The sequence below is a fragment of the Lepidochelys olivacea genome (genome assembly GCF_965140295.1).
Source record: "Lepidochelys olivacea isolate rLepOli2 genome assembly, chromosome: 1".
In the NCBI taxonomy this organism is placed as follows: Eukaryota; Metazoa; Chordata; order Testudines; family Cheloniidae; genus Lepidochelys; species Lepidochelys olivacea.
In genome coordinates this window covers 105,328,100-105,616,457 of record NC_140411.1, presented here as the reverse complement: position 1 = coordinate 105,616,457, position 288,358 = coordinate 105,328,100, and the positions used below count along the sequence as shown (strand labels likewise).

At 41.2% G+C, this 288,358-nt stretch overlaps 1 long non-coding RNA gene across 1 annotated transcript; it reads left to right on the top strand.

Moving 5' to 3' along the window:
• The first annotated feature begins 91,144 nt into the window (after nt 1–91,144).
• Nucleotides 91,145–109,042, top strand: LOC311515162. Its single transcript, XR_014710067.1, has 4 exons — nt 91,145–91,231; nt 106,080–106,252; nt 107,643–107,840; nt 108,494–109,042. It is a non-coding gene; the product is annotated as an uncharacterized lncRNA (long non-coding RNA).
• Nucleotides 109,043–288,358: the final 179,316 nt, after the last annotated feature.

The following is a 288,358-nucleotide window of genomic DNA, read 5'->3' as shown; positions in this document are numbered from 1 at the left end:
CACTAGGAGTTTCCCTGCCTCACTTGCCTTTTGGGACCTGATTCAGTAGGTATCCTCAAAGTGTATCTAAACCTATACCAAAAGGATGGCTGAAGAGGTGCTGCCCCCCTATAAACTTTAGCCCAGTGGTTAGAGCATTCACTCAGGAGGTGGGGGACTGGGTTGAAGTGCCCCCTCTGTCTGATGTAGAGTGCCCTATCCTCTGGGATATGAGGTATTCTGGAACAGTTCTATCTCCTGTTGAAGTTGTTCTGCTTTTTGTATAGCTAATTAATGTTGCATTGGAGCAGGGGAACCTTAGTCTCCCACTCCCAGATGAGGGCTCTAACCATCGGGCTGTATTCGTTCTCTGGCCCGATGAATATTTAATTAGTTATGCACAGTTGCTCAGCTCCAGCAGGAGAGATTAAGAAAATCCCAAAATGCAGTGGTTAGGACACTCACCTAGAAAGTGGGAGACACAGGTTCAAATACCTGGTGCAGAGGGGAACTGAACCTTTGTCTCCTACATCTGAAGTGAGTGCCCTAACCACTGGGCTAAAGTTTATAACAGGGCACTAAGTCCTTTTTTTCCTTAAAAAAAGACTGACCTGGCTTAAGTGCCTAACTCCAGGAGAAGGTCATAGCTCTCCAGTCCAGATATCGGCGTCTAACTACCTTTGAGGAGAGGGACTTAGGTCACACCTCTTTTCTCAACATTTCCTATGGCTAGTTTATGTGGATCCCCTACTCAGCTTGCTGGCATATGTGGATCCCATTGCATGATGTGATTTACTTCTTTGGTGGGGTGTCTTTTTTTGGTGAAGGCTATTTTGAGTGTGTTAATGTGTATATCCCTGATTTTCTCCTCAGAGAATATTCTTTGTTATCTGAGTGCCTGGCTGTAGATAATAGATATCTTGGAGCGTTGGGGATAGTTTCTAGATTTCTAGATTTCTAGATTTCGTATCTGTGAATGTAGATGTGGTGAGCTGTGGGTTTCTGAAGATTCCATTGCTAAAGCCAAATGTGTATTCCAGTACATTGATGCTAGTGTGGGAGTGTTCCAGAGAATGTTTAATGGATCAGGGGTATTGTTGAAGTTTTGGTTTAAATCTATGAGGGATTTTAAGTTGTCTGTCCATAGGATGAAAATATAATTGATGTATCTCGGGTATATCATTGGTTTCACGGTGCATATGTCCAGAAATTCTTCTTCAAGATGGCCCATGAAGAAGTTGACATATTGGGGAGCCATCTTAGTACTCGGCTGTTCCCATAGTTTGGACAAAGTTTGTTTGTTTGTTGTTCAGTATAAAATTGTTATGGGTGAGGATGAAATGGATGAGTTTGCTGATGTGTTTGGCTGGATATCTGAGGGTTGTCCATTGTCCATTGCCTTGTAAATATTAATATCCTGTTGGTGTACAGAGAAGTGACATCTATGGTGGCAAGGATGGTGTTCTGAGGGAGGTTGTTAATGTTGCAGAGGTTTGTGGAGGAAGTCAATTGTATACTGAAGGAGGCTGGGCCTTTGTGTGGTGAGTGGTTTGAGGATGGCTTTTATTAGTTCCGATATTTCTTCAGTAAGAGTACTAGATATGATGGGTCTGCTTGGGTTCTGTTGTTTGGGTATGCTGGGAAGCATGTAGAAGGTCCCTGGTGTGGGTTCATGGGGGATGAGTTAGTAGAGTTTCTCTTGGAGTTATTTGTAGAAGGATTTGGTGATATCCTTAAATTCCTGGGTAAATTGTTGTGTGGGATCTTCTTTGAGTTCTTTATGGTAGGTAGTGTTGATGAGTTGTCAGTTGGCGTCATTCACATCGTCATCACAGTTTAGGACTACGATGGTGCCCCCTTTGTCTGCTGGTTTGGTCCCTATGTGGTGATTAGATTTCAAAGACTGTACAGCTGTCCTCTGGTGGTGGAGAGATTGTGTTGGATGTGATGTTTGTTAAAGATTTCACACTCAATTTTTTTCCTGAAGCAAACAATGTAATGATCAAAAGTGTAGTTTCATCTGCTTTGTGTCGTCTGGTCGGATAAGTCTTTTTTCTTACGATTGTCAGTGGGAACATGGTAATTGTGAGTGATGTCACCATTGTTGTGAAAGAATTCTCTCAGGCGGAGTTGGTGAAAGAATCCTTCTGGTTCTCCACATGTTAGTATGGTAACAAGAAGAAAGGTGAGTTTGGCTACTAAGCCACAGTGTGTGTGCGGGTTCTGTGCAAGGGGAGGTAAGGACTAAGCTTGTTCATGGCACCCATCTGCAGTCCGTATAATTAGTTTTTGTATATAATTAATTACACAGATCAAGATGGGCACACTGATCAATCTAAATCCCTACCTGTTCTTGCACAGAACATACATGCTGGGTTTGTGCTCAAACTCTTGGAAACTAGGAAATATCAAAAAAGTCTGCCTTTAGACACCCAGAAAGTAAGGCATACACAATTAGAGGTTTCCTGCAAAGTTTTGATTTAAGTGAATTGCCCAAAACCATATAGAAGTCTGTGGCAGAGGCAGGGATACAAATGAGTTATCTTTGGATATTTCTACATAGCATTGCAGAGCTTATGGGAGTGAGCCTCCCATCCCAGATCAACAGACTTGGGTTAGTGAGACTCGTGCTAGTGCTCTAAAAATAGCTGTGTAGACAGCACTCTGAAGTTGCAATTCAGGTTGGCTTGAGAGCCTGAGCGACAGCTTGAGCTGCAACATCAAAGCACTATCTAAACAGCTATTCTTAGAGGGCTAGCATGAGCCCTGCTAGTCCAAGTCTGTCAACCCAGGCAGAGATACTCTCTCCTGCAGGCTCCAAAATGCTGTGTAGACATACCCCTAGGTAGGGGAAAACATCTTAACCTGAAGGCTATCCTTACTCTCCCTGCCTCATTCTCTGCATAACACACCTGCCAACTGCTATAAAGGTAGAGGAAAGGATCCTCCAGACAACAGCCTCTTTCATTATGCAATCCTGGTCCATTTGCTGAATAACAAGAGAAGCAAGGGTTTATTTAGTCAATTCAGTTTCTCTACTCATGGAACCCTTGCCCTTTCTACTGCAGAGACTTCCAGTAGGGTTGTCATATAATGCAATAGTTTTTCTGAGGTGGATCTTTTATCAGGTGCTACCAAACAAGCACCAGCTGCTAGTGACTTCTGCTCATAAATAATTGAAAGTCTTCATGTCCCCTTGATCTTTTCAGTCCAACTGATCTTACAGGGGTTATATGAAATAACCTAAATGTCTTAAATATATTGTATTTTATTTTGATGAAACCAAATTAAGTCCTAGCAAAATAACTTAAACATCAAGGACCAGATCCTCATTTTCTTTATCTGGATTTATGTCAATGGAGCTACATTAGTGCAGACCAGCTAAGGATCAATACTTTAAAAATAAACAGGGGCTGGTTATTTACAACAAAAGTTTATCTATTCAGGACTTTTTCTGCATGGCCCTGGATGTGGGGTAATGGAAGGACCTCAGAAGGGTATGTTATGTGGGTGACATGGAACTCATCTAAACAACTTTGCTTTAAAGGGGCCTGAATTTTTCAGACATGCTGAGTACGTAACCACTGAAAATCTAGCCCCTTTAAAATGGCGTAAATTGGGCAGCCAAAAATGGAGGCATCCAAAATCAATAGTCACTTTTAAAAATGTAGGCCCAGGATTAGAGCAGCACAATTTTGATTTATACTTTGTGCCTTTTATATAAACATCATATGTCAAATAAATGGAAGCTTGTTTTCTCTCCTTTCCCCTGGTGCCACCCAGAACACTGATACAGAAAGAAAGAAAGAAAGAAAGAAAGAAAGAAAGAAAGAAAGAAAGAAAGAAAGAAAGAAAGAAAGAAAGAAAGAAAGAAAGAAAGAAAGAAAGAAAGAAAGAATCCAGGCAGATAGTGTGGTTGTTATGAGGATTATCCACATTCCTTACCAAGAGCTTGTCATTCTTTTCCTAAGTACCTTTAAAATATAGATACAGTGAGTCATTTGCCCCTGTGGGCTTGTGACCTTTAGGTGTCATGCTTACTGCTGTTCTCCCATTAGAATTTCAGAAAAGAGAGAATCTAAAATAATCTGCTAAAAGGCATCACTGAGCCACAGGGAAATTCAAACTGCTCCCTGTGCTAGAGCCCACAGAAATGCTAAAATCAACAGGTAAAGTTCAAGATGGGATCATTTCATTGCAATCTCCCTCGAGTGTGGTTTTTTTAATATGAATTGCTGTGAATTGGAGCCAAAGTCTGAGCATCAGAAGGGCTTTGATGTAAAGAGAAAAGGGTTGTAGTAAAACAAAATAATAAATAATACCTTGAAAGTGTATAGTACTTTCCATCTATGGATCTCAAAGTCCTTTATAAACAGTAATGAATTTAATCTCACAGCACTGTTGCAAGATAAGAAAACATTATTATCCCATTTTATAAATGAGGAAACTAAGGCACAGAGATATTAAGTGATTTACCCAGTGTCAAATAAGAAATCTGAGGCAGAGCTGAGAATAGATCTCATGTCTTCTGACACCCAATCACATGCATGGTCATGGATTGGGCCTTCAAAGTGCATTTGTTGTGCTTTTATTCCTCAAACTTGAGAGGGACTGATGGGGCAGATTCTACATTCATTTTGCATTTAGAACTCCTATTGACAGCAGTAGGAGTTCCACATGTAGAAAGAATATATCAGAGTATTTAGACCCCTAGTATACATCCAGAAGGGCCTCACTGTGACCCTCACCCCTGGTTGGGGTAATGGTTGTGGCAGGTCCTCCCACAGAAGAGCCATCTGTTAAGGCCAAATATTCATACTTAGTTGATTAAAGTCAGGCACATATACAAAGTGCCTAAATATGGATTAGAGAACCAATTTGAAAATTTTTGACCTTAACTACTAAATTACCCCAAAGAGTAAAATTGGGTGACATTTGAGACTTCATAGGTGCTGTCAGGACTGTCCTCCAAAGGGCTTGCAACCCCTCCAGTGTGGTGTCATCTGCAAATTTTATAAACATTTTCTCCATTCTATGCTTCAAGACATTAATGAAAATAATGAATAGTATCAGACCTAGTATTAACCACTGTGGGATCCCACTAGATACATCTTCCCAGTTTGACAGTAAACCATTGCTAACTACAATCTTTCAACCAGTTGTGCACCTACCTTATAGTAATTTCATCTCAACCACATTTCCCTAGTTTGCTGATGAGAATGGCACTTTGGACTGTGTCAAAAGCCTTAGTAAAATCAAGATATATCAATCTGCTGCATCCCCTCTATCTATTAGTCCAGTAACCCTGTCACAGAAGAAAATTAGGTTGGTTTGACATGATTTGTTTTTGACAAATCCATTCTGGCTGTTCCTTATAACCCTGTTATCCTCTACAGTTTAGGTGCTTACAAAACGATTGTTTAATAATTTATTCCGGCATCTTTCCAGGTATCAAAGTTAGGCTGACTGGTCCATAATTTCCCAGGTCCTCTTTGTTCCCTTTTTAAAGACAGCTATGATGTTCCCCTCCTTCAGTCCCCTGGGAACTCACCTGTCCTCCTTGAGATCTTGCAGATAATTGTGAACAGTTCTGAATTTGGATCAACTAGTTCCTTAAGTACCCTATGATGAATTTCATCAGGCCTTACCAACTGGAGTATATCTGACTTATCTAAATATTATTTAAGCTGTTCTTTCCCTATTTTGACTTGCATTCCTTCCTCCTTGTTGCTAATATTGTCTTGAGTATCAGGTCACCATTAACCTTTTGAAGTAAAATAACCATTAACCACCTCAGCCTTCTTGATGTCATCAGTTATTAGTTCTCCTTTCCTACTAAGTACAATTAAAAACAAACTGGATGGCTTAGGGGATTGGTAGTGGAATATGAGTCTCTTCAAGGATACTGTTTCAAATTAATTGCAAGTTTGTAGTGAACAAGATTCTTTACCATTTGATGGCTTGTTGGAGGGTTGTTATTTTTTTCCCCTCTGATCTATGTGGTAATCTAAGTCCAGTTCTCAGTTGAAGGGGCCACCTTTATAAAAATAACCCAGACAAACACCACGCTTAGGACAGTTGTTGTCAACCACAGTAGAAAAGCATTGGATTAAATGAGCAAGCAGAGTGAACTACTGTCTCATTTTTTGAGGTGGAGGTAGTGTTTCTAGAGGTGGGAGAAATAAAGATCATTGTTGGAAGGGTATATCCCTCAGGGTACAATATTATATATGACACAAAAAGAACTCTGCAAGATTATGTCTGCAAGATGGCAGCAAATTAACCCTACCGGTTCACATGAAGGTTTGTGTTTATTAAAAGACCCACTGCCATTTAAGTTCCCTCTTACCTTTAAAATGAATGCTGTCTTGCCTTCCATACATGTGTAACTCCTGTTGTCTTCAGTTCTATATAGCAATACTGTGCATGTTCTGCTCTAGACTGGCTTGGATCAGTTTGTGTGTGTTTGAGGTTCAATAAAAATCTTTTCACATACAGTACCATACCATCTTGTGTAAATCCAGTATCCAACTTAATAGAAGAAGCCTTAATACAAAGCAGAAGGGTTGTTCTATGAATACATTTACAGATATGTGGACATCCACTTGAGTACACAATCTACAAGCTTAGTGGGTATCATTCTGAAAATCATAGAATCATAGGACTGGAAGGGACCTCAAGAGGTCATTTAGTCCAGTCCCCTGCACTCATGGCCAGACTAAGTATTATCTAGATCATTCCTGACAGGTGTTTGTTTAACCTGCTCTTAAAAATCTCCAATGGTGGAGATTCTACAACTTCCCTAGGCAATTTATACCAGTGCTTAACCACCCTGACAGTTGTCTAACCTAAACCTCTTTTGCTGCAATTTAAGCCCATTGCTTCCTGTGCTATCCTCAGAAGTTAAGAAAATTCATCTCCCATCTCCTTGTAACAACCTTTTATGTGCTTGAAAACTGTTATCATGTCCCCTCTCAGTCTTCTCTTCTCCAGACTAAGCAAACCCAATTTTTTCAATCTTCCCTCATAGGTCATGTTTTCTAGACCTTTAATCATTTTTGTCGCTCTTCTCTGGACTTTCGCCAATTTGTCTACATTTTTCCTGAAATGTGGCACCCAGAACTGGACACAGTACTCCAGTTGAGGCCTAATCAGCGCGGAGTAGAGCAGAAGAATTACTTCTTGCGTCTTGCTTACAACACTCCCGCTAATACATCCCATAACAATGTTCGCTTTTTTTGCAGCAGTGTTATACTGTTAACTCACATTAAGCTTGTGGTCCACTAAGATCCTTAGATCCCTTTCCGCAGTACTCCTTCCTAAGCAGTCATTTCCCATTTTGTTTGTGTGCAACTGATTGTTCCTTCCTAATGTACTTTGCATTTGTCCGTACTGAATTTCATCCTATTTACTTCAGACCATTTCTCCAGTCTGTCCAGATCATTTTGAATTTTAATTCTATCTGCCAATGCATCTGTCTCATCCACCATCAGTGATTTTCAAAGGCTGTTGCATTTTGCATCTGTTTAACAAAGATCACATAGCAGCCAACATACTATCACAACATAAAGACTGAATCAATGTGCAGTTGACCTCCCAAAGTCATTCTCCTAGTTTATTATTACTGACAATGAAAGAATTGAAGTGAGAGCAGTGTGAGATGGTCTATTCACACTATGCCATGTTTTATGCAGTGTGCTAGCTTGCTCTTGAATGATTTTCCTAAGAGAGGTGATAGTGTTAGACATTTTCTGTCAGAAGCTTAAAAATATCTAAACTATTTAGTCACTTGGTGAAAGCCTGTAAAATTCGCAGAAGAACACTATCTACCTATACTGCTAAGGCTTGTGAAATGCAGTATACTATCATGGAAAGAATAAAGGAAATCACTTAATCCAGCTCATCAGTCTGTTGAGAAACACATTCAAAAGCTAATAGACAAAATTTGGAAAGGTTACTGAGATGTTTGCTGTAACAGCTGTAGATTTTTTTTTCTTCATGAAATGTGAAAATATAACAATTTCTAATCTGAAACCTTGCCAAACAAGAGGTAAAGCTTAAGAATTACACTTATGCCTCAGCCACTAAACAGGCAGAATCAGAAAGAAATGCTGAAAAAAATACCCCTGAAAAAAGAAAGGGACCAGTAGAGAATAAATATTTGTCCTTTAATTAGAACTCTTTAGATAGAGTGTACAGTGTACATCAGGAGTAACTTCACTGAAGGCAGTGGAAGGGCACAATGTGAAAGGAGGAAATTTACTAACTACATGTCAAGGTTTCTTTCAACTTCCTGTGAAGCATTTGGTACTGGACATTGCTGGAGACATAATACTGGGCTAAATTGGTATGGCAAGTCATATGTTATAAATGAGAGGAGAATCGGGCCAAGAATATCTAATATATTTACTTCTATCTTCCATATTTTCTTAACAGTACGCCCCATATCCTTACAATTCCCTCCAATGCTTCTGGGTCTTTCTCCCTTTTCCCAAGACTCTAAATAACTGTTGCCTTGTCACATTTTGCTTGCCCTTTTCTAAAAGTATTCCAGAATTAGTGGTGGTTGGAAATTTTCTGATGAACTGATTTTCTGTTTTTTTTTTTTTCTGGAAGCACCACCCCCAAATTCCCCAGCTACTTGGCAGTTTCTCAGGTGGGCTGCTTCATATCCGGGGCTCCCAGGGCTGGGATCTTGGGAGCATATTTTGTTTTGGAAACACTGAAGCATTCAAGCTGTGGGAATGTTTTGCTGTTTCCAAAACAAAATATTGCAAATTTCCAGTTCCGTGGAAAAAAATGAGTGTTTGGATTTTGGGCCTGATTCGGGATTTTTTATTTTATTTTTTTTTCCAAAAAGCCATTGTGTGTGTGTGTGTGTAACTGGAAGTCCATTTGCTGGCCAGCTGTATTCAGAACATTTACCTCTTCCTGGTGTTCCTCAACCCCCAACTCCCTGGTATACATCAGAGTCATGCCCGCCTCTCGCCCACCTCACAGTAATTTCTATAGCTCTCAGAGCACTCTTAAGTTTTCTTCTGATCCATTTTTGGTGTCTTCCTGTCCCTCATAATACTAAAGATCTCTAAAGAGAGATCAGATAGCTTCATGGAAGAAATGCATCAAGTCTTTGAATGTACTATTCAGACACTTTGCTATGAGAGGATGATAGTGGTGTTGACAATCTACTTACCTTGTTCCCTCATTACAATTCCCATGTTACATCCAAGGTTAGATATTAGGAAAAACTTTCTAACTTATAAGGGTAGTTAAGCTCTTGAATAGGCTTCTTAGGGAGGATGTGGAGTCCTCGGCAAGAGAGATTTTAAAGAAGAGGTTCCACAAACACCTGTCAGGGAGGGTCTACGTTTACTTGGTTCTGCCAGAGCACAGGGGTCTGGGCAAGATAACTTCTCAAAGTTCCTTCCAGCCCTACATTACTATGATTGTAAGTCAGTATCATACCTTTTCAAATTAAAGTTTGCAGCTAAATTTCTATGCCAGGCTTTAAAAATGAATTTCAGCTGCCCTTTGCATCAGTCCTGCCACGAGTCAGGAATTTTTGGATTAGAGCAGGCTTGTAATTTATTTTCAAAATTTCTTCCTACCCAGACTTTTTTCACTTTTATGCCCCCCTCCCCACCTCAACCTTACCCCCTGCTTGAGCTTTACTGAATAGGCTTGCAATCTTGAAGAGTGTTTTTCTTATTTTAATAAAACAAGCTAGATTGTCCACTTGGTTTCTGAAGTTAATTCAGAATTATTTGGGCCCAATGTTTCAGATCAGAACTTGTCTTTTTATGTGGCTTTGTGATAACTTAACATTTAGCATGCTAAAACATGCTCTGTGTTTCTGGCACGTAGGGCCTGTATGTCATTTTTCTACCCACAAATCAAACTTGCTTTCTTTTTTTTTTACATTCCTATTCCCCAAACTCTATATATTCAATCTACTGTGAAAAATATGTTGGCCCTACCTTAATCTCCATTTAGCACCTTGCACAACATAACAGGATGAGAGGATGATGTTGGAATGACAGGATCCAAAGGGAATATCCGCTTCTAGAGAATTACACAGCTCACTTCCTATTGTCATTTTAAATTACACTTTCAAAGACTTGATCGAGTAAGAGACCACATTTGTGACAAAAGGAATAAAAAATGAAACATCCTAGTGTAAGACAGGTTTTTTTTCTATATGTCAGATATAAGATTTCAAAGAACAAACCCCGCCTCCATTTCCACATTTTTCTAACAACTCATACCTTGCTGGGAGAGGATAAACTTTTCAAGATTCACAGTGGTCATGCTGTATTGTACTAGAAGTCAGTTCTCGGTTCTGATTTTTATTTCTTTTTTTTTTAGTTTTCATATTTTTTGTCCAAATGGTAACTCTATTACAACTTTTCTAAACCTAAAAATGGGTGGAAAGAGTGTCTGATACATGCAAAAATACATATACAGGAAAAGCTGTGTTATCCGGCACTTTACAAACCGGAAAGCTCTGTAAACCAGCATTTTGGCAGAGGGTGTGGGGCATGGGCTCTGGGAGGGAGTGTGGGTACAGGAGGGGGTTCGGGGCAGGGGGTTGAGGCATGGGAGGGATTTCAGGGTGCCAGATCAAGGCAGCGCTCACCTCAGGTGGCTCCCCGTAAGTGGCGACATGTCCGGAGAGGTGCGGCCAGGTGGCTCTGTCCGCAGGCGCCACCCCCACAGCTCCCATTCACTGCAGTCAATGCTCCTAGGTAGAGGAACAGCCACGGGGGCTCTCTGAGCTGCTCCTGACCTGCTCTGAGCACAGGCTCCACAGGTTCCATAGGCTGGTGACTGTGGCCAATGGGAGCTGTGGGGGCGGTGCCTGTAGGCAGAGGCAGTGTGTAGAGCCACCTGGCCGCACCTCTCTGGACATGTCGCCGCTTGCAGGGAGCGTTCTGCAGTGAATGCCGCCCAGATCTGGCACCCTGAAACCCCTCCTTCACCCCAACCCTCTGCCCCGAGCCTCCTCCTGCACCCAAACTTCCTCCCACAGCCCATGCCCTCCAGCGCCCCAACCCCCAGCCCTGAGCCCCCTCCTGCACACAAACTCCCTCCCTCTTAGTTAACTGGAATTTTTTACTTACCGCCACCCCCCATTCCCCCAACATGCCAGATAAAAAAGCTTTTACTGTAATTTTAATGGATCATTCCCAGTGGGGGAAGAGCAAGTTCAAAGCTTTTGTAATCCTAACAAGGCACTCAATTTATTTTATTTCTGGTGAGCATGCTTCCTCTTTTTCATACCTCTTATTTTTTTCCTGTTTGATGGACTATCATGAAGAAAGATGTTCACCTGCTTAAATATCTGTGAAACTCGAGCTAGAAAACCCTAATTACCATATAAACAAATGTAATTGGGATGAATGTATTATGATCACAGAACCATCAGCACATTCCTCACATTAACGTGATTTGCACTATCTTTTGTGATGTACTTGTCTTCTCATAGCCCACTTTCAGCAATGTTGGATAATTCCAGGTGGCCTCAGAAAAAACCTACTTTATTCTTTCTTAAAATGGTGTTTAATAAATGCAAACTCCGAGAAATGTGCATAGATAAACAAAGAAGCGCACTGTGGGTCAGAACAAAAAGCATCAGTGGTTTACAAGCTAATTAGCAAAAAGAAAAGGAGTACTTGTGGCACCTTAGAGACTAACCAATTTATTTGAGCATAAGCTTTCGTGAGTTACAGCTCACTTCAGCGGATGCATACATGCATACTTGCAGGTTTTATATCACGGCTTAGAGTGCCAACACTAAAACCACCTGAGCTAGGCAGATATGAAAGGTTAAGGGCCAATGTACACATTAAACATGCTCAATTAAGACAAGTAGTGTAATCAAAAAGATGACAGTGCATTGTTGGGAGTTGATAGCACACTCTAAGTAGGGTTATAGGGTATGAAGGTGAAGGCCAAGTGATTTGAAGTGCTAAATAATAATAATGATGCCTCTAATACACTGTTTGGTGAAAAGACTCAAAAGAACCATTATTCTGCAGTTCAGATCAATCTGTGCCTTTTCAAACCTGTCATTTACCATTTTAACAGTTGTTTGCTATATTTCTGTTATTTCCATACTTAGAATGATCACAGAAATCAAAAGTAGTTAAAGGGGTACTATTGGTAAATGACAAGCTTTCAGGTTGCTTACTGTATTTAGACCCTGCCAATATGACTATGTTCTGAATTATACTAAGATATGCCTACCCATGCCAGCTGCACTGTCTTAGTCCAAAAATGAAAAATGTAGACATGTATTAACAAGCACTAACATTCAGATTCAGACTTTTCCTGTGTCAATTTTGGGGATAAATCGGGGTGACCCTTCAGGTCCTTTTAGAGAGATGAGGCCTTTTACAGACCAGTCCGAGTCCCCCTAGTGTATGGTCACCATATGATAATTGGACCAGTCTTTGGATCCCACATACGTCCAAGCCAGGTGGGTCTGGGCAGGGTCAAAAGACTGTTTCTAGTTCTGGCTTCTAGTTGCAGACTTGCTGTCTGACACCCTTTCCTTGAGATTTGAAATTGTGCTATTCAGCTGCCCTAGGCCCTGAAACCAGTGCTGAACCTCCCAAACCTCACCAGGCATGCTCCCCTAGAGCTCCCCTAGAGCTCCCATACTCAGTGGGCTTTATAGTTTAATTCTTTGGGGCCACATGGCTGGTAAACTAAGGAACATAGGCCTTACACAAGAGTTCTAAAACCACAGAAATCATACAAAAGATCTTTAAGAAAAATAATAATAACTAGGGCTGTCGATTAATTGCAGTTAACTCATGTGATTAACTTAGATGTGGAAACTACAGAACCCGAACCACCAAAAAGAAAATCAGCCTTCTGCTGATGGCATCTGACTCAGATAATGAAAATGAACATGCATTGATCCCACTGCTTTGGATTGTTACTGAGCAGAACCTGCCATCAGCATGGACACATGTCCTCTGGAATACTGGTTGAAGCATGAAGAGACATATGAAATTTTAGCGCATATGGTATGTAAATATCTTGCGATGCCAGCTACAAAAGTGCCATGCCAATGCTTGTATTCACTTTCACGTGACATTGTGAACACGAAGCAGGCAGCATTATCTCCTGCAAATGTAAACAAACTTGTTTGTCTGAGTGATTGGCTGAACAAGAAGTAGGACTGAGTGGACTTGTAGGCTCTAAAGTTTTACATTGTTTTATTTTTGAATGCAGTTAATTTTTGTACATAATTCTACATTTGAAAGTTCAACTTTCATGATAAAGAAATTGCACTACAGTACTTGTATGAGGTGAACTGAAAAATACTATTTCTTTTGTTTTTACAGTGCAAATATTTGTAATCATAAATAAATATAAAATGAGCATTATACAGTTTCTATTCTGTGTTGTAATTGAAATCCATTTATTTGAAAATGTAGAAGACATCCGAAAAATATTTAAATAAATGGTATTCTATTATTGTTTAACAGTGTTATTAATCGTGCAATTAATCACAATTAATTTTTTAATTGCGCGATTAATCATGAATAATTTTTTTAATTACTTGACAGCCCTAATAATAATCTACACATTTTCTTTGCATCGTGTATGCTCACCCCATATTCTGAGTCCTTAAGACCAGTCCTTGTGTGAAGTGAGGAGGGTCCTTCTGCTTTTTGCAATCCTTCTGGTTCCTGAGGTGAGAACAGGGGAGAGAATCACAGCTTGACTTTTAAACAAGGTTGCTGTGTTCTCTGTCATATTTATAGTGAAGTGTTGTGGCTGTGTTGGTCCCAGGATATTGGAGATACAGGAGGGGTAAGATAATATCTTCTTCTCCAGACCTGGAGAAAAGCTCTGTGCAATCTGGAAAGCTTGTCTCTTTCAGCCACTGAAATTTGTCCAGTAAAAGATATTATTACGTCACCTACCTTGTCCCTCTGTTATGTGGCTCACTGACTGGCTTCAGAGTCCAGTAAGGTAGTTAAAGTTCCAGCCCCAGGGGAATCAAACTGGGGAATCAGGTTCTGGTAGCTTGGCCACTCCCTTTAGTAAGCCCACTATTCCCATAGGAGAGAGTTGCTCAAAGCTGATGGTCCCTTGATGGCTCTCTTATTCAGGATCAGACACCAAGGCACCAGGCCCCCTAACAGAAGAGTGATTAGCAATCCTACATGGCAGTTACAGTATAAAGAAAAGGTAATAAGAAAGGTTACACTCAAACTGGACACTGAAAATACAGTTTGGCTTTCACAGAATCAGAACGGGGAGGTACTTAGACATAACCCCAAACTATTACAAGTCCAAGTTGACACATTCAGATTTGGACACTGTCAAGGTTCCTCCCCCACTCTGAACTCTAGGGTACAGATGTGGGGACCTGCATGAAAAACCTCCTAAGCTTATCTTTACCAGCTTAGGTCAAAACTTCCCCAAGGTAACAAATATTACCCCCGTTATCCTTGGAATGGCCGCTACCACCACCAAACTAATACTGGTTACTGGGGAAGAGCTGTTTGGACGCGTCCTTCCCCCCCAAAATACTTCCCAAAACCTTGCACCCCACTTCCTGGACAAGGTTTGGTAAAAAGCCTCACCAATTTGCCTAGGTGACTACAGACCCAGACCCTTGGATCTTAAGAACAATGAACAATCCTCCCAACACTTGCACTCCCCCTTTCCTGGGAAATATTGGATAAAAAGCCTCACCAATTTGCATAGGTGACCACAGACCCAAACCCTTGGATCTGAGAACAATGAAAAAGCATTCAGTGTTTTACAAGAAAACTTTTAATAAAAAATAGAAGTAAATAGAAATAAAGAAATCCCCCCTGTAAAATCAGGATGGTATATATCTTACAGGGTAATTAGATTCAAAAACATAGAGAACCCCTCTAGGCAAAACCTTAAGTTACAAAAAAGATACACAGACAGAAATAGTTATTCTATTCAGCACAATTCTTTTCTCAGCCATTTAAAGAAATCATAATCTAACACATACCTAGCTAGATTACTTACTAAAAGTTCTAAGACTCCATTCCTGTTCTGTCCCCGGCCAAGACGACTACAGACAGACACACAAACCCTTTGTTTCTCTCCCTCCTCCCAGCTTTTGAAAGTATCTTGTCTCCTCATTGGTCATTTTGGTCAGGTGCCAGCGAGGTTACCTTTAGCTTCTTAACCCTTTACAGGTGAGAGGAGCTTTCCCCTGGCCAGGAGGGATTTCAAAGGGGTTTACCCTTCCCTTTATATTTATGACACGCCCCCCAAATCTCAGCTAGGGTGAAACACTGGCTGGGATTTCTTCCTGGAGCTCTAGGAAAACAGAGTTAATAAGACACATGCATCTCTAAATATACTACCAAGTACATAAAGACTAACAATATTTTCCACATCTCAAGGACGATTTTAACCAGTTGATTCTGGGAAACTTTCACGGGAGAGTGCATCAGCTACTTTATTAGAAGCTCCTGAGATGTGTTGGATGTCGAAATCAAAATCTTGGAGAGCTAAACTCCACCGAAGAAGTTTTCTGTTAGTTTCTTTGACGGTGTGAAGCCACTTTAGTGCAGCATGGTCGGTTTGCAGGTGGAAACGCCGTCCCCAAACATATGGGCGTAGCTTTTCCAGAGCGTAGACAATGGCATAACATTCTTTTTCAGTGACTGACCAGTTGCTTTCCCTCTCAGACAGTTTTTTGCTGAGAAACACTACAGGGTGGAATTCTTGATCAGGTCCTTTCTGCATTAAAACTGCTCCCACACCACGCTCGGATGCATCTGTGGTTACTAGGAACGGTTTGTCAAAGTCTGGGGCCCTTAGTACAGGGTCAGACATGAGTGTCGCTTTAAGCTTGTTAAAGGCCTTCTGACACTTTCCGGTCCACTGAACAGCATTTGGCTGTTTCTTTTTGGTTAGGTCTGTCAGTGGGGCAGCGATTTGGCTGTAGTGCGGTACAAATCGTCTGTAATAACCGGCCAAGCCTAAGAAGGATTGAACCTGTTTCTTTGACTTTGGGACAGGCCACTTTTGGATAGCATCCACTTTGGCCTGTAGGGGGCTGATAGTTCCTTGACCCACCTGGTGTCCAAGGTAAGTCACTCTGTTTAGGCCTATTTGACACTTCTTAGCCTTAACAGTTAGTCCTGCCTCCCTTATGCGCTCAAGGACTTTTTGTAGATGTTCCAGGTGGTCTGCCCAGGAATCCGAAAATATGGCCACATCGTCAAGGTAGGCGACTGCATATTCTCCTAATCCCGCTAGGAGACCATCTACAAGTCTTTGGAAAGTGGCGGGTGCATTTCGCAGCCCGAAAGGGAGTACATTAAATTCATACAGCCCGAGATGTGTGATGAAGGCTGACCTTTCCTTGGCAGATCCATCTAGCGGTACCTGCCAGTACCCCTTGGTTAAGTCCAAGGTAGAGATGAACTGGGCCCTTCCCAGTTTCTCTAATAGTTCATCTGTGCGTGGCATGGGATAGTTGTCTGGGCGAGTTACAGCATTTAGCTTACGGTAGTCCACGCAAAAACGTATTTCCCCATCTGGTTTGGGAACTAGAACCACTGGAGATGCCCATGCACTTTCAGAGGGGCGGATTACCCCCATCTGTAACATATCCTGGATCTCCCGTTCTATAGCAGTTTTAGCTTGAGGAGACACCCGGTAAGGTTGGACCCTAATTGGGTGAGCATTACCTGTGTCAATGGAGTGGTATGCCCGTTCAGTCAGTCCTGGGGTGGCTGAGAACGTTGGCGCGTAGCTAGTGCACAGCTCCTGGATCTGCTGTCGCTGCATACGCCCAAGGGTCATGGAGAGGTTCACCTCTTCCACACCACCAGCACATTTCCCTTCGTAGTAAACACCTTCAGGCCACTCAGCGTCGTCTCCTCCCTGGGCTGTAAACTGACAAACCTTTAATTCTCTGGAATAAAAGGGCTTTAGAGAATTAATATGGTACACCTTAGGCTTTCGGTTGGAGGTGGGGAATGCTATGAGATAATTAACAGCTCCCAGGCGCTCCTGGACCGTGAATGGCCCTTCCCATGATGCTTCCATTTTATGGGCCTGGAGCGCCTTTAAGACCATGACCTGGTCTCCTACTTTGAAGGAACGCTCTCTGGCATGTTTATCATACCAGGCTTTTTGCTCTTTTTGAGCATCCTGTAAGTTTTCTCTAGCAAGGGCTAAAGAGGTTCGGAGGGTGTTTTGTAGGTTGGTTACAAAGTCCAGAATGTTAGTTCCTGGAGAAGGTGTAAATCCCTCCCATTGCTGCTTCACCAACTGCAATGGCCCCTTAACCTCACGGCCATATACAAGTTCAAATGGAGAAAACCCTAAACTGGGATGTGGTACAGCTCTGTAGGCAAAGAGCAACTGCTGCAATACTAGGTCCCAATCATTGGAGTGCTCATTTACGAATTTACGTATCATGGCCCCCAAAGTTCCATTAAACTTCTCCACCATGCCATTTGTTTGATGATGGTAAGGAGTGGCAACCAAGTGATTTACCCCATGAGCTTCCCAAAGGTTTTTCATAGTTCCTGCCAGGAAATTAGTCCCTGCATCTGTGAGGATGTCGGAGGGCCAACCTACCCTGGCAAAAATGTCTGCTAGTGCCTGGCACACACTTTTAGCCCTGGTGTTGCTTAGAGCTACTGCTTCCGGCCATCGGGTGGCAAAATCCATGAAAGTCAGTATGTACTGCTTTCCTCTGGGTGTCTTTTTCGGAAAAGGACCCAGAATATCCACAGCTACTCGCTGAAATGGAACTTCAATGATGGGGAGTGGCTGGAGAGGAGCTTTGACCTGGTCTTGGGGTTTTCCCACTCTTTGGCACACCTCACAAGACTGGACATAGGTAGAAACATCCTTGCCCATTCCCTCCCAGTGGAATGACCCCCCCAAACGGTCTTTGGTCCTGTTCACCCCAGCATGGCCACTAGGGTGATCATGGGCTAAGCTCAAGAGCTTGGCCCGGTATTTAGTTGGAACTACCAACTGTCTCTGAGGATGCCAGTCTTCCTGGTGTCCCCCAGAAAGAGTTTCCTTGTATAAAAGTCCTCTTTCTACAACAAACCTGGATCGATTAGAAGAGCTGAGAGGCGGTGGGTTGCTCCGTGCCGCCGTCCAAGCTCTCTGGAGGCTTTCATCTGCTTCCTGTTCGGTCTGGAACTGTTCCCTTGATGCTGGAGACATCAGTTCCTCATTGGATTGGGGACATAGGCTTGGTCCCTCTGGAAGCGATATAGGGGATGGAGCTGTTTCTGTTGACTGTGAACCGCTCTCCGCTGGTGCACTATGTTGGGATTCAGGCTCCGGCTGAGCCTCTTGTGTAGGGTTATCGGCTGCTGCCAGTTCAGGTTCGGTGGGGCCCTCTGGTGTTGAGGTTGCAAGTACTGGATTCAGTGCTGGCACGGGGTCTGGTGTTGGTTGTTTGGCTGGTTCCGGTTCTGGGACTGGTTCCGTCTGGGTCTCTGGGACTGGATCCACTACTGCTGTTGCAGACATTGGCCTGGGGTCCAGGTCCATCACCTCTGACTGGGTCCTGATAGAAGTTTCCGGAACAGAGCTAGGCCTCACGGCTTGTTTAGCCTGGTTGCGGGTGACCATTCCCACCCTCTTGGCCTGCTTCACATGATTGGCCAAGTCTTCCCCCAACAGCATGGAGATGGGATAATCATCATAGACTGCAAAAGTCCACATTCCTGACCAGCCCTTGTACTGGACAGGCAACTTGGCTGTAGGCAAATTGAAAGAGTTGGACTTGAAGGGTTGAATCGTCACTTGGATCTCTGGGTTGATTAAATTGGGGTCCACTAAGGAAGCATGGATAGCTGACACTTGTGCTCCGGTGTCCCTCCACGCGGTGACCTTCTTCCCACCCACACTCACAGTTTCCCTCCGCTCCAAGGGTATCTGGGAGGTATCTGGGCCTGTGGACCTCTGGTGTGATTCCGGTGCAATGAACTGTAACCTGTTGGGGTTCTTGGGGCAGTTGGCCTTTACATGCCCCAGCTCGTTACATTTAAAACATCGTCCAGCTGACGGGTCACCGGGGCGAGGTGGGTTGCTGGAGAACGGGGTGGTGGGACGATAAGGGGTCTGGAGGGTTCTTTGGGAGGTAGGTGGGGCTTTGGGCGGCCCCCGGTAATAGGGTGTGGTCTGGGGTGGTCCCTTCTGGTCTCCGCTCCAACTGCGACCAGTTTTCTTCTTCTCTGCCACCTCCACCCATCTGGCTCCAATCTCTCCTGCCTCAATTACAGTTTTGGGTTTCCCATCTAGGATGTATCTTTCTATTTCCTCAGGAACACCCTCTAAGAATTGTTCCATTTGCATTAGGAAGGGCAAATTTACTGGAGATTCAACACTTGCTCCTGATATCCAGGCATCCCAATGTTTTACAATGTGGTAGGCATGTCGGGTAAATGACATGTCTGGTTTCCACCTTAGGGCTCTGAACCTCCGACGAGACTGCTCGGGTGTTATCCCCATTCTGACTCTCGCCTTGGATTTAAACAGTTCATACTTGTTCATGTGTTCTTTAGGCATTTCAGCTGCCACCTCAGCTAAGGGTCCACTGAGCTGCGGCCTCAGCTCTACCATGTATTGGTCAGTAGAGATGTTGTACCCAAGGCAGGCCCTTTCGAAGTTTTCTAAGAAGGCCTCAGTATCATCACCTGCCTTGTAGGTGGGGAACTTTCTGGGATGGGAAGTGGTACCTGGAGAAGGATTGCTAGGGTTTGTTGGTATATTCTGCTGGGCCTTTATCCTCTCCATCTCCTCCACATGCTTCCTTGCCTCCATTTCCCTCTTGTGGGCAGCCTCCTGTACCTCCTTCTCCAGCCGCATGAGTTCTATCTGTCTTTCATGTTCCCTTTGTTTTTCCTCAGCCTGAAATTTGGCTAATTCCAGCTGTAGTCGAGCTGAGGATTTGGCCATTCTAACCTCTCTGTTTTTAACTAACTTTACACCCGAGGTTTAGAAATAAACAAACAAAACTTGGCTGTAAACTTTTGCTGTGCTGGAATAGAGTACCTATTCTCTGATAGTGATTGTCAGCCTACAGAAAAAGACAATTCCCTTGTCTCTGCTCTGGGCCCAAATTAAAGCAAAAAACCTCCAACTACTTGGAAAACTGCTTACCCAGCCCAAAGAAAAAAAAAAATTTCTTTTCAAACCTGTGCTCCTTGTAAAACAAAAAAAAAAAATCAAAATCCTAAAAAAAAAACCCTGCCACTTTTGTCTCCAGGCAAATGGGTAGAGCACACACCCCCTATTTACTTTTAGGAAGAAAAGAAAAAAAAAAAAACCTCTGGGTTGGAAGACTGTGAATTTCCCTGCAGGAGTTAAGTACCCTGCCTCCAGGCAAGAAAACCTGCAATTCACAAGATAATCCCCTTTTGTCTCTGCTTGGCCACAAAGCAGAGAGAAACCAAGCTGCTTTCAGTTTCAAAGCTGCCTTCTGGACTTCCTAAAAATTCCTTTTTAAAATCTGTATTTCTAGTTCAAAAAATCTCAACTGGATCTCAAAATGATTTCAGGTTAATCCCACCACTGTGCCACCATGTCAAGGTTCCTCCCCCACTCTGAACTCTAGGGTACAGATGTGGGGACCTGCATGAAAAACCTCCTAAGCTTATCTTTACCAGCTTAGGTCAAAACTTCCCCAAGGTAACAAATATTACCCCCGTTATCCTTGGAATGGCCGCTACCACCACCAAACTAATACTGGTTACTGGGGAAGAGCTGTTTGGACGCGTCCTTCCCCCACAAAATACTTCCCAAAACCTTGCACCCCACTTCCTGGACAAGGTTTGGTAAAAAGCCTCACCAATTTGCCTAGGTGACTACAGACCCAGACCCTTGGATCTTAAGAACAATGAACAATCCTCCCAACACTTGCACTCCCCCTTTCCTGGGAAATATTGGATAAAAAGCCTCACCAATTTGCATAGGTGACCACAGACCCAAACCCTTGGATCTGAGAACAATGAAAAAGCATTCAGTGTTTTACAAGAAAACTTTTAATAAAAAATAGAAGTAAATAGAAATAAAGAAATCCCCCCTGTAAAATCAGGATGGTATATATCTTACAGGGTAATTAGATTCAAAAACATAGAGAACCCCTCTAGGCAAAACCTTAAGTTACAAAAAAGATACACAGACAGAAATAGTTATTCTATTCAGCACAATTCTTTTCTCAGCCATTTAAAGAAATCATAATCTAACACATACCTAGCTAGATTACTTACTAAAAGTTCTAAGACTCCATTCCTGTTCTGTCCCCGGCCAAGACGACTACAGACAGACACACAAACCCTTTGTTTCTCTCCCTCCTCCCAGCTTTTGAAAGTATCTTGTCTCCTCATTGGTCATTTTGGTCAGGTGCCAGCGAGGTTACCTTTAGCTTCTTAACCCTTTACAGGTGAGAGGAGCTTTCCCCTGGCCAGGAGGGATTTCAAAGGGGTTTACCCTTCCCTTTATATTTATGACAGACACAGACCCAGATCAGAGAAAGCAGGCAGGAAATTATGTATTTACTGTGTATTTCATATACTTGTTTTACATCATTGTCTGCTATTCAGGAACCATTTTATGAACCTACTAATCTGTCCTCTGTAAACGTCAGCTTGGTGCAGATTCCCACTGCCAGACTGCTCTCTCAGAAGTTGGTCCAATAAAAGATATTACCCCACCCACCTTGTCTTTTACTCTACGCAGAACAATCATATCATCTCTATCATTTAATAGAATCGTATTATATATCTCTTACCTGTCTATCTGTCTCTCAATGAATTCAATTTAAAAGTGCCAGTTAGACACTCTCCATTGTCACATCCACTCTCATCTCATGTATTTCTGTTCCCTTCTCTGCTGAATCTCGAAATCCAGAGACTAACCACATCTCTGTATCTTCTTTGTGACACTCTATGGTTGGGAAGGACCTCTGGGGCAATCTACTTGTCTTTACAAGAGGTAATAAACAATGGATTTTCTTAGGTATAATAAATCAACTCTTCATAGTTAGTAACATACTGTAAATTATTTACTTTGCTATTAACCCAGCTAGTTTGCTATTACCTCAACCACCTTGCATTACTGGAATGATTGCTGCTGACTCTTTTGTACAGACCTACCAGATCATTATTGCTTTCCTCTTATTCTTTGGAATGCCCTACAGGATCAGAACTGGGCCACAGGCAATCAAAGAGTTATAGGAACACAGATAGTGAACACCATTTGGGGAAAGGCTGGGTGGGAACCAGATTTCTGATTTGTGGGAAATTCTGCAATTTCAAAAAAAACCAATCTGTTCCAAAACAGAATGAAAACAAGAACATTTGACATTTCCTGCAAAACAGAATTTGGAAAAAAAATGGTTTTTCCGGTCAATCAAAATATTTGTTTTGATAACATTTAAACAATTTTTCCAATTTTAACTTTTTAACTTTACATAAAACAATGTATTTTGTTTCAGAAAGTCATTTTTAAGTGAAAATTTGAGGGTTCAAATGGGCTATTTCAATATTATCAAAATATTTTGTTTTGTGTATGTGTGTGGGGGGAGTTCAAAACAAAATTTTGTTGAAATCAACACATTTTCCAGACATGTTGATTTTTACATAAATGGCATTTTTAATTGAAAATCCATTTTGATGAAAAAATTCTGACAAGCTCTAAGAAAAAGTTAGTCCCACTGTAGATCATCCTTGGTGAATGCATGAACATTTCGAGTTGTTTTCTCCCTCTCTTTCACTCTGAAGAGGAGAAAGTTTAATCCCAGTTTGCCCATCTTAAGATAAGTCAGGAAGAGTCTAGGTGATGAGAAGGAAATAGCTTGATCCAGGAAGAAAACAGCTGGTGAGTACTAGATGGTCTATGAAAGTTCAGGCGGCCAAAACAAACAAGGAAAGAAGGGACTAAGGGTATGTCTACCCTACCGCTTACACCAGCAAAACTTATGTTGCTCAAGGGTGTGAAAAAAACACCCCCTGAGCAACATCAGCTACACCGACATATGCGCTTATGTGCATAGCGCTATGTCGGTGGGAGAGCTTCTCCCACTGACATAGCTACCACCCCTCATTGAAGGCAGTTTAATTAAGTCAATGGGAGACTGTTGGCATGGAGCGGCTACACTACAGATCTTACAGCAGCGCAGCTGCATTGGTACAACTGTGCCACTGTAAGCTCTCTAGTGTAGACATAGCCTATATCATGGTCTCTACTGCTGAAAAGAGGGACTAAGAACAGCCCGTGTGGAGTCAGCAACTGAAAGCATGTGGAGAAAGACAGGATTTTGGAGATGTGATTAAATCCAAAGCCTGAAAGGATCTAAAAAAAAAAAAAAGAAAAAAAATAGTTTATAAAAATCAATTCAGGTGCTAGAGCTGAGAAGTCTGATAGGTAACGAATTCACCAGATGCTGGAGTTTATTTGCCTACAATACTCTCCTCGGACTCTGTGGAACACTAGGATGCTAGCCAATGATTCTGGTTTTCTGAGACATTTAAATGTCACAAGAAAAGGAAGGTCATTTCAGTGGAATTTTTGGTGGCCTTACATTCAGAGATGAGTCCATATTATTCCACCTATTGATAAAGGGGTAAACAGGCAAGAAGATTATGATTTGTGTTGATTATTTTTATTATCTGGAGCCTCATTGTGCTAGGGGCTGTACAAACAAATAGTGAGAAAAAGGCCTTGCTTTTAAGACCTTAAAATGTAACTGGAAAAGATTGATGAACACTAGGATTGGGGGATGCAGCATACATGCAAGTGATCGGGGTAATGTCTGGCAAATTAGGGTATGGACTTTTCTGAACAAATTTACCTAGTGTATTATTTTATCTTAGTGGTAATCAGGAAATTATTTTTCCCCCTCCACAAAATATTCAATGAAATGGAAAAAGGTTTGTTTTCGTCTAAAATTTCTTCAACATTTTTCTGGTTTTCAATAAACAACTGAAATCATGTTTGCAACTCAATAGCTCCTACCCCACCCCTCCAAAAATTGACAAAACTATTTTGTTTTAATTTTCCATTTTGCCCCAAAATAATTTCCCATTAAAAAAAACATTTTGATGGAAAAGATTCAACCAATTTCAATTTTAATTAATCAGCCCAATCTGTATGTAAACCATATTAACACCAGGTGTTATATAAACCATATATAGAGGTTTATGAACTGCTAATGGCTCAAAACTAGTAGACTTGACCTTAGCTCTCCCAGGTGAGGTTCATAGTTACAAATCCAGAAATCCTGGATTCAGTCCTAGCAGATGACTCACTTAGGAACATTGTCACATGTATGAAACTAAACCATCTATACATATAATACTCTTATAAAGCACAATTCCAGAGTTTTTCAGTGAGAAAATGTAAACAGCAGTTTGTACTTGTTTCACTCTGCGCGTACTACATATGGATCTAAATCAAAAAGGCTTTAAGTGCTCCCAGTTCCAAAGTAGTCTGTTTTTATTTGTTACCAAAAGGAGGATAATTTTGCTAAAGAAAAGAAATGCTGAAAGCACAAACAATTATTTTCACCATAACACTGTTATGGTAAAATTGGACATACCTTCTTTTTCATATTGAGGGTAAGGAAGAGAGCTTCGGGAGCTGATTCTGTTTTAGACTCTGTAGAAAAAAAATCTCAAATTATTTTTGTTCCATTTACAAAACACTGCTTATAGCCTGAAGACCTTGTAATGCATTTCCCACTACCACCCTCCCCCCCACTGCCTCCCCCCAAAAATGGGAATTGAAGAGCCTCACCTTGATAAGATCTCATCAAGCAGACAGGGCAGAAGTGTGGCCATATCTAATATGTAATCTTATCCATATTGACAGTTATATGCAGGTCAGAAATAAGGGTACACAGAGAACTTGAACCAGACGGATTAAAGATTTTCAGAATGTTCTTGGCATTGCTCTAGGAGCAGAATCTGACTTTGCTTCTGATTCATTTGGCTATAAAAGAGATAATGTGGCATAGTACAATAGAAGGATCAGGAGCCAAATGTATCCCTGGTATTACACCAGGGGGAACCTGACCCGATAGTGAAATTCTCCCCTTTGACAGAGCTGTGAAAATCCCACAGAAATCAGTGGGTTTACACAGACATAACTGAAGGTAGAATTTGGCCCTACTGGGATATTTTTAGCCAATATTGGCAGTGAGGGGAATTGAAAGCTTATTAAAACCATGATACATGAGTCATTTGCCCATTCCCCAAATTATTGGCAGTACTGGTAAACATTGCATATTAATTTTTAATTTAGGCATTTGTTTCCACATATTAATAACTTACAACAAACAAATCTTCAATTGCATACTGTTGTTCAGGGACATCAGCACTATTCAGAAAACATTAATTATTGAACAATTTATATTTAATTTCCCCATTCTAGAACTGAAGAAATTGATTTCCACTGTAACCATTTCTTTCAAGCATATGGCCAAGATTTTGAAAAATGGGTGCTTAAAATTCATCTCCTAAATCAATACTTAGGCACCTTTGTAAGTGGGCTTATTTTCAAATGTGCTGAGCAGCTGGAAGCATCTATTCAAGTCAAAGTGAATTTTTGGATGTTTACCACTCTTGATTGTCAGGCCACCTACTTAGGAATCAATTCTGCAAGGCACTTAAGCACATGGACAGACAATGGGTGCTTAAAGTTAGCCATATGCTTAAGTACCTTGCTGAATAATGATTTAGGGCCCAGATCCTCAAAGGTATTCAGATGCCTACCTTTCAGTTGGAAGATCTGGGCTCAGGTGCCTAATTATGGATTTTGGAACCTAACTGTGCATATCTGTTTTTTTAAAAAAATACCTATATATATATATGTGTGTGTTTTGCAGTGTTGTAGCCATGTTGGTCTCAGGATATTAGAGGCACAAGATGGACAAGGTGATATCTTTTATTGGACCAGTTTCTGTTGGTGAAAGAGATTTCCCGACCCAAAGACCTCTGTGTAAGCTCAAAAACTAGTCTCTTTCACCAGCAGAAGTTCGTCCAATAAAAGATATTACCTCCCTTACTTGTCGTTCTAAATCTATATGCACACAGGTAAACTTCTCTCTCTCATATATTACATGGACCACACATCTAACTTGACCAACCTCAGAGTGATGAATAAAAGCTGTGTAGAGAAACTAAAGCAGGAAATCTATAAAAATATGTCACTCTGAACAGCTATGGGGAGTAATCATAGTTGCATCCACAGGAAGGAAGAAAAAAAAAGCTACCCTAAAATGGAATCAAATTACAGAACTCCACAGCTGCTTCTCTCAAGATTGACAATTACAATCCATTTTCTGGATATATTTCCATTAATGTCACATATCACTGCTTCTATGGAATTTTCCCTGCTTGTTTTAATAGGATGGTTATCAAGAGATAAGCATTTATCACTTAAAACTTGATATACTGTGGCTTTAGCCAAAGCCTCCTGCAGATTTAAACATGTGTCTCCAGCATTATCTCACATTAGAGGGTTAATTATTTTCTTTCTTAATATAGACATTGCATTCAGTTGCTATGGAAACTAATTATTTTTTCATAATCTACAAGTATATGAGTTGCATTATGTTGGGGGGAGCGGTGCTAGAAATATTAAATTAGAAAAGAAAAATAACCCTGTGGCTCAAAAAAGTGAAATGGAGGCAGACTCCCTGAGAGGTCCAGCTTAGTGATATAGAGGCAGAACAATGCACTGCCTTATGGGAATCCAGTTGCAGGTTCTGAGTTTGTTCTTCACTTACTAGGTCAGCAGAAGGTTTGAACACCATGTCTATTAAGAGCTCAGTGCTGAGATAGGAGGTGTCTCCTATCTTGTTCAAGCAAGTCCCTCTGTTCAATGTCTGAAGCAGCACATATTTCTTCCCAGATCTTACTTTAGGTATTAAAATAACAAGCAACCACATGTAGCTCTCCAATAAAACATGACTAGGTAACTTGCTCCCATTCTACTGCCTATCTGACAACCAATCCAGCCGGTCAATTGAAGTTAGTGGCATAAGCACCACAAATAATCTCATAACTGTGTAGTGTGGCTGATTTATTATAACATATAGCATTGTCTGTGGCTACTATTGTGCTTCCAGTGATACTAGATGCTTCAGTTTGTGGAGGCAGCAACACATCCATCTGCCACTCGGGAACTTCTTACTCTGCGGGCCACAGAATGCAGGTAGCACGTGGAGGAAGAAGAGAGGAGGGAATACAAATGTCTATGGGGAATTTCAAATCACATGCACATGCTCCCTGCTGCCTCTGTTCTTGTTGTTCCAGACCCAGCAAAATGCATGTGTGGGGGCTGGGAAGCTAACGCTGGAAGGCATCTGCCCTTGTGGCAGTGGGTGTCAAGTAGAAGGATGAAGAATTCTAAACTGGGTGAGGATGGGTTTTGTGAGACGGAGTGGTGCGTGGACGTGTGCATTTCTGGGAGAAGGAGTGTTCTGAGCCTGGAGGTGGTTGGTTGCAGAAGGTTCATTGCTGTCCGGAGTCATTCTGAGCTGTCAAGAGGCTAAGTAGAAAGGAGAGAGTTTCTCAGCCCAGGGAGGGCAGGATGTGGGGCTGTTTTGGACCTGGTGGAGATTGGCTGGTAGATGCTGATGGGTTTTGAGAAGCTCTGAATTGGGAGGGATTGGGTTGGATTGGCAGTGTGAGTGCAGGGAGAAATGCAGCTAATTACAGGGCTTTTAAGTGTCACACATTTGATAGTCGTGTCACACATTCCCAGAACTTAGCTGGAATGTCACACTCTAAGGCTACATCTACACTGCATGCTTCTTTCATCAGTGTGTAGAGTATGTACTCGGGTAGCCCTCTGAATGAGATTAAGTAGCAGTGTAGACTGAGAGGCATGGCCTAAGTGAATGGAGTACACACATACTTGAAGGATGTACTTATGTTCCCTAGTACATACCCTATGTGGCTCTCTACTCTCCCATGCTACACCTTCCCATCTATATGGCTATTTTTAGATATGTCTCGTTGCCTCCCAACTGCTGGAGCCTTTCACCACTGCAGGGAAAGACTCCAGCAGTGAGGAAAGGCTCCAGTAGGGGAGGGGCAGCAGGGAAAGGTTCTGGCAGCTCCTCACTGCTGGAGCCTTCTCCCTCCTGCAGGAAAAGACTCCAGTGGCTCTGGCACAGCCTTCTCCCCACTGCCTCCCCTTCTCTCAAAGTCTTTCATGGGCACATGTAGGTATACACTACAACGTGGATGCCGCCTGCTCTTCACCGTGGCACATAGCTATGCATATCCTTCAAGCTGCTGAAAGTGGTGGGTAGTGTGGACGTAGCCTATGTGTCCTGTGGTCCTCCTTTGGTAGCCAGAGGCTACATAAAGCCTGAATTCAGAGCAGTGGCACCAATTACTAGTATGTGGGAACAATGGCCCCCTCCCTTCAAGGTTTTTGCACTCGCTCAAAACTCCTTAGGCTGCAGAGCCAGCAGGGGGCCCGGGAACATGTCCTGACCAATTTTAAGCAGTGGTCCCACAGTAAATCAGCATGGCTCCTGCTGGAGGTGTCTGGAGAGTTGCTCTGGCTGGGTGGTAGCAAAGCCACTGAAATGTTACTCAGCAGAGGCAAATTTCAGTGAGTGGCATTGTACCCTGGTGCACAGGGTCACAACCCCACTCAAATTTGGCTCAGCAATCTTTTTGTCCAGATGGAGGGCAGCTGGGCCAAGTGACATTGGAACCAGTCACATGGATGTGACAGGATGGTGAAGTGCAGGGGAATCCACTGCGAACTTAGCTCCTGGCAGCACTGGCTCATGCACTGTGTGGGTAAGACAGAGGGGAGACTCCTTGGCTGAGGGAGACCTAGGGTCCCTGCGGCAGATGGAGGGGAAAAGTGTGGACCAGAAAAGGGTTCCTGTTGTGGGAAAGTGCAGGGACCAGAATTTCCACTCCCCTCCTGTCATAAATATAAAGGGAAGGGTAAACCCCTTTGAAATCCCTCCTGGCCAGGGGAAAGCTCCTCTCACCTGTAAAGGGTTAAGAAGCTAAAGGTAACCTCGCTGGCACCTGACCAAAATGACCAATGAGGAGACAAGATACTTTCAAAAGCTGGGAGGAGGGAGAGAAACAAAGGGTCTGTGTCTGTCTGTAGTCGTCTTGGCCGGGGACAGAACAGGAATGGAGTCTTAGAACTTTTAGTAAGTAATATAGCTAGGTATGTGTTAGATTATGATTTCTTTAAATGGCTGAGAAAAGAATTGTGCTGAATAGAATAACTATTTCTGTCTGTGTATCTTTTTTGTAACTTAAGGTTTTGCCTAGAGGGGTTCTCTATGTTTTTGAATCTAATTACCCTGTAAGATATCTACCATCCTGATTTTACAGGGGGGATTTCTTTATTTCTATTTACTTCTATTTTTTATTAAAAGTCTTCTTGTAAAACACTGAATGCTTTTTCATCGTTCTCAGATCCAAGGGTTTGGGTCTGTGGTCACCTATGCAAATTGGTGAGGCTTTTTATCCAACATTTCCCAGGAAAGGGGGGGTGCAAGTGTTGGGAGGATTGTTCATTGTTCTTAAGATCCAAGGGTCTGGGTCTGTAGTCACCTAGGCAAATTGGTGAGGCTTTTTACCAAACCTTGTCCAGGAAGTGGGGTGCAAGGTTTTGGGAAGTATTTTGGGGGGAAGGACGCGTCCAAACAGCTCTTCCCCAGTAACCAGTATTAGTTTGGTGGTGGTAGCGGCCAGTCCAAGGATAACGGATGTAATATTTTGTACCTTGGGGAAGTTTTGACCTAAACTGGTAAAGATAAGCTTAGGAGGTTTTTCATGCAGGTCCCCACATCTGTACCCTAGAGTTCAGAGTGGGGGAGGAACCATGACACCTCCCAAAAAAAATCTGAATTGGTGCCACTGGTCCTGGGGTAAAGACAACAGTTTTAGTCATGATAGCTGCAGCAGCTAAGAGGAGCAAGTCAGGATAGATTGGGGAGCTGAGAACAAGGGGCATGATACATAGGGTCTAAACCAGAGGGACTAGAGAGGGCAAGTTGAAAAAGAAGAAGGTAGAATGGGGAGGCTGATGGCAGGAGGGGAAGAATGGGGGAGGCAGCATTAGGTCTCCTATAAGGTCAGCAAACCTCACCCTGCTTACTACAAGCCCATTTAGTACAGCCATCTTAGCTTGTTCAGGTACTGTCTCCCCATATCAGCTACGTCTTCAAGTCAAGTAGAAGAATTTGAGCTGAAGTGTGGGATCAAATCCTGCTGATTAACTTTGTTGAGAAAACATAGAGTGTGGTCATATATTTAAAACTGCATCATAATGAATATGCACAAAGGGACCAAATCAAGGCAACTTTGATTCTGATATTTTCAAACTTTTGAGGGCTTGACTCTTCAACCTTAACATTCTTTTAAAGTTGTTTTTGTGTTTGTTTAACACACACACACACATATTATATATTATGTATAACAAATATAACCTCGGCTTACTTTAGCACTAATTGGGGGATTACATGCTTCAGGGCACTGTTAATGGGCTAAACATCCTTTTGAATGTAGGTCACTAGTTTGACTTGAGCCCAAATGCGTGGGAAGTAAAAATTGTTCCCATCTAATGGATGTTTGGTAGCTCCTAAATGAGTCTCACTTTCAGGTTCCACATCACAAATTCACCACCACACTTTGCACAAATTGACAGAGTTGGCAGAGAAGGCAAGAATTTCATGGGCCATGGGGAAACAGACCAATTGTGTTACCACTAAAGGAAGTTTTTCCCCAGATCAGGGTTGAGGTATGCTAGCAGGCCAGCGTGTGTGTGTGTGTGTGTGGAAACTTGCCATACTTCTGTCCTGTATTTACATATCTGTCTTCATTCACCAAGGAGTGAATCCATTTTTTTTATTTGAAATTTATTTTCAAATCTGAAAAATACCTAAATAACTTGCATGGCACATCACCGGGGAGATACATAAACCTGTGCAGCTCTTCCGTTGGTAAATGGGGTTCTGGGCAAATTGATAGTGTGTGCTTGGAGGGAAAAGGTAACAGAGAGAGCTACTAAAGCAAAAGATAGATTGGAGGGGGAGAAATTTGAGTCATGAGAGAAGAGTATAGGAGAGACATGGAAATATATGTTATTTTCTCCCACTGCCCTTTTCTCTAGAGTGCGTTAGTGTTTGATTCTGAAAGAGAGAGATGCTCCATTTTCTTCCTACTTACCAATCAACTTTCCTTCACTTCTCTCTATCACTTTGACCATACTGTTGTAGTTTTCCTCTTTGAAACTATGACCAATCAAAGGAAGGTGGGGAGAAGCTGCAGATTGCTACCTGTAGATTGCTACCTGCAGATTGCTACCCACCACTTAATCTGGAAACCAGCCGTCACTACTGACAACAAAGGTAGCAGCACTTTATCCTGTTTCTCTTGCACACAGAAAACACCTTCTAGTAAAAGGCACCGTGCTGACTTAGGGACTGAAAAATATTGTAAGACTAGCACTCGAAAGGCCAGCAAGAACTTTGACCAGCTTTAGAAGAACAATCAGGTAATGCTGACCCCATGACATTTTAGGGAGTGAAGTAAAAGGAAGATAAATGGGGAATCCCAGAGAATCTCTTTTAAAGAAATGTTCCCTAAAACCTCTCCTGAGATCTGGAACTTTAGAGTGCATCTAATATCCTGTATTGTTTGGTGCCAAGTTAAACTCTTTCATGTCTCTACATTCCAGTGGTTAAAGTATTGCGTGGCTCAGTTTTCTACCATGCAAAGAAATCATTCATCACTGTAAGGTATAATAAAATCTGAGCATTTTAATTTAATTTTAATTCTGTCTGGCAAGCTCTCAGAACAATCCAGTGATAATGATTGAACCTGGCAAAAGGAGGAATATACAGCATGAGGTTCTAAGGTGCGTGTGCATGGTGTGTCTCCGCTCAAAATAAAATATTACTGAATGTTTTTACATCTACTGTTGATTTAAATCTGCCCCAGCTAGGGGTACAAACATGACAAAACCATAGCCTCTGAACTCTTCAGCTTCATACATGAAAGCACTAGATACATAGCTACAATTTGTGGCTCTCATGAGAGTAATTTCATCTGTACTCATTCATGACCTTTTCTATTCAAGCTATTGTATATATTATATAGTGTATACTTGCTCTTTACTTCAGTGTTCTTAATATTCATCTAGCCCTGCTTTATTTTCAGCTGTTTATTACATCTGTTTAGAGTTGTTCATTCAACGTCATATATAACACACATTCCATTATTAGTACCTTCTTCTTCATTAAAATGTCATTTAAAATGATATATCAGCAAATATAGCCAACATATTTTCCTAATACATTGTGAGCAAGATTTATAAAATTGTGTGGGAACAAAGCAGTAAATGGGTGGCAATACAAAAAAAAATACAGAGCACAGACATAACAATGAGTCTTAAACCATTTGTATAATGCTTACAATAATAGCCTGTATCAGTAGGGACTTTGCTACTTCTATTGATTTTACATGAAAGGCACTCAGGTAGTATTGTAATGGGCAGTAATATAAACCTCTAAGATAGATAGTGAAAAAAAGGGCTAGTTCTCATGTTGTATCAACCAGGCAAGGTATTAACAAGCTTCAGCAGGACTTTATTTTCAAAGTGGAAAACTCTTTACCAAGCTGCTGCTGCACCCTCTGTAGCTTTCTCCCAGCCTCTCAACTCCTTTCCCCTCCTTCCTGTTTCCTGTCCTTTCAGACTCCCAGCAGCCAGTGCTCCCAATTCTAATAATTACAAGCAACATTGAAACACCACATTCCCTCCTCTCTTAAGAAACTCTCCCACGGGAACAAATATGAAACAAGACACTATACTGTTGGCAGAAATATTACACTGAAAACACTGTAGATACTACATAACATAGTCTGTAGTCCAGATAGGTGGTTGTCTGGGTTGTCTCTCAAGCCCTGGTTCCAGTGCAATGTCTTGTGTTGGTACTACGGTGAAGTCATCCAATGCAAACTGGGTGTTGGCATAATCTCTTGGTGCGTAGGCAGGTGCAAGATAAGAAGCATTCCATACCGACCCATCAGAAAGTTGATAGGTGTAAGGTCCCTTCTTCTCTATGATTTTAAGAGGAGCTGTGAATTTATGGTCCCCTTTGCGTAAAATTCCAGGTTTTCATATTTTAACAAAGGAACCACACTCAAACTTTGGTTCCTTAGCACCCTGCCACTTGTCTGTGAAAGCCTTAGACTTTGCTTGGTTCTGTTCAACTGTTTTTCTCACATCATCCTCGGTTGGGGCATCAGGTTGGGCCTTTAACAATCCAGCAATGTTCAGTTTAGTATTCATCTGTTTCCCATGCAGTAACTCTGCGGGCGATCTTTGCGTTGTGGCATGTCGTGCAGCCCAGTATGCTTGCAAGAAATCAGTAGTGAAGGATATCCACAATCACCCTTCCAGTTTAGCCATTTGCAAACTCTCCTTCAAATTTCTGTTAAACTGTTAGATTTCCCCATTGGCTTCAGGGTAATATAGGGATGACCTTCTGTGTAAAATGTTCCCCTGTGCTAGAAAAGTTTCAAACTCCAGGGAAGTAAATTGACTAACATTATCTGAAACCAGTTCTTTGGAGTTAACTTCCCTGCTAAAAACTGAAGAGAGGAAGTTAATTACTGGAGCAGAAGAGATTTGCAATGTAAATGCTACCTCAGGCCATTTACTGAAAGTCTATTAAAGTGATGTCATAACAGCAGTCAATTGGAGCAGTATCAAAGGGTCCTACAAGGTCAATCTCCACTTTTTCCCATGCAGATTCTGGAAGAGGAACAGGCTGTAATGGAGGGGTAAATGTCACTGCTGTCTTTTCATGCATTTGGCAAGTGACACAGGATTTTATGAGTGCTTCAGTTTGAGAGTCCATCCCTGGCCACCAATACAGATCCTCTAGTCGTTGTTTGATTCGGACAATTCCTTGATGAATATTGTGTGCCAGGTGTATGAGTTTTGACTGTAATTCTTCTGGCACAAGTAGCTGGTGTGTACCTCGTAGCACACAGCCACCAAACAAAAAAAGTTAATCCCAAACTCTAAAATAAGACAGCAAAACTGGGTCAAGGTTTTTAGGGTGACTGGGCCATCTCTGTCAGAAATTCCCATAGTTTTTGTTGAATTGGACACACTGAAGAAGCAGCTTGAAATTGGTCTCTTGTAACTGCAGTGAGAGTGCTTATAATAAGCATAACCATTACATCCTCATCCTCCGGTGGACCATCTGGTGAAGGCAAAGGCAGGCGAGAAAGGCAATCAGTGACCACATTTTGGTTTCCAGGCTTATATTCCACTTCATAATTGAAAGAGAGTAGTCTTGCAGACCATCGAGCAATATGATAACCTGCTCTTCCCAATCCTTTTGTGGTGAGCAACGTCGTCAAAGGGTTGTGGTCTGTGCGGCCCCACAGGTAAGTTCTCCATTTTTCAGTAGCCCAGACACAGGCAAATGCTTCTTTTTTGACTGTAGAATATTTTCTCTCAGCATTACTTAGTGTCCTTGAAGCAAATACAACAGTCCTCTCTGTGTTGTCCTCATGAAGTTGTGTGAGGACATCCCCAAGTCCATAATCAGAAGCATCAGTAGTTACATTTGTGGGCAATGCAGGACCGAATAATGCAAGTACTGGGCTATGTACAATCAAGTCTTTCACCGTTTTGAAACTAGCTTGGGCATCCATTGTCCACACTAAGGTTTAACTTCTCCATAGTAATTCCCACAATGGTTCAATGACAGAAGCATAATTGGGTATGAATTTTGCATACCAGGAGGTAAGACCCAAGAAGGAACATAAGGTTTGCAAATCTGTTGGAGGAGGAGCATTTGAAATTGCCAGGATATGATCTGGATCAGGTTTTAGTCCAGCCTTTGAAATTGTATGCCCCAGAAAGGAGAGTTCAGTTTGTCTACATTTGCATTTGGACCTATTGAGCTGGAGGTCTGCTGTGCTGATGCAGTTTAGTACTGACTGCAGGTTATTGTCATGCTCCTCAGAAGTATTTCCAAACACGATAATATCATCCAGATAGCACTGAACTCCATGTTGATTCTTCAGAATCAATGACATCATTTTTTGGAAGGCACTTGGGGCTGATGTGAGACCATATGGGACATGTTTAAAATGAAATAGTCCCTCATGTGTAATAAATGCTGTGAGGTCTCTGCTATCTTCATGCAACATAAACTGGTGGTATGCGCTCTGCAAATCAAGAGTAGAAAACATCTTTGCTCCTCAGAGTTCTGCAAATACTTCTTCTATGTGAGGAAGAGTTTGGCTGTCAATCACAATAGCTTTATTTGGCTCCCTTAAGTCCACACAAAGGCAAATGCCTTCATCCTTCTTTTGCGTCATGACTATAGGTGAAACCCATTCCGAGGTGTCGATCTCTTCAATAATGTCCTTTTGAACAAGTTTTCTAAGTTCCTCTGAAACAGCTTCCCTGACTGAAAATGGTAAGTGCCATAACTTCTGTCATACAGGCATCACATTATTCCTCATTTTAACTTTATGCAGAAACCCATAAGCACAGCCGAGTTTCTCCTCAACCTGGTGTTGGGACCCAGCTGAAACTGGTGTGTGCACCACAAGAGTGCTTTGCTGAGGAAGATCAATTCGTCCATTAACTACCCTGAGATTTAAAGCAGCCAATAAATCTGTGCCAAGGATAAGAGTGCCTTTGTGGACAATGTAGAACTCTGCAGTTACACAGCTATCACCAAAAGTAACTATTACTGGCAGGCAGCCATGTACTGGAATATGGTTTTTCAAATAGCACACCAAGTGAAGTTTGGGTTCAGTAAGAGGCACATCTTTAAAGTAATGCAGATAGATGGAATCAGGTAGTATAGATACTGCTGAGCCAGTGTCCAAAATTAGCTGAATAGAATGTGGTTTGGCTGCGGGTATGGTGGAAACTTTTACAGTGCACTTTATCTGTTCTGGAATATGTGCAGTAGTGATTTTGTCCACTCTCAGCACAGTAACATCTGATATTGTAACTGAATGCACCTGTTGATTGAACTGGCTACTGTGACATACTTTAGCAAAATGTCCAATCTTTTTGCAATGATTGCACTGAGCTACTTTTGCCGGACATCCTGTGTAGCTTGCAAGATGTTGTGGGGATCCACAGCGAAAACATGCTTTTACTGTATTTTGAATTTGTTGATCTGGTGGTTTTTCATTAGTTTTCCTTTTGTAATCGTTTGTCTGCAGCGATAGTGAAATTTTCTGCAAAGGAGTCATAGCCTGGACTGTGCCTCCTGTATTCATGCTCATTATTTTGGCTTCAGCATTATTTTGACTCAATTTGAGTAGCAGTGGTTATTGCTTTTTCTAGTGTAGGTTGTGGTTCTAGAAGTAAGTGTTCTCTTACATGAAGCATGGTCGTTTTCTCAATAAGCTGGTCTCTAATCATCTCATCTGCCATATTCCCAAAGTCACAAATTACAATCAGACTCCTCAGGAAAGCAATATACTTCATTATCGTTTCCCCTGGTTTTTGCTCACGGTGGCAAAATCTTTAGTGATTAGATACTACATTCACTTTTGTCACAAAAAAAGTTCTTTAATGCAGCGAGTGCAGTCTCATATTTATCATCTGCAAGGGGGAAAGTGTAAAATATACTCTGCCCTTCTGCTCCAAGGCAGTGGATTAACAGAGCATGCTTTCTTACCTCAGAAATCTCTGTAGCACTGACTGAAAGCAGATAAGTCTCAAACATATGGACCCAAGTAGTAAAAGCAATTGGAGGCTCACCTGGGCTTTGGAGAAAGGATGCAGGTGGGTTCAGAGGCAGAAGATCCATCTACATCACCAAAATGTTGTATCAACCAGGCAAGGTACTAACAAGCTTCAACAGGACTTTATTTTCAAAGTGGAAACCTCTTTACCAAGCTGCGGCTGCACCCTCTATAGCTTTCTCCCAGCCTCTGAACTCCTCCCCTCTCCTTCCTGTTTCCTGTCCTTTCAGACTCCCAAGCCAGTGCTCCCAATTCTAATAATTACAAGCAACATCTAAACACCACAATCAACCACTAAACTCTAGCTGCTTTGTGAAGCTCCACTGACACAAAGCACACTTAAATCTGGCTTTATTGGCTGTTTAATCCAAGTTTATAGCTGGTTTGCAGAACTGGAGCAGGTTCAGTTTTATTTGCAGAAATTCCTGAGTAAATTCCGACAAAGTGATCACCACTAAGAAGTCAACATTTATCATCAGTTATCGTACAATGTATCTAAGATGCCATAGTATTTCCCTATACCTAAGATATTCCATGTATTTCCTACACTAAAATACCATGGTAGTAAGAGTGGTGAATGTTATCTTTTTTGATGGTGACCATAAGTAGAGCTAGTGTTGGGTTTCAGATAATTAATACTGGAGAATTTTTATATGGCCAGTGTTAGAAATTGAAAAATTGAATGCTTACTTGGCAGACTATGTCTCTCAGGTAAACTGCAAGTTTGATTATGTTTAAAATTATGTACTCAAAAAAGAAGCCATGATAGCTCTAAATCTTTTTTAAACACTTTGTTTTATTGAAGAGTCTTTCTTTTGTAAAATATCAACAAATAAACGAACTAACCCAAATTAATGTGAGTTTACCCACGTGTTGAGAATGGCTCTAAAAGAAGAGTTTAGGAAAACTGAGTTAAATAACACACATTTTTCCCTTTCCTGTTTCTTCCAGGAAACTGGAAATAATTATTCACTGCCAAATAATAATATTTTTTTTAAAACCACTAGTCTTAATTGACAAAACACATGAGAGTTAAAGTTAAAACTAAACACTACTTCAACTTTCTTTGTTAAGTAATTTTTCTATGTGTATGGCCTGAACTAAATGGATCATCTATTCTATCCATGAATTTCACTGGGCTTTTGGCCAGGTATGGTAACAAACCCAATTTTATTTTAACTTATTTTTATTGAATTGACCAGACACATATTAAAAAAATGACATTCACTTTATCACACAAGAATTGAGAGATGAAAGTTCTCTAACTAACATCCAAATTTACTAACCCAATCAATAATTCAGTCAGCAAATCAGAGTTCCAATAGGCTACACAGTTGCCTACAGATATTGTGTTCTCAACTGAACTGAATAAGAGAAGTCCTTACTTTGAACAATTGATCTCACTATCTCTGCAGGCTTCTTACATATGGAACGCATTTTTGAAAATTCAATAAATCCCCATCCTTCTTATGGAACTTGACACATGTGAGTGATGGAGGCTTGAAAAGAGGAGGAGGAACCTGCAGGCAAAACAGTGTCAATACAGACAATGCACATATTCATAAAAGTATGCAGAAAGTCTTCCAAGCAGATTGCATAGGGTACTGCAGCCTGGGGCAAACACCACTTCTGTGCCAACAGCTTATATGTGTTCTCACGTATCTATTTGTTCTGATGGTTAAAAATAGAAAAGACAGTATTACAGCTACAACAGAAATCCAGAGCGTGAAAGCTTCACTGGTATATGAAGCACCTCCCTAAAGAAACACATTTAGTAATATGTAATTGAAAAGATGATGTTATACTTAGGGCATAGAACTGAAATAGTTATTATCTACTGAGTACTGAGGAGGCAACATTTTGTCTCCTTTCGTGCTCATTTCTAAACATGATTATTTTCTTTTCATGTTAAAAGTTGTTTGTTTATAAGAAATGGAAAGCTTTCATGTATGTGTGCCAGGCATAGCTAAAGTAGATCTGCTTGGTATACTTTTGTGCCACTGGCCCCACTGAAGCCAGTGGGCCCACTGAAGTCAATGACAAAACTTTCTGACTTCAACAAGGACTTGATTTCAGCCACTATGACTTGCTACTATAATTAGGTATTCACATACAGCATATTTGTAGGTCCAATCCTGCAAGCATATATTTCTTGTCAACGGTAGCAATTCATGACACCCATTAGTAGGTGTTGTCAGTACTGGGTCCTTACTTGAAAACACATGGCATGACAAGTTAAATGTTTCTTTCTGTTTATTGATCATTTCTCTATAGCAATACCTGTTCATGGGGTGAAACCCTGGCTGAATTGAAGGCAATGGCAAACTCCCACTAACTTCAACAGGACCAGAGTTTCAGCCTTTCTGTCTCATACTGAACAATATTCTACTATAGAATAGTTCAAAGAACAACGCTGATCTCTCTTTATGATTCATGAATGTAATGATGCTAAACAACTTTTTCCATGGACATTTTTAATAACGTTAGAATATTGACTAAACTGCCTTAAATACATTGTTAAAACTCATGTTGGGTGCTCTGAAACATCTCTATGACCGGCCCATAAAAATTCCTGCTGGTTAGATCTAGCCTTCTGGCAGGACTCAGGAACAGAGTAACAACATGCCAGAGGTTTAGTTAAAGGACTAAGAACTAGTTCTGGGAGCTATTCTGATATTTTAGTAAACCTGAAAAAAGCTTTGAAATTTCTTACTTCCCATTGTGTCTTTTTTACATTTTCATAAAAAATCTGTGAAACTGGACTCTCAAAAGTAAACTGAACCAAATATTTATCAAATAGAGGAGCTCCTGATATTCTGAAAGGCTTATACTCTAAGTAAAAAAGTCATTATTCTGTTTCCAGGGTAATAGCTCTAGGTTTTGACTTCAATAGGAAACATGAAATGTCTGATTTTCTACATGATTTAGATTCAAAACATCTTATTGACTTGCTGAAATACTGGTGGATATCATTAAAATGTTCATAAAAATCATGTGATCTGAGTTTACTAGTTTAAAAAGAGAAAAGAGTAAGGTTATTAGATGTACAACCACTACCACCAATTAAATTAACTACCTTAAATTCATATACATCTATAGAACCTGAAGAAAGAAATGACATATTAGCTGTAGCTCATCCTATTAATCCTTAAAAGGATCGCCTGGAGGTGATTATTATATTGCCTCATCAATATTGTGCTCTAATGAAGGAGGAAAAACTGAAAATTGAATATAATGCCATTTTTTAAAAAAGGCTCCAGGGGCTATCCTGGCAATTACAGGTCAGTAAGCTTAATTCAGGCAAATTGGTTAAACTATAGTAAAGACCAGAATTATTAGAGGCATACATTTACACAATATGTTGGGGAAATGACAACAAGTCTTTTGTAAAAGGAAATCATGCCTCGACAATCAGAATTCTTTGAGGGAGTCAATAAGCATGTGGACAAGGGTGATTCAGTGGAAATAGTGTATATAGACTTTCAGAATGCTTTCAACAAGGTTCATCACCAAAGACTGTTCAGGAAACTAAGCAGTCATGGGATAAGTGGGAAGGTCTTCTCATGCATCAGTAAATGGTTAAAAGATAGGAATCAAAGAGTTGAAATATATATGGTCAGTTTTCACAATGAAGAAAGGTAAGCAGCAGGGTCCCCCAAGCGTCTGTACTTGGCCTTGTGCTGTTCAGCATATACATAAATGATCTGGAAAAGGGAGTAAACACTGAAGTGGCAAAATTTGCAGACAGTACAAAATTACTCAAGATAGTTGAGTTCAAAGCTAACTGAAAAGAGTTGCAAAGGGATCTCAGTAAACTGGGTGACTGGGTGATAAAATGGAAAGTGAAATTCAATTTTGACGAGTGCAAAGTAATGCACATTGGAAAAAAATAATCCCAACTAAACATACAAAAGGATGGGGTATAAATTAGCTGTGACCACTCAAGAAAGAGATCTTGGAGTCATTGTGGATAGGTCTTTGAAAACATCTGCTCAGTGTGTAATGACAGTCAAAAAAAGCTAATGGAATGTTGGAAACCATTAGGAAAGGGATAGATAATAAGACAGAAACTATTATAATGCCGCTATATAAATGCATGGTACGTCCACACCTTGAATACTGAATGCAGTTCTGCTCATTCCATCTCAAAAAAGATATATTAGAATGGGAAAAGATACAGAGAAGGGCAAAAAAAATTATTAGAGATATGGAGCTGTTCCAATATGAGGAGAGATTAGAAAGACTGGGACTGTTCATCTTAGAAAAGAGACAACTAAGGGGGGATATGATAGAAGTCTGTACGATTCATAAAATCATGAATGGTATGGAGAAAGTGAATAGGGAAGTGTTATTTACCCCTTCTTATAACCAACACAAGAACTAGAACTCACCCAATTAAATTAATAGAAGCAGGTTTAAAACGAACAAACAAAAGGAAATACTTCATTACACAACACACAGTCAACCTGTGGAACTCATTGCCATGGGATGTTGTGAAGGCCAAAAATGTAACTCAGTTGAAAAAACAATTAGCTAAATTCACGAAGGATAAGTCATGGCTATTAGCCAATATGGTCAGGAATGTAACCCCATGCTCTGTGTGTCCCTAAACCTCCAACTGCCAGAAGCTGGGTCTGGAGGAGAGGGGATGGATTATTCAAAATTGCCCTGATCTGTTCATCCCCTCTGAAACATCTGGCACCAGCCACTGTGAGAACAGGGGATATTGGATTAGATGTACTATTGGTCTGACCTAGAATGGCCATTCTCCTGTTCTTCTGAATGCTAACATTACTTAACAATCCAGGCTTTAATTTATGGGACATTGATAGTTAGTTTAGGTGTCGGTTACAATGGAAAAGGAGTGTTTTACTTTCTCCGTTTGTTAGTGGGCATGTAGATATAATGAAGCAATTTCCTCACCTTAGCCTAAAGACCAAGGAGTAAGGACAGTGACCCTATCTGGCAGCTCTCCTAAAGACCATAATTAGGAACTTCACTATTAATTCTCAGCACCTTGGTTTAAAGGAGCTCCACAGTAACCAAACACTTAATAGTACAATATCTGAACTTGGGATGGGAGAATCTAGTTGAATCTAGATGCTTTTGTTTTCATGAATAGTTTTGTGATTTATATCTTCCTTTAACTTCAGCCACTGATGTGAAAGGGAAATGTAATCAAACAAATATACTCTGAGCTAATTGGAAGCCTGTGCTGTGCAAAGAATAAACATTTGTCCTTTAAAGTACTTTTTGCCATGCTTTCAGGATAAGCAGAGGAATAAATTGTGCAGCAGCAGGAAAGCCACAATTTGGCAGAGAAAAACAGAGAAAAATCTCACAAGATGAGATTTGCTCTAAGGCTGGAACTCCTGGTTTCCAAGTGAATTCTAAAGTTTGGCCCAATAAGTTCACCTATCCTCGCTTTTTCAAATTGGGTTGCATCCAACCCATCTATTTTTATTTTTTTTTGTTTTAGTCTGATAATCATTCGCTCCTGCTTCTGTTGTTTGGAATTATAAGAAATGGAAAAATGAGTCCTGGAAAAAAGTAACAGCTGAATCCGTCTGGGTTATTAGTAAGATTTGTGCAGCTTTCTCTGAATATAAGATGAGCTCAAGCTGTCATGCTCTGCAGCTAGTTTAGCACCTACAAGACTCTCTATGTTGTTTGATTTTATTACAGTTAATGATGAGGAAAGTTTATTTTAGCATTGCTGTTGAGTTCTTTTTCAATATGTTCTTTAGTCTTTGGTGCAAAAATATAATGCTACAACAACTGAAAATGCATTATCAGACAATAGTTTGAAATAACAAAGATCATGAAAAGATCTCAGTTGCAATTCAGGTATATGACTCACTTTCCCTTGATAACAAATATTAACTTCATCAAAAGACTAAGGACATACTGAAAAACAGAAGGAAAGGGAATATAGTAAAGACAGCAGATAAAACATTTACAGAAGTGTAGTTATCCCTCAGCTACTCAGAAAGATCGTTTAAGAAAACTCACATATGACTTTACTGCTTATAGACTAAGGGGTGGATTTTAAAAGATATTTAGGCATTTTAAGATGCAGGTAGGCATCTAATGGGATTTTTAGGCACCTAAGTCCCTTGGTAAATCTGGCCCTAAGGCCCTGGCTCTGCAAATGCTTATGTCCTTTGTTGTCCCATTTAATTCTCTAATATTAATCACATGTGTAAAGTTAAACATATGCATAAATATTTAAAGGATTGGGGCCAAGAGGATTATATAGGTACATCATGGTGGGCATACTTGCACTGATAAGCAGATATCAACAGTGGCAGTGTCTAGAGCTGAATGAAAAGTTGGCAGTCAATCACCGTCTAGGACATGCAGGAAGAAAGACAAGACGCAAGGCATGTGGTTTAATTAGGCCACAAATGTATTGACTTAACTCATTTGAGAGCTATCTGGCAATAACTTATACAGTGCACGTCATCCTTCTTTCTATAATCTGTTTAACCTGGTGGTGTGCTGCCATCAGACCTGCTAATCACTGACCTTATCTTGAATGATATATGGTTTTGGATAAATCATAATCTATTTGCTAAGCATGCCTATAGAAATAATAATGGAAGTTACTGAAGTTGTAACAGCAAGCTGAAGAACCAAAATATATGTATTAAAAAAAGGCTTCACTATAGATTTCAAGTATTACGTGTTAAGGGCTTACAGTGAGGCGTAGAAGTTGACAGCTGGCATAAGCTAATGTGATTATTGTGTACCTGGCCTATTGGTTATAAAATTTAGCAATATATATAATGTGAAATTTTAGCAATGCATTTTGTGATAAACAGGTAAACCACAAACAAACATATGGTAACATCTTAGGGTAATTTTGCAATAAGGTAACAATGAAGCTAACTGCACTGATGTATCAAAACTATTGGGACATTAATGAAAGCAAGTGAAGTGTTAAAGGTCAGAAGTTTAGCTATGGTTAGCCAGAATACCACACATAGGAAGGGGCCAAAACCTTATCAAATATCGTTCCAGATTTGTGTGGGTGAAATAGGAAAAGTTGCAGGGATGCTGGAACCAGAAGTGCTGGGGATACGGCAGCATCCCCTGGCTTGAAGTTGTTTCCGTCATATATAGGGCTTTCAGCACCCCCGCTGTAGACATTGTTCCAACACCATTGAGAAGTTGTATAAAAGATGTAGTTATCCAGCCTGTTGTTGGGATATGGGATGACATGGGACAACCAGATAGGAAGACTGACCCAGCACCATCCTCTTGGGGTGATTGGCACTTACTTTTCCTTCCATCTTATAGATTTCATAAGGTTGTAAGTATGCACAATGTAAATCTGTAAAGTATGATCAATGCAGGAAACCTCTTTACTGTACTTATCTTATTCATATGTATATTGATTTTTCCTATGATTTCAATTATATGTGTCTGTATTTACTAAAGCTCATAAAATCTCTCTAATTTCATCTTCTTAATTAACTCTAAGTAGCTGCGTGAAAAAAACCTCTTGTGTCAGGTTTATGTTGCACCCCAATAAATAATTTTATAATTGCAATAATTAATCAGACTATAGCTCTCATCCCTTCCACAATGCTGGACCCCTATTAAAAAAATATCTTCACTGGACACATGACAAGCTGTGACAACTTATCTCCTCTCCTACTCATTGGCTTCCTGGGCTGCTATAGGGAAGGTGAAGAAAAACAAAACCTATTCCATCCTCTCCAAGCTGGAAAAAAATATTTTGCAGTCCCCAAAACCTAACAATAGCAGGCCCCCAAACCTGGTCTTACACTAATACCATGCCTGGGAGGCGGGAGCTGCTGGTCCAGCTCAGAATGGCATCCAGACAGTAGGGAAAAAGCTTATATGCCCTCCGATCCAATATGTGAAAGCCAATGGGCTGCTAGAGAGCTCCTACCGCTTCTATTGTCTCCCAAGTCTCTCCCCAACCACCAGCACCCTCACCAAACTGCAAGAAGCTGGCTCTCATGAGGTGGTGGGAAGAGAGGGGACACCTCCCACCCCCCATTATAAGAGCAGCAACCATTTTCCTCCTGCAGTTTCACACAATGAGCCCTGCTTTTGAGGCTGTGGGGGGTGCAATTTTTTTCAATGTACATGAAATATCTACAAGCATCTTGCATTGCCTTAAATTATTAGATTATTTCTTTTTTGGAATATTTTTACTCTGTGAATTGATCATGAACAATTTTCCTGTGCACATTTGATTTTTGATACTTGCTATTTGAGATGTATTTGTTAATTGTGATTGGTCAAATAAATTAACTAGAATTGTTTCTACTCAATGATTGGACGAGCCCACAAGCATCTCTCATATTAATGCTCATGTATGAAAATTTAAAATTTGGCTTCTGTGAATATTAGTCCCATTAAAACCCAAATGGAAAGTGAACATAAAAGAGGGACGTGAACATGACAAAGCAAATCAATTTAAAATTCTGAATGAGTATTTGAGGAAACTTTTTCTTTACTACTATTCTGGCTCCAATGCTATTTCATTAATTTAGCACCTTCTTTGAAAAAGATCCCGAAGTGTTTTAGGGACGGCCAAAGGCTTCTTCATATATAACACACCGAGGTTAGCTCCACAGACAGGCAGATATTGTCATCCCCAGAGAGACTTCTATATCTTCACTACTTTTTTGGACTGTACCACTGAAGAGTCCTTTCAGTCATGGTCAGGCTAAGCATCTCTGACCCAGACACGCTTCCTGCCAAACACTCTTGTAACCAACACTTCCAGCAGTGAACTCCAGGTATGTTTTCTTGGCATCATGTCAACTCATGATGGCTGTCAAGAGGGTCAAACCTCACTTCTTACCATCAATTTGCAAAACATATAAACAAATACAGTAGTGCACAGCCTATATTACCTCCTTCTACATCAAACAAAATCAGCCCAACCAAAAAAATGCATGCACACAGCACAGCCTCCCTGATGAAACTATCTTTGGAATTGCAGACATGTCACTAGGATCTAGGCATTCATAGAGGTACAGTCCTGTATTTAAGCCCTCCTGCAGGTGTCCTGAATTTTTCTTAAAAATGGGCAAATTGTCCTGTATTTTATGTCTCCACCCTATCAGTACTGGTGGGTCCTGATGCTGGCTGGATCCCTGCTTGCCAGCCACCTGCCCACCAGCGGTGAGTGGTGGGCACCAGTGGCCGACAATGGAGGTGGGAGTGTAAGGCTGGTGGAAGGGTGAAGAGGCAATGCATGGGACCGGCTGCTTTCCCTGTTGGTCCATCAGGGCAGCCCCCACAGCCCGCTGGCTGTTGGCGAGCAGGGCCCCAGCCCCTATTCTGTTTCTGGCTGGCATTGGCTGAGAGTTGCAGTGGTTGGTGAGTGCGGGCAGGCACCAGGAGGCAGCCGGCTACATGCTGCCCACCCATCAGCCCTCTACCTGCTTCCCCTCTCACTGACCTCTCCCTGCTTTGTCCCTTGCCCCCGCCCCTAGCCCTGCTGCTTCTCCATATTCCCCCTCCCCGGTGGGGCGCATCCTGCTCCCAGCACTGTGCAAAGAATCAGCCCCTGGTCAGAGCGCTGAGCTCACCAGCAACCTGGCTGGCAGGCTCCTTCTTTCCCATATTACCTCTGCCTGGGCTGGCGCCCTGGGAAATCTCAAGACCCTCCAGCCCAGGGTGCTGGACAGGAAGAGCTGAGCCCTGCATGTGTCAAAGCCCCAGACAGCGCTGGACTGAGAAGCCTCTATGACCCTCAGCTAAGCTCTGGAGTGGTGGTGGGGGGAGAAATTTCCAGCCTGTTTGCGCCTTGACCCTGCAGGCTCCACAGCAGCCCCGGGGGCAGGGGCTTATCATCCTCTTCACCCCCACCCTCCAGCTGTGGGTTCTGCCCCCAGGGAGCATGGGGCTGCTCCATTCCCTAGGCACCTCTCTGACCGGGTTCGCTGAAGCCCCTGCAGTCAGGTTTCCTGGGTCCTGGGGCAGAATACAGCCTTAGGGCTTAATTCCTTCCTGCCCGTGCTGTAGCCAGGGGACAGGAGGTGGCTGGGTTATATCGGTGACCAGTAGCAACCTGGAGATGTTAGCTGCCTTTCAACACTGTGCAGGCCAGAAGGGACAAGCTGGTTCCAGCCACACGGAAGCAGTGCAGGGGGGGAAGACCTGAACTCTGCAAAGACACAGGCCAGGTCATCCCTTCCCCACGACCCCTGTGGTTGGAAGCAGAGCAGCTCCCATCCCTTCCGTCCCGCACAGTGCCAAAAGGCTGCTGGTGGCCACATTCTGGTGTGAACCCTGGAAGAAATCTGGTGATGGGGGACATGTGACTCTGTATGCTCCCCCCCACAGCGTTGCCTCGGGAAGAAGCTGTGCCAGGTACCTCCTGGGGGCTCAGTCAGGCCCAGAGGGCAGAGAGTGCCAGGCAGGGAGGGTTGGATCGGTCACCCCCCGCCCTGCGTGACAGATGTGTATGGGAGTGTGTGTGTGACACCCTTCCCCATGTGTGTGTGTGGGGGTAGGGTGTGTGTGTCACCCCTCCCCGTGTGAACCCTAAAGTCTTAAAGATAAGAATGTAAATAAAAAGAATCCAATGATGCAGTATTTCTTTTTAACAGGGGCTCAGTCAACCTGATGTTAATTTGAACATTTGTACAATTGATTGCTGTTGAACTCGCTTGAATATGAGTAATTTTACCATATTCAGCATAGGGAAATATGGTCACCCTAGGCATCCATATATCACTTTGTAAATGCCGCACTGACCTTGAATTCAAGCCCACACCCACTTCTGTGGACTCTTACGGTATGTCTATACTACTGGCCAGATCGGAGGGCAGAGATCGATCCAGCGGGGGTTGATTTATCGCATCTAGTCTAGACGTGATAAATCGATGCCCGAGTGCTGTCCTGTCGACTCCTGTACTTCACCAGCACGAGAGGTGCAGGTGGAGTTGATGGGGGAGCAGCAGCAGTCAACTCACTGCAGTGAAGACACATCGACTTCAGCTACATTATTCTTGTAGCTAAAGTTACATAACTTAGATCGATCCCCACCACCCCCCCAGTGTAGACCAGGCCTTAGTATGAGCTCTCTCAAAAGAGTTTCCTGTACAGAATAGTGGCTCCCTTTTAGTAAGAAGATGATTGCTGACATATATTTACTTTTGCAGCACCTACCCTGGGAATGTGGATATTGGAGTTCCAGGCCTATCGGCAACGGCTTCATTTTATGTATCCTATACATAATATATTCAACATTTCTTTGAAGAAGATTCACAGATCCTCAGACTTCATTGGATTCATTCATCTCTAGTTTAAACTAACAAAGTTTGAGTAAGTTTTACCTGGATACAGAGATTAACACACCTACTCTTACAAAAAGTGTTGTGAGCAACAACCTAAGTTCTACATCAAACCATGTTGAGATAGTTCAAATATGAAGAGATTGGCATGCACAACATTCTGCTGAACATATGCAAGAGTCCCATTCAGATACTAAAAGGACCCAACTTTTATATCCAGTCACCTCATGGAATAAGGTGGGATTGCTGCAGGATAAATAGACTCCAGTGTAACATCAACAATCTAATATCCATCTTTTACCTGTATTTAAAAGACTTGCTGGAATTAGCACAATAACTCAGTGGTCTTTAGAGAATATAATTTAGTTAAATGTGTGTTGAAACAATTCTGTTCTCAAAGGAATCTTGTTGTAATAACTCTTCTGCCTTCAGTTTATCTGACTCTTCCCTTTTACCACCTTTTTACACTTCACACTTGAAGTTAATATTTTTTTTGCTGTATCTCATTTTAGGTATTGAACTTGATCTAGTGGTACCAAAGATGTTAAAAGGACAGTTATAATATGTCACTCCTTCTGCTGACTCTCATTTTGAAAGTTTGAGTTTTCTGAAGATATATATTTTTTAGTTATAGAATCATAGAAATGTAAGACTGGAAGGGATCTTGAGAGATCATTAATTTCAGCCCCCTGTGCTGAGGCAGGACCAAGGAAACTTAGACCATTCCTGACAGGTTTTTGTTTAACTTGTATTTAAAAACCTCCGACTCCACAACTTCCCTGAGAAGTCTATTCCATAGTTTAACTTTCTTACAGTTAGACAGTTTTCCCTAATATCTAACCTAAATCTTTCTTGCTGCAGATTAAACCCATTACTTCTGATCCTACCTTCAGTGGACAGGAAGAACAATTTATCACTGTCCTCTTTAGAACAGCCCTTAACATATTTGAAGACATATCAGATTCTCTCATAAGTCTTCTTTTCTCAAGCCTAAACATGCCCATTTTAAGTTTTCCTCATATGTCAAGTTTTCTAACTTTTTATCATTTTTGTTGTTCTGCTTCAGATTCTCTCCAATTTGTCCACATGTATATACTATACTATGTTTTTTATATATTTTATAAATTCCTCTGAGATTTTGGGCTCAATGGAGTATTCACAGAGGTATCAAGAGTGCAGCACAGAGTTAATTGTCCTACTATGTATAACTCTGGTGACACAGCACTTGGAAGACTGAATTTGGTTCTGGGCTCCTCAGTACCTGAAAGGTTGTCAAATTTTAGGAAGCTCAGGGGCGAGAAAAAGAAGTGGCTGGGTGGATTGATTTATGAAGAAACATTATGAGAGCACTAAATACATATAGCTTGACTAAATAATGATAACTATCTGGGGGACATGATATGAATATCTGAAGGATATTAGCATCAAGGAGGGCCTTTAAGGAATACACAGTGGTATAATTAGAAATAATGAGATTAATATCTTTGAAGCTAGTATCAATAGTACTAAAACAGCCAACCTAATGTCTTTTAAACCATTATTATGCTTTGCAAATGGCCTTTATTGTGACTGTCAAAGAATTTATATTAGTTAATAAGTATATCACCTTTGCATTAAAATTAATTATATTATACTATCCCTGTTGGACTGAGCAGCTGGTATTCATATTTCACTTGAGATTTGTATACTAAATATTTTCTGTCATGATTACCAAAATTTTCAAAAAAGAAAAAAAACAACAAGAAATAAAGGTAAATTTAGACTAAATATGAAGAACAAAGAACTTTGACTAAAATTTCCAAACATAGATGCCTAAATTTAGGGCCCTAACTACATATTTTTAAGGAAACTAAATGAAGTAATCTAATTTTCAGAGTTGCTGAGGATTTATAAAATCCACATCTTTGAAAATTAGTCTACGCTTACTTAGGTGCCTAAATGAAGATTAAGAAACCTAACGCTTCACAGCATTTAGCTGTGAAACTTTTTGCTTTCTCTTGGTTATGCCTAATTCCAGAACAGAACTTGTGGAAATACAACAATTAAATAAAGCTAAAGTACAGGAAAAAAATCACTTTGAGTTCCAGCTGGGTATTCCACTTTGCTAGCAATTATCACATGTGCCTCCTGATAACAGGGAATGAGATAGAAGCTTCTGTTTCTGCTGCTTCCCAGCTTTCCATGCCCTGGTCTACACTAGGAGTTGAGGTCGATTTTAGCAGCATTAAATCGATTTAACCCTGCACCCGTCCACATGACAAAGCCCTTTTTTTTTTACTTAAAGAGCTCTTAAAATCAATTTCCTTACTCCACCCCAGACAAGGGGATTAGTGCTGAAATCGGCCTTGCCGGGTCGAATTTGGGGTACTGTGGATGCAATTAGACAGTATTGACCTCCCGGGAGCTATCCCAGAGTGCTCCATTGTGACCGCTCTTGACAGCACTCTCAGCTCAGATGCACTGGCCAGGTAGACAGGAAAAGGCCCACAAACTTTTGAATTTCATTTCCTGTTTGGCCAGCGTGGCAAGCTGCAGGTGAGTGCAGAGCTCATCAGCAGAGGTGACCATGATGGAGTCCCAGAATCGCAAAAGAGCTCCATCATGGACCAAACGGGAAGTACGGGATCTGATCGCTGTATGGGGAGAGGAATCCATGCTATCAGAACTCCGTTCCAGTTTTCAAAATGCCAAAACATTTGTCAAAATCTCCCAGGGCATGAAGGACAGAGGCCATAACAGGGACCCAAAGCAGTGCTGCATGAAACTTAAGGACTTGAGGCAAGCCTACCAGAAAACCAGAGAGGGAAATGGCTGCTCCGGGTCAGAGCCCCAAACATGCCGCTTCTTTGATGAGCTGCATGCCATTTTAGGGGCTTCAGCCACCACTACTCCAACCATGTTGTTTGACTCCTTCAGTGGAGATGGAGGCAACATGGAAGCAGGTTTTGGGGATGAGGAAGATGATGATGGTGAGGTTGTAGATAGCTCACAGCAAGCAAGCAGAGAAACCGGTTTTCCCGACAGCCAGGAACTGTTTCTCATCCTGGACCTGGAACCAGTACCCCCCGAACCCACCCAAACCTGCCTCCTGAACCCGCCAGGTGGAGAAGGGACCTCTGGTGAGTGTACCTTTTTAAATAGTATACATGGTTTAAAAGCAAGTATGTTTAATGATTAATTTGTCCTGGCATTCACAGCTCTCCTGGATGTACCCCAAAAGCCTTTGCAAAAGGTTTCTGGGGAGGGCAGCCTTATTCTGTCCACCATGGTAGGACACTTTACCACTCCAGGCCAGTAGCATGTAGTCGGAAATCATTGGAGAACAAAGCATTGCAGTGTATGTTTGCTGGCATTCAAACAACATCCGTTCTTTATCTCTCTGTGTTATCCTCAGGAGAGTTTCAGAGTGGCAGCCGTGTTAGTCTGTATTCGCAAAAAGAAAAGGAGTACTTGTGGCACCTTAGAGACTAACCAATTTATTTGAGCATAAGCTTTCATGAGCTACAGCTCACTTCATCGGATGCATAAAGTGGAAAGTACAATGAGGAGATTTTATATACATACAGACCATGAAAAAATATATATTGTAAGGAGAGTGATCACTTAAGATGAGCTATTACCAGCAGAAGAGTGGGGTGTGGGGAGAGAAAACCTTCTGAAGTGATAATCAAGGTGGGCCATTTCCAGCACATTTCCAGGAGTTAACAAGAATGTCTGAGGAACAGTGGGGGGGGGGAGGGGATGAGGGGGGAGAAATAAACAAGGGGAAATAGTTTCACTTATTATACTGACTCAACCACTCCCAGTCTCTATTCAAGGCTAAGTTAATTGTATTAAATTTGCAAATTAATTCCAATTCAGCAGTCTCTCATTGGAGTCTGTTTTTGAAGTTTTTTGGTTGAAGGATTGTCACTTTGAGGTCAGAAATCAAGTGACCAGAGAGATTGAAGTATTCTCCGACTGGTTTATGAATGTTATAATTCTTGACATCTGATTTGTGTCCATTTATTCTTTTATGTAGAGACTGTCCAGTTTGACCAATGTACATGGCAGAAGGGGATTGCTGGCACATGATGGCTTATATCACATCGGTAGATGTGCAGGTGAACGAGCCTCTGATAGTGTGGTTGATGTGATTAGGCCCCGGATGGTGTTCCCTGAATAGATATGTGGGCACAGTTGGCAATGGGCTTTGTTGCAAGGATAGGTTCCTGGGGTAGTGGTTCTGTTGGGTGGTGTGTGGTTGCTGGTGTGTATTTGCTTCAGGTTTAGGGGCTGTCTGTAGGCAAGGGCTGGCCTGTCTCCCAAGATATCAGAAGAGTGATATCATTCATGGTCACCTGGTTGAAATAGGGTGCTTTTCTTAAGGGGACATTCAGAGGTGCCCATTCCTGCTGGGCTGTTTCCCTGTGGCTGAACAGAAATGTTCCCTGCTGTCAGCCACGGGGAGGAGGGAGGGGTGAGGTGCTAGCCACGTGGTGGGGGGAGGCAAAATGTGACCTTGTAACAAAAGCACATGTGCTATGTATGTAATGTTAACAGCAAGGTTTACCATGAAAGAGTGTACCCATTGTTCTATAAAATGTGTCTTTTTAAATACCACTGTCCCTTTTTTTTTTCTCCACCAGCTGCATGGGTTTCAAGGATCACAGGATCTTCTCCTTCCCAGAGACTAGTGAAGATTAGAAGTCAAAAAAAAAAAAACGCACTCGCGATGAAATGTTCTCTGAGCTCATGATGTCCTCCCACGCTGACACACACAGATGAATGTGCCACAGAAATGAATGTGTGGAGGCAGACAATGTCAGAGTGCAGTAAAGCACAAAATGACCAGGAGGAGAGGTGACGGGCTGAAGAGAGTAAGGTGGCAGCAGTGTGATGAGAGGAGGCAGGATTCAATGCTGAGGCTGCTGGAGGATCAAACTAATATGCTCCACTGTATGCTGCAGTGAGCTGCAGAAAAGGCAGCAGGAGCACAGACCGCTGCTACAGCCCCTCTGTAACCAACCACCCTTCTCCCCAAGTTCCATAGCCTCCTCACCCAGATGCCCAAAAATGCGGTGGGGGACCTCCGGCAACCCAACCACTCCACGCCAGAGGATTGCCCAAGCAACAGAAGGCTGGCATTCAATAAGTTTTAAAGTTTTAAACTTTTAAAGTGCTGTGTGGCCTTGTCCTTCCATCCTCCACCCCCTCCCGCCCCGGTGCTTCCCTCCTCCACCACCCCTCCTGGGCTACCTTGGCAATTATCCCCCTATTTGTGTGATGAATTAATAAAGAATGCATGAATGTGAAGCAACAATGACTTTATTGCCTCTGCAAGTGGCGATCAAAGGGAGGAGGGGAGGGTGGTTAACTTACAGGGAAATAGAGTGAACCAAGGGGCGGGGGGGTTCATCAAGGAGAAACAAACAGAACTTTCACACCGAGCCTGGACAGTCATGAAACTGGTTTTCAAAGCTTCTCTGATGTGCACCACACCCTCCTGTGCTCTTCTAACCACCCTGGTGTCTGGCTGCATGTAACAAACAGTGAGGCAATTTGCTTCAACCTCCCCCCCCCCATAAATGTCTCCCCCTTACTCTCACAGATATTGTGGAGTGCACAGCAAGCAGTAATAACAGTGGGAATATTGGTTTCACTGAGGTCTAACCGAGTCAGTAAACTGCGCCAGCGCACTTTTAAATGTCCAAATGAACATTCTACCACCATTCTGCACTTGCTCAGTCTGTAGTTGAACAGCTCCTGACTACTGTCCAGTCTGCCTGTGCATGGCTTCATGAGCCAGGGCATTAAGGGGTAGGCTGGGTCCCCAAGGATAACTATAGGCATTTCAACATCCCCAACAGTTATTTTCTGGTCTGGGAATAAAGTCCCTTCCTGCAGCTTTTGAAACAGACCAGCTTTCCTGAAGATGCGAGCGTCATTTACCTTTCCTAACCATCCCACGTTGATGTTGGTGAAACGTCCCTTGTGATCCACCAGTGCTTGCAGCACTATTGAAAAGTACCCCTTGCCGTTTATGTACTCGCCAGCTTGGTGCTCCAGTGCCAAGATAGGGATATGGGTTCCATCTATTGCCCCACCACAGTTAGGGAATCCCATTGCAGCAAAGCCATCCACTATGACCTGCACATTTCCCAGACTCACTACCCATGACATCAGCAGATCTTTGATCACATTTGCTACTTGCATCACAGAAGCCCCCACAGTAGATTTGCCCACTCCAAATTGATCCCTGACTGACTGGTAGCTGTCTGGTGTTGCAAGCTTCCACAGGGCTATTGCCACTCGCTTCTCAACTGTGAGGGCTGCTCTCATCTTGGTATTCTTGCGTGTCAGGGCAGGAGAAAGCAAGTCACAAAGTTCCATGAAAGTGCCCTTATGCATGCGAAAGTTTCGCAGCCACTGGGAATCATCACAGACCTGCAACAATAGGTGGTCCCACCAGTCTGTGCTTGTTTCCCGAGCCCAGAATCAGCATTCCAGGGCATGAACCTGCCCCATTAGCACCATGATGCCCACATTGCCAGGGCCCGTGCTTTGAGAGAAGTCTGTGTCCATGTCCTCATCACTCTCATCACCGCGCTGATGTCGCCTACTCACCCGGTTTCGCTTTGCTAGGTTCTGGTGCTGCATATACTGCTGGATAATGCGCTTGGTGTTTAATGTGCTCCTAATTGCCAAAGTGATCTGAGCGGGCTCCATGCTTGCTGTGGTATGGTGTCTGCACAGAAAAAAGGCGCGGAACTATTGTCTGCCATTGCTCTGACGGAGGAAGGGGCGACTGACGACATGGCTTACAGGGTTGGCTTACAGGGAATTAAAATCAACAAAGGGGGTGGCTTTACATCAAGGAGAAACAAAAACAACTGTCACGCAGAATGGCCCCCTCAAGGATTGAACTCAAAGCCCTGAGTTTAGCAGGCTAATGCTCAACCCACTAACCTACCCCTCCCTCTGGTATTTCAGGCAGGACTGAATCTCCATTAAAGTTTTCAAAGTGCCCCTGACAGAGCTCACCAAAACGATTGTTGGCCGTTGATTTCACAGAGGGAGGAAGAGAGGGAGGGGGAGCAAATGAATACAAAACAAATCTGGTCTATTTCTTGTTTTGATCCACTCCATCTATCTTTTACACCTTTGCCTGGCAGCAAATGGTGCAGTAGGACTGATAGCCATCCTCATCTCCTGGCTGCTTGGCAGAAGATGGTGCAATAGGACTGCTAGCCATCCTCATCTCCTGCCTGCTCACCATAAGGTGGTACAATACGACTGCCGGCAGGACTAAAGAGAATGACCTGGTTGAGTCACTCATAATTTAGTCACTGCGCCCATGTCTGCCCAGGCGCTCCTGAACAACCTTACTGAGGTGGCCAGGAGCACCTCAGACATGATGACGATGGTTATCAGACCTATTGCACCATCTGCTGCCATAAGGCAATGGGTTCCTGCTGCTGTGTAGCAATGCAGTAGCGCGTCTGCCAGCACCCAGGAGACATATGGTAACAGTGAGCTGAACAGGCTCCATGCTTGCCATGGTATGGCGTCTGCACAGGTAACTCAGGAAAAAAGGCACGAAACGATTGTCTGCCGTCACTTTCGTGGAGGGAGGGAGGGAAGGAGGGAAGGCCTGACGACGTACCCAGAACCACCCGCGACAATGTTTTTTGCCTCATCAGGCATTGGGATGTCAACCCAGAATTCCAATGGGCGGCGGAGACTGCAGGAACTGTGGGATAGCTACCCACAGTGCAATGCTCCGGAAGTCGATGCTAGCCTCGGTACTGTGGAAGCACTCCGCTGAGTTAATGTACTTAATGCACTTAGAGCATTTTCTGTGGGGACACACACAATCGACTATATAAAAACGATTTCTAAAAAACTGACGTCTATAAATTCGACCTAATTTCGTAGTGTAGACATACCCTATGTTGCTATTTTATCAATGGTAGCCCCCTAAACAAGTTTTCCAAAACCAACAAAGTGCACCTACTACATACTCATTTCAAAAGCATTTATGCAAGCAAACTGCACACACTGTTCCTAATTTCTCAGCCATCATCTTTTTCTACTGAGAAAACTGACAAACTAAGCAAACAAACCGAAAACCTCATATAAAATGAGAGCATGATCTGCTGTAGAAAAATTAACTATAAAAACAAAGTGAAGTGTTACTCTGGAAAGGTGCTCAGGTCCTTGGACAGCTGGATACCACTCACTAACCTTGTTTTCATCAAATTCTAGTCTCAGGGTGAGCCCCTTGGTGCCTCTTGTTCTAGTAGTACAAAGGACAATTATGCCATCAGCTGAGGATTCCATTAGTGCAGGGAAATCCTCAGATGGTGTAGGACTGTCTTAACAGCATTTTACAATAGCCTAAGGCTGGCCTTTTGGCTGATGGGATGTTCCAGAGTGGGAGGGTAGCATGGGTAGGGGCAGAATCAAAGTATGATATGATCTTGAGATCAAGGCCAGGGAAGTGAGCCACTGAGGCTTGATATCTTCTTGTACAATTCAGGGCTGTCCTAAATACCTAACTGCCCCTCACCAGAATCAGGGGGATAGATATTCATTGCAAGCCACCCACAACTCCTGTCCTACATATACTGAGCATTGCAGTGGTGCACTAACCTTTGTATTTAAATCATTTGCTTTGTGATATTTCAGGATGAAAGGAACTACATACATGAAAATAATTATTATGATTAAAGTTTCTAGTAGATGTAACAGTTTAATAATGACCCCTTCATCCTCTTTGTTGTTACTTTGCATGATATGCATTATTACTCCCCAACTGATCTGTGGACTTCACACAGCAATTAAATATGTTGGGTTTTTAAGAAATATACTGTCTTGTTTTTTTTGTAAAATTAATATAAGCCATTTTACACACTGAGTGCAATGAATGAACTTGAAATCTGTTCTGGTTAACACAAAAGGCTGTAGTCAGGGTTGTATTACAAATAAAAACTAGTGAACTTTCAAAAATATAAGTCAAATAGGACATTCCATATTTTAGCAAAAGTAATAAACATAAAGGAAATTTTAAAAATAATTATGAGGAGCAATAATGAACTAAATTAAGGGCGTCATGAGCATCCATTTAATTGTAGATGTCATTAAATATATCAGTAAAGAAATATGTCTGTGTTTTAAAGTTTTTTCCAGAGTTTCTGGCCAACTCATTTTCACAATAAGTACAAGAAGGAACTTCCAATTCAGGGACATTTGGTCACAAATTAGTCAGAAATCTAAACCAAAAGTTTCATTTATTTTAGGCTCATCTATCTATTTAATTGAACTACAGAAAAATGATACTGTATATGAAGTAAGTAGAGCTGAGTGAAATTTTTCAGCTGAAACTTCTTACAAAAATACAGATTAGAGTCAAGCAAAACATTTAACAAATCCATATTTAATAAACCTCAAAAAATGAAACAAAAAATTGTGTTTCAGGTTGAAGGAAACACTTTGTTCGACCCAAAGTAAAAGTTTACACAGTTCAATTATTAACCATATTATAAAGGAGTAACACAAGTAAATCATCTCTGTTTTTTATTGTTCTTTAGGGCCTGATCTGTCCCCCCTCTCAGAGTCAATGAGGCTAATAGAACCATGAAAAATAAGCAGTGTTAGTTTATAAAGATTGATTATATTTTTTAGAGGCAGAACACGATTGTGCTTTTTATTTGGTAGTGTCTCACAAAATCTTACTCTGAAAAATCAAATTACCTTGGATATGAACACTTTTATATGGCATGAAAAGTGGCTGAATAACCATAAACAATATTTAATGATGAACGACAACTTATCAAATAAGGAGAGAGGTCTAGGGGCATATCACTGAAACAAGTTTCAACTTTCTTCTTATCTGATATCTTCATTAACTATTTAGAAGGGGGGTTAAATAACACATTAAATTCACAGATGATGCTAAATTGATATGTGTTGCAAACATACATGAGGACAGAGAATAAAATAATGAGACATTGAGTTTGATCCTGATAGATACTGAGTGTCTACAATTCTCACTATTTATGCCAGTCTAAACATCTCTATGTGTACATCTCAGCGTTCCCCTATACATAGGCATGGCAGAATTCAATTTCTTGCATATTATTTTGACAGATAATATTGATGTTCATTTTAAGCCTTTTTTTCCAATTTTTATCAATTAAAATTTTCACAATTGTAGGAAATTGAGGAGAGGGGGGTAATTATTTAATGACGGTAGCTGTTGAGATTCAAAAGGTTAAAGCTTTATAACTGTTAAAACAGAAATTGTCAATGTCACATCAACACATACAAAGTAAACTTCCTTAAAGTGAACTCTACGTTCTCAAACAGTATTTTTCATACTTTGTCTATCTGTAAAGTTTCAGTTATTATTGTTGGTTTATGTGTGTACAGTGAAATCGACACTTACCAATAAAAATCTAATCCTTCCAAGCCTATCTGTACATGGAATAGCCTGACACCTGCTTGTAAAGTCATTGTCCTCCTGGCTTTCAAATTCTTCCTAAAACACTTCTGCAGTGTCAACTATGGAAAGTGGACAATAATAATAAAAAATAAATGATGAGACTATAATAGTTTAGCAGAAACAGAAAGCTATATTGTAAATGTTTGATCCCACAAGCTACTCTGTACTGGAGGTCCTATGCAAGGAGTAACTGACCGTAGTGGGGTTAAAATATGTGACTGATTTTACCATGTGATATTACTGACAATCTTGTCCTACCCATTGCCCTTTTTTTTAATTAGTTCATTACATTCTTTTTGTGTGTCATATTTGAACTGAGCCCTGATCCTACAATCTGATCTATCTAGCAGACTTTGTGCAGCCACACAGAGCCCCACTGATTACAGTAATGATTCTGATGGAAAGAGGAAGCTACCCACATGGATTATATTGCTACATCATTGCATTGTATGTTCAAGTTCAATACTGCTGCAGAAGTTTAATGTTGTTACTAAGTAACAGGACATTTGTACTGAGGCATGCACCAAAAAATAAAAATAAAAAAAAATAAAAGATGACATTCACATAAAAGTAAATATTTTCATCTGCTAATATTCACAATCGTCATGTTCTGTAAAAGAAGTTTATATTTTTATTAGATCCTCAGACCCCTTTATTCTCCTACCTTGCCAAGGGAAAACTTGATACAGTCTCAGCTTCCCCTATCCATGTTTGAAAACGTTTAGCTCCTCTAGAATAAGAGCTGTGTTAGTGCATTGAATCGGCAGTCGTTCAAGTGTAAATTGGATTTTTTTAGTTTGTAATGAACAAAGTGACATTCATCTAACAAGCCCTACTGTATACTTCCATTAAGCTTGCTTTATTTAAATTTAATGAGCCTTAAGGATTTCAGTGAAAAAAAATCCCCAAAATGGAAGAAGAATGCCAGAAACTCAGCACTCAAGAAAGGAAGTAAAAAAGTCCGTTTTAGAACTTTTCTTTTTGGTTCATCGTATCAGGGAAATCTGCATTATTCAGATCCTTTGCAATAACAGGGAATTATTTTCGTATTTCGTGCACCTTATGAATTACATCATATACAATATTTTTTCTGGTTAATACCAGTGCATCTTGATTTACCTTAGGAAATACTATGTGTCAGATTCTCAGTCTCAGTTGAGAAGCGTACAGAGCATATGAGAAGGTGTGTGTGCACGTGCAAAACTAAAGTGAAGAACACTTCTATGCTCCCCTGATCTGAGGGCTCCCTGTGTGCTGGTTCAAACCTCTGGCATGTTAGAACATCCTGAAGTCTTCTCTAAGTTATTCTAGCTGTCAACAGCTTCCAAGAGTCTGGACAGATGTCAGAGACTGGTGGGGAACAGAGAAACTACAGCTATGGCCCTTATGTTTTCATCGTCAGAGGTGGTTGCGGTCGAGCCTCTCTATGCCAGCTTTACATGACCAGTGAATACCCTTAGGCTGGGTTTATTCTCTCAATGCCGGTTATGCCGGAACCACTATCAGTTTCCATTGGTAATGTGGTGCAAAGAGGATATACTTGATTCAAAAATTTCCCCCAGTGTCTCCAAGATCAATGCTCTACAATGCATTGAGAGGCCATGAAATGACTGAACTTATAGCTTCTTCCAGCTCAAGCTATTGCTTTTCTAACTCCATCCCATACACGTTGTTTTCTTTTTGGTTTCTTAATTATGCCTTTGCTGTAGACAATGTAAAATCAAATAATTTTTCCAGGACCCATCTGATTCCCATTCCCTAAAATGTCTCACTCTCAGGCAATGGAGGGGAGTGGGTGCAAATGAAATAATTTTCCACTTGGTTCATACTGTATGTTTTGAATGTGAATTTTGGAGCTGGTAGAATATTTTGGGGAAATCACAGTGAACATATGCTGAAGGCACATTAAATAGTAGCATAATTTGGGGAGAACATTGGCATTTTTCAGTAGTGGAACCTTTCCAACAGCACATAAGAATTAAAGAAAACCCCATTACACTAAGAATATATATTTTTTTAATATTAGTGGAAGACGGCAAATGAAATTGACAGGCGCATCAGCAAATAACATAAATTCAGCAGATCTATACAAGCGAAAGTTATACAGTTAGCAGAATGAAAAGGAGTACTTGTGGCACCTTACAGACTAACAAATTTATTTGAGCATAAGCTTATGTTCAAATAAATTTGTTAGTCTCTAAGGTGCCACAAGTCCTCCTTTTCTTTTTGCAGATACAGACTAACACGGCTGCTACTCTGAAACCAGTTAGCAGAATATAATTTTCATTTCTCTAAAGCTTAAACCTCATAATAAAGCCTCCACTAGGAGGGTTATATGAACTCAGTCACCAGAATCAGTTACACTGAGCCATCCAGCAACACAGCTCCTTTTTTTTATTTTTCCGTTAATTCTGACAGGTTGATTCCAAAGAAAAAAAACTGTCATTAGCATCTGACTCCTGCAGAAGACAAAGCATAACAGATAAGTCTAGAAATTGATCCTTCAAAGATTGATGATCCGGTTAATCTATGTATCTTTGTGCACTGTCTTGCAGAATCGAACCTTCAGTTGGAAATTACATTTATGGTTTCTTTTTATTTCCTTCCCCCTTTGGTGGGAAACTACCTTTGTAATTAGCCATTATTCTTCATTCCTCAAGTTGTATAATTTTTCTCTGGAAAAAAAATGATATGTTGGCTCTTCAAACCTCTCAAGGAATGAACCTTATTTGCATGAAGTTATTCTAGCATAAAATTATTTTATCTGAAGGAGACTAGCAGCAGGTCCTGAAATAAATGAGCACTCATCATTCTGGAGGGATATTAGAACAGCACACTCTCTCTATAAAACTGGCTACTGATGTAAACAAATTTGTGTGGGAATAGCTAATGTGAGGGTAACCGCTTAACATGAACCGTTAGAAGTCCTAAGATATATATTGTGACATGGTGCACTGCATCTGAAGAGGGCTAACACCAGCTTTAATATCCTGCTAACTTTCTCCGAGACATGTACTGTCTGTATAGAAAATAATGGCTAGAATTCTCAAAGCATGGTATGTACCCAAATAATGAGGTTTCATCAAGCAGGTTAGTAGAATTAAGCGCATAAAAAAAAAGACAGAAGGATGACTTAAGCTCACACAAAGCTGCTGCAGGCACCAGGATTGGTGTGTCTAAATATTTGTATGTTGTAGGTATGGCCAAAAGGGATTTTGAAAATAGATGTCAGAGCACCCAGCCAGAATTAGTCACTGAAAAGTTACACCAATCTAGGGCACACCTACCTTGTTAGGTGCTAAGGCAGATTTTTCCTTGGTGCTAGGTCAGTGCTGAAGAGGTTGTTTGTGGGGAACATCAAAAAATACCAGCTGACGGAGGAAAAGAACTAAGGTAAGAAATCAAAGAGAAAAGGCAGATGATACCAAAGTAAATTAGGTGATTCGTCTTCATTTTTTCCTCTTCAAATGCTTGAGCTGTTTCATGGTGACCTGCTGGAAAGGTGTATGAATGACTCAGTGAGAGAACTTCACTGGTCCATTGTTGCTGAGGACATATGTGAACCTTGTGGCATGGGTAGGGAAGAGGAGGTATTAATTGATCAGAGGGGACAGAAAAATTAAAGATTGTGATGTCACCTTGAGTGGGTGCCTTGCCAAGAAAGCTGTGCACATCTAGTGCTGGGTGACTCTACTGAAAAATCTGTGCTCTTGCACAGGGAATCAGCCATGCTACTCAGGGCCTCAGATAACTCTGATGTTCTGCATTCACAAAGGCCTAGTTTGTCATTTCCCTGTAATGAAGGTCACTGCTTCTTGGCCTTTACATCAGGCTCCTGTCTGGGTCTGATCCAAAGCTCACTGAAGTGAACAAAAAGACTCCCATTGACCTCAAAGGATTTTGCATCACAAGCCTGTGGTGTCTTAAGTTCCTGAAAAAGCTTTCATTTTGCCAGACATCAGCATCTTTTCCGTGAGGCTCAAAACCTCCTGAAGAGAAAGTTCTGTGCTCTGCCAGAAGTACCAGGTGCCCCACTGGGTCTTCATGGAGAGACATTGCTGTCATCTTGGATGAAGATGCCATTGCTCCTATCATGCCATTGTTGACTGAGCAGGCTGTGGGGGTGGAGGAGCACACATTCCTGTTCCATAGAAGGAAGGAAAAGATAGGCACAAAACACTTCTGGATATAAATCTTGGAGAACTGGCAACAGTCATCAAGTCCTTTAGAAAATCCAAATTCTGCGCTGGCTGACAGGGCCCCTGTTAATTAAACTCAGTCAGATTTTCAAACCAAAGCTTTTGAAAATACATGTGTAAAAGAGGACACATAAATCAAACCCCCTGACTGTAAACTTAGATGATCACAAGCACATCTTGAACATTCGGACCATCAGATTAGTATGGATGCTGAGACTGTCAGAATGCATTTTTAATTTATAATTTGCAAATTTAATGTTGCAGAAACAGACTGCAGATTTACACTCGTAAGAGATGCTGCTAATTTAGCTTCTACTTCTTCACATGTTTTGGATACAAATAAAATGTCACACCTCAGGAGATAACACAATGTTATAGATGCTATTAGCAATAAAAGGAACAGAATAAATGGACTTTTTTTAGTTTCTGGTTCAACTATATCAACATTGTTTTAAAAAAGGAAATTTTGCTTGCTGCTTTAATGGAAGCAGCATTGCTGCACAGTGCCAGGATATATCAGCTAAAATGAAGGCCTGAGAATTCTTTACTCATTAGAACATTACTGTGTAAGAAAACTAATATACAACTTATTCACACCACATACTAGAGAAGGTTCAGGTAAACAGCAATAATAACACTTCATAGACTTAGGGTATGTTAGATTTGTCACAGAACTGACTGGCATATGTAATGGTGAATCAAAACACAGGTTAGCAGTGAGAAAGCACATTTTACATCTGACAGGTTCTCTCGGCAAAGAGCTTTGAATGCATGGTGCGACATCACAGACAAAGAGACAGCGGCAATGTTTGCAATGTACTTCTATATGAATGAAATAGTGTTGATAAATAAGCAACTATCCAAGTCTGACCTTCAGTTCAATGTCAGTTTGGCTTTCAAAAAACACTAGTATGCTTGAGAATGTTCATGGTAAGAGAAACTGTAATTGCCACTGTCAGATCATATTTAAGTATTTTCTTGACCTTGGCATAGGCTAATTTTAGGAATACATTATTTTACAAGTATTTGCACTGGGAAACAAGGCAAGATTGCTACAGTTTGTTCTATTTCTTGTTTATTTTTCTTTTCTTGTTCCTCTTGCATAGTATGTTCCATTACATTAAAAAAAACTACTTTAAAAGAATGTTAAGGTTGCCAAGTCAAGCACTCAGAGCTAGGAAATGTCAGAATTAAGGGTGCCCCGCCCTTGCATTAGGATGGTCTAATTAAATGATTGCATATTATTTTTCCCTGTCTGATTCAGTGAATAAGCAGTTATTAAATATTTCTTTGTATCCACCATATTCAGAGTGTGGCTTCAAGCCTTATTTAACATACACTATCCAAACCTGCACTGCACTTCATTTCCCCCTAGCTATTTCTACGGTACGCTCAAGCATCTGAGTGCTTTACTAACATTAATGAGTTTATCTTCACAACAGCAGTGAGATTAGGTGATATTATCCTCTTTTACAGATGGAGAACTGAGCCACAGAAAAATTAAGACCAAAACTGTCAAAAGTATCCATTACATTTGGATGTCTCTTTGAAACATCTATGGTCTATTTTTCAGTGCATTTAGCATTTTTATATGCTGCTTTTTTCAAAGCAGAGCTATCACTGGCTTCAGTTGTGGTTATGAGTACTCAGGACTTCTGCCAATTCGGGCCCCAAGTGTCTCAGGTTGGGCACCCAATCAGTGGTCAAGTGTGAATATTTATTTTAACTGATTTGCTCAATATCACATAGGAGCTCAGTGGCAGAGGCCAGCATAGTATTCAGTTCTTCAGCGTGATGTTTAATTGTACTAACCCTGAGAACATACTTTCTCTTTCACATACTTTCATACTTTCACATGCCTTGTTCACCTTCCAGCTTCTATAAGAAATAAATCAAGGGTCTTACAGACAACAGTCTCCTTCACTACACACTTCTGATTCATACCCAGAGCAGATCCATCCTGTGCACTGAATCAGGAAGGGTACTATGGTTCAAAAATAATGAATATGTGATCATGCAATTAAAGACTGTATCATAATGCATACACAAAAAGCTGTCAAATTGTGAAACATTAACCTTGGCATTTCCTAACTTTTGAGTGATTGATTTTGCAATCTTAATGTTCTTTTCAGGTAGTTGGTTTTTTATGAAGTTTCATAATTAAAAAAAAATCAGCCAAACCAAAAAAACTCACAACAACAACAAACACCACTATATAGAACCATATTGACCCTAATTTGATTCATCAGCAGGGTTGAGTCCTTTAGATCCATGGCAAAGACTTCTACCACATGGAGTAACTGGTATCAGTAGTAAGCTGTTATCCTCTATGTGGACCAGTCACTAGATGTGTGACGATGCACACAATTTGTAGGTTTCACAGCTATTTTCTGATAATGAAAGATTGTAGACACTCTGGACTTCCAGGTTCAACTCCAAGTGTTGTATAGGAGTGTGCTCTAGTGATCATAGACCTTTCTATCCCATATTTGTAGCCTATTTCTGTCCCCTTGTGCTCTTATCTGCCTCAACCCAACTCCTATCCACACCTCTGCTGCTATGTGGCCCTCCATTCTGGATCCTGCCTTTCCCCACATACTCTGTTCCTATCCAATCCCCATGGTGCATGGCCTCTCCTTACTCTCAGGACCTGCTACCCCCTCTCCCCACCATACTTCTCAGCCCTCTGAATTCCAGTGTAGGTGCTTCCTCTTTCTCTTCCCTACTGCCTGGATGTGCAGAGGTAGTATTGAGAGCAAAGGAGAGATCATTTAGTTCTGGTTCCCAGTAGTACAGCAGCCCATAGCAGCCAAGAGGAGAAATTGCACGGAAAGTCTTGCTCAGCCCCTGCATCCATGGGCTACTGGAGCATGCTTAGTGCAGGTGAAATCTCTGGAGAATTTAGTTGCCAAGCTCTAACAAGTCTCTGCTGTTCTAAGTATGTTTTTATCATGTTTTCCCCTAGTTTCATTATCAGAAACAGCTAACTAGTTGTAGCTGAAACGTTTCCCAATCAATAAATAATATCAGCCTGAGGCCAAAACCTGGTAAAGGAATATTTAAGCCTGAGTCGTTAAAGTTTGGAAAAGTTGTAAGCAAAATGGCCTATGATGGCAAATGTTAGGCAATCTTAAGTATCGGCTCCACTACCAATTTTGCCTATAATAAGCTCAAAATGCACATAGATCAAAGTCATATGATTAGGTCTGATAAAATGTGGATTAAATTTATCACTGATCTACCAACAGGTAAGTCAGTAGAGTTCTGCCAAAGATGGAATTAGCCCTATATATTTCTTTATGAATAAGGCAAGATAATTGTTAGTCCCAATTTTGCATCAATCAAAATGTTCATATATATGAATAATGAAGAATATGATAAATATTCTTTGATCACAATTAATGCATCTGATAAAGTGAGCTGTAGCTCACGAAAGCTTATGCTCAAATAAATTGGTTAGTCTCTAAGGTGCCACAAGTACTCCTTTTCTTTTTGTGAATACAGACTAACACGGATACTACTCTGAAACCAATTAATACATTGTAATTGTAATCAACAATTCAGTTTGCAGGAGTTTAAAGCAGTTGCTTGGAATTTTGAGTTCAATCCCTTAGCCTATCCCCCTGCAAGAAACCCTAAGATTGCTATCCCCACCTTCTTACCTTGGATGTCTCCAAGGTGGTCCTTGTACTTGTTGGGAATGGAGACATGCTGGGGGAGCTCAGAATGGCAGCTGTAGGGGAAGAAGGGTCATCTATATTTCAACTGAGATAGTCCATGTTTGTCTATCTTTTGTGATCACAGACTGTATTTGTGAAGTGTATTGAACCTTGAACACAAGGCTCAGTGGGATTGAGTTTGAGGTTAAATATAGAGATTATGCAACAATTTGATACATATTTGCAAATGGGCACACACATGCATGTGCTCGCACACATCATCTTTTTTATTATTCAAATTCATAACTCTAGCCTGAAACTGAGAAGATGGATTATCATTTTTATTTGGTGCCAATGTGCATTTGTTTACTGAAGGTCAATGCGTATTTATGGTGCCAAATAAAACAATAACAACAAAAGTCATGGAATAGCTACAATCCATTTAAAACTTGTGACAATTCTAGGTAAATCCATCTAGTCTAGGATTTACCTGACACTATTACATGCAAAAAATGCTCACTAATCAATTAACCCAAAGGAACGGACAGGCTGACAGATTCCTCTGCTTCCTGACTGAGGATAGTTCAGTTTTCATTAGTGTACAAGCTTCACTTGTGACAGCAAAATGTATATTCGAAGCTCAATTTTTTGGTTTGTTTAAATATATTGTGATTTTCCCCATAGCTGGGGGAAATTGCATTTCTTTGTCTCCTCATCTCAAGGATTCAAAGTATGGTTTTAACTTCAGGGAGCCTCCCATTCTCCACCAGTCTGTGGGCTACAAGTACACTCTCAAATCCATTTGCAGCTGCTCTGCCTGACAGTACTTTATGGGACAACCCTACTGAATATCCAGGGAGGGGTTTAAACAGCTACTTAAAATGTCTGTACAAAAGGACATATTTTAAAAAATATACCTTCCTGTAACAAAATGTTCCTACTTAAAAACTTTGCTTTTTTTGATGGCAAAAATCATACTGCAAATGCTGCATCTAACACAAATGTCACTTTATTTTTATTGATTTCTTTTGAACAAATGGCAAGGCAATGGCTTTTGATAAAAAATTCAGTATTGGTAAATGGATCAGGAAATATGACCTGGCCAATGGATTTAAGATAGAGTTACTAAGGTCACTCAGGGTTGTGTGTGAAATGATTAAATTCATGTACAGTAGTATAGATTTTTATTTATTGTACACTTACATTAAGTGTTAGAGCGCAGACCAAGGGATGTACTGGCTGCCGCTTCCTGTAGCCCCCATTGGCCTGGGACGGAGAACCATGGACAGTGGGAGCTGCGATCAGCCAAACCTGTGGATGCGGCAGGTAAACAAACCGGCCTGGCCCTCCAGGGAGCTTACCCTGGCGGGCCACGTGCCAAAGGTTGCTGATCCCTGCTCTACACACCAACAGAGTCTGTCTCCCAGTGTTCCATTCCCAGCTCTGATGCCACGGAGTGTTTACCTATCATCCCCCTTCCATGCTCTGACACCTCAGAGCCTTGCCTGTGTGCCCATTTCCTATTCCCCATTTCCATTTCCCACCTCCTCCTTCTTAGCAGGCCCAAATATACGTGCAATGCACGTCCTTCGTCCCACCCCTTACAACTTATGGTCATGTTCCGTTTGGAGGGTCATGAGTCTAGGGTCTTCGTCCCACCTCTTTTGTATCCTATGGGAGGGGTGAGGAATGAGGTTGTGCTATGGTCAGGGACAGGCATTTCTTTGGCCTTTTAGTGTTTTATGCCTTCTCCCCAATCCCGCTTTGCCCCTCTCAACTGGTTGCTTGACCTTGCCTTGAGAGAAGAGCCAGGCACATATTAGTATAAGTAAATATAAGTATATTAGTATAATATTAGTATATTAGTAAAAGATGTCAAAAGTGTCAAAAAGTCAAACCCAAAATTCTATCTCAGGCTGGAAAACAAGCCTACATACTAATATTAAGCAACACAAGAAAGCATTCTTTCTAACTTACTATGACCATCGGTTGCCATTGGTTGCATACACAATTTAATAAGGTACCCAACTGTCTGTGGGCAGAATTTGTTCCTGTGCAAACCTTATCTGGCCAACAATTTTCTTAAATGAATATTTCAATTTTTATTTTTTTTTACTCTCCTTGTTTATGAAAATGCAACAGGGACAGATTCTAATCTCATTTACACTAGAATAATTCCATGCATATATCAATGACTTCAATGGAGAATTCAAATTCACACCAGGGGAGATAGTGATACAAGCGGGTTTTTTTTTTAAGCTGCTCTCATCCTGTGTAAAAATTTGCAGCACCCAGGACAGAGACATGCCCTGAGGCAGCTGGAGAGGGAGAGACACATCATTAAAAGCTTATCTCCCCCAATTGGCATAACAAAGGTGGTGACAGTATCATAATGCTTTAGCTTGCATAAAACAGTAGTTTGTTTTAGAATTAAGGCTTTAGGTAAGGAATAAATAATGACAGTTTAGAGCTCAAAATCCAGAATGGAGGATTCAGGTCAAATCAACCAATAACAGATAAGAAACAGGGGTGAAATAAAGTTCAGCAGGTATGACTCCACTCACTGCAAAATACCTGAAGGGAGGGATAAGGAGGAGGTTCAGCTCCAGTGACAGGCAAGGGTGATTGGCTGAGCTGTTGCCACGCATGCAGGGAGGATCCATGCTAATTAGTGAACCAATCAGAGAAGGCCAGAAACTGAATATAAGGCTGACAGCAGGATTGGGTTGGGTGTTGGAGCAAAGAAGAGTGGGTGGTGGAGAAGAGCAGAACAGCAGCAGGAGAGTGAAAGACAGTAGAGCGGAGAAAAAAAACAGCAGCGAGCACAGCAGCAGTGGCATCTTAGACAGAGCAGAAGGACCAGAGACGTGTGAGAAGGATTGATAGAAGACAGAGTGTAAGTCTGATTTTATGTTAAATTCTAGAGAATGACTGGGTGTGCATGTAAATAAAACTGGATACCTGAGTTTGAGTGCGATCCACCCCACGTGTTCTGTGATTGTTTGTCCAGCGCTCACAGAATGTCAGTGTTAAATAGTAAATGCTTCATTGGTACGTAATGTTGAAATGTTCTCTAATACATAGGTATAGAAGTTCTGCATGTTACATCATAGTAGATTTAGTATTATACTGTAATACTTTATACATATGTCTGAAGGGTCTCAATCTACCTCAGGTATTACATTGTAACCGCATATAGTCTGTGTCTCCTATGTATTCCATTATACTATGCCACTTTAGTGTATAATTCTCAATGAATGAATGAATTCTATAATGTCTTATAAATTATAGTGTGTTTTTTCTTGCTATATTGAATGTATTGTAACTGAGTTCTTTTAAATAAATGATGCCTTGTTTTTGAAGAATTACTGCTTGAATGTCAATCCTTGGAGCAGAGAGCTATATCCATGTCCTCCCACAGGTTAGCAGGATTAGCCTACCCTGGGGAGTCCACTGTGGGTCAAAGACAAACCTCCTGGTAAAACCCTGGCAATTCGTATAGTAGGGTGAGCCATCCCTTGTTACACATTTGGGTGGGGAAAAATTAACATTGGGTTTATGGTCCTGGGCAAGCCATTATTAGGGTGCCTTGGGACCAAATTTAGGGGTAACAATAGGGTGACATTGTGTTATCAAGGTAAAAAGGTTATAGGAAGAAGCCTTTACAATGCAGTGGAATCACCGTAGCTTTGCTGCATGGAAGGGAGAACAGCTGCAGAACTGGTGCACATGGGGAATTGTAACCTTTGTTCATGATGACCCAGGGTTCTGCATTAGCTGTAGAGCTGGTTGCAAATTTTTCATCAAAATGACATTTCTGTCAAAATTGAAACCTTTAGAAAAACAAGTTGTTAGGATATAGATATTCAGGCTTGTCTGTAAAGGCCTATACTCTTAAGAATTTAGGTGTATTCTTATCACTTGGCTAGTATAGAGGTATAAAAGAGAGAATCAAAATCACTGTCTGCTGGTGTAAGGGCCTTCTCTTACTGTGACAATCTGAGGCCCTGTTCTTAGGCTAAGGCCTTTGGCTAAGCAGCAGAGGCAGCCATAAGCTGGGAAGCGAATTGTCAGATCCTCACATTTCAAACTAGTCACATTGAAAGAAGGTGCTATTGGGCTGTTAGGAATACAATCCTGTCCTGATAGTGCCTATCGCCTCCAGAGAAAGGGAAGTGCCTAGAAAATGTAAAAGGAAACTTAGTTTGATAGCATCCTGTCTGGCAAGAACTCACTTATCAATAGCTGGGATGTGAAATCCTCACTTCTGTATTTTTTTTGTCATTATAGTTCCCACCTTGCTATTGTTTGTCTGTATAATCTCTGTCTGGTTCTGTGACTGTTCCTGTCTGTTGTATAATTTATTTTGCTGGGTGTAAACTAATTAAGGTGGTGGGATATAATTGGTTACATAATCATGTTACAATATGTTTGGATTGGTTAGTTAAATTTCAGGAAAATGATTGGTTAAGGTATAGCTAAGCAGATAGCTAAGCAGAACTCAAGTTTTACTATATAGTCTGCAGTCAGTCAGGAAGTGTGGGGGGGATGGGAACAGGGAGTGGGGGTGGTGAAATTGGAATCATGTTTTGCTAAAGGGGGAAATGGGAACAGAGAATGGGGGTGGGGAAATTGGAATCATGTTTGGCTAAGGGCAGGGACACAGGTGTAAGGCTCTGTGGTGTCAGAGCTGGGAAGGGGGACACTAAGGAAGGAAACTGGAATCATGCTTGCTGGAAGTTCACCCCAATAAACATCAAATTGTTTGCACCTTTGGACTTCGGGTATTGTTGCTCTCTGTTCATGCGAGAAGGACCAGGGAAGTAAGTGGGTGAAGGAATAACCCCCCTAACACAAGTCAGCCTCAACAAAATTTCTTTAGAATCACCATTCCCCCTACCCACACACGAAACATTTTGATAATGTTGCAACATTTTTATCATTTTTAGAACAACTTTTCAGTTTTTCATTTCAAAATTAAATCTTTTATATAAAAATACACTTCACAATGTTTGAAGGCAAACTTAGAACAAGCATTTTCAGTTTATCAAAATGAAACATTTTGATCAACCCAAAATGACTTTTTATATTTTCCCCCTAAATTTCAACATTTTGTTTTTATTCAATTTCTGAAGGAAAAATATCAGTCATAGAATTTCCCACAAAACAGAATATCCATTTCCTGCCCAGCTTTAATTCGCTCTGCTTAACCCATCTAACAGTGGTTTATTGTAGGAGAACAATCAACATTATGAGTATGTAGTGGGCACACAAATACATGGGGGGCCATCTTGGATTTCCAACTTGCATTCCAGCTCAAGAGTTGAAGTGATGCCTGTGGAGTTTGTCAAAGAGACAAATTAGTGAAGCTCCCACCTACCTCATGTTAGGGAGCTATGGCCCAAGAGCAGTGAGTCCAATAAAGTCAGTGAATTTAAATACCCCCATTGTATCTTCAAAGAAGTAGAATTAGAGGCAAGTATTTGCACTAAGTTGCATATGCACAGTTAGAAAGCAGTCTGAAGAGACACTGAAATGCCTGAGAAAGGAGACCTTGCTACAGCTCTCCCTCATAAATCTTTGCTGAGCTTTTTTCCTCACAAATGTTATGCTATCTACCAAGTCTACTGTAAGTTTAAAGTCACCATCTTTTGCCTCTGGGTTGACAGTCCCAACATGTGATCACCTTGTCCCTAAGGTAGTTATTCAAGGACAAAGGCCTGCAGTACACAATACAGCTGCTATTTAATTTATCAAATCTGAATCTTTTTTCTCAAACAGCACTACTTGGGATATGTGGGATGGAAATCAAGGCTGAGAATTTGCAAGGAAAAGGTCACATGCCCCCTGGCTTCACTTATGTATCAGAGAAATGACTAACAGAAAAATTGAAAGAATAAAAGTTAAAATGTTAGTTTAGTTTCCTGCTGTACCTTCTGTCCCTTATATAATTTAAGAAGCAATCTATATTACTGGAATGCACCTGTGAATAAATGTAGCATGCACTGTAATACTTCAGGTTTCAGAGTAACAGCCGTGTTAGTCTGTATTCGCAAAAAGAAAAGGAGTACTTGTGGCGCCTTAGAGACTAACCAATTTATTTGAGCATAAGCTTTTGTGAGCTACATCCGATGAAGTGAGCTGTAGCTCACGAAAGCTTATGCTCAAATAAATTGGTTAGTCTCTAAGGTGCCACAAGTACTCCTTTTCTTTTTGTAATACTTCAGTCATGGTTAGTCAATAGTACGTTGTTGTTGTCAAAGCTGTGTGGCCAAGAATGGCCCTTCACGTGCCTTTGAATTTAGTAGCTGAATCTTGTCCACCCACACAGAGAAAAGTATAACTGTTAAGATTTTGCAACTTGAAATTATATAGCATTATAATAGTTACCAAAATGTAGCCTATTTATTGTTAAGAGAATCCATACTTATGCTAAAGTGAACTATTTTCCCTAGCATCCTCTATAATGAAATATATTAAACTGTGTGAGAGCATTTGTTCTTCACATACACAGAGATAAAGCAGTATTTTGCTACAGTCTGTGAAAATAATAAGCAACTGATATAATTGTTGCTAGAAACTAGGTACAAATGTCTAACAATCTTGAATAGCAAGTGCAGACTGCATGGGAATGAAAATATCAGAGTAAGAATGACAAACTAATTTAGGAGAGCTTTGTGCTCATAACAGCCTAAGATAGATAGATATATTCCTCAGCAGTGACTTATATTTCCAGAACAGTTGATGCTGCTCATTTTATCCCTAAGTCAATGGAAAGGTAAAGTATTTAACCTTTATCTTTCTATATTTTTGCTGGCTGATCTTTGACTAACACTCAGGGGTTAATAAATTTGGTTAACTGAGATTATTTGATATCTTATTGATAAAGAAACAATCGAGTAACAGATATTATTCTAATTTATAACACAGGACAATTCATACCGAGAATCATTTGATATCAGTTATTAATTAACTATTATGTATTTATTATTATTTTGGGTAGTAGAACTTAATATGAACAAAGAAGAGAGCCACCAAGGGGCTGACCAATCTCCTATTTAAGTTAGTGGAAAGATTCTCAGGGAGTTCAATGGAGTTGGATTGGGCTCCTAATGAACAAATGTTCAGTTGTCGTCTTCTGCTCCCTATATACAATAGCTAACTTGTCTGCTTGTCAGACACTATCCAGCTTTGAGTTTCAACAATGAGAAACACTCAGATAAGTTTCATTTAAGAGAGCCCATGGGATGTATTAAAAGCTTGCCAATCATACCTTTGAATGATAACATTATCTCAGTATCTGTAGTATTTTCAGCAAGCTGGTAGTCCCTACACTACATACAGGGGAAATAGGAATATGCTGAAGTAACCATACCAATTTATTAACTTAGCCAAAATTGGCAATTTTTAAGGGTAGCAATTGTACTATAGTTTGCAGTAATATTCATTAGAGCAGACTCTACAGGTGTGTAAACTAAGCACAAGCACAAAATCATATTATCATCATTGTCCTGCACCTGTCCACCTTCTTTTTTTTTGTAACCTTCACTTGTCAAATCATGACTGGAATTTAGACTGTATGTGAGGTGTAGCAGGAACCTCATTTTTACATGGTTGTAAAATACCTAGAACAATAGCAATTTCAATGTTTTTTTTTAAATGCCTTTTTAAAAGTAAGAAAGAATAAGGACTTTATCATGCCTCTAATATCAGAAGAAACTGTAAATTTATTTTATTGCCATAGTTTAAAAGGCAAAGTATTGTTCTGAAATACATATTTTTCTAATTGACTCGTCCTCAAGTTTGTGTAGTGCTTTTACACAGTTTAGTGAGTGTTAGGATATAGATATTCAGGCCTGTCTGCAAAGGCCTGTACTTTAAGAATTTAGGTGTATTCTTATCACTTGGCTAGTTCTAGAGGTATAAAAGAGAATCAAAATCACTGTCTGCTGGTGTAAGGGCCTTCTCTTACTGTGACAGTTTGAGGCCCTGTTCTTAGGCTAAGGCCTTTGGCTAAGCAGCAAAGGCAGCCATAAGCTAGGAAGCGAACAGTCACATCCTCACATTCCAAACTAGTCACATTGAAAGAAGGTGCTATTGGGCTGTTAGGAATACAATCCTGTCCTGATAATGCCTGTCACCTCCAGAGAAAGGGAAGTGCCTAGAAAATGTAAAAGGAAACAGCATCCTGTCTGGCAAGAACTCACTTATCAATACTGGGATGTAAAATCCTCACTTCTGTATTTTTTTGTCATTATAGTTCCCACTTTGCTATTGTCTGTCTGTATAATCTCTGTCTGGTTCTGTGATTGTTCCTGTCTGTTGTATAATTAATTTTGCTGGGTGTAAACTAATTAAGGTGGTGGGATATAATTGGTTACATAATCATGTTACAATATTTTAGGATCGGTTAGTTAAATTTCAGGAAAATGATTGGTTAAGGTATAGCTAAGCCGAACTCAAGTTTTACTATATAATCTGTAGTCAATGAGGAAGTGGGTGGGGGTGGGCATGCGGGTGAGGGAAATGGGAACAGGGAATGGGGGTAAGGAAATTGGAATCATGTTTGGCTAAGGGCAGGAATGGGAACAGGGACACAGGTGTAAGGCTCTGTGGTGTCAGAGCTGGGAAGGAGTATACTAAGGAAGGAAACTGGAATCATGCTTGCTGGAAGTTCACCCCAATAAACATCGAATTGTTTGCACCTTTGGATTTTGGGTATTGTTGCTCTGTTCATGCAAGAAGGACCAGGGAAGTAAGTGGGTGAAGGAATAAGCCCCCTAACAAGTGTCATCCCACCTACTCCTCCGTATAGCCTTGTTAGACAGGCTGGACAGCAAGGGCTATGCATGCATTGTTCCCTAAACTGGGAAGAAGGGCAAAGTTACAGCTCCATCTCCCATAATATGCTGGACAGCAGAGCTGATTGGATATGAGAGGTTAAGGATGTTGTGCTCTGTAAAAGTGTCTGTAGCAGATTACTCACCCCTCCAAACCAGAAGTGGCTCAGGGAAGTGTCACTGAGCCTCTCTGGGTAACTGCTGCAGGATGCAGTGTATCCACCACAACCTTCTTAAGGGCTATGCCTAAAGACACAATTCAACCTTTCTTTTTTTATTTCCCTCTCTGAACACCTTTCTGAAAGGCTATGGCCATGTTCCATTACTATGTATTAGATTCGTTGCACTCTTGCTCTGAATGTAATACTTGGAAAGAAAAAGAAATATCTCAAATATTAGAAGTGGCATTAGCAAGGCATTGTCTTCACTACTGTTCAGGTAAGGATTCTAGAAACATTCTAAAGGTACAAGGTGAGGCACAAAAGAAACATTTTGGAAACTTTAAATCATCTCTCCCCCAGAAATTGTTTTTTTAAGATCCCTCAGTGCTTCACACCCTTTTAGTTTGTGCAACATATTTAATATGCCACAAGGCAGAACATGTCAACAAAATTATGTCTCTTCTTAAGAGAACCATATGCTTAGTATAAAAGCAGCTTGTAGCACTTTAGCATTTTGGACCCCAGGAAACCAGGAGTACATTCTCTCATAGCATGTTGTAGACATGAATCCATCATTGTCTCTAGGGGGGAAGCAAATGGCAAAAATAAACACCTTGTATTGGTCTTCAGGGCTAGCCAGTCAAGCCTAGGGGTGGTACAGCAGGCAGAAACTCCTCTTCCTATGCACAAGGACTCTTAGGCAGATATTCTGCCTCCCTGCAGCAAAGTTCCTTCTATGCCCTCCCCCTGGGATGGCGTAGATCAGGGATCAGCAAACTTTGGCACACAGCCCATCAGGGAAACCCGCTAGCGGGCCAGAACAGTTTGTTTACCTGCAGCATCCTCAGGTTCGGCTGATTGCAGCTCCCACTGGCCATGGTTTGCCGTTCCAGGCCAATGGGGGCTGCGGGAAGCTGTGGCCAGCACATCCCTTGGTCCACACCACTTCTCACAGCCCCCATTGGCTTGGAACGGCAAACCATGGCCAGTGGGAGCTGCAGTCAGCTGAACCTGTGGACGCTGCAGGTAAATAAAGAGGTCTGGCCAGCCAGCAGATTTCCCTGACAGGCTGCGTGCCAAAGGTTGCTGATCCCTGGTGTAGATCATAGATAGTGGCTAAGTTATACAATTTTACCTACATGGATCAGCAGTGTAAACATTCAGTGGGGAAATCAGGGATCCATGCAGCTCTATTCTTCTCCAAGCTCATCATAAAACCCACCTCTGTAAGGGGCTCCTATGAAGCTGTGATCCACTGTACCTGTTTTCTGTCCCTGAAATGCAGAAACTCACCGTTCAACAGCTTTCAAGTCCTTCTGCTCCAAGGGCTCAGTGAAAACACAACATCCTCCAATGACCATGGACAAGAACATCACGGGGCTGAGTGCTCCCAAAATGAATGTAAGCTTTGCCATTTCCTTTAGTAGGAGCAGGCCCCATGTGAACACACAGAATACAATCTGAATGTTTTTAAACATTTCAAACTAAGAGTATCTTTTCAGTGCTAATTAACATAACTTGACACAATTTTAGGTATAAACACTCTATAAGCACTCAGTAGCAGGAGTGTAAAAAAATGTGCTACACTCCATCTGCTCAGACTGCATACTTGCTCAGACCTCATGTAGCACTTGAAAAGCAGAGGAATGTGCTCAGATTAGCTAGCTAGCAATACAAAAGAAGCAACTGTGCAATTCAGGCTGTCAGAAAAATAAGCCTGGAAAGGGACAGCTTGCATTCTAAACCAAGAATGCGAAACCAGCATGGAGAAATTCAGAATATTGTAGCCCCGTTTTCCAACACTCGTTTACCATTGCTGGCACTGGTAATTCTAGTCTTAGGTAGCAGAATTCTGAGGCCTTGCCGTTTAGCTGCTCAGAGGAGAAGAAATCGGTAATGCAGATTGTGATATATTCTATATGTTTACACATATACACCAGTCCTGAAACAAAGGCAGTGTAACAGTTTGGCCCACCCCTTTAATGGCCAGAGGCACCCAGCCCTGGTCAGTTATCAGAACCATCTGGGAAGGGAGTTAAGTTATTATAAAAGTCAGCAAGTGGCTCATTTGAGAGGGGATGACAGGGAGAAGCTGCAGGAAAGGACTGGCTCCTGCAGTAGTCCTGGAGGAAGTAGAATCCGGGGGTAAGCCCTGGGATTCATGATTGGGTACAAAACATCAGCTGTTTATTTTCCTTTCGTAAGTCTATGGCTAGCCCAGAACTAAGGGCTGCAGACTAATTCAGTCTGGCTGATAATTTCACAGGCTGGTAAGGAACCCACTGTCTTAGAGGCATCAAAAAAAAAAAAAAAAAAACACAGCCAAACAATGCCTCCTTTCTGAAATCTCAGCCCACTCACCAATACCCAGTTTCTAGGAAGCTGTCCTGTTCCAATGATTGCCTCCCTTGCCTCCCAATGTAAAGAATAAAGCAAAGTGAAAACTGCTACCTGCCACAGCTTCTTTCCAAGGAGTACTGTGTAACAAGATCAAGTGCTGCAATTATTAAAATACTAAAAATCATGCTTATATGTTAAGAAAAATAAAGTCTAAAGTTATATGTAACTGTATCAACTAGGGACGCCTGTCATCACAGTATTATAATTACAGCCAGGTGAATGCCTCCAAAAAAGAATTTACATGAATCGTCTCTCCCAATCTAATTATTTTGTTTGTCATATTCATACCCCTTTTCTATTCTGTCCATGAATATTCATGTGATAACATTCACAGAAAGCAGATTTTTTTCAGTCACATGTGGGACTGAATATTTACACATGCAAGTATAACAGCGTCAGACCCTGGTTGTCAGCGGGCAGGATCGAACCTGGGGTCTCTGGAGCTTCATGCATGAGCCTCTACTGGATGAGCTAAAAGCCAGATGGCACTTAGCTGAGGCTGCGGAGCTGACACATTTTATCTCTCTTTAAGTGGTCTTGGTGCCACTAGATGAGACAGAACCTCACATGCAGGAGGTGTGTTGGTTACATACTTGCCCTAGCTGAGGAAGCATGTCCCGAGCTTCAGAGACTTCCCACTTGAAATCCCAGATGAGCCCCCACTTGTGATACTGACAGACCCCGGTCATTGGTGGGCAGGATCGATCTGGGGACCTCTGGAGCTTAGTGCATGAACCTCTACTGCATGAGCTAAAAGCCAACTGGCTGTTAGCTAAGGCTGTAGAGCAGACTCGTTAATCTCTCTCTCTAAGTGGTCTCGGTGCCACTAGACGGGATAGAACATCACAACCAAAAGGTGTGTGGGTTACACAAGCAGTTGCTTGTGTGCTAATTCAGTCATGGAATAGAAACAATATCATAAAAAGAAAAGGAGTACTTGTGGCAACTTAGACTAAGCAATTTATTTGAGCATAAGCTTTCATGAGCTACAGATCACTTCATCGGATGCATAAAGTGGGAACTACAGTGAGGAGATTTTATATACACCCAGACCATGAAAAAATACACATAAGATGAGCTATTACCAGCAGGAGAGTGGGGTGGGGGGGAGAGAACCTTTTGAAGTGATAACTCCTGGAAATGGCCCACCTTGATTAACAAGAACATCTGAGGAACGGGGGGGGGGGGGGGGAGAAAGGAATAAACAAGGGGAAATAGTTTTACTTAGTATTATGACTCAACCACTCCCAGTCTGTTTTCAAAGTTTTTTGTTGAAGGATAGACTCCAAGGAGAGACTGCTGAATTGGAATTAATTTGCAGATTGGATACAATTAACTTAAACTTGAATAGAGACTGGGAGTGGTTGAGTCATTATACTAAGTAAAACTATTTTCCCTTGTTTAGTCCTCCACCCCCCCACACGCCACTGTTCCTCAGACATTCTTGTTAACTTCTGGAAATGTGCTGGAAATGGCCCACCTTGATTATCACTTCAAAAGGTTTTCTCTCCCCCACCCCACTCTCCTGCTTGTAATAGCTCATCTTAAGTGATCACTCTCCTTACAATGTGTATTTTTTTCATGGTCCGTGTGTATATAAAAACTCCTCACTGTACTTCCCACTTTATGCATCCAATGAAGTGAGCTGTAGCCCATGAAAGCTTATGCTCAAATAAATTGCTTAGTCTCTAAGGTGCCATAGGTACTCCTTTTCTTTTTGCGAATACAGACTAGCACGGCTGCTACTCTGAAACAATGTCATGTGATTTATCTGAGCAACCGCAACACAATTTAAATATATAATAATGCAGAGCTATATTCAGAGTATACCTATGGTATTTTTGGGTTTCACGCAGGCCAGTAAGGAGTTTGATCACCATCTGCCTTGTAACTTGGGGTATCTTCTGACTGTACAGCTTTTGTCCAGAGCTCTGACCCCGACAGCCTGCCAGCAGCTCACAAGCCTCAGTCTGGCTTTGCTCAACCTGGCTATTCCTTACAGTCTTACCTTAGTACCTTTCCAGTCCCAAATTTCCCCCTAAATCATCCTACTGCAATGACCAGTTCTCACAGAGAAAGTGTTAAGTTTTCTGCCTCTTCAGAGACAGTAAAACACTCCAAGTAGCTAGCTTTCCAGAAGCACACACTTTACTGAACTTGGCGCTGATTTATAATGAAAGCAAGACAAATAATTAACAAAAGAACATGGATTAAGTGATACCAAGTGACAAGGATAAACGACAGAAATGGTTACAAGCAAAGAAAAATGAAAATACACATCTAAAAGACTCAAACTTAATCTAGCAAGATACAGTCTTTGTTCAAGATAGTTTCTCTCATGCAGTTTCATTTCCAGCCTTTACTTGCCTGCTTGGCCAGGATCCATCACAGAGATCAAATTGCTTGGTGCCTTTTTCTTCTAAGGTGAAAGATAAAGATGAAGTCTCTCTCTGTGTTCCTCAAGTGCCTCAAGGAATGATTTTGTTTTACAAGTCAGGTAGGCCTCCTGTGGGATTCAGTCTCCTGTGTCTCTCTGGGGTTCAGGAATCATGTTACTTCTCTGTTTTTCAAGTTCAGGATCAGGATAACCCCGGCTAGTTGAGCTCCATAGCTTTGTTTACTGCTAATATGTAAATTGAGGTAAACTCTCATTCCTTTGTCACGGACAGATCTGTTTATCCCCTTTACATGGTCTTAAAATATATTCTAGTAACAGCATTCAGAGATCTGGGGGTCTTGGTGGCTAATCAGGAGAACATGAGCTCCCAGTCTGACACTGTGGTCAAAAGAGCTAATGTGATTCTGGGATGCATAATCAGGGTAATCTTGAGTAGTTGTAGAGAGGTTATTTCACCTCTGTATTTGGCATTAGTGTGACCTGTGCTGGAATATTGTGTCCTGTTCTGGTGCCCACAAATCAACACACATGTTGATAAAGTGGAGATGGTTCAGAGAAGAGTCATACACATGATTAAAGGACTAGAAAACATACCTTATAGTGATAGAGTCAAAATGCTCAATCAATTTAGCTTAGCAAAGAGAAGGTTAAGGTATGATGTGATTGCAATCAATAAGTATCTGCATGGGGAACAAATATTTAATAATGGGTTCTTCCATCTAGCAAACAAAGGTATAATAGGATCCAATAGTTGGAAGTTGAAGCTAGAAAAATTCAGACTGGAAGGTGTAAATGTTTAATGGTGAGATTAATTAAACATTGGAATAATTTACCCAGTGTTCTAGTGGAGTTCATATCACTAACAATTATTAAATGAAGAGTGGATTTTTTTTCTAAAGAAAATGCTTTAGGAATTATTTTGGGGAAGTTTGATGGCCTGTGTTATACTGGGTGTGAGACTAGATGATCACGACAATCCCTTCTGGCATTGGAATCTATGAATAATGCTCCTGACAAGCTACAATACAAGTTTCTAATGCATTCTGTCTCCACACAAGATTGCTTGGAAATGGTGACCGACACCTCTGGTAGTCTTTATTGTTGTAGTCCATTGGATAGGACCCTCTAGAAAGTCAGTAGTTCCAGGAGCTGACAGACTCGAAATAGGGGCTATACTAAAATGTGCAATGTCCTGAGAAAAATTATAGCATTTCACGTTTTGTTTTTCTCCTGTCATTCTGAAGTTGATTTTACTGTTCAAGGAGAAGTTCTAGATCTGAAGGGAAATTCACAACATTGCCAATATCTTAGTGAAGAATGCTATCAATGTCATTTCACATCCTGGGAGTTCCTCCTGTGAGCAGTGCCTGGCTTAGAAACGAACTACTGTAGAGTTCTTTCATACATATCACTTGGCATTATCAGAATGGCTTTCATCTAGCCAACCTTTATCAAAAGGACTCTTATCAACCACACAGAAGAAAATGCATTTTGTGGGCTCATAAGTGCCTCTTTCTAGATCATTTTTTTTATCATTTCCTCCAGCAAAGATTTAAGTACAAGAAAAAATCTAATCCAGTATCAGAGCAAGGTGAAAGAAACCTGTAACTCACTTAGCCAATTATGCAGTGCTATAAAATAGGAAATTCCTTTCTGACTCTTTTAGGTAATTATTATCCTTAAGCTACGGTAATTCTCTGCATAACACCCTGCCATTTTATTTTTGATCCATGACATCTTCTAAGATATTGTTTTCCTTAGCACTAAGGGAAAGGAAACAAAGAAGCAAACATTTAAAAAGAAGAATGAAGAGGGGAATGTAAGAATAGAGAAGTTGTACAGACTGATAGAAAACAGACAAAGGAGAAGGTACCTCAGCACACTAGTGTCAGCAACAGACCCTAGGAAAGGTATCTATCGCGTATTAGCATATTGTTTCTGAAGGGTACCTAAGGGCAGAGATGAAATGGTCTTATTAGGAATAACTTTAATAGGACATCATTATTTTTATTCCAATACTTCCCTAAGAGGCAAGGTTAAGCCCCCTAGAGTGGGCTTTGCAGAAAAGCTGATGAAAAATGATTGTTAAATCAAATATTGGTGAAAGATGGAGGCAGCTTAAGAGGAAGCTGAATGGCTTCAGAAAAGACCTTCTAGGAGGGTGCAGAGGATCAAGGAAATAGTAATTGACATAAGTATTACTCAGCCAGGATTAATTTAATGAGTTCAAAAGTACAGAGAAGTTGATTAAAGCTCAATTTCTCCATTTTGTGTTTTCACTCACAACACTTATGGTGTTATGATTCTGAGTCAGAATCAAGATATTAGAATGTCACTATTAATACTACTAAATATCTATATTATAATGGTGCCCAAAGGACCCTGCTGTATTAGATGGGATACAAATAAATATAGACTCTCTTCATTACCCCAGCACTTTTTAATTTAAAATGACAAACATACACAGCTATGTGGAACTAGTATGTATGTTTAAGGCAAATAATCAATTATTACACACACCAGTATCTTTCCATTAATGGGCTTTGGATAAAGTGCTTAAATGCTGTTCTTAAATACTTTCAAGCCACTATGAATCATTTTAGTAACCATTCTGCTGTGGAGAGTTGAAATTTAGATTTGCTATTCACTGAAAGTAGTTACTACTGATCAGAGGAAGGACACTACAACCCTCCACTATCTAGTTTAAAATACAAAGGCAGCATTAATTTGCCATTACAAAGGTTTAAGAGGAAATACAAAGTAAATGAGTATTTTGGTCAGTTATTAAATATTACAGACTAAACATGCTGTGCCAATATAAAGACTTTTTATCAATTATAAAATCACATGTCTTGCTGATTCATGGAACAGATGAAGCAGGGCATAATTAATCACTCCCTTATGCCACTAGAGCTTTTAGAAGTAGACACAACAAAAATGTATGAACATCTAATATTTGGGGGAGCTTCAAAAGAGCCATGAAACTCTACTTCTTATTAAGGTGTGAAAACGGCAAAAATGCCATCATCCCACACAAGGCTCATTTACAGATTCCAGCACTGGCACCTAAAATTCACAAAGCAACCACCACCATACACCCAGATTTCCTTATTCCAAAGAACAAATTATCCTGATTTTTGTTGGTGCATTCATCCAAACACAATGAATGAGGAATATACAAGATACGTTCATCCATTTCTGTACAAATGCAATAATGTTACTACTACTGTTCTTAACAATAAAATCTTCTACTGAGGTCCCATAGGAGTACTGTACAAATACATATTAAAGGACAGCACCTGCCCAAGATACATTATCTACATACACAAGGAAAACAAAAAACCAAGAAAGGAAAGATGGTATAGTGGTTAGGGTACCTGCCTAGGATTGGGGGAACTAGGGTTCATGTCCCTGCTCCACCACAGGCTTCTTATGTGATCTAGGACTCTGAGCAAGTCTCTTAACCTCTCTGTGGCTCATTTCCCTACTTGCAAAAGGGGATAAGAGCACTGGGATCACAGAGGGGTGTTTTCAGGACAAGTACACGAAAGACTCTTGTGAGGTATTCAGATGCTAAGGGAATGGGGGTTTTCAAGATAGTGAACTCACTGCTGGAGTGCCTTCTAGTGGCCAGTAATGGGTCTCTCCTTACCTGACAACCCCTACCAACTGGCACTGCAGTCATTTCTCTTCCTGTGACTTGGTCCTCCAGCCAGGTCACAATTTAGCCCATCCCTTTGGGTTAATAATGGCCTAACTCAAATGAACAAAAACTTTTCTGTCTTTACCAGAAACAATCCTCTGCACACTTTTCACACGACTTCAGGCTCTGCAGAGTCCCTCTTCACTCTATCACAGGGCTGCCTCCCAGGGCCTTCTCCTTGGGGGCCCAGCTCCTCCTGAGACACTGACCCTCAGGACATCTTCTCTGAAGCTTCTCTTCTCCCAGGCCTGCTTTAAGAGTCTTCTTCTTCCCAGCTGCCTTCTCCTTTCAGGGACAGTCTCAGGGCACAAGCTCCATCATCCAAAACCCTCTAGTGTTCCTTTCCCCTTTCATACTGGCCTTCTTCCTTAGCCCAACTTTCCTAGCCTTGCTCCTTGTTCAGGGCTTAACTCCCTTTTCAAAGACCTCACCCAATCCTACCCTTGTCTCAGAGTCCAGTTCCCTTCCCCTGTCACCCAACTTTTCTTCCCAGCCTTCTTCTGGCCTGGCTAGGATCCCAGAGCTTCCTTTTTTCCCCAGAGCTTCTGCCTCTCTACCCCTCTCTTCCCAGAGAATGACAACAGACTCTCTCCTTACAGCCCTTTTCTTATGTTTTATGGTGAAGCAGACTCACCTACTGAGCCTATAACCACCACCAATTATATTCTAGTACATTCATGTCACTACAGTCTTATCCTGCTCTATATTCTTATAAATCATCATAGTAAAGCTTTTCTAATGTTACGCCACTTTTCCTATACTCTCACTAAACCCCTGTTAGTGTATTTTGTCACCATAAATTCTTCATAAAAGACCTGTCTTCCCCGGGAACTCACCCTGCATTCCCATATCAGGTGATCAATTGTTTCTTTAACATTACACGTTATGTAATCCATTTTTATGTCTATTCAGTAAAAATAAATTATTCAAGCCACAGTGACCAGTTAATAGTTTAAATCTAAGGACTTCACTGATTCTTGCATAACTTCAGAGTATCCTCTATTTTGGGACATACTTAGAATCATAGAATCATAGAATATCAGGGTTGGAAGGGACCCCAGAAGGTCATCTAGTCCAACCCCCTGCTCAAAGCAGGACCAATTCCCAGTTAAATCATCCCAGCCAGGGCTTTGTCAAGCCTGACCTTAAAAACCTCTAAGGAAGGAGATTCTACCACCTCCCTAGGTAACACATTCCAGTGTTTCACCACCCTCTTAGTGAAAAAGTTTTTCCTAATATCCAATCTAAACCTCCCCCACTGCAACTTGAGACCATTACTCCTTGTTCTGCCATCTGCTACCATTGAGAACAGTCTAGAGCCATCCTCTTTGGAACCCCCTTTCAGGTAGTTGAAAGCAGCTATCAAATCCCCCCTCATTCTTCTTTTCTGCAGACTAAACAATCCCAGTTCCCTCAGCCTCTCCTCATAACTCATGTGTTCCAGACCCCTAATCATTTTTGTTGCCCTTCGCTGGACTCTCTCCAATTTATCCACATCCTTCTTGAAGTGTGGGGCCCAAAACTGGACACAGTACTCCAGATGAGGCCTCACCAATGTCGAATAGAGGGGAACGATCACGTCCCTCGATCTGCTCGCTATGCCCCTACTTATACATCCCAAAATGCCATTGGCCTTCTTGGCAACAAGGGCACACTGCTGACTCATATCCAGCTTCTCGTCCACTGTCACCCCTAGGTCCTTTTCCGCAGAACTGCTGCCTAGCCATTCGGTCCCTAGTCTGTAGCTGTGCATTGGGTTCTTCCGTCCTAAGTGCAGGACCCTGCACTTATTGAACCTCATCAGATTTCTTTTGGCCCAATCCTCCAATTTGTCTAGGTCCTTCTGTATCCTATCCCTCCCCTCCAGCGTATCTACCACTCCTCCCAGTTTAGTATCATCCGCAAATTTGCTGAGAGTGCAATCCACACCATCCTCCAGATCATTTATGAAGATATTGAACAAAACCGGCCCCAGGACCGACCCTTGGGGCACTCCACTTGATACCGGCTGCCAACTAGACATGGAGCCATTGATCACTACCCGTTGAGCCCGACAATCTAGCCAGCTTTCTACCCACCTTATAGTGCATTCATCCAGCCCATACTTCCTTAACTTGCTGACAAGAATACTATGGGAGACCATGTCAAAAGCTTTGCTAAAGTCAAGAAACAATACATCCACTGCTTTCCCTTCATCCACAGAACCAGTAATCTCATCATAAAAGGCGATTAGATTAGTCAGGCATGACCTTCCCTTGGTGAATCCATGCTGGCTGTTCCTGATCACTTTCCTCTCATGCAAGTGCTTCAGGATTGATTCTTTGAGGACCTGCTCCATGATTTTTCCAGGGACTGAGGTGAGGCTGACTGGCCTGTAGTTCCCAGGATCCTCCTTCTTCCCTTTTTTAAAGATTGGCACTACATTAGCCTTTTTCCAGTCATCCGGGACTTTCCCGGTTCGCCACGAGTTTTCAAAGATAATGGCCAATGGCTCTGCAATCACAGCCGCCAATTCCTTCAGCACTCTTGGATGCAACTCGTCCGGCCCCATGGACTTGTGCACGCCCAGCTTTTCTAAATAGTCCCTAACCACCTCTATCTCCACAGAGGGCTGGCCATCTCTTCCCCATGTTGTGATGCCCAGCGCAGCAGTCTGGGAGCTGACCTTGTTAGTGAAAACAGAGGCAAAAAAAGCATTGAGTACATTAGCTTTTTCCACATCCTCTGTCACTAGGTTGCCTCCCTCATTCAGTAAGGGGCCCACACATTCCTTGGCTTTCTTCTTGTTGCCAACATACCTGAAGAAACCCTTCTTGTTACTCTTGACATCTCTGGCTAGCTGCAGCTCAAGGCCCTCCTGATAACATTCCTACATGCCCGAGCAATATTTTTATACTCTTCCCTGGTCATATGTCCAACCTTCCACTTCTTGTAAGCTTCTTTTTTATGTTTAAGATCCGCTAGGATTTCACCATTAAGCCAAGCTGGTCGCCTGCCATATTTACTATTCTTTCGACTCATCGGGATGGTTTGTCCCTGTAACCTCAACAGGGATTCCTTGAAATACAGCCAGCTCTCCTGGACTCCTTTCCCCTTCAAGTTAGTCCCCCAGGGGATCCTGGCCATCCGTTCCCTGAGGGAGTCGAAGTCTGCTTTCCTGAAGTCCAGGGTCCGTATCCTGCTGCTTACCTTTCTTCCCTGCGTCAGGATCCTGAACTCAACCAACTCATGGTCACTGCCTCCCAGATTCCCATCCACTTTTGCTTCCCCCACTAATTCTACCCAGTTTGTGAGCAGCAGGTCAAGAAAAGCGCCCCCCCTAGTTGGCTCCTCTAGCACTTGCGCCAGGAAATTGTCCCCTACGCTTTCCAAAACTTCATAGAAACGTTCCGTTCTTTCTCTTTGGTCCACATTTGTTGCCCTGCCTTTGTAATGATACCTTACAAGAGACCTTTTGCATGAAGCACATTCCAGCTACATTATATGTACACTCATTAGCATATTTCCATAAAACATATGGAGTGCAACGTCAAATATCCCTTATGCATTTTAATACTAACATTATTTCCACCAATTCAGCTGTCATAATAACCACAAAATTTTAGATATGCTTTTAGAGTTCTAAACTCCAGTCTCAGGGATACAAAAGTCTGCTCTCACTCTACTTATTTTCTCATCTTTATATCTGTCAGTATATATTTGGTGATGGTGACTCCATTTACCACATAAAAACTCAAACTTTATCTGTTATGTAGGATAACTTTTTCTTTTCCTTTTATTTTATTTTATTATATAATTCTAAATTCACATCTGGAGGGATGATTTTCTAGGTATAATTTACTGCCCCATAATTATAAATCTTAATCTCTTCTAGTCTTTTCACTTACATATTTTACCTACATTTTAACCCTAACAGATTGAGAAATTTATGTTGTTGGGCGACATTCTATCTGCTTATTTTCCAAAATTCTTTGTATATTTGTCAAGTATTCTTATCTGCACTATTTTATCTGATTTTAGCCCAAAATGTCAGATCTAACATTAGAGAGAAGTTGGGTGAGGTAATATCTTTTATTGGATCAAAATCTCAAAAGCTTGTCTTTCACCAACAGAACTTGTTTCAATAAAAGATATTACCTGATCCACCTTGTCTCTTTAATATCCTGGGACTAACTGTCCCAATCTCACTGCACACAGATCAAACATTTTCATTTTTAAATTGGCTGGATTTATTCAAATGGCTGCATTACACACAGCCATAAGCCTTTTTGTGCTACAAACTTCCTCTCTTTATATTACGCAGCCTGCTCTGACCCAGCTGAGCTTCATGATCAGTTAAGTCTGGCTAGCCCTCCAAGTGCAGCCTGCTATGTTAGTTGGCCTCCCAGGACCACATTAGTCCATTGAGAGCCTATATGAGGTGTATACCAAACCACAGTGACATCAAAGTTCCATATCTAGTTAGGAAGTATTTAGATGGAGTGTTGTAATTAAGACTATGAAGCACTGATAAGACCTCAACTGAGTATTGCATCCAGTTCTGGACACCACTTCAGGAAAGATGTGGAAAAAATGGAGAAAGTCCAGAGGAGAGCAACACACAATGATCAAAGGTCTAGAAAGTGTGACCTATGAGGAAAGATTGGAAAAACTGGGTTTGTTTAGTGTGGAGAAGAGAAGACTGATGACATAACAGTCTTCAAGTATGTAAAAGGGCTGTTATAAAGAGGAGGAAAATAAATAGTTCTCCTTAACCAATGAGGGCAGGAGAAGAAGACTTAAATTATAGTGAGGGAGATTTAGGTTAGACATTAGGAAAATTTTTCTAACTGAGGGTAGTTAAGCACAAGAACAAATTATCTAGGGAGGTTGTGGAATCCGTCATTGGAGGTTTTTAAAAACAGGTTAGACACCTGTCATGGATGGACTAGATAATACTTAGTCCTCCCCCAGTGAAGCGGATTGGACTAGATGATCTATTGAGGTCCCTTCCTGTCCTACATTTCTGTTCTATTTTCCTCATTTTAGGGACTCAGCACTGAAACTCAGAGGGATAGATTCACAAAGAGGATTTAGGTGTTATAACTTCTAGGTGACCTGCAACCCAGTGGAATTCACAGCCTTGGGGGAGGTGCCCAGGCTCCCTGTGCATTGTATAAGGAGAGTCAGGTGCCTACGAAAGCATTTACAAAAACCAGCAATCTGTGAGGGCAGCTGCCTAAACTAGCCAGCAATGAAATTAAGAGGAAAGGGGAGGAGGGGTTACAGATGTAGAGGCCTAAATGAAATGAGAGCCTGGGGAGAAATGCTGCTTTTCAATTGTGGCTCCACAAGGAACTTCTCATGGAGTTATGCCTGGTCAGCTCTTTGTTGCAAAAAAAAAAAAAAAAAAAAGAGAGAGAGAGAGAGACCCCCATCCTGTTACAGCCAATAGCCCAGCAGTTAGGACACTCACCTGGGATATAGAAGACCTGTTTTCAAACTCCTGCTCTGCCTGATTGGGAGCAGAGATTTGAGTCTAAGGGTATGTCTTCACTACCCACTGGATCAGCGGGCAGTGATCGATCCAGCGGGGATCGATTTATCACGTCTAGTCTAGACACAGTAAATTATTCACGTAGCTGAAGTTGCGTAACTTAGATCGATTCCCCCCACACACACACACTAGTGTAGACCAGGGCTAAGAGTTCCACACTCCAGATGACCTAGTCACCAGGTTATTCAGTACTCTGGAGTGGGCTGCTCCCAGCCTCTCCTGTGGCAACTGTTCCATTTTGTTTAGATAATTAAATAGTCATTGGTTCAGAGAAAGTGAGAGATTAACTCTGTAGCCCAGTGGGATGTGGAGAATCAGGTTCAAGTCCCTGCCCAATGAATATTTAATTGTTTATACAAAGTGGAACAGCTTCAGCAGGAGAGACTGAGAGAGACTCATCCCAGTGTACTTAATACACTAGTGGTTAGATCACTTCCCTGGGAGGTAAGAAACCCAGGATTAAGTTGCTGCTTCAAATCAAGCAAAGTAGGGATTCAAAATTGGCTCTCCTACATCTCAAGGGAGTGTGCTAACCACTGGGCCATTGGGTATTACTCAGAGCATGCCCCCTGGGCCCCAGAAATGAGACCGGTGGAGGAACACCTAGTCTGAGAATCCCACTGGGGTTTAGGCATGACCTAGGGCACCAAGCAGCTTGGGGGCATCAGGACTTAGCTTTGCACATGCCCACAGGCAGAGAATTAGTCACCTAGGGGACTTTAGGTGCTTACAAGGGTAAGCTGAGCAGTGGTTTTGTGAATGTCAGTGGAGTTGGTGTTAGATCCTTTTGTGAACGTAGCCCAGAGAGACTTTAAGCAGATGCTTAATTTTAAGCACATGAATAATCCTATCCCTGTTCAGCAAAGCACTTAAGCATGTGAGTGGCTCCATTAACTTAATTCTTGCAGCATCAAGCCCATAGAATGTATAAAAGGGGAAAAAAATCAGCCCTGCTATACAGAGACAGCACTCTTGTTGGCTCAAAGAGGTGTTGCACCATGTTAGGGGTCCAAGTGTGGTCCAATGAACCAAATATTTGGGAATTGATGAAAGTCATGTCACTGTAGAAGATGATGATGACTCATATCAGTGTTCTGATGTTCCTGACCCCTCTCTCTTTCTGTTTACCCATCTGTATAAATAGAATTCAGTGTAATTTTAAATCTTTTTGAAATGAAAGCTGCTAATGGAATTGAACAAATGGAATAAAAAAGTGGAAATATGGTAAATTTTAGCTCCTTTTTGTATCAGAATAATAGCATTTAGTTTAAGCACAAAGTAAATTTGTGACTTTAATAAATGTCATGTGGCACTTTGTTATTATTCATAAAATTGACTTCACAAAGCTGACTCATAGTAGGCTCTGATAAATTATTAACATACATTATTGCCATCTTTGTTCATCTGTGTGTATGGAAAACACAGCAGGTAATCTACCAAAAGTCTTATTTGTGACAGTAAACCATTTCTGAGAATCTACACGATAATACTCTATCCTCATGTTCACTAACTCAACAATCTTTTCACCAAACATTTCTCCAAGCCTGATTTTATTTTAGCAAAAGCCCTTGTAGCCCATATAGATTCCCACATACAATGTATTTCAATAGAATGAAATAACCCCCATGCAGCCTCTTAAAGTGACATGTCACAGGTTAGCAAGTGATTTCCACATTGCCTGATGTGTAGTGACTGCTGCCGCTGCTGGATCAGATTTATTTCTACTCCAAACAGTATGTGGCAGCTGGGACGTGATTCCAGTTTGGACCTTTGGTGAAATTAAGGAGCCATTCTTCTAAGGTAAAAAATATATATATAACATTTTAATCTGAGAACTCCCAAAACAAAGAACTTGCAGCAGTAGCAGATGAGTGATTATGTAATGATTTATAGTGTAATCACTTATGAGGGACTTAAGGGTTTATGTTGCTGGCTTGGTATCAGCCAGCTGTTTTACACAGTATCCAACTTTTGTGAAACAAACCTTTTTTAGCTTTTTTCCTAAGAGTACTAATGTGCTTACTTCATCAAATAAATAGGATGAAATTTAGTACACAAAACAGAAAGCAGCAGGAGTCACCGTATGTTTGACTGCAGAGAAGAGTCTGGGAAAGAATATTTAATAGGATGTCCACTTAGGATACTCTAAACATCATTACTGGCACTTGTCCAGCTCAAAAAAAAAGAAAAAAAAAGGAGGAGAAAGGAAGCTACCTACTGCTTATTTTAATTAGGTGAAATTATGTGGTTCAATAAAGCATGACAGCCTGCATAATGAGAGGAGAGACCCATGTTTATGAGAGAATTATTGATGACAAAAATGTTGGCAGAGTGCATGTTTTACTGTGACAGCTGGAAGCCATTTTATTATCTTTTCATTCATAATTTCCCACAAAGTGCTTCAGAGTGTAAACTGATAACACCATAGAAGTGTAGGGGGGAGGGGAGTAAAAGCTTATATACATATATATATTTATATATTGCACAGGAATGAGCACGAAGCATTTTTGTTCTTCACTTCAGAAGAACTGAGTCTGGTTGACCCTATCACAGTCCTCAGGGGGACAGTGTAAAGGCAGGTAAAGAGGGGCACTAGACTGTTATTTTATCCTGCCATCTGCGTCTCATATTTCTTTTTTTTTTTAAAGGTCAGCAACTAAACTTCAAATTGTATTGATCAGCACAATAAGCTCTAGTTTTTGGCACTAAATGGAAAAGTATTGGCTGCCTACAATCTAGCAGAGGGTTTAAATGTAGATCTTTATTAAAATAAGCTTTCTGTCTGCAATATTTTCTCCCTCCTCCTCTCCATACAATGTCATCACTTACTGTTCAGATCCTAAACAGAGACTATCTCAGCATGTTTAATGCTCAGCAACTTAGAGATGTGTATTTTCATGAGTGCTGTAAAAAAGAAATAAAAGGAAGCATCAATACACTGAGAAAACAAGATGACAGATCACTTCCAATTGGAATTGGTTTTAAAAAAGCCATTTTTTCCCACAGGAAATCTTTTTAGAAAAATTGCTTTCCAACTCACTTTCAGTAAAAGAATTAGATTTCAGATTTTTGGAAAAAATACAGGAAAAATTCATCCAAACTGAAATTTCTCCACAAAAAAGTTTCATTTTGTTTGAGAAGCCATTTCTCAGAGAAATGTTTGGATGAAAAAATGTTGATTCCACTTTGGACATCCAGCTGCAACCACTCTTCTGAACAACTAAAGAGTTAAATAGTTTGGCCCTGCTCTACTCCTGTCAAAGTGAATGGCAGTTATCATTTCGGTGGGAGCAGGAATGGATTCTAACATCTGTTTTGAACTATCTGAAATTTTATTGACTGTATTATAGTCAAATGCCGCTATTTACATAGGGAAGATGGGCAGTGTAATTGCTTGCATTTCATGAGTAACAGAAAAGAAAAAAAAAGGTGAAAAAAGAGAAAAGGAGAGACAGAGGAGGAGAATCAAACCTCTCCTTTTACTTCACCCTTTCATGAAGCTCAATATAACTACCTATCTTTGGTGCAAAGAGAGAGAGAGAAGAAAATGTAACTGAAACAATCCTAATATAGATTACTAAAGTGGTAGATTCTCAAATATGCTTGAATAATACTTCATGAAACTGGCCCAGGGGACACTATGCTACCTTCCCTCCTGCCTCAACCCTAGAGCAGCCAAGGGACAGCTCAGCTCTCGCCATAATTTAGAGCAGACTTTGAGTAAATCAGCAGTTTCAAGGCTGCTCTAAGTTAGGACAGCTTGTAACAGGTCCCAAAAGATTTCTGGGGATTCCTGGAGCATAGGAAATTTTGACCTCACCCCTTCCCTGTGAACATGGTGTTACAACAAACAAACAAAAAACAGAGAATGGGTCTTACATGGTCATCCACAATCAGTCCATCATTAGGCAAAACCCCCATTGATTTTGCTTGACTAAGGCTGATTAATGGCTATAAAATTTGGCCTCATATATTTAATACATTGGTTAAAATGTTCAAACCTAGGTGCCCCAAGTTGGGTTCCTAAATTCAGTTAAGAGATACTCAGTGTCAGCATCTTTCATTGACTTCATTGGAGTTACACCCAATTTACACCAGTGGGACTGAAAGGCGTATCAGGCCCAATAACCACTAGCAGATTATGAAAGAAAAGATGTACACACATTATAGCTTCTGCTCAATTTGTACTTAATATTTAAAGCAAAATAACATTTTAACTCTGCTGAAGCTGGAAATAAGTTAAATTGTGTTAAATTTTCTTTACTCTTACCTTTATAGAGAGACACTGTAAACAGGGAGCTTTTGCCAAGATGAGTGCTAGCATTACTAAATGATTTAAGATATTTTAAGGCTCTACTTTAATTCCTATTGACTGTAATGCTAATCACTAGCAAGGCCAGAGATGTTCAACTGCTGGCTCCATGAAGCTTCAACTGCTGACTTCGGATGGTTGTGTGCTTTACACCATATAAGACCTTTTCAAGCCATTACTCCCACACCTTTCTAGAATAAAGAAAGAAATCTGATGAGGTTCAATAAGGATAAGTGCAGGGTCCTGCACTTAGGACGGAAGAACCCAATGCACAGCTACAGACTAGGGACCGAATGGCTAGGCAGCAGTTCTGCAGAAAAGGACCTGGGGTGACAGTGGACGAGAAGCTGGATATGAGCCAGCAGAGTGCCCTTGTTGCCAAGAAGGCCAATGGCATTTTGGGATGTATAAGTAGGGGCATAGCGAGCAGATCGAGGGACGTGATCGTCCCCCTCTATTCGACATTGGTGAGGCCTCATCTGGAGTACTGTGTCCAGTTTGGGGCCCCACACTACAAGAAGGATGTGGATAAATTGGAGAGAGTCCAGCGAAGGGCAACAAAAATGATTAGGGGTCTGGAACACATGAGTTATGAGGAGAGGCTGAGGGAACTGGGATTGTTTAGTCTGCAGAAAAGAAGAATGAGGGGGGATTTGATAGCTGCTTTCAACTACCTGAGAGGTAGTTCCAGAGAGGATGGTTCTAGACTATTCTCAGTGGTGGAAGAGGACAGGACAAGGAGTAATGGTCTCAAGTTGCAGTAGGGGAGGTTCAGGTTGGATATTAGGAAAAACTTTTTCACTAGGAGGGTGGTGAAACACTGGAATGCGTTGCCTAGGGAGGTGGTGGAATCTCCTTCCTTAGACGTTTTTAAGGTCAGGCTTGACAAAGCCCTGGCTGGGATGATTTAATTGGGTACGGGTCCTGCTTTTGAGCAGGGGGTTGGACTAGATGACCTCCTGAGGTCCCTTCCAACCCTGATATTCTATGATTCTATGATAAAATGCCAACATGTTCAAAACTATGAAAACCCTCTTGTGATTCCAGAGAGGAAAGTGCTAAACAATGAGTTTCCAAACACTTAGCATGTCTTCTGGGGAGGTGGTAGGGAGTGGCATGATGAAGGTAAAATAATTGCAGAGTCTAAATAATTCAGTTTTAATTTGGCTGATCTACTACTTCCTCATATCCCATTGTAGACATTACTTTCTCACTATGACCCCAGTACAGGCCAGAGATGAGGAAAGGTTCTTACTGGTTCAACAGACCTGCCACTGTTGAGTATCCTGCTGTCTCCTGCAGGGAGAGGTGTTCATTTGAGATTTTAGAGAACAAGAGCCTTTTCATAACCTCAATTACCACAAGGTCAATCTGTGACTGAGTGTTCGAGTGGTACTTAGATTGCCTGGTAAGCAGCTGTGGCCCAAGAGCTGTGCTGAAATCAAGTTAAACTGTCATCAATGTCTATCTGCTAATGACAGCAGGAGCAGAGATTCTTTTCTCATAATTGGCTTTTTGAGGAGCCAGAGATGGGATTTGACACTTGAACAAATAAAGCCTTGTCAGGATTAAACTTTCATTTGTAATTCATAAAAAAACTTCTCTGTCTTTTCTATGTCCCTTTTCTTCCCATAGAACTTAAAAAATAATAATAATAATTTGCTGGGCAATAGACTTAATAGGCTTTCAAAATGGCAAAAATATATTCATATATTTTACTATAAATATATATTACATTTTTGCAATAAATATATTTATGCTCTGCCATGAGATTCATGCATAAGAATTGAAAATTACTGAGAAGCTGATGGCAGTATGTCAATTGATTGAGAATCCTTCACTCCCTTCAACTTTTATTCTTTCAGTAAGGTCTTACTGTAGGTTAAAATACAGTATGAAAAACAGCATTACAGTGGAATGAATAAACTGATCCAGTTAGATTAAAAACCAATGATATCTTGTCAATACCTAAATCAGAATGTTCCAAATCAAAGCCCAAACTAAACCAAATGTTTTAACTTAAGATCTACTGCATATCCATAGTAAAGAACTAAATGTGTTGTAGTCACAACTGTTTGAATGTTTGTGATGTATTATAAACGTGTTTTATGCATTATGCAGACTCTTATCTTCCCTTGGAACTGTTAGTCCTTGCTGACAATTACTTAAGCCTGGCAAGTTTCTGGGGAACAGCCATTAATGCACAGAGTAGTATGCCATCATTATTTAATAAGTATTCTAGAAAGGAACTTTCTACCCAATTTACTTCTCTTTCTGAAATTTAGCTGCAAATGCTTTCTATTATTGACAAATCTGTGTTTATTGGGAAGATGAGTTTTGAATAGTAGGCTCTATGTACTATTTTATATCTATTTGGTTTAAGCATACAGTTGTTACTCAAGCAAAACAACAAATGACCTCAAAGGGAGTTTCACTGTATCAGAACTACATAATCATCACTTGTAATTCTAGTCCTTTATTTCTCAGTTTCAGTGAGTGGGATTTTTATATGCAGTGGAATTCTGATAATAGGGCCAATCCTGCAAACGGTCCTTACATATTTACCTCTATCTTGAGCAGTGCCACTGAAGTCAATGAAACTAGCCCCGTGACAAGCAGCTGCAAAAATGTTTGCAAGGCTATAATGGACAGTTTTTTGCAACTCCCTTTTGGAGTGTTACAACCAAATGATCACTGTATACAAATTCATAAAACAATGAATTTCCAGAAATCGGGCATACAGCCGGAAGGAAAATCTTTACTTTAGGGTATGTCTACACAGCAAAAGCTTTGCATAGGCTAGCCTACCCAAACTAGCTTGCATCCAGCTTGCACAGGTAACCGTGGCAGTGAAGGCAGAGCAACATGGGCTTCAGCATAGGTAGTATAATCCTGGCAAAGACCCTGGCTATGTATTTGGCTCAATACCCCACGGTGGGTTAACTTCACTGCTCTGGTAGCTAGCTCAGGTAGGCTAGCCCATACAAAGCTTTTGCTGTATAGACCCCTTGGAAGGACGGGCATTAGGTTAAGTCAGTCAAGTTATAATTGCTTACAAATGGTGTTTCCTTCAGCTGATTATTATTAAAATGCTGAAGAAAAGCCTTTCCAATCTGATGCTTACACCAGCAGTTCTCATTGGTCAGTGTGAGTGCCAGTGTGAAAGTGGATTTTAGAATGTGCTGTAGGGTTTGAATTGTACACCCATCTGATCGCTCACAGCAGTGATCAGTGAAACAAAATCCCCTGGTATTCAGTTAGGTGCTACAAGTTATTAAAAGACACTAGGCTGGTTTGTGACTTTTGCTACAGCCCTGAGTGGTGTGGGGGCTACAGGGCCTCCCTGTTCACAAGAAGCCTTCACGAGCTTGTGCCTCGGGCAGATACAACTTCTGCCAGGGCTGCTTCTTGCATATCGTGAAAGAGGCGTGGGGAGATAAACCACCTGTGTCAGCCCATTCAAGGGGGGAGTTTTCTCTCCCAAAGCTTTGAGTGCCCTGTGCTCAGGAGCGGCAGAGTGCCGGAACGAGAAGCCATCTTCCTCACTCCTGTGCACTTGAGAAGTGGCTGCTGCTCCATGGCTGACTGGGGGGGCTCTCTTCCCCCAGCTCACACAATGATCTTAATGCACAGAGCACAGAGCGACTGCTCAGGCCATCTTCCCTACTCCGGGCATTTCACTTACCTCTTATTTTGATAAGAGATAAGTGAAATACCCAGAGTAGAGAGTTTAGAGTCATGTTTACTTTGATCATAAACTCTTTGGGGGCAGGGACTTTTTTGTGCCATGTTTTTACAGGGCCCAGCACAATGGTGTCCTGGCCTATGACTGGGGCTCCTAGGTGCTACTATAATACACAAAATAAATAAATAACTATCTAAAAGTGGGTAAAATTTTTCTAAAAGGGTAGGGGGTATTCTCAAAGACAGACAAGAGAGTTTGACACCTGAGTACCATGGAGAGTTTTTAACAAGCTACAAACCACCTTATTAAATCAAACATTTATGCTATATGAGTTATCTTATCAACAAATGAATTAAGTTTTCCCAGCATTGACAGTCAAAGGACTTAAGAATGTGAGCAAAAATTACAAATATCCCTTGTTCTTAAAGTGATACTATTGAGATCAATTTTCAAATATAGAAGTCTAATCTTAGACAACTAACTGCCTATTCAGGTGTTTAAATCCATATGTTAGATTCCTCAATGATAATTTAGGACCTTGATAGGATAATGATATCAATATTGACATAGGGTACAGGATGCAGAAAATTAACTCAATTTCAGGCTATATAACTTTCCCTTTAAAATCTCTGTAGGTGTGGTAGGGGGAAGATGTGTAGCATCCTGGCTCTGCTCCAACCCACCCGGTGTTCCCTTGGCCCTTCTTCTGCCTGCCACCACACCTACACAGAAATATGGGCTTATGGAGACTGCCTTCTGGGGAGGGGGAGACATTGCTGCAAAGGCAATGACCCCCTCTTTGTGGGCAGAATGGGCAGGTCTGCACCTTGATCACTAATATACTATCAGTTAGTACTATGTCTCTTTTCCTAACCTAAACACCTACCCAACCTACCTCAGTGTTTGTGTTGCTACATAAATACCCTTTAGCCAGTAGATTGGGTTTATGTACCCTAATCTTTACATGGCCTGCTTGCTGTCACTTACTCATACAATTCTGATCCAAGGGACCAAATTCTGTGCTGAATTGTATGCCTATAACACTACTGAATTCAACAGAATTACTTCAGATTAGGCCAGATGTAACTCAATTGAATGTTGGTCCTTTTAGGTTTATTGGATGATAAATGGCCACCATGAGGAAAAAGGAACACTCCATTCCCATTGTCATTACATGACTATATGTAGTTTTACATGTAGATTACAAGCAATTTTTTTTGAGATATCACCAAAATTAGACAGGGGAAAAGATTTAAATATTATTTTACACAAGGTTTTTTGTTATTGATGTGTTTTGTTAGTCTTTCAGAAACAAAAGCTAGATTTCTCTCTTCTTTTTGACACATTTTGACAGAATGGAGAGATGCAGAAAAGACAACTGACACTGTAGAGTCAAATATACAGTAGTAATTTAATTTTAAAAGTGTGCTGATGACTATAAACAACTCACACTTTTCTTTCAGAGTTTATGAGATCAATAGAACCCCTTGAGTGAATTACTGCCTGATATTTAGATCTCAGTCATTCATCATTCTAGCTACTGCATTTAGCTTATTCTTTATTATTTTTAATATTTTACAATTTGTATTTTTTCAGACAGAAATATTGGAAAATCAGTAAGGTGCTTTTTTCTTGTATGCTCTTTTAAGTTATTTGAATCCAGGGAGTACCAAAATAGCTCTAAATAAAGACATAAGAAATTCAGGAATATTTTAGCACATGCTTGCAGTTTCTCCCAAAGCTGTTTGGCTTTACTAATAGAAAAAGGAGAAAAAAAGGGATTTTTGTCTAACATTTTTTTTTCCCAGAAGGCAGATTACACAGATGATTATTGCACTGGCACCTTGACTACACATTCGATAAAGTGCTTAGCACAGCCCATCTCTGTGCTGAGTATACTGAAAAACAAATGGAACCCCTGGGCATTGCTGAGAATACTGAAGGACACCTGATACCATTCGTCATTTATCTTCTTCAGTGTCAAAACTTCGTGAAACTTGGTGATACTTGGTGAAACACACAAAAAAAGAAAGCCAGATAGGAAACTGATAATTGTCAAGGTCAAATGGAGACATTCGCCTTTAAAGCTGTCAGCAAAAATTGTATTTGCAAGTTCACTTTAAGAAACTATATTTTAACTTTTTTAAAGCCTAACTACGTCACTGGAATTACAGCTTTAGCTATCCGTGCTGAAGGCGAACTACACGTAAGAGATGGCCAGCAGGATCCATTTATTCGAGTTGTGAGTGTGGTACCTGCTATTTTCCTGAATTGTCCTTGAAAGCAGGACATCAGCACCATTTTTTATTTTGATGAAGGCTGCTCTGTAAACAAAGTCAGAGCTGCTGTTGACCAGACAGTAGTGTACTGTGAGAAACCCCAAAAATGTAAGACTTGATTCTGTAGTCAATGTTGCATTCCCTAACCTGCCGATGCTCCAATGGTCACCAATTCTTGTAAAATATGAGAATAGGATTAAAAGAAAAATCTCCTTCCATCTGTTGACATTTCTCCCAGTTACCAAACAGTAGATTTTGAGACAGAAGTGTGTAAATCTCCCTCTTCAGTTCGAATAGGACATAACTGCAGTTTCTCAAATAGTGCTGTCTGGTAAGCATGAGTAAACATTAATTTTTAAATAGCAACTACTATGGTTGCAGTATTACAATGTTTGACAAGGTGGCATATTGCTCTAGACATTTTCGTAGCCCTAAAGAAAAGTATTACCTTTGATAATATACAGTGTCTCCGCACCACTCTTCCTGGCATTTTGAATAGTTTACATTCACAACTAGTCTTTGGCTACTTTGTAGTCAAAGGACTCAAATCCAGTCCCCAATTCTTTTTAAAGTCATTCCCATGGTACATTAACGAATCAGGTAATTTTGAATTCCATAATGGCAGAGGAATGGATAGCCTTGGAATTGGAAGACTGGTGTTCAATTCCCTACTATTCCACAGACTTCCTGGGTGATCTCGGGCAAGTCACTTAGGCCCAGGTTGTCAAAGGTATTTAGACCTTGCTCGGTTCAGTATTGCAACACTTAACTGGCTCCTAACTCTTATTTTCAGAAGTTACTTAGGCATTTAGAAGCCTATGTCTCATTGAAACTGAATCTGCCTTTGAAAATCCCATGCTTAGTTCAGTGCCGTTCTGAAGTTTGCCAGCTGTTTAGTGATCAATATGAAGAGAGTTGGTTGTTTCAGCTGAGTTCCCAGTAGCTGGGTAGCTGTCCAGAGCACAAGAAATCACAACTGACATTAATGAGTGGTCACAATAGAGAGACCAAGAGCTGAATAGTAATGGTTACAAATCTAGACTCTTCCTCTCGCTGGAAGACTGGTGAGTTAAGCTTTCTCTATCAGTCCAAGATGTTGCTGGGTTATTAAATTAACATACAGGTAAAATACTCAGTGAGGAGACCCACAAACTAACATACAGTGCATAATCTATTTCTATAACTGTATTTTCCCCATTATTTTAATAGCCAAATAGGACATATGGTCACATTCTGAACTCATTTGTAGTGGGGCAAAGCTAAAGCTACACTGTTGTAATTCTAGAGTACAATGTCATTATTTTCTGTTTACACCAGCGTAACAGCAATTGGAAAATATATTGTAATAAGGCCTAAGTTTTAAACTGAAATTTACTTCAGGGGACAAATAAGAGTAGAGTTGTCTACCTCATTCCAGAATGGATTGAATAAATTTATACTACTTTACTTTCACAGAGCTGTTCATTGTTAAAAGCAAATTCACTTGTGGGTGCTTCTATAAGGCTGCCCAGTTCATAGCCCATTTAAAACAGAACCACTGCTGATAGCTATAATTAGTTTCATAACAACTCTTCCTGCTGCTGCTCTGTAAATGAGACTGCCAATCCAACTTTTATAGCAGGCATGTCACTAATTAGCACAGCCCAGACCACGTCCAAGGATGTCATAATGAAAGTATAACAATTGAGGAACTGAGGTCATTTTTCCAGCAGAATCTTGGAGACATTCCATTTGTAATCTGCATTTAAAGGTCGATTTGAGAAGAAATAATTGTACTTTGTTTTAGTCCATCTGGATTGGGCTGTAAATATGCCTTTCAGTTTTACAACATTAAGGGTTGGGGACAGCACTCAATGTCAGTATAATGTTCAAGAAGTCCTATCTGGGTGATTAACCTGGGAACATTCATCAGTTCCAATGTTCTGGTTTTGTCTTTCTAATCTTCCAAAGATTTATTCTTAAATGTAAGAAAAATGTCTATATCTCAGATCTTGGCAGCTAGACCAGGATCTGAATTCTTAATAGGGTATAAAATTTAGTTCCAGGGCAGCATATTTTTCCTTTGTGGCCAGTCATAACATATGTAATAAGTTTGTTAGCAGGGGAGAGGGAAAGTGAAGAGAACAAATCTATATATTCCTTTGGTATGAAGTCTTTTTATTGGTTCTTCAGCAATAGGAAGCATTGTATTTTGCTAATCTTCTGTCTTGCTTTATATTTGCTGGGTTTTACATAGTGTTTGAAAAGTATCTGACATTTCTAGCTGTTTCTATTTCTGGTTTAAATGTTCACATACCCATTAACTTCCTTCTTTCTCTTCCAGTCTAAATTAATTTAGAATGAGAGCTAGCAATTTTAGCCCATGCAAGCACAGTATCAAGGCTGAGCAAGGCTATTGGACTAAAGTGTCTAGCTCATTCCCAAAATCTTCACTTTCCAGTTTCAAGTGTTCTTCAGCCAGCCACATACTAGCCATTAGTACCAAGAGGGCAACTGGTCACTCTTTAAGAAATTATTTAACAGAAAATGCCTGAAGTAGAAATAAAGTCATGTTGATGTCCCCTTTTACAGCCCCACCCTCCCCCGCATACCCTACTCTGCATGCTATTTCAGCTAAGGACAACCAGAAATTTGTATTTAAAACCAAGAAGAAATATAGGTCACCAGGTGCTGGGAAACATCTGGTACTTAAAGGCCTGATGCAGAGCCCCCTGAAATCACAGGCAGGCTTTCTATGGATGACAGTGGGTTTTGGATCCTTAAACAGGTCCTTAAACTGCAGGACTGTTGACTGCCATGCCTTTTTCTACCAGCCAAACTTTCTGAAAGTATAGGAGCTGTTTTTCTTGCCACTCTTGTCTCTGAAAACAATGTTAGTTCCAGAATGACATAGTAGTTTTGCAAAATGCTAGTAGAATGGCACTGTGACTGGCGCTGACATTCTCAGAACTGCTACCAAATGGAGTAGGTCACATATTCCCATTCTGCTGTCTCGATGCAAGTAGCTTTTTGGTGTGTTTCTTTTTAAACACTAAGTAATGCCAAATCCTTCTATCCGAGAATCATGTGCAGCTCCCATACAACTCCATTTGGAAGAAAACTTCTTTTCATCTTTCTAGGTGGCTAGAAATGGTAGAATAGAGATGGTATGCTTTTAATTTCCTTGGGCAAGTTCTACCAGGATGCATCTACAGTCAACTTCCACTGTAACTCAGTGTAACCCTTCTGCCCGTCAGAGTTGGCAGCAACAAGGGCCGGGTTCAATATCTAGGGGATCCATTCCAATAACACAATGCAAACCAGCTGGAGCCCCCACCCAGTGACCTGGGACAAATATATACCACCCCCGCTGGGCGCCTCCAAGAGGCAATACTTCCCCTCTCGCAAGCACATAGTCTGAGTGTAGCAAAAAGCCTTTTAATAACAGAGAAAAACAATGTGGCATTATGTTGGGGAAACACCACCAACAGGATTCATAACACAACCCATGAGCAAAAACCCACCCCAAGCAAATTGGGGCATGTCCTTTCCCTTTGGTTCTTGAGTCCAGCAACCCCAAATCACCCAAAGTCCCAAAAGTCAAATGACCCAAAAGTCTCTGTCCCTGGTCAGGGCAGCCCCAGAGTTCGAAAGTTTATCTGCAGAGCTTTACCTCCCAACCTGGGTGGAGATGGGGCGAGGGGGGTAGAGAGAGGTAAGGGGCACCTTACATGATCTGAAGCTGACTGCCCCGCAGCTCCATAGGCCTCCGCTCCGCTCCACCAGCTGCCCCACGAACTGCTTCGCTCAGCTCTGCTCTGCAGCCCACAAGCTGCTCCCACCATCCCACAAACTGCTCCACTCTGCGTCCCACAAGCAGCTCCTGCCGTCCTATGAACTGCTCCACCAGCCTGTCCACAAGGCACTCCAGCCATCCTGCCAACTGCTCCACCATATATCTTCAGGCTCCCCCACTACTTAACACAACGCTCAGTGATTTCAGCTCTTAGTCAGTTCAGCTCTTTGGTGAATTCAGCTTGTAGTAGGGGAGCCTCAGTGCTGGTGCACCATTAACCCAAAGTGAGCTCAGCAGCCTGTAACTAGACTCCTAATGGAATCAAAATTAGCTCTAGATATTCCACAGTGAAGAGGGAAGGAAGTGCAATTAGCATGTAAGGCCCTCACCAAGGGGCCCACACCACCAAGTATTAATACTTGTCCCCAGCCTCTCTCTATTCAGAGTTTTGGAACCCATGACCCTTGCCTAGCAAGTGCTACTTAGTTGATGATGAGTCCCTCCATCATAACGAAAGGCCAAGTACAGTTCCAAGCACAGTTCCCATAATCAGGGTAATAACAATTTATTCTTCCTGCCCAATAACAGAGACACTGGGAATCCCACAGCAGCCAAAGTGACCATTTGGGCAGCTATGGCCTCATTCTAGGCGGGGTGGGTGTGCCTATGCAAATGAGAGTGGCCCCTGAAGTTCTTTTCCACAAGTTGCCACACCTCACCACCAGATGTCAGGGTGGACCTCATCCTGACACTGCTTACATCAATAAGATCTCTACAAGCATATCTGAATTTGACCCCTGGGTATGAACAGCATATAGTCTTCATCAACACTTTCCCAGAAATCTAGCAAAATCAGATGGAGAAGTTTTCTTTATTCATTTGTAATATCTGTCTGTACACAATCATCTAGACCTCACACATATATTTTTGGTCAGTTTAAAAAAAAATTACTACCATGCAACTAATGCACCTGTTGTGACAAAGGAAACAAAAAAGGAATAGGAAAACTATCCTTGTATAGAAATATTGCTCAGAACGGCCCTTATATACTAGGTGACATGCTTAGAAATACTTGTGGATGAAAGGCACTATAAAAATGCAAGGTTATCATTAATGCAATTAATAACTGAACTAGAACATCAATACATACTTGTACTCCATGTACACCTTTACATGCATAATTTATAGGTTTAAAGACGTAGGACTGACAAAGTGAACATTTTGGTTGCACACACCAAACAAACACCATCTACTTTCATTCACTGCAACCCTAACTAATTTTCCTGGGACTGCCATTACGATGAGGTGCTATTATATTTCCTAATTCTAGGGCCACTGACATAGGGGTCATTCTCTTTAATCATGGAAAGTGTGGGGAGTGGTTCCCACCTGGAGAGAGAAAGGAAATAGAATTCCTGTCATCCCAGATTGTTTAAACATGTTGCTGTTACAGCAACACTATTGACAAGCAGCAGCTGTGGAGAGAGCTTGTATTATTTCTGTCTCTTCAGTAGCAAAATATTCCTGCAAGGCCAATTATGATTTGCTAGAACTAAAAATATGGTAAACCAGATTGATCATGCTTACCATAAAAGAACTGTCTTATATGTGTAGTAGGCATTTTACTTTAAAAAAACTCACAATTTTAGGTTATATTTTTTTCCCCCAGACATGAGGAATTCTTGCCAGAATAAGAATCTCACTCACAATTACAAATATATATTTGAATAACTCAGCTTCTTTAATGAGACTTAGAGAAAAAAATATATACTGCTTGTGTAAAAGCAGATGTGTACTATACCAACCCTTGGGCTAGCACATATTTGCATACAGAAATTGCATTCATCATAGAGAAAGAGAAACTAGGGGAATTCTTGTAAGTTAGTGGTAGATGCAATGCAGGTTGAAGCAATGAGTGGCAAAGTACAGCTGATACTGTGAACTCAATCTGAGATAAACTAGGCATATTCTATTCATCTGCTGAAGTCAGCTACTCAGAAAAGTGATGAGTATGTTATAAAAGAGAATGTTAAAACATTCATTGATTTCAGTGAGAGCAGGATTAGGTTCCATACTTGGTTGTATGGTAAAGCAGATGCTGTTACTGTAGGCTCTCAAATGAATTGTTCTGGTTTGGTACCTTAAGCTTTCTGCTTCATTGTTTCAGTGATTCTTAAAAGAAACATTTTTTTTAAATCAGGGTATGTTCTGGAACTCCACTTCTAAAGACAAAAGAAATTTTTTTCTGAAAAATTTCAGGAAAAGAGAGAAATGACTAACTGGAATGTACCTGAAGTCTTGCTTTATAGGGGCTCAGTTAGAGTTATGTGACACTATGTATGTAATATTGGTTGACATAGGGTTTTACTGGGTCTGGGCTAAACTTCATGCTCCTAATACAACCAGGTGAATTTAAATATTTTCATGTTATGAGAGTCCCCTAAAAGTATATTCTCAATGGTGACACCCTCACTATGCTGTTCTGTTCACATTTCCTTGCTCAAAACCCACCCCTGGTCAGGTAATCTACCAGTCTGATGCTCACCAGCTCCATTATATTAGACAATGATTTAGAGAAGCATTGTTTTCCTTCCCAGGGTCAGAAAGTGACAGATCTGCGTTATTCTCAACACCTCCTGGCTGAGAAAGCTTAAGAAGCGACTCAAGAAGCATCTAGCTCAGAACACAAAAATGAACCTGAATCTCTGACAGAGCAAGTAGCCCACAGCACTAACCACAGAGTCACAATGCCATTCCATAGCTGATAATGGTAAGGAAACATGCCAAACAGTTTCTTTCTTTGTTTTGCTTAGGAATGTTTCAATACCTTGAGAAATATACAGTAGCATGAGTAGGAGGAATAAGGAGATTTTTCCATTGAACATTTATACCAACTAGGCATGACATAGCAAGTGCTGGATGCTTGATTTACCCAAAAACTATACACAGATAGCCCTTTCAAAATATACTACACACTATTTTCCTCTTTTTAGGATTATTGTGTGGATTTAAAAAAGCAAGCAAACTGGTGAGCAGGGAACATTATTGTAAGAGTAACACCTCTGGTGGGCAAGAGAAGGGATGTAACCTCTTTCAGGCATAGTCAGCATCCCTCCACAACCACAAATGTTTTTATTTGCTTTCAGCCTCATATAGCTGGGTTATTTTACCACAGTTTATTTTGTTGTTGTTGCTGAAAAGTGCAGGAAATGCCAGCATGAGAATGGCCTTTTCCGGTGAGGTTTTTGGACACAAGCTGTACTGTAAATCATGGCAACTGGCTTCAGAAAGTGACAAGAGAAGTTCAAAGCAAGAGGATGGTTCAGGGGATCAGACTGATGACAGCAAAGCACATGAGATTTGTTTTTTCAACAAATCCAATTATTGAATTTCAAAATATGGTGAATTATTGCTTCAGCAGTACTGAGGGTGCCTACAGTTAGGCCTGGTCTACACTAGGAGTTGAAGTCTAATTTAGCAGTGTTAAATCGATTTAACCCTGCACCCACATGATGAAGCCCTTTTTTTCGACTTAAAGGGCTCTTAAAAGCAATTTCTTTACTCTACCCCCGACAAGGGGATTAACGCTGAAATCGGCCTTGCTGGGTCAAATTTGGGGTAGTGTGGACGCAATTTGACGGTATTGGCCTCTGGGAGCTATCCCAGAGTGCTCCATCATGACCTCTCTGGACTGCACTCTCAACTCAGATGCACTGGCCAGGTAGACAGGTAAAGGCTCGCAAACTTTGAATCTCATTTCCTGTTTGGCCAGCGTGGCAAGCTGCAGGTGAGTGCAGAGATCATCAGCAGAGGTGACCATGATAGAGTCCCAGAATCTCAAAAGAGCTCCATCATGGACAGAATGGGAGGTATGGGATCTGATCGCTGTATGGGGAGAGGAATCCGTACTATCAGAACTCCGTTCCAGTTTTCAAAATGCCAAAACATTTGTCAAAATCTCCCAGGGCATGAAGGACAGAGGCCATAACAGGGACCCGAAGCAGTGCCGCGTGAAACTTAAGGACCTGAGGCAAGCCTACCAGAGAGGCAAATGGCTGCTCCGGGTCAGAGCCCCAAACATGCCGCTTCTATTATGAGCTGCATGCCATTTTAGGGGCTTCAGCCACCACTACCCTAACCATATGCTTTGACTCCATCAGTGGAGAGGGAGGCAACATGGAAGCAGGTTTTGGGGACAGGGAAGATGATGATGATTGATGATAGCTCACAGCAAGCAAGCAGAGAAACTGGTTTTCCCAACAACCAGGAACTGTTTCTCACCCTGGACCTGGAGCCAATATCCTCTGAACCCACCCAAGGCTGCCTCCTGGACCCGCCAGGTGGAGAAGGGACCTCTGGTGAGTGTACCTCTTTAAATAGTATACATGGTTTAAAATCAAGAGTGTTTAATGATTAATTTTCCCTGGCATTCACAGCCAGTACAGCTACTGGAAAAGACTGTTAATGCGTCTGGGTTATGGAGCAGAAATCCTCCAGGGACATCTCCATAAAGCTCTTCTGAATGTACTCCCAAAGCCTTTGCAAAAGGTTTCTGGGGAGAGCAGCCTAATTCCGTCCACCATGGTAGGACACTTGAGCATGCCAGGCCAGTAGCACATAGTGGGGAAACATTGCAGAACAAAGCATTGCAGAGTATGTTTGCTGGCGTTCAAACAACATCCGTTCTTTATCTCTCTGTTATTCTCAGGAGAGTGATATCATTCATGGTCACCTGGTTGAAATAGGGTGTTTTTCTTAAGGGGACATTCAGAAGTGTCTGTTCCTGATGGGCTGTTTGCCTGTGGCTGAACAGAAATGTTCCCTGCTGTTAGCCATGCAGTGGGGGGAGGGGCTAGCCACATGGTGGGGAGAGGCAAAATGCGACCTTGTAACGAAAACACATGTGCTATGTATGTAATGTTAACAGCAAGGTTTACTGTGAAAGAGTGTACCCATTGTTCTATAAAATGTGTCTTTTTAAATACCACTGTCCCTTTTTTTTCTCTACCAGCTGCATGTGTTTCAAGGATCACAGGATCTTCTCCTTCCCAGAGACTAGCAAAGATTAGAAGGCAAAAAGAACGCACTTGTGATGAAATGTTCTCTGAGCTCATGCTGTCCTCCCACACTGACAGAGCACAGATGAATGTGTGGAGGCAGACAATGTCAGAGAGCAGGGAAGCACAACATGAATGCAAGGAGAGGTGGCGGGCTGAAGAGAGGGCTGAAGATGATAGGTGGCAGGATTCAATGCTGAGGCTGCTGGAGGATCAAACTAATATGCTCCAGCGTACAGTTGAGCTCAGGAAAGGCAGCTGCAGCACAGACCGCCGCTACAGAGCCTGTGAAACGAACCGCCCTCCTCCCCAAGTTCCATAGCCTCCTCACCGAGATGCCCAAGAACGTGGTGGGGAGGCCTCCGGCCACCCAGCCACTCCACCCCAGAGAATTGTCCAAGCAACAGAAGGCTGGCATTCAATAAGTTTTAAATTTTTTAAGTTAAGTTTTAAAGTACAGTGTGGCCTTGTCCTTCCCTCCTTCCCCACCCCTCCCGGGCTACCTTGGCAGTTATCCCCCTGTTTGTGTGATGAATTAATAAAGAATGCATGAATGTGAAGCAACAATGACTTTATTGCCTCTGCAAGCGGTGATTGAACAGGGGAGGGGAGGGTGTTAGCTTACAGAGAAGTAGAGTGAACCAAGGGCGGGGGGTGGTTCATCAAGGAGAAACAAACAGAACTTTCACACTGTAGCCTGGCCAGTCATGAAACTGGTTTTCAAAGCTTCTTTGATGCACACCGCGCCCTCCTGTGCTCTTCTAACTGCCCTGATGTCTGGCTGCGTGTAACCAGCAGCCAGGCGATTTGCCTCAACCTCCCACCCTGCCATAAACGTCTCCCCCTTACTCTCACAGATATTGTGGAGCGCACAGCGAGCAGTAATAACAGTGGGAATATTGGTTTCGCTGAGGTCTAACCGAGTCAGTAAACTGTGCCAGCACGCCTTTAAACGTCCAAATGCACATTCTACCACCATTCTGCACTTGCTCAGCCTGTAGTTGAACAGCTCCTGACTACTGTCCAGTCTGCCTGTGTATGGCTTCATGAGCCAGGGCATTAAGGGGTAGGCTGGGTCCCCAAGGATAACTATAGGCATTTCAACATCCCCAACAGTTATTTTCTGGTCTGGGAATAAAGTCCCTTCCTGCAGCTTTTGAAACAGACCAGCTTTCCTGAAGATGCGAGCGTCATGTACCTTTCCCGGCCGTCCCACGTTGATGTTGGTGAAATGTCCCTTGTGATTCACCAGTGCTTGCAGCACTATTGAAAAGTACCCTTTGCCGTTTATGCACTCGCCAGCTTGGTGCTCCAGTGCCAAGATAGGGATATGGGTTCCATCTATTGCCCCACCACAGTTAGGGAATCCCATTGCAGCAAAGCCATCCACTATGACCTGCATATTTCCCAGGGTCACTACCCTTGATATCAGCAGATTTTTGATTGTGTTGGCTACTTGCATCACAGCAGCCCCCACAGTAGATTTGCCCACTCCAAATTGATTCCCGACTGACCGGTAGCTGTCTGGTGTTGTAAGCTTCCACAGGGCTATCGCCACTCGCTTCTCAACTGTGAGGGCTGCTCTCATCTTGGTATTCTTGCACCTAAGGACAGGGAAAGCAAGTCACAATGTTCTATGAAAGTGCCCTTATGCATGCGAAAGTTTCGCAGCCACTGGGAATCGTCCCAGAGCTGCAACACTATGTGATCCCACCAGTCTGTGCTTGTTTCCCGGGCCCAGAATTGGCATTTCATGGCATGAACCTGCCCCATTAGCACCATGATGCCCAGATTGCCAGGGCCCTTGCTTTGAGCGAAGTCTGTGTCCATGTCCTCATCACTTTTGTCACCACGCTGACGTCGCCTACTCGCCCGGTTTCGCTTTGGCAGGTTCTGGTGCTGCATATACTGCTGGATAATGCACGTGGTGTTTAATGTGCTTCTAATTGCCAAAGTGATCTGAGCGGGCTCTATGCTTGCCGTGGTATGGCGTCTGCAAGGAAAAAAGGTGTGAAACGATTTTCTGCCGTTGCTCTGATGGAGGGGGGCAACTGATGACATGGCTTACAGGGTTGGCTTACAGGGAATTAAAATCAACAAAGAGGGGGCTTTACATCAAGGAGAAACAAAAACAACTGTCATACAGAATGGCCCCCTCAAGGATTGAATTCAAAACCCTGAGTTTAGCAGGCCAATGCTCAACCCACTGAGCTATCCCTCTCCCCGCTGTGCCAGGCAGGACTGAATTTCCATTAAAGTTTTCAAGGTGCCCTTGACAGATCTCACCAAAATGATTGTCGGCCATTGATTTCACGGAGGGAGGGATAAAAGGAGGGGGGAGCAAATGAATACAAAATAAATCCAGTCTATTTCTTGTTTTGATCCACTCCATCTATCTTTTACATCTTAGGCTGGCAGCAGACTGTGCAATAGGACTATTAGCCATCCTCATTTCCTGCTTGCTTGCCAGAAGACAGTGCAATACGACTGCCGGCAGGACTAAAGAGAATGACCTGGTTGAGTCACTCCTATTTATGTCCCTGTGCTCATGTCTGCCCAGGCGCTCCTGACCGACATCACCCAGACAGCCAAGAGCACCTAGGACATGATGACGATGGTTATCAGGCCTATTGCACCGTCTGCTGCCTCAAGGCAATGAGCTACTGCTGTGTAGCAATGCAATACTGTGTCTGCCAGCACCCAGGAGACGTACGGTGACAGTGAGCTGAGCGGGCTCCATGCTTGCCATGGTCTGGCATCTGCATGGGTAACCCAGGAAAAAAGGCGCAAAACGATTGTCTGCCATTGCTTTCATAGAGGGAGGGTGGGCCTGATGACTTGTACCCAAAACCACCCGCAACAATGTTTTTTGCCCCATCAGGCATTGGGATCTCAACCTAGAATTCCAATGGGTGGCGGAGACTGCGGGAACTGTGGGATAGCTACCCACAGTGCAACATTTCGGAAGTCGACGCTAGCCTCTGTATTGTGGAAGCACTCCGCCAAGTGAATGCACTTAATGCACTTAGAGCATTTTGTGTGGGGACACACACAATCCACTATATAAAAAAGATGTCTAAAAAACCGACTTCTATAAATTCGACCTAATTTCGTAGTGTAGACATACCATTAGAATGGACAAATGAAGGAGGAAAACACAGTCAGAATGATGAGACTCCTCACAAGAGGCACAATGGGCAAGATCTAGAACTAATGTACATCAGCAGAATGCCATTGATGCATTCCAGCTGAAGTTATAGCCAAAAAATCCTGGGCTACATTGTCAATAGCCCTGCGTGGCTGTATAAAGGACCCAATAACTCCCCCCCTCCCCCACACACCTTGCACAGGTGCAACCACAATCTTGGCTTCCATTTCTTGTGCATAAAGACCAGCAGTGGGTAGCACCACCAGACCCCTAAAGAGGAGGCCTGGCCTTGCCATTTTACATAGCAGACAGAAAAGCAGCGCAAGGGAGAAATGCTGCACCTGTACAAAGGGTTCAGAGTAGCAGCCGTGTTAGTCTGTATCCACAAATAGAAAAGGAGGACTTGTGGCACCTTAGAGACTAACCAATTTATTTGAGCATGAGCTTTCGTGAGCTGCAAAAGCTCATGCTCAAATAAATTGGTTAGTGTCTAAGGTGCCACAAGTCCTCCTTTTCTTTGTACGAAGGGTGTCAGCTCCCATAGTGGCAGTACCACGTTCTGCAGGGCTAACAAGGAAAGTCTGCCAAAATGCCTTGGGAGGCTGTCATTGATGTAGAGAACTTCCAACCCCACCCTCACTACTAACAAACACTCTGGCCATAAGAACACTTCCATTACCTCAATGTGAAAAAAATCCCTTCCTTCCATGAGAGATCATACACAATGTAGGAGAAATAGTAACCGAAGCAGGAAATGGATAATGGAAGACAACTGCTTTTAAGAAGAAGCATATCATGCTTGCCAGAAAACAGCCACAGCCTAAACATTAGAGATCTATCAAAAGCCTCAGAGAAAAACAGGTACAACTCAATGAAAAGGAAGGAAAGGGTTTCTTCCTTTACTATGTTTCTGAAAACTCCTTACATTATTGGGGGCTGAAATTTTGTTTTTGTGTGTTATCAGAAACATTGCCTTCATTAATTATATAAACCAGAAATGACAGTAAAGTCTAATGTCTATCCATCAACTTCCTCCTTTTTCCAGGTTGTCTTCATAATCACTGCAGAATTAGACCTTCAGTTTCTGTTCCTGTCTCAAGGCTTCAAGTAAATCATAATATCCAAACTAACTTCTTGAGGATTTCAGATGATCTTCAGGATTCAGATAGTACATCAGCTATCCTAGAGATATAAAATAAAAGTAAAAGTGAAAGAAAGAGGTTATTAAATTATAAACTTATCTATGCCCAATGTCCAGAAGATCTTAAAACGATCAATTGAAAGCACTGGGGCAAATTCACCAGTAGTATGCTATGATGGTTTTGGCAACACAAAAATAGCTGTAAACCTGTGAAGATTAGTTTAAAGCTACTTTGTGTTGCTGAGGAAGTACAAAGCTGCTGAAGTTTACAGGTGTATCTTTATTTGCAAACAGCTCACTAGTTGCAAATACAAAAGCAACATTTTCCAAATAAAGCAAAAAGAGGAGCAATGGGGAAAACCTCCAAACATTCCTTCTAGACAAAGTATAAATATACTCACATACTCAGCAAATACAAAAATAACAAAGAAATTCAAATAAAGGGGCCTTGAGCTTTGCATGAGAAAATATCACAGATTAAATTTTGTGTATATAAAGATGTACTCCAGAGAAACAAGCCTTCAAAGAAACAGGCCCTCAACAGAAATAGCTCCTTCTCCTTGGGATGCTCAGCAGCTATAATCTTGCTAACCTCATTTGCTGAAATAAGAGAATGGGCAACAGACCTCCTGGTTTGGTAGGAAATATTTCTGGAGATTCGAGCAGTTTGACTAAACTTCCTGGCAGCTCCTCCTGAATTTATGGCTTTGCTTTTCTGGGTGGATCCAACAGTTTTATTTGGTTAATTCCTTTGATACTCTGCAAAGCCGTTTGTATCTGTTCTGTGGTGTTTTTCTCTTTTTTCTTGTAACTGAAAAGTGGCACAGACAGGAAGACAAGGATCAGTCCAACTCCTGCTCTCCTTTTACAGCTTTTTGTGATTTGCTTGCAATTTCACCTACAAACTTTTCCATTTTAACATTTAAAAGATTAAAGACTGAGAAACTGACAAAGAATAACTGATATTATGTCATCTTCCCCTTCAGAGGGTATCTATTTACTGTTTCCTCTCTGGCCCTAAAAATACCTCAAGCCCCTATTTTTCTAATTCTCCCACAATTCCCCTGGAAAATGGGGATGATTCACTCTTGAAGTTTTGCCATCCTCTTCTCTGCTTCTCGTGTTCCTATGCCATGGTGCCCCTCTGCTGACTGTAGGCCTGTTCATTCTCCCACCCCAGTCTAAGATCCTGATTCGTTCCACTGCTGAACTATTTCTTCCATCTGAGAAGAAGTGAGGCAAGACAATGTTTTTAATGGTGCAGTTATAAAAAGTCAGCATTTTCCACACAGCAATATGTGTCTTTACTGAAAGATTTGCAATTGTCTTTAAACTAGGAAAAGGCAATATCAAAAATACCACAGAAAGTTTACTACACCAGATAATACATGCTGATTAATGGAATTCATGTACTCCATGCAAGGATTCTGATTTAACCTGCCTTCCAATGACCAGAAACCCTCCCCTTCTTAGCAACCACACTCAGTGACTAAGTGATTTTACCAGGAAAACAGCTCGCAGCTATCCTACTGCTAAGAATTAGTCTGCTTTCCAAATTCAGATTTATACTCCTTTCCTAAACTCAGAAACCAACCGAATCTCCTTCAACATTCTGTTCAGCTGCAACCAGGCTCGCTAGCCCTTCAGTCTGCCCTCACTCTTGGAAGTGTGTGCACCTGGTCATCCTCATTATCTTGTCTTGCCTAAGTTTTTCATATCTGGTGCGGGGGTGGGCAGAGGGGGGAGGAAGGGGAGTTCCCACAAGCTGGCCATCTGGGACTCTAAAATAGGGGCACAAAATAGGCAGAATCCTAAATCCCTACATCAGAATTGCATCGCCCCCACCCACCAGGAATTTCTCTTCCTTCCTCCCTCAGAACTCATACATACAAGACAGCAGGCTGATCTCTTCCTTGCACTCCAGGGATGTGGAGGTACTCACCCTATCATGTACTATGCTTTTGTAGGATAATATTGCTCCAATAAACTTTTTATAATTTTGCACTTGGACTGTTATTATTCATACTTCAAACGCTATCAGTAAAACACTCTTGAATATCTGAGAGCGCACCATTGATATAATGTTCCCCCAGAAGCAACACTGGCACTGACTTGCTGAGTGACCTTCAACAAATCATAGTAATGTATCTTAATCTCTCCTTGTATGCAATGGAGATAGGAACACTTGTGACGTTATTTGATTAAAATATGACCATCTAGATCACTGTTTCAACCACTGTTATATATTTGAAACAAATCTTGTACAAAATGTGGCATGTAAGATGTCTATGAAAAGGTTATGATTTGCTGGTTATGACTGTGCTATCTGTATGCTTGTATCATTTTTGTATTTTGAGTTATGAATATTGGCTCTATACCTGGATTTCAAATGTCTGCTCCTGGGGTAGCGCCCACAAGGGAGTTAGCCAGCACATCTTGGAGGGAATATTCAAACTGAGTGGCCCATCAAAAGGACACTTAACCTACAATGGACCATGGGAGATGCCCTTCATCACTGAATGGACTGTCCTGCAATTGTTCTGTTTGAGGTATAGCTAACGGCTTCCACTGTTTACAGACCTTACTGAATGGACATGTGACTTGCTCATGTGACTCCAAACTCCCATCTTGTCATCTGTAATTTTCCACTAGCTATGCTGAGGGCTTTGTTTGAAACAATGGGTTTCCCTCCACATGGCAGAAGATATAAAAGGGCCTGGAAATCCTCCATTTTGCTTCTTTTGTGCTCCAGCCTCTGGACTATGAACTTATATTAATGGAAGCATTCTAACCAAGACATTGAGGACATTCCAATGATTTGGAAGCAGCCAAAGACTTGACTTAAGGTGGCAGTTTATTCCATCACTGCTACAAGCCTGAACCTAGAACTTTGCAATTACTCTATGTATTTAATTCCTTTACCCAATTTTAACTGTCACCTTTCTTTCTTTCTTTTTATGAATAAACCTTTAGATTTTAGGTACTAAAGGATTGGCAACAACACAATTTTGGGGTAAGATCTAAGTTATATATTGACCTGGGTGTTTGTCTGTTCCTTTGGAATCAGAAGAACCTTTTATTTGAAGAGACTGGTTTTAAAGAACCACTCATCTCTAAGTCTAGTGTTTTCAGTGGTAATACAAGGACTGGAATGCCTAAGGAAACTGCTTTTATGACTTCTTGTTAGCCAGTGTGGTGAAACAGAAGTTTACTTTTGTTGTTGGTTTGGTATATCCTATGGGGGATTAGCCACCAGTCTTGGGGTGTATCTGCCCTATTTTTCTGCAGTTTGTCCTGAATTTGGCATTCTTAGGTGTGGCCTTGTGCAGTGGAGATAGGGACACTTTAAAGCTGCTTTACAATCTAAGGATGTAAAGCCCTATGTAAGTCCTACATATTGTCATCATCATTACTTTTAACTCTGGGGCTAAGGTGTACCTTGTCCCATCTCCCCAGCTCAGGGGTTTTGAAAATGAAACAATCTACTCTGAGAAAATCCCTGGGAAAAGCCAATAATTTGTTCTTAGCCTCCAAAGGGTACATAACTCTGAGGTTCTACTGTATCTGTGCATTCAGACTTTTCATTTTCAAGAGTTGTCAACTAATTTCTATCACCTTGAATAGCATCAGATGATACCAGCGACCACATCACTAGGGTAGCTCCCCAACTTGTTGATATAGTAAATGTTTTGCTACTAGATACCTATAATAATAATAAAATGTCTAATGAAAGGATCAAATCTATAGCCTTGAATGTGTGTAATTGGCACATGATGATACTAAAATTAATTCTATTTTATATTTAGAATGGTACCTGGAAAGCATACTTTTCAAAGATTGGAAAAACATGTCTTAGCTCAGCTCATTATTTTAGTATAGGAGAAGAATCTATTCAGTTTCAGATTTCAACAGGTCATCACAATAGAGCAAGCATCTTGCTTAAGTGTTTGATTTTTCTTCCTCTAAACCATGATAATTTATTTAAAATTTTGGGGAAAATTAAAAATCAACATCTCACTTCCGTGAAAAAAAATGATTAATTTATTCTAAGTCTTTTAAGGTAGTTTCCATTTGGGTCGCCCAGGTGGAGTATGATTTTTCTCTATGTACATTTCTTATGAAGAGGTGCAAAAGGAAGTGAAGTTTGACTGAAGAGAAGCAGATACTGCAAAAATATTGGTTGGGTGTTACTTTACTTCCAACTAAAATGTATGAGAAATACATGAATCAAAATAAGCAGTTCTGTTGAGGCTTTATTGTAAAACTATGATTATTTACTATATCCTGGAGAATACCTGGAGGCTGGATTGATCTATCTTGTACAGTCTGAAAACTGTAGTGCTGCTTGTTTGCTGTTCCATGATAAAAGAATAAGGGTTGGCTCCTCATGAATGACAGAAAGTGAAAAAAAAGAAAAAAAAAAAACCAGAAGGAAAAACTCTTCACATCACATGTAGCTAGTATGTGGAAGACACAGGTACTAAAGGAGAAGCACAGTCCTATGCTCAGACTAGCAGATGTATTTGCACACATGCAGAGGTCTAAGAGAAAGTGAACAAAACAACATTCATATGTATGGACTGGATCCTTGGCTAGTTTAAATTAAATTAAATTAGTGCAACTCCATTGAAGTCAATAGAGGTTCACTAATTTACACCACCTGGGGATCGGACTTACAATGTCTAATTTTTTTTTCTGTACTTTGAGATGCACAGTTCTATGAGTCAATCTTAAAAATCAAGGAAATGATTGTACTCTCATCATGATAGAAAATATCATTCCTATTTTCTGCACAATGGCCATAGATATTAGTCACTGCTGATAACTTCTAAAGGCTTGTTGGTGCTTTATTGCTTTGTGTAACGGCAGGTATGCTAAATACATTAAACTTATTGCAGCACTGCTCCAAGGTGCATCACCATCAAAATCATCACTGAGTGAATTAGCATGGTGAATCAATGCTTCTAGCAACCCAGGATAACTCTTCTTGGAATGATGTTCACAAATCAGGCAGCACTCAAGAGATAAGCAAAGGTCTGAGTACCATGTACCTTATTGCAGGTCAGCTGGGGACCCACTGGCAAAGACATGGATATCTGAGTACAATGTTAGTATGATAATATGTAAAAAATAGAAATAGAATAAAAATGAAAGACATCGATATAACATGTAAAATTTACTAAGTCAATGGATATGACTCATTAGAGAAAGAAATATATCAGTTGCCTTTCAGTATTTATGCTTTTATACTGACAATATCCAGCCTGATCCTGAAAGCACTTAGGCACATGAGTAAATGTAATGCTGTCATTTAGGGACCTAGGAACCTAGTCACACACATGACCCTTTTAAGATAACTTGCTCTTGGGTCTGGGTCCTGTGTGAAGCATAGGGAAAGCTTCAGGTGGTGAAGTTAGGAGTGAACTGAGTAAGAGAAGCTTTTTGCTGGACACTGAACTGAACTGAGCCCTGAATTGAGCCAGGCTCTTTTGTTTTACTTCCCATCGAGGCTTGGTATTAGCTGCTGGCAGATCAAGGAGAGGGTTGCTTGTCTATAGGCTCTCCTTACACCCTTCTCTGCTGGTGTGGGGCCTCTCTAAGGCTTCACAATTATTCATTACAAGATAATAAACACCATTTTAAGACATTAGTTATAGAGTTGCTCACTAACATAGCAATGGTTATCATGCAGTCTATGATTCCACAATATTAAGCCCATTTTTTGGTAAAATTTCCTTTGGGTTTAAGCTTTGACACAACTGAACAGCCACTTTCACTTTTGTCATCTATTTCCCCAACCCCTTCAGAGAGGAGTAATAATCCTGTCTAATCTTTTATATCATTTTCCTCTCTATATTAGATGTCTAACTCTTACAAAGACCAGCTTTTTGTTGGCTTTGTGTCCTGAATTTGGACTGGTTCTTTATGTCCATTTTTTAATTAAAATGATTTATTAACATTTGTATGCATGTGCAGTTATTCTACAGCTTTTTTCCTGAAACAGATTTTAGATTGTATCTGTTTAACTTTGTGGAGCTCAATGTTGTGAATTGAATCATGTTAATGTTTTATTTTATTGAATGAAGCCACAGCCAAATCCACACTGTGGATAAAATCCTTAGTCGTGCCCACCCCAGTCCGAATAAAAAAAATCAGTATTTATTTATAATATGATTGCACCCAGCTGGTGTTGAAATACCTCCAAAGAGCTTCTAATCTAAGTATCAGACTCTGAAAAACCTCATGTAGAATGGGTATTTTTTCTCTTCTCTTTATCTAAACATTACACTTAGTTTATTTTCTTCAATTTTCACATATTTTTTATTTTAAATCTAGTTTAATTATTGCTAAACTATTGATTATAAACTCCCTTCCACAATGGCTTTAATTTTCCCCTAACATATTACTACTTTTTGCTTTATTGTAATGTTTGGCTATTTTCTTTTTATACCCTACTTCTCCCTCTCGTGGTAGATTCGACACTTAGCACATCACTCCCCTTCTCTGTCTCTCATGGTTTCATAATTCAGTTCACAGTTCTTCTGGTACCAGAAGACTGAACACATCCAGAGTCGCTGAAGAAGGAAGCTGCTTCTATCCCACCATTTCTGTGTGTCAATGACCCAACACATGCCTAATAGGAGGAGCAAGAGCCGTATGGTTCATTCCTCAGGGAGCTACTTGGAGGATGTCTGACCACTTGTTCCAAAAGGGTAGGTGTCACGTTCTGGGGTGCAATTCAGCCAGCGAAAGGTTGTATCACTCTTTGTATTATAACCCTGAGTGCCCCAACATTCTTCTGCTACTTGCAGTTCCCTGCCTGGGGCATACACACAGCCAGCATGCACTTCATGTTCTGTGTGCTGTACAGCTCTGATTCAACCACTTGGAAAGCCTGCCCGCAGTTATCACAGACACACTTTTGTCTTTACCAGACTTGGCTAATGTTGGCAGGTGACACGAACATACCCCAGTCCTGAACTTCCTCAGACCTTTGTACTCTGATATGTCCAGCTCTCTCCTGCAACATTCAGAGGAATATAAAGATCCTTTTGCTCCTTTAAGGAGACAAAACCCACCAGCTTGCCACATTAACGAGAGCTGACATTCACTTTAGTACAGACTCAGCACTGTTGGTTTAGATAATGATAAAACAAGTTTATTAAAGGTAGGATTTTAAGTGAGTTGAAGTATAAGAGATAGAGTTAGAAATGGTAGCAAGCAAATAAAATTGAAAATGAATCTAAAAGTCTAAAACTTAATCTAGCAAGGTTTGATTCACGGCTTTGTTCAAGATGGCCTTTCTCAGGCTTCCAGCAAAATGTTGCCAACCCCCTTCCTCAGTCAGGATCTCTTCCTAAGGCCCAAAGGTGCTGGTTCTTTTTTATTCTCAGGTGAAAGATAGCAGCAGAAAACTCAAAGCTTTCTGTTATAACCTTTGAAATGGATTATTCTGAAGTTTATTCCTCAAAGTAAAATTTATTCAAGCAGTGAGGAAAGAGTCTGGTGGTAAAGGATACTCCATGCACTTTTTATTTCCCCCTGCTCATGTTTGCTAAAATGCAAACTATTTGGCTTCCTACAATCTGCTTCCCCTGATTCTGTTTACTACCTATATGTAAGTTGAGGTAAACACACAGTCCTTTGTTTAGGATAGACCTGCTTAACAACTTCTGCCTAAGCAGGACTATCTAGTTTGAACAAGTAACAAGTAACTGGGGAATTCAGAACTTCACATATAATGTGATGAATACATTTAACCATGATATTATTGGCCAGCAAGTTACTAGTTTTCAAATGATACCACACAAGGCATTTTTGTACAAAGATCGTTACAATAGTGCATATGGTGTGGATACAGGTTGCTTAGCATCACAGTGGGGAAGGTCCAGCTAGCCTGCTCCCTAGTCTGCCACTCCTTTGGCTGCCACAATCCCCATCTGCCTCCTCCCAAGGAAGCAGAGACATCATGCCCCATCCCTCAGGGAGACAGTGATTGGGTTCCTGCCCAGGCGTTCTGGAAGTGGAAGAGGACAGGTGTCTGTGTCCTCTAGTGCAGTAGGGCAGAGTTACAGCATGATAGAATCCACTCCCTAGATCACCAGGAAAAATTAGTGTTCAATGTTAAAAGGATGTAGCAGCTACTCCTGCCTATAGAAGGAAGTAGAGTGCCCACACAGGATTTTAGGTCACGGTGTTTGTGCTGTGCAAAAAAACATTAGTTATCCCTCCACTGCATACTCGGGAGACTAAGGCCATGTCTACACTACAAAGTTAAGTTGACACCGAGCCTCTGATTTAAGCAAGTCGATTTTGTATTTCCGCACTACACTCATTGCGTCGGTGGAGTGAATCCTCACTGGCAGGGCTTGCACGGACACATGGAGCACTGCACTGTGGGTAGCTATCCCACAGTGCACGTAGCCAAGTGAAATTTTGGATTACGCTTGCAATGCCTTATGGGACCAAAATATTGGCATGGGTGGTTATGGGAACATGGCATTAACTTCCCAAGATCCATTTACCTCCATCCCTACCTGAAATCAACAGAAAAGAAATCGAGCCTTGTTCATGCCTTTTTTTGTAAGCCTAGGTTACCTGCACGGACACCATAGCACCATAAGCATGGACTCCACTCTGCTGTAAACTGTTGTCTTGAGCATTTCAAACATCTCGTGCCTTATCGTGCAGTATATGTAAAGCTGATAAAGGAGCCACACAAGGAGCCCTGCTGGAAGGCAGAGTGGAGCAATTCAGTTTCTGGTGACAGTCACGTACCACTTTTACACAGCTGAGTGCCATTTCTGGGCCTGGGAAATGAGCATCGTTATGCAGCTATGGGATGACAAGCAGTATCTGCAGAACTTTCGATGGGTAAGGCCACTTTCCAGGAACTGTGTGTAGAGCTTTCCCCAGCCCTGAAGTGCAGCAATACTAAAATGAGAGCTGCTGTGACAGCGGAGAAGTGAGTGGTGATAGCTCTTTGGAAGAAACAAAATAATGCAGAACTAATCCAGTTCCATAAATTATGCCAGGTGCAAAATAATAATGGTTTTAATGGGCGTTCCACACACTAAATCACAGGATCGGGACTTTCACTGTCTTATCTGACCCCATTGCATTTGGGGTACTTTAGGAATCTCACTGTAGCCCGTGGTGCTACATAGAATATGTATTGTATGGTTTAGAGCAGAATGAAATGAGGGGAAGATGGAATAGGGTTTACTCTATTTCCTTGTTTTTACTTGTTTTTAATCTGAATCTTAACATTAACATTTTACTACTTAGAACAGTTGTACACCCAGGCATTTCCAGATCCCTGCTGGTGCAACTATATCCTGCAGAGATATTTATTTAATGCTACACTGAGCAGATGAAGCACTCTACACAATAATAGCTTCTGTTTTCTGAATGTAAACAGAAAAAAAAAACCTTATAAGTGCTCAATACTCTTGAGAAACCTTTTTCCGCATTCAGAAAGTTTGTGGCTGTTTTTCCTTATAAATGATTAAGGTTTCATAAATGGATTAGCTTATTATTTTTTTTGAAGAAAAAACCCTACTCTCATGTGATCTAAACATACACTGAACAGAGAAGAGACAGAATAAGGAATGTGGAAATCAAATTAAAGGAACTGCACACAACTCCTCCTCGTCCTCCCTCAGACATTCAAATAAAGTTTGGGCTTTTCTTTTTCTTTCTTTCTTTTGTGTGTGGGGGAGGGAGGGGAGGGGCAGACAACATGGAACAATCCCAAGCATTCCAGACACAAGAATAAGGGAATAACTTGAAAAACTAAACTCTTGTAAGTCACAGCATTGAGAAAAATCCAACAGTGTGGATTCTAGTATCCAGAAAACTAGGTAAAATCCTCTAAAACTCAATATTATAACGGAACTAAGACAAAACTTAGTCTATATTTCAGTGAATGATACAGTAGGGAAGAGTAATTAAAATCCAATGTTATGTGTAGCAGCTGCCAGGCAAGTCAGAATGTTAACACTAGGAGTGATATCCTGACCCTATTGAAGTCAATGATCAAACTCCCATTGTTGTCAATAGTGGGGAGGGCCAGGATTTCACCTTAATGGCAGAAGTGAATGGTTTCTTTAGGTAAAGCTGTTGGAAAGGGAGAGAGAAGTATAGGAAATGAGAATGAAGCTATATATCCGAAGATGGAGTCTAGGTTTCCATTGTTCAGTATCATTATATGACAGGGAGAAAATCAAAACAAATATATAAGAACTTTGTGCCCAAACCTATATAGTCCCGGGAGACTTCTGAGACGTGTTAATGGTTATCATTTGCCACTGAAGTCAGTGAGAACTAAGGATGGCTGGCACCTATCTAGATCTGGCCTTTACCATGGCAGCTACATGTTGTTATTTTCCTAGAGGCTTCTTACAGCAGATTTTCCATGTGTGTTTCCTCAACTAACATTCATCTTGCCCAGAAGGAGCAGATGTCATTGCTGCTCTCCTTCTGAGCTAAGGAGATGAATCTGTAAGTGCTGGATAATTTGCACTAAATATAATACTGTTTTTTCTCCCAGTGCCCAAATTATGTCTTTCCTTCACCAGCATCTCCTTGTGGTGACGTCAATTGATTATGTGCATTGTAGCAGTGTAAAACTCTTCCATATAAAGTAAAAACCTTCCAAAATTATGTCACCAGTCTCATGACTGAGTGAATAAAATAATTTTGCTCTTTTCCCCCCAGGATATTTTATATGAAAATTAGTTATATACTTGCAAAAAACCCAACACCACCTTATAAATCTGAGTGACTGTTAAGGCATTACCCCTCGCCTACTGGAGAAGGCATGGTCCACACGACTCACTCAGTGTGCTCCTGCAGCCCTGTGCTGTCTATTAATGGCTATGTATGGAAACCTAAATAACTGCTCAGTCCACAATTTCTATGCTGTTTAGGTTTGTTCATTTGTTGCAAATGCTCATTAGGCCTCGATTGCTTTATCTGCTTCTGCAAGTGGAGACCAACATGCTCGGCTGAGCCATCCTGCATGCGTGGAAAGTGCTGGCTGTCTTTACAGCATCATTGCCCTTTCCCACTATGATATACCCAGGGTACAATCCACACTAAAAAGTAGCTGTGTCACTCCTGCCCTCTAACCTGGAGTGCCCTTCACACTGCTTTGCTGCTGTAGTCTCCAGTATGGACTGCCCACAAACAGCCTCCAGCATGCAAGTCACTCCTAGCTATGTCTGTGTGTGCTGCAGAAAGGGTGGGGCCAGGGGGCTAGCCTCCCCAGACGCATGGTTCATTTGCCACCCTTGCCTATAAGCCCTTTCATAACCTCAATCTATGCATGTCACTGACAGCACTGAGAGTTGCAGAGCCACATTAAGGACTTGGCATAGTCCTAAATACATTATATAGTCCAGTCACCAGTTTTCTGAGGACAGCAGAGGCAGATAAGTAGCACAGTACACACTGGTTTTCATAAAGTGTCCCATTGGTCAAAATCTCCATAGAACATGTGGTATATTGTATATCTATTTCCAAAAATACCACTACTGCTGGTAAGAGCTAGGTTTGCAGAGGGATGTCAGAGCACCATATGACAATCCAAAAGCATGCCACTGTATTAAATTTGGATGCAAACTGGTAGTTCTGCCCAATTCTTGTGATAACATGGGGAATATTCAGATCAAGACCTATTGGTCAAGCAAGTTATATTTTATCTCTGACCTTCAGTTCAATTTCCACTGTGGTGCATGCACACATTATACAGTTTTTTTCTAAGTGAAAGTGTTTTCCACAATAGTTGAACATGCATAAGAGCCCCAAGAAACTGATTTTTGCTCCAGTAATTAAATAAGTGTGTATGTATTAGAGTGTGAGTGTGTGTGTGAGAGAGAGAGAACACAGAGATTTAAGTTTTACAGTCGTGTTTTAGGTAGTATATATTTTCACAAGCCTCCACGTGACCATGTCTTACATGTCAAGCACCTTACCAGTTGGAGTTATTCAGCTTCTTTCACAAATAGCATTAATATATAGGTCATTAAGGAACACATCTGATAAAGCCTCCAGATGCAAAACACAATATTACTCTTTGCCTAACTGGGATTTAACATACAATTATTTCATTTGCTTTAGGAACAGGACAAATTTGAACTGCAAATCTGAACCCTGATTGTTTACATTTGCGGCATCTAGACCCAAACTGGTTCTACAGTTTTGGTTCCCTATCAGAACAAAAAGCAGTAGGACCCTGATTTCCATTTTTCATAGTATTGCTTCTCATCCTACCTTTTAGGTCACTTTCACACAACAGATATTTCCTCCCCAGCCCATCACCTCTACTCCCACTCCCAGACAGCTCCTTCCCACGTATTTTAGATGTCACTAAAAACACTACTTGCTTTAATTTGGATATGCAGATAATCTTGTCATGACAATCCAAGCATCAAACCCCCATGACACTGAGAAAGCATTAACTTGAGGACCTCCAAAATATGGAACAATACTTCCGGAAATGGAGGCTCAAACCAAACCCTGGAAAAACAATAGTAAGCACATTTCATCTTGATAATAGGAGCGCAAAAACACACTGAAAGAAGCTTTCTGTGGTAAAAATGTGCAACACGATTACACTCCAACAGTATCTTGGAGTGAAACTTGACCGCACCCTCTCCGTCCATGATCACCTTGAGAAGGTAGCTGCAAAGATACATATGAGAGCCAACATAATCCAGAAACTAGCAGGTACAACCTGGGGTGCACCAGCTTCAGAGCTGCGAACATCTGCAATAGCACTTGTCTATTCATTGTGCACTGGTATGGAGCGGACGCAGCCATACACAATTTGTGGATACCCAGCTGAATACAGTGCTGAGATCCAACACCACGTCTAACATTGCTCCCCCACCAATACGCCAAACTGATGCAACATTCTGCGAAGCTCAGCAAATCTAGGAACACAGATGACTTCCTATTCACCAAGACTTTGACAACACCCTCCCTGCAATGTCTTAAGTCCCACAAGCCTTGCTGGGAACATTAGTTTAGCCTCATGAAATCAGGCTATGATCAGAAGGAGGCTTGGAGAGCAGATTGGGCTAAAGTAGACTTAAAAAATAAGCACCCTGTGCCAGGTACCAAACAGAAGGTAACTGGGTTTGACCTTCCATGGTCATCTTGGTAAACTCTCAACCGAATTTGAATCAACCATGGTAGATGTGGATATATAATGCACAAATGGAAAAATCAAGGACTCCCTGATGTGCAAGTGTGGTTCCCTATGGCAGACCATTGAACATATCCCTACTGACTACCCAATTTATAAATATGAAGGAGACATTATTGCAGTAAATTCTGCTACTCCGGATGTAGCCATTTGGCTAAATCAACTTCCGGTGAAATTGTAGTTGTTGCTCTACACCAATCGAAAGAAAGAAAGAAAGAAAGAAAGAAAGAAAGAAAGAAAGAAAGAAAGAAAGAAAGAAAGAAAGAAAGAAAGAAAGAAAGAAAGAAAGAAAAGACTACTTGCTTAAAAAATATATATATATCTACTCTGAACAGCTAACAATCTAAGGCTCCAATCTTGCAATCAGAATCATGGGATGGACCCTTTTATCTCACAAGATCTAGTTACAAGATCAGAGCCTAAGTCAACAACCATGAGAGGTGCAGGAGAGAAAATCAATTGATACATTTATATACATACTATGTATGTAGTACTTATGTTATTTTTATATGTGACACACACACACAAAGTAAATAACCTCTCTTCAACCTATCTCTAATTAGCAGGTTAATTTCTTGTAGGCAATGCAGAAGATTTGGATCTTGAGGAGGTCTTTAAGGAGGAACTGACTCACATTTAGCTTGCCAAGTAACTGTTTTGTTTTTTTTTTAATCTGTGAGAGTCGTCATTATATTTATATATAATAACCTTGCTAATTAGGAAAAAAGTCTCTCACTGCTCCTCTCTAATTTATTGACACTGGAATCAGAGTATGTTTTTTAAATATTTGCTGGAAAACTAAATATGCCAAAGGTGAAGCACAATTTGAAGTAACTAAAAATCACACACACTATGATTGTTTTAACCCTTTGGAGAGAAAGGTGTTAATAAAATATACTTGACACATGATGACAGGGATGTACAGTACGTTTGATAACGGTGAGCCATGTAAAGAGATTAAGTGAAGCTGTCCAGAACTTGTTTTGCACACTATAAGAAACATATATGGGTTGACTTGTTATGTAGGTGGTGGGAACAAATAGAACTGTTGCTTCAAAATTTCCTTTCTGTATATCTCAAATTTAATTGTTTGCAATCATAATTTGCTTACCATACAACTACTACTTCAATACAATGCATACACAAGGATACATTTTCAAAGCATGGGAAGAATTACCATGTAACTCCCATTGACATTCATTGAATTCACACAGCTAAATCCCCATGGCTCTACTTTAAAAACACATCCTATACCATAAATATAGATTTGTGCTTTGGATCAACATCATTTTGATTTATAATAAATGCAGTGTGCAGTTTAAGATTTTCAGGTAAATAATTTGAGTGTCATAAATCTATCCATCAATAAATACATGAACTTTAGTGAATTCCATAAACCATAGAGAGAGACAAGGTGGGTGAGGTAATATATTTTATTGGACCAACTTCTGTTTGTGAGGAAAACAAGCTTCCCACAGACCTGAAGAAGAGCTCTGTGTAGCTACAAAAGTTGGTCCAGTAAAATATATTACCTCACACATCTTGCCTCTTTAATACTCTGGGGTCAATACAGCTACCCCACCACTGCATACATATAAACTGTAGAAATTTGTAACATGGGTCCTATAAAGCACTTTTTTACCCCAACTACATCTGATATACTGACCTCACTAAAGTTCCCATTCAGCTAGTATTGACCCCTTAAATTGCCACCACTTAAACCCTTCTGATGTTGGTGCTCTGGATAATAAGCTCCCAGATGGTAAGTGTTATTCCAGCCAGCACTGGCCCTTTGCAGTGATGACATGTGACTTGCTATTTTGTGTTGTATCTCCCGCTGTCTTTTTTGCATCAGTTATATTAATGTACCTGTATCAAATCTAATATACAATGTGTCTGTTCTACTACAGTCAGGTTAGTTTCATATTGCAACATTGATGTATTGGAACATGCATATTTATGATTGGTTACCATAAATATTCTGGTTTAAACGGACTCAATGTTGGGGCATGGTACCCATGACCCATCTCCAAATGAGTCAGATGTCTTCTAGATATAGTTGAAGTATTGCTGGCATATTTTGAATTACTAGAATTATACACTATATTCCCAACCATAAGTAGAAAAATGAAAATAATAATTATTGTTCTCTGAATGTATTGAGATATGTTTGCATTGGAGCCACATGTCAAGCCATGTAAACATGGAATCATTGGAAGCACTAAATATTTATTTGTCAAGTGTTTGTGATTCTTGTTTCCAGTGTCATTGTACCAAGGTTTAAAAATCCCAGCCATTCACCATACTTCAGTTCCTGTTCACCTTAGTAAAGGTAATTATGAAGCAGTGATAAAAAGACAGAATATCTGCAGAAGCAGTATGTTCAGATAATATTTACTGGTAAATAACTTTCCTCCTCTATACATCCCCACAATAAAGATCTGAAAACCAGCAACATTTCTCAGGAGGTCAACTGAGGAGCACTTACTAAAAGAGAAATTGAAACACTGTTCTCCCAGAGATTCATAATCTAGAGAATGCCACCATGGTGAAATTATTTATTTGTATATACAGCTTCATAAGACCTTTGTGAAAGTGGGTCTGGATAGGTGATGTCTGATGCAACTTCACCAGGAACAAGACATCCATCCATGCAGATATGTATACCATGCAAACAACTGTGGTATTTAAGTGCCTGAGGTATTTAAGTGCCTGAGTTATGAAAAATTTTCTCTCAAAACAGACATCACAAACAGAGATAATTCTGAATTTATCAAAGATGAATGATCACCTAAAGAAAAAGGAATAATGCAAGAATAAAACATTCCTTTAGATCTTGCAAAAACTTTGTAACTTCAAACCTAAAGCATAAGAATGCTTACTGGAAATAGGTCTATATAGCATATTCCAACAGAAACATTCCCCAGTTAACAGCTCAAAACCAAGTTTTCATATGAAGCAAATTCAGATAGGAGTGTAACCCCTGATTTTCCTTCCAGGAAAAATATAATCTGGATTTGGGTAGGCATAGGAGATGGAACTTTTGGAACACAGTTTAATCTTCAAGCTCCAAGAACTCAGTGGTGAAACTGATCTTTGTGAAGGACCACATACTGCTCTTCTGCTCAGCTTAGCTACTGAAGTGTTCATCAGTCTTTCAAATATCTAAGGACACAGGCATTGTTGTTCCCAAGGGCACATCATTTAATTCCATTCCTGGCACATCTAGACAGACCTCCTCCTTGTCGGATCAGATTAAAAAATTGCCACTCTGCTGTCTGAGAAAAAGTGTACTGTCTGTCCTCTGATCAATGGAATGATCACCCTGACAGTGATTTGTATTGCACTGAGGTTCAAAAGATTTGTGAAACCTGATCCCCCTTGGTGACCAAGCACTGCAAATTATTTGTTTACATGCAGTAACTGTGCACCACCTTCTAAATTGGACGCATCTGACACTATCACTAGAAATGAAACTGGGGTGAAAAAAAGCATCTCCCTCAAAATATTTCTGGATATATATATATAAAAACTAACCCATGTGAGAACTCTTGTAGGACACTCAGACAGTTGTGAGGGGATCCAAATGCTGAACCCCCTGATGGGCCAGGGCAGAGTTTAGACAATGTCTGGGCATCGGGTATCTGGGCATATACTCCAGGTGCAGCCTCATATCTGAACCTGTCTCTGCTGTGGGGATCCTGTGGACCAATTACCTATGTCCTGCAATTAATGCCATCTTGAGCTGGGCAAACATTTTTGGGCTGAAACTTTTTCACCAAAACCCACAGATTCGGGCTGATCAAAATATTTTGAAAATTCACGCCAGTTTCTGCAAATGGTTTTAGCTGGAAAAAATGTCAAAACAAAACACTGATTTTTTGAGCTAGAGTCACAAGGGGCTTTAAGTGCCATTCACAAAGAGGAGGTTTTTCCCAGTGGCTCCAGCTCTCACCTGGACTATGGGAGACCTAGGTTTGAATCTCTGGTCTGGAGAAGGGACTTGAACCCAGTTCCCCCTATGAGTTCCCTAACCACCAGGGTATTCTAAGATTGCGCTCTGTTGATGCTGTATAAATAATTAAATATTCATTGAGTCAGAGAGAGAGAGACTCTGAAGCTCAGTGGTTATGGAATGTGGGAAGCCAAGGTTCCAATCCCCTGTTCTAATATGTATTTAATTATTTATATAAAGTGGGACTGCTTCAACAGGAAAGCCTGAGCAAAATTCATCCCAAAATACCCTACAGACTAGTGGTTAGGGAACTTACCTGGGATAAGGAAAGTCCAGGTTTTGAGTTCCTGGTCCAAATAAAGGGTCAAATCTGAGTCTTTCACATCCCGACTAAGTGCCCTATCCATGGGCTGTAGGGCACAAGGCAGAGACTGCCATTACTTTATCAACAGCACCTAAAATGTTGATGTTAGGCATCTAAGGTCCCTTGTGACTTTCCAATTTTCCTTTGCTTTTATTTAAAAAGAAATTATAAATTCCCAGAATAGAAATGAAATATTTTGTTCAACCCAAAACAATTTTCCCAACTTTTAAATTCATCAGCATTTAACCAAATTTGTTTTGAGTTGACCTAAAATTAATTTCTTTGCTTTTTCAGAACTGCTGGCAAACCAAAGAGTCATTCCCACAGATCTAGTGCCATCTCCCTCAAGCCTTCTTAGCAGTTCTTGGACATTTCACAGAATCCCACCAAAGGTGTGAGCCTTACTGTTTATAGTCTACATCTTCAAGGATGTGTAGCCCATAAGGCCAGCTTGCTAGCCTGCTATATTGCATAATGTGTTTTCTTTTGGTTTGATTCATATTATTGTATCATATCTTATTATTAGTGAATCATAGTATTTTGGGGTTTTTTGTTAATGTTGAATTCCAGTTTATGGTATTCATAAGAGTTATTCATAGTTATTCATAATAGTTGGTTGTAATTCAAGTAACCTACAGGCCTATATCCTGTATGATTAACTACAGCAAGTTAGCATGAGGGTTTTTAACCTTTGGCATAGATAAATGGCCTACTGGTTGCCACCCCCCCTCTTAATTTTAGGGAACTGAATGGAGAACCGAACAAAGAACTGAATCTTTTTTAACTTAGGTCTGGAGCAGACCAGTAACCAAAGGGCACACTGCAGAACATGGAAGTCATGAGTTACACCAAGAGTAACAGTTTCGGGAATGAGATAATCAATACTAGTACGTATGAATATGTCATAATACATTAACCTATAGAGTAAGTGTCCCCGAAGATTTATGTGGGTGAGGAAATAAGATTTGGACATGGTAGGTTGGGCCTAGATTCCGGCAGTGGGCAGTACCGGGACCCTATAAGAGGGCAAACCACCATGCAGAAGAGTCGCTTTTGTCTATCATCTCTCAAGGTACCAGCTCAGCTTTGCAACACGGCTTAGCTACTCAACATTCAAACCTAATCCCTACCAACTTGGGAAGCCTGGACCATCAAATTCATTGGGCATGCCAGAGATGAGGCTGGTCCTCTGTCTCTTACTACCTGGATTTCAAGGAAGGGTGTGAGTATGTTAGCTTAAGTAGTCTTTTAGAATAGAGATGTTAACACCAGGGGTCACAGAATTGTATTACTTCTTTGTGACTCTGTGTTTTGTAACAATTATTCTTCTTTCATTCATTTTAATAAAGATCTGAGCAAGTTGGTATTGTCCTCAGTGTAAGTATCTTTGCCATACAGCCAGAGAGTCCTTTCATGATATTGAACTCTCTGTGTTCTCTATCCCTGTAGCCTGAATTGGGACAAAAACCTAAAATATCTTCTGATCTAATCAGTGGTGAGACATAATAAACTAGCTCATAAATTCAATAGATGTATGACTGCAGAAACAAATATACACAGGCTTAGCAAAAGTAATGTAACTCAATTACTCTTTGCTTAAAAGATAAAGCATAGAGGATGTAGTTCATTTAGCAACCATCCTAAACTCAGCACTCCTCACTGTATCTCACCCTTCCACTGTCGGTCACGGGGGTCCCCCTACTTCATCAAGCTCCTGCAAAAGCTCCATTGAGCTAGAACTGGTAAAAATGGCCAAAAAGCAAAAGTAAAGCAGCTCCTGCTCTTCTATAATCCTTCCAGTTTCCTCTGATATGTGACCACCTCATCAGCCTTAACAGGTGAGCACATATTCCCTACCAGGTGACTTCATTGCCAGGCAACCTCCCTCCTAACAAACCAGTTCTCCTGAGTGGGAGTTAGCCTATTGTCTATGGTGTGTCTATTTGAACAGAGGATCATCAAGTTTTAACAACCCTCTTTGATTAGCCATGTGCCGCTACCCCTTGGAAGTCCAGTCTGTGGAGGTAAAAGGACAATAATAGAGAAGGCAAATAAACCATTCATACAACATGGAGTCTTCAGTCTGACACAGAAAGACATCCCCAATATCAAACAGAATTCATTAGCTTTAAATAGACAGACTTCTCAAATTGTCACATCTTGCCTCCCTGAATGAGGGAACAAAAATCCTAATAAGACTAGACTGCTAGGTTTTAAAGAGGATTCACCCTGCTTTGAATGTGAAGGGGTCACATTCAAAGCCTCACAAAAAGTACTCTAATGGTGCAAGGTGCCATCAATCTCAGCACTTGAGGTTAAGACTTTCTACATCATTGAGGGAGAGGGATAGCTCAGTGGTTTAAGCATTGGCCTGCTAAACCAAGGGTTGTGAGTTCAATCCTTGAGGGGGCCATTTAGGGATCTGGGGCAAAAATTGGGGATTGGTCCTGCCTTGAGCAAGGGGTTGGACTAGATGTGGTCCCTTCAATCCCTGATATTCTATGATTCAAGATGTTGTCAAGCAGAACCTCTGAAAGTTCAGGAGGTTTTTTGACAGAGAGAAACCAAGGATCTTCTGGAATCCAAAGAGATCTGAGTGTCACCATCTATTGGGTCTTACAATAAACTTTTCATCCCCCACAATGTAAGGAATAGATTAGTAGGGAACAATCCTGCTATGTCATTGGGAAGGATTGGTTGATCTAATAAGTCATTTTTGTCTCTAACTGTTATGATTTAACCACATTTGTTTCTTGTGTTACTGTAATTCTCAAATTGTTCAGTTGGAAAAATATATTATATCCTCCCACTTACAAATCAATTCAGCATTCCAACAAAGCATAGTATGACTTCTAACTGCTATGGGCACACTGTCACACTGTCTGGGGTGGCTCATGACCATGAGTGCCAACCTGAGGGCAGACTGTCAAAAAGCAGCGCAGATACCTCCACAGGTGGTATGTTCTATAGACTTCACCAACCCAGTAATAAATGTGAACTCCCAAAGTACAGACAGTCGCCTTACACACTCCAGTCTATCTTGCCACCTAGGCCTATGTGATAGGTGGACACCAAAAAAAATCACAAAACATTCAGGTTACACCCAGTCCCAAGAGAACAATCACCCACTCAGGTCCCTTTGCATCCCAGATCTCACACCAAAGACAACACTAATGGTCAATTCTATAATAAACTCACTAAAGGTTCATTAGCTAAGAAAAGGAATGAGAGTTATTGAGAGGTTAAAGCAGGTAAAAACGTATGCACAGGTGAATCACAGTCTGTAATTCAAAACATAGCAGAGATGTAGTAAACCACCGGTTTCCCAAAAGTCTTTTAGGGCTACCCAGAGTAACTCTGGGGATCTCTGTCTTCTCATTCAGGTATTCTGCCCTGTTAGAATCCAAACAGTGCAGAGATTAAGAATTTTTTCTTGTGTCTATATTTATAGCGTCTGACAGAAACCAAGTTGACAGCAACAGTTCCCACACAGGTCTCTTCTTCGTGGTGGTGGTGTGCGGGGTGTGTGTGTGTGCAATGCACTTAACAAAGTCTTTGATCCTCGATCTTGCACAATGGCTCATTTGCATTGAATGAACAGGATTTTATATCATCTTGTAAGAGACTGTCATTTGCATTACACAAGGCTTCTTTCTCACTTGTTGAATTTCTTAGTTACAGGGATATATGCAATAAAAATATTTCCTGCCACATTATAAGATGGGGTATAGTTGAGTGAGAACAATACATGCAGCATCATACAAATGATTTATAAGACATTGAACACATTCTTATCAACTTAACTTCTAATATTTATTTTGATAATGCTAATACACATGTAATCAGGACTGGTTTCCAGCTATGCATTTGTAAGTGTTAAGTGAAGCCTGGGGCCTTGGGATGAGCTGGCACATGGTCTGCCAGCATCACAGAGACTCCCATGACTTTTCAGTGGTAGTTTTGCCCACTTCAGTGATAGCTGTCTGTGTTTAAAAACCACAAGACTTATCCCTTTGGGGCTACTTCAGTGACTACTCCATTGTTCCACCATTTGTTTTGCTCCAAAACAGTCATTCACTGAAACTCTCACTACTCATGTATTGTCAATGGTCTCCTCTTGTAGTACACGTTAGCTATTGTATGCAAACATCTCAGACAATAGTACCAGAGCATTTATTTTCTTTGGTCATCATTTCATTGTTGAATATACCGAAAGGTAATGCTTAAATAGGTTTCATATACTAACTCATAGAACAAGTAGCAGGACATCTGTGAAGCTGTTGCAAGATACAGTAGCCAATACATCAAAAAAACCTATTTTAGATTAAAATATTAATAAAATTAAAAAGCAATGGACACAGAACATTTCACTGCACAGCACTACAAATTTTCTTTCTGACACCATCTCCATTTGTTCATTTAGTTGAAGACCTGTCTTCTATACATTGACTATGAGATAATTCCATTTGAAAAAGTATTTTTTCCACTTGGAAGAAAAAAAGATGCATTTCACTCTTTGCAAACTATACCTTGCTGGTAAATTTATGTAATGTTTTCTAAATATTAGCCAATTAATCCTTCCATCTTCTTTGTGGGGTTAATATTATCCCCCTCCTTCTACAGATGGGGAAAGAGGCAGAGAACTTCATTGATGTTCCCAAAAACATATTATGTCAGTGATGGTCTTAGAATTTGGGAGTTTCTCATTCCTATTCCTCTGTTTATAGAATTTTACCATTCCTCCCTCACTCTCTCTCAGTACATCTTAGATGCCTTTTCTCGGAATTACTTGCTGTTATTTACCCAACATAAAGGCATGCCAAAAGGAACAGCAGACAGAATGACTTTATATGGAACGTGCAAATGCCCTACTTGGTTCCAGAAACAAAGATTCAAATGGCACTAACGTAGCATGTTGACTGGAGAGATGTAAGTATTTCACCCTTCTGTTTGTGTTTATTGTAAATAATTTTAAAAATTAGATTGGACATGTGCAATTTTTTAGGCACTAATTTCAGAGATCATGAAGCCCTTTGGGTAACTTTTATTCTTTTCCTTAATAGATAGTTTAGTTTTAAACTACATACGTTTCCTTCACAAGATGAAAAGCTTTCCATAAAATTGATTTGGCATATACATAAAGAAAATCTTTGTACGGAGCGGTACTAACCAAGAAACCTTCTCCATCAAACATCTGTCAAAAAATTAAAGTTTTACTCAATTCTGGATAATTTCCCCAGAAGAAAATTGCACAAGTCTGTTCTACAAAAAACCTAACCTTGTATGTACTGACTTATGTTTTTAAAATGAGTCATTAACTTTTGGCTGCAGAATTCATTGTGCCCTACTCTAAGACTGAAAATATAAGAGATCTTAAGAGGTACATTAAATATTCTGAACTAGTTCTATCCAAGATTATTCTCCATATCTCCTTTCAGTCTAAGTGTCCCTATTATTATTTTTTTGTTTAAACTTAAATATACAATAGTTTTGATAGTAGATTTTATGTTATCAGCATATTGTTCTGTTCTACGGAAAAGCCACACGGAAGAACACATTTGAAACTCTCCATCACTCAGTGAACTAGGGAAGAAAAACTCCTTTGAGGACATGACACAGAAGGTGGCAAGAAACTCGAAGCTGCTATTTTATTCCAATACACATTGCCATCCAGTTTATGAATAAAATTGACATGAATCTTACAAGAAGCTGCTTGCATTGCACAATTTAGGATTAGGAAGAAAAATGCCTTACTTTCAAAAGATATGCCTATCTTTAAAAAGCAAGGATATTTTCATACCTTATTGAACTAATTGATCATATGTTAAATGAATTCTGTGTTGGATGAGCTGTACAGAACAGTCTTTTAATAAGTATTATTCTGTCAGTCTGATGGTAAGCCCTTCTCCATTATCGCACCCCACCAAGTAGTTATTTACCTTATCTGACCGCAGTGATGTCACATGTATTCTAGAAAAGTCAAAGAAACAATTATCAGACTAATTACTTTTTATCACCTGACATGACAGCAATGCTGAAATGATTCATTTTCCATTTCAAAGAGTAGCCTCAAGCTCCATTCCTTAATTTTATTTATTCATCTGGCTCAGAGACTAGCTGTTTCATTTCTGATGCCCAATGTTTCTGTAAAATAATTTTTGATAAACTACAGTACCCAAAAGCAGGAGCTTGAAAGCAGTGCCCAGGCACATTTGTGCTCAACTAACTTTCAATCATATCATGCCCAATTCATGAACAAGTTCAGGAGCTGTACGTATGCATTTAAAATATACATGAAAATGCTATAATCTGCCTGTGCATAAAGTCTGTACAACAAGATTTAATAGAGACAAATATACAAAAGAGAAAATATATTGTAATCTATTAAATGTGAGAATATATATTTTGTATATCAAAAATAAAATCTCTTCAACAAGTGTGAGATATATAATATATAAATATAAAGACAGATTATCTCTCTCTGTTGGCGTGATATTTATATATCTGATCACTGGTGCATTATGTATGGTTTGCCTATTTAGACCCCATTTAAGAGAATGGGACTACTCAGATTCATAAAAACTAGGTTTATCAGTAAGTGTTTAGAGTACCAGGTTGTAAGAGCATAAGCTCCTTGAGGCAGAGACCAAGGTATGTACAACATATAGGGTGAAATAAATAAGTATCTATTTTCAAATGCATGATGTGTGAGAGTTTACATACAAATAATGCAAAAGAATAAAATCTGGCCAAACGACTTCTGGGTAACAGGTCAGTATGATATAGTCAACATCACAAATGCACTGCATCCTCTACATCATGTAAAATACCACCATATCATCCAGGAACCTCACAAGAAATATCCATAAATGTCAAGTCATTTATATAAATCCCTGATTTACCTATTGCCCTTTTATGTGCCTGAGATAGGAACCCATCATATCCCATAATGAATTAAAGGCTTGAATGAATCAGGTGAACTTGATATCATTCTCTTAACCCACTGATTGCACCACACAAGTGGTTTGTTGGAGGAACATGTGTGCCACTTTAAGGGGTTAGAGCAGCAAGGAGTGATTTTAACAGCGCTGCAGAGCCGGTCAGCCTGGGAACGCTGACCCATCCCTTTCCCCAGGCCACAGCAATATGGGGGGTACTATTTAGGTCCATGCCAGGCAGAAAAAGGCACCCACCCACACACATGGAAGTGGTGAAATACCAGGTTGTCAGGATCTGTCGTGGACATTGCACTGGTTGCTCCTTTCTTAGAGGCCTGGGAAGGAAATTTTCCTTCACTGCCAGATTGGGCAATGCAAGGTGGGGTGGGTTTTTTAGTTTTTTTTTTTGTTTGCCTTCCCCATAGCAGGCTGTGGGGGCGGGGAGGCTCAGTTGGGGTGAACTTGGAACTGGAGTTAAGCTATGATGTCTCCATTTGTTACATAAACGTGGGGTGGATGTCCAGCGCAGGTACTCCATAGGGAAGGGATACAGTGATCAGATAAAATGGATTAGTAAAGGATTTAAAGGAGGTATTTGTTAAAGGAGCAGGGGGTTCCAGGCTTCTATGAGTGGCATGGCAGGGAGCCAGCACGCCATTTATAACCCCTTCCACCTCACTCAAGGGGGGGGGGATGGGGAGGTCCCAGCAGCGGGTTGGCTGGGGTCTAGAGTGGGTAAGTGGGAGGGCTGACAGAAGCCCCCCAGATATATATAAAAATGCTCATGGAATAACTTTCACCATACATTTTTATCTGCTGGGCACTCCCAGGCAGTCAAGAATAAAGTTGTGTACTAATTAAACCATATCTAATGCCTCCTATCCTTCCAGCATAGCTGGACAACAAGTGTAGGCACTAGATGATCAAAGGGAACATGTTCCACATGCGAAGGCCTTCAACTTAGAATACTCTGCCACAGTTCCTAGAAAGTTTTACTCCAGGAGAGGAAACGTAATTATTCTTAACACCCTATGGGTCTGGTTCAGTATCTGAGTTACAAATGGCTCCGGATTTTAAGGATAGTTACTGCTAAAAGTTTGAGCTGTATTTAAACTACTAGATTGCAAGAATGGACAAGAATCATGGTGTTCCTCACAGTCCACCCCATTATTATTTAATAGGTGAGAGCTTCCCGTAGCTTCTCAAAGTCTTTCTAGGATAGCTCCATGTAGAGAGCATTGCAATTTAAACCTGGAGGCAACCAAGGTGCATATAACAATGGAAAAATCCTCACCACAAAAAGAGAGCTTCTTGCAGGCTTTTGGCTAGCCATAAATTGAATAAGGTATTTTTAGCTACTAGTGACATCTGAAAAACAAAGATGGATATAGTCTTACCCTGAAAACCCATCTAGGCAATAGATAGGCATAGTCTTTCTAACAGAAGAGGCTGACAGAAACCTTGCTGACTCCCACAGTTGCTTTCTCCTGCCAACTAACATTATTTTCTGGACGAAGCCTCATTCAGTTTATTTTTATCTGTCTCAGCCTGGAACACTGTGCAAGGAAAGACAAGTAGAATGTGGGTTTGCTGGAAAGAACATAGAGCCAAATATCACCAACATATTAATGACAGTGTAAGCCAACATTCTTAGTCATCCCCCTCAGCCTTAGATATACACTGAACAGGAGGCAGGGAGAGATTGATCCCCTATATGGAGCTCACATGTGAGCCCTCAGGGAAGACGAATAAATTATTCAATACCATCCTTTGGGATGTCAGTGCTTATGTTGTAACAGACTACACATGTTGTGAGAGTGCCTCAAGGTTCAAACATTTGGGAACTTATTCAGTAAATACTGCAAAGGAAGCCTTGTTTAGACATGTCAAACTTAACATAGTCGTAAGCCCAGACTAGGTAATAGAATGAAACACCAACCTCTCTTGGGTCCTGGCAGCAGTATGTATTACACTCACAGCATGCTGGCAAAACTCTTTTATTCCAACAGCCAACAAATGGTGTGTTAAAATATAGGATGCGCTCCCCACTGACTGATGTGTCTGCATCAGAAGAGACAATCTGGAATTCTGAATCTTTCAGTTTAGTCTCAAAGAACAGAAATAGCTCCTTTCCCACCTATTGATATACTGTAATATGGAATGGATGCTGTAAGGGATTAATTTTTAGTAGAACTACAACTACTGCCAAGATGGAGAGCTGGGGAAAGAATCAGAACTGAAAATGTGGCCTCTTTGCTTTTATGCAAAATTGTTAAAGTGACTGGAACTGCGTTCCTGTTTGTAGAGAAGTCCCTATTTTAATTTCTGTGACTAGAAAAATATACATCCCTTGCTAAACCAGGGTAGCAGATAATAGTGGTGTATACTGCTCTACTTCAGGGTGTGGTCATCCCCATCCACACAAACCTCAGATCTCACTGGCCCCAGTCAGTATTACCTTTATCTTTGAAAACTCATGGCGATCCGGGGAAGTCCCGGACGATTGCAAAAAGGCTAATGTAGTGCCCATCTTTAAAAAAGGGAAGAAGGAGGATCCTGAGAACTACAGGACAGGCAGCCTCACCTCAGTCCCTGGAAAAATTATGGAGCAGGTCCTCAAGGAATCAATTCTGAAGCACTTAGAGGAGAGGAAAGTGATCAGGAACAGTCAGCATGGATTCACCAAGGCCAAGTCATGCCTGACTAATCTAATTGCTTTCTATGACGAGATAACTGGCAATGTGGATGAGGGAAAAGTGGTGGACGTGTTATTTCTTGACTTTAGCAAAGCTTTTGACACGGTCTCCCACAGTATTCTTGCCAGCAAGTTAAAGATGTATGGGCTAGATGAATGGACTATAAGGTGGATAGAAAGTTGGCTAGATTGTCGGGCTCATCGGGTAGTGATCAATGGCTCCATGTCTAGCTGGCAGCCAGTATCAAGTGGAGTGCCCCAAGGGTCGGTCCTCAGGCCGGTTTTGTTCAATATCTTCATAAATGATCTGGAGGATGGTGTGGATTGCACCCTCAGCAAGTTTGCGGATGACACTAAACTGGGAGGAGAGGTAGATACCCTGGAGACTAGGGATAGGATACAGAGGGCCCTAGACAAATTAGAGGATTGGGTCTGATGAGGGTCAACAAGGACAAGTGCAGAGTCCTGCACTTAGGATGGAAGAACCCCATGCACCGCTACAGACTAGGGACCGAATGGCTCGGCAGCAGTTCTGCAGAAAAGGACCTCAGCGTTACAGACGAGAAGCTGGATATGAGTCAACAGTGTGCCCTTGTTGCAAGAAGGCCAATGGCATTTTGGGATGTATACGTAGGGGCATTGCCAGCAGATCGAGGGACGTGATCGTTCCCCTCTATTCAACATTGATGAGGCCTCATCTGGAGTACTGTGTCCAGTTTTGGGCCCCACACTACAAGAAGGATATGGAAAAATTGGAAAGAGTCCAGTGGAGGGCAACAAAAATAATTAGGGGCTGGAACACATGATTTATGAGGAGAGGCTGAGGGAACTGGGATTGTTTAGTCTGCAGAAAAGAAGAATGAGGGGGGATTTGATAGCTGCTTTCAACTCCCTGAAAGGGGGTTCCAGAGAGGATGGATCTAGACTGTTCTCAGTGGTAGCTGATGACAGAACAAGGAGTAATGGTCTCAAGTTGCAGTGGGGGAGGTTTAGGTTGGATATTAGGAAAAACTTTTTCACTAGGAGGGTGGTGAAGCACTGGAATGCGTTACCTAGGGAGGTGGTGGAATCTCCTTCCTTAGATATTTTTAAGGTCAGGCTTGAGAAAGCCCTGGCTGGGATGATTTAGTTGGGGATTGGTCCTGCTTTGAGCAGGGGGTTGGACTAGATGACCTCCTGAGGTCTCTTCCAACCCTGATATTCTATGATTCTATGATTCTATACCTGATAAGGGCTCCTACTCAGGGTAACAAAAAAAGACCAATGATGGACGAAGAGCACGAGAACCAAGTTTGCCAATGTTAGTGAAAGTGGATAAGCTATGACTGTAGAAACCTGGACCGCAATAGGGCAGAAGAAGAGCTAGATCATTATAATGGTAACCCATGGCCTCAGGAACTAATGGAATCTGGCAGAAGAATTCCTGGTAAGGGGGATGGTGTCCTCAAAATAAAACCCTTCTATATCTCCCAAGTCCCAAGGAAGCAGGGTGAAATGCAGCCCTCGCGGACCACAACAACAGCACAAGGATTACATCTCCTTTTATTACCATCTTCAGGAGGAAGGGAATGTTCTGCATGCATAGGATGGGTACAACCCAACCCCTACTTAGCGATGGTACAGCCCTAATGACCCCAAATTTATCGAAGTCCAAATCAGAGATTAGAGGAATGTTCCATGTCACCACAAAACATGTTAACACAGAATGGAACCGGGTTACAAGACAGCTTTTGTCAAAAGAACTCATGCTACAAGTTTATAATTGCTAGCATCAGAGAGGCCCATCTGCCACAAAGCGATCAAGTTACTGTGAAACGAGAAATCTTCTTCAATTATGGTGGTCCACACGGAACTCAAGGTGTGACACTTGTTATAAGACAATCTCTTGTACAAAATTTAAAGACATGGAACCCCATCTTCTCCATGCTGTCTCTATGTTCTGCTCCATATACTGTCATGGACACTCAGAACATGTCAGAATGTGTTGTTGTGGCCTTTGTGCAAACAGAAGATGCATTACCTGTGGAAAAGGACACATTGTACCATCAGCTAGCAGCAAAAATCCAGTCAACTCCATTACAGGGCACACTGTTAGTGCTTAGAGACTTCAATGCCATGATGGACTATGATCAAATGGGATATGAAAGCTTGATAGGTCTTTTGGTATGGGTTCCACAAATGACACTACTACATGGCTTTTAATATTAAGTGCTCCTGAAAGTTTGTCTGTTATGGGCTCCTGTAGGTGCCATAACCACCATTGCTGGGCCTGGATTTCAAACAATGAATACACCATGAAAGAAGCTGACCACATCCTCTATAAGAAACCACTCCATAGTGAAAGCTCATTGGGTCTTTGGCAGTGCAGAAACACAAGCAAACTCAGATCACAGATAAGTTGTCACTCAGTTCTTACTGCATCTTCCATCTCCTCGCAAGTTGGACATCCACCAACAGTTTGATGTCCAGCATCTCAGTATCCTATTGAAGCCAACACAGGACACTGAGTATCACATATGTAACCTCTCAGATAACATGGAGATCACGTGGAGTGGTATACATAATGCTATATCACTTGATATATTGGCCAAAAAGGCAGAAGCACATTAGCAGGGAGATATCCAAGAATGTAAGAGGCAGAAAGGCATTTTCTGGGTCATGGCAAAATGTGATCATGAGACCTATGTCAACTCCCAGCTGATGAAGTAGAGGACAGTCTAAAGCACAACATTCTCCATTCTGCTTACAAAGCCATAATGTGCCTCGCTGATAGCCATGAAGAGCCTTTGAATATCCTCATTGCAAAATCAGATGGCTCTCCCTACTCATCAACAGATAAGGTCAGGGGCAAATGGAAACACATTTCTAGAGCATAATGAACCACGCACCTTCTGATGACTGTCTGAAGCTACATAATCTGTCAAACTGCAGGACTGCAGACCCAGGGATGAACACTGATCATCCATCAGTGTTCCTCCATCCCTGATCCTCCATCCTTGAGGACGTACAAAGGACTATCCAAAAGTTATGGAATGGATGTGTTGCTGATCCTGGTGGCATTCCACTTGAGCTGCTCAAAGCAGTCTTGGAACCAGTGAGCATCAGCCTGCATTAACAATTCTTAGAAGCGTGGGCCTCAGGCAAAGTACCAGCAGAATGGAAATATAGTATCATAAGACACTAAGAACGGCCATACTAATTCAGACCAATATTCCATCTAGCTCAGCACCCTGTCTCTGACAGTGGCTAGTGCCAGATGGTATGGAGGGAATGAATAGAACAGGGAAATTTCAAGTGATCCATCCCCTTTTGTCCAGCCCCAGTTTATTGCAGTTGGAGGGCTAGGAACACTCAGAGCATGGGGTTGCATCCCTGACTATCTTGTCCAATAACCTTGATGGACCTATCTTCCATGAACCTACCTAGTTCTTTTTTTAACCAGTTACTTTTTGACTTCACAACATCCCGTGACAATGAGTTCCACAGGTTGACTGTGTACTGTGTGAAGAAGTACTTCCTTTTGTCTCTTAAAACTATGCATTATGCCTTCAAGATCTTTCTTGAGTGGTTTCATTGTCTGGCAGCCAACAATGGACACTATCCTTACATTATGGCTTCTGGCTGAGCTTCTGTGAGAATTTAACTGCCCACTCCATATGCCCTATATCAACATCAAAATAGCTTTTTGTATGATGGACAGGTCAGTGCTTTGGCTCACCTGAAAGGAGTTAGAATTTCAGATAGTCTGCTAAGTCTAGTGCAAGATCATCACACTGGTACCTGTGCAAGAGCACTCATTGATTCATGGTTTTTACTGCACTTTTACAGAACCTCAGGTGTGCAGTAGGAATGCATTCTTACCCCAGCATGATTCTGTCGAGATGCTGAGTGAGTATTAGGACTTTCTGCTCCATATGTCAGAATCTCGGTTGGTCAAGAAGTATTCACCAGCCAAGATTATGCCAACAATGCTGCCTTGCTTGTAGAGAATTTCAGAGCCACCTTCCAATGTCTCCAAAAAGTTGCCCACAGCAGTTGAACCTCTCGTGGCAGAAGACCAAAGTCCACAACCTCAGAGCTGGGCCACCAGAATGCCTGGTGCAGGTGGGGTGGAGTACCATGGAACTCTTGACAAGTTCATCTACTTCAACTGCTGTAAGCCAAATTCAAATAGTTGCAGCCAACCAGATGTTCTTTGATGCAAAGGTCTCACTGCACTACTGCACTGTCCATGTTTTGTTTATGAATGCAAAGATCTTTGTGCTGAGACAAAGCTCAGGCTCTAGTAAAAGCTGTGTAATACATGTATTGCTATTCAGGTCAGAAACCTGGACCCTCTTACAAGCAGCTTTAGATTGGCTAGAAACATTCCACACGCACTCTCAGTGCCAAATCCTAAGCATAAAGTGATTTGATTTTTGTGAAATGTTATAATTTTGGAGAGCTCTGGCCTTCTTTAACTCACTCATTATATTCAAAAGCAGTGTTGCATGCTCTTCCGACACATTGACAGAATGGGCAAAAACACTCCAGCGCACCATGCTCTCAAATTCTCCATCGACGCACGAAGGGGTTGCACATCTTGATCCCACCTGGTGACACCTGTGGGGCCACCCCAGAGATTTTGTATTCACAGGATTGAGCCAGATCTGGAAGCATCACTACATGATGCCCAGTGGGATGCCATCCACCATGGTCACTCTGGCTGGCACAGTTGTCCTCCATAGACTATGCATGTCTGATTTGATGTTTGACACTAAACTAAATTGTATGTGATATATGAACAGCTGTGATTATGAAGAGGCAGTTTTAAGAGAACAAACATAAGAAAGAAAGTTCTTTATGTGAAATCTGATTTCATCACTTTTGATGACTTCCCCACACATAATCATGTCTAATAAGAGCTTTAAAATAGTTTTAATAACGAGAAGAACACCAATTTCTAGATTACTAGTCCTAACTGAGAACCAATTCTGTGAGGCACTGTACAAACATAGCAAGAAAAGATCCTTTTTCCATTTAGACTGTAAAATGTTAGGGATAAGATAGACAAAGGGAAGGAGAATTATCTCCATTTTACAGATAGGGAACTGGGGCCCTAAGGGCGAAAGATTCACAAGTGTGGTAGTGCTCAGTCTCCCCTCTCCAAGGTGAGTGTCCTAATCACTGCCCTGCAGAGTCACTCATTTGCTGTCAGGTCCAATGAACATTTAAGTTATACACAGTGTACTTCTGGGGGAAATCTGCCCCACTGGGCATGCACAGAATTTATGTCGTCTACAGATTTCTTTGCTTCCCCACAGAAAAATGACTTTCTGACAGGGAAGCAAAGGGAAGCCACAAGAGCGGTAATGATATCCTCCCCAGCTGTACGTTTCAGGGGCCCAGGGCAGCTGGCAGAGAGGTAAATCACTGTCAGGTCAGGGTGAGACTGGGGAAGACCTGGTTGGAGGCTCCTACCCTGCAACAGTCTCAGCTGCTCGTCCCAGCTGGGCTGGGAAAGACAGGACTTCCTCTTCCCCTGCACAGCATCCTGGGATGGGTCAGACCCACCCCCAGATTTCTCCTTTGGCTGTAGGAAGTTCTGCAAACTCTTTCCCCGACCTGCGCTTCCTGCACCCACTGCTCCTTAGCTGCAGGGGGAGGGATCAATGTACAGCAAGCTGCTCTCCCCATCCGCCCAACCCATGTACATCCAGACCCCCTCATACTCAGACCCTCCCACCGAGCCTCACTCCCCGCACCCAGAACCCCTGTGAAAATACCCATTCCCCCTGCACCTGGACCACCCTGATGAGCCACCTGCACCTGCATCCACACCCTACAGAGCACCAGCCAGCTGCACATGGATCCCCACTCCACTGAGTTCACTCCGCCAGCATCTGGACCCCCCACACCAAGACCCGCATGCTGAGCTCTATCCCCTCCACACCTTCCCCTCCACTGAGCCCCAACCACCTTCACCTGTACCCCCTGTTACCAGAGTCTCGTTACCATTTTTGCACCCAGAACCACCACCCACAACAAACCCCTGTGCACCCAGAACCCCCCTACACCCGTATCCCTCACTGAACTACCCGCACCCAGATTTCCCCACATAGAACCCTTGCTGAGCCTGCCTGCCCACACCTGGTGTACCTGGCACAGATGGGCAGGGTGCTGGTGTGGTTCTGGGGCAGGCTCTCTCCTTGTCCTTGTGCTGTGTCAGGGTTGGGTTCAGCCTCATCGCTGAGTCCATGTCATGGGAGGAAGCTGTACAGTGATCTCCCATCTCTGTGCAGCCAGCGGTGTCTGCTCCACAATGCCATGCTGGACTCCCCACATTTATTTAACAAATAAAATGTGCAGAATTTTGCAAATTTTAAAATATTGTGTGCATAATTTTTAATTTTTTGGTGCCTAATTTTTAAACTTTGGCACACAATGCCCTCAGGAGTAAAAGTGGAAAAGCTTCAACAGAATAGACTGAGATTCACCTTCCCCAGAATATCCCCTAGCCCAGCTCACCCTCAGAGGTGAGTGCTCTAACCATTGGTCAACAGGTTATAAGGTGACCACCAACACCTCTGTGCACCTTTTGGTCAGATTTAGTCTTGCTCAGAGCATGTCGACTGAATCAGGCCCCAAATACAAAACAGGTGGGAGAAATGTCTAATTTGTGGATCACATTAGGTCTTTGGTACAAGTTAGATGTTGAGCTGCTAGGTGGTGTCATGACTTACATTTGAACAGTTTGGCATGCTCACGGTTGCCTAAGACTTGTGTATCTTGGACTTTAATAGTGGAAACTTAATGTCTAGGGACTTTCAGGGCCTACAGGTTTAGGCAGCAGCTGTGGAGTCATTTTAGGCACCACTGGCATTCACAGAAATTGGAGTTATACACTACACTGACAAATAAAGAGGTTAAGGGCTAGATTTTTAAAGGTAATGTGGTGCCTACCACCCGTTGTTTAAAAATCAGGTCCTCAAAGGTCCCACAGGAAAGTCTTGTGGCAGATCCAGGAAATGAACCTAGATTGGCTAAGTGGCAGTTCTGCAGAAAAGGACCTGTGGATTACAGTGGACAAGAAGCTGGATATGAGTCAACAGTGTGCCCTTGTTGCCAAGAAAGCTAATGGCATATTGGGCTGCATTAGTAGGAGCATTGCCAGCAGGTCGAGGGAAGTGATTATTCCCCTTATTCAGCACTGGTGAGGCCACGTCTGGAGTACTGCATCCAGTTTTGAGCCCCATGCTATAAAAAGGATGTGGACAAATTTGGAGAGAGTCCAGCGGAGGGCAATGAAAATGATTAGGGGGTTGGGTAACATGAATTATGAGGAGAGGCTGAGGGAACTGGGTTTAGTTAGTCTGCAGAAGAGAAGAGTGAGGGGGGATTTGATAGCAGCCTTCAACTACCTGAAGGGGGGTTCCAAAGAGGATGGAGCTCGGCTATTCTCAGTGGTGACAGATGACAGAACAAGGAGCAATGGTCTCAAGTTGCAGTGGGAGAGGTCTAGGTTGGATATTAGGAACACTATTTCACTGGGAGGGTGGTGAAGCACTGGATTGTGTTACCTCAGGAGGTGGTGGAATCTCCATCCTCAGAGGTTTTTAAGGCCCGGCTTGACAAAGCCCTGTCTGGGATTAGTTGGGGTTGGTCGTGCTTTGAGCAGGGGGTTGGACTAGATGACCTCCTGAGGTCTCTTCCAACCCTTGAATCAAATGGCTAGTTCTCCTCTCATTCATATCCAAGGCTATGGCTACACTACAGCTTAAGTGGACATAGTTATGTTGGTCAGGGATGGGAATTAGCCACCCCCCTGCACAACATAACATATGCCGACATAAGTGCTGGTGTGGACAGCGCTATGTCGTTGGGAGAGCTTCTCCCTCCAGCATAGCTACTGCTGCTTGTGTGGGCTGGATTAATGAAGCCAATGGGAGATCTCTCTCCTGTCAGTTTAGAGTGGCTACACTAGAGAGAGTACAGTGGTGCAGCTATGCTGCTGTAAACTCTCTAGCATAGCCATAGCCCACATGATGTAGTGAGTGGAAAGTACATGGCTATGATGATTAAGCAGGTTAATTAGGCAGAAGTATTCATGAAATACGGATTGATTCATGAATCTATACAGCAGCTTCTGCATGCTTCACTAGTAGAGGCAGCAGGATGAAGGTGGAAAGATAAGTAAATCAGATGACTGTCAATAAGACATAGGCACCTAAGGGCTTGTCTACATTACCCGCTGGATCAACAGGCAGTGATCAATCCAGCGGGGGTCGATTTATCGCGTCTAGTCTAGACGCGATAAATCGACCACCGAGCACTCTCCTGTCAACTCCGCTACTCCACCAGGGTGGGAGGTGCAGGCGGAGTTGATGGGAGAGCATTGACTTACCACAGTGAAAACAGCATAGTAAGTAGATCTAAGTTAGTCGATTTCAGATACTTTATTTACGTAGCTGAAGTTGAGTAACTAAGATCGATTTTACCCCTCCCCCAAGTGTAGACCAGGCCTAAGTCACTTTGGGTGTTTTTCAAGCAAACTTTACTCTTAGCATCTCCTGGAACGAAAAAGTTAAGTCTACTTTAGGATGAACATTTCCATTTTTGAGAAACTATTGAATTTGCCTGTACTTATGTTGAACACTTTTAGATATCCAGATCGACACATTCTTGTGGAGGAAATATAAAATTTATATGTACACACGTACACCCAGCAACAAATTATTGAGTCAGATGCCAATAATAATGCCACAAGATACTATTTTGCTCTTAAATCAAAGTCTTACTATAGACAGAGATAAAACTGGTAGATGAAGTTTTATGATGTTTCCTCACTTCACAGACTATGGACCAATCCTCTAGTCTTTACTTAAAGACCCCCACTGACTTCAAATTACAGAACTGCAGGATTGAGCCCTACATCTGATTCAAGTGGCCAAAGCCCTTACACTATTCTGCAAAATACGTTTCCATTTTGAAAATTAATCCCAAATATTTTTATTTGAAAGTTAATCCCAAAAAAGTTAATCCCCAAACCAAATATTTTATATAGCAAAGTTTATTGGATTTGACTTGCAGTTTTGATGGTGGTCAGAATAATGAATGCGTAGTAAAATAAGGCCTGTTACTTTGCTTACTTTTCACTGTGTTTCTCTTGAGAGATACGTGAAGCGGCATCATGGGTTTATGAGTAAGATTGATCTGCACATAAGTTCGAAGTATTGTAGGTAAGTGAAAGCAGTTTAGTCATTATTGTATAATTAAATGGTGTACATTTTAATCCAAATTTTATGATCCTCTTAAGGGTATACTAAGATAGAATTCAACCACAACCAGAGTTGTAGTTGTCAGTGTATCTGCAATATATTTTTGCCAAATATTATAAATTAACTTCTATACATTAAGATGAATGAGCTTGGGCAAAACCAATCCTATGTACTGAACAAAGTCACTTTATTTCCCTAGAAAAAGCTCTCAAAACTCTAGTGTAGGGCTAGCAAGTTTTTTCCCCCCTGTACTACACCAAGTATGTACATTTCATGTGCCTATTCCTGTTACAGATTTGTTTGTCAGGCTATGATGGCTGAAGACCTGAATTTCCTTTTGACTTTCACTGAGATCTGTCATAATTGGGTTTTGAGCTCCTTCTGCACCTATCATCGTCAAGTTTTGGTTCAACTAAACTGTTTCTGTTGCAGTAAGATTTTACTTGAGTGAGTCACAAATCCTTCTCTTTATCTGGCCTTCGGATCAGCATTGTTATTAATTCTGCCATAACAGTGTATGGCTTTTGAATCTTTGTGGCACAAATACCCTATGGATAGGAGGCAGTCTCTTCCAGCACAAGAGGATTCACAGTCTCATATGGAGATCACCAGACAATGCAACTGTACACCTTATGGCTCATTCCATTCTATATCAGACTTAGTAAAGCTAGTATATCTAAGAGATGGGTATCTTCTCTGAGGGATGTCAGTCAGCAGAGGAGCAGACATTGGTTCATTTATTATCTTTTACTGGCCGTGTTACATTTTAAACAAACAGACAGACAAACAAAACCGAAAAGAAAGTGTTCTAGCAATAGAGAATTTCAAGTACATAGAAACAAAGATCAGATTCCAGATTGTACTTAGCAACCATTCCAGTGATATGCAAGGCTAGGCTGATGCAAGTCTGGAAAACAGATGGACAAAGTGCAAGAGGATAGTAGATGAGACAGAAGAGGAAGTACCAGGCCATCAAACATGGCAGAAGAAAGGTGCATGGATTACATCTGAAACATGGGCAGCTACTGATGAGTGGAAAGCTCTGAAGGCAAAAAGGAACAGTGCAAGAGATGGATGCAAGATACATAAAAAAGGGCAAAGAAATGTAACAAGACAGTGGAAGGCTAAGTTCAGAGGAAGGCTGCAGAGGTAAAAGACGCAGCACAAAGGGGAGACATCAAGCAGTTCTATAAAAAAGAGTGAGACACCTCCCAAGAAGAACCAGACCATCACAGGCAGTTCCCATCAGGGACTCTACTGGACAGATGATGAAAAACACTTTAAGAATAAGCCAAACAATGAAAAGAACATTTATCTGTCCAGAGTCAATGATCATGCACTGGTTCAAGAGAAATGCCAACATAAAGTTAGAAATAGAAGAGGGACCAATCACACTGGATGAAGTTAGAGCAACCATCAAAGGCCTCAAATAGGGGAAAGTACCTGTAGTTGACAAAATTCAAGAAGAGGTACTAAAGGTGGAAGGCAAAACTCTGGTTAAGTAGCTAATAAATATCTAATGAAATATGGATGAAAGAAGAAGTGCCACAAGACTGGAAAGATGGTATCATTGTGGCATTGCCCCGAAAAAAGGTGATCTTATTCAATGCACAAACTGGAAAGGTATTATGCTGCTATCAATACGGGTAAAGTATGCCTACCAGTATGCTGAATAGAATGAAGAAGGTAATGGATGAAATATTACTAGAAGTACAGGCTGGGTTCCGTTCCAGTAGATCATGTTGTGATTAGACATTTACTCTTCAACCGTTCATCAAAAAGCTACTGCGTAGCAAAAGCCTGTCTTAATCAACTTCATTGATTTAAAGAAAGGTTAGACAGTGTCCACAGTTAGACCCTATGAAATATTGCTAGAAGCTATGGGATAAATGATAACTGAAAAGCTGACTAACATAATAAGGAATTTATATGAGGGATGCAACACTGTGACTGGAGTTAGACAAAGGTATAGAAAGAACAGGAGTACTTGTGGCACCTTAGAGACTAACAAATGTATTAAGCTTTTGTGGGCTACCGCCCACTTCATTGGATGCATAGAATGGAACATATAGTAAGAAGATATTTATACATACAGAGAACATGAAACAATGGGTGTTGCCATACACACTATAAAGAGAGGTTTCAGAGTAACAGCCGTTTTCGTCTGTATTCGCAAAAAGAAAAGGAGTCCTTGTGGCACCTTAGAGACTAACCAATTTATTTGAGCATGAGCTTTCGTGAGTTACAGCTCACTTCATCGGATGCATACCATGGAAACTGCAGAAGACATTATATACACACAGAGACCATGAAACAATACCTCCTCACACCCCACTGTCCTGATGGTAATAGCTTATCTAAAGTGATCATAAAGTTGGGCCATTGCCAGCACAAATCCAGGTTTTCTCACCCTCCACCCCCGCACACACAAACTCACTCTCCTGCTGGTAATAGTTCATCCAAACTGACCACTCTCCTTACAATGTGTATGATAATCAAGGTGGGCCATTTCCAGCATAAATCCAAATTTAACCAGAACGTCTGGGGGGGGGGGTAGGAAAAAACAAGAGGAAATAGGCTACCTTGCATAATGACTTAGCCACTCCCAGTCTCTATTTAAGCCTAAATTAATAGTATCCAATTTGCAAATGAATTCCAATTCAGCAGTTTCTCGCTGGAGTCTGGATTTGAAGTTTTTTTGTTTTAAGATAGCGACCTTCATGTCTGTAATTGCATGACCAGAGAGACTGAAGTGTTCTCCGACTGGTTTATGAATGTTATAATTCTTGACATCTGATTTGTGTCCATTTATTCTTTTACGTAGAGACTGTCCAGTTTGACCAATGTACATGGCAGAGGGGCATTGCTGGCACATGATGGCATATTTCACATTGGTGGATTTGCAGGTGAACGAGCTTCTGATAGTGTGGCTGATGTTATTAGGCCCTGTGATGGTGTCCCCTGAATAGATATGTGGGCACAGTTGGCAACGGGCTTTGTTGCAAGGATAGGTTCCTGGGTTAGTGGTTCTGTTGTGTGGTATGTGGTTGTTGGAGAGTATTTGCTTCAGGTTGGAGGGCTGTCTGTAGGCAAGGACTGGCCTGTCTCCCAAGATTTGTGAGAGTGTTGGGTCATCCTTCATCCTGAATAATGTGTTGGAGGGGTTTTAGTTGGGGCTGAAGGTGACAGCTAGTGGCGTTCTGTTATTTTCTTTGTTAGGCCTGTCCTGTAGTAGGTGACTTCTGGGAACTCTTCTGGCTCTATCAATCTGTTTCTTCACTTCCACAGGTGGGTATTGTAGTTGTAAGAATGCTTGATAGAGATCTTGTAGATGACTAACATCTGGAAAAACAGATCTTCACACCAAACTGTAGGTCAAATTATACCACACCATTGTACTGAGCACACTACAGTATGGAGCAGAGACTCAGTGATGACAGTGACTAACAAAAAGGGGTTGGAGGCTGTCCATCAGAGATGGCTGAGGAAGCTATTACACATTTAGTGGAAAGATAAAACAAAAAATGTGAGAGTAAGGGAGCTGACAGGACATGTTAGAAAATATCAAAGACAGAGGCTCAGGTGGTTGGAACATGTACACCATATGGACGATGGGAGACATTCTAAGCAGATGAAAAATTGAGTACCTGAGGGAGGAAAGAGAAAGTGAGGAAGGCTGTGGAAGAAATGGCAGAAGACAGTGACAGGATATTGAATGTATTTGAACAAGCTGGGAAAGAGTACTGCAACTATCAAGCTATCATCAGTGGAAGAACTGGACCTCCTATGTGTCAGTAGCATAGGAGGAACTAAGGTAGGCAGGGCTGGCCTTACCATGAGGAGAACTGAGACGGCCGCCTCAGGTGCCAGACTGTGTGTGCGGGGGGGCACCACTAGGACCCAGAGTGTAGAAAATTGTGTCTGCTGTTGCTGCATATGTATTCTCCCTGCTCTAGATGCACAGAGATGGTGAAGTGCTGTGCTGGAGGAAGGAGGGCACAAGAGACATAACAGGCAGGCAGAAAAGGTGAGAGGGAATAACAGAAAGCAGCAGGAGCTGCAGGAAGAGAGAGGCAGAGAAACCTCTTATATACCTCTCTAGCACCCCCAGGAGCCTGGACTGATTAACACCAGCTTCTCAGGGAGCTTCCTGTTTCCTGCTGCTTTCCTGAATCCCCTTGAGGAGAACAGGCAGTCAACTGAAGTATAGGAGCCAGTTAGGCCCTTAAGACACTGATGTCTTTCCTCACTCAGCCCTTGCTACCAGCCTACTTATTTGTTCCCTTCAATTGAGTGTTGAGAGCCACTATACCTGGCACAAGAACAGCAGTCATGAGTGAAAGAAGAAAACACCCCTCTGGGGCAGCATTCAGAAAAAGAAAGAGAGCAAAGGAAGCCTTTCTATCTAACCAGGAAGGAGCTCTCCTGAGATACATAGACACAAATGTTCACAGTGAGCCTTCCGGCCCCAGTGACTATGTGAGTGGTGAGGAGATGCCTGATCTTCCAGTTAGCCAGAGTGCAGGTAACCTGGCAGCTACTGCAGCATCCATATCTCAATCTCCAATGGATGTAACCATGCACATTCCTGAAGAAAAGTGTAGACCAGAGAAGAGTATGGTGGAGGCGCAAGAAACAGCTGCTGCTGAGTTTAGTTCCTTAAGTCTAGATGACCCAGGACTGTGGACCCACTTGAGCAGTAGCCTGAGTATTCCTTGTCCTGCATGGCCCACAGCAAGTGAAAAACTTCATGTTCCCCAAAGAAAGTGAAAATAGAAATTTCCATCCAACACATTACTGGTGTGAAATCCCCAATGGTGACAAAGTGGAGAGGCCATGGCTTATGTACTCAAAACCCCAGAATGCTGCATAGTGTTTTTGTTGCAAACTCTTCCAGTCTAATGTTCCAGCTCCATTGGGTTCTACAGGAACAAAGGACTGGAAAAATCTGACTAGAAGTCTGGCATGCCATGAGAAGGCAGCAAATCACCAGAGAGGATGCCATAGGTGAAAAGAGCTTGAGATGAGACTAAGGTTAAAGGCCATCATAGATGATCAGCATCAAGAGAAGATTGCATCAGAGTCTTTTTACTGGCAAAATGTTCTAAAAAGGCTCATTGCCATTGTGAGAATGCTTGCTACGTAAAACGTAGCACTGAGTGGGACTTCAGATCAGCTGTATGGAAACTTCCTTAAAATTGTGGAGCTGATGGCTGAGTTTGATGCTGTAGTCCAGGAACATCTAAGAAGAGTCACCACCCAAGAAATGTACACACATCACTACCTTGGAAAAACAATTCAAAATGAGATCATACAGTTACTGGCAACAAAAGTCAAACAGAAGATTGTGGTAGATCTGAAGTCAGCAAGATATTACTCTGTTATTCTGGACTGCACACCTGACATCAGCCATACGGAACAAATGACTTTAATGATGCGTTTTGTAACAACAACAGAACCTAGTGAAAATGTCCCTGCAATGGTGACTGTGAGAGAGCATTTTCTAGAATTTATTGACATTGCTGATACTACAGGAGCTGGTATGACAAATGTGCTTCTTAAAAAGCTGGACGATATGGGAATTGCAATAGCTGACATGAAAGGTCAGGGCTATGATAATGGTGCCAACACGAGAGGAAAGAACAGAGGAGTGCAGACATGGACCCGAGAGTTAAATCCTTGAACTTTTTTTGTCCCATGCAGTTCTCATTCATTGAACTTGGTAGTCAGTGATGCAGCATCAGCTTCTAGTGAGGCTGCTGAATTTTTTAATGTAATTGAAAGCATCTATGTATTTTTTCTCTGCATCAACTCATCAATGGCAAATTTTGAAGCAACATCTGGGAACATCCTCTCTGACACTGAAACCACTGAGTGCCACACGATGGAAAAGTTGAGTGGAGGCAATAAAGTCTATCAAACAACAAATTGGGAAGACAGATGTTGCCATTATGGAGGGTAATGCTATGACAGGAACTATTCATGGGAGAACAGTGGCAGAGGGAAATGGAATCACCAGAAACATGCATAACTTCACATTTCTGTGTGGCTTAGTGTTGTGTCATGACATACTGTTTGAAATAAATGCTGTAAGCAAGAGACTCCAAGGGTTGACCTTGATATATCTGGAGCAATTGAACAACTGGACAAAGCAAAGTCATACCTACAGTCTTACCGGTCAGATGAGGGATTTCAAAACATTCTGAAGAGTGCACAGATGTTGGCAGAGGAACTTCACACTGAAGCTATTTTCCCACCCATTCAATATACAATACAATTCTTCAATACAAGAGTCACCGAAGAAGAAGATATTTTGATTACGAGGCATGGGATAATCCCATAAGAGACCCCAAACAACAATTAAAAGTTGAATTATTTAACCAGGTGCTAGATTGTGCAATACATTCAGTTGAGGAACACAGCAGTATATTTGGGATGTTGTATGATATTCCAAAATTCCTCACTATACCTGAAGAAGACCTACACCAGCAATGCGGGGCACTAGAGACAGTGTTGACACATGATGACATGCGCGATATTGATGCGAGTGATTTAGGTGATGAACCGAAAGCCCTTTCAAGATACATTTCAGCAGGATCAACTCCAAAGGCTGTTCTGGAATATATGTGCACAAATAAGATGACCACCCTCTCTCCCAATGCTTTTGTTGTTCTGCGCATACTTCTAACACTTCCTGTAACAGTTGCCAGTGGAGAATGCAGCTTCTCCAAGCTGAAGTTAATAAAAACACATCTACACTCCACAATAACACAGGAGAGGCTGGTCGGCCTTGCAACCATCTCAATAGAGCATGAGCTAGCCCAGACTGTGGACCTTCAGCAGGAAGCAGTTCAAATCTTTGCAACCAAGAAGGCACCGAAAGCACCACTTTGATTATTCAAACAGATAAAAATGCCAGTGTTTACTATGCAGACAAGAAAAGTTACATTTGCTGTTCAGGCATTTGAAAGTTAAGTGTTACTTAAAATTTTTGAACAAGGCATTTTAAGTTGTTAGTTCTCCTTTATTGGGATAGGTAGCAGAGCAGTACCATGAGAGGAGTAGAAGAGGAGGAAGGCAGAACTGAGACCTTTCAAAGTTTTGGCCCAAACAAGGGGGCATGAGGGCATCATTTGAGCTCCCTGCCTCAGGTGCCAAAATGTGGTGGGTTGGCCCTGAAGGTAGGTAAGATAAAAGAGTTTCTAAAGGCATTGTCATCAATGGGACTTCAGCACATCCTTGAAGTTAAGCACATGCTACAGAATTGGGGCCATAATGGGTTTGTCTACACAGCACTTTGGAGTGAGCCTCAAAGCCCAGGTCAACAGACTTGGGGTAGCAGGGCTCATACCAGCTCTCTACAAATGGCTGTATAGCCATCCCTTACCCCCAGACTTCAGAGCCCAAGCCACAATTTCAAAGAGCTGTCTATACGGCTATTTTTAGAGCCGAGACTGTTGACTGTTGACCAGGGCTGTAGACATACCCAATATAAAGTATAGATCTTGCATTACATTCAGTGGGAGTTCCATGCATGGAGGTGCTTCAGGATTAGCTTCAAAACCAATTCTTTCCTTAACTTCTTCTTTTTACAGTTGTCAGGGAGAGTTCCATTACTTACCTACAAGTAATGTTTTTAAAGCTCCTTGAGACCCTAAGGAAAAAGAAGTTATAGAAATTATTTTTGTGTGTATGTAATAATTTCAGGATTCATGAGTCCAGGAATGACAACATCAGACTGCAGCAAAATAGACACAATAAGCAAGCTACATATTTAAGATAGATGATCTAACCTCAGACTACTACATATACCTAGGTTAGCAATCTCTGAGCCAAATTCTTACCTATGGAAGCTTTCCCCACTTTTTTACCAACAATAGTTTATCATATCCATTTGTGGAGTACGTGATTCTACCAATGGTAACTGACAGAGCATGTGAGGCACTTGGGGATGTTTGAGCCTTATTGTTAGCATACATTTGTGTCCATTGCTTCAAGAAACAGGAAGTATTCTATGGGTTTTTCAGAGGCTAGGCTTTTATTTATTTATTTTTAAACTCCAAAGAATGGGTGTAATTATTTGTATTTGCTGTTACTGTCATTTGATTGTCCTAATATCTTATTTGCTTGCACTATCATGTACATAAAATGTACACGTCATCTAAACTGAGCCCACAAATAACTGTTCCTGCAATTTTGCAGCTGTCAAAAGTTGCAGTTGTAGGCAGGATGAAAATTCAAGCCTATGTAACTCAACATGCATGTGTTTGCACCTTCCAGTCACTAGATACAAGCCATCACACAGGAACTTTCCATTCCATACAGAGCACTGTCCCAGTGGACTGGTCATTCACAAGTACCTGGAACAGACCTACATAAAGTGTTTCTTTCCTAGCATTACCTGACCAGCACATTGGCTAACGAGAGCTGGTCAAAATATTCTCATTTTGTTTTGTTTTTCATTGGGAAAAAATGTATTTTAATAAATATTTTGATCAAAGGGTTTGGAATTTTTGACCAGTTCCAGCTGCCAACAAACTTTCTGTAAATCCACAGCAGCATGGTAGAGCTCTGTTTGATATATAGATTCCCTATGACTGCAGGGATTGCCCATTTCAGAGCACTTTATTACATTCCCAACACTCTACCTATGCTCATATTTGGTTCTGACTTAACTAATCAAGACATTGTAATTTATAACTTTTCCCCCACAAAGTATATGATGTTAGTTTTTATTTCCATAATCTATTCTTATTATAGGATGTGTTTCTTACAATAGCAGCTTTTAATCTTAGAAAATAATAGATTATATATTTGACTACATAAGTAACGTTATCACATATTTTTGAAATAATAAAGACAGGTATATAATAAATTTAGTCTTTTTTATTCTTTTAACTGGGCACCTATAGATTTAGATTGGCACACCCTATTGTCTGGATTTTTACTACAACAAACTTATTATTTCAGAGAGACATGAACATATTAATTTTAAATATAGGCATATATAGAGATAGCATAGGCAGGCAGCTACAGCCATCTCAATGATCAGCTTGCAACATATACAGGAGGGTTTATCTATTGCTAAGAAGTTCTGTATCAATAAGTGATTATAGATGTTAAGCCTCAAATAGGCAAAATACAAATTCAACAACATGTTTTTAAAAAGTTTGTTCAATTTTACCGTAAACTAAAATAGAATAGTCAATCAACAGCATAACAACCATTGTGTTCAAATTGTGATATTCTTATTCAGGTGAAACTCATTGGGCCCAATACACTACTGGCATAAATCAACTCTGCAGGTTTTGTAGGAATTTTGCTTGAGTAAAGACTTCAGAACTGGACTAAAGGCAAAGCTTAAGGTAAAGAAATTATCCGCACAGCTAAAATAAAAAATTTGGAATAGTGACATGGAAAGCATAATGAATGACTAGCAGAAAGTCTCACATAGGAACTCTGAACTTTGTCAGTGGCTTATGCCAAAGATATACATTCATTCTGCCACGTACTAATAAGCCAACCAAGTGAACAGTCACACATGTCTAAGAAGTGTGAAGCAGAAAAGAACCGTGAAGTAAAAAAGAACTAATTTTCCTCAGGACTTTTCAATAAAGAAGGCAGAAGCTTAATTTTCAGCCTACCTTCAAGTCAAAGCAAAAACATCCTGAGTGTCACATAGAGTAGAGAATATATTACACTTCAGATTTTCTTCTTTATATAGCCTGGTTTTATTAAGTTTTCAATTTTCATTAGTAGATGAAACTCACTTTTTTATTAAGTCTGGAGAACACTGTGAGAACATCTGTGCATTGACAGAAGTTATCTATATTTCTTCTTAATTCTGATATTTTGAGTATTGTTTAAGGTTAAATATTCTGTGCCATGTATCTTATTACATATTTGAAATCCTCATTCATCCACAGGAATCAGCAAGTCCGTGGAAACCAAAAATACTCAGCTCCTTTCTTGTACCCCGTCAGTGTTATTCAAGTGAAAACTCAGCTGGGAAGCAGCATCATATTTGGCAGGTTCTGTATGAGTCTCTGAACGAGACAAGTCAAGATTGTAGAGACTTCATAGTAATAACTGTCTTTATTTTATTTATTCTCTCTTCATGCTTGATAGGAAACTAAACTCTAAATATATATCTCTACTTCAAAGGAGTATACAAAATAATCTGGTAAAAATCTGCTACACATTACCCCTTTTGCTACTTGCATATTTATAATACAGATACCAACTATAAATACACTACTTGAAAATGAAAACTGCCAAAATATCTAGGTGAGCACAGTCATGCAAAATTAATGCGATGAATATTCAGAGGTACTCAGTATATTTCAAGTTATTTCAAGCTCCCGGGGCTGATCTTTAACAAAAAAAAAGGAAATGTGATGCTAAAGACCATTCAGAAGGGGCATGGGCAGTACATTAATCATAATCTAAGAAATTCAGTTTTCCAAATTTTCTAATATTCATCTCATGGAATATGATGTCACTTACTGTATAATACAGTAAATACTCATACCATTTATAAGGTCAAAGCGGTTGCGTATTTGTTTTGTTTTCCTATTTATAGTTCTTTACCTTAAGTCATCCTTTTAATGCATAAGAGAAACTGAAGATTTCCTGAACAGACGTCAGGATATGCTTCTACAGACACAATGTTCTGAAGATTCAGAGCAGGCTGCACTGCGGGGACAGGAGGACGGTGAAGAAATTTGGCAGCATGTGACCTCCAGAAGGAGAAAGGGGAGCATCCATGTAGCAGCAATGCAGATACAGGTAAGTAACTGTTTTCATGTTCTCTCCACAGGTACTAATGCAGAGAGTGGACTAGATGATACATCTGAGGGAAAAGAACAGAAGGAGACTCCGCCAATTGGAAGGCATGAGATTCATTGTCCTAGGGTTGGGGGTCCTACGACCACCGCTCCCAAGAGAAGGAGGAGGGTGGTGGTGGTCGGGGACTCTCTCCTCAGGGGGACTGAGTCATCAATCTGCCACCCCGACCGGGAAAACCAAGAAGTCTGCTGCTTGCCAGGAGCTAGGATTCACAATGTGACGGAGAGACTGCCGAGACTCATCAAGCCCTCGGATCGCTACCCCTTCCTGCTTCTCCACGTGGGCACCAATGATACTGCCAAGAATGACCTTGAGCAGATCACTGCAGACTACGTGGCTCTTGGAAGAAGGATAAAGGAGTTTGAGTTGCAAGTGGTCTTCTCGTCCATCCTCCCCGTGGAAGGAAAAGGCCTGGGTAGAGACCATTGAATCATAGAAGTCAACGAATGGCTATGCAGGTGGTGTCAGAGAGAAGGCTTTGGATTCTTTGACCATGGGATGGTGTTCCAAGAAGGAGGAGTGCTAGGCAGAGACGGGCTCCACCTAACGAAGAGAGGGAAGAGCATCTTCGCAAGCAGGCTGGCTAATCTAGTGAGGAGGGCTTTAAACTAGGTTCACCAGGGAAGGAGACCAAAGCCCTGAGGTAAGTGGGGAAGTGGGATACCGGGAGGAAGCACGAGCAGGAGCGTGCGAGAGGGCAGGGCTCCTGCCTCATACTGAGAAAGCGGGACGATCAGCGAGTTATCTTAAGTGCCTATACACAAATCCAAGAAGCCTGGGAAACAAGCAGGGAAAACTGGAAGTCCTGGCACAGTCAAGCAATTATGATGTGATTGGAATAACAGAGACTTGGCGGAATAACTCACATGACTGGAGTACTGTCATGGAGGGATATAAACTGTTCAGGAAGGACAGGCAGGGCAGAAAAGGTGGGGGAGTTGCACTGTATGTAAGGGAGCAGTATGACTGCTCAGAGCTCAAGTATGAAACTGCAGAAAAACCTGAGAGTCTCTGGATTAAGTTTAGAAGTGTGAGCAACAAGGGTGATGTCATGGTGGGAGCCTGCTATAGACCACCGGACCAGGGGGATGAGGTGGACGAGGCTTTCTTCGGGCAACTCACAGAAGTTACTAATTCACAGGCCCTGGTTCTCATGGGAGACTTCAATCACCCTGATATCTGCTGGGAGAGCAATACAGCGCTGCACAGACAATCCAGGAAGTTTTTGGAAAGTGTAGGGGACAATTTCCTGGTGCAAGTGCTGGAGGAACCAACTAGGGGCAAAGCTCTTCTTGATCTGCTGCTCACAAACTGGGAAGAATTAGTAGGGGAAGCTAAAGTGGATGGGAACCTGGGAGGAAGTGACCGTGAGATGATCGAGTTCAGGATCCTGACACAGGGAAGAAAGGAGAGCAGCAGAATACAGACCCTGGACTTCAGAAAAGCAGACTTTGACTCCCTCAGGGAACTGATGGGCAGGATCCCCTGGGATAATAACATGAGGGGGAAAGGAGTCCAGGAGAGCTGGTTGTATTTTAAAGAATCCTAATTGAGGTTACAGAGACAAACCATCCCAAAATGTAGAAAGAATAGTAAATATATCAGGCGACCAGCTTGGCTTAACAGTGAAATCTTTGCTGAACTTAAACACAAAAAAGAAGCTTACAAGAAGTGGAAGATTGGACAAATGACCAGGAAAGAGTATAAAAATATTGCTCAGGCATGCAGGAGTGAAATCAGGAAGGCCAAATCACACCTGGAGTTGCAGCTAGCAAGAGATGTTAAGAGTAACAAGAAGGGTTTCTTCAGCAACAAGAAGAAAGTCAAGGAAAGTGTGGGCCCCTTACTGAATGAGGGAGGCAACCTAGTGATGGAGGATGTGGAAAAAGCTAATGTAGTCAATGCTGTTTTTGCCTCTGTCTTCACAAAGTCAGCTCCCAGACTGGGCAGCACAGCATGGGGAGGAGGTGACCAGCCCTCTATGGAGAAAGAAGTGGTTCAGGACTATTTAGAAAAGCTGGACAAGCACAAGTCCATGGGGCCAGATGTGCTGCATCTAAGAGTGCTAAAGGAGTTGGTGGATGTGATTGCAGTGCCATTGGCCATTAGCTTTGAAAACTCATGGCGATCCAGAGAAGTCACGGACGACTGGAAAAAGACTAATATAGTGCCCATCTTTAAAAAAAGGGAAGAACGAGGATCCTGGGAACTACAGGCAAGTCAGCCTCACCTCAGTCCCTGGAAAAATCATGGAGCAGGTCCTCAAGGAATCAGTTCTGAAGCACTTAGAGGAGAGGAAAGTCAGCATGGATTCACCAAGGGCAAGTCATGCCTGACTAATCTAACTGCCTTCTATGACGAGATAACTGGCTCTGTGGATGAGGGGAAAGCAGTGGACGTGTTGTTCCTTGCCTTTAGCAAAGCTTTTGGCATGGTATCCCACAGTATTCTTGCCAGCAAGTTAAAGAAATATAGGCTCTTCTAGATTGTTACAAAATCTCCTCAACCTTGTATTGGATACACTAAATAGATTGAGTTTCTTTAGTATTTCAATATTAAGCAAGTTTTTGCAACCTAGAAACCTTCTTCTAGTATTTTTTCCAAATCCTTTCTACATTTTGAACATTGTTTTTCAAGTGTAGATACCAAGACTTGACATGTTATGGTCCCACTAATGTCATACGCAGAGGTAATATCACCTCCTTCCTACCTGATATTCCCTTTCTGAACCCTTTCCAATTTTCCAAAAATCATCCTAGACATTTTAACAATGTGATTTTATTTTAGGTCCTGCATAATGTAAATTCAGGGTTCTCAATAAGAAAAACGTCACTGAATATAGAGAAAATCATCAGCGAATAGTGAATTTAGGGAAAGGAGAGATTGAGCTTCATAGCTGTACCTTTATTATATTGCACTTTTCCCCATAGGATTTGGATTTATTTGGGACCAAGTCTGCCCAAAACTGACCCTGATAAGGTTCTCAGTATCCCAGATACATACAACATGACCATTCACTATCACTTACTTTATATTGCCAGTGATGATACATACTAAATAATTTGACTGATACTGACAACATGTCCCCGTCAGTTAGTAAAAGTTTATAAATCACTTAAGAATTTGTCTGTTTGACAGGCACTACATATATTAAAGAATTGTATCATTATTTTAGTCTTTGAACAGCCCTTGCTGTTCCAACAGCACTCCGCTTCTGCTGCAGAGAGTGGGAGTGTTGTCTTATATCCAACCATTACTATAGCTACAAAAGTGCAACAACACTTCCATATATAGCAGATGAGCAGACACCTAAGCCCTCCCCAAACAGAATCAAACATGCAATACAGACAGGTGACAGATTCTGGGGATGGGTGGGGGAGACTTCCCTTTCTAGATGTCTCAGGGACCCTAAGAAGAGCTAGTGGTCTTGGTCTTGAGGAAAAAGGTAGGATTGGAGTTAAGCTGACACAGCTCCCACATTTTCCCCTTCCCCCGCTTCCCCCGTGGTGTTTTAAAGAGCTGTCCCAGCAGATAAGAGAAATACTGGGGAAGCCCTCCCTACTGTCAGTGGGGAGAGTATGAGTATGAGAACACAGTCAGATGATTTCTAGTGGCAGTGAAAAAAGCTGCAGCACTTCCTGCTCCCCCTTCTTTAATCTCCTATCTTCCTCATCATGATTTTTTTTGGGGGGTGGAGGAAGGGTTTACTTGTCTGTCTTCTCCCTATGCCTCCACCAGCCTCTCAATGGGGAGAGATTCTAATTGTTTACACACATGTAATAACATTACTCCCCAGTGGAGCATCAGGTGCAGATGTGCCTCAATTTTCTTCCAACTTAGCTACAGTTTCCCTTGCTGTCAGGGTAGCTCAGAAGTTTGACCATCAACCCAAAGTAAGGTTCCTTCTAGGGTAATAAACAACCAGGTTAAACGGGCAAACAAAAAGAGTCTAAACAATCATGCTCTTCATCCCTTAGTGCAGGGTTAACAGATCTTTGTCCTCCCTGTGTAAGCAAGGCAATGAATCCCTTTCTACAGGGTCAGCTCTGGTCTTCCTCTTTGTTAAAGAGCATGAAGATTGGGCTTCCTTCTCTTTCTCTGGAAGCTCCAGCTTGGGGCCCCCAAACAAGTACACATGCCCACAATGGTTCTAAAGCCCCCAGTGTTACTTATTACCCCAGAGTTTTTCCTTCACTTGTCTTCTTCACAGGTCTTCCATCTTCACCGCTCTGCAGGACTCACCAGACAGTCCTTTCTCAGATAAAACCAAATCCCATGTTTGGGGATTTGCCTCCTCTCATGCTTTCAGATGAGTACCTTCAGATCTCCTCTTCCAGCTTCCACAGCCTGCTACCATCTAGCCAGCCCTTTCACCAGCCCTATGTAGCAATATAGTTTGGTAAACATTCTACGTAATTTATGGGTCTTCCATCCTAATTATATGTCAGTACCAAAAAAGCCACTATAACTGAACCAGGGCTGATGGACACAGCTGGTGGGTTTGACTATGCTATCTTCATTGCTCATTTGAATGATACAGGATTGCAAAATAAGGGTTAGAGCCTGCAAACATGTATAATCAAGCACAGTGTTTACTACCCAGAATAGGCATCATAGTTATCATTTCACGAAGGGAACACTGGCAGTTTTCAGTCTGGGGAGAGAGGGATATACAATATTCTCTCTCTCTAATTCCTTCCGCCTCCTGGCTGCATTTCATCAACATCTTCAGTGGCCATCACCTGTGACTACAAACTGTCCTTTTTGCCCCACATTGGGTGAGAAGGAAGTTGACATCTTGCTGTTTCTCCTTGCCTCTCTCATCTCACTCCCACAACTGCCTCCTTTTCTGAATCTCACTGCAGTCAAGTCTGGTAGGAAACTAAGCTACGTGCTCAGACTCCTTCTTATAAGGAGTCATGGGCACTGGGGATTCCTTGTGGGAGGGCACCTGGAAAAAAGACAGTGAGGGATAAAGGGAAGGAGAATTTTTATATAGTCAATTGTGTGTGCCCCACACAAAATGCCCTAAGTGCATTAAGTGCATTAACTTGGTGGAGTGCTTCCACAGTACTGAGGCTAGCGTTGACTTCCGGAGTGTTGCACTGTGGGTAGCTATCCCACAGTTCCCACAGTCTCCGCCGCCCATTGGAATTCTGGGTTGAGATCTCAATGCCTGATGGGGCAAAAAACATTGTCGCTGGTGGTTCTGGGTACATGTTGTCAGGCCCTCCCTCCCTCCCTCCCTCTGTGAAAGCAATGGCAGACAATCGTTTTGAGCCTTTTTTCCTGAGTTACCTGTTCAGACGCCATACCACAGCAAGCACGGAGCCCGCTCAGCTCACTGTCACCCTATGTCTCCTGGGTGCTGGCAGATATGCTACTGCATTGCTACACAGCAGCAGCAACCCTTTGCCTTGTGGCAGCAGACAGTGCAATAGGTCTGAAAACCATCCTGATCGTGTCCAAGATGCTCCTGGCTGCCTTGGTAAGGTCGGTCAGAAGCGCCTGGGCAGACCTGGGCAAAGGGACTAAATTAGGAGTGACTGAACCAGGTCATTCTCTTTAGTCCTGCAGGCTGTCCTATTGTACCATCTTCTGCCTAGCAGCCAGGAGATGTGGATGGCTTGCAGTCCGACTGCACCGTCTGCTGCCAGCCAAAGATGTAAAAGATAGATGGAGTGGATCAAAACAAGAAATAGACCAGATTTGTTTTGTATTCATTTGCTCCCCCCTCCATCCCTCCCTTTGTGAAATCAACGGCGAACAATCGTTTTGGTGAGGTCTGTCAGGGGCACCTTGAAAACTTTAATGCAGATTCAGTCCTGCCTAAAATACCAGAGGGAGGGATAGCTTAGTGGATTAAGCATTGGCCTGCTAAATCCAGGGTTTTGAGTTCAATCCTTGAGGGGGTCATTCTGTGTGACAGTTGTTTTTGTTTCTCCTTGATGTAAAGCCACCCCCTTTGTTGATTTTAATTCCCTGTAAGCCAACCCTGTAAACCATGTCGTCAGTCGCCCCTCCCTCCATCAGAGCAATGGCAGACAATAGTTCCGTGCCTTTTTTCTGTGCAGACACCATACCACGGCAAGCACGGAGCCCGCTCAGATCACTTTGGCAATTAGGAGCACATTAAACACCACATGCATTATCCAGCAGTATATGCAGCACCGGAACCTGTCAAAGTGAAACCGGGCGAGTAGGTGACATCAGCACGGTGACAAGAGTGATGAAGACATGGACCCTGGCAATGTGGGCATCATGGTGCTAATGGGGCAGGTTCATGCAGTGGAACACAGATTCTGGGCCTGGGAAACAAGCACAGACTGGTGGGACCACATAGTGGTACAGGTCTGGGATGATTCCCAGTGGCTGCAAAACTTTTCCATGCATAAGTGCACTTTCATGGAACTTTGTGACTTGCTTTCCCCTGCCCTGAAGCGCATGAATACAAAGAGGAGAGCAGCCCTCACAGTTGAGAAGTGAGTGGCAATAGCCCTGTGGAAGCTTGCAACACCAGACCGCTACCGATCAGTCGGGGATCAATTTGGAGTGGGCAAATCTACTGTGGGGGCTGCTGTGATGCAAGTAGCCAACGCAATCAAAGATCTGCTGATATCAAGGGTAGTGACACTGGGAAATGTGCAGGTCATAGTAGATGGCTTTCCTGCAATGGGATTCCCTAACTGTGGTGGGGCCATAGATGGATCCCATATCCCTATCTTGGCACTGGAGCACCAAGCTGGCGAGTACATAAACCGCAAGGGGTACTTTTCAATAGTGCTGCAAGCTCTGGTGGATCACAAGGGATGTTTCACCAACATCAACGTGGGATGGCCGGAAAAGCTACATGACGCTTGCATCTTCAGGAACTCTGGTCTGTTTCAAAAGCTGCAGGAAGGGACTTTATTCCCAGACCAGAAAATCACCTTTGGGGATGTTGAAATACCTATAGTTATCCTTGGGGACCCAGCCTACCCCTTAATGTCATGGCTCATGATGCCGTACACAGGCAGCCTGGACAGTAGTCAAGAGCTGTTCAACTACAGGCTGAGCAAGTGCAGAATGGTGGTAGAATGTGCATTTGGACGTTTAAAGGCGCGCTGGCGCAGTTTACTGACTCGGTTAGACCTCAGCGAAACCAATATTCCCACTGTTATTACTGCTTGCTGTGCGCTCCACAATATCTGTGAGAGTAACTGGGAGATGTTTATGGCGGGGTGGGAGGTTGAGGCAAATCGCCTGGCTGCTGGTTACACGCAACCAGACACCAGGGCAGTTAGAAGAGCACAGGAGGGCGCGGTACGCATCAGAGAAGCTTTGAAAACCAGTTTCATGACTGGCCAGGCTACGGTGTGAAAGTTCTGTTTGTTTCTCCTTGATGAAAGCCCCCGCCCCTTGGTTCACTCTATTTCCCTGTAAGTTAACCACCCTCCCCTCCTCCCTTTGATCGCCACTTGCAGAGGCAATAAAGTCATTGTTGCTTCACATTCATGCATTCTTTATTAATTCATCACACAAACAGGGGGATAACTGCCAAGGTAGCCTGGGAGGGATGGTGGAGGAGAGAAGCACTGGGAGGGGTAGTGGAGGAGGGAAGGACAAGACCACACAGTGCTTTAAAAGTTTAAAACTTTAAAACTTATTGAATGCCAGCCTTATGTTGCTTGGGCAATCCTCTGGGGTGGAGTGGCTAGGTGGCTGGAGGCCCCCCCACCACGTTCTTAGGCATCTGGGTGAGGGAGCTATGGAAGTTGGGGAGGAGGGCGATTGGTTACACAGGGGCTGTAGCAGCAGTCTGTGCTCCTGTTGCCTTTCCTGCAGCTTAACCATACGCTGGAGCATATTAGTTTGATCCTCCAGCAGCCCCAGCATTGAACCCTGCCTCCTCTCATCATGCTGCTGCCACCTTTCAGCTTCAGCCCTCTCTTCAGCCCACCACCTCCCCTTCTATTCATGTTGTGCTTTCCTGCACTCTGACATTGTCTGCCTCCATGCATTCATCTGTGCTCTGTCAGTGTGGGAGGATAGCATGAGCTCAGAGAACATTTCATTGCGTGTGCGTTTTTTTCGCCTTCTAATCTTCACTAGCCTCTGGGAAGGAGAAGATCCTGTGATCCTTGAAACACATGCAGCTGGTGGAGAAAAAAAAAGGGACAGTGGTATTTAAAAAGACACATTTTATAGAACAATGGATACAGGCTTTCACAGTAAACCTTGCTGTTAACATTACATACATAGCACATGTGCTTTCATTCCAAGGTCGCATTTTGCCTCCCCGCACTGCGTTGCTAGCCCCTCCCCCCTCCTGCCTCCCCGCGGTAAACAGCGGGGAACATTTCTGTTCAGCCACAGGCAAACAGTCCAGCAGGAAAAGGCACCTCTGAATGTCCCCTTAAGAAAAGCACCCTATTTCAACCAGGTGACCATGAATGATATCACTCTCCTGAGGATAACACAGAGAGATAAAGAACAGATGTTGTTTGAACGCCAGCAAACATACATTGCAATGCTTTGTTCTACAATGATTCCTGAGTAAGTGCTACTGGCCTGGAGTGGTAAAGTGTCCTACCATGGTGGACAGAATAAGGCTGCCCACCACAGAAACCTTTTGCAAAGGCTTTGGGAGTACATCCAGGAGAGCTGCGAATGCCAGGGCAAATGAATCATTAAATATGCTTGCTTTTAAACCATGTATAGTATTTTAAAAGGTACACTCACTAGAGGTCCCTTATCCACCTGGTGGGTCTGGGAGGCATTGGGTGGGTTCAGGGGGTACTGGCTCCAGGTCCAGGGTGAGAAACCGTTCCTGGCTGTCGGGAAAACCAGTTTCTCTGCTTGCTTGCTGTCAGCTATCTTCCTCGACCCCAAAACATGCTTCCGTGTTGCCTCCATCTCCATTGAAGGAGTCAAACAACATGGCTGGGGTAGTGGTGGCTGAACCCCCTAAAATGGTATGCAGCTCATCATAGAAGTGGCATGTTTGGGGCTCTGTCCCGGAGCAGCCGTTTGCCTCTCTGGTTTTCTTGTAGGCTTGCCTCAGCTCCTTAAGTTTCGGCACTGCTTTGGGTCCCTGTTATGGCCTCTGTCCTTCATGCCCTGGGAGATTTTGACAAATGTTTTGGCATTTCGAAAACTGGAACGGAGTTCTGATAGCATGGATTCCTCTCCCCATACAGCGATCAGATCCCATACCTCCCGTTTGGTCCATGCTGGAGCTCTTTTGTGATTCTGGGACTCCATCATGGTCACCTCTGCTGATGAGCTCTGCACTCACCTGCAGCTTGCCACACTGGCCAAACAGGAAAATGAAACTCAAAAGTTCGTGGGCCTTTTCCTGTCTACCTGGCCAGTGCATCTGAGTTGAGAGTGCTGTCCACAGCGGTCACAATGGAGCACTCTGGGATAGCTCCCGGAGGACAATACCATCAAATTGCATCCACACTACCCCAAATTTGATCCAGCAAGGCCGATTTCAGCGCTAATCCCCTTGTCAGGGGTGGAGTAAGGAAATCGCTTATAAGAGCCCTTTAAGTAAAAAAAAAAGGGCTTCGTCGTGTGGACAGGTGCAGGGTTAAATCGATTTAACGCTGCTAAGTTCGACCTCAACTCCTAGTGTAGACCAGGGCTTAGTGTATTTAGGGTTATATTGCTTAGTGTGTGTAAGGTTGGGCCCCAAAGTCCCAATTCTGCAGCTTCATGCAGTTAGGTGTACCCTTGTGATTGTGTGGATCTCCACTGACACCCTCATGGGCACAGGAGTCTCCAGATCAGTTTGTCAGAAGCAGGGCCCAAGCCCAAGATAAGACACCATCTAATGTTCAACCAGCTTCTGAATATCCCCAGCCATTTGGCTTGAACTTTGCACAGCTGAGTATTTCATCCATTACTGACATGTCTTTGTTCCTCACTTATTGTATGTCTGATAGTGAAAGGGACACCTTGGAACAGGGCTGGTGATTTATACTTTGTGCTCCAAGCACTTCCTCCTCAGTTTTCATTTTGTTAAAAAAAAAAAAAAAGCCTCAGACTTTATGTGCATTTGTGGAGGAGTAGTGGGGGAAAGCCTGTGAGTTATAGAGTGAATTTGTTAATAATGTTACATTCTCTCTAAGTTCACTTCCATTGAATACTTCAGTGTTACTCTTTGTTACTTTAGCCATTGTTCCATGCCCACTAAATGCCCTTGTTCACTGCTTTGTAATTTGATTCATTTCCTTTGTAATAAGAATGTTCTCTTTTTTACCATTTTTTATTCTCTCTGGGCTGGAACAGCAATCAGCACATCTAGGTTTAAGGACACTGGATCGGCTATGCCTGCTCCCCAAAGATTTGGAGATGCCCTGTGTGGTCATTCTGTCTGGCTCCTCACCAGCACAGCCCATCCATAGTACTGTAACAATGAGACTCGAATATCAACTATAAGTTTTTTTCCCTTAATAATTAATGAGTTCTTTTAGTGAAAATCTCTGTGCACTTTGAGCTTAAGTCCAGTATCATATGATCTGTGTAGAGTATTGTAATTTAATAATATAAGTGTATATGGATCTTTCTGTACTTTATCATTAATCTCTTTTCTACAGATGTGATAATTATGACATATCTAATGAACTTAAATAAATGACCTTGCAAAATGAATCATAGACATGGAGATACAGCTCAATCTACTCACTGAAGAATAAACATTTCAGCTTCAATCTATCCATGATTTTTTTTAAGCAAATATTTGATAATATTGATAATTGCTGTCCATTTGCTGGGAAGGCAAGTGGTGTAGCAATCTCCCCAGGCCCTGTCAAACCTCTCAGACACTTAAGCAAATCAGTAGATTTGAGTAGTGTGTTTAAAAAACAACATCACCTGTCATCACCTTCCCTTTGACTGAATAAGCAAAAACAAGATTTGCATGGAGCTAAGGTCTTTAGCTGTGAATAGCCAGGAAAAATTAGGAGACAGTAACCTCAAGCTCACTACTATATCCATTCACCCCCCCAGCCAGGACCCCTTAGCGCCATGGAACAAACTTTATAATTGAAACTAAGGTCCATAAAATGAACACATCAAAAATAATTTAAAAACCTCTCTCTTGTCCTATTGAAATTATCCAAATTCAAGAGATCCAACAGATAACAAGTGACATTCACTGCAAATTCAAATTATGCTTTGTTCCATAAGCTATAAACACAGCCCTTGAGTGAACTCTGTCCCACATAGCCAAAATGGACAAATCACTTTACAAAAAATAAATCTTAGAAATTAAAAGTTGATACTTAAAACTTGACTCAAGTTTGAAACTATGCAACTGCCCACCAAAAAAAACAAAACAAAAACAAACAAACAAAAAATCCCAGAAACAAAAAGCCAATGACCAAACAAACAAGAAAGAAGGACCCAGACACCAAATACTGAAAGCACCCAGAACTGCTGGTTATTGCAAACAGAATCCTCAAGTAAAATTAACTCCTTGTTTTGCCCATATTTATAGTACTTTTGTTATTATTCTAGATAAAGTCAAGCAGGAATGACAGATATGTTCAAAGAGAAGACTATTGTAAATTACCATCCAATAACCTCAGTGCAGTAGTAGCAGTGAGGTTTTCAGCATTTTGAAATTTAGCACACATAGTAAGACAGACTGCAGCAGACTATTACAGGGGAGATGATGGTGGAAAGTATGGTAATGGAGCTCAGACACTGAACTTTGCTCTACCACAAACTTCCTGTGCGACTTTGAGTACAACACTTAATCTCTCTGTGCCTTGATTTTCCATGTGAATAACAATAACAGAAAATGTGGAAATGGCAGACGTGCTTAATGACTGCTTTGTTTTAGTTTTCACCAAGAAGGTTGGTGGGGATTGGATGTCTAACATAGTGAATGCCAGTGAAAATGAGATAGGATCAGAGGCTAAAATAGGGAAAGAACAAGTTAAAAATTACATAGACAAGTTAGCGGTCTTCAAGTCACCAAAGCCTGATGAAATGCATCCTAGAATACTCAAGAAACTGTCTGAGGAGATATCTGAGCCATTAGCAATTATCTTTGAAAATTCATGGAAGGCAGGAGAGATTCCAGAAGACTGGAAAAGGACAAATATAGTGCCAAACTATAAAAAGAGAAATAAGGACAACCCGGGGAATTACAGACCAATCAGCTTAACTTCTGTACTAGGAAAGATAATGGATCAAATAATTAAGCTATCAATTTGTAAACATCTAGAAGATAATAAGGTAATAAACAAACTAGGGAAATGCAACCTAGATGGAGCTACTATAAGGTGGGTGCATAACTGGCTGGAAAACCATTCTCACAGAGTAGTTCTCAGTCATGCTGGAAGGCCATAATGAGTGGAGTCCCACAGGGATAATTTTTGGGTCCGGTTGTGTTCAACATCTTCAGCAATGATTTAGATAATGGCATACAGAGTACACTTCTAAAGTTTGTGGATGATACCAAGCTGGGAGGGGTTGCACGTGCTTTGGAGGATAGGAATAAAATTCAAAATGATCTGGACAAACCGAAGAAATGATCTAAAGGCCATAGTGGACCACAAGCTAAATATGAGTCAACAGTGTAACACTGTTGCAAAAAAAAGTGAACATCATTCTAGGATGTATTAGCAGGAGTGTTGTAAGCAAGACACGTGAAGTAGTTCTTCCACTCTACTCCATGCTGATTAAGCCTCAACTGGCATCCAGTTCTGGGTGCCACATTTCAGAAAAGATGCGGACAAATTAGAGAAAGTCTAGAGAAGAGCAGCACAAATGATTAAAGGTCTAGAAAACATGACCTATGAGGGAAGGTTGAAAAAAGTTGTGTTTGTTTAGTTTGGAAAAGAGAAGACTGAGAGGGGATATGAGAACAGTTTTCAAGTACATAAAAGGTTGCTACAAGGAAGAGGGAGAAAAATGGGTCTTCTTAACCTCTGAGGATAGGACAAGAAGTAATAGGCTTAAATTGCAGCAAGGGAAGTTTAGGATGGACACTAGGAAAAAACTTCCTAACTGTCAGGGTGGTTAAGCACTGGAATAAATTGCTTACAGAGGTTTTGGAATCTCCATCATTGGAGATTTTTAAGAGCAGGTTGGACAAAAACCTATCATGGATGGTCTAGATAATACTTAGTCCAGCCATGAGTGCAGGGGACGGGATTAGATGACCTCTTGAGGTCCCTTCCAGTCCTCTGATTCTATGAAAATTGGGAATAACACCACTTCACTGATCCCACACTGTCTCTCTTGTTTACTTAAGCCTTGCTACACACAAAAGTTGTACCACTTTAACTATATTGGTATTGTTAACAAGTGCAGTACAACTCCCCATGTGTGGATGCAGTTATAACAGTATAAAAGTGCTTGTATGAGTATTGTGTATTCCTTTATGAGAAGAGGAATAAGCTATACCAGAGTAACTGCATTCACACTAGGGATTGTATCTGAATAACTGAAAAAAAAAATTACATCCCCAACCAAGATAGTTATACTGGTACAACATTTTTGTGCAATGCTGGATTTAGACTTCGTCAGGCACCAGAGTTCTCAAACCCAGGCCCATCAAGACCAGGACCAGCAAGGTCATATAAGGGAACTGCAGCTAATACCCCACCATCAGAGGTCACACCTTCTGATTTAGAGGGGTCTGATTCCCACTCTTTGTTCCTGTTACCACACCTTGTCCCTGGTTCCTGCTTCCTTGTCCTAACTCCAGTTACAGACTCAATCTTTGACCCTTGGAGTGACTCTTGACAATAACCATGACTCTACTCTGAACTCTGATCACTAAATCAGACCACCCACAGTACAGGCCCTAACAGCTTGCTTAGACCCTCTTGGAGTACATCACATATCATGTTAAGATGGAGATAGCACTGAGCCTGCTTATCAGGCCTTGCTGTGGCATGGGCCTCCCCTTTTCTAGAGCAGGACCATCCAGTGTTGACCAACTGAGACTCATTCTTTCAAGCATTTACTACTATTTGCACAAAGCCTGGAAGTCAAAGACAGGCTTACAAGAGCTTTGGCAAATTTCTTATGTCACCCAGTCCAGATGTTTGGCCATAGAGACCTAGAATGATACTGCACTCCTCCCTCAATTTTGGTGATGTCTTTGTGAAGAACTGAAAGATGAACTGGCTTGGGTGGATCCCACCTCTTGTGTGAGCGACTAGTTGCTAGGTTTACTGCTGACAGCACCCCTGGGATCAAATTCCTGCCTCCTTGCCTGCTTACTGCTCCTTGTTCTAGTTACCATTACGTGTTTCTGGTTCCTGCTTCCTTGCCCTCGCTCTAATTAATGACTCTGGATTTGACCCTTAGTGTGTCTTCTGGCTCTGACTTTGGTTTGACCCTTGGCATGGCTTCTGATGCCAACCCCAGCTGTGACCCTTGGCTTGACTCCTGACCATGAACATTACTCTGGGCTCTGATCTTTCGGTCAGGCCACCCACATCACAGGCCCTGATAGACTGTCAGTTCTTCAGGGCACAGACTGTCTTCTACTACGAATATGTACAGAACCTAGCACAGAAGGGCCCTCTTCTCAGTTGAGGTCACTAGGGCTCTAATGATATAAATAACGCAATCTATATTTTCTCATTTACTTCTTGCTTACAAGCATTATTTTTATGACTTTAGACTTGCATTATGTTTTTTATTTACTTTAAAAATTATGCTTTTTTTAGGATATTAAAATAATATAAACAATCACTAAAATTATATTTAGAATGTCTGCAGTGGACATAGAAATGGTAACATAAATGGATTGCAAGGGGGAGGGTGTGTTTACAGGAATTCGAGACAATTTCCTCATCAAGGCAGTAGGTTTTGTTTAGATGGCCACAGCTGTATACATTTTCAGCTATATTGAAGAAAGAAATTTAAAACTAAACATAAATAAGGAAAAACAGATAAAGGAAAATAAATAAAGGATCAGAGTGGTTTAAGATTTTAAACTGAATTTTTCTGATAAGTATCCTGGAGACTTATCTGTCATATTGCCTCAGTGATTCAGAGCTGAGATCTCTGGTAGGCTTTGTTCAATTCATTAGCAAGTAGCTGAATAGAGATCTAAGAAGCAGACTACATGGTAGACAACAGACATACACATTGTATAAAATAGCACCATTCTCATCTAGTCACTGATTACTTCTAGTAGGTCTATGTATGGGTGTCACTAACACAGTGTTAGTGTGTTTTTCTTCACTAAGTGTGCATGGAGGATTTTTTTGTTTATTCTTAAATAACTTTCAATTTTTCCAGCAGAAAAATTGGCTGCTTACCTCAGGGCATGGACTGAGCTTGTGTAGCCAGTATTCCTGACCAACACTTTTTGCTGCTTTGACATAACATGCTAAACTAGCTCTGAGGACCTTTCTCTAAGGGCCTTATCCAAATCTCATTGCAATCAATGGAAAGACTCCCATTCACTGCGAATGTCTGCAAGGTGTCCCTGATCCCACACTATGTTCCGGTTAACATAAGGTCAGGATTTGCCATATAGGAAAGCCCCACGACTCTTTGTTGTGTTCCATGGTCCACCAATTCTGCTTCCCTTTATATCCCCTTTGTTTCCTTCTTCAACAGGTCCCTCTGAGCCTGTCCCCATGCTGCTCAGTCTGTCTGGATCTTGTGTGAGGCTAGGCGGGTGAGGTAATATCTTTATTGGACTAGCTTCAGTTGGTGGGAAGGAGAGACAAGTTTCCAAGCTTCACAGAACTCTTCCTCAGGTCTGGAGAAGGTAATCAGAGCATCCAAGCTAAATACAAGGTGGGACAGATTGTTAAGCATAAGGGGTTAACATATTTTGCAAGAAACCAATTTAAACAAATTAGGCAATTAACATCTCTGAAGTCATAGGACAAAAAAATGTTAGTAGGTTACAAATTGCTGTAATGAGACAGAGACTCAGTGTCTTTGTCCAGACCATAATTTTTAGTGTCCAGCAGAGTTATGAATTTAAATTCCCAGGCTCGTCTTTAAAGGTGTTATGCAGGTTTCCTGTTAGGCCGAAGCCAAGAGGTAAGTTATAGAGTGATGGCTTTGTGAGAAGTGTTTGCCTATAGGTGATCTGGTGTAGTTATCTTTTATAATTATTCGGTGTGAGTTCATTTGGCGCATACTGATTGTTTCATGTCATCCACAGTTGTTGTTGTTGGGACATTTGATGCACTGGATGAGGTACACCACATGCTGTGACAGGCATGTCTAGGACCCATGCATCTTGAAAGGTGTGTTATGGGGAAGATTGAACATAGCAGCAGTGTAGATGCAAAGCCTGCAAATGTATCTGTTGTTATGGCAAGATCTGGTCCTGCTTTGAGTTGGTGTGTCCTGGTCTGCGGGGAGCTTGCTTCTAATGATGAAGGTCAGAAGAAGGGGTTCAGGAAAGTTTTCTTTCAGGTTGTGGTCCCTGTCAAGTATGGGTTGTAATTGTTTGATGATATCCCATGTGGGGTCATTAGTGACATCTAGGGGTATGTGGTCAATGTTTTTTTCCTTTACTGAAGCAGGTTCTGCTGGGGTGTGTCATACAGCCGCCTTCTCCTCTATTTTGAAAAACCATCTGCTGTTCAGACTTTCATTCCGGAGTGCACAGACTGAATTCCACATAGTGACCATGTCCTGGTTCACACAGAGAAAAGTGAAAATGAAAAGAGAACAGAACACCAGAATGAGAAAAGAAAGTGTTGTTAAAAAGGAAAGGGTGAGTGAGTAATAGAGAAAAAAGGGGATACAGAAATAAGATGGCAAAATAACTTTGGTTATTGTATTTAATTGTATTTATTTACAGTCTCATTTTAGTGTAATTCCTTATATCCTAGATGATTGGTGGGCAAATTGTTTAGCCTGAGGGCCACATCTGGGACTAGAAATTGTATGGCGGGCCATGAATGCTCACAAAATTGGGGTTAGGGTGCAGGAGGGGGTGCAGGCTCTGGTTGGGGTTGCTTGCTCTGGGGTGGGGCCAGAAATTAGGAATGCAGGATGCAGGAGGGGCCCAAACTCTGGGCTGCGGTGGAGGATAGGGGGGCTGAGGGCTATGGCTAGGGGGTGCAGGCTCTGGGGTGGGGCTGGGGATGAGGAGTTTGGGGTATAGGAGGGTGCTCTGCGCTGGGATTGAGAGGTTCGGAGGGTGGGAGGGGGATCAGGGCTGGGACAGGGGTTTGGGATGTGGGAAGAAGTGCAGGGGTTCGAAGGGTAGGAGGGGGATCAGAGCTGGGGCAAGGGATTGGGGCATGGGGAGAGGCTCAGGGGTGCAGGCTCAGGGCGGCGCTTACCTCAAATGGCCCCCCGAAGCTGCAGTATGTCCCTTCTCCAGCTCCTACACGGAGGCATGGCCAGGCAGCTCTGCACGCAGCCCCGTCCTCAGGCACCGCCCCTACAGCTCCCATTGGAGCACTAGAGGGCGCCATTGGAGCGGGGCCATTGGAGCACGTAGGAGCTGGAGAGGGGCTATGCCGCATCTTCTGGGAGACATGTGGAGTGGCCCCTGGACCTGCACCCTGGCTGGAGTGCCGAAGCAGGGCATGTCCAGACCCCGACCCCCAGTGGGACCTCGAGGGCTGGTTTAAAACAGCTGTTGGGCCTGATGTGGCCTGCAGGCTGTAGTTTGCCTGCCCCTGTCCTAGATCTTTGTACATTCTGGACAAAACTAATGGAAATGGTTATGTTGAATGCTTATAATATTAATATTTTTGTTTCTATTCTATAGTTAAATAATTGGCCAAATAGCAAAGAAAATAACCTAGAATTCACCAGAAAACAGACACCCCTTCTTAAATTGTCCCTTGAATTATTTTCTTTTTTTAATTAATTATGATTATTATTTGTATTGTGATATCATTCAGAGGCCTCAGCTAAGGATCAGGGCTCCCTTGTGTTGGATATAACAAAGAGATAGTCTCTGCTTCAAAGAGCTTACAGTCTAAATATAAGATGGGATACAACAGGTGGCTACAAGAAACAGATGTGGGGAGCACAAGTTAATAGTTAGATGATTATGATTCGTGTAAAAAGCACCAGTCACAGCACACCAGCTGCCCAGCCATTCACAAGTGTTTTGTAGGCATCAAAATAATAACAACATGATAATATGTTGACAACTTTGTCCAGATTCCAAGATAGCAGAAGGTTTCATTTCCCAGGCAGCCAAGGAGGCTGAGGGAGTTCTGAAGATACACATTTTTATATAAGATATGTGAGATAAGTTTGACAGTCCCAAACAATCATCTCATTGACCCATCATAAAATCAGAAGGTTGGCCCTCTGCATAATAGTGTCGTCCTAGTGGAAAGGAATATGTTAAGTTTAGGGGATAGAGTGGACAGAAAAAAAATTGCACTACAAAATGCCAAGGCCAGCTTTGTGTACATAGTGACATTCTCAATCATACAAGGCATACATCATATTGATGCTTATGACGAACATCCTGAGGAGTTGATCAAACCAGACATTGTGTCATTTATAAAACCTACCTGGAATAGTGCAGCACGCTGCTGCTGCTACTGCCGATGCAGACGTCATGGCCACTCTCACACGTGCAATACACAAGCACCAGCATTTTAGCTTCATGCCATTGAGGATGCCCTTATGTTGGATCCATCAGGATGTTGACATAGAGAAAGGAACTAGGATTTGAGTCACAGGGTGGATTCTACTTGTTCTTTCTCAGGGACAACATATATGCTCCCGTGCCTGCTGAGAAAGACAAGCATTTGCCTTGAGAAATAAGGAGAAGTTTCTTAATAATATATAAAAATTAAAAAAAAGACCTCTGGCCGATAGGCTCTGACTGACTGAAGTTGGTTTTAAATAAAACAAAGAGAATCTGTCTTAAAACGTGCCAACATGGCCCTTTTTACCCCCACATACCAGTGTTATCTCAAAAATTAAGGTCTACATAAAGTCAGGTGCAAAAATTAAAATTGTTGGTCAGCAAGAAGGAGGGGAAGAAATAGGGAGGAAAGGCCTTGAAGAAAAGGGAGGTTGTATATCTTATCTGGACTGGTGAATCTTGCCCATATGCTCAGGGTTTAGCTGATCACCATATCTGGGGTCGGGAAGGAATTTTCCTCCAGGGCAGATTGGAGGAAATGGAGGTTTTTCGCCTTCCTCTGTAGCATGGGGCACGGGTCACTTGCTGAAGGATTCTCTGCTCCTTCAAGTCTTTAAACCACGATTTGAGGACTTCAATAGCTCAGACATAGGTGAGAGGTTTTTCGCAGGAGTGGGTGGGTGAAATTCTGTGGCCTGCGTTGTGCAGGAGGTCAGAGTAGATGATCATAATGGTCCCTTCTCACCTTAGTATCTATGAATCTATGGACTAAGACTGGAAATAAGGATAAACTGTCTCAAATTGTTTTTTAGCTCTAGTCAGTAATTAGCAATGACATCACTTGTTTGTTAAAGAATATAAAAAAGGAAACTCTTAAAAGGTTAATTGCTAATACCTGCTTGAGCACTTTGGAGCCGGCGAATATGAGTCGGAGCACCCCTGGGTTTAGCCTGCTTGTAAGTATATTGACCAAATGCTTATAAATGTTTTGTTACTGTTTGGATGTAGTACTATGCTTATTATTTAGGCTTTTTAGTCATGTTTAGAGCAATTGTATAAACACCATTTGGTATTTAGATTTACTAAAGGAATTCATGGTTAAATTCATGTTGTGGTACTATCTTGCATAAATAATAATAATTCCAAAAAAGGGACAGGATTTCACCATTGGCTGAGACCCTGCGGGGGTTTCACCTTCCTCTGCAGCGTGGGGCATGGGTCACTTGCAGGTTTAAACTAGTGTAAATGGTGGATTCTCTGTAACTTGAAGTCTTTAAATCATGATTTGAGGACTTCAGCCAGAGGTTATGAGACTATTATAGGAATGCATGGATGAGGTTCTGGGGCCTACAATGTGCGCAAGGTCAGACCACTAGATGATCATGATGGTCCCTTCTGACCTTAAAGTCTATGAGTCCAGGAAAGAAGGTAATAAAATGCAGTAAGCCATTGTTTGCCAATCAGACAGATACATGGACTAAATTCTATTTCCCTGGATTTTCCAGTTAGATCAGTGAGCTCAACTGAAATACAGTCCTCTACATTTGATAATGAAACTGAAATGACTGCTCATGAGATGAGCTGAACGTCCAGGTCATACTGAAGAAGGCCCAGCCAGTCAGGAGCATAGTAGAAATCCCCTATAACTTCACCCATGTGTTCATGTGGATAGGTCCCTATAAGCCAAGTTTTAATTAAAAATACAATACGGATAATATCCTGATAAAAAATCATGTGAATCATAGAAAAATAAATCAATATAAAAGCACATGTGGCCTATTTGTGGGCACAAATTGAATTCTAACAAACAGACTGGGTTGATGGACACACCTTAAAACTCAAATCCGATTTTAAGTACTTTCTAAATGGAACAGTTTTTTATTTCAAACAAATGGGTCCCCTCTTGAGGAAAGAACATAAGCATGGGTTTAAGTCCATGCCACTTCAGGACAGAATTTAAGAACTGACTTCAGCATGTTTAAAATTAAGCACATGCTTAAATGCTGTCCTGAATGGGATTCTTTCATGAACTGAGACCTAAATAAAAATATAATTTAATGAGCACAAAGTAAATTGCTTTGCTTCATAATTAAAATAAACACATATAAAACCAATCTAGATAATGGCTGTATTTATAATCTCAGAAGGCACAAGCTTCTTTTCTTTTACTTAATCTTTTAAATATTCCAAAATCCTAAGAGAGGTGATATATCATGTTAGTAACTTCAAAGTTTTTCTAAAAATCTTTTGTACAAATATTTTGCAATTTTAGCAGCTACAGAAGTGAAATATAAATCAAAAGTCTCATTCAAAGACGTCAGTTTCAGTTTCCCCGTATGCTATCGTCATCTTATTTTCTCATAAGGATTTATCCTGTTTCCTCATGACTTAGTAATTTCCTAGATTATTTGAAAGACTGGCTTCTAAAAATGTATTTAATACAACCTTCTTTGATCTCTAGTATATGCATAATTATACATGGTGTAGTGCTTTATCTTGCACTCCCATACAGGCAAAAATCAGCAGAAGTTTTGTCTCCATACTGACACAAAAGTTACACCGATTAGGACACTTTCTTACTGGGGCAATTGATATGGTTGAAACATTTTGTAAGGCAACATGGATGCTACTGCTAGTGGCATAATTTCCAGTTTAGGTATACACACGCTTGCTAACTTTGCCTATCATAGAATATCAGGGTTGGAAGGGACCTCAGGAGATCATCTAGTCCAACCCCCTGCTCAAAGCAGGACCAATCCCCAATTTTTCCCCCAAATCCCTAAATGGCCCCCTCACAACCCTGGGATTAAAATCACAACCCTGGGTTTAGCAGATCAATGCTCAAACCACTGAGCTATAAAGGTTCTACTCTCTGAACTTGAATTTCTTGATAATGCAAGAATGTGAGGCAAAACCACTAACATTTATTTTTCATCCTAATGTTAGTCCCACAGGACTGGGAATGATCTGAGTTCTCAACTCCCCCACAAGCTTGTGTAATGACATTGGAGAAGATATTTAATAACTTTGGCCTATGTGCACAAAGGGACTTAGGCATTGCAATACTCAGTGTCACAATGCCTAACTTTCTGGTGCCTAGAAAAACCACTGGAACAAGAATGGGATCCATAAAGTCTGAGTTAGGCACTTAGACTCCCTATACAATGAATGGGGAGAGATAGATGCCTAAGCATGCCATCCACAAAGCCACCTCGCTATGCAGGGAGCTAACTAAACTAGACATGGGAGATGCTGATGACAGAGGTGGGTTCTAAACCCTCCCATGGAGATTGGTGCCTAAATCCAGGATTCAGGGCACCACCTATTTGTGCTTGTAATCCACAGCCAGGAACCCTTCTCCTGGAGTCTTGTGGCTTAGGTGTCCAAGTTTCTTGTGAGCATGAGTTAGGCGCCTATCTCACTCCACACAAAATGGCCAGAGGAGAAGTAGGAGGAGCCATTGCCCACATAACAACTTTTATCCCAGTGGTTAGAGCACTCATCTGGGGTATGGGAGACACCAGTTCAATTCACCCCTCCGCCTGAATGGAAGAAAGGATTTAAAGAAGGCTCTCCCACAGCACACAGAAGAGTCATCTAACCACTGAGCAATAGGATATCCTGATGTGGGGTGCCCTCAATTTTTCCCTGTTCAGCTGTTCCCCTGTGGGTAACTAATTAAAGATTCCCTGGAACAAGGGGACTGAACCTGCAGGGTCTCCCGCTTTTCAGGTGTGTGCTTTAAACACCAGGTTACGGAGTCATTTGGACTCTTTTTGTTTCTCTGGACCAATGAGTCTAAGTATTTCTCCACAGTGGGAGAAAAAAGATTTGAACAGGGGTCTCCCTGCCCTTCTGGCAGAGAGGAATTGAACCTGGGTCTCCCATATCCCAGGTGAGTGCTCTAACCCACTGGGCTAAAGGTTAGCAGGTGTAGCAGGTACCAATCCCCTTCTTCTGGTCAGATTTTTAAATGGGACCCAATCTGGTAGGTGGCCTCTGAGTATGTCTACTGGATCAGGACCTGGAGGCAAGATAAGAAAAAGAATGACTTTCTTCCTCTGGTTTGTGAATCACTCTGGAGCTCAGGCAGGAGAAAGGGGCTCAGGTGAATCACAGAATATCAGGGTTGGAAGGGACCTCAGGAGGTCATCTCGTCCAACCCCCTGCTCAAAGCAGGACCAATCCCCAACTAAATCATCCCAGACAGGGCTTTGTCAAGCCTGACCTTAAAAACTTCTAAGGAAGGAGATTCCACCACCTCCCTACATAACGCATTCCAGAGCTTCACCACCCTCCTAGTGAAAACTTTTTTCCCTAATATCCAACCTAAACCTCCCCCACTGCAACTTGAGACCATTACTTCTCATTCTGTCATCTGCTACCACTGAGAACAGTCTAGATCCATCCTCTTTGGAACCCCCTTTCAGGGAGTTGAAAGCAGCTATCAAATCCCCCCTCATTCTTCTCTTCCGCAGACTAAACAATCCCAGTTCCCTCAGCCTCTCCTCATAAGTCATGTGTTCCAGTCCCTTAATCAGTTTTGTTGCCCTCTGCTGGACATTTTCCAATTTTTCCACATCCTTCTTGTAGTGTGGGGCCCAAAACTGGACACAGTACTCCAGATGAGGCCTCACCAATGTCGAATAGAGGGGAGCGATCATGTCCCTCAATCTGCTGGCAATGCCCCTACCTATACAGCCCCAAATGCCGTTAGCCTTCTTGGCAACAAGGGCACACTGTTGACTCATATCCAGCTTCTCGTCCACTGTAACCCCGAGGTCCTTTTCTGCAGAACTGCTGCCTAGCCATTCGGTCCCTAGTCTGTCGCTGTGCATGGGATTCTTCTGTCCTAAGTGCAGGACTCTGCACTTGTCCTTGTTGAACCTCATCAGATTTGTTTTGGCCCAATTCTCTAATTTGTCTAGGGTCCTCTGTATCCTATCCCTACCCTCCAGTGTATCTACCTCTCCTCCCAGTTTAGTGTTATCTGCAAACTTGCTGAGGGTGCAATCCACGCCATCCTCCAGATCATTAATGAAGATATTGAACAAAACTGGCCTGAGGACCGACCCTTGGGGCGCTCCACTTGATACCGGCTGCCAACTAGACATGGAGCCATTGATCACTACCCGTTGAGCCCGACAATCTAGCCAGCTTTCTATCCACCTTCTAGTCCATTCATCCAGCCCATACTTCTTTAACTTGCTGGCAAGAATACTGTGGGAGCCCGTGTCAAAAACTTTGCTAAAGTCAAGGAACAACACGTCCACTGCTTTCCCCTCATCCACAGAGCCAGTTATCTTGTCATAGAAGGCAACTAGATTAGTCAGGCATGACTTGGCCTTGGTGAATCCATGCTGACTGTTCCTGATCACTTTCCTCTCCTCTAAGTGCTTCAGAATTGATTCCTTGAGGACCTGCTCCATGATTTTTCCAGGGACTGAGGTGAGGCTGACTGGCCTGTAGTTCCTCTGTTCTCACTAGAGTGAGGCAGCAGTCCACATGTACAGAGACAGAAAATCAGGTGCCTAGGGAACTTGTAGTGCAAATATTTCAGCATCAGGTGAGTTTAGGCACCTACAGGATTAGACAGCAGCCAAAAATGGGGAGGTAAGTACCTAAGTACCTTTGTGGATTTGGGCCTTTGTGCCTCAGATTCCCTATCTGCAAAATGGAGGTAATATTAACCTAAATCACAGGGACGGTGTGACACTTATTCAAGTGCTGTGAGATTCTCAAATAGAAAGTGCTACACAGGAGAAGTACAAAGTGTTATTGTGCTTCCCCTCAGTAGATTGCTGTACAAACATTCACTAATTATCCGTAGCCAATTTTCTTGCATTATAAAAGGAGGAGAGAATGATTACACTCTGAAGTTCGATTTGGTTCCAATATGCATATGAAGCTTTAACCTGTGATGAGTCACTTTTACTTCTTTTCTAAGGGAGCGAATTTCAGGATGATCTAGTCTAGCTAGCACCTTGTCAAAGTGACAGGGCTAGCTGAACCTCTGATCCCTCCTGGTCTGAGTGCATTCTCCTCAGGTCTCTTACCTTCACATCTCTCAGGTTGGAACCCAGTGATTCTCCCATTCAGTGTGGGCTTTAGTACCCAACTGTTCTTATGTTGCAGGTCCAACTGAGGTCAGGAATTTCCAGTTCTTTCCTTTGGGAGCTTGTGACCAATAACTTAAATGACACGAAACCCTTCTTAAAACAAAGGTATTGTTTGTTTAACCACAGGAACAAAGCAGAGTACGAGAAAGAAAATATTTTAAAACAACAACATATTTGCATGCATATCTATCTTACCAAAAGCCTAACAATCCTCTTGTGGGACCCCTGTAGCTTTTCCCTAGATCCACACAGCAGGATCTAGTGTCTCCTTAACTCAAAAACCTGATTCTGCTTGATGGCACGTGTCTCTTTTTAAACCTTCCTCAGGGTCTTATTTATTATTTATATTCCCATCCCCATTGCACAGGAACCAAGTCTTTCCTGGAAAAACCTGTCTGGCAGGCCCAGCAGGAAGATGAACTGGGGCGTCACAGGGAATGGCTCTTACACTCTTTAAGTGTTTGCTCAGAGGTAAATCTGGATCTACCTCCATCCTTTCTGTGTGGATTTCCTGACAACCAGGCCATTGAATTAACTCAATATATGCATATAGTAGACCGCCATAACCCAGTCAAGAATAAGATACAGTATTCGTAAATTATTGGAGTTCCAGATCCATCACACACCTAGCCATTTCTCCCCCCCCCCTTGACCAAGTATCACTAAATCAACATTTCCCTTATTGAGTTCTTGCCTCCACTGGTCCTGTGCTCCTTCAGCATATACAGACTCAGAGTAATAATATAGTATAAATTTTCATCTTGACACTTAAATTCTTGTAATGATCTTGGCAATTTTATAAGGACTTGCCCCATAAATTATCCAAGTCTCTATTTAGGGATATGAATATGGGGATGGAGAACGGTGGGCCTTATAATTTCAACAGAGCTATTCTCAGGCTGTCTTATTTCCATGCTGCTCCTCTATGCTTTGGATCCTCTCTATAAGCAGCAGTCAAGAGGTGGCCACCTGTGTGGAGAATACAGTGGAGCTACACTGCTTGTATCTGAAGTTAATGGGAGTTGGAAACAAAACCCATGTAAAATTGTCCACACTTTAAGTTGTAACACTTATTTAAATTGCTGCAACACCATAACTTTAGTTAAACTGATGCAACTTTGTGTGTAGTCCTTCAGGCTCTGTATTTTAATGTGTCTGGGCATGCCTGTCACATTAGGATCCCCATCTCAGTTGGAAACTCTATATCCAACTGTAATACAAATAATAAGCAAAATAAATATGTGTGTCACATTTCCCCTTTTTGGAATGTTTGAAAACTCTTCACCCCCCATTTTCACTGTAGAATATGAAATAAAACCCACACTTTAAACAAATTAAATTAATTAGGGGTCAAATTAAGATAAAATAAAATAAATCTGGAGTTAAAAAAAGTGGTCAGATTTAAAATTCATGCAAATTTTGCTCAGACTCCATGTCCTTTGATTGCTTTTGCCAGATCACACCATGGGCTGAGTCAAAGCACAAACACTAACAAGAGAAACTTGTTAAATTTTCATTTCTTGAAATGCTAGAGCAGAAAGAAGCAAAATGTCTCACAAGTGTGGTAGGAAAGAGATCAGAAACATGGAAAATTGAGGATTAGAGCAGAACTTATTTCTTTATAAAGAAAATCATTCACATATTACTGTAAGAAAGAGGATCGTCAGAACTTCACAATCTGTTAAATACTACAAACTACTAAGCCATTAGCATGTACAATGACAACAGCAAGTCAAGACAATTCATAAAAAGTTGCAGAAGTATTTAAATTGCTACATTTAATTGGTTTATGCATTTCTGTAAGGTAATAATCTCAGAACAATCCTGGGGGAGAAACGGTGTTTATGGAAAAATAAGGTAACTTTTAACATGCTAATTTCCACTCTTAAGTAAACGCAAATGAAGGCTTGGGAAATTATAGCAAAACATTGTTTGTATAGTCTATATCTGTCAAATAACTGTGCTGAATGTTTCAGTTTGCTTTGGGAACTCTTTATTCATTATATTATAGGACAACCAACCAAGTATTGTAGCTACCTGTAATTATATGGAAATACTGATCTACTACTTCTTTACAGTATATATCCTGAACTATATTGCAGAAGCTGTTTTGGCCTTTAGATACTACATTAATAGATATCTTAGAGGGTCTTTCTGTATTATTATAGCAATCTTAATTTTAAGTTAGAGTTTTTTGTTTTCTTTGTTTTTTGATAATGAAATGATCAGTACAAGAGTGACAGTATATTTTTTAAATAAGAAAAACAATTGCCTAATTACTGAAAGGAAGAAGAATCACAGTCACTGAAAAATTGGAGTTCTGCCACATTTATCCAATATATAGGGCAAAGTACGTGGCTAGATGATATCCTACTCATGTGTAGAACATGAGGTACAAATCTCAGTGTTTCAAAGGACTGCTTAATTCTGCCCCAGCACTTTATCAAAATGATGCAGATTAAGGTCAAGAATTGGGCGGGTCAAATAATGAAAACAATTATTCAGAAATAATTAGTCAATAGAATAATGACAATATTCATAATGAACTTTATTTGCTATACATTAGATCAATGCTAGTCTTTCCTCATCTATTTCCATCCCCCCAACAACAAAAATGTTAATAAAGATAATTAAAGGTAAAATGAGTGCTAGCACTATGGCTTCTAACTAACTAAAATAGTTTTATTAAACTCCCAGTCACACATACACAAAAATCCCCTAACTCTGAAGGCGTCTTAGGGCATGCCTAACCTCCAGCGTAAGACCAGGGTTTGAACTCAAGCTCACACCTAACCCCCCTTCTTTTTGCACACAAATAGCTCTAATCCAGGGCTCAGACTCAAAGTCTCAGGACCCGACCCAGGGTCCCAGGACCTCACGTGGCTGGAAGGTCTGAGCTTGGTCAATCCAAGACCAAGGGTTCAAGCCCTGTTGCTTTGCAGTGTAGACAGAGCCTCATTGGACTTGTGCAGTGGGACTCTGCCAAAAGTTTTCCACAGTCCCATGGACCAACTTTCTTTGTTCTCTGGACAGACAATTCTGGTGGACAGTTAAGTTTTCCCACACTGCACCCACAAACAAGAGGCTAGAGTGGCCACATTTTGGGAGGTTTCAGCGTAACAGCCGTTTTAGTCTGTCTTTGCAAAAAGAAAAGGAGTATTTGTGGCACCTTAGAGACTAAGGTGGAGGGTGAGAAAATCTGGATTTGTGCTGGAAAGGCCCAACTTGATGATCACTTTAGATAAGCTATTACCAGCGGGACAGTGGGGTGGGAGGGGATATTGTTTCATGGTCTCTGTGTGTATATAATGTCTACTGCAGTTTCCACGGTATGCATCCGATGAAGTGAGCTGTAGCTCACGAAAGCTCATGCTCAAATAAATTGGTTAGTCTCTAAGGTGCCACAAATACTCCTTTTCTTTTCACATTTTGGGAGGATGCTAGGAAGTCTGAGACATGGTTGGTTGGATTCAGGCCCTCATAACACAGTGTAGACACTGGATTCTCAGATTCGGGCACAGGGTTCAACAGTTCCTAGTGGGTGGTTACAAATGAAGGTATATGCTCAAGCTCTAGGCTTACACTGCAATGTAGACACATACCCTTAGTAAATTTCTCATTATACAACTGACCATGCACTATTACCCCAGTTTCTACCACTCACTCATGGTTAATTGTACCCCTTTATTTGGGTAATTGATCAATCTATGGTTTTAGATGCACAGTTGTAAATATGTATGCTGTTGGTAAAACGCATATAATAGGTTTTAAAGTTAATAGTGGATTGGATACCTCAGCAGCAAATGTCCATTTAGAATCACATTTAGAAAGAGAGAGAGAGAAAAAAATATGCAGGTTAAAAATAGTTGGTGGGTAGCACAGTGTTAACATTCTTTCCACTTTAACTACCATTTAATGAAGGGCTTATGTGTGAATTTCCCAGATGTTTGAGGTTTTAGTGTTTTATCTTCAGTTGTATAATTATTGGAGGTGATTGGAATCCATCTCCCCCACCCCCTTGTTGCAAAGCATTTTGACAAAAACAGGAGGGAAACCACGTTTTCATCAGAAAACAAAAACCTTGGAAACCAAAAAGTGTGGGGAAGGCAGGGCTTCAGATTTTCAACAAAAAGTTTAAATATTCCATGGAAACCAGATAGTTTTTTGGTCCAAAACCCAGCCAGCCTTAATATTCATAGGCTTGACAGCCACATTGGACCCTTCTGAACCCTACCTGGAAGGGACCATCTTTCAATTCACAAAGAAAGCAAGCTATCCCTGTATCATCAAGCCCCTACTTTCCCCTTCTTTCACATGGTTCTCTGTGGATTTAGGTATCTATACTTGGCCTGTAGAAGAGCAATATGTCAGCAGGGGAAGAAATGGGTCAGCCAGGTTCTCCTTCCACATTATTGTGCATTTTAGGTGGGGCTTATGTGTTGCTGTAGGCCTTTTGTTTGTCCTCTGCATTGGATAAATTTCATCCTTACTGAAGTATGGGGGGAGGCATGGTGCTAAATAGGAAATAGGAAGTGTGATTTTTCAAATGGCCACAAATCCTGCCATACTGTACTGTCTACTAATGTTAGGAGCCGCAGTAAAAAATTCAAAATATGTGTTTGTTGATGTGTGCTAACATAAGACTTTAGCTATAATTACTTACTTATGTTTAAAACATATGGCATATGGGAAGATATGGAGCTTTCAGAAAATATTAAAACAGATTCAGGATTTCTATATTGGTTAACAGGAAATCCATCCTCCTCTATTGATATAGTAAGGAATGCTTTGAAATACGCACAAAAAATAGCTACCGCTAGCAGAAACACAAGATTTTTTTTTTAAAAAAAAGCCTGCCTTGAAAAAAACAGTGTGCAGTAATTAAAATAATGAAAGACAATCATATTGGAGACATCTATATAAAGTCATTTTCAGTTCATATGCAGCCTTAGAAGTGTCTATGTGATTAGGCAGTCAGAAGAAAGTCTGGCAAACTCCAGCTAAACTGAGTTAATAGGACATGACAGATTTATGTGTGTGTGATATAATGTATACTCCAAGGTTAGCACTAGCAGCCATAAAACATCTTAAAACTCGATCCTGCAAAAAATATTTTTTTTAGATTTGTCAGCAAAAGCAATCCATGTTTATTCCATTTTTCACAAAAATCCTTAGAGTTAGCAGCGTACATCACTTTTGGATGTCAATCTACTCATTATAACAAACATTTCAGATGCAGTATGTAAACCAACATTCATTTGCCACAATTTGTATTCATTAAAAGGAATAGTCAACATTTCAAAATCATTTTAATAGCAAAATTGACTTTGTGATTCTGTATCTTTTTAGACTAGTCTTTGGCAAACTGTGAAATCTGTGTACAGTTTCTATGGTAAATCTATGAACTCTGTCATGCATCTCTATGATTTAATAAAATTCTTAGACCCAGTCCTAATGTCATTTAATTCAGCAGGTGTTTTGACATTGACTTTAGTAGGAAGAAGATTGGGACCCTATTGGTTAAAGACACTACATGATGGTGTACCAGATAAAGAATTACACTGTTGAGATTCACACAATTTTTTTTTTTAAAAAGAGCATCTGTAATACCCTCTCTACTCCTTTGCCTTTGATTATAGCTTTGTTCTTGATTATTTTTCCCCATCTATCTGCATAAAATGCAAAGTTTTGTTATTAGGGGCCTGATCCAGTTTCCTTTGTAGTCAACGATTTTCAATGGAAGTTAGATTAGGCCCTGGATAAGCACTGGGAATGCTCATGTCAATGATATCTTTTAAAACTATTTACCTGATATTTTTAAATGAATAACTGAGTTGCTTTAATAAAGATTTCAAGTTATTCTCTAAACACAGAAAATCTGTAATGTTCACGTACATTCTGGTAGCCCCTGAATTAATAAAAGAAAAGGACAAAGTACATGGTTTGCTCAAGTAATAGTCCAACATCATTAATTTTGTAGTTATTGTAATAAGAGTCATAGCTGAAGTTTTGGCGGTTTTATTGAGTCAGTATCTAACTAAAACCACCCATTTAAACCTTATGGGATTATGCAACAAAGTTTCATATTACATCCTGTACTAATTTTAGTGAACCCAACATAAGCCACTGACGAAGTGAAAACCATCATTGTCAAAGACAATTTTGGCTGTTACGCAGAAGGCATCTGGCAGCAAAGAATCCGTCTCCATAGAGAAATAAAGATGTCTGGCTTTGGTGATATCTTCCTTAGTGAGAATCAGGGTGTCTTTCACATTTCATTTAAAATTGGTCATTATTGATGAAGTGAACTCAAAGTATTCATATCTTCAAAGACCCACCAGTCAAAACTGTCTTTTTACCCTTCATCTTACCTATGGTGCTATAATCTTCAGCATAACTAATTAAACAGTACTAAGAAAATTAGAGAATAAATTCTCATTGTTCATCACCACAAATTGTGCACGCATACAGCTATTTGTTAATTGTAGCCAATCCTGATACTTTCCACCATTTCATTGCAAACAAATGGACTGGATACCATAACATGGACAATGAAAATGTTAAAAAAAAAACCTACACACAAAAACAACCAATGAACAAAACAAAAATCACTCAGCCCACCCATCCAATTTTGTTTTAGAATACTTTAATTAGTCCTCAGATGAATACTGTTACTGTGACATAAAATAATTGGAAATTCACGCACTGCTGGAGTTTAATGCAATTGTACAGCTTTATTCAAAATAATATCAGATACCTATAAATGCCCACAGATCCACTGGCATTTTATTGAGACATTTTCTTTTACTGACTGCCTGACTTTCTATTTCATGCTGATCAGATGTTTCCAATTACAGATTTTATCAATCATGATGTTCAACCCACCTACATTTACTCTATTTTATTTTCCTACCTTGTGCCAGAGAATGGGGGAGTAGTGGTGGAGACGATTGCAGTAGTGTCAGGGTGCACAAAAAGTGATACCAGAGCCCCTCACCCAATGCTACTGCCCCTTCTCCATCTTAGAAGAAACACACACCCTACCTTTTCTAAAGCCAAGGCTGCAGAGGTATCCAACATTGACAGCTTCCAGAAGATAAATATGGGCCTAGCATGGAGAATGCTCCTGAGGGCAAGCAAACTTGAGACCTGATCAGGGAAAGAAAGGATTTGGGTTCCACACCAGCCACTGATTTGAGCAGGTCCGAGGGTTCACCTTCTTGTTCAGCAACCTGGCAGTGTAAGTAGCGGGGCTGAGGGAAACCAGCAGACCCCAGGGAGCACCACTCAGAATATTAAAGCAACATCCTTTAACCCTGTTGCATGTCTTAGGAAGTGTGCATGTCTGCATGCTTCCAAGCTACTACAAGTCATTTGTTGTACAGGGGAGCAGCCTGAGACATGCACGCTTCCTAAGACATGCAGCAGGGTTAAAGGATGTTGCTTTAATATTCTGAGTGCCCCATGTGTGCATTTTAAAATGTGTATGATACCAATGCATGCCTTATAAATAGAGCGCTCTGCCCCGTAAATCTGCCTCTTTCTAGCTCTGCAAACTTCCTCGGACATCAGCTGCTGCTTTGTGTCTGTGGAGCTATTTGCTGGCTTCCTCATTCAGCAAGAGATTTTAGGAATATCCTCAGTGTTATCACAAAGGTTAGGTCTATAACAAAAAACAGAAGAAATGGGTAACCATGGAAAGGATATAAGATCAAATATTAAATTTAATTTCCACATTCAATTTCTTTAAAAACTGAAAGTGTTTTTCATTAGCTTAGGTTTGTGGCATTCTTGAACAAAGGTAGTTCAAAATGACTTATGCTACTGTGTTATTTTTATTGTACAGTTTATTATTATGTATTTGTATTATGGTAGCACTTATGGTCCCCAATTATACATCAGGGCTCCATTGTGCTAGGCACTGTACAGACACAGAACAAAGACAGTACCTGTCTACAAAAGCTTATGAGCTAAGTGACCTGCCTCTTCCACTTCTCTTGCTCATTTGAAACACTATCCTACTCCCACTGAGGTCAATGATAAAATGCTTATTGATTTTAATAGTACAGAAATGGATCCGTGCAACAGAGGAACATAGACATCACTATATTGGATCAGACCTGAGGACTATATACTCCGATCTCCTGCGTCTAATGGTGTCCAGTACTACATGCTTCAGAGGAAGACAGAACCACCATAATGAGCAGTGTGGATGCATAATGGAATATGCAGCCCAGAGGCAAAGTTTCTTGCTAGTTCATATCAGTTAAAGTTGCATTGGCCCCGAAGCCTACAGGTTCATATCCATTCTATCTTTTTCTTGTCTAATGTGGACTGTGGATGGTCTCATTATCCATATAAATGGAAAATTTTTTTTTTTTAAATAACACTATGCTCTTAGCTTCTGTGATACCTCATGGCAATGAGTACCACAAATTAATCAGACATTAAGTAGAGAAGTATCTCTACTTATCAGCCTTGAACTTGCTACCTTTCAATTTTATCTTTGTTTTTGTACAACGAGAAAGGGTAAACAGAAGTATCTGATTTACCTTCTCTAGCCAATTCATTCAATAATTTTGTATACCTCTAGGTCTCCTCTTATTCATCTCTCCCTAAACTAAACGGTCACGATCTTTTCAATCTCTCTTCAGGATCATGCTTGAGCCTGAGGTGCCGAGCCTCTCTTGTGAGGAGCTAAGTACTATCCATTCCAGTTGAATCCACTGGGAGATAAATGACACAGCTCCATTACAGGATATACATTTTCCAAATGTAAAAAGAATAAAAAGCCAAAAATAAACAAATACATCTATAATCATCTAACCAAAGGTTGTTACCTTTGCTCTGTAAAAATGCTGCATATATATTGAGAACATATTGGTGATGCTATCTGTATTACCTCTGCTGAAGAAAAGGTCAACAGCTCTATCACACTTCTTACGTTTTAAAGTGTTTCACAATTTTCACTGTTACGTATCAATTTTTGGACAGAAAATACAATTTCATGACAGGCGACCTTATCCCCGTCAGCAAGAGATGTGCTTTTGAGCTGTACATCAAAATGAAATACATTCTCTATAATTCTTTCACTGTTACCAGGGTGGAATAACATATCTTCATTAAATGTAAAATATTTACCTCAGAAGACTGAAGAAATACTACAAAATAAAGTTATAGGACTAATATAAGAAAAACTGATGATAACATAAGATTACTTACACCAAGGTAAAATTGAAAAATGTTTTGAATAAAGAACATTTTTGCAGCAACTGGTCTTAAACAGTGCCTACTGAATATTTTCACACTGTAATAGCTCTTTACAGATATTATCTTCTGTTTTCCTCCCCCGAAAAACCAAAACAAAATATTTCTTTTATTGGAAGTAGATATCAATCCTATGAAGTTATCTACAGACCCTGAAAGTGAGAACGTATAGTATTATAGCATAATTAATAAAATATGTAGCCCTGATCTAAACTTTTCCCATGTTACCATACACCATCTAACACCTCTGAATCACATCATAGCAACTCAAAAATTATCTTTTTCTGGGAGGGGCAGAGGGGAAATTCTCTCCTTTCATCTCTCTTTATAGTTTTACTTCTTGTATGTCCTTCCCTTGCCCATAGCTTATGGTTAAATTCAACCCTATTTATTTAAACACTAAATAACAAAAAGAAACACTTTTACTGAACCAATGCACTTCTTGATGGCTTCTTTTATCTATTCCTTAGTTTTCTGTGGCCAAAGATTGAGGCAAGAGAAGGTTGATTCTCCGGTAATACAAACACTGGGAATCTTGGCCAGCAGTAGCAAAGAGGATTTTGCTACACCATTTATATATGGATTACCCATAACTTTTGCTTCTTTAACTCTCAGGAAATCACTTCTGCCTGACACATGGTGCATAACTTGCTCCCCAGAAGTAAGTTACTTATCTTACCGCTACTCAAAAAACTTTCACATCACAGCAACATTCTTTGTTTGGGTGGACAGGAAGATAACTTCCTGCAGAACTTAATGTCATTCCTGTCTATCTGGTAGTACTCACTATAGCTGGAGTGTACGACTCATCTATTCTTGGGGATGGAACACATCTGTTGCCCAGAATTTGAATGACCTCTAGAACTACTCAAACCTCCAAAATGGTACACAGAGATCATCTCTGCAATGCCATTAATTTACATCAGATGCTTTTATTTAATTTAACTTAATTAGTAAGTCTTAACCTAGATGTCTTATTGCAGGCCCTGAGATGGAATATTCATGCCCATTGCATGTCCATACCTCGACATTTGAAAAAGTTCAGTTTACTTATTTTTAAAAAAAGAAAAGAAAAAAAACCCAAAACAAAACAAAAAACCACCTAACACCCTGATACTGCACTATGTTCCTGACATTTTGTGTATTCGAAGCCAGATTCCCCCATCCGTTAATATCCAGTGCAGGAGGTTAGCCTGGTGGTGGATACCCAGCATAACATCCGTTCTCCGCTGTCCCTCACAGTCCCTGATGGAGGGGTTTGCTGCTGGCTGGCTGAGAACAGGATGAGGTACAGTATGTCACAGTAGGGAGGGGTGTGCCTGTGTGCTCTGTGCCCCAGCTATTCTAGACCAGTGGAATAAGTCAATAGGCAGCTGTAGAAATTTACAATGTAGATCATATAGAACCCCTATCTTCTAGCCTGATGTCACTTTCTCTCACCTCAGGCTGTCCTTTCTGAGAGGTATAGTTCAGCATCAAAATTTAAGTGTGGCATTTTTAAGTCAAACTGGCATTACTTCCAGAGAAGTCTAATGGACAACCCAGTGGTCTAATAGCAAAACACTGCATTATCGTGCAAAGGTTCTTTGTTTGAGTTCAGAGATCAATCACAAGCCCTTAGATAAAGTGAGGTTGGGGAGTGTGTCCCAGAGCTATTTAGCAATCTTCTAATTGATGCATGGAACAGCTATAATAGGCTCCACAATTAGTCATACACAAAGACCTTTTCAGCTAGAAGGAAGGTGGTAGGAAGCCTTTGAAGAAGTGAACAGTTAAATAGGGGTAAATGGGGCATCCTAGGGACTTCCAAGAGTGAGGAAGAAAAATTTAGTTTACAGCAATGTTTGTTTCTCATGTCAATGACTTACCTATCCATTTGATGATCTGAAGTTACCTGATACCTCTAAACCTGTGTAGCTCTGAGATGAAGACTTCATCCAGTATAGATACAAATTCATTACTAGACGTTATTTTGAAAACCTAAACTGTAAGAAAGGGTAAATTTGAGGATATTTACAGTGTAATGTACAAAGTACTTAAAAATGGTGGATTCCTGCAAAGAATGAAATTATGGTGTTTGCAGACACGTAAAGATAATCAGCTCCTCCCAAAGTTTTGCAATCTAACAGTAAATGCGGCTTCTTAAAAAAAAAAGAACACTTCCCAGGAGTAATGAGTGTTGCAGTTTCAGGCACTTATTATTCTCTGATTTCTTTTCAGTTGCCTCATCTTCTGAGAATTCTGTTTCTCTATTTGACATCCAGTAGATGTCTTCTATAAAGATATATGTTAGGAACAGAACCACTGAAGGACACAGACACAGAATTATAGCTGGAGACTTTCATTTTCTACCTGTTGGAAAATTAATTGAATGTGCACTTTTCTTGCCATTAATGTTCTGTAAAGCTCAATAGTTCATAAGATAATTGAAAGCTGAAAGGCAGAATAAGAAAGGAGATGTGCAATAATGTATACTGGAGATGATTACACATGGTGTTGTTACAGGGTGGATGCTTTCATTCAATATAGGAAGACACAATAGTAAACGACATCTGTCATTCAAGGGCTGCTTTCTGAAAAAATACGTGTTGCTATTTATATTAGTAAAATTGTAACCAACATGCTCACTTCAGTTGCTCATTACCTAAGTCATATTGTCCAACTGAGCCCCCCTCTTACTTCAATATTTATCTAATTTCATATTTTAATCTGAGATTGCTGTTAGTCTCCTGCAATGCTTGTTCCTCATGTGGGTAAATTTGTCCACTTGCTCAGATAAATATTGTCACCTCTCCTCTAGACAGGGATAACAAAAATGTTAATCTATAAGGAAGTGTTTCAAGTGTACAAAAAGGAAGAAAATGTACAGAAAATTAATGAGGGGAAAAGAAGAGCAGAAAATATCAAGTACCAAAGCAATCACCAAAGTTTTCCCTATAATAAATAAAAGAGCATGTGTATTTTGTTCCTAAGGCATGTTATGCACAACAGGATGAAATTGGAGTCTAGACATTGCAGGATAGTCATCCCACACGTTTTAGTGAGCTACTATACATAGATGTGTCAAAGAGGTAAGCAAATATTTTAGCCATTTTGGTGGTCTCTGTGGAAGATAAATTACAATGATACTGCTATTTCTATGATGCCAAATACTGCTCTCAGACTGTAGTCCCCATTGACTTCAAGTAGGAATGGTAAGATACTACAGTGAGTGATTCTGTACATACACACCTTAGATTAGATTGATTAGAAAGAATTTGGTTCCTATTATGTTTAGATCTTATAAGAACATTATATTAATCATGAATACATAAATATCCATTATCAATATACTATACAGATCAGGGGTAGGCAACTTATAGCATGCGTGCCAAAGGCGGCACACAAGTGGATTTTCAGTGGCACTCACACTGCCCGGGTCCCGGCCACCGGGTCCTGGGGGCTCCACTGCTGGCCTGGGGTACTGGCCTCCTGCCCCCTGCCAGCTGGGGTCCCGGCCGCCAGCCCAGGGCTCTGCAGCCGCCCGCAGCCATAACCCACTGGCCCCAGCCTGGGGCAGTGAGGGGTGCAGATGGGGCACAACTTAGCACCCCCACCTTAAAAATTGTTCCAGAGCCACTGTACTGAGATATTTTTAAGTCCTGATTTGCTGCTTACATCACTATTACACCACGTGGAACAGCGCACTGTGTTTGATGTTGAGATTAGAATGCATTGGCAAGAATCGGAATCAGAATTTTCTGACAGATTTCAAGATTTCCAGCGATTTGGCCCAATGCTTTCTTTTCTAATTAAACCTGAAAAGTTTAACAAACGTGACTTGGATTTGTCTGTATTTCAGTGGATGGGTGTTGAAGATTTCAAAATGCTCAGCTGAACTCATACAAGTGGGTGAGGCTATGAATCAAATGAAATCTTGAAAAAATATATTTCATTTACTCTTCTATCCCAGGGATCAGCAACCTTTGGCCTGTGGCCTGTCAGAGAAAGCCGCTGGCCAGCCGGGATGATTTATTGACCTGCTGCGTCAGCAGGTTTGGCTGATCGTAGCTTCCACTGGCCGTGGTTTGCTGTCCCAGACCAATGGGGGCTGAGGGAAGCGGCAGCCAGCACATCCCTCATCTACACTTGGTGGCGTGTAGAGAAAAGACACTGCATGCCCAGCTAGCATGGGTATAAATAGCTGTGTTGATGGGGAGACATGGCTTAGGCAGCTAGAGTAGCGTGCCCTAAGCTCCTAAACCCATGGGATATACCCTAAACTGCTCTCTACATGCCCAAGCAATGACTCCCACGTCTACACTGCTGTTTTTAGCCATGTAACATCCCGCTGCCTCCCACCTCCCAGAGCCTTTCACTGTGGTATATAGCTGCACATCACAGTGACAAGTGTGGACTCAGTCTGCCTTTCACTGAGGCATGTGTTGCCTGTACTCTACACACTGCCGTAAATGTAGACATAGCTTAAATGACTTGCCAAATGTCAGACAGCAATTTTGTTGCACAGCTGGAAAAGGAACCAAGGACCTCTGTCCTGATTTTCACTTCTTTTTCATCATAACAAGACTATCATTCCTCCTACTAATAAAAAAAAAATCTAAGGAGACCTAGATTGTACATTTGTTCTCCTTTTACTGTACGGATGTAAGCCATACATAATTTTAATTAAAGATAATATTCTTTATGTTTTAGGAGATATAGAGTGAGTCCATACACTGTTGATATCTGCTTCAATTCCAAAATGATAAGTATGCCTGGGAAGATATTTTCCTTACAAATGAAATGAAGGCATGATTTAAAATGTCTTGGTTCGGGTACTTGAGCAATCACATCCAATAGCCAGTCACACACACAAAAAAACAGTTTTCATATTGGCTTATAGTTACATTTCATATGGGAAAAAGGCCAGGTTAGAAAAACCTGAGCAGACATGATATCATCTAAAGGGTCAAATCAGACTAAGCACAGTTATATAGACCCCACTAACTCAGGTTAGTCTGGTCTGGAAATGACTACACACAGGACACAATTCCGCTGAGAGCACTAACTCCACAATTACAGCAAATTTTGGAGTGTTTTTTCTAAGTGTGTTACGTTTACTGCAAACTGAGTTAGTGTTTGGGTCTATTACTTGTGCCACTATTTTGGCAGTCCTCCAATAGTATCCTAAACTGCTTGGTGGATGTCTGTGACTGACCTGTCCATTTACCTATATGCTCTCCACTACCCCACGGTCAAGTTCACCAGCTGTCCTCTCCCCCATTTAAAGCTTTTAAAGGTGTCCCAGTGCCAGGACTGACCCATTTGTTTGAAAATTCCAGTTCTATTACACTCCAGCAGCCTTTACAACAAAACTTGAGAAGCGGTTGTAAAGGCTGGTCAAGTTCACCAGCTGTCCTCTCCCCCATTTAAAGCTTTTAAAGGTGTCCCAGTGCCAGGACTGACCCATTTGTTTGCAAATTCCAGTTCTATTACACTCCAGCACTCTATTACACTCCAGCAGCCTTTACAACAAACCTTGAGAAGCTGCTTGAGGGCCTAGAGCTCATCGACATCTGGGCAGACGTGTTGGTGCAACAAGCTCTTGAGGACGGCCACCATGATAAATATATGTTTGTGGACATTGCTAGTAAGATGTCTGCGAGGGGTCACAGCTGGTACGCTGACCTATATCTGCAGGTTTAGGAGCTTAAGGCACTCTACTCTACCTGCCTAAGCCATGCCTCCCCATCAACACAGCTATTTATACCCATGCTAGCGGGACATGCCACGTCCTTTCTCCACACGCCACCAAGATAAAGAGCAAACAGCTCAAGGAAAACTTACATTAAACCCGGCGCTGCCAGGAAGAAATCTGACTCTGGCAATACAACCTGACCATTTTTTGAGGCGCTAGATGAGATTTTATGCAATTACTTCACTACTGAACCCAGGGAGGTTGTGGACCATGCAGCCTTTCCCTGCATACCGCTCTGAGTATGAACAGCAAGAACCATTGGAGGAGGAACAAGAGAAGGGCAGAGAAGTGATCTCCCTAGAAAGCCAGGATCTCTTTGAGACTCAGGACCCTGAGGGTGGCCACGTAGGAAGCCAGCTGAATTTTCAGTGAGAAACTCAGCCCAGGTCTCAGGAGGAAGATCCTATCAAGGGTACCTTGGCATATTTCAACAATTTATTTATACTATTCTGTTGTGCTAATTTCTGTTCTGATTGCTGTGTGACGACAGCCATTTTGGATGGATGTGAGCTAGGAGCTTTTCCAAGTCTTCAGTCCTCACTTCTTTCCCTCCTTCAGCACATGCTGTCCCTCTTGATTCATTTGCACCACCCCATTCATGTTTTCAAAATCGTGGATGATCTGGCCAGGCAATTGGTTTCTGCCTTATGCTAAATCCTTGTTTATAAGACTATTTCCAAATCCATGCCATGGAAGGCACGGATGTTCTTTTTCCCTCCCCGCATCTGTCCTGCCTGGTGAACACTTCTCCCAAAGGCTATTCATCAGCACATAATGGCAACTGGTAACATGGCACAAGCTGCAACTTGTACGTCCTCTCCTGAAGTATATTCAAATAATGAAAACATTCAGTCGAGAAAAATTCAGTTTACAGAGAATGATTACAAGAAAAAAAGTTTGGTTGGTATTCTCAGTTTACCTGAGGTAATCCTGAGCATTACATGCCCATAAAGGTATTAAGACTACAGCTCCCTTCTGATATATATATATGCTCTGTAACAGGGATTCATGAGGGAAGTTTACATTACGGATAACATAGCCATACAGCTCTTATTGGCTTTTCACAGGCTTACCTAGAAAAAGACCAGAAATATCATGATATCAAGATATCATATCTATCTATCTATCAAATCAGAAATACATGTTAAAAATATCATTGCCTCTCTGGAACATGAACAACTGCCCTTTCCTCCCCACCCCCGCACACAGTCCCCTAGCCAGGGGACCTGTAATGGCCAGACTCTCAAGGACAGGACCTTTATCAATGGCTGAAAGGCTGGCTAACCCAAGGGGGAATTTGAGATGAGATATTTGCAGACCTCATTGCAGACTCCATGCCCCCTCCTAAAGGAAAACAATAGAGAGCTGGAGGTTGTTTTTGAGTTCAGAGAGGGAGGGGACGTTAGCACTGAAGTGACCAGAGACAAAGCTGCCCTGGCCAAATCTACTATAGAGAAAGATAGGGACATGCAGAGGCAACACAGAAGTAGAATGCACTGCTGCAGCCCATGCTGCTAATGGGCACAAAGACAATCTAGTGATTTCAACCAGGACCCAGCCATGTTCTGCAGCCCCTGGACAATACAGAGTACTGGGAACACCAGCGTACTTTCCCTGCTGTACCCCTGCAGTTGTGCTCCCAGCCCCAGCTCAGGGCAACAAGAACAGTTGCAGCTGGGAACCCAGCTATTTCCAGCCACCAAATGTTCCCGATAACATTGAACTCAGACACTCAGCAGCAGAGACAGAAGAACAAGCAGAGGCAGAAGTAAGGCATATACTTGCCTGTGAATTACCCCCTCCTCTGCCATTGTTGTATGCGGACCTCTACTGCACTGTTCCACTTCAAAGTTGTGTTTCATTGTTGTTTTAACCAAAGGTTTATTTCTTGTTTTATAATAAGTTGTGGTTTAATAATAAAAAATAGAAATTCTTTCTGCAATCTGCAATTCATAGCGCACACAAACTGTACTTTCACAGGAGTCAGATTTTTACAAAACTATAAAAGCTCAGACACAAGACACAATAAGGAGTTCCACAACGTGCTACTTTTACCACCCATAAAAGAACCTGCAGTACTCATAATCCATCCCCTTACCTGCACTCCTCGGAACAACTAGATCTACAGCTGTACATTTTCAAGCCTCAGACTCAAAGTAAGAGCAGTAGGCATCCCTGACAGTATTGCCCTGGAGGTTTAATTTTCTATAGGTCACTTTGGTGACTGTTCAAACCTCTGAACAAGTCTCTGCACCTTTGCCTCCCACCTATCATTCAGGCTGTCTCCCTTACTCCCACCACTATTGCATGAAACACAACATGCAGCTATAATCCTAGCTAAGATTTTTCTGAAGCTTCCAACAAACAGCCCTGTCAAGGTTCCTTCCCCACTCTGAATTCTAGGGTACAGATGTGGGGACCTGCATGAAAACCCCCTAAGCTTATTTTTACCAGCTTAGGTTAAAACTTCCAAGGTACAAACTATTTTACCTTTTGCCCTTCGACTTTATTGCTGCCACCACCAAGCGTCTAATAATTATATAACTGGGAAAGAGCTCGCTTGGAAACGTCTTTCTCCCCAAAATCCTCCCAAACCCTACACTCCCTTTCCTAGGGAAGGCTTGATAAAAATCCTCACCAATTTGCATAGGTGAACACAGACCCAAACCCTTGGATCTTATGAACAATGAAAAAATAATCAGGTTCTTAAAAGAACAATTTTAATTGAAGAAAAAGTAAAAGAATCACCTCTGTAAAATCAGGATGGTAAATACTTTACAGGGTAATCCGATTCAAAACATAGAGAATCCCTCTAGGCAAAACCTTAAGTTACAAAAAGACAAAAAACAGGAATATACATTCCATTCAGCACAACTTATGTTATCAGCCATTTAAACAAAACAGAATCTAACGCATATCTAACTAGATTGCTTACTGACTTTTTACAAAAAGAAAAGGAGTACTTGTGGCACCTTAGAGACTAACCAATTTATTAGAGCATAAGCTTTCGTGAGCTACAGCTCACTTCCTCAGATGCATATCGTGGAAACTGCAGCAGGCTTTATATATACACAGAGAATATGAAACAATACCTACTCCCACCCCACTGTCCTGCTGGTAATAGCTTATCTAAAGTGATCATCAGGTGGGCCATTTCCAGCACAAATCCAGGTTTTCTCACCCTCCACCCCCCCACACAAATTCACTCTCCTGCTGGTGATAGCCCATCCAAAGTGACAACTCTTTACACAATGTGCATGACAATCAAGTTGGGCTATTTCCTGCACAAATCCAGGTTTTCTCACATCCCCCCCACCCCCATATGTGAGAAAACCTGGATTTGTGCAGGAAATAGCCCAACTTGATTGTCATGCACATTGTGTAAAGAGTTGTCACTTTGGATGGGCTATCACCAGCAGGAGAGTGAATTTGTGTGGGGGGGTGGAGGGTGAGAAAACCTGGATTTGTGCTGGAAATGGCCCACCTGATGATCACTTTAGATAAGCTATTACCAGCAGGACAGTGGGGTGGGAGTAGGTATTGTTTCATATTCTCTGTGTATATATAAAGCCTGCTGCAGTTTCCACGATATGCATCTGAGGAAGTGAGCTGTAGCTCACGAAAGCTTATGCTCTAATAAATTGGTTAGTCTCTAAGGTGCCACAAGTACTCCTTTTCTTTTTGCGAATACAGACTAACACGGCTGTTACTCTGAAACCTGACTTTTTACAGGAGTTCTGACCTGCATTCCTGCTCTGGTCCCGGCAAAAGCATCACACAGACAGAGAGAACTTTTGTTTCTCCCCCTCCCAGCTTTGAAAGTATCTTGTCTCCTCATTGGTCATTTTGGTCAGGTGCCACCGAGGTTATCCTAGCTTCTTAAGCCTTACAGGTGAAAGGGTTTTTCCTCTGGCCAGGAGGGATTTAAAGGTGTTTTCCCTTCCCTTTATATTTATGACAAGCCCACAAACAGCACCGCTTTCCTTTCGGGTGTTCAACTGCACATTCCACTGTCATTCTGCAGCTACTGACATCAGAGTTAAAAGGTTCCTTCCTTCTGTCCAGGTGGCCTGTGAATGGCTTCATTAACCATGGAAGCAGAGGGTAAGCTGGGTCTCCCAGGATAACAGGACAATGTGGACAATATTACTGTGCATAGTGCTCCTGCAGTCAAAGTCTCCTTTATTTATTAAGGTAAATAGAGCTGAGTTCTGAGAGATCCTTTCATTGTGAGCCTTTCTAGACCATTTATCTTTGGGAACCTGCAACAGTGGTCAATCAGGCCTGGGGGCGCCACAGAAAAATACCCCTTTCTGTTTGGTAACTCTGAACCATGGTGTGGGGTGCAAACAATATGCACTTGGGTCCCATCAGTTGCTCCAGTACAGTTTTGGGAACCCCATGCATGCAAAGCCGTCAATAATCTCCTGAGCATTATCACACTTTATAACCCAGAGCAACGGTACCTTATGCATGGCATCCCACTTCTGACATGACAGTGGCCCCAATGGCTGATATCTCTATGCTGAATTGGTTGGCTACAGATGGTAACATTTTAGGGTAGCCAGCTTCCTGATGGTAATGTCAATCTGTTTCTCAATGGATATGGGACACCGCATATAGGAAGCTGCCACTGCAATTCTGGGCTAGATGAGCACAGGTCTCAAAAAGGTTGCCTTCGCCATCTTGAAATTCTGTCACCACTGTTGGTTGTCCCAGGGCTGCAGAACAAGCCTTTTCCACTAGTGAATGTTGGTTTCCTGTGCCCACAGATGTCATTGCACTGTGTGCAGCTGCTGCAGGAACAGCAGTTGTGTCATTTGCTCGGTGTTGTCCTCTTCTTTCTCAACCTCCTGCCTTGGCTGCTGGAGAAGCCACTGCTGCAGCCACATCATCTGGTCGGTGATGCAGCAGCTGAAGTCCAAAACCAAAGCCATGCAGTTCCAAGAGCTTAAATAAAGCCCAGACAACCTTTGCAGATTCGCAGTTGCCAGCATAGTGGCACAGAACACTGTTGGGTCTATCCTGGCAGCCAGCAATTTGAAAGCGGTGCTAGTCCCACCAGACAGTGAGGAACCATGGGATGGAGAAAGCAGAATGACAGGATTGTTTGAGTCTGATCCCAAGACCCAGAATTCAACTGATTTCCACTGTGCATCCCATGAAGACCAGCAAGAATACACATAGCTCAGCAGCAAAGCAGAGGACCTCCCAGAATGCCACACACTTTGTGTGCTCCAAGCTCCCCCCCCCCTAAACAATTATGCAAACTGAAAGAGGGCACAGTCATTCTGTGTGCACTCTATTAGTGTGGTTTACTTATTGTGCACCAACTAGTGCATGTCAACTCAGTGAAAACTAAACCCCTCATATCGACAAGCCCTTAACAGTCAACTATATTTCAGCTCCCTACCTTTGAGCTCCCAAGTGTGAATTTAAACCTCAAGTTACCCCTAATTGTGCCTTGTCTTGGATAATGCGCTCACTGCTCACTTTTCTAAGGTGGCTGTTTATATTTATCATATACAGGTTTTCTGTGGCTTAAATATTTGGGAATTTTGTTTTAAAATTCTAATTCACTATTACAACATGTTCAATGTTTTAGACAAGACTATTTCCTTTTTTCAAAATATGGTATGAACTAATTAATTTAAATGTATTTAAATATTAGTTAATGGCAGCATTTAAAATAAATTAGAGTTGAGTCTGAATGAGTACCAAGCACCCACTGAACTATGGGAAATAGAGCTATGGTGTTATAGCTCTGTATGGGTAGATGCTATAACACCATAGCTCTATTTCTGTCTTGTCTGTCAAGATCAAGAGTGGGACAGTACCCACTATTGAAGCTCATTTGGTAATTCCAATGGTTTCCTCTGAACACACATCTACTAAGGGGGCAGGGTTTATTTACTGAAAGCTTTACTCATGCTAAGGTCAGCCCCGGACATTTAAAATGGTAGATAATGGGCAGGAAGGCTTCAAAGGGAACATCAAGATATTCTGAGAGCAACAGGGGCAAAGTTAAGAGAGTTAATTGATGGTGCCATGAAAATGGGAAACACCTGAGCAAATACATCACAGATCAAAAGAGTGAAATGGGCTACAGGGAAAAAATGCCTTGCAAAACCTGGGAAAGGCTGCAGATTGTTTCTGGTGTTTACAGAGATGGGCTCAACCTGCAAATTCAGATCCAGACCCAGATTTTTCATACACCAGAGTTCAGGAGCATTGGATCTGGGATTTTGGCTTGGACCCAGCTTTAGTTACTAATATAAGTAGAGTTTACTGTAGAAAAATAATTCAGTGTGCCCTCTGACACTAAAACATCAGTGCTAAGCCTGTGTCCTTAATATACAGGATAAAGAATAATTGTTCTCACTGAGTAAGGAATACAGATGAGGACTGGTTATGTTTTCATTATATATCCAACGTAACAGCTCTGGAAATGTTATGGCAGCATTAGAATATGTTGAGTGACAAAATAATACTTTGCAAAAAGCTAGAACTCTCTTCCTGGCCAGAGATAAGGAAATGGCATATCTAGTTGCACAGGATGGAACTTTCTTTAAAAAGAAAAATTCTTTTTAAATGCTCCAGGAAACTGCATTAAAAAGAATGTTTAAAGTTGTAAAGTGCAGCACTTGAAATAGAGGAAATAGCACCAAACACAAGGGAGCTCAGATATTAATAGGTATTTTGGGATGATGTGTAGATAAAATGTGTAAATTATGTACATGTATATCTATTTGTCTTACCATCACCATTTGATCACTTGATTTTTTTATTTCATCCTTTCCCCTTATCTTCATGTACATATTATCCATTTATATGTAAGACCTTCAAGGCACTGGCCTTGTCTTCATGGTTATCTGAAAAGCAGCTTTATGGGGCTGTATAAAATATGAATAATATAAGCATTATTTCAGAAGGTGGTTATTATTGGAACAATCTCTCTCAAAACCCTAACCTACCAACCCAGGAACTACTTTCATAATCAGAAGTACATCCAAATCTTTGGAGTTAAATAAGCAACATGGTCATCCCTGCTGCAGTTAAGACACTGGACTATATTAAAAAACACAGCCAGGTTTTAATAAAACACAACATTCTAGCTAATTAATACCCTAATTATGATGCTTTATACTCTAATGTTCTGAGAGATATGATAGATGTCAAGTGCAAGTCTAAGAAACATTTTAAAATTTTCTTATTTGAAAGTGTCTTTATCCAGAATTATTTCCCTTTGTTACAGAAGAGTCTGACTGGAAATATTGGCTATCCCATTCCCCCTCCCTCTCCCCCCCCTTGCCAAAAAACAAACAAAACAAAACTGCATTCATATGTAGAACAACAACTTGAAACACAGGGCAGGTTGCAAAGCGTGATGGGATTAATGGAATGAAAGCAGACAAAGGAAAATGTAGGCTGTATATCATGAATCTTTTTATGATTATATTGATTAGATTGTGGTAAGTTATTCTCTCCAGGAAAGTAGTGCAATTCCTATGGCTTGAGGTATTTAATAAAATCTAAACTGGAAAAAGGACTGGAGTAAATACTGTAAGGAACAATTTCTGCATTTAACTAGGAGGGTGGTAAAGCACTGGAATGAGTTACCTAGGAAGGTGGTGGAATCTCCATCCTTAGAGTTTTTAAGGCTCAGCTTGACAAAACCCTGGCTGGGATGATTTAGTCGGTGGTGGTCTTGCTTTTAGCAGGGGATGTGACTCGGTGACCTCCTGAGGTCTCTTCCAACCCTAATCTTCTATGATTGGAGGCAAATGAATTAGGTGACCTAATTTTCTATTATAATTGAAATGTGTATGATTCTATGAAGGGAAAAGTGTGGTGCAGTCCCCGGTCCAACAATGCTCACCATCTCATGGAACCCTGGGATATGAAGTTATGAGATGTAAACAAGGGCAGAATTCAACACCTTCACTGAAATCCTGTCCCTGTTGAAGTCAATGGGATTTTTGCCATGGACTTCAATAGGGCCAAGATTTCACCTCTTGTCTCATAGTGCCTGCATATTGGGTGTTCTGCAGAAAAACTTGTAGACACAAGTTAAAAGAAATGTCATATCCATCCTCCATTACAAAGGGCATGATGAAGCACATTTATTGTAAATGGCTAAAAGGAGAAAGATGCAGGTGACAGAGGAAAAAATAATAATCTTCCCAGATAAGTGAAGAAATTATACAGTTAAACAGAATTTGGTTGTGTAAAATCATTAGTAAAAGTTAAAAATTTACAAAATTCAAACACATCCAGCTACATTGAAAAGTTAAACGGAAAAGTGAAATACAACAATTATATTTTCAGGCTACACAGATTAAACATTTCTGCTTGCAGAGAGAACTGAAAAATACCAAGACTATTCTCAACAGATCAGATTTATACCTATACTTGTTTTTGTTTAATTGCATTTGTGGCTGATGCTTTAATAGGTATGTTCAACACATAACATATCATTTATTTTTCGTTGTAACAAGCGAAAATATTTAAAACGTAGCTAACATAAGTGAGTATCCATGTGTATGAAAAAGACTGCAAACAATCTAGAAAATAGAAAATCATAATTCATGACTACTGTAGGACATCCCCGAGGGAGGATGTCAATGCATAAAACTCCTGTTATCCCTGACTGACTTAATCATGTCCATGACCTCTAACATCATGCCTACACCTACATCAATGAAATCCTCCCTAACTTAGGCCCTGAATCAATTCCCCTGAAGACAAACACACATTTAAATGCAAAAACAGCATTTTCACCAGTCCCTATCTCTGTCTGAAATGGTCTCTGCCTCCATGCCAGTGCACATCATTCCTGCCAGGAGCAAACATGCCTAAGACACACAATAGATGGGGGATCATATGAGCTAAAACTTGCTGGCCACCCCTCCAACAATACATGCAATCATGGAATGAGACTTTGTGGCTGGAGCAATAGAATAATTTTGTGAACTAAGTGAACTTGCAGGAATCCAGGAGACGGGAACAACAGTAATGCTCTGTTTTCCGGTAATGGCTGCCATATACGATTATCACTGGATCTAAACCGTAGGGGTTTTCTGAAATACAGCAGAGGAAGCCTTGTGCAGCTTCAAGCTCCAACTTTGGTGAGTTTTCCACAGTTATCTCCCATAGCAGGCAGCTCTGGAACACAATTTGTGTTGCCTTCCCATTTCTGCCATTGCAAGAGGATCCACCAGTGGTGTCATCAGCAATGAGGGAGACAGACCTGCCTCAGAGAGCAAGTAAACAGAGGATCCAATGGAAAGGAAATATAGTGGTATTTTTAAAAGGAAAAATGTGTCTGATCTTTTGATCAAATGGAGACACCGAGGACATATTTTTAAATGTGGGAGGCCTAAAATTAGATGTAGCAGTTTATTTGTTTGCAAGCACACATTCCTGTCATGACATCCCTCTGATCTGTCTGCCTCTGTCAGTCTCAGAGACAGAAAGGGTATTTAATCCTGTTTACAGGAGTAATCATGGAACACAATTATTGCATATTTTATTACCCAGTCTTCTCTAAATGCTGGAGCTGCTAAAATTATGCTCTTTGGGGGAGAGGTTGGGTTTCTGTACCATTTGCGGCACAAAAGTGGTCAAATCTCATTGCATTACAATTACAAAAAGTTGTTCCAGGTACTTGAAAAAATGGCGAAAATCTAGTGCAGGAACTTGAAGAAAGATTCCACCCCTTCTGCCGTCATGTATTACAATGGAAGTATCTTAGAAAATAAGTAGCTAGAGAACTGTTTGGCACAAATAAGCTTCAACTCATGCACAACTCTCCGCTCTACAACAAAGAGGCACATTTCAAAACAAAATTATAATTATTCTCTTTTTACAAGCTCGACAGTTGTACTGCTGAAACACCAAGGCATTTAAGTGGAAGCTAAATTAATCTTTATTAATCCTTATTATCATGATTGCATAATGTCTGGATTTGAATGTCTGATGTGCAGCTTTCTGTTTCCTGCTCCTCTGGCAATCAGAAGTGTGAAAATAAACCTTACACTTAAAAAGGAACACTTCATTTGTAAAAGAGATAATCATCTGTACTATGTAAAAAAGAAGAGAGACTTTTACTTTGCACAATAATAAATATACAGCATGTCAGAGCTTCAGATGTGCTATTTTATGTTAAAATATGCACAGCTAATGTCAAGGCTTTGAAAATGGGAGGTAACACAAGAAGACAGTTGGTCACATAGGTACAGTAGGATTTTTTCCTTTTATTTAGTTATTTTTTAGAATATCAGTCCCACAGCTTAATTACTGCATTTAAAACACCCTCTAAAATGGTCTGTGCTCCCTATTGAAACTTCACACTGCCGTAATTATTAGGATAATTGTCAAAACAAGACTAGGTTAGACTTTGGGACTTGTACTTCTTTCAGGCTTCCACACCACAGACACAGGCTGTAATGCAAGCAATCAGTTTCAAACAGATAAAATGTAAAACACTATTTAAAATACTTTCACCATCATTGGTTTAGAATTTTCTGTCAAGTTTTCTATTGTGAACCTAATTGTTGAAGAAAACAGAAATTTTAACTTAGTTACAAATGCATTCTGCCTAATATAGCTTAAAAAGACTAGTCAACTAGAGTAGATGTTTTATTTACGAATATAATCTGAAAAATGTATGCCTAAATTTAAAGAAAATAAGGGAGAAAGAAATTGTTCCTGGTATCTCACTTTTAAAAAATATATTAAGGATTTAAAAATTAGTGATTTAAAAGTACTCAAAATAGTTTAAAAACCTTTTGCTATTAAAAAGGAAATAAATTATACATATTTTGAAGTCTACTTCCCCTTTTCTCTATTGTTTTTTTCTCATAGGCATGTGTATTCTTGTAATGAATCACTTCATACTATATTTTGACAATACATGGATCAGATGTTCAAGTATTCAGCATCTACAGTGGAGGAAAGATTTTTCAAACGAGAACAACTGCCATTAAGACAACCAAGTTAGTGAAAATTTTTCAAAAGTGCTCAATAATCATTGTGCTGTGAACATTAAGACCACCCAGGCAGAAAGACATTGTACCATTAAGAATTTATATTTTCATTTTATAAATAAAAACAAAAACTTAGCATGGTCACTTTTCTCCTTTTTGTTTGCTAAACACAATTTTCTTCCCACAGCTATGATAGCACATTGCATATTTGGAAACATGACACATGTCTCGCGATGAACAAAAAGATTAAAATGATTTCATTTTGCACTGTTTTTCTGACAATTAATCCTAGATCACCTCAAGACCTGCAATATGCAGTTTGCTTCATATTTCTGTTTGAACTTTGTAACGATTGATCTATTGCACTTAAACTTTGAGCTCTGAAAATTATCAGTTCACCTTATTGTTAGCTATGGGGACCTGTGAGCCTGCTCTAGAAGGAAATCATATTGTTAGGTATTGATCCAAAAGAAATTGAAAAAATATACCATTCAAATGACTAATCACCACCCACAACTAGTTTTGTTTTCCACAATCTTTTTCATGTGGAATTAAAGAACTGCAAAGAAAATTAACTGGTATTATTAGGAATGTATTTCATTATATAATTATTGATATGACTATTCTTGATCTGACTACTCTGTTGCAGAAACACTATAACCTCAGCATGAAAATTACCCTTATTTTGGAAAGAGAGGTTGAAACCAATTGACCCTTGGCTTCTATGAGTTTGATATATGACACAAGCTTTAGGAGTTTAGACATTCAATTGTGTAAAGTAGAGTGGTCCATATACATACTGATCAGTGAATTATGTAGTGAGATTTGAACCCAAAAATATTTGGACCTGTGACTCTCTTTTGTTATAAGTACTCAAAAGTTAAAATGTTTTCTGAATCTTATTCAATGTATCTGAGTAACCCTGGAATCTGGGGAAGTTGTGGAAATATCTCAAGAAAGTTAATTGTGTTGAGATTTCTAGACAATGTCCTGCTTCCAGATGGGCTCATTTTAAGTTAATAGCCTTCCTCATGACATTTTGGCATGTGCACATTGTGGAAAAGTACTGGCACAAGATGGAGTCCAGGGTCATATGAGCATGTCACATGCCCTTTCATGGCTTGCTGACTCACAGGGGCAGCCATTGGCCATATCCATGCTAAGGCATCCACAGGGCAACAGTGAGAATGACTCTACAACCTGGTAGTTAGGGCCCTCACCTGGGAGATATGTGACCCAAGTTTAAGTTCCTTCTCAAATGAAGAGTTACAAAAAGCGGAACAGCTTCAAGAAGCAAGATTGAGAAAGCCACATACTAATATAGCCCAGTGGCAAGGGCACTCTCCTGCAATGTGGGACACCCTAATTCAAATCCCTTTTCATCAGGTAGAGGGGGAAATTTAAACTGGAGGAATCCCCTAACCACTGGGCTAAACCTAATAAGGGAGGTAGCTGTGATAACATCTTCTCCTCCAGTCATTTTGTGAATTTGCTCCTCCTTTGCTTTTGTCACAATGCCTCTCAGCTGAAACAAATTTGAGGTCAACACCAAACGTTTTGTTTCAACATTACAGAAGTGTTTCATTTTGACTCATTTTTACAGTTTTTTGATTAGCTGAAAAATTTTTGCCAGCCATTTTCAGTTTGACTTAAACAGAACATTCTCAGTTTTTCAAAATTCCCAGCAAACCAAAAAAAAAAAAAAAATCCAGTATTTGCCCAGCACTACCTACAACAAAGTCCAAATATCCTGAATCTCAGAACTATCAGACCTAAACAGAACCAGTTTCCCTCCCTATATAACGCTTCTGGAATTATAGGTGAAACTATTGCTTTTTTGCTCAAAAACTGCTTAAGATATGCAATATCACCATTAATTTGTGACATGGGACACTGGAAAATTGATCAACAATAGAATCTATTCTGCGGCATACTGTTCCACCACAGATCTCCACTCCCATGCGCACTCCTGTTAGTATGCTTCTTTTCACAGAGTTAGTGACTACATTAAAGTTTGAATTATCCCAAATGTGTTCCATGGTCCTTATTTTTTCACAGAACATCAAAAAAACACACACAAAACTAGTAGGTGTGGAATAGAATGTTTTTAGTTTAAAACATATAGCCAATGGTCCAATATATTTTACTAATAAGCTACTGTATTGCCATAAAGTTAAATATTCCCTATGACAAGTGAGAGGGCAGAGCTTTTAATGGCTTCATTTTTGTGTGTTCCAATTTCAACGTATTTAACTTTATGGCATTCCCACTCTTCCTGAGCTTAGCATTCACCATGTTGTAGCTACTGCTAGCTAACAATTACTTGTTTCAAAAATTCCTTGGAGAGTGAAAGCTTCTTTCATCTTCCTTCCCAACTGCACTGACTTGCCTTCCACTTTTTCAAGCACGACATTGTTACCTCATTCAGTTGACTTTTCCACATCAGCTCTAATTAGTAGATTATAGTCAGGGCAGGAGGCTGGCCTAGTGGCTGGAGCTAAGGTGACCAGGCTTAGTGATCAGAGCCCAAATCAGGAGCCAAGTTATTAAGTCCAAAAAGTGAGCTGGAGCGGAGAGCCAGGAGTCAGAGCCAGAGCACTAGCTGGAGCAAGGCAGGAGCTAGAAGCAGAAAGCAAGAACCAGGATCAGGAACAAAGGTCAGGAAGGAGGACCCAGAACAAGAAAGGAGATGAAAACAGGAAGCTGGACCAGAAACACAACTGCAGACATGAAACATTATTGAGCAGCCAGAGTCCCACCCTGGCTGCAGGATTTAAGAATGTGCCTGCTGGAGTCTTCAGCCAATCAGGGGGGCAGGTTCATTAGTTGAGTCAGCTGAAGACAGTGAGCTGCATCTGGGTTCAATTGTGTGTCCCTGAGACTGACATGAAGATTGTCTCCAAATTCAGAGTATGCATCATTGCTCATGAAACATTTTACCAAAAGGAACATCAATATGGAAGGCTAAAAAATGCAAAAGACCCAATTTACTCTTGTAATTCCTGTACATTAATGCCCTGTGTATTGATGAAATATGGAAGATTACCCAAGGTTCATGTAAAGTAGTTTGCAAGATTTTCATTAACTGAGAACATGGAGTGCCTGCCTACTTATAGGTAGGGCAGTTACTTTCCCATCAACACGACCCATACACTAATTTTAATTGCAGCTTAGATAATTTGGACTACTGTCAAATCTTGCAATAGACGAGTTCATCTTAAATAAATTATGTCCTTTGACTTGAAGCCAAATCTCCTTTGACTGCCAGAAGCTGGGACTGAATGACAGGGGTGGATCACTTGATAATTGTCCTATTCTATTCATTCCCTCTGAAGCATCTGGCACTGATCCTTGTTGGAAGACAGAATACTGAGCTGGACAGACCATTGGTCTGACCCAGTATGGCCATTCTTATGTGATCTCTCTCTGACTTACCGCTATCACGTGATTTCTCTATGACGTCCTGACAAAACTATTATGTCAGCTTAATGTGTATCTAACAATGGAACAGAATTACAGTTTCTATGGCTATTAGTGGAGAGAGGGTAGAAGGAAGATATTAAAATTCCGAATAAGCTTATTAGAAGCTTATTTTTGTTCACTAGTTAATTTTATTTGCAAAGAATTTTCTAAAATTGTGTAACTAATTCTCCAGTGCAGTAGAGCTGATTTACACTGCACTGCCTGCATTAACTGGCCAAAGGAGATCTTGTTAGTGCAGGGGTGGACTTCCAGTGGCATAGAACTATTCCAGCATCTACCTTTCTTGTTTCCATGACAGCAAGGAAAAAGTTTGGTGGCTAGAGAACAGGGGTGTGTCGCCAGGATGCCCCTGTGCTATGCCAATCTTTGGTTGCATTGTCAGCCCTCTGTAATCATTGCAACTCAGTGTAAATTAGAGCAGTTCTCAAGCTGTCCTAATACTGAGTAGGGGCAACAGAACAGCACCAGGCTCAGGGAAGTGCAAAGAAGAGTTTTAAAGCAAGTTTGGCTAGACTATGGAAGTATACTCTAATTAGTACCACCCTTGCAGACTACCAATAAGCTTCAGTTACTGGAGCACATAACACCTGAGCTGAATGCACTAGATTCAGGATTGCTTCTTGTTTCAAGTTGAGGTGTTGAGGTGTTGGAGACAGTCTAGAAAGCTCTGAATGATTTAAACACAGCTACCTAAGACCTATATCTCTTACCATATATCTCACCACACCAATTAAGACTGATATGTTCTTGTTTTTAGAAAATTCAACTGCAGATCATGGGCCTGTGGTAGAGGACTCAAAGTAGAGAATCCTCACATTTGGGACACCCTTATCTTTATAGCCTTCCAGCCCGAGGACTTGGTGGAGTTCAGAACACTGTGACTGTTCCACCACCAAAATATCATTTAGTTGAGTTTTCTTTTCTGTGTCTACATTATTCCTGGCAATTCGATTTTGTTTCGATTGGTCAGTTGCCATTTACAGCACTGGAGACTCTCTCTGCTACCAATTTCAGGCAGCATTTTATCATATGTAATTCATTTTAATATTTCAAATCGCAGCCCATGGATGCCAAGACATTAGGAACAATGAAAGTCAATCACATCAAATAAATAAGTATTATGCATAGTTTCCTACTACAGCTATTTATCAAAAGGAAAACAAGTATAGAGACTACTTCTCCTTGGAATAGTACAACTAAATTGAAAGTGTTCAATTAGCCTCTTATTGAGAAAAATTATAAATGAGGTTATTTTGCCCATTTCAATTACAGTCACTATGTTCATCTGAAATACATCTTTTGACAGACTCCAAAATGGACCAGAAAATACGTTCCTGCATCAAATCATTAGCTCTTACCTTCTGAGTATATTGAAAGTTCTTCTACAAATCCATACCCCTCAAAGCCTCTTAGCAGCTATTACAGATAATTACAGACATTTCAGTTACCATTTATTCAGGCAATAAAATATTTTAGCCATCTAAATTTGCCCAGTTGAAATGGAAGTTTATAGACAAACATCTTTTATTAAGTTCTAATTTGCATTCATAGATTTGTAGCTCCACCTACTCCATTTTGGAGAGGTTCTGAACTAATGCAATGCAGTAAAATATGAGCCAACTAATCACATCAGGATTTCTTGTAAGCTTATCAGTAACATACTGTTTCTGAGTGTGGAAATAGCAAACTAGATTTCTAACAGTGTATTTTTAAGACCTTCTAGTCCTAGCCAGAACCAGGAAGTGAAGAAATTATCAAATTTCTGAGCTTGCAAAAAGGATTGGTTTGAGATTTCAACAAATGTTTTTTTTTTCCTGAAATGTTTTGCCATCCTTTATTTTTAGGTGTGAGACAGGAATGTAAAGTGTTTTTTTTAATCTCCTTTTTATTTTTAGTAACATCTTTATAATAATAAATTATAAAACTTTTTTTTTCTTTATGTATGATTTTAAAAACAGACACATTTTAGGAGTTTTATGAAGCAGAGCTTCCTGGGGAGAGGGCAATACCGAAGTGACACTATGCTTTCATAAAACAAAATTCCTCCTGGGCACTGGGAAGGTGCAGTGAACTGCAAAACTTGCTACACCTTTAAAAAATACTGGCAAGTATGTACAGAAATGTGTCTCCTTCTAGATATAAGACTTTGGTGTCAGTATCTAAAGGGACGGAATTCTCTGCAACCTTCTACTGGTGAACTGTCCAAACTCTCTCTCTCTTCCCCACTGGCCTCTAATCACCCTCCTTACTCCTCCAATATTCCCCTTCACCACTGGCTCCCAGACCTAATCTCCATCCCTAGGCTCAGTTTCCCCCCTTCCTGTTCCGCCCCCTTCTCTTTCAGTTCTCTGCCTGCACCCTAGCTTCTCAGAAGATCTGTATCCCTTTTCCCACACCACCTTCATCCCACCCAACTGGTACCCAGTCCCAGTCTCCATGTCTACCCAGTCCTAGATTCCTCATCCAATATCAGTCTCCCACCCCACTTACTGGCTCCAAGGCCCTGTTTTCCATGATTCCCAGGCCAAACATACTTGCCCAAACATACAGTCCCAGTCTCCTCTTCCTTGGCTCCCAGTTCCACTCTTTCTCTTCCCTACCAATCTCCAGTCTCAGTCCCCTCTCCCCACAGGCTTTTTGTCCCAGTCTATTTCCCCTGACTCTGCCCACCTACATGATCTCTTATCATGGCTGGCACATGACTTTTGCATTTTGGGAGGCTGGGTGCAATGCCAGAAGCTCTCTAGAAGTGGGGTCATGCCCTCTGCTCTGCTCCAAGGCTCACCCCCACTTGACCTTCTTCCCCCCCGAGATCCTGCCCAGGCTCCAGCCCCCCACTCCACCCCAGACCTCACTCATGCTCTGCCCTCCACCACCCCAGGAATTGGATATCTGTGGAGCTGCAGTGCTCTTCGTGGAACCGCAGTGACAAAAGCATGTCACAAGAGCCAGTGCCCAGCCCGGGCAGCTCCTCTGACGTGGCTGTACCACTGGGGCAGGCAGCAAGCTCACCAGTAGCTGTCCCTGGTCGTGCTAGTATGTGCAAGCGGCTTACATGGCCTCCGACAGCAGTCTTGTCTTTGCAGAGGTGAGAAGTCTCCTGTCCAGGGGGGTGCGAGCCACTTGCACACATTAGCGTGACCAGGGACAGCTGCTGGTGAGCTTGGCAATCACCCCAGTGGCTGAGGCGGGAGGCGGTAGAGCCATGCCAGAGGAGTTGCCAGCGCAGGGCACTGGCTCCTGGGAGCAGCGACCTGACGTGCTCCTGAAGTTCCCGGTAGAGCTCTGCAGCCCTACAGATATCCAAATTATATCTGCAGATGCACGTTCTGTATCTACGCCGGGCTCTAGTCTTTGTCCCCTCCATACCCGCCACCTGTCCCCTGAGCTCCTCCCTCCCCAAACAGCTGGTGAGTGGGGTTGGGGGGCTCAGAGGAAGGGGAGGAATGGGGCGAGAGGAGCAGCACAAACAGGGCCCTTTCAGCCGCGGTGCTCCAAAGACAGCAGGCAGGCACGCCTCCAAAGGGAGGTGTGCCTCCTCCTGTTTGGGGAGGCTTAGCCTCCCCTGGCCTATTATACCTGCTGCCCATGTCTCTTGTCCCCTCCACGTTAAAATTAGTCGACTTCCTCCTCCTGCTTGTGTCCAGAAGGCCGTTAATTGACAGCACTGGAGAGACAGGCTATCTTCTCCTAATTCCCATGCCCAAAACCCAGACCTGGCATATCCTGGAACAGTCAGGAATGGCAATTGCAGGGAAAGTCCTGCTCAGCAATTCATAAACTTTTACAGTGAGTGTAATTGAACACCAGAACAGTTCAGCAGGGGTTGTGTGGATTCCCTATCACTAGAAATTTTTAAATCAAGAGTGCATGTTTTTCTAGATGATATGCCCTAGGAATTATTTCAGGGATGTTTTTGGCTTGTGTTATACAGGAGGTCAGACCTGATGATCACAGTGGTCCCTTCTGGCCTTGGAATCTATGAATAAGTATATTGCAACCATGGGCTAGAGCAGTGGTTCCCAACGCTGGTCTGCTGCTTGTCCAGGGAAAGCCCCTGGTGGGCCGGGCCGGTTTGTTTACCTGCCGCGTCCGCAGATTCAGCCGATCGCGGCTCCCACTGTAGCTGCAGTTCACCGCTCCGGGCCAATGGGGGCTGCGGGAAGGGTGGCCAGCACATCCCTCGGCCCGCACCACTTCCCACAGCCCCTGTTGGCCTGGAGCGGCGAACTGTGGCCAGTGTGAGCTGCGATCGGCCGAACCTGCAGACGTAGGAGGTAAACAAACTAGTTTGGCACGCCAGGGGCTTTCCCTGAACAAGCGGCAGACCGGCTTTGAGAAGCACTGGGCTAGAGCATGCACAGTGCAGATGGAATCTTTGAAGATTTTAGCTGTGAAGATCTAGCAAGTATCTATTCACATGTATGAACTTCATTTTTCAACCGATTATAGCTTGGCTAAATTTGAATGGATTTTCACAGGGATGGTAAAGGGACTTTCCTAACATAAAGACCAAAATTTGAAGTCCCTGCTTCCTGTGGGAACAGAAGAGCTTCTTAAAGAAAAAGTCACCAGAATTTTGTAGCATGGACAAAACAATGTATTTGTCTCTAGCCTCATTCTTGGAAATAGCTGAACTATTTAGGATGAAATTTCAAAAAAATCATCCTGCTGCCGACACCCAGCATGGAAAATTTCGGCCCAGATGGTTAGCATTTGCCAAATGTATAAGCAACTGAATGCCAGGTCATTCAGGATCTTATGCTGGGAAGTTTCAGGCAACCTGAACAACAGGTGGTTCTGCAGCCCAGCCTATAATAATGGAGCTAACTCAGTCTTCAACTTTGTCTTCCTGCTAACACAATCACATACATTACTCATATATATAAAATTCACTGCTTTTTATCTTGAAACTGACAAACAACACTTGAAGAAATTCTGTTCTGTGGTTCATTCCTAGCATTTCAGGAAATGCTAATTAAACAATTTTAATCACTAAGTCATGCCACTTCATATTTTTGAAACACTTACAAAAGCTTGCCGATTTCTTTTTTCACTAAACCAGCCAGCATAATCAAAACTAACACACAAAATCGCTTCATCTTAATTTCAAATATTTAATCAGAATAATGTGTGTCTTGGGGAAAACAGATGCACTGCTATCTAAAGAATGCGTTTCCAAATCCATGAAAAACCAATTAGACTGAATGTGGTACATGGAGCATACAAAGTCGTGAACTTTCCTGAAATCTCATTGTTGCAAGACTTAAAAAAAAAGTATATTTTATTCGGAGTTAAATTTCTGCCTCTCTGCATCTGCTGTTCACTAGTCTTATCCAGTAATGAGACATTAGATACACTGATATCAAGCTTCCATTTCTGTACATTCCTGCCAAAGCATTAATAACACCGTAAAACAGGTCTTTTCTGTCCTTTTTTTATATAACGTGTATTATTGTTCCCGTGTTTTAGTAATATCACTAGTACGGTCTCCTAGGTAAAGATTAATTACTTGGCTGTGGTTCATAGGAAGGGAGCTGAAACTAAATTACTGAGCCAGCATATCAGCCTCTACTTTTGTTATGTTATGAAGTACAACTGCTAAAGAGAGAAAACAAAGTATTAATTTACCTGTAAGATACAATGCTTACATCTCAGGAACTGTATTAATAACCCAATAGCTGTAAGAGTATTAATGTGCAACAAAAGTATTCTGTCATCAGCAAGTTACATCTTTATTGCCTCTATCATAACAAAGCTCATTAATTATATTTAGGTCATCTTATTTCTGCTAACCTTCAACAATGGAAGTCTCTCCCTCCCCCCACTTCAATTAGGTGTGATGGGGAATAGATTCACAGCCAATTAAAACCAAAACCCAGATTCTTACTTCTAGTGTGGATTATCTTTGAAGTCTGTTGTTTACAATACTGTCTTTCAAATATATTAAAGATGCAGAAAATAGTTTTACATAAGAATATAAAAATGGCCATAGTGGGTCAGACCAAAGGTCAGTCTAGCCCAGTATCCTGTTTTCTGACAGTGGCCAGTGCCAGGTGCCCCAGAGGGAATGAACAGAACAGGGAATCAAGTGATCCATCCCCTGTCGCCCACTCCCAGCTTCTGGCAACAGAGGCTTGGGACACCATCCCTGCCAATCCTGGCTAATAGCCATTGATGGACCTATCCTCCATGAATTTATCTGTTCTTTTTTGAACCCTGTTATAGTCTTGGCCTTCACAACATTCTTTGGCAAGGAGTTCCACAGGTTGACTGTGTGTTGTATGAAAAATACTTCCTTCTGTTTGTTTTAAACCTGCTACCTATTAATTTCATTTGGTGACCTCCTAGTTCTTGTGTTATGAGAAGGAGTAAATAACACTTTCTTATTTACTTTCTCCACACCAGTCATGATTGTATAGGCCTCTATCATATCCCCCCTTAGTTGTCTCTTTTCCAAGCTGAAAAGTCCCAGTCTTTTTAATCTCTCCTCATGTGGCAGCCGTTCCATACGTCTTATCAGTTTTGTTGCCCTATTCTGAATCTTTTCCAATTCCAATATATCTTTTTTGATATGGGGAGACGACATCTTCACTCAGTATTCAAGATGTGGTCATACCATGGATTGAAGCAATATGATATTTTATGTCTTATTATCTATCCCTTTCTTAATGATTCACAACATTCTGTTTGCTTTTTTCACTGCTGCTGCACATTGATTGGATGTTATCAGAGAACTATCCATAATGACCCCAAGATCGCTTTCTTGAGTGGTAATAGCTAATTTAGACCCCATCATTTTATATGTATAGTTGGGATTATGTTTTCCAATGTGCGATACTTTGCATTTATCAACATTGAATTTCATCTGCCATTTTGTTGCCCAATCACCCAGTTTTGTGAGATCCTTTTGTAGCTCTTCGCAGTCTGCTTGGGACTTAACTATCTTGGGTAGTTCTGTATCATCTGCAAATTTTGCCACCTCACTGTTTACCCCTTTTTCCAGATCATTTATGAATATGTTGCATAGGACTGGTCCTAGTAGAGACCCCCCAGGGACACCACTATTTACCTCTCTCTCCATTCTGAAAACTGACCATTTATTCCTACCCTTTGATTCCTATCTTTTAACCAGTTACCAATCCATGAGAGGACCTTCCCTCTTATCCGATGACTTTGCTTAAGAGCCTTTGGTGAGGGACCTTGTCAAAGGCTTTCTGAAAATCTAAGTACACTATCTCCACTGTATCTCCCTTGTCCACATGCTTGTTAACCCCCTCAAAGAAGTCTAGTAGATTGGTAAGGCTTGATTTCCCTTTACAAAAACTATGTTGATTCTTCCCCAACAGTTTATGTTCATCTATGTGTTGGACAATTTTGTTCTTTGCTATAGTTTCAACCAGTTTTCCCGGTACTTTATATTTTACAGAGTAAATCAGAGAGTTAGCTCTGACTGGGCAGTTGTATCAGAGAGCTATAAAAACTAGAGAAGTGAGACCACAAATGTACAAAGCATCTAACCAGTCTCAATTTTATTATCTGATTCTCCTTAGCTGTGGTCACTATTGACTGGTTGTGTCGATACGGTAAATCTTAATATTGATCTGAACAAATCCAAATATGCTTCAAGGGCAGCAGAGAAAAGTGGCATCACAGAATGTGCAAGAAGCTTTTATACATGGCAGCATACTGCTATATATATTCTAAATGTATATTGACCTGTAATTTATACTCTGTAGCAGCAGTTCTCAACCTGTGGCCAGCCACCCAGCCCCTGTGGTCCAGCTCAGCTGTGTGCTAAAGGCCGCGGGTATGCCCAGGGTCCCAGCTGCCTGGGGAGAGGGGTCTGGGCTGTTCTGTCACCTAATGTGGGGGTCAGGCTCCCAGCCAGCCCTATGGGGTCGGGTGGTCGTGGGCTTGGGGTTCCCCACCAGCACCAGGTGGTCACAAGCTTTGGGGTCTGGAGCAGCCACACAAGCTCCAGAGGCCTAGGCAGCCACACGGTGTGGGACCGGGCCAGGCAGGTGGCCTGCCCTGCGTAGCAGGGGTCCCGGGGTCTGGGGCAGCTATCCAGCCCCACAAGCTCCGGGGGCTGGGGAAGCTGAGCGACGGGGGATGGGGTGGGATGGGGGGCAGGGTAGCTGCCTGGCCCCCTGGGTTCTGAGGTCCAGACAACCCCACATGGTAGGGGTCCCAGGGTCTGGGGCAGCCAGCTGGACACGCAAAGTCCGGGGGCCTGGGCAGCCACATGATGAGGATCCCGGAATCGGGGCAGCTGGCCAGCCCCCAGAGTTCAGGTTGGTGGCCCATGCAGCAGGGGTCCAGAGTCAGGGTCCAGGCTGCCACCCAGCCCCTGCAGCCCAGGTTACATATTGTGAGCCGCATATGTTGTAATATGTTGAGAACCACTGCTCTGTAACCTAGTCATCATAACAGACCTGTAGTCTATTCCTCTTTTTGTATCTGAAACAGTTAACTCTTCCATCTATGTCAGAGACATCACAATCTGTCTCCTAGAAGAGGCACAGCATACGGACTAATGTAAGCCTTTTAAAAGTTAAAGTTGCTCTTTTCTGACAATCATCTTAAGAGCCTTTTTTTGTCTTCTGCTCCTTTAGGGCTTAGTATTTCAACCCCAAATTTCAATATCTCAAAAAATCTAGTGATAATCACCTCTTGTAAGCAGGTGGAGTTCTCACCTTGCTCTGATCAGAATGCACACACAAACTGCATGTAGTTGAAGCTTAACTACTTCCTGGGGTTTTGCTTTATCTGTAACTCAGATAGCAACAACGAAACATACATGTAAATGTAATCTTCTCCAAAGACCAGGGTCTGCCAATCCCTCAGACCCATAGCCTCTCAGAGAAAGTCTTCTTTCAGACCCACAGCCTCTAATGTCCTTTTGGTGTAAACAAGATATCATATAACTAAAAAGAGAAGACCTTCACCCCTAAAAACATTTGAGGCTCTAATCCTGCAAACACTTATCTTCACTGGGACAGTGATAAAGTTATTGGTGTGCTTAAGTGTTTGCACATCAGGGACTTAGAGTCTGCCACCATATTACACCTCTATCTTCCAGTATGGTTAGCAGCTCAACTGAGTTTAGAGGAATTTTTCTTGACTAGTATTTTCCTCTTAGATTCTTGAGTTCTCACAGAATGGAATGTCTTTGATCCACTCATGCATCCGATGAAGTGAGCTGTAGCTTACGAAAGCTTATGCTCAAATAAATTTGTTAGTCTCTAAGGTGCCAAAAGTACTCCTTTTCTTTTTGCGAATACAGACTAACGCGGCTGCTACTCTGAAACATTTAGAAAATAGTTACATTTATCTGAAATTCCAAAGCAAAAGAGGGTTTGGTGCTAATGCTAAAATAATTTTCATTTAACAAATTGAAGTGTTTTTTTTCCTTATCAAATAACCAGAAAACTAATGTTTTAAAATGTGTGATAAAGATTAATTATGTGGTGGCTGTTGAATTCTAGAGGCTGAGCTTGGAAGATACACTGAATGGCTGATGTAGGGTACACTATATTGTATATCTGAAAGCAAGTAGATAAATCCCAGGCTGGCTGCTAGCTAAGACTCTCCCTACTTGCCTGACTTCTTGTTCCAGCCCACCAGCCTGTTCCTAATTTCTCCCATCCTCATCTCAGGCTCCCATATGCTCCTGATTCCTGCTTCACTTCAGATCCCCTGTGCCCCACCCCGATGATGACTCTGGCTTGACTCCTGGCTCTGACCCTGGCTCCAGTTCCAGGCTCTAACCATTAATTCTGACCACCCACACCCCAGACCCTACAGCTAGCTTGGACCACTACCAGCTCTGCCAAGTGGGCACAGCCAACAATAGAACCAGCAGAGTTCCTTGTACCCCAAGGGGCATTGGCACTTGCGCAAGCTGGTGACCCACCTTCTGTCAGACAGCCAAGCATCGCAGGCTCAGGATGCGAGCTGGCCACTAAGAATCAGGAATTGCAGTAGAAAATCCACTAACTCCATTCAGACAATACTATACTCTGGGCCCGTCTAGCTGTGGTGTCACCTGAACTGGGACCTGTTATCCCTCTGCCCAAGTGCTTTGATTGGAGTAGCTCCAAATTCTGAGGCTTCATGAATCAGTGCCGCCTCTTGTTCTTCCTTCAACCACAGACATATATTTCTCGTCATGTCAAGGTAGGCCTGGTAGTCAGCCTGCTGACAGGGGAGGCGTGGGACTGGGCCTTCCCCTTGTTGGAAACCAGCAGTCTAGTTCTGTCCAGCTGAAATGCCTTCCAGTGGGCGATATCAACCACCTTTGATGACCCCAATTGTGCCTGCTCTGCTAAGGCCACCCTATGGAACATCAGGCACAGCTGCTTCCTACACAGCTCACGTCTGCTGTTTCATATTGGACACTAAATGGAATGAGGAGATCCATTTATTTCAGTTTCAATGGGGCTTGTGGGATGAGGTCAAGGATGAACAGGCCCAAGTCGAGGCCTCAATGGCTCTGGATGCCTTTATAGATCTTGTTATCCATATTGACTATTGTCCACACGAGTGATGGGAAGAAAGAAGAGGGGTATCACAACCACACCCCCTGCTATCAGATCCCACCCCACCAGATGAGCCAGGTCATATTGTCTCTAATTGTCCCAAGAGGAACCCAGTCCAAAGGAATCCGGGAAACGAGCTAGCCCAAACTCAGTGAAAGGGGCTAGCCTGGGCATCCTAACAAAGAATTCCCCCTGAAATTCAAACTGAGGTCCTGACTGGAACATGCACTGGTTCCTGTCAACTGGCACCACACCTGAAAGTATCGGTTGTGTTATGAATCCCAAGGAATCCCCAACAAATCCCTTCACAGCAGGCCCTTTTTGACTTGGAGGCACAGGACAACGTTATCCATGAAGAAGAAGACCAAGCACTACAGATTCCCCTGTAGCCAAGCCTGTTCCAGACCTAGTATAGACGATCGATGGATCCCTCTTATCCTCTGGGCCAGTGGCCATGCAAACTGTTCATCTCAAGGTTACTACTGAGAAACCCCATCATTCAGTGCCATCTGGTCCCCATACTTTCCTCGGATCATGGATATCTTGTGGCTGACCTACACAACACCTTTATCCCTTAGCATGGACTAAAAGTTGAATTTCTCAGAATTCTGCCAGCAGCATTGCTTTGCTTCAGGAAATGGGCAACACACAGTAGTTCCCCAGTGAACGCATACTAGGATAGCTCGCCCAGCAGAGCCACCCACTGATTCTGGTCTTTGACTTTCATCCAAATACAGTGACTACAAAGATATCTTCAGAACGCACAAACCTTGTCCCTGCACAGGATCTATGATTGCCCAAATGAGCTACAACCAGGAGCAAACATTCCATTCTGGGGGCATACAACCTAGTATGTGCTAGAGATGGGGATAAATTGAAGGCTGCCTTTTGAATGCATTACAGTCACTTTGAGTATCTTGTGATTCCTTTTGCTTTTAGTTGGGGGCTGAAGGTGACGGCTAGTGGCGTTCTGTTATTTTCTTTGTTAGGCCTGTCCTGTAGTAGGTGACTTCTGGGAACTCTTCTGGCTCTATCAATCTGTTTCTTCACTTCCGCAGGTGGGTATTGTAATTGTAAGAAAGCTTGACAGAGATCTTGTAGGTGTTTGTCTCTGTCTATTACCAGCAGGAGAGTGAGTTTGTGTGTGTATGGGGGTGGAGGGGTGAGAAAACCTGGATTTGTGCTGGAAATGGCCCACCTTGATATCATGCACATTGTAGGGAGAGTGGTCACTTTGGATGAGCTATTACCAGTAGGATAGTGAGTTTGCGTGTATGGTTTTTGGAGGAGGGTGAGGGGGTGAGAGAACCTGGATTTGTGCAGGAAATGGCCCACCTTGATTATCATGCACATTGCAAAGAGAGTTGTCACTTTGGATGGGCTATTACCAGCAGGAGAGTGAGTTTGTGGGGGAGGGGGCGGGCGGAGGGTGAGAAAACCTGGATTTGTGCTGGAAATGGCCCAACTTGATGATCACTTTAGATAAGCTATTACCAGCAGGACAGTGGGGTGGGAGGAGGTATTGTTTCATGATCTCTGTGTGTATATAATGTCTGCTGCAGTTTCCACGGAATGCATCCGATGAAGTGAGCTGTAGCTCACGAAAGCTCATGCTCAAATAAATTGGTTTGTCTCTAAGGTGCCACAAGTACTCCTTTTCTTTTTGTTTTTGTTGTGTGGTGTGTGGTTGCTGGAGAGTATTTGCTTCAGGTTGGTATGACACCATCATCTTAACTAATTAGCCTCTCACAGTTTGTATGGCAACTTCCAACTTATCTTTATGTATATATATTTCTTCTTACTATATATTCCATTCTATGCAACCGATGAAGTGGGCTGTAGCCCACGAAAGCTTATGCTCTAATAAAATTTGTTCGTCTCTAAGGTACTCACAAGTACTCCTCTTCTTATAGCCTTCAAGTATATCATGACCCATTTTCTAGGTGCCACACAATAAATCCCTTGGACTCCTGCAACCCCTCATGACCCATTGCAAGGTGCCACACAATAAATCGCTTGGACTCCTGCAACCCCTCAAGACTCCATCTGGTCCTTGGACAGTCCTTGCTTTAGGTTTTGTAGTAAAACTACCTGAGTCCAATGAATCTGTGACCATTCTGACAGTAACAGACAACTTCACAAAGATGGCATACTTCATTCCCTGCACTGGTCTGCCTTCTCGCCAGGAAACTTCCTGGCTCTGAGTGGACCAAGTTGTCTGCCTCCATGGCATCCCTGAACCTCTCATCTCCAACCATGGTGCACAATTTATCTCTCACTTCTGGCAAGAAACTCTGGATTTTGGGCATCTGCTCTTGCCCCTCTTCCACCTACCACCCTCAGACAAATGGTCAAGTGGAGAAAACCAACCAGATCCTGGAGCAGCATCTTCAGTGCTACATAAACTTCCACCAGATTGACTGGTCCTCAGGCAGACTTTGCATACATAAAACAGAACACACTTCCACAGAGTAAAGTCCCCCACCTTTTTTTAAGAGCTATGGGTTCCATCTTCAGTTCTACCCAAAGCTACCCACAACACAGCAGCCCTAGACTAGATATAACAGATATGTAAAGCCCAAGATGACCTAAAAGTTTACCTGAAGAAGATGAAGAAGAGCTACAAACAATAAAAAGACTGTTGACAACAGAACAGGCCTGCCCTTTTGGTATTGCAGAAGATATGGTTGTTGACGAAACACCTACACACCAATTCATAAATTGAACTACCAGTTCCTTGGCCCCTATTGAGTTCATTGGCAAATTAACCGAGTGACTTTTAACTTACCCTGTGCTTTCCAAATACACCCAGTTTGTCATATATCACTCCTGAAACCTCACATTCAGGGCCTATTCCCTCAGTGCTCCCAACCACCCTGCTGCATTGGTAAATGTTCAAGACCAAGGTGAGTGTATATACCCCACGAGACCTTGATGTCAGAATCAGTTGGGGTTGACTCTGATATCTCATGCATTGGAAAAGGGCTGGCCTTCAAGAACACTCCTGGGAACTGGTGAAGAATGTCCATGCTCCTGACCAGGTAAAAGCCTTCCACAAAAAATACCCTGGAAAACCCAATGCACTGCAAGCCAGAGGGTGCCCTGGGACAGAGGATGATGTGAGGTATCATGCACCTCAAAGACAGGTCTGTGGATCCCGAAATAGTGCTCAGACCATAACCCCACCCCAGCAGCTCACCCCAACTGGTAGAGAAGGTGCTAGTAAAGCTCCAGATCACAAAGAACCCCACCCACAAAACTCCTGGTTGGGGGAGACGTTCTGCCCCACCAATTGGCTGAGATGCACTACTTAAGCCAGAAACACACATAAGAATTTGTCTCAGCAAGTAGGTGAATCCCTGCCTACTTGTCTGACTCCTGATTCCTTCCTCCTTACCCCAACATCCCATCTGCTCCCAGTCCCTGCTACTACGCTGTGCCCCTGCCTCCATCTTTGACCCCTGGCTTGACTCCTAACTCTTTCTCTGGTTCTGTCCTTTGGCTTGGGACCTGACCCTGACTGCAGCTCTAGTTCCATGTGCCCAGATCTAACTGTTAGGCATGATCACCCACACTCCTGTCCCGATACATAAGAGATGTGGCAGACTCAGATGCAGCAATTGTCTACTTTATATTGTACAGGGATGGAGGCAATGGGCCAAAGTACTTTCGGAGAAAGGGGGAAGTACCACATTTAGGGAAAAGGGGGATTTATTTTTTAATGATAGCAGTCTGAAACAGAATAGAAGTTTGGAATGTTTATAGTACTAGAGGCAAGATTAATGGATACAGTGCAGGTGAAGGGAGGATCAAAGGCACATAATAAATACAGTTTATCTCATGTTTGAGTTATCAGCTAGACATCACCATCACATGTGGCACAGGGAAATATTAACAACAATTTAAAACCTATTATTTCAAAAGAGAGGTAAAGTGCTTGAAATTTGCAAACAAATTCAGGGGTTATCATACCACATGGCTGAGAAGTGTTTTGACTAGACTTATTTTGTATAAATCTATTTTGGTGGAAAGTTTATGAGTTCTGCCTCAGTACCATCTTAGTATTGCCAATTCATTACTCTTATGCTTCCATCCACAAAGAGAAAAACAGATGGTCAGTCAAAAATGTCTTATTTTAGATTAGCTAAAACATCAACAAAATAGAACAATGAAAGTCTCTATGAGAAAGCACAGTGTGGGGGTCGCCTTTATAACAGGCTGCAGCAAAGCTGAGTAAAAATGGCTTCAGTCTTTGCAAACATACAGAGTTCTTTGAAATGGAAATCTGCAGTACATGGAGAACAAAAGAATCAGAGTCTGACAGCCACATATACTACAAATTCTGTTTCAATTTCTAGTTTTCTCAATAGTAGTATGTTTTTCAAATTTATTCGTAAGTGTGGGCAGTGGATATTGAGTTGGTTCCGGGGCACAGTTTAATCTTTGTTCTACGGTGTCAAAACTTTCCGTGAATGCAGCTCTGTTATCCATAAAAATATCTTATATTTCCCTATCTGGGAGACAGGGAGTAGGAGTGGAGTAGAGGTGGGCTCTTGGGATAATAATGTTGCATTCTTATGAAAATCATGGGATCAGTTTAGGCAGATTTACTTAAGCCAATTTCTGTTCACTTAGGCAGGCTTCCCTTTAGGTATTTCTATCTGAATGAGCACTAACAATATGTGTGTCTGTGACATGTGCTAAACCACAGTGAATGCTGAAAAACAGTGCAGTGTATGCCACCTCCAGAAATTGAAATATCACAGTCTTCATTATACATTTAGGAATACAGATGCTTTAAACATAAAGGCTCAAGTGTATTTCATTGTTGTACATGATTCTCTTATTTGAAAGTGCAGCACTCTGTAACTGTATCATCAAATACCTGCATATAACTTACCTAACAACCCAAAAGAAATTGCGCTTTTGACATAGCTTGAAATTGGTCTGCAAAATAAAAGCACTTTTGGGGGCACCAAATAAATGCTTATAAAACAGATAAAGCTGTTATTCAGTCTCAAAATAATAGTCTTTTGAAGGATGGATTATAAGTATTAACCATGTGGATTTAATTTTTTTCCATCAAAATACAGTAATTTATTCAACTATGTTAGAATTTTTAATCACAGGATAAGTATAGTATCCTTCAGACTGTGATAAGTTTGCTGACATACTGATATTGAAAACAACAAATTTGGAGACCTAACCAACAGTTATGACAATGAAGTGTGATAAAATAGAGACACTTGCAGAAAGAAAATGAAGCAGTTACACCAACTTTCAAAAGCTAATGCTCTCCATATATTTGCTGCACTAATCACTTTGGATTTCAATTAATCCTTTGCCTGTGAATATGTTTAGTGTGGAAGATGTATGTTTTCACCCATTATTGTAAAATAACTACAATCTGTGCTAATTTTTCCTTAGACCAGTCTCCTCTTCATTGCAATTACACCAGTAACATCAATTATTTCACAAATAAGAGTTTTCCTGGAGATGAAATACACTATTGCACTGAATTAGATAAAATCTACTATGCATTTTGATCGTTACCAAAGACGGAACCAAATCAATGGAGCTAGAAATAAATAAAAAACAAAAATAAAAAAGGAAATGACATATTAAGGGAGACTCAAAGTGAAATTGACAGAAAATATAACACACAACATGGTACATATAGCTAAACATTCATATATGCAGTATACTTTTAGGTGCAGTGTGATAGAAAGACTTTATCAGCATGAGTTTAGGATAATCATATTACTCACAAGTGGCAAAACAGGTTGAAGTAGCCTTTTTCCAGCTGTGTTATTTCAATATGCTGAACACTGAGAACCCAAAGCTGCAAAACAATGTTACAATCAAGAGGCAGGATACAAAGGGACATTATGAAGAAAAGGAATTCTTTGACATATTTCTCTCTTCCTAGAAGCATACTTTGCCAGGATCCAGCTTTAGCCAGATATTCTTCCAGGTGCAGATCTCTGCTAGCATTGGAAGAGATTACATCTGTCATAATAGAGATGTAGAGCTGGGTATTACCAGTGCATTTTGGGGGCATTTCAACTCTTGGCATCTAACTGGATAGAGACTAGGACAGAGCCATTTGAGACGATAAGAATTGTTGCAGCAGAGGACAACTCACTAATCACAACTCCCTACTTTCAGTCTCCAGTTTCTTAGAAGTGGAATAGGAGCATTTGGTGTTCAGTGGTACAGAATGCCAGAGAGATATAGCAGGGATGAGGATGGATGTAGTTCCCTTCTCAATGGGCAAAAAAGGATCATCAACACGTGCTGTCTTTGTACCATGTTCTGACCTGAACCGTGACTGAGAAGAGCCTAGAATACCATTAGCTGACAAGTAGCATTGGAGGCTAAGGTTTGTCATTGTCATTGTCATGATAAAAGTAACAATGTACTACCAGCTTCCAGATCAAACTGAAATTGAGTGCACATCATTAAGAGAGCTCACTGATTCAGCTACATCTAACAATGAACAGTGACAGGTGTCTTCATCTGCACATACACAAACAGGTCATATGTCACACTGAGACAAGATTTGAGATGCAATTTTCTGACACCTTTTTTGAATGCTCGTTGTTGCTGCTAGTTCTAGATCACGCAGGAGGAGAGGCTACACTCATTGTCCTGAGTAACATACAGCAGTGGTTTCACTATGTAATTACAAATGAACCAAATTCAAAATATAAAAGTTCAACATCCTTGTGGGAGGGCTAGCACCAGCAGCCACCAATGTTGTATTAAACTTTTGAAAAGGGGACTTTAAAAAAGTAAGGAGGATGGTTTAAAGGAAATTAAAACCATAGGCTCAGCATGGAGGCTATTTAAGCAAACCATAGAATTGCAGAAGGCATATGTTTAAGGTACCTCTACACACGAAAAGAACAGTGGGGAAATAGTTTATTTATTTATTCAGCCAACCAGGTATTCTTCAAGAAATTGAAATGTACTTCAAATGAAGTTAACAGAAAGGAACACAAACTACAAGTAAAATGTAAGATGGAAGTTAGAAAGGCTAAGAGGGATTTTGAAGAGCAAATAATTGAAGATGTAAAAACAAAGAACACAAAATTATTTCATTATTTCAGAAGCAGGGAGCCTGCAAGAGAACCAGTGTACCTGCAGGACGATTTACGGAGTAAAAGAGCCAATTAAGGAGGATAAGGACATGCAGAGAAGCCCTGGCTGTGAAGCCTGTAAGGAATCAGCTAACAAATGATGGCTAGATTGAGAGGATGTTGAGATAGCTGATTTTATCAATAAATTTTAAATTAGGATTCGGTAAACAAAACAAACAAACAAACAAACAACAAAAATAACCAAACAACCCCTTCCCTCAAACTTTCAAATGATTTATTTCCATCATTTTTACAATAGCTAACCTATGAAACTATAAAATCCTGTTATCAGTGTCCTTGACCTCTCTTCTCATTCTCTGTTGTTTAGTGTACTAACTTGCTACACACTGTTTCAAATTAAGTTGCAAGCTATTCAGGGCAAGGAACATATTTTCCCATGTGTCTATATAGCGCTCAGCACAATAGGTCCCTGATCCTAACTGGGGCCTTTGTTCGTTACTGAAATAAAGATAAATATATTCGGACACATACCCACACTATATATATATATTTTCCAGCCTTCAGCACAGAAGACATTGAAGAGATATGTATCCTATACCTATTCTTTCAGATAATGAAGATGAAGCCGGGTTAGAAATTGTGGTGTCAAAACCAAAAGTGGTAGAATAAATAATCAATTAAAAGGTTACAAGTCTCCAGGCCCAGACGTCCACACGCTTTGAAGGAACTTAAGAATGAAGAGAAGGGGCAGATCTTTGGTCTCTCTTTCTGTTACCTTTTTACATCTTCAGTGACACAAAGGGAACTTAAAGCTGCCCTGAAGCAAGAGCTGAGAACTCTGTTACAATAGGGACTCAGTACCTTTGAAAAATCAGGCCAATGAATATTTGATCATTCCGGGGAAGGAGGTGTTAATTTTATGGGGGTCCTAATAAACCTACTACTTAAAGTTTTTATGAACGGGGGAGGGAAGCAAAAATATTATGATCAATGTTATGGTTGTATAATTAAGTTATCTACTAAAGAAAACGGAGCCCTTTCTAGTCGTACTGCAGATCTGTCACATTCCTCCAAAACATTCTGAAGAAAATCAATAACATATCAAGAACACAGTGATACCTGGCAGTTTAATTTCAGAAAGTCTGCAGATCAATAGCTTTAGAGAGGCTTACAGTTCTTCAGAATCTATGTGTAATAAAATTAATGCCAGAGACTGTGTGTGTGTGTGTGAGATTAACATTCATTATTAGGACTTCTACAACATTGTATTTTAGTCACAGCCTGTAATGTCACTTGGTAAATAAGATTTAGAACAAGACATTTCTCATTCTTTTGATGATTATTTGATTTAATTTATTTTAGAGCCCCCCCCCCCGCAGTTGTGCCGCAGTTAAGGCTGTCAACATTTCCATTAAAGCCGAAATATTAGAAGTGCATAATTCAACAACAAGATAATGACAGGCTGAAACTTCACCTCCAGGATTTCTGATCAGGAATACATTATTTTTAATTCAATTTGGCTAAAGTTCATTCAACTATTTTTAAGTAAATGCCAATAGATTAAAAAAAATATGAGTTTAGGATTATTTGTTTGCTCTCAAACTCAAAAACTGTTTCAATTTTAAAAATTACATTTTACAAGATTTAGTCTACAAATCCCAAGTAGGGGGAGAGAGGCCTTTTGGATATTTCCAAATCAAAATAGCCAAGAGATAACTTGAGTTTGAAAACTGGTTAGTATTGACACAAAGTAATATTTTATGGGGATTTTTACAGTGGATATATAATAGAAAATTCCATCTATTCTAACTACACACACATAATCAATACTGTCATGCTGCAACAGCACCATTCTTGTCTATACTGTACACAGATATTTACAATTATAAGCAGTGTCAGGATGAGCTCCACCCTGACATCTGGTGGTGAGGTGTGGCAAGTTGTGGAAAAGAACTTCAGGGGCTGATCTCATTTGCATAGGCACACCCACCCCGCCTAGAATGAGGCCATAGCTGCCCAAATGGTCACTTTGGCTGCTGTGGGATCCCCAGTGTCTCTGTTATTGGGGCAGGAAGAATAAATTGTTATTACCCTGATTATGGGAACTGTGCTTGGAACTGTACTTGGCCTTTTGTTATGATGGAGGGACTCACCATCAACTAAGTAGCACTCTCTAGGCAAGGGTCATGGGTTCCAAAACTCTGTGAATGGAGAGAGGTTGGGGACAAGTATTAATAGTTGGTGGTGTGAGCCCCTTGGTGAGGGCCTTACATGCTAATTGCACTTCCTCCTCTCTCCACTGTGGAATATCAGAGCTAATTTTGATTTCATTAGAAGTCTAGTTACAGGCTGCTGAGCTCACTTTGGGCTAATAGTGCACCAGCACTGAGGCTCCCCTACTACAAGCTGAATTCACCAAAGAGCTGAACTGACTAAGAGCTGAAATCACTGAGCATTGTGTTAAGTAGCGGGGGAGCCTGAAGATATATTGTGGAGCAGTTTGCAGGACGGCTGGAGTGCCTTGTGGACAGGCTGGTGGAGCAGTTCATGGGACGGCGGGAGCTGCGTGTGGGCCGCTGAGCGAAGCAGTTTGTGGGGCGGCTGGCAGAGCGGAGTGAAGGCCTATGGAGCTGTGGGGCTGTCAGCTTCAGATCATGTAAGGTTCCTCTTACCTCAGCCCCCATCTCCACCCAGGTTGGGAGGTAAAGCTCTGTAGATAAATTTTTGAACTCTGAGGCTTCCCTGACCAGGGACAGAGACTTTTGGGTCATTGGACTTTTGGGACTTTGAGTGATTTGGGGTTTCTGGACTCAAAAACAAAAGGGAAAGGGCATGCCCCAATTTGCTTGGGGTGGGTTTTTTGCTCATGGGTTGTGTAATGAATCCTGTTGGTGGTGTTTCCCCAGCATAATGTCACATTGTTTCTCTCTGTTATTAAAAGGCTTTTTGCTACACTCAGACTATGTGCTTGCGAGCGGGGAAGTATTGCCTCTTGGAGGCGCCCAGCAGGGGTGGTATATATTTGACCCAGGTCCCTGGGTGGGGGCTCGAGCCGGTTTGCATTGTGTTATTGGAATGGATCTCCTAGATATTGAACCCGGCCCATGTTGCTGCCAACTCTGACAGGCAGAAGGGTTACACAATAATGCACAAAATACTGTACACAACATTATCAAGACAGTAACTCACTCTCTACTGACTGATCCTGTAATTTGAGTCAATTTGCTGAATACTTCCCTTTTCAGTGTCTACATAGTCAAATCATAAAAGATTATGAGAATTGAAATGGACAAATCCCAGCTCCTATTCAAAGTCGAATTCAATAGGCTTTGCTCAGGGAATATAAGTGAGAGTTGGGGAATAGAAACTGGAAATGACCTCACCTCATATTAAGCAGTGTGAGCTACTGTCTGGGTTGTAGGAAAAGGTGTGTGGCCCCTTTAAGGCCAAATAGCCAGAGAGTGACTTGCTGCAGCAGCTTCAGACCAGCGCAGTATAGCTGACCCATCCCCGCCCCCAGGTGACCAGAAGAGAGGGGGATTGTTTAGATCCAGGTTGGTGCAGGAAAAACCCTCTTTTATCTCCCACCCATGGAAGTGGAGAAATACCAGGTTTTGTCAGGATCTGCTGTGGGTAGTGTGCTAGTTGCTCCTTTCTTGGGGGCCTGGGAAGAATTTTTCCCTGTCCACCAGATTAGCTAAGGTGAGGTGGAAGGGTGGGGTTCGCCTTCCCCACAGCAAGATGGGGCTCAGTTGAGGCAAATATGAAAATAGGGTTAGGCTTTGATGTCACAACTCATTATGTAAGTGTGGGGCGGATGTCCAGGGCAGGTACCCTGTAAGAAAGAGAGATGATGATCAGATCAAATGGATTACTAAAAGATTTAAAGGAGGTATTATTTAAAGAAGTACAAACAGAGGGGAAGGGTTGGAACTCCTATGACTGGTACATCAGGGATCCAATCCTCCCACCTGTTTTATAGCCCCTCTTAACCCTCATTCAAAGAGGGGGTGGCAAGGTCTCAGCAGCAGGTTGGCTGGAGACCAGGATGGGCAAAGGGGGAGAGATGACAGCAAACCTCCCATCCCCCGGGAATTACCAACACTGTACACTTATCTGTCAGGTACTGCCTGATATTTAGGAATAAAGTTGCAGCCTAATTAAACCACATCCAGTGTCTTTTATCCAATGACGTCATTCCCACCCCAACAGGAGCAAAGCACCCAGAGCAGATATTCATCTACTTACACAGCACAGGGCCCATAATAGCAGATACTGCCACTCCATTCCCCTTTATGGAATGGACATGGAATAAGAACTGTATTAATCCAATGTTGAGACTACACAATTTAAATCAAAAGTCAGTAAATTCAAACAAAATGTTGCTAGATTCTCCAGCTGTTGGTTGCAAAAAATGAAGGGAAGGGTCAATTATAGCCCCAAACTGACAACATTGCCACCTCCTTCTGACCAATTCCCAGTCTACAAACAAATGATGAGCCAGAGATGCCCTGAAATCAACCAGAGACTTTACTATACTAACAGAGCTGGTTGAAACTCAGAATTGTTATCTTCTGGGAAATTTTGACAGTTTTGAAACATTTTTGTGCTGAATAAGAACAAAACCAAATAATTCCAAAATTCACCAATTTAAAAAAAAAACATTTTGATTTTTTTTCTTTTGCAAAGAAACTCAGTTTAATCAAAACAGCTTTTTCCATTAAAAAAAATTGACCAGTTCTAATTGCTAATAATTTTTTGTGGGTCGCGCTCAGGTACTGTAATGATGGGTGGCGGTACAAAACATGTCTATCTATTTGTATTTAATTATTTCTGGAGGTCAAAGAACCTAGGCTTCTCTCTTCCTGGAAATAAGACTCTTCCCTTGCTGATGAGCAGAGTTGGTTGGCAACTTCCCATCAGAATGATTTTCCAATGAAAAATGCCCCTGTGCAAAAACAACTCAATTTTTTTATCAGGAGAACCAAAATGATAACTCTCTCACTGCTGACCTGGAACGCTCTGGAAGTATCACTCTCTGGCAACTCTGCTGAGGAGGGAATCAGGGAGGGAGAGCCAGGGAGACAGACTGGAGCCTTGTAGTGGCTAGCTGGCAAGCTGAAAAATTTGGTTTCTGTTTTTTTAATGGATTTTTTTAAAATATCTTCCTGTGAAAAATTTACCATTTTTGTCTTTCAATCCCAATTCAGGAGGATTTTTGTTTCTCCAAAATGTGAAATTTTCCTCAGGAAAGGATTTCTATTTTCCAGCCAGCTCAACTGACAACATGTCCTAAGATCCATAAACCTGAAAACCCTGGATGCCCCATCATCTCAGTCATCAGCACTCTTACAGCAGGATTATCTGGCTGTTTGGACTCTCTCCTCAGACCTTATGCTACCAGCACTCCGAGCTGTCTTTCAGACACCACTGACTTCCCGAGGAAACTATAATGCATTGGTGATCTTCCTGAAAACACCATCCTGGCCACCATGGATGTAGAAGCTCTTTACGCCAATATTTCACATGAGGATGGACTACAAGCTGTCAAGAACAGTATCTCTGATGAGATCACAGCACACCTGGTGACTGAGCTTTGTGACTTTGTCCTCACCCATAACCATTTCAGATTTGGGACAACTTATACCTTGACGTCAGTGGCACTGCTATGGATACCTGCTTGGCCCCACAGTATGCCAACACTTTTATGGCTGAACACTTTTTAGAACAATGCTTCCTCAGCTCTCGTCCCCTAGCGCCCCTTCTCTACTTCCACTACACTGATGACATCTTCATCATATGGACCCATGGGAAGGAGGCCCTTGAAGAATTCCACCTGGATTTCAACAATTTCTACCCCACCATCAACCTCAGCCTGGACCAGTCCATGCAAGAGATTCACTTCCTGGACACGACAGCGCAAATAAGTGATGGTCACATAAACATCACCCTATACTGGAAACCTACTAACAGCTATACTTACCTACATGCTTCCAGCTTCCATCCAAGACACATCACACGATCCATTGTCTACAGCCAAGCCCTAAGATACAACCAAATTTGCTCCAATCCCTCAGACAGAGACAAACACCTACAAGATCTTTATCAAGCATTCTTAAAACTACAATACCCACCAGGGAAAGTGAGGAAACAGATTGACAGAGTGAGATGGGTACCTAGAAATCACCTACTACAGGACAGGCCCAACAAGGAAAATAACAGACCACCACTGGCCATCACGTACAGCCCTCAGCTAAAACCTTTCCAGCACATTATCAACAATCTACAACCGAACCTGGAAAACGATACCTCACTCTCACAGACCTTAGGAGGAGGCCAGTCCTTGCTTACAGACAGCCCCCCAACCTGAAGCAAATACTCACCAGCAACTACACACCACACCACAGAAACACTAACTCCGGAACCAATCCCTCTACCTCGTTGCCTACTCTGTCCCCATATCTATTCTAGCAATACCATCAGAGGACCCAACCACATCAGCCACACCATCAGAGGCTCATTCACCCGCACGTCTACTAATGTGATATATGCCATCATGTGCCAGCAATGCCCCTCTGCCATGTACATTGGCCAAACCGGACAGTTCCTAAGTAAAAGAATAAATGGACACAAATCAGACATCAGGAATGGTAACATACAAAAGCCAGTAGGAGAACACTTCAATCTTCCTGGACAATCTATAATCGATTTAAAAGTAGCTATACTGGAACAAAAAAAAGCCTTCAGAATCAGACTTCAAAGAGAAACAGCAGAACTAAAATTCATTTGCAAATTTAACACCATTAATTTGGGCTTGAATAGGGACTGAAAGTGGCTGGATCATTACAAAAGCAGCTTTGCCTCTCCTGGAATTGACACCTCCTCACCTATTATTGGGAGTGGACTACATTCACCCTGATCGAATTGGCCCTGTCAACACTGGTACTCCACTTGTGAGGTCACTCCCTTCTCTTCATGTGTCATTATATAATGCCTGCATCTGTAATTTTCACTCCATGCATCTGAAGAAGTGGTTTTTTACTCACGAAAGCTTATGCCCAAATAAATCTGTTAGTCTTTAAGGTGCCACCAGACTCCTTGTTGTTTTTATGTCCAGAAGAATCTCCCTGAAGCTCCTTCATGAAAGCAGAATGGGAGGCAGCCAAGCTGCTGAGTAGAGCAGCTTTTTAAGAACTAGATCTAGCAAAGCACTTGTGTGCATGCTTAACTTAAAGCAGATGAGTAATACCATAGATTTCAATGGAGCTGCTCACATTTTTTCAGTTAAGCTCATGTTGAAGTGTTCAGCTGGATTGGTGCCTAAGAGCTGACAAGAAGGGACACCAGCAGTCTGTCTGGAGAGAATATGGTCAGGATCAAGTGATACCAGTCAGCTCTGTGTTCTTGGGGAACCAGGGTGCAGTATCTAGCCAGTCTGACTCATGAAAGACACACCCACCCAACCAGTCTCTGCTTGAACCAAAACTGATTAGAGAAAAGACTTGCGGAGAGCAGTGAAGAGCATTGGGAGACACACCTAGACCCCTCCTGACAAGAGTGACAAGATTAAGGCATCTCCATTAGCATACAGAATGGAGAACGGAGGCTACTCCCCTAGCCTCATCTGCATGAAAGATGGGACAGGGAGACATCTCCATTAGCATACAGAATGGAGAACAGAGAACTGCACTGAACTCTGGGACCAGAAAAGCAGGTAAGCACTGCATCATGAGGGATCTCTGCTCCAGATGTAAATGAACCTACGCCTGCACACACCCTGCTCAGCAGTTATCAGACCAATTCCAGCAATGAATCCTTGATTGATATTCAAAATACTGAAGCAGCCTAATTGCATTGTGAGCTCCCTGGAAGAAAACACCACCCATAGCCAAGAGTGATCCGCTCCTATTGTCTAGCCTAAAGAAAACCCTTGAGTAATGCAGAAAGGAGAAGTAGAGCTCCATATGAACACGCAAGTGACACAAGCAACACATGAATAGAATTACAGAACCCTGGCCCTCCCCAGAAGAGTAACCCTAATAGATGAGCATACTCCAAAGTAACGGGCACATCTGGTAACACAAGCACCTCAAGCTCCACTGTTCATCAGTAGGGGGTGGGGGCACTCTTCTCCCTTCAGTTGCCCACAGATGAACCATGCCATAGAGAGACAAGGGGAAAGGTCAGAGGTAGCCACTTCCACAGGTGTTTGCCTTTCTCTCCCTCCATCCCACTGCAGATAGAAGGCTGCTGGCATCACTATTCACTGCTCTTTAATCCTGTCACAGAGATCAGAGAGGAAAGTGTAGCTTCATTGGATCAGCCCCTCTCTTTCCCCTCATGCCTCCTACACTTCTCCCTGTTTTGGATGGGCAGATGGATCCCTAAGGGAGCAGGGGAAATTCTGGCCCCTTCAACGGGGCTATCCTGATTTACAGCAGCTTAGAATCTGGACCAAAATCTTTACTTCTAATGCATTTTCTTCCAAGAGTTCTATTGTTCCAACTATTCCGTTAAAACTGTATATATTCCCTACTGCCCCAATATATAGCTGTGTCTATGCTAGGATATTTTCCTAAAATGTCTCTGTTAGGATATAGATATTCAGGCCTGTCTGCAAAGGCCTGTACTCTTATACATCAACCTAAAACTGATTATATGTTTCAAATCAGTTTGCTGCTCATTACCACCAATTCTTATTGAATGATAATATGCTTTACACACATATTTAACATTTGTATTTATAATTGTATTTGTTCATGCTGTATCTATAGCTATAAACACAAAAAACATGTTGAAGGAGAGCACCACTTTATTAGCTGCTATAACACTGATTGTTTTAAACCATTCATGGGAACCATCTGCCATAATAGTTCTTAAGAAGTCTGTAAAGAGCCTTCTTTTGTTCAATTCAAACCAAGTTTACAAAACAGTTGAGTGAGCTGAGAGTAAAAAGGTGCTGAGCTGTTAGTGCCCCAGGATATACTTTGAGCACCACTGACATAATAAATATTTTTTTTATTTTTAACCAGAAATTAATAGGCTAATTTTCAAAGATTAGCCTATTTATATCTGAGTTTGTTAAACATTGCAGTAGACTGGAACCAATTAACTGAATTACTCCTAATTCCATATTATTAACATCAGAAGTCCCATGTTTCTTTTGCTGAAATTCTGTGAAAAGTGGGTCTGTATAAAGAATAGATTTCCTAGGGATCAAAGCAGGTGGGCACAACTTTGTAATACAATGTCGTAATGGTTTGCGCTAGCCAGAAGCCATTGTTTCACTTGTAAAAATAATGCTCTTGTAAAACAACTGAGAGATTCATGAAAATTAGAGGCAGAAAAGACCATTCTGTCTACTGCATTCCCCTCCTTCTTGGGATTAGAGTGTTATATTTTCCCTTTGGCTAGGATGTGAACATGTCGTTGTCTGAATTTGGGCAAACATTAGTGATACCATGCAAAAATCCCCAAACAATTTTACAATGAAGATCAAGAAAATAAATGTGCCACAAGAATCAGAGGCAATTGAGAATGAACCTTACTTCCCAAATGGCCAGGAAAATTGTCATAGAAATTAACATTAACCCTACAATGATTTTTGAGTCAAAATTTGCCCAGCTGGAAGCTAAAATAGACAATAAATAAGAAAAGATGAACACTACAATTTCAGAAGTACAAGAAGCTGTCTGAGGGAAGGATGGATCAGTGCCCTCGATGTTAAATGAACAGAGACAGATAATCAAGATACCAAATGGTAGAGCAAATAAAGCTACTGGCTGACAAATTGGAAGAACGTGAGAACTATAGGGGAAAAAATCTAAGACTGATTGGACTCCTAGAAGGTACTAAGGAAAGTAACCCACATCTTTCTTTGAACAATGGATTCGTGCTGTGCTTAAAATAAGAAGTGAAAATTTTTGGATTAAAATCAATAGGAGAATTTTGCCACTACCCTCATGGCAGACCCATAGCCACTGTTACAAGAGTCCAAAATTTTAAGACCAAAGTACCCTAGAACTAAGAAACAGTCAGGTCCTAAAGTGAGATGGTAATAAGCCATTTATATTTCAAGATTAGTTACTCCATTTGTGCACAGCACATGAGAGTCACTTTCCTATATCCATCTCTAAAAACAGACAACACCCAAGCTCCACATCTCCACCAAAATCTAAAGATTTTTTCAGTACTATTTCTTCAGCGAAGTATGAACCATGCAGTTATTTTATAAGAAATATAGATGTGTTCCAGTATATCCCTTTGATGTTTTATACATTTTCTCCCACCTAGACTTACCTGGAGCCATAGGTGCCAGAACTAGGGATGCTGGGGGTGCTGCAACACTCCCTGGCTTGAAGTGGTTTCCATTATATACAGGGTTTACAGTTTGGTTCAATGGCTCTCAGCACTCCCACTATACAAATTACTCCAGTATTCCTGCCTGGAGCCCACTTGTGGCCTTGCCTTGTGGCCCTTCTCCCCTCATTAGGAGTGGTAATGGTGGACACCTCTTTCCTCTCCCCTCAAGAGTGGCAGCTAGTGAGGTAGTAGATTGCATCTCCCCAACCCCCAAAGAACCAGGTTGGGCAGCAGGTCCAAATCCTTCCCTCCCAGTACTTATCCCAGCAGTGGGAGTGCATCTCTTGGGTGATCTGGACCAACTGCATTCTCCTCCTGCCACACATTCAATCCTCTCCTGAACTGGTGTTAGCAGGACTCGCCAGAGAGGTGGGTCTTGATTGTTAACTTCCCATGGAGATGAGCTGGACACGTCATATGCAACTCAAAGGTATCATTTCATACTCTCTGCAGACACAAACATTGCTATATCAGTTACACTCATTTGACACTTTCAAGCTCTCCTCTGCAACCAAAGCAGCTAATCACTTATTTTTTTAAAAAAACTACATCATAGTATGAGTTATTGCATGGCTCTAAAAGCCAGGGCCCTGTGATATCACAGTAAGTGTAGGAGGGGAAAATCTCGCTGGCTAGCTAGAGTTCAGATTAAAGTTAATTGATTAGTATGTCCAAAGGGTTTGTGACATCACTATTTCACAGAAAACAGAGCATATGTCTATGCTGCAATGTAAGCCTGGCATTAGTGGGACTTGAGCCAGCTGACCCTGGGTTAGAGAATCCAGGGTTTGAGAATCTACACTGATTGTTAACTTGCGTTAAGAATTTTCTAACCTGGGTTGAACCTGGGGCTCTGGCATTCACACTTCAGCACACAAACCTGAGTCAAACCAACTATACTCCAGACTCCCTAACACTCTCCTAAAATGTGGCCAATCTAGCCTTTTGAACGTGGTGCACTGTGGGAAAACTTGACTTCCCAACCTGCACATTTCAGGAAGTTTGAACGGACCACCAACACATCCCGCTGAACCGTCATTTTGGTGGATGTGCTCCCAGCTACCAGAGCCAGAACCATGGAGGATGCTACTTTTGAAGAATTCTCTTGCTTGTGCTTTCATGCCCGTGTCAAGAAACAGCAGAGTTTGTGTGAGATGCTGCTGGACATTTTGGCAGTGTTTTCTGACCCACCAAAGTACACCTGACACAGCTTATGACACAGCAGGAGAAAGCAGAGGAGGATATGACCCAGGCATGGCAGACTTGAACTGGCTGATGCTGCTCATGATAGCTGCTGCCTCCTATGTAGAATAGCTGGAGCAGGGCCACAAGCACAGACAGGTGGGATCACATCATTATGCAGATCTGGGAGGACCAGCAGTGAGTCCAGAACTTTTGCATGAAGAAAGCTACATATCTGAAGCTTTGAGAGAAGCTTGTTCTGACCCTCCAGCATAAAGACACATGCATGAGGCCACTCTCGCTGGTCCATAAGAAGGTTGCCATGGCCATCTGGAAGCTGGCTACCCCAGAATGCTACAGGTCCATTGCCAACCAATTTAGGGTTGGAAAGTTGACTGTGGATACAGTGGTGGCAGAGGTTTCTGAGGCAATCAGGTGTTTGGTTTACTCCAAAGTGATCAGCATAAAAATAGTCCAGAATAATTGCTAGCTGTGAGAGAATGAGATTTCCAAACCATGCTGGGGCCATTGATGAGACTCATACCCATTGTTTGGCATTCTCAATAGCATGTGAGTACATAAAACACAAAGGGTACTACTCCATTGTTATGCAGCTCCTCGTAGACCACAGAGGGTGATTTATGAACATCAATGTGTGTTGCACTGGGAAAGTTCATGATGCATTGGGAAAGTTCATGAAAGTTCAAGATTTTTTCCCATCAGGAGTCTACATTCTTGGACAGGCTGGGACACTATTCCCACCACATTGATATAGTCATAAATGGCGTTACTGACCCCACCGTTAGACCCCTCCACCCCCCACATATCTGTTTTTGCCTTGGCTTTTGAAACCATACCATGATTTCAGAGGTCCTGCCAAAAAATGGTTTAATTACCACTCTCAGCAGGTTCAGAATAGTTGTTGAATGTATGTTTGGCAGATTGAAATGCCATTGGGGTGTCTACTGTAGTCTTTTATTTTATTTAAAGTGAATTTTGTAATGTGGTATTACACCACCATGGATTTGGCTCTGGCAGCTACAGTTTCAAGCTTACCAGAGTGAAAGTCACTTCTGCTACTTGTTTTAGAGTTAGAATCTCTAGGAACACATAAAGACCAAGGGTAGTGACCACACATATATTCACATTCCGCTAGCTGCAAATCCCTCAGTTTTTAGCACTGGACCTGCTTGTTGGCCCTGTCTGGAACTTCAACCATAAGTTCCTCCTGGAAATGCCTGTTCTTGGACGAGTCCATGAAGGGATGTTGGCTCAGGTTTCTGCTGTGGTGTGGGTGATCTGTGGAGGTATTGCAGCCAGTAGACATTGAGGGGCCTGGATCAGGATAAGACACAACGTTATTGTCTCAAGTAGCTCACTGCAGGAGCACAGAAAAAATCCTTGTGGAATTTCAAGGACATGAAATGTTACTTTTAATAACTGAACTTCATTATACTGTGAGAAGGATGTTTCAGACCCCAGAAGCTCCCTGGACACAGGTTCATTAACCACAGCAAAAAAAAAAAAAAAAAAATGTAGACACAATGGTAAGTTAAAAATGCAAAGCTGCTTTTTGTTTTCTAAAAATTGCAGAACTATTTTAGTTGTGGGGCAGGGGAGTGATAAGGGCATTTTGGAGGAGATATCAGTCCTTGTGGTGCCTGACTGGCAAAAGGAGATACTATTCCAAGCTGCTGATGGAAAACCCTCAGTTTATGCCACAGAAGTATTCACATATATAGAACGGAACATATATGAGTGGCGTGGTTGGTCAGCTACCAAGCTGGCCCTGGACAATATGCCTTTCCCCAAAATGTAAGTACCTATCTGGAGTTCTTACTTCAGGAAAAACTTGCAGCTATCAGCACCTGGGGTTGGTCCAGAATTCATGAAGGAATCAACAGAATGTTGTGTTACCTTCCACATATTTTATCCTTTTATGGCTGCATGCAAACACACAGTATTCCACAGCCTTCCTCCACCCCACCCCAGCACATTTCTGGACAAAATTTCAAACCCCAGTTCTATTTTGTCACCTATGAACTGCGTGGGCTACTCAAACTGAAGTGGACTAGATTTATAAATGGAACACATTTCCAACTCCTCCAGCCCCACTCAGTTCACTGTTTCCAGGCAGCTTGATAGACTGTAGAATGGTTACAGAGTGGCATATTTACAGGCCTGGCAATGTAAGGCTATTATTTTCGTAAGAAACAGGAATGGACCTAGCAAAAATCTGTGCCTTTCCAGTAAAAATTCACTTTAAAGGAATTCTTTACTGTTTGCATTTCCCCGTTGCCATTTTGAACACCACATGGTGGTGGTGGGGAAAGGGAGGTGGAATGCCAAACTGCTGCTGGCATACAATCCATCATCAGCAGATACATGCTTCTAGCCCTGGCTTATCATAATTTTTGCATTGGTTCATAGAGCAGAAATCCCTCCCATTACGGCTTAATAAACATTAAAAAAAAAACATTATCAGACTCAGGGGTGGCTTCTGCCCTATCTATGTCTGCTGCAGGCTCTGCAGTGGGTTGTTTCTTTGGGGTGAGGGGTGAAATGGGGAGAATCAAACAGCTTCTCTGAGTATGGACCCAGAATGTGCTGGCTGCTGCTCCTGTCCAAAGCCTGCTCTGGAATTAATATTAGCAACAGAGGGAGTTCATTATCCCCACTCTGTGCCTGCTGCTAGCTCCCATCAGTCCCTTTGCTGGATTCTGTGCCCATCCCAGCTGACCAGGTCATCATGCACCATGGTTGGCTTCAGGCTAGGCATAGTGCCCAGCACTCGGTTAAACACCTCATAAAATGGACTTGATGTCAGCGAGTTGCCCCATGTACAGTTCTGGTTCCTGGTTTTCCAGTATTTACTCTTGAGCGATTTAATCCAACCCTGCTCTGGTCACCGGTCCAGTACATTTGTAAAGCTGCCAGCTTCTTTGCGATTTGCTGGTATGTGTGGTCATTCCTGGTACTCTTACTAAAGTCTAGTTTTGCTGGCCTTGCACCAGACAGCTACCTAAATCAGGCTGTACTCCCATAACCATGAAGCAGCATACTTTGCAAAAGGCTTACTCTGTTCAGTTTCCTTTGCAAACACAGAAGGCTCTCGGATGATGAGTTTACAGCTCAGGAGTCAGAAGACAATGGAAGGGTTAATACTGACTCACTGAGCTGCTGCTGTATGCCAAGGAGGATTGCTTCCCTTTTCCATGCTGTCATAAAAATAAAGGGAAGGGTAACCACCTTTCTGTATACAGAACTATAAAATCCCTCCTGGCCAGAGGAAAAACCCTTTCACCTGTAAAGGGTTAAGAAGCTAAGATAACCTCGCTGGCATCTGACCAAAATGACCAATGAGGAGACAAGATACTTTCAAAGCTGGAGGGGGAGGGGGTAGAACAAAGGGTCTGTCTGTCTGTGTGATGCTTTTGCCAGGAACAGAACAGGAATGGAGTATTAGAACTTTTTAGTAAGTAATCTAGCTAGAAATGCGTTAGATTTCCTTTTGTTTAAATGATTGGTAAAATAAGTTGTGCTGAAGGGAATATATATTCCTGGTTTTCTGTCTTTTTGTAACTTAAGGTTTTGCCTGAGGGATTCTCTATGTTTTGAATCTGATTACCCTGTAAGGTATTTACCATCCTGATTTTACAGAGGTGATTCCTTTACTTTTTCGTTAATTAAAATTCTTCTTTTAAGAACCTGATTGATTTTTCGTTGTTCTTAAGATGCAAGGGTTTGGGTCTGTGTTCACCGATGCAAATTGGTGATGATTGTTACCAAGCCTTTCCCAGGAAAGGGGGTGTAGGGCTTGGGGGGATATTTTGGGGGAAGACGTCTCCAAGTGGGCTCTTTCCCTGTTCTTTGTTTAACACGCTTGGTGGTGGTAGCATAGGGTTCAAGGACAAGGCAAAGTTTGTACCTTGAGGAAGTTTTTAACATAAGCTGGTAAGAATAAGTTTAGGGGGTCTTTCATGCAGGTCCCCACATCTGTACCCTAGAGTTCAGAGTGGGGGAGGAACCTTGACACATGCAGTCGACTGGAAATTCTTGGGATAGAGAGGACAAAGGAAAGTTGGCCCATGGGATTGTGGTATACTTTTTGGAGGACTCACAGGATCCAAGTTGGGGGTCTACATATACACTGCAAAACAATAGGGTTTGGACCCAAGATCATGGCTTGGCTCGGGCTCAGACCCTGTAGTTCCTGGGTTAGTGTGAGTTGTGTGTAAATGGAAGGGGGGCAGGGATTAGGCTTGAACCTAAATAAAACACAGATGCAAAAAGCTGTTTTACTTTTTGATTTGATTTTTAAAGTTATTAGGATGACTTAAAAACATAAATGTTAATATATGAGAGGTTAAAAAAAAATCAAAAACAGCTTTACAGGCCATTTTTAACACCCTACTTCTCTAGTCCATAGTTTGGGGAAAAACACAATGGTAAAGTGTCTATGAAGTGTCTGATCCTATTTCCAACTCCCAGCTAATTCCCAGCTCTACTAGTGTTTGAGAGCTAGAAACAAACCAAAAGTCTCACAGATGCTTGTTCATTCACCCCTTTCTTGTTGGCCTTAATTAATTTATAAGAACTGAATCAATAGCTTACCACCATATCATTTATTCAGTATCATACTATCCCCATGGGCTGATGAAGATAATGCAATTTTTGAAAGCTTCTACTTTGATTTTTATAAGTTAGTCCAATAATTATTATCAACAAACTTCTGAGATTTGGTGCATCTAATTTTCAATCCAAATGAATTTTAAAAATTCACATTTAGAGACTGATTTAAGAAAGGCTACTAGTAAATATCCACCACTGGAATTGAATTAGGTTCTGTTCAAAATATAATTATTATTAATTCTTTTATGGTACTCACAAGTTTGTTTGAGGGCCACAGAACAATGTAGGGTGAAGAGACAGGTACTGTGCTTCAGTGAAAACACATAATGAATTGGTTCCTATCAACATATGGGCAGTGGGTGTAAAATTCAGTCCCTATTCCCCTCTGCAGCACACTCTTATAAGGTGCAGGGGAAATGGATTAATTCATGACAGTTTGCCTGGCTTTGCTAGGCTGCTCAACAAGACCAGTACTAAGGGCATGTTGCTGTGATCTTTAACTCTCTCCCTGCTGAAACCTAGACAGTGTTTAACCAGCTGATTGAAGACAATCCCCATAATAAAGGCTGAAATTAAAGTGTGTGTGGGGTGTGGGGGAGAAGCAAAATTGAAGGATATTAAACTTAGGGTAGTGTTAGGGAGGACTTCCCCCCACCTTCAGATTGCTTTCTCCCTTCTCTCCTCGCTTATTTTCTTTTCTGTTATTTTCCCCATTTTCTTTCCCTACTTTCAGTCTGTCTCCATCCCTACTATCAGTCCTCTTGTTTCCTCTGCTTAATTACTTTCTTTTTCTCTTCAGCCTCTCTGCATCTATTTCCATCCATCCTTCCCAGCTTGCACATCTCTTCCCCCTCCATTTCATTCTCTTTCTTTGTCTTCGTCTGTCTTGTCAAACAATATTTTCTTGTTGTTCGTATGAAATATCCATCAACTTTTATTCCTCTTCCTAGCTCTCTCCTAAACTTCATCTTCCCAGAACCCATGCTGAAAATCATTCCTGGGATTTCTATCCATTTTGTTTTTTCCTTTTGGCCTCCTTTCGTCTCCTTTCTGCCTATTCCCCCTCTTGGGTCTTCCAACCTTTTTCCTTTCCCTAGAGAACCCCCTTTCCTGCTTTCTCCACATTTCCACTCTCTGCCTCCTCCCAACCTCACATTTCTACTTTTCTTTGACCTCACCCCCTCCTTCCATCCATTCCTTATTTCCCTCCCAGCTCTCTTGATATCCATGCCACCTGTCCATAGCCGCTCTTCTACTTATCTATTCAAGTAACAGTTTCATGGCTGAGGGAGAAGAGCTCTTTCTGAGCCAGCCTGTCTGCCTCTGTCTACTGTCACCATCAGTACTATTATTTCTCCATTCCCCTCTCTCTGGTATGGTCTCTCCCAATTTCCTTTTGCTCCACCAATGTTTCATTTTCCAGTATCCTGGTTCTCTCTCTTTTCATTAGTCTTCTGCTTATGTCTCTTCTCATCTTTCTTGATCCCTAGTCACCCCCTCCCCCGCCCCCGGACTTATCTCTTTCCTTTAGTACCAACTCAGTTCCTACCTCTCCTCTACACAAACACACTGGCTCTCCTCAGTACCTGTCTGTCTATCCACCCTACATTGTCCTATAGCCCCCAAAATCCTTGTCTGCCACCTCAGTTCCTCCCCCATACTCCCTTCCTATGGTATGTGAGTGGTGTGAGGAGGATTGTGCTTTTGCTGGCAGTACAATGTGAAGCAGCCAATGGTATACTTCTCCCATGGCCTGGCCTCTGTGAAAAGATCCCTCCTTTGCATCATTTTTACAGGCATTTGTTTGATAATTTTAATCTCTCTCAATAATAGTGTAGTTATTCTGCTCACAAGTAGGTGAGGGAGGTAATGAAAGGAGCATGTACGAAGGGAGGAAGGACAGGTGGGGGAAGAGCATGCTTTTTTCTGAAGTCCACTTATGAGTGATCTCATCAGGTCTACATGACAAATTGGTGGCAAAGAAATAGGTGATTGATCCCCTACTGTGCTCCCATGCCTTCCTTGCTAGCAGCTGTTCTTAAAGCTCCCAGTTGAGGGGGGAGTTGGGTTCAGTGTGTGACCAGGAAGTACATGGAAGATAATTCTGATTGACTCACTATTATCTGTTGTGAGAAAATCTGTTTGAGTTTGAAGAAAAGAGCAGCCATCACTCTCACCCAATTCAGGCACATTTAGCAGACTCTCAAATCCTACACACCTTGAACTTCAGGCAGACTTATTTGCATGGGACTGGGGAGCCCAATACTCTTCCCTGCTTGATCTTTCCCTAACCATGTCTAGTTTTAGCTTCGCTCCACTTATGCTAGTCAAGAGGAGAAGCGGAGACAGGGAGAGAATTTATCATTTTGAAGATCATCATCAAGGGGTTTTGTTCCTTCTTTTGCTGTCTTCTGTCCACAGCTGTGATGAGGTTGGCAAGGGAAATCTACCAGGCTAATGCATTTACTTGCTGAAAACGAGGGTGACAAAAACTTTCTTTGGCGTGTGTGAGGGAAGCTGAATTCTTACTGCTCTTCTTTAATATGTCAAATTGAAAAGGACCAATTTATATTCAGTTCCTGTTTTCATAAATGTGTGACTAAGAGGAAGATAACATGCCAGGAGAAAACACAGAAATATATATTGAAGCATTTAGGGACAAAAATGTTCATCATTTAAAGCTACTTTATGCAAACATTTCTTTTAGGTAAGGAGTGACAGTCATGAAAGTCAATAGTTAAAAAAACTCCAAAGCATAAAAAGAAATTACCACGAGAAACGCAGTTCTGTACCAGCTGGCAACTAGAGTGTAGGCTGTTATTAGTATATTAAAGAAGTGAGCGGACATTCTCTGACCTGTGGAAAGTACAAAAAACATTTTGAGAGTGTTAATGCACATCAGAACTTCTAGATTCATGAGAAATGTCAACATTTTGCAAAATGAGTATCTGGAGTGCATGTTGGAAAAAAAAAGAGGAATAGAGTCTAGAGTCTGGGAGTTGGACTAGATGACCTCCTGAGGTCTCTTCCAACTCTGATATTCTATGAGAGTCAGCCATTGCTTCGGATAATTATTGACATCCATCTTTTAAAAAATGCTAAGCTTTTTCTTTCTTACATGTTTTACCATTTGTTACTGCATTCCAAGAATCCCCCAAGCAATTCATGATTCACAAATGTACACCTTCAATACCAAGACATTTGTTTCACTTTGCATAATAATCACTTTTGTTTAACGGCTTATGATATCTCATTTGTGCATTTTCATTAAAGAAAGACACTTGTCTCTAAAATATCACCAAAATATACTGCACACAATCAGAAAATGAAACTGTTGTGGTAATGAATGTATTATTTGCAAGAATATTTCCAACATCACACACATATACATCCTCAGTAATGAGCCATATAAACAGAATAATGTTAAGGGCATGAATGTTAGGCAGCTATTCTTTAGCTGTGTTCTTATGTTTTTGTATCATAAGCAATGGTACAGAAGAAACTCGTGATTATGACCATGGCTATATATTGCTTGGGAATAGCTGCTATGTATAAATCACTAATTTACATGCATTCTATACACAGGTCATCACATTTGGCAGGCATTTGTATCCAGCAGAATCCTGATCTCAACCCACATAAAAAGATGAAATTCACCAAGGTAAGGAAGACATCCTGCACCACTTCAGTCCTGCAGTAGTGGGGCACAGCAAGACCTGCCAGACAAGGGATCCTCCACACTATCTGTTTCTATGCTGTTCCTATAGGATGAGGGACAGCCAAAAGCAGACTGGAGAAGGTTTCTCAATATTCACAACAATGTGAATCCAGTGGCCAGCGATCATATACAAGTAGCACTGGGAGGATAGACTAACACTGATTGACGTTGATAGCATTTACAAAATAGTGGGTACATAATTAATTAAAGGCCAGGCTTTAAAAAAAGGGTATGTACTGTCAGTTGGCTACATAAATGCCAAGGTGCTTAAATATATCTCTCTGCGGTTTATATTTTTAGTATTATTATTTTAAAATAGGTTTTGTGATGAATTTCAAAACTCAAGTTTATTTATCCAATGAACCAGTCAGTTAAAACTTAAATGGTTAAGAAAAAAAAACAGAACATTACTAATGCCACCATGAACAAGTCAAAATATAGTCCGCCATGCTGAGAAAGGACAACAAAACCTACTTCTCCTTAATCGGCCACATTACGTTGAATGGTCTCTTAGAATATGTCTTAACTACCTATGCTAAACAATCTATTCCACCTTTTATTTAGTTTAGTTCCACCCTTTATTTAGTGACACTGAATACCTTTCTCAGACCAGATGAAGAGCACTGTGTAGCTTGAAAGTGTCTCTCTCTCGCCAAGAGAAGTTGGTCCAGTAAAAGATATTACTTCACCCACCTTGTCTTTCTAACAAAACCCAAGGTATACCATCCAAACCCTGGTGAAAATGGAGCCACAGAGAAATAAATGGACAGCTTTCACTACAAAATATCCTTAAACAAATGGCCACAAACACAGGAAATATAAGCAGGCAAATAGACTGCAGAGATTAAGAAGAAAACATTGAGAATGGGATAAGTGGAGAATCTTGGTTCAAATTTAGCAGATAATAGACTGCAGTTAAGAGCTAAAAGCAGGAAGAGTTAGACAACAATTATGGGTGAAATCCTGGCCCCACTGAAGACATTGACAAAGCCCCCACTGACTTCAATGGATCGAGAACTTCACACTAAAAGAAACAGAACTACAGCAGAAGAATACCAAAAGAAGAAACAAGTGACCCCATTGTAAGCATACAATACAGTGATCATTATGCACTCAAAACTGCCTTTGACTTCAAGGGATTTTTTGGGTGAGTAAGGAAATTAGAACTGGGCTCCAGTTAATTTAGATTCACAATTCACCTTGCAGATTATTTAGGTTCAGATACTGCTGTCTGACATGTAAGTAGTGGCTACTCATGGGAGTAGTCTCCTTATACTGCAGTGGATGGGACTGTTCATATGCATTAGAGTTTGTGATAATGGGCCTTTATTAAGCGTATGCACAGCAGTGTCTGCCTAAAGAAAATCCAACAAGTACATTACCATAGTAATTATTGTTGTTCAGATTTTAACACTCAATCTAGGCTACTTACAATTACCTGCTCAACAAATGCAGTATGTTTCCACACAAGATAGTTAATATTCATACTGATTTCCTGATTAGAATTACACTGTAGGTCCCATCATATTTTGTTTATGTAAAATTGAATATAATAATAAATAATAATAGTGACAATCTTCTGAGAAAGAGTGATTTATCGAACCACGGAAGAAAGGCCTTATCTCTCCCATCAAAGCCCAGGTGGTTAACTTAAGGATCTTCCCTTAAATGCTAACCTGAGTTATGCATGTAAGTCCTCTACACATCAATGAAAGAAGAGACCCAAAAGTGTTTGACTTAATTAATCAGTTGCTCAGCCCTTCACTATAAAAAAAATCTACATAATGCAAAGGGACTAAGTAGTAGGTATCTCTGTTCAGTTACAATATGATTAATTACAATGGCTAATACCCAAAACATTAAATTGAATATTAATCTAACAGAGTCTGGAATGAGGCCATTACATAGTCCAGGTTATTTTCTATCAGAGTCCTAATGTGGCAGTGGAGAAAGAAAAAATATTACTTCGGGTTCCATATGGATTAATCATACACCATGTACAGTATGGTATTTACATGTAAATTTAAGAATAAAGAAGTGACAATCTAGATCCTTATCATTTGATGTTAGGCTCTGCTCCTGCAAACAATTATACATACACTTAACTTTATATACTATTATAAAGGTTTCAGGGACCCATCGTCCATGAGGCTCACTCTTAAGGAAATATGACTCTCAACAACTTCACGGAGCCTCTATAATTTCAAAGACTTCTTGAGGAATGAGAAGGATAAATGGAGGCCTGATTGTCTTACATCATCATCACATTCCTATTATGTCTCTGGCATTTCGGACAGTGATGAAGCTCCTCCACTCCTATCTGTTTCTGGCAAGTCTTTCAGTGGTTCCCCAGCTGTGCCCCAGGTTTTTCAGGTTGGCTTCCACAGCTCTTCGCCATGTTGATTTTGGGTGGCCTCATTTTCACTTGCCTTCAGGTGTCCATCTTATTGTTACTCTGGTGATTGAATCCGTTTCCATCCAAAGCACATGACCGATCCATCTCCAACGCCTCCTGGCAATGATGGTGCTCAGATCCTCTTGGCTGCACTGTGTCAGTAGATCTTGGTTTGAGATTGCTCTGGGCCAAAAGATACAGAGGACTTTTCTGAGGCAGGTTGTATGGAATGAAGACAGTTTGGACATGTCACACTTTCTCATTCCCCAGCATTCTGCACTATAAAGTAGTGTTGAAAGTACACAGCTCTGATAAATCTTGAGTTTGGTTTGGTGTTGTATTTTGATGGTTTCCAGATGGTGTTTAAGCTCCTAAAGGTGTTCCTTGCTTTATTATTTTGTTCCGGATTTTCCTGGCTTGTTCCACCATCCTGGCTGAAGGTGCTGCCCAAGTATGTGAATGAAGGGTTAATGTTTAGCTATTCCAGCTGGAAGCAGGCGGGGCACACCCTGACTGTTTCCTAGAAGCAATGCACACATTGCTCTATCCAAGGACAAGGGCTAGATATGAACCATGAGAACTTGATTGTTTGGACAGCAACTGTGGGAGGCTTTTTTAGCCTGGGCTCAAGGCCTGAGAACCAGGATTGTAGTAGATAGAGGATGGTAACTAAGTATATGAATCAACGTCATACATTCCTTTGTGTAGCAGTGTGTAATGCTTAGGGGGAGAAATATAATAAAAGGAGAAGGTGGAAGGCGGGGGGGCAGAACAGCCCATCTCCGCTGACCAGCCTGTTTGCTTGCATAAAGCTGTGTTCTGTCTCATCACTGAACCGCCACATGTGAATGTTTCTACATTGGTGAGAACATAATCCTCTATCTGTATTGGTGATGGTGAGGCAATATTAAAGGTCATGATGTCTGTCTTACTGCGGTTGATTTTCAGTCCAACTTGCTGGCTGAATGCATTGAGTTGAGTTGTTTTTTCTTGTATATGGTATTAAGTATGTGATAGGAGAGCGACATCGTCTGTGAAGTCCAGGTCTTCAAGGGATGAGCAGAGTGTTCATTTAAAGCCTCTTGGCATGACTTCTGTTGTGCACTGCATTACCCAGTCGATGGCAATGCTGTAGGCATGACACATCCTGATGTACTCCTGTTTTGACTTCAAAACTGAGCTCACTGTGATCAACACTTCATGTAAAATTGAAATAGAAGCTTTTGATGACTATACAAAAAGGAATTCCATATGCTCACAGAATGAGCCATAGACTGATCCTGTGAATGCTATCAAAAGCCTTCTCAAAGTCTATGAAATTTATGTAGAGTTGCCGTTGCCATTCTAAACACTGTTCTATTATGTTTCGTAGAGTGAAGATCTGGTATGTGCATCCACGTCCTTTCTGAAAACCAGATTTCTCTTTTCTGAGAACGCTATCAACTGCCTCTGAAATACGCTGGAGTATGATCTTACACAATACTTTGCTTGGCACAGATAAAAGTGTGATACTATGCCAGTTATTATAATCACTGAGAGTTCCTTTCTTTGGTATCTTCAGTATAACCCCATTGGTCCACTCATCTGGCACTTTTTCTCTTTCCCAGACTGATGTAAATAGAGGGGCCAGGATAGATGCTTCTAATTTAGGATTTACCTTGAACAATTCTGCATTCAAGTTATCCCTGTCAGGAGCTTTCCCATTTTTTAAGGATTTGATGGCTTGAATGATCTCTTCCTTAGTTGGGGTGTCTGTACTGATATCAAGATCTTCTTTTGACTCCTTGGTGTTTGCTTCCTCTTTAGGTGGCTCCTTTCAGCAATTCTTTGAAATGCTCTGTCCAGCGCATTTCTTGTTATTTTTTGGTTGTTAGTAGGTGTCCTTATTTGTTCCTGATGGGTGTTTGCTGGTGTCTGCCATTTACCACTGATAAGCTGCGCCATTTTGTAGATGGTTCCTTGTTCACCACGAGCAGCTGCATCCTCTGCTTGTGTTGCCAGATTATCAATATAATGCCATTTGTCCCCTCTCACAAAGCGTTTGACCTCTTGGTGTGCCTTGCTTGTGGTATTTGTCCTTTAGCTTCTGGGATTTTGTGTCTAAAACTTTTTTCTTCAGAGGTTGTCTGGTTTCTATGGCATTCCATGTGCTGGGTGTAATCCACTCCTTCCTCCTCTTATGCCTGTAGTCTAGACAAGCTTCACTGCTCTGTTTATAAATTGCTGTTACTTGTCACACTTCTTGTTGATCTCCTCATCTGCATTCCCCTCCTCTTCATCAAGATCTGCAAGTGCTTGAAACCTGTTCTTTAACTGCGGAATGAAGGGTTTCTGTATTTCAAGGGACTTTAGCTTGTCAGTATCATAACATCTATGTCCCTTGTTTGGTGGACCCACACTTCTCAGTTTTAGCTTGATGGATGCTGTCACAAGGTGGTGGTTGCTGCCAACATCTGCAACCCTTCTCACTTTCACATCTGTCAGTGAGCGTCACCATTTGCCATTGATCATGATATGGTCAATCTGGTTCTCATCTCTGCCACTTGGAGAACATCATGTCAGCTTGTGAATTTCACAATGTTTAAATAGGGTTCCACCGATGACTAGGACATTTATATTACAGAAATCAACAAGCCTTTCTCTGTTTTCATTCATAGTGCCACACCCATGTTTTCCCATTGCTCTGTTGTTGTTTATGTTGTCCTTACCGACCTTGGCATTCAGGTTTCCCATGGCAGTAGGTCCTGGCATAGTACTCTCTCTAACTCTGCCAGTAGTGTAAGGTAGAATATGTCCTTTACATCTTCATCACTGACATTTGTCAGAGCATAACACTGAATCAGGGTCATATTATTATGTTTTCCTTTCAGTCTGGCTCTCATAAGTCTGCTGCTGATGGATTTCCATTCAAGTAGGGAATGGTCCACTCCCTTCTTCAAAAGGACGGCAACACCCTCATGGTGTTGTCCATCATCCCATCCAGAAAACAGCAAAGTTTCTCCTGAGGCTCTTGTTAATCTTCCTGATCCTATCCATCTGCTCTCACTGGCACACAGAATGTATAAGCTGTAGCGTCTCATCTCCGCTGTGTGAGCTTTCCTGCTTCGTACATTCTCTGTACATTCCAAAAACCAATTTTGGTTTTTGTTTTGGGGTTGAGCACTTCAGTCTCCATGCCAGTGGCTTTCTTTAGGCTTTCACCACTCACAGTCATACGGGTCATTGACTCCTGAAGGCCATCACACACAGTAATGGTCAATTTCTCCATTGCTGTTTCCATAACATATTTTGTTTTTTTACGGAACAGGGTGGTTAGCCCTGTGCCTAACCCCCAACCTGGAGGACCAGGGTTCCTGTTTTGTCTGGCCCCTTCCCACCAGACCAATCTGGCTTGGTTGAACCTACCAGGAACACAAAGCCCCCACCGATACAGACTCTGGGGATCGTTGGAGCATGCAAGCTGTCCTGCCATGATAAGGCATGGACACCAGAGGACAGGACTGTTTTACTACAAAAGCGATAATTATTCATCATACCTTTGACATATGACCATCTGATGCTGCTAATGGTGTGTGTATGTTACTATAGCAATCTGATGCCATTAATATGCATCAATTTGAATTATTTATTTTGAGTTGACTATGGGGCTTATGGAACAACATGAGAACAATGCTGAAACAGAAACAAATAGCCTATTGTGCTTAGAGTACCATCCTTATCAAGTTAACAGTGATGACTCTCTGAAGAATGTGCAACCCATGGCTTATGCATAACTCAAGTCAATGGGAATTGGAGCACAGCATACTGGGAAAATGGACTCCTTATATATTTTGAAAGAGGTGACAAGCTTAAGTTTTCATAATAGGAAAACTAATAAAGAAAAATGCAATACTTGTCAATCTGTTCTTCAACTGTGACTGGCAAAAAGTCCATGATTGTTAAGGACATCTGAAGAAGAAGTTGCCTCTATGTCATGCCAAGATAAAGATACATAATTTCCCTACCAGCATAGTGGCTGAATGAATTTGAAGTGTGCTAGCTATTTAAAAAATTACAAAACAAAAAAAAAAAGAATTCAAAATGTAGGATGCAAAAAAACAATTGAACCTGGTCCAGCTGAAATAATAGAAAGTACACAAAGGGCAACGTTTGATCTATTGAATTTCCCCAAACAAGCTAAGAAACACAGAATGCATGCAAAATGGGGTGGGATTTTTTTATAAAAAGTACAGCAGTTGCTTCTCTGATAATCAAATAGGTTACTGCAGTGAAGTGTTCTAGTTCAACTTTCTACTTTTATCTCACTTTTCAGTTCCCATTCCACCCTTCACCAACATCCAAATGGAACATTTTTTTTCTAGCGCTTCCCCCTTCTGCTCATTGTAGTTTTGGTCTTTTAAAAATTATTCTCTCTCAACAACTGTATTTTGAGATCTTTCTCAAGTGACCATGCTCAGATGGGCTCATGGAGCTGAGCCAACAATGACAATGGTGCCAAATTATCAGAAAACTTCCATCATGTAGACAGGGCCAAAAGGTACAATTGAACAGTGTGAGGGGTAGTGTGGTCTAGTTCAATGTTTCTCAAGCTGTGAGTGTGTGCCCAAGGTGGCTTGAGAGAGTTAGTAACCATAACCCACCAGTGCAGAAAACAAACAAAATCCTGCAGCAACTAGGACACAGAAGCAGCAAAGGAAGGAGAAACCACTTTTATACTTTCCAAACATCTGCACCTCACCCGGCTCCCAGGTAAGATGCTACTTCCAGAACCAATTCCCTTGAGCTTTCACGTTGGCTTCATAAACACTTTTGGCAAAAATATATTCCTGCATGATTCCCCACCATTTCTCTTTACACACACATTTTTACAAACAAAATCTTTTTTGTTTGGATGCTCAAAGAAAGCTAATAAAAGGGCTCATAAATATCACTAAAGAGGAGATGAGAGGTTATATTTGGACTACATATTGTGACTACTTTTTCTGCAGCATTCACTCAGCTCTTATACCAAATAAGTACTGGTTCTGATCTGTACAATACACAAATGCCAGTCACCAGATTACAGAGGAGGAAATCATTACAGAACAAGAAAAAAACAAACATAGAAGAAAACAACCCTCAGTGCTGGACATCCCACATATGACTACCATTTCTAGCACTGGTACTAGTATCACAGAGCTTAGCCACTCCTTCATATGAACGAGCTAGAGTTAGATTACTGCTTTGGTAATGGGATTAATACTTAAGGGAATTCCATATATACAAAAGAAGTGGCTGGATTTGTCCCACTGTGTGTTCCAAAGTTTTGTTGGCTAATCCCTAGGCACCAAACTCACATAGTATAAACTAATAGCAAATCGATATATAAACCGATAATACATCACTATTCTCCCCAGTAATGTACCACAGATGTTTCAGAGAACAAAGTGATTTTCCACAACAGGTCATGTGTGTAAAACAGAAAAGGAGAGCTGTTGCTAGTAAATGTGCTCTCTGCTGCACAGAAGCTAGTCTCACTTACCCTTTCCTGATAACTTGAGAACTTAAAGAGACACTGAGAGCCTGTACACTCTGCTTCTGCCTGAAAGTGTGGTGTGTATACTGTAAACTATAGCATGTATAGTCAGAGGTGCGGGCTGTAAGTAGTAATAACAACCCAAATACATGGTTTCCGCCTTCAGCACCCCCTCTATAAAAATTGTTCCAGCACCACAGTATAGTTACATATTACACCTACAATGATCCTAACTGAAAGAAGCAGGTTTCACTTTTCCCACTGTGTAGTCAAATTCTCCTTTGCTGAAAAGGTTGTTATAGAAGTGAACAGGGAAGGAGAGAAAACACTTATGCAACTTTTAAAGTAAATTTAAAAAAATATTAAGACAAAATGTTTAAAGTCTTCTCTAACAGAAAATGTTTTTCTTTTGTAACTAGTCAATTAAAAAAAAACAAGGTGGAAGGGCCCCTTTATGTCAAAAAGGTCTGTAGACAACAAAAAATGGCTTGTGTTCTGCTGAAAGATTGTCCCTGGTTGCTCTATGCAGCGTGGACATTGAGAACATCCACTTTCCCCTGGCCTCACAAACTTTTGCCCTGTTACTGGCCATGGCATGCTTGCATGGCAGCATGTGCTTGTTTTAAGCCTCTCAGAGTTCCCTGAAGAGACACATTATTCACTTGTCAGACACTATAGCACCTTCTACACTAGATGCCTGCTTGAAGTACACAATGGATAACAGGCAGATACAGACCACCACTACTTGAAAAGGTGCAACCCACAAGTCCCTCTTGAGCTGCCAGTACAGTTGCCTTTCTATGTTAGAAAAAAACAGGAGTTATCTTGATGGTAACCTTTCATAAGAGCCCTAGCCTGTGCAAAATTCTCAGTCTCTGAGACACTACAAACATATCCAAAGCTGTACGCCAAGCTATCCCCAAAGGTACTTTCCCTGCATAACTGCTGCTGCCTTCCTTCTCCATGCTGTTCACTGAAATCTACCCTTGCACGGGTTACACGAGGACGGAGAGGCTTTTTGTGTATGTCCAACCACCTTCCCCCCCCCCCCCCGACCCAAAAGGGCAAATCATAATGTGCCCCTTAGTGTTAAGAAGGTTTACAACAGAAACAATGAAAGTAAACAAGTTTAAACACAGAAGGCACCTACTTTTTGATTCTCTCTCTCAGGCTTTCCTCATATTAAAACAAGTTCCGTGTCTGACAAGAATAGTAATGAAAATATGCATCTTAAAGTATTTTAGATAAAATAATCTCACCTACATGAGTCCTTTCTCAGGAAAAGCATCTCTCTGATATTATCCCCACTCAAGGCAAGTAAGAAAGAGACTCAGGCCCCTTCCTACTCTTTTCTTTGAGTCATGTTCCTGACTACCAAACTGAGGTTGGGCTTGTCCTCTCTGTCTCAAAGTCATAGGCAGTGGGTGAACCCAGTGCCAGTCCGACCCTCTGGCCCAACCCCCAGGCTGACCCGAGTCGCCCAGGGCAGCCACAGCCCCAGGCCTCTGACTGGAGCCAAGCGCCCACCAGCTTCAGGAGAGAGGGCAAGGGACGCAGGACCTGTTGGGAGGAACATGGATGGGACCACGTCTTGGGCTAGAGGAGGCTTAGGCTGCCCGGCCTTTGATACCCGCCACCCATGCTCAAGGTCCCTGTGACCTTCAGATATGAAATTCTAGATTTAGTGGCTTTGTATAATAGAAAGGCTTGGCACAGATTGATTTGTTAGAAAATTGCATAATTGAATGTTTCTGGCCTTTAGTTTCCTAAAGATCTTTCATCAAGAATTAGGTTTAATTAAATTATTACCAGTCCTGTATAGTATTTAACAAACTTTCATCCTTTATGGCATCCAATTAAAAAAAATATTCCTTTTGCACCTGAGCAAATATTTCTCATTCATGGAAAGCCAGGTGTCACCAGGACTTTTTTCTGAAATTCCCCCTGCCTCCCTCCCTTTTTTTGTCATTTGGGACCTAGCCATTTTTATATAATGAAGTTTTAGTTTTCTCTTTTGAAATGTAATTGGAACTTCGAACACCCAGATAGTTACACAAGTTCCAAATCAGATTCTTCGTGGAGGTATATTGTTCCTAAATTCTGAGTACTAACAGTTATTGCTGACTCACTTTTCACACACAACCTATTGTTATAGTAAGATGGAACTTGAACAAAAGTTACCACTATTACATTGATTGATTTATTTTATTTTATGATAAATATATTTAAAACTAGTCTCTCATATGAGTAAAGACATAATTTCCCTGGTACTTCTGGTCAAACAAGACTAACTGCCAGTTGCCTCAGTCTAAAGTGATAGTATCAGGGATCTGCAAGCCAAATTATTCCAGAGCATGAAATGACATATATATTAGGCACCTAATGGCCTTTGAAGATTTGGGCCTTGAAGACCAGAGTCATTTTAACACACACACACACACACACACACAAAAGGTTTGGAACATATTCTCCCATTACTGTAAGATCATTTAATGAGAATTTTGAAGCACATAAAGGAGACGGGAGAACACGTCTATTTTGTTTTCTGCCCAATCAATCTCTTCCTTCCCCAGTACAAAAGCCAAAGCTGGCCTTTTTAAACAAAAATGTAAAAAAAGGTGATGCTGGGCTGGGTTTTATAAATTGGGATTGAGATTTGTACCAATGATCTCAGGTCACAGAATGATACTAACAAAAATTACAGGCAGTTTACATAATGAAGGTATTAGAATGCATATAATTGTGGTGTAATTATCCAATATTTACAAGCTCTGGAGAATTAATTAGTAGAGGATTCATCTTCTATGACAAGCAGAACAACATCAAGTGAAATACCATGTATCTGTTATACTATAGTCATATGCACACATAGTGTTTTGGTGGTCCTCTAGTGATGGTTCTAATTATAGTACTAACTGCTATACAAGATGCTTTTTGGCCTACTCTACCCAGAATCCTTAAGAGGAATTTGGTTTGATGTGTTTTGGCAGTGGAAAAATAAAGTATGGTGAATTATTAGCAGCAAAATGTAAGGTCTTGTTTTTCTTTACAATACATGTGTGTGCATAGTTTAAAAAAAAAAAAAACCAACCTTCAAGTGAAAGAGTCAAGACAGCTTTTACTTTCATGCCAGACAAATTGAGGCCAAAAATATCATTACATATACAGCACAATTAAACCATCTTACCGATCTTACACGGAATACACATGCTCTGGCTTAGATTTAAAACTGAGTATGTGAAAACTCGAAGTTATGTAAGGAAATAGATATGGTGATAACACCTCATCTTATTCAGCAGGCCAGAAGAGATCACTGTGATTATTGAGTCTGACTTCCTGTATAACACAGGCCAAAAGACTTCCCTAAATAAATACATCTTACATGTACAGCCATTTGCAAACTGTGGTCTATGAGGCACTTGCTGGTGGTCTACAGAGAGCTCAGTCACATGGTGCTGATCTTCTCCATTTTTCCAGCTGCTTCTTTCATTGTGAAGACAAATCCTGATAGCCTGTAAAAGCAGCCGGAAGCAAGGAGGAACCAGTCTAATGCAAAGACAGAAAAAACAGGAGCTACCATCAAAGACCTAATTTAACAGGGACTGGAGCTGCCAGCCACCATTGTGAGAGGAAAGTCCAGAAGAACAATGGAGAAGGGAGTGAGGCAGCGAGAAGTATGGCCAAAAGAGAAGGGAACCAAGGATCAAGGAAGCAGTAGAAGGAGGAGCACCATTCAAATCAAACGATGTAAAGGGAAAAAAGAGAAAAGTATGTGAAGAGAAGCAGGAGGAGAGAAAGTAAAAGTAAAATTAGACAGCATAAAAACATAAGAACCAAGGTCCATCTAGCCCAGTATCCTGTCTTCAACAGTGACCAATGCCAGATGCCCCAGAGGGAATGAACAGAACAGGTAATCATGAAGTGATCCATCCCATTTCTAGGTTCTGACAAACTGAGGCTAGGGACATCATCCCTGCCCATCCTGGCTAATAGCCATTGATGGACCTATCCATTAATTTATCTAGTTCTTTTTTGAACAGCATGGTTAACTTTTTCAAAAAGGACTCAACACTTATTGCTTTGAAGTCAGTAGAAAAACACTAGAATATATTGTTGAGTAATTTTTTGACAGACGTTCACATTCTACAAATTTAGGAATTTGTACCCAGATCCCTGCCATTTTAAAATTACATTTTTAGGAAGATTGCAAAATAACGTAGAAGGTTAGCTATTGTTCTAACAGGAAAAGAACTTCATGTATAACATTTCACCCACATACTATAAGAGTGACTCTTGAATAATTTTGTGAAAAGCAATGAAAGACTAATAAAACTTTCAGTTTGCAAATACATTTGTAGGTCCTTAATAATCTAGCACACTTGTCAAAATAGGCTCTGACTTCCAGACCTCCCACTATGATATAATTAACTTGAATGAGTTTCTCTCCATCATGAAGACAAAGGTGGGAAAAGTGATGTAACTGCAATCCATCTAATGCAGGTTTTGTACAACCTCTTTCTTATGACTGGCTTCACACACTGATTAATAGACACTTTCCACTTCAGACTTTAATTAAAAACTATAAAAGCAGTCAGCTGTAAGCCATGAATGTGCTGGTGACAAAAAAGTAGTGCCATTTTATAGTAGGAAGATCAAGCACTGTACAAATTTAGTGTGAAACCATGTTAAGTAGATCCATATGCCTGAATTAAGTGTAATTCTCAGATCTACTTGGTTTCAGTGCGAATACTCAAATAGAATAAAATATTAATTAAAGTCAGGTAAAAATGGCTTTAATTCAGAGGATACCTACTGAATTTCAAAGTGAGTGAAAACATCAAAATAAGACAACTTTGTAAGTACAGCTTTGAGTCTTCAGGTTGTGTTGTAAATATGAATTGCTAAATTGTGTTGAATCTGAAGATTAGTTTACTATAGATTAGAACTGTGCTAATAATTTTAAACAAATAATTGATCTGGTCACAGATTGTCTGTGAATAGAATGCAATTTTCTTTAATGTATTTAATGTTCAGAATTATTCACTACATAATTTCAGTGAATAATTCTTGATTTGGAGCTCACATGCTGTCCATTATGAGCATTCAATATTTGAAATTCTAACTGTCTTGAACAGAGACACAGTTCACGCAGTATTTTTCTGTTCCCTGATTGGATCTGAATAACTCTTAGAATCAGCTTTCTAGTACAAATGAAATTATACATTTAAAAATTGCTTTACATGCATATTTTGTAATAGTCATTTAAAATATGTTTTCTCCCTCCAGTAAACTCATTTGCTAGACTATTTGTAGAAAACAAACACAAGAGCATGAACACAATCAAAGCAATTTCATTTATGAATTCTAACACATATTTGTGGAAAATGCTTAACAATATTCAGACATCTCTGCTGTAAGTCAAAGAAAAGATGACATATATACTGCTATCGAGTCTACAGAAATCCAAGTAAGTTGAAATTATTTTCCATTATGTTACACTGATTATTTAAAAAACAATTGTATTATAACATAATCCTTCATCAAACTTTATGTTTCATATATGTATTCAAAATAGTTTCAGGACCCAATATGATGACAATGTGCCCTCTATTCTGTAGTTTGAATTGATAACAGAATAGGAAGTGATCTCCTGGGTTTCCATCTGTATTAAGTCTAACCTAGATATTTTAAAGGGCCTTTTGCATTGTAACTGAAGTATCTGCAAGCACTGTACAATAGTTTCTTAAGCTGCTGGTGCCACAGTAACTACGATTTTATGGTAATCCTTGTTCAAAGCATTAATATGAAGCATGTACATATATGGGTTGAGCGAGTATTGGATTTTTCTGACTGGTGGCCAAAATAAAAAAATCTGAAAAAATCCGGTTTGATCTGAACTGAAATCTTTTTTTCCTGAAAGTTTTCTAGCAAAACAAAAACTCAAAAAAGTTCATCTTGAATCAAGGCAGAATGTTCCGAGTTAATGCAAAAGATTATTATTCTCTTTTTTTTTTTTTTAGTTTCTGGTTTGAATCAGCTGTTTGGAGTGTTTTTCACCCTTTTTGGGTGGTTTTTTTTTTTAAATTGGCTAAATGCCAGATCAAACCACTGTTTCAAAAGATTTTGAAACAAAATGGTTTAAAAAAGTTTTGAAAGAGTTAAACTCTCCCCCCCCCCCCGCATTGAAACATTTTGTCAAATTTGACAAACAAGGACTCTAATTTTTCAGAACTCAAAAATTGTGTTTTTTTAATGAAAAACTATTAGTCAAAATATTTTGGCCAGCTTTAGTGCACATTGTCAAATAAAAATACAGTTAAAAATGTGGTGAGCCTATGTACGCTCAACAAAGAATAATCTATCCCATGAGTTCAGATTCTTCCCGTTCAGAAGGTGGGACAATCAGATGATTAGGACAATACCCCAAACACTTTTCTGCTTCATTTAGGATAAAAGGACTGAACTAGCTTTCCAAAATCCAATTTAAAATGATATATTAATATTTCATAATTCCTCCCTTATTTATATATCTTTATAGGGAAAATAGTTTAGATCCTATACTAGAAATAAAATCATTTTGTTTTGTAGGTAGAGGTTTCTTTGAAGAAACCTTTCATCATAGTCAAGTAAGAAAACTGACTATGAATTTTTTTGTGTAGAAGGACGAATACAGATCCATCAATATGAGCTCAGATGTAATTTTGATTGACATTTGGTACACCTGACCAGATTTATTTGATTGATAGCCTTAGCATCTGGTCATAGCATGAAAGCATTCAACATGTTGCAGCTAGACGAAAAACATATTGTCTTGCTTGCAGTTATACAGTAGATAATCTGACTGGAAACTCATACAAAGCTGATTTCTGGAGTTCTGAATGTGTTTGTGGGCTAAAGGAATGGTAAGTTCTTCTTTGTTCTTACTATTTCATATTTCTGTTCAAAAACACACTCATCAGGGAATACATACATATTATATGTAAATGAACTTTGGATTAAAGCATCATGTATCCTGCCATAATATCAGTCCCTTAATTACCAGTTGGGAAAAAAATGACCTATGATTGGGAGATCAGCTGTGACTGCCTCTTAATGTAATAATAATTCTTTACTGCACCATGGTTAATTGAGAAGGTGTCTGAGGTGATGGAAAAATGACACAAAGTGAAAGAGAATGGCTTGGACACAGAAGAATGTAGGACACAATATATGGACTGAAGAGACAGATTCAAAGGCAAACTAGAGAAGAAAAAAACAAATATATAAGGGCAAATATATATGGAACCTGAGAATTATAAAGAAAGCAATAAAACAAAATATATATTCACAGTGGTCAGACTTCTTACCAGGAGGTTTTCCCATTGACTAAACATAATAACAGGTCACTGAAGGTGATGATATTAAATGGAGGTGGAGATGTTACCAGGCCTCCCCAGAGACACTCATAATACAGAATGACAGAAAAGAGGGTCCCAAGCTGTACCCATATATTGGGCAAGAGGAAGTGGTGCACGCTATTATGAAAATGAAGTCTGGGAAAGCACAAGAGGTAAATAATGTCTGCAGAATTGTTAAAAGTGATTGATGAATGGAGTACTGATCTTATGTGGAATATTAATAATGATATATGGATGGCTAGAAATTGTCCAAAAGACTGGATGAAGGCAATTTTTCTGCCTTTACCATAGGAAAGAGATATAATAGAGTCTATTGTGCAAGAAAAGGTCTACTCCACATAATCCAGGATTGCATAATATGAAGGATAGAAGCAAAACTATCACCGCAACAAGTTAATTTCAGAGAAGGTCGAGGGATGCGTGACCAAATTGTGAATACCTGTCACACAACTGAAAAATGCAGACAATGCTTCGATGTGCTTTACTGACTACTCAAAACTGTTTTATAGCATCTGACATGACTGCCTTTGGAGGATACTGGCAGACATCGGTTTCGAAAGCTTCTAATCACAGGTTCATCACAGGTCCCCACCACAACAAATAGACTACAGTGAGAACAGCAGAAGGTGACAGTGAGTGGTTTTCCACAGAGTAGGGTATGAGACAAGGGTGTATTTTGTCCCCAACCCTCTTTAACATATACACAGAATTTATTATGAGATAAGCCTCAGAAGGTCTTGACAAAGCGGAAGACACTGGGATTTCCAATGGTGGACACCTCTTAACCAACCTGAGATAGGCTGATGACACAACACTCTTTGCTACAACCACCGATGAATTGAAATAAATACTGGACTCTGTAAAAACAGCTAGTGAGGAATATGGAGTGAATGCAATGGAAACAAGATGTACACTGACAAACTAACAAAAACTGGATGCAAGCTGACATCACAATTAACAGACAAACTGCAGAGGCAGCAGACAAACTGAATTATGTGGATTCAACCAAGGAGGATGTTCCAAAGAACAAATGTGGTGCTGGCAAAGACTCTTATGTTTCTCCTGGATGGAAAAAAAACAAATGCCTATATTAGAAATATGATTAGAGAGAAGCAGACCCCGATGTCAGAAATCAACAGAAGCAAATTTCTGTACTTTGATTACATTAGGCATAAAGACGGAAATAACCTTGAGAAAATTATCGCGGAAGGAATGGCGGTGGGTCACCATAGCAGAGGACAACCAGCAAAGAGACAGATGGATGGTGTGTGGCAGATCATTGGCAGGCCAGCTGCTAAGTGCTCAAAGTTATTGATGGATCATGAAGGATACAAAAAATGCTACTATGATGTCACTGATATTCAGACATGAATAAACTGATTTACTTACTTACTTAATCAGGGAACACTGAAGACCTTCGTCTGTTAGATCCATATGCCATACAACCTATTAAGGGCCAGCCCACTGTATTAGACATAAGCCTGCTAACATCCTCCCTAGGGATCTAATGTGGCTCCAAGGAAAACTACAGCAGTTGTAGAGCACTGTAATCCCCCATCTCCCAATTTAATTGTCAAATTTCTCCTGCCAGAACTACCTTGCCAACCAAAACTTATGAACTTCAATACATGACAAGAATAACATCCATATGATCAAGTGCAATATCATCTTCCTGATACAGAGGGGTGAGAAGGCAGGGAATGCAATGCAGCAAACATAATAATTAACAGAACACTTGAGCAGTTTACATAATCAGATGTAAAATGTGATTCCTCTGATCCAGCACAAGGCTGGGTGGGCAATGCACAGACAAGAGAGCATGAAATGCCGGGGGGCCCTTCCAATCATTAAGAGAGTAGTGGGAGTCTGCCTAGCCACTGCTGACTAATACTGGTGCTCCTTAGGCCCCAGAGGGCAATCAGCCATAGCCCAACATAAAGTCAGGCTACGATTGGCTGAGAAGGGCATGTGTGCCTACAGTCCCCCACAGCAAGCTCTACCTTGCGGTAACTAGGGAGCATTTTATTACAAAATCCCAATGTACACAGAACTCCCTTACTGTGGGATTTGTTTAAGAAAAAATAAATCCAGAACTCAAAGAGGGTTGGCAATAGTTTGAAAACCTTTCAAGAAAACTTGAGCCCAATTATCATTCACATTTTTCTGTCTAAATTTTTCCTCCCAAACAATTTTGCTCATAATTTTGCTCAGTTCGGGTTATTTAATCCTTCTGAAGCATCAAATACATATATTACTGATTGGGTTTGCCCTCTGTTTGCTCATATTAATGTAATTAGATTATTATAATTGGTCCCTATGGTCCCATCAACATCCAATTTAGTGATTAATTTATCTTTATCCATCATAATAAGATCCAAAAGAAAGTTATCTCACATTGACTGTAGTACCTTTTGTGTTTTAGACAATTATCGGCTATATTTTTAGAAACTTTAATGCTGTTCTACTACTTACTGCATGAGGCATATGTCTCCCAAACTGGCTAAGGATCAGGCCCTTAATACTATGTAGTCTGTAGGATTCATTGCTGATACTTTCAATTAGCAATACACAGGCCAGAAAGGAAGGAAAAGAACATGTTAGTCTAAAATGAGAAATTTCTAGCTAAAGGGTATATTTGCTGGCAGATTTCACATGACTCAGAGTCAATATACCTATTACTCAGAGCTATCTCTAAAACACCTGCAAGCAGGCAGCAGAGTGATCTTACCTGTCAATTTCCCGAACCGTGGTCCAGTAGTCAAACTATTGTTACTCCAGAATGATTGCTGCAAGAAGATAAATTATTTCTCTCATAGATGAAAAAGGAAATACAAAATCATGAGGAAGATTGTTGTGTCATTCTTGTTGTTTGTTACTTACCAAGTGTCCTATTAAGAAAGATATTAAGCATGTTCTTTACTAGACATAGGCATCCTACTGAAGTCAGTGTGACTACTCCCTTACTTAAAATAAGGCTCTTCCCTGGAGTAACATAAGACACATGCTCATGGACTTTGCTCAACTGGAGCCCAAATCTCCAGGAGAACTTAAAGAGTTTTCAGAACAGACTTTGGAAAGATATTCCAAATGTTGGCCAAATGCTGACTTTAAAAAACAACCCACAGCATAGCATTTATTCAGGTAGGATAATCTTTCATGCCAATGTTTTTCTCTGGTCTAAGTAACTGTAAAGCATTGTACAGTAGCTGAAGGCAGGTACACATTTAGTTCATTGTCAGGTGCAGTTAACTAATACCAGTGTTTATCAGCAATAGAGATGGTTCAATAGCAAAAAAAAAGAAAAAGAAAAAGAAGAGTTCAGAAGGATTTGCACAACAAAACCTGCAAACATTTACAACAAATATTATCAACAATGAAGAGGTTTTGATCAGCTCTAATCATTAGAATCACTGCCATTTCAATTTGTAATGCCAGCTGGCCTGTCTGCCGGAGTGTTTAATAGTGAAGATCTAGATGGGCTTATCTGCTGGCTCTCTATCTGTGAAGCTGGAGGAGTCTTTCCTTAATCAAAAATGATTATTTATACAGAACCATGTGTGCAAGGTACTTTAGAAAGCCAGCTAAAAGCATCCATTGCTCTATGCTTTCAATTAAAAACTGAATGTAATTCAGAACAATATCCAGTATCACCTTCACTTTGACCTGATGCTGCACAGACTTTCTTAGATTGTTATTTTTTCACTGGCATTGTATTTCCTAATATATCTTAAAGTTGAACTTAATGCTTCTGCAAGATGCTTGGTTGACAGTCTTAGAGACTGAATTTCTCTATTCAGAAAATAAGTTCAGCGTAACAACCCTCCAATGCACCTCAGTTGTGACCTAGAAGGATAACCTCAAGTGAAATAAAGTAACTCTCTTTTCTCTCCCCGCCCCCTCCAATCCTTGGTCCCTTTAGTGAGGATACCAATAAGGATGGCAACTGTGGCATTGTTTATTTGTTTGGTATTTGTGTTGTAATCATATCTCCACCAGACTGTGAACACTAGTTCATTTCAGATACCATAAACCACAAAACGGTCATTAGATGATGATGGCAGCTTTCAGACATTAGCTATACAGGCTGGGTTTAAAGCAGTAATTTAGAGGTTACAGGATCTGTATACTCTTGCTGATATTCTACTTTTGTGAATTTCAAACCAGGAGTTTGTGGATGAAAAAAGCTTATGGGCATATGGGGGTGGGTAAACTTTTTGGCCTGAGGGCCACATCTGGGTATGGAAATTATATGGCAGGCCATGAATGCTCACAAAATTGGGGTTGGGATGAAGGAGGGGGTGAGGGCTCTGGCTGGGGGTTCAGGCTCTGGGGTGGGGCCAGAAATGAGGAGATCAGGGTACAGGAGGGGGCTCCAGACTGGGGCAGGGGGGTTGGAGTGTGGGGTTTGTGTGAGGGCTCCGGCTGGGGCTACAGGCTCTGGGGTGGGGCTGGGAATGAGCATTTGGGGTACAGGAGGTTGCTTTGGGATGGGATCAAGGGGTTTGTAGAGTGAGAGGGGGATCGGGGTGGGGTAGGGGGTTAGAGTGCATGGATAGTGATGGCTCCAGCTGGGGGTGCAGGCTCTGGGGTGGAGCTGGGGATGAGGGATTTGGGATGCAGGAGGGGGCTCTGGGCTGAGGGGTTTGGAGTGAGGGCTGGGGCTCTGGGCTGGGGATTGGGATGCAGGGGGAAATGAAGGCTCCAGTTGGGGGTGCAGACTCTTGGGTGGGGCTGCGGATGAGGGGTTTGGGGGTGTAGGAGCGTGCTCTGGGATAAGACTGAGGGGTTCAGAGGGGAGGAGGGGGATCAGGGCTGGGGCAAGGGCTCAGGGCTCGGGAGTGGTTCAGGGGTGCAGGCTTAGGGCAGCGCTTACCTCAAGCAGCTCCTGGAAGCAGTGGCATGTCCCCACTCTGGGTCCTATGCAGCAGTGCAACCAGGTGGCTCTACACGCTGTCCCATCTGCAGGCACCGTCCCTGCAGCTCCCATTGGCCAGGAACTGTGGCCAATGGGAGCTATGGCGGCAGCGCACGGAGCCCCTTGGCTGGCCCTAAATGTAGGAGCCAGAGCGGGGACATGCCACTGCTTCTGGGAGCCACGTGGAGTGGCTGCTGACCCTACTTTTTGGCTGGAGCATGGGAGCAGGGCAAGCCCCAGACCCCGCTCCCCAGTGGGAGCTCAAGGGCTGAATTAAATCAGCTGGCAGGCCGGATGTGGCCTACAAGCCGTAGTTTTCCCACCCCATAGTGGATCACACAAAAACCTTTGATGAGTTGTGATTTCTGATTTCTTTTATCAAAGGACTCTATGGAGTAACAGCAAGTAATAGTAATGAATAAGATAATTACTACTGAGCTGGAACATGCCTCCAGATTTTGATCTCCCAACTAAATAAATAGTAAATATTCCATTTTAGGAGGTATGGTTTAGGGGATAGGTTCTCTGAGCTACATGCTGCTTTCTGCCTAATTGTCTCTGCCTAGCCACTTCAAGAGTTATTCTATGGCACAGTTCAGTGATCACTCTCACACTCACCATTTTTATTATTTTCACTCTTGCCGTATATTCTTCTAAAACAATTCTGGGGTTGCCTGCTCTTCCCCCAGGGGACAGCTCTGTTTTCAGGCTACATAGCCCTTCTGTTACATCTGAAAGAGAATAATTACCCACACTTAGAAACACAAGTTTCTCCCTCTGCTTCTTTGATAGGTGAGCAGGGCCCATCCAGCAATAAGATAGTACAGCAACCTATTCTATTCAACTCATAGATAAAACTGCAATATTCCTGCCCTATTATGTAGGATTCAGGGAGATTTGGCAAGATGATGATATTAGTTGTTGTCTCTGTCTGAGAGGATTCGCCTTTAAAATGAAGGTGCTACCTTGTATGTTACAATGGCTGCATATTAGGGTTGCCAAATTTGTAATATTTAAATACCGGACACTCCAGCAGGAGTGCTGGATCCTCCCCACACCTGGCCTCTTCCCCATAGGCCCCACCTCTGCCCCATCTCTTCCCCGTAGGCCCCACTCCTGCCCTGTCTCTTTCCCAAATCCGTATTTTCACTCTTTTTTTAGGTGGAGTCCATTAAAGAGAGTATGCAAATGTTTGTTAGGACTGTCAGCTTGCCTGACTTGGACTAAATTTCCTTCAACTGATGCTGCACCATAAAGATTATGGGCAATGAAATGCTTAAAAATTATGATTGCCATGGTAATTACCAGCTACTATTGTACCAGTTCCACCAGTAATACTGTTTCATTAAAGATATTTCAGGGCTTGCACTGCAGCAGAAGAAAGAAAATATCTCTTGCCATAATAGGTACAAAAATGTTCACTGTGCTGGATTTCTGAATTCATATTTTGGTAGCTAGTGATTTGAAAAACACTATTACTATGGTCTATGTACACTATTATATATACATATATAGTTATAGCATTTCACATATCTATATACATACATTTATAACAACAATATCATCCATACAATGAAAGCCATTAGATTTCAGCTGCAGCAGTTTTAATAAAGGCTTTTAACAGCCTCGGTATGGCAATAGTCAGCAATCTGGTTGATAAATACACAGCAAATGACAAATTAATATGTGCTGGCCCTCGTCAACAACAGAGACAAATGTTATTATAATGTTTTGGACTATACTCAGTTTTGTCTGTCTGGGGAAAGGCTGATGTAAATGGCATGTGAAACTGCAATACAGAGGTATAAACTGCCCTCTATGTGAAGAGAGTGTGAGCTACATCATGCTCAACAGAAAAAGTGGGAGGTTTATAAGATTCAGAGTGAAATGGATTTTATTAAGCTGCCAAAATCTATTAAACTGCTTAAATATAAAAACAAGTGTGCTATTGAAATCCCAGTAGGACTCCTGTTCAGCTAGACCAGGGATTTTTTTCCAGTGGATAATGTACTTGCACATGTTCAGTATCCTGACTGACTTCATTTTTCATCTTTTATGGAAGGGGTTTAGAATCTACAAAAACGTTTCATGTTAATCACAGAGGTGAATTTACAAATAAAAAGTTAACAATAAATAGTATTACATAATCCAGTCTGTCAATTTACTGATTTACCATATACTATAGTTATTTGTAAAAATAGGTGTGTGAAAAACTGAGTAAGTAATAGTGCTTTTTCATATTCAGACCATCAATATTAACTATTTTTCTGATCTGGTTGGAAAATGTTTTGGGTTACTTTTATTTTATTTAGTTAGTTAGTTTACTTTTTGGCAAAAAACAAACAAACCAAGAAAACCTTTTGGGCAATTTTAACTTTTTACTTCTGGCATTTATTTTATTTTACTTTACTTTTTGGCAAAATAATCCAAAGCCAGACATTTTTGGCTATAAACTAAATATGTTGGCCAAAAACTTTTGGTTTAAACCAGAAAAATACTGATTTGGAAATACAGCCATAGTGCCTCATGGAAGTCATAGTTCAGGCACCTCAAGTCTCCATTGTAACCAGGACCCGGTTCCTCTATCAGCCAGGTGCCCTAGCATTTCTTACGATTCACCAGCTGAGTCACTGTGGTGCATCATGGGAGTTGTAGTCCAGCTGGGGACGCCAATTCACAGAGAAGAATGCGGATATGAGGAACCTGAATTACAACTTTCTTGAGTCACTGCAGCAGCATTTCCAAACCAAATTTTCAATTTTGGGGTGTTTGTTTTTTCAACAAAAAATTGAAATTATGTGTAGAAATAAAATACTTTCACCAAAAAAAATTGTTTAGTCAAAAACCCATGTTTTCCATCAAAAACAGATCCAAATGGAAAAATTTTGAACACCCTTAATGCCTTATTTTCTTTCAGACCAAAATTTGCTCTGCTCCAGTGCTTCTAGGCAGGATTTTAGAGATCACTTCCCATTTTGTATGAAAAATGTTGGAACTAGGAAAATGACCAGCTGTTATCAATAGGAAATTCATTTTAAATAGAAAAGCAATGTTTGTGCATATCAACACTTGTGAGGGAAATAACATTTACCATAGATTTTAACATCAAAACCCTGAATATTCAGTGATGAAACAGCTAGACCGTATCTGCTGTGAAGTCCAACATTAAAATCTGCCTGTGGTTTAAAATTAAAAGAAAAAAAAGAAAAGAAATGAGATCTAAAAATTCTTCTAAAAATACAGGAGAATCTAGAGTAGGAGGAGAGACGCTATTTTACCTCTCTGTTTGGTACTGGTACAACCACTGCTGGGACACTATCTCCAGTTCTGGTGCCCACAAATCAAGGATTTGATAAATTGGAGAGGGTTCAGAGAAGAGCCATGAAAATGATTCAAGGATTTGAACACCTTCCTTACAGTGATTGACTGAAGGAGCACAATCTATTTAGCTTAAAAAAGAAAAGGATAAGGGATGACTTGATTACAATGTATAAATATCTACATGGGAACAAATATTTACAAATGGGCTCTTCAGTCTAGCAGAGAAAGGTATAACAGGATTGAATTGCTGAAAACTGAAACTAGACAAATTCATCCTGGAAATAAGGTGGACGTTTTTAACAATGATAGTAATTAACCACTGGAACAATTTACCAAAGCTTGTGGTATATTCTTCATCACTGACAACTTTTAAATGAAGAGTGGATGTTTTTCTAAAAGATAAGGAGTACTTGTGGCACCTTAGAGACTAACAAATTTATTTGAACATAAGCTTTCATGAGCTACAGCTCACTTCATCGGATGCATTCAGTGGAAAATACAGTGGGGAGATTTATATACATAGAGAACATGAAACAATGGGTGTTACCATACACACTATAACAAGAGTGATCACTTAAGATGAGCTATTACCAGCAGGAGAGCAGGGGGGAAGGGGAACTTTTGTAGTGAAAATCAAGGTGGACCATTTCCAGCAGTTGACAAGAACGTCTGAGGAACAGTGGTGGGTGGAAGGGGAATAAACATAGGGAAATAGTTTTACTTTGTGTAATGACCCATCCACTCCCAGTCTTTATTCAAGCCTAAGTTAATTGTATCCAATTTGCAAATTAATTCCAGTTCAGCAGTCTCTCAATGGAGTCTGTTTTTGAAGCTTTTTGTTGAAGAATTGCAACTTTTAGGTCTGTAATTGAGTGACCAAAGAGATTGAAGTGTTCTCTGACTGGTTTTTGAATGTTATAATTCTTGATGTCTGATTTGTGTCCATTTATTCTTTTACGTACAGACTGTCCAGTTTGACCAATGCTCAAGAAACTCCCTGAAAAAGCACAAGAACAAATCCGCACAGACACACCCCTGGAACTCCAACCTGGGGTATTCTATCTGCTACCCAAGATCCATAAACCTGGAAATCCTGGACACCCCATCATCTCAGGCATTGGCACCCTGACAGCAGGATAGTCTGGCTATGTAGACTCCTTCCTCAGGCCTTACGCTACCAGCACCCCCAGCTATCTTCAAGACACCACTGACTTCCTGAGGAAACTACAATCCATCGGTGATCTTCCTGAAAACACCATCCTGGCCACTATGGATGTAGAAGCCCTCTACACCAAATTCCACACAAAGATTGACTACAAGCCGTCAGGAACAGTATCCCCGATAATGTCACAACAAACCTGGTGGCTGAACTTTGTGACTTTGTCCTCACCCATAACTATTTCACATTTGGGGACAATGTATACCTTCAAATCAGCGGCACTGCTATGGGTACCCGCATGGCCCCACAGTATGCCAACATTTTTATGGCTGACTTAGAACAACACTTCCTCAGCTCTCATCCCCTAATGCCCCTACTCTACTTGCGCTACATTGATGACATCTTCATCATCTGGACCCATGGAAAAGAAGCTCTTGAGGAATTCCACCACGATTTCAACAATTTCCATCCCACTATCAATCTCAGCCTGGACCAGTCCACACAAGAGATCCACTTTCTGGACACTAGGGTGCTAATAAGCGATGGTCACAAACTCCACCCTATACCAGAAACCTACTGACCGCTATTCCTACCTACATGTCTCCAGCTTTCATCCAGACCACACCACACAATCCATTGTCTACAGCCAAGCTCTACGATACAACCGCATTTGCTCCAACCCCTCAGACAGAGACAAACACCTACAAGATCTCTATCAAACATTCTAACAACTACAATACCCACCTGCAGAAGTGAAGAAACAGATTGAGAAAGCCAGAAGAGTACCCAGAAGTCACCAACTACAGAACAGGCACAACAAAGAAACGAACAGAACACCACTAGCCATCACCTTCAGCCCCCAACTAAAACCTCTCCAACACATCAAGGATCTACAACCTATCCTGAAGGATGACCCATCACTCTCACAGATCTTGGGAGACAGGCCAGTCCTTGCTTACAGACAGCCCCCCAACCTGAAGCAAATACTCACCAGCAAGCACACACCACACAACAGAACCACTAACCCAGGAACCTATCCTTGCAACAAAGCCCGTTGCCAACTGTGTCCACATATCTATTCAGGGGACATCATCATAGGGCCTAATAACATCAGCCACACTATCAGAGGCTCGTTCACCTGCACATCTACCAAGGCAATATATGCCATCATGTGCCAGCAATGGCCCTCTGCCATTGGCCAAACTGGACAGTCTCTACATAAAAGAATAAACGGACACAAATCAGATGTTAAGAATTATAACATTCAAAAACCAGTCGGAGAACACTTCAATCTCTCTGGTCACTTGATTACAGACCTAAAAGTTGCAATTCTTCCACAAAAAAACTTCAAAAACAGACTCCAATGAGAGACTGCTGAATTGGAATTAATTTGCAAATTGGATACAATTAACTTAGGCTTGAATAAAGACTAGGAGTGGATGGGTCATTACACAAAGTAAAACTATTTCCCCATGTTTATTCCCACCCCCCACCTCCCACTGTTCCTCAGACGTTCTTGTCAACTGCTGGAAATAGCCCACCTTGAGTATCACTACAAAAGGTCCCCCCTCCCCTCCTGCTGGTAATAGCTCACCTTAAGTGATCACTCTCATTACAGTGTGTATGGTACCACCCATTTTTTTATGTTCTCTATGTATATAAATCTCCCCACTGTATTTTCCACTGAATACATTCGATGAAGTGAGCTGTAGCTCACGAAAGCTTATGTTCAAATAAATTTGTTAGTCTCTAAGGTGCCATGAGTACTCCTTTTCTTTTTGCGAATACAGACTAATACAGCTGCTACTCTGAAACCTTTCTAAAAGATATAATCTAGGAATTATTTTGGGGAAATTCTATGGCCTGTGTTATACAGGAGGTCAGATTAGATTATCAAAATGGTTCCTTCTGACCTCAGAATCTATGAATCGCCAAAAGCCATTAAATAAATTAGTTCAGTCAAGATTACAAGTCAGTTTTGTGTAAAAAATAAAATATATGACAGGGTGGCTCAAAAGGTTGTCAATAGGATAGAACAGGGGTGCTGAAACTAGGGGCTCTGGGGGTGTGACAGCATCTCCTGTCTTGAAGTAGTAATAACAACCAAATACATGGTTTCTATTTTCAGCACCCCCACTATAAAAACTGTTCCAGAACCTCTGGGATTGAAAGGCTTTCACAGGTCATTAATAATGGCTGTTGGGTGAAATCCTGGTCCCATTGACTTCAGTAGGGAGAAGATTTCACCCATCTTTTCATGGGCTATGTGAAGTAAGTTGGTGGTTTCAGAGTGGTTCCTCATGGGCTGTCTACTGCATGCCAAAATTATCACCATTGTGGTAGAGAAGAAGTTTTTGTTTCTGTGTTAAGAATGAAATTTTATTAAGTTTTGAAGAATGCTAACAAAGTGAAAAAGCAATCAGGAAATAATTTTCTTAACTTTAAAAGTGTTATCTGAAATACTGTAAATGAATAATAGATTATTGCATATAGGCCGTCATTGCCTGATGTGGAAAGTAGGCACAAAATATTTGAATGCTAATAATAAAAAAGGGCAAACACAATGTAAGTTATTTAAAAAATGGGGGGAAGATACAATGAGAGAAGAATCAGGAGAAAGTGACATCAAGGACAAACCAGAGTTTCTGAGGGCTTTCATTTTCCAGATGAACCATTTCCTGGGGAAGTTTGATCTGAGTGACCAATATCAAATATTTATGAACTGCTGAGGCTTATTTATTTTAGATGGAGTCCCAACCTTGTTCAAAACAGTCAAAAGCCTATAAGTGCTGAAGATGTATTTATCCCTGGTTAGGATTTTCACTCCACATGCATCCACCATCCATTGTAAGTTGGTCAAGTAGAGTAATAGTAAACTTTCAAATTGACAGTAAACAGTTCCCCTTGGGTGCCACTAAAAACTCCTTTCCTAAAAGCCTATGATTAACAAAGTAGAGGAGAAATATCATCTCCGGAGTGTTGGCAAGACAACTAGTGCTTCAGAAAAAGAAAACAACTTCTAAAATTCTCAGAGCAGCTTTCAGGAAAAGTAAAAAAGAGAAAGAAAAAGAGAAAAGTCTCTTGTTATGTTTTTTCCATGCAGAAGAAAGCAGCCATATACATTTTCAGTCTCAATGACTTTTATTTTAAAATAAAACAAACAACCCCAACCCCAAGAAAGAACAAAAGCAAAGTGCCTAGGAGGGAATCCAAGAGGCCGTGTAATTCTGTTAATGTGCGGCATCAACTCTTCCTCACAAAATGGCAGCCTGACAGATTTCTTGGAAATTTAAAAACAAAGTAATAAAAGTTAAAAGCTAAACACCATTGTACTTCAACACTCTTCCAACACTATAAGTGCTTAGTGTTGCTGAAACGTCCAGCCTTTCAAAACAAATCAATGTAGAGTATAATATTAAAGAGAGTAAACAATAAATCCATATAATCCTGTTACCAGCATCATAGGAACGCTCTATGCTAGACTTCATGACTGCTGGCAGCCATTTATGTTTGTCTTTTGACAAATAATACCTCATCAGTTACAAGATTCTCAGAATGCGACAAAGACTTCTGAAAAAACTTAATTCAGAAACCCATGAAAAATGGAAAGATAGTTTAAATAAATTACAAATGCATTAGGCTATATCTTTGGATATGACTAAAATGCATGCTGTGAAAGGCAAGAATATGTGTGCTAAAGTGGTTTACAGGTCTCCTTTCAATCCCTGAACTCCGGCACCACTCTGTGTGTGGTGGATCACCTGCACTGTGTTACAGCAGCTTAAAGCCTATTCTAAATCACACTGGCCTTTAATAATCATTGTGGTCAGAAACACAGCCTAGGATTGGCATGGTATAGTGGCATCCTGGTCTCGTCCCTTTTTTTCACTATGCCAACAGCAGGGAGAGTGGGCAGTGTAAAAGCCTCTGTGTTGGCTCTATATTGCCACAAAGTCACCCTTAAACTGAGGTGGTCCTCTCTGGGTCCTATCTAACCCATTGTTTTGAGAAAATCTAATAAGGAAGTACTTCCTCTCACAAAAGTTTCTGCTACAGCAGCCAGGTATTGAAGGAGAAGAAAATAAAACTCCTCCCCACGGTACCATATAAAGAATACATGGGACACTATCAACATCAGCAAATCTTAGCTGGACACCTTGACAGTTATATAATTTTAAGTGATTCAAATTCCTCAAAGTCCTGCTCCAAATCTCACTGAAATCAATGTGATTCTTTCCATTGATTTTGATCAAAGGGCACTGCATCAAAAGAGGAAGTCTGGATATATAAACTTTATTGGAAAAAAAAACAATGTAGTGCTTATAGTATTTAACTGATTGTAGATGTTTATAGCCGCTCATTATTGGTTATAAGATTTAACAGAATTGATGTGTTAGGTTAGGCCCTCATTCAGCAAGGTATGGAAGCACAAGTTTAGGTGTGACTTCAATGGAGATTACTCACATACTTAAAGTTAGACACAGGTATAAGCACTTCTCTGAGTCAGGCCTTCGGCTGAGATGTAAACCCACAAAACTGAACTCTGTACATAGCATTAGTGTACTTAGCCATGATTTATAAATCATTGCTATAACTGCAGATTGCATTGAAATTCCATACTCAGATATAACAATACAATATTTATTAAAAACAACCACCAACAAAAACAAAAAGCCTTATTGATAAACAGATTTCAGGACTTAACTGTGGTTGCTGGATTGTATAAACTCTGTGGCCTGATAAAAATATTAGAGCAGCCAGAGACAGAGGACATCACGCAGCACTGACAACAGTAATAGCAGAGACCACTGGATGGTCGGGAGTGTTTCATTTCATCCCCTACAGTTAATATATTCTGCAGTGGTTCCATAAAATCAGTCTTATGATTTTAAAATTCTTAATAATAAAGGAGGCTCATTCTTTTCTAGTGATTTTGAAAGTTCTGTATTACCTGAGACTAGAATTGTTGGGCACCTTCTGAAACCAATTCCATTCCTATTGTACTACTTTGACAGCATAAAATCATTAGTGAAAAATAAATCATAAACCAGAAAGAAAAGTGCAGAACAGAAATACCGAAAATGTTTTACCATGTCTTTATTTTTAACTTTTAACTTTATAAATAGAGCTGGGAAAATTCAACAAATAGTGAATGGACAAACTCCAGGCTAAAATTAGATAAAACTACAAATAAAGACATTTGTAAAAATTACTACCTGCTCACATATAATTCACAAAGAGAACAAAGGCTAAAATTATAAATCAGACAAATTAATTACAACTAATTAATTCAGAAAGCCCTGTTTCTAAGTATGTAAGTACTTCATCCTGTAGGTGCAGAATAATACAAAGAAGTCAGTAGCTTCGTAGGTCTTTATGGTTCTGCCTATACTGGACACCTTGACCACTTGAAAATTCATCGTGATAGCTGGGCAAGGATTCAGATGCCTCTGTTTCAGGAATCTGATCTTGCACCACTGAGGTCAATGGGAGTTTTGCCAAGTTGGATCAAACCCCCAAATCACAGCCACTTGAGCTAAAGGAGAATCTCCAAAACAATATGTAGCCTATGAATCACAGCTGAGAGGGTCTGACTCCAACAGGTAGAGGGAAATAGTATAATTCACATTGGCCAGTTCATTACATATAAAAATAGAAACCACACTGAAAGAACAATCCGGGAAAGTCAATGGTTTGAGAGTAAATTTAAGGGATATATTCACAGGGAAACAAGGGATTAAGACATTATAAGGCACTGTTTAATAAATGTGTTTCCCTACTGTAATGCAGTGATGACAAAGCCATTTTGATTAATAAATTAGAAGAAAGGAAAGACTTTTAAAAGAGTGTTTTGAACTTGAATGTTTTCTAGTGTCTCAGGATAAACACATTGGGCGTTTCCCATCATTGAATTAATTATCATTTCATTGCACTGACAGTGAAGCAAATAGGGTATGTTTAAATGAATAATAAATCATAAATAAAGAATAGAAGAAAAATATTTTTGCTTTTCAATGCCAGGAAATACTTGGGCCAGTTCCACTCTTAAAGCACTGCCTGCCACAGATTTATGGTTCCCTGTTGCAGTGTGTCGGCAGCAAGTCCATTTATCTGTTCATTAACAAACAGAAATTACAGGACCAGAAGAATGCAGAATGCTATGAAGTTTATATGTAAGCTAGCTTTGCAGAGTTTTAAGGTGCTGAGTTATAACAATGAGGCAAGTGATTAGATTGGACACCTGCTTCTGCTGCTTTCATTTCATTATGTCAGCAAGAGGAGAAGCTACCTTAATTGGTGCATGCCACCATATAACTAGAGCTTCAGGAAACTTTTGTAACAAAATCCCACAACCCGGTGAATTTAAACCACACAAAACTTACCTGGTTTTAGGCTTAATGACAAATCTAAGAATCTAACTACGTTTGCGATGTTGACCTGAGTCCTCTCAGTAGTCCATATCTGAACGTAAATATAGCCTCTGAACCGAAATGGCAGACAGTCTGGCATTAACAGAGGTCCTTAGGGAATGGAAATATATCCATTTCCATTATTTCTGCCTTCTCCCTTCTCCCCGTAAAAAGTTTACACCATCTTACACTGTGATAGCATCACAGTATCTTTTATTGCATCTTTTACTGTACTCAGATTGTTCACTGAAACCCTTGACAAGTCTTAGCACGCTTCTCCTGAGATGGCCCTTCCATTTAGAATATACAATGGATGGGATCCTCTGTATTTTGTCAATCAGAAGTTTATGTAATGTAAAGTTCTCCCCTTTGGCAAATTTTATTCTTATTCACATTAAAGCCACCAATGATCGTTTGGGGCATGACTGAACCAAACAATTTTTGGAAGTAATGACTGAGCTACAGAAATCAGCAAGAGTATCAAGGTTAACGGGCTGGGTATTTTCACACCCACCTCTCTCTCTCTTTCTGTTCTTTGTTTTTATTTTGTTTTAGTGAGATTTATGACCATGGCAGAGCTGTAATACCACATAACATCTGAAGTTAGTTATAATCATGCCTATTTTCAGCCCCGGATTCCTCTATTCTAAAAAGGAAGGGGAAAAAAGAACCAGGAGCAAGTGCTGCAGACAACATTCCAGCAACTGAGAAAAAAGCATCACAACTGGCAAAAACAGACTCATGACTTCATTTAGGATGTGAAGTTCTTCCCACAGCTCTCATGATGGTATCTGTGCTCCCCTAATTCCAAGACAAACAACCTAGTTTCCGAGACAGGGAGACAATCATATAGTGCAGACATTCTTACCATTTTTGAGACAGACCTGCCAAATGTTTTCTGCACCCTTCACTGCTCAATAAATTCCAGTCTACCATTATTGCACCACTATGAGTACGGCCACTCAACGGATTTGGGAAAGGGTTAGTTAGATGATCCTTTGGACAGTCCCCAAATTTAAGTGTTTTCCTGTATATAGACAAAGCAAGTGCTGAACTCTTAAGGTTCCCTCTTGCATACTCAGCCTCTTTTCCAAAAGTCGCACCCAGCTGTACTTTTTTTTTCAACTCTAGTACTCCCTTTACATCAATTCATGTTTCCAAGACTATTTTGGTAGAAGCTTACTCTCGTAATAAATGGAAACCTGAGATTCCCCTTAATATCTGTGACATACCCAAATCAAAGTCCAATGCTGTCTGACAGTGACTTGGAAAAAGATGCTTGATGCATCAAAGTGCTGAGCACCCTTTAATTCTATTTAAAGTAGAAGGTGCTCAGAGCACTTTGTACAAGTAGTGTCTACAGGGGTGCTGGAACAATTTTTATTGTGTGATGCTGAGAGCCATTAAACCAAACCTTAAAACCTCTATATAAGGCAAAGCACTTCAAGCCAGAGGGTGCCAGTGGAAAAGGATTAATGGGAGTCCTTTCTCCCCTTGTTTTTCACTGCAGGAATTCCATTACCCTCCTAAAATTCATTGAAAACTTGTCTGCTCCTGATAGGTCATATAAAGTAAGACACCTACAGGGCTGACACTATGATTTCAATTTTGAGGTGTCATTATATGCTGTCCAAATCCTCCATTCAGATGCTGGTATTGGCACATCAGCATGTAAAACTGGCATTTATATGTACGTGTTTTGGTGAATATTTTGGCAGTTAAGTTTACTCACCAAACCAGCAAAATTTAAGACATTACTATAAAATATGCACAAAACACAAATTTCAAATTCGTAATCATGAGCATTCACGCCAGAAGCAAGAGCCAAAGATTTATGTTTCTCCATTCAAAGAAAAAGAAACCTACCCATATGTCCAATCTATACTGCTCAATTTGTGAATACTGAATACTCTCAATTTGTTCACTAACAACCTATCGACCAATAGTTATTTTCATACTCAATACATTTCAAATAATTTAAAATAACAAAAATGTGAGAAAATTAGTTTTCAGATATTTTGTGAACAGCAAAATAGTGACATTAAATGAATAAATTATAAATTATTAATTGTGTTTCCAGTCACACAAACTGGACAAACCCTGTTCATTAAGTGTGTGTCACAAGTTTGGGTTCATTGATGGAACATGGGCATCAAAAGAGAGATGACATTATCGCTTCCAGGAGCACAGCTATTCTAGTGAAAAATAAAGATTTCTAAGTTAGTGTTACATGTTGCTTTATGAATTCAGCAGCATTTGACACAAATTCATGGCAACAGTATAATTTTAAAATAGTTAGTTTAGATTGCTAACATTAATATTGTTGATCATATGCCTAGAACTAAATACAACATTCTATTACACAGATTTTGATCTAAATAAGCTAAATGGGTGGAAGAAAGCTGCAAGCGTGTGTGTGAGAGAATGAGATGAGGAAGAGGCAGTTCAAGGGATAAAAAACACAGGTTCAACAATGCAACTATTAATGTTTGGTCATTTTGCAGATACTATGTTGCAGGATGCACTGTATAAAATGATTAGCTTCAGAATCTGTCTAGGCCATAATAAGATTTGGTGAAAGCTGTGAATACTGCTGATGTAAAGCACGAAGGACAATGTAGTCAGGGTAATAAATTCATAGATTCATAGATATTTAGGTCAGAAGGGACCATCATGATCATCTAGTCTGACCTTCTGCACAACGCAAGCCACAGAATTTCACCCACCACTCCTACAAAAAAAAAAAACAACCTCACACCTATATCTGTGCTATTGAAGTCCTCAAATCATGGTTTAAAGACTTCAAGGAGCAGAGAATCCTCCAGCAAGTCACCCGTGCCCCATGCTACAGAGGAAGGCGAAAAACCTCCAGGGCCTCTTCCAATCTGCCCTGGAGGAAAATTCCTTCCCGACCCCAAATATGGCGATCAGCTAAACCCTGAGCATATGGGAAAGATTCATCAGCCAGATACTACAGAAAATTCTTTCCTGGGTAACTTGGATCTCACCCCATCTAATAGCCCATCACAGGCCATTGGGCCTATTTACCATGAATATTTAATTACCAAAACCATGTTATCCCATCATACCATCTCCTCCATAAAATTATCGAGTTTAATCTTAAAGCCAGATAGATCTTTTGCCCCCACTGCTTCCCTTGGAAGGCTATTCCAAAACTTCACTCCTCTGATGGTTAAAAACCTTCATCTAATTTCTAGACTAAATTTCCTAGTGGCCAGTTTATATCCATTTGTTCTTGTGTCCACATTGGTACTGAGCTTAAATAATTCCTCTCCCTCTCTGGTATATCCCTCTGATATATTTATAGAGAGCAATCATATCTCCCCTCAACCTTCTTTTAGTTAGGCTAAACAAGCCAAGCTCCCTGAGTCTTCTTTCATAAGACAAGTTTTCCATTCCTCGGATCATCCTAGTAGCCCTTCTCTGTACCTGTTCCAGTTTGAATTCATCCTTCTTAAACATGGGAGACCAGAACTGCACACAGTATTCCAGGTGAAGTCTCACCAGTGCCTTGTATAACAGTACTAAAACCTCCTTATCCCTACTGGAAATACCTCTCATGATGCATCCAAAGACCGCATTAGCTTTTTTCACAGCCATATCACATTGGCGGCTCATAGTCATCCTATGATCAACCAATACTCCAAGGTCCTTTTCCTCCTCCATTACTTCTAATTGATGCGTCCCTAGCTTATAACTAAAATTCTTGTTATTAATCCCTCAATGCATGACCGTACACTTCTCACTATTAAATTTCATCCTATTACTATTACTCCAGTTTACAAGGTCATCCAGATCCTCCTGTAGGGTTCCCTGTCCTTCTCGAAATTGGCAATTCCTCCCAGTTTTTATATCATCCGCAAACTTAATTAGCACACTCCCACTTTTTGTGCCAAGGTCAGTAATAAAAAGATTAAATAAGATTGGTCCCAAAACCAATCCTTGAGGAACTCTACTGGTAACCTCCCTCCAGCCTGACAGTTCACCTTTCAGTAGGACCCATTGTAGTCTCCCCTTTAACCAATTCCTTATCCACCTTTCAATTTTCCTATTGATCCCCATCTTATCCAATTTAACTAATGTCAAGGTTCCTCCCCCACTCTGAACTCTAGGGTACAGATGTGGGGACCTGCATGAAAAAACCTCCTAAGCTTATCTTTACCAGCTTAGGTCAAAACTTCCCCAAGGTACAAAATATTCCCCCCCGTTGTCCTTGGACTGGCCGCTACCACCACCAAACTAATACTGGTTACTGGGGAAGAGCTGTTTGGACGCGTCCTTCCCCCCAAAATACTTCCCAAAACCCTGCACCCCACTTCCTGGACAAGGTTTGGTAAAAAGCCTCACCAATTTGCCTAGGTGACTACAGACCCAGACCCTTGGATCTTAAGAACAATGAACAATCCTCCCAACACTTGCACCCCCCCTTTCCTGGGAAATGTTGGATAAAAAGCCTCACCAATTTGCATAGGTGACCACAGACCCAAACCCTTGGATCTGAGAACAATGAAAAAGCATTCAGGTTTTTACAAGAAGACTTTTAATAAAAAATAGAAGTAAATAGAAATAAAGAAATCCCCCCTGTAAAATCAGGATGGTAGATATCTTACAGGGTAATTAGATTCAAAAACATAGAGAACCCCTCTAGGCAAAACCTTAAGTTACAAAAAAGATACACAGACAGAAATAGTTATTCTATTCAGCACAATTCTTTTCTCAGCCATTTAAAGAAATCATAATCTAACACATACCTAGCTAGATTACTTACTAAAAGTTCTAAGACTCCATTCCTGTTCTGTCCCCGGCCAAGACGACTACAGACAGACACAGACCCTTTGTTTCTCTCCCTCCTCCCAGCTTTTGAAAGTATCTTGTCTCCTCATTGGTCATTTTGGTCAGGTGCCAGCGAGGTTACCTTTAGCTTCTTAACCCTTTACAGGTGAGAGGAGCTTTCCCCTGGCCAGGAGGGATTTCAAAGGGGTTTACCCTTCCCTTTATATTTATGACAACTAATAGTTCCCCATGTGGCAGGGTATCAAATGCGTTACTAAAATCTAGGTAAATTAGATCCACTGCGTTTCCTTTGTCTAAAAAAATCTGTTACTTTCTCAAAGAAGGAGATCAGGTTGGTTTGGCATGATCTACCTTTTGTAAAACCATGTTGTATTTTGTCCCATTTACCATTGACTTCAATGTCCTTAACTACCTTCTCCTTCAAAATTTTTTCCAAGACCTTGCATACTACAGATGTCAAACTAACAGGTCTATAATTATCCGGATCACTTTTTTTCCCTTTCTTAAAAATAGGAACTATGTTAGCAATTCTCCAATCATACAGTACAACCCCTGAGTTTACAGATTCATTAAAAATTCTTGCTAATGGGCTTGCAATTTCTTGTGCCAATTCCTTTAATATTCTTGGATGAAGATTATCTGGGC